The sequence below is a fragment of the Trachinotus anak genome, unplaced genomic scaffold (genome assembly GCF_046630095.1).
Source record: "Trachinotus anak isolate AG129_WGS33_773 ecotype Australia unplaced genomic scaffold, CSIRO_AGI_Tana_v1 ptg000013l, whole genome shotgun sequence".
Taxonomy (NCBI): domain Eukaryota; kingdom Metazoa; phylum Chordata; class Actinopteri; order Carangiformes; family Carangidae; genus Trachinotus; species Trachinotus anak.
The window spans coordinates 30179747-30437500 of NW_027273864.1; the positions used below are offsets into that span (position 1 = coordinate 30179747).

Sequence of the window (257754 nt, forward strand, 5' to 3'; positions counted from 1 at the left end):
GTGTCCTGCAGTATACATCTGCAGGAGGCAGCAGCGTCGCATCTGCTGAGCAAGAGAAGAAGAGTTCGACCAATCATAGAGCTGGGTTCAAACTGTCAGGCAGGCTTAACTGACAAATGTCAATCATTTCAACACAGTAACGAACAGTTGTGACTGCTACTCACTCCGTCTGGCTGCCCTTTAGGTGAGGGCGGGGCTTTAACGCTTCTAAAATTAATGCACACCTGCCGAACCTGTCAAAATATTATACGTTAGCTTAACATTGCGTAACTTTCAAGATAAATAGCTCCCTGGCATTTAAACTGGCAAAGTAACGTTAAGTTATAGTTGCAGATTTGTTAAATGTGACCTTTCAAAATACTGTGCTGCAGAAATAATGTTACCGGTAAGTGTGTGAGTGTGTGTGCACTCATGCATGTGCGCACGTACACCTTGCATTTAAAGTTAACGTGATGATAGATAAGGATGCTGACAGGGAAGCGTGTGGAAACATGTGGACTGAACAAGGCTGGCAGGTCTGGTAAGAGCATCATTATCAGCTTAAATCAGCGTCCATCAAAGCCAAGTGATGGTTACACTGAGTTACCACTTCATCTAAAGGAAGCATAATAAATGTCTCAAGTGTATTGAACCTGGATGTATTTGGCATCTCCAGTCGAATGAAAGATAAAGTCTGAGTTTGCAGCAGCCTGGACGAGTAATAACTGACGCAGCAGTGGATCAGGGGAGTGAGGAAGGTTTCATATCACCAAGAAAAATCTGGTGAAATCAAACCCTGATGTAAAAGAAACACAAGATCAGTTCAACACAACCCCTTCATCGAGCCCTCTGCTCCATAACCACAGATCTTATTAGTAGTGTTGGGATATTTTATACTTTTACTGATTTTGTCAGAGAGATGAGAGCAAACGAAGGGGGAGAGAGATGAGAACTGATTTGGAAAAATGTCCGACGGCAACTGGAACCTTTGCAGCTCTTAGATGTCACCTTAGCCAACCTGACTCTGTCAGATAATAATAAAATCCACCTACCAGCACCTCAGCTAAGAAACAATCTTATACGTACCCCCGCCCCCCACGCCCCCGAGCCTTTTTTGTTTGTTTTTTTCCACGTCTGATCTTTTACAGATGAAATGAATGAGATAGTGTTTCCAGTCTTTGTGCCAAGATAAATTCCAGTGCAGGCACCTTCATGGTCTCGAATCAGCTTATCATTTTTAACGTCATCAGAAGATGTGACTGGCGTGTTTGAGGATAAAGCTGCCAAAGCCAAAAAAACAAAACAAAACAAAAAACATGGCTGATTGTTGGAGGTGGAGCAGAGTTGGGTATTATTAGATTTCCCAGGTTTCCACAGGTCACAGAAACTTGACTCCCCCGTTCATAATCGGTATTTTAGCCGGGCGTCGTTGGCACTGCTAAAGATCTGAAGCATGTGGGTGGTGGGTGTCAGGTCTGCTGATCCTCCCGCCTGCTGCTGCGAATCTTCCGAGGAATGCTGCGATGACAGATGGCAGCATGTGTTTGACCGACAGACGGACAGAGAGTAGAAATCTACGAGCGATCACCGAGCAGTGCAGGAAGATGATATTTATGTTACGTTATGCAAACAAGTCTGCAGTTTGCTATGTTTCCTCGAGTGGTGCCAAGTTATTCAGCAGTTCCCTCGTGATCAGTACCAAGTGTGAGGGGAACAGGATTTATGATACACTTATTCCCCCAATCTAATAAACTGTGTGTAATCCCTCAGTCTTTCAGAGTAATAAATCATGTGTTGTCCATCTAATGACTCCAAGGACAGAACTATTTATGTCTTTGGATGAACCAAACAGCGATGCCAATGCTGACATTTGCAGGGCAGCAACTCTGCCAGAGTTTGAGGTTAAATTTCTTGTGCAAAAAATGTTTATACTCAGGATTTTAATCTAAAGTAGTTAGTTATTTGCAAGATCTAAGTATCGGTTGCATGGAATTTGTTTATGTCTGTGTAAGAGTTGTTGATTTTCCTTTCAGTTTTTTTAAGTACATTTTTATCATTTTTAGAAATCTGAAAATATACAACCAGGCTGTCCTCCACAAGAAAATCAAGTGTCAGAAGAAAACATCTCAGTCTCAGGTTGTTTTCCTTCCTTCCTTCCTTCCTTCCTTCCTTCCCTCCCTATTAATCAATACAGATTAATCTTGCAACCCCCTGAGGGAGTCCTGTCGTCACAGGACTATGAAAGTATTGATCTATTTCTTGAAATCAAAGAGCAAGGTCTTCCTTCCACTGTCATTTTTAAAGAGCAGAAAGCAGATTTTTTTTTTTACCAGCTGTAATCTGCAGCTGAGTGGAACAGGTTACTGTCACTTATCAGACAAACAGACAGAAAATTACTTCAACAAATACTTCGTTGAATTGAATGTGTCAGATTCTTTTATTTTTATTGTAATAAAACTTAGTTATTTTGTTGTATTTAATATTTGAAGTATAAGTGAAGCCGCCACTAAACAGAAGTTCAAAGTTTTATTAGTCTCATGACGAGATACAATGAACAGTAAGCAAAGCAGTGACATGAGGGTCGGATTTGGCACACTGCAAAACTTAAAAAAAAAAAATTACATATGGTGGGAAATATCGTGATATTTGATATAATCAAATATCAGCCCAAGCCAATAAATTGGTTATATGAATAATGGTGGTTGTGTTTGAGTAATGTTACGTTTTATTTGTCATGTAGTCGGCCTTATGTAATCATGTCTGTGCAAAAAGGCTCATTGCACAACTGATGTTCAGAGGCAGCCGACTGTCAGCAGCAGCTGTCTCTGTTTCACGTCTCTCTCCACTTTATTAAAGAAGACGCTTAAAACAACAACATGAAAGTCGTCAGCCTGAGAGGTCCACAGTTTAGCTGCCAGCAGATCAGCTCCCCTGCTACAGTCTCACTTCATCTCTGTGTTTTTATGACTGTGAGAAACTCCACAGACACGCAAACAGCTATAAAACAACAATAAAAGCCAGTAAGAAACAATAGAGACCCTCATGTCACCTGGGACACATGTGGAGTAATATTTAATGTTTCTGTGGTTTATGGAGGTCACAGTATTGGACTGTGTGATTTAATGAAATATCATCCCAGAGGATCAAAATGAAAAAACTTCATAAATTCAAAATCTGAAGTTTATAATACTTTGTTTCCTTTACAAAGAAACACAACAGAATCACAACAACCTCCAACATGTGAACATTTTCTGGAGATTTTTTTTTTTTTCCTGTGAAAACTTTTCTCCTCTGTAACAAACATGAACTGAAGGTGACCACAGCTGCTGCTCTGAAGGACAAAACTAAAGACTCTGTACAGTCAACTTTTAAGCCTACAGAGTGGCGGGGGGGGGGGGGCATCTGAAACTCAAGGGTAATCCTTTAATTGCAATGAACATTATACAAATCTGTTGGCACACAAAGTTGTGCATTTTACGCACTTGTGTCTGACAGATAATTTGCACTGTAGTGATAATGATGACGTCATACCCGAGCTTTTTCTCCTTCGCTTCCCTGAAGTCACTTCTCAGGACCTGATACCTGTGTATTCACAGAATGAGGGGATTTCACACATTTTCCATACATGCATGTACAGTACGTACATACCAAACCTGGGTCCTGCTGTGGGAACCAGACTTCAACTTCAAATCTCCTGAGCCCTTAGACAGTTGACACCATTGTCTAAACATCACCTAACACACCTTATCTGCAGACTTTCACCTGCTTATTGTACATTGGCTGAAAGAATCTGAGAGGACTGCAGCTCTGGGAGAAACCACCACCCTCTGATATGTTCAGCTCACCTGAGTGAGGACTGAATTGTCTCCTGTCTTTGACACGGAGAAAAGCTAGGGAGAGATCTGTTTATGAAAAGGAGGAGTGATCACAGCAGCCAATTACTGACAACATGCAGAACACACAGGCGTGTGAGTGTTAATTAACCCTGCGTTTTCCAGGACTGCACCACCCCAGCACCCACATGCCTTCACTCACTCCTCCTCTGTCATGAGTTGCTATGCAGACTGGGAGGAAGGGTCTGGATTCATGACCCTATAAGGTCATCGGGGTCTGCACCCTGTAGCCACAATGGCTGGACTGTGTCTGCTACCGGAGCAGTGATGACAGCTTAACAACCCCCCTCCCATACATGCAAACACCTGGTGTGTGTGTGTGTGTGTGTGTGTGTGTGTGTGTGTGTGACTCATTCACCTTAACTTCAAAATGTTCTGGTATTTTTCCATGTCAGTCAGTGACTGATTTTGAATGTGTCATTTGAGAATCATTGCTTAATCATTGCTTTAACAGTCACCTTTGTCTGATCAGCTGACCTCAGCTCTAACTGGAGTAACCCCTGGTCCTGCCCAAATTTGTATTTTTTTTCCAGTATTATTCAGGATGTCTGGAGGCGCTAAACCTGAAAGTGAGCTTCAAAAGCTTTTCCTGAGAAGTGACCTGGGGAAGCTGCTGAAAATGTTGCGTAATCAAAATCTTTGAGTGTTCAGTGGTTGTGTTTTTGACTGACTGGGAGGAGGGCGCTGTTCTTCCAGGGCAAACAGAGCTGAAGCTCTCAGGCATTTAGTTTTCTAACTTAAATGAATTTGACTTTGGACACCAGAGAACCAAAGAGCAGGACCAGGAGAACAGCTTGATTTATGTTGTAAGAGGTTCGGCTGTTTGCAGGATCCCGTGGGGTTTGAGTAAATGTTGTTCAAGATGAAGCTCATTTAAAAAAAACCAAAAAACAAAACATTCTCTTTCTGGTGTCACAGTAAAGATTTCCGAACCAGGGGGGAAACTCTTCCCTTCACCTGAAACCTGAAAGAGGCTGTTGAAGAATTCATGTGTAAAAGAAAGACAAGAGGAAGATGTACTGTAAACAGGTGAATAAATGGGTATTGGACCAACTGAGGGCCTTGAGAACTGCATTAGCAGAGGTCATTAGTCAGATAAACCTGTACAGTGCAAGGTGTGTATACTGTGTGTGTGCGTGTGTGTGTGTGTGTGTGTGTGTACTGACTGTGGTAGTCAAACTCAAGGTCAGTGTTTAGATGATAAGGAGGGTTTTCATGTGTGGGTGTGTACATACAGTATGTATGCGTGATTGCTGTCTATAAATACACAAATGAACAAATGGACTGGCATTCATGTGGTGCTTTTATCTTCTATACACACACACACACACACACACACACACACACACACACACACGGTGTTGTGGTTCTCCCATCAGCTTTGTTTCCATTTTTATTCATTAGCTTAGCTTACTGATCAATAATATTTTAATAGCTAATCAAGCTGATGGTGAATTTTTAAAGCGCCTTCTGCTGGACTACGAGGGAAATGACTTCATACAGTCCTGCACTGACAGACTGTACATTTTAAATTTGAAAAATGTTTGAACATAAAATAAAAAGCGAAAACATTTTTCAGCATCTTGCCCAGAGACACTTCAACAGCTGGACAGAAGGAACTGGGGCATCGAACTGCCAACCCCGGGGGGGTAGTGGACAACCTGTTCTGCCTCTGCAGTCATGTCCTGTAAATAACTGTAACCAGCTGGTAAAAGCAAAAAATATTCACCACATTAAAGAAGCTATCTGTAAGTTTTGCTTTTGCTACATAGCTAACGTTAGCATGAACAGCTGTTTACTGACCAGTCCAGAATAAACGTTGAGAGTTCAGCATCAAACTTCATTCCTTTGCTGACCAACATCTGCCTCCAGAGATGGAGACAAACACCAATGTTGACTCTGTCACGTCTTTACTCCTCCTGAAGCCAGCATGCTAACCAGCTAGCCTCGTCCCATCTCGGACGTACTAAAACCTTTTGTCTTGCAAACACGTGTGCCGTGCTGCTGGAGTTCGTTTTTATTCCTTTATTCTTTTATAAATGAGCACATTGCGACAGCCTGACCTGGACATTATGTTTTCGTGTTGTCGGCCTGAACTCCTCTGACTCATTGAAGAGGAGAAATTAAAGCTGCAGCTCTGATCAGAAGCGATCCACTCCCAGGGTGTGGTGAGAACGAGCTTCAGACCACAGAGCCAGCTGCAGGAGAAACGATAACCTGGACACAAAGGGCCATATGTAAAATCAGAAGTGAAAGTTATGATGTAATAAAAGTTGTTAGCACATTTCAGTGAGTTATTTTCTTTTTGCAGTCTATGAAAAAGGCCTCTATTTACATTTGAGCAGTTTTCCCTGTTGGTTCTCATTTCATTGTATCCCCAGTTGTGAGGCAGTTTGCAGAATTTGATGCTGTTCATTAATTATTGATCATCTTCCTGAAGTTTAATAATTATGACTGAGATACTGCCGATCATGGCATGATGAAGTAATGGGCACTATAAATAGTCAAATCTGTGCAATGACACCACGGATTGTTGGAACCAAATCAAATCAAGCTTTATTGATATTGCACCTTTCATACAGAGACTGCAATACAAGGTGCTTAACAATAATAAAAAGCAGTAAAATCAACCACTCCGCACCGATGTCACACACACTCTGTGAAATTGTGCTTTTTATATTGACAGGTGTCTGTTGTGCAAACATCAGCTGTTGTGCATATATAGTTATAGTTTTGTGCATCAGGCTCCAGAACCAGACCTCACTGATGAAGCACTAGAGATAGAAACAGGACAGGTGAGTCTCCAGGGTTTGACAGTCAAACAAAGAAGACACAACTGACAAGGTGTAACTATATATACATGGCAGTTGGTGTGGTGCTGTTTAAAAAGTAGCATAAATAAAAAAAACAGAACACCTGCACACTGACATCAAGCCACACAATGTTTTCAGTCCCGGTCAGATCTTCATCAGGTCAGACTTAAAGGACCAGTGTGGAGGATTCAGGGGATCTGTTGGCAGAAATATAAAATAATACTCATAATGTTTTCTGTTGTGTTTTCATTAACATAGAATGAGTCGTTCATATCTACATACCTTCCCCAGAGATGTTTCCACAGTAGTCCAGATCGGGCCTAACTCCCAGCTAATCCAGAAATGGGGATGTGGAGCCGACACTTTGGTGCATGGTGGTTTAATAACAGTGGCAAGCATACTTTCCTGTTAGCATCATTAGCACAACTGGGCATCTTTCTCTAAACCTAACTCAGGGCTAATTCATTCCCTGGCTCATTAGCTAGTTGAGGAGCTAAGCTAAACAAGCCAGGTGTAGAGAATACAGACACTGATACCTGCTAGTTGCTAACACATAAATAAAATACTAAAATTTCACTCAATTCAAAAAGCAGAGCACAGACCTCTTCATGCTCTGCAGAAGTTGAATTATCTGTCTCACATTTACATGAAAAATCCTCCAAAAGAATCGACACCTGAAACACAGAGAGGCCACCACCTCAATAATACATAACTTTAAGCCTTAATAAAATGTAAACAGGTGAGTTATATAAAAATACACCCCCCACATCCCTATCGGAGATGTTTTTTTCTGCTGTAAAGTTGGACATTTTAACGTTTTAACTGTGGGGACTGACTCACTGTTGGAGCCAGACTCTAGTGGTCATTAGAGGAACTGCAGGTCTTGGGACTCCAGTGTTGGCTTCATTTTACAGCCCCCGAGGTTGAAGTTTGGTTGTTCTACACGCTTGGAAAATGAGAGATATTCAGTTGGTTGCAGTTTGCTACCTCACCTCATTGCTACATGGCATCGAATCTGACACACCTGTCCATTTTTATTTTTATCCTGATGAGTTAAACTTTCGTGCAAAACTTCATCTTTGACCTGACAAAGATCCAACTGGGATCAACATGTTGTTTTTGAACTAGAGGAGACCATGACAATAATCTGTTTAAACTGTGTGTGATTATGTAACGCTCCATGTCAGGCTTAGTGCACCTCCTCATGACACACAGTACGATGATAATCTCGCCATGTTTACAACAGGGGCAACAGGAAGTGTAGGCTCTATGTAAACAAGGGAGGTGCTGCGAGAAGCACTCACAGAAAGCTTTACAGTGTTGTTGTGTTTTTAAAACGAGTTGTCACCCTCCTGACAGTAAATGCTTCCTGATTCTGTGCTGAATATTTCAACCATAGGTGCTCTCAACCGTGAAAGGTTGACTGACAGCTTTTTATTTTTGGGGAATCCTTTGCTTTGATGGGTTTGGCTCATTTCCCCAAACACACCTACCTCTTGTAAATTGCTGGCACAACCACAAACAAAACAAAACAAAAAAACACTTCTCGAGTACAACTCAGTTTGTTTTGTTCATACCAAAGAATTGTCAAAAGGACCGATCATGAGCGAACGTAACACCTCTGCTTCCTGCTTGTTCACCCATCTGCCTGTAAGCCTGGTCTTTTATTCTATTACAGTCACTCACACACCAGCCTGCCTGTATGTCTGCAGCTGGGTCGTCCCTTCCTGCGCTCCGACCACCAGCCGGAACAGTTTCTGACCAGTTAGGAAGCTACCTGAGTCATGTGGCATTTACAGGCCCTGTTGCTCTTGTGATTAGGCAGCAGGAACATACATAAGCCAAACATGAACTCACTACCATTAATGTTCAGATCAAACTTTATGATAGTACTGTTTCATCAGGACTATCCATTGATCCAATGGCTTCTTTCCAACAACTGTTTTCAGTCAAAGCAGCTGAGACTCAGCTTCTCAGTACATCTGTGTTGTCTTGTGAAACCAGGCATAAACTAGGCCACTTTTTTTGTGATGTAAAATATCACTGACTCATCCATCTCATTCAGTTTTTGACAAGCTTAGTTTTTCTTTAGACTTGTGCCTGGGTGATATGTGACATATCTGTCAACTCTTAACATAACTAATTACCATACATACACATAACCATTTATAGCCGGCCTGCCCCCTGCAGTCTGTTCCAAATTGAGGACTGTCAACAGCAGGCAATCAACCCTTTGCCAACAAGACTTCACAGTCCGAGGAGTATTGAGGAGCTCACGGTGAACTGAGTGGCTTGAAACTGTGGAAAACGCTATTTCCAACAGGTGTGATTTGAGAATCTGTGTCAAGGTTCACCTGATCGGTCTAGGATCAGTAGATAGTATGTGCAATCTGATTGCTACATAGCTAATGATAGCGTAAACAGCTGTTCACTTACCAGTATAGAAGAAAGCATCAACATTCACTCCTTTACTCACCAACAACCTCTCCAGAGGTGGAAACCTGCTATCACTTCTTTTCTTCTGCTGAAGTTAGCATGCTAATCGGCTAGCCCCAGCCTGGTCGGACTGTCTCTACACTTTCCAATACCGAGTCACTGTAGAGTCTGCCCTGAAGAAGTAGCTTCTCATAAAGCATATTATAGGCCTAACTTCTTGCAGCGATGGCTGAAGCACTTGATAAAACTGGTAAGTAAAGAGCTGGTAATGCTAGCACTGGCTATCTAGCAATGCAAAAACCAACAAATTGCTATTTCAAAGGTAATCTAGGTTTTTGCAGTTATGTTTACAATCAATCTGTCAGCAAAACACATTCTCTGCATCCGTGAGGCCTAATAAAGAGGCTGAGTGTGTTTCCTTTATCATTAAATATTTGCCTTCATGGTTTATATCCATGTTCACTTGCTAGCAGTCTGCTCCTTCCTTCCATTTGCTGGTGCATTACCACATTTCCTAGCACGTTACAGTGGCATAAAATGAAACCATCAGCAGGACTGTGCATCACTGTCCGTCTCTTTAAAGCATTTCTCCGTAGTGACCGCTTTAAACAGCTGTTTTTTCAGACCTGAGACAAACCATCAGGCCCAGATCCATCTCACTTTTGTGTTGTCTGCACTCGCATGAACTTTAGAACCACATTATATAACACAGCAAACGCACAGAGACAATACTGCCTTGTAGCTGTGAACGTGCCAGAAAGTTGAATTAGTCATTTGAAGTTTGTTGTGCCCAACCCCTCAGGTTCAGTGAGCGACCAGTTTCTTTTATATAAGCTTCAGAGCAGCTTCCATGCGTATTAATTCAAGTTGTAGCATGAAAGGTCAGTATGTTATGTAATTAGTATGTGTTTGAATGTGTGTACGTGATGTTATTTTCCATTTTTCCCCGAGCACACGTGGACTGCTGATGGTGCACTGCTCCTCTGTCCCCAGTTTTCTGATTGGTCCACTCATCCATCCCCGAAAACAGTCCGATTGTCAGTTTCTCACATGATTAAAACCAGACTGCCAAACCTCCCATCAGTTTTATTTCCTTATTTAACTTCTTGTTTTTTCTTCCAGCCCCTGCTTTTGTTCTCTAATTCGGTTTACTGTCGCCTGGCTGTGTCCTGTGTGAAATATCTGACATGGTCATACACAAAGTGGCTTTTTTTCGTGTTGCTGTGTTGGTGTTAAACATGCACACACAGTGTGCTCATCAACACTGGATAAAAATAATGAAAATCTACCTTGAGAAAGCTGTGGTATGTTCAGGATTTATTTCATAAGGCAGCTATAAAAAGTCTGAGACCATCAAAATGTTAATCAGTAAAACTCTATGAATAAGAAAACACAAGACTAGACAGAGGCTGATACATGATTAACTCACGAAACATCATAAACCATCTCAAAAGTGACTGATGACCAAGTACCTGGTAAATATTTCCTAACTTTATGAGTGCTGCTCTGCAACAAAGCAGGTTTACCTGCTTTGTTGCAGAGCAGGTTCATGCAAAACACACACACACACATTTTCCAGTTAGAATTTTACTTTATCTAGAAGTTAATTTGCTAATTTTAGCATGCTAAATGGTAAACTGCACTTATATAGTGCTTTTCTAGCCTTATCAGCCACATGAACATTAGCATGTTGTTATTGTGAGCATGTTAGCATGCTGGCGTTGTCAATTAGCACAAAGCACTGCTGTGCCTAAGTACAGCCTCAGTACAGCCTGGGTAGATCAGTTTTGATTTGTTGCTGTTAAATGTTTAATTCCTTGAAGTCATGAAGAAAGAAACAGATTCCTGTTGTGGAAATATTCTGTCACCCACACTGCCATCTTCCTGAATATCAGTTAAGTGTGTGACAATTTAACCTTCACACTGATGTTCACCTTGCTTCTGTTTTTATTAGTCGATTCTGACTTCCACAGGTGAGAAGTAGGTGAGGACAGACAGATCATCAATCATTCAAACCAGGAAAAATCTTTTTTTTAATAGATTAAAATAAACTTAGCTTTAAAATGTACACACACTGGTGCACCAACTCAACTCTTCAAGGCTCCACCCAAAATCTGCTGGAGGAGCATCGCCTGTAGTCATGAGAGGCTTTACTTAACTTTAAAGGTCCCATGTAGTGTAGATGTCCATGTGCTTTTTGATTATATTAATAGCCTATTGTATCAAAGTGCTCAGTCCACTGAGAAATGCACACAGCCTGTATTCAGAAACTGAGCCTTTAAACAAGCCGTCAGGACTTCTAGAACTTTGTGATGTCACAACAAAACAGTTACTGCTCACCCTTCCTCAAACCCCGCCCACCAGGACCCGCCATCCAGCCTTGTGTGTTTACCTTAAATCTGAAGAGAGGCCACAGAGACCCACCTCATGCTGCACTCTGATTGGATCTTAATCAATGCAGGGAATTCTGGGACGTGACGTCCTGACAGCTGAAGCAGAGGCAGAATGACGTGGCGGCCTTGTCTCATGATCAGCGTTGTTCAGCTGCTTGTTAAACTTAAACATGTTATGTGCAGGTCACCTCACCAGACCTCAGTGAACTTGGGCTTTAAGTTCTACTCACTACTGTCCAATAAATCTAGAATCAGAGTGACCTTTGTTTTCATGCTGGTGTTGGTGAAACGTACAGTTCTGCATGACATCACCGCTCTGCCTGCGACAGAGGACAGTGTGAGGTGACCACACACTTATCTCACAGTCACACCGTAATATTTACATCACAGTGAGTAATCAGATGAACTGCCAGACGCGCTGGTCTGCTGATTCTTAAAATAGGCTGCGATCACAGCACATATAAGAGAGTATGTGTCAGAGCGAGGCATTCCCAATGGTTCCCACTGAGACCACAGTAATGACTGCGCACTTTCCAGTAAACCAGTGTCTTTGTCTTTTGTCTTCACTTCTGATCCATCCTGCTTCAAAAGCTCCATTAAAATGACAGACTGTATTAAAAACAAGCTGGATAAACATTTGTAAAATAGATGACGGATCAAATTCATCCACCTGACAAGAGTAGATGAAATCTGTTGAAGATGTCCTGAAATACCTCAAAGAAATTAAATATCACCAAGTGCATTTGATTTGTCTTCCATGAAATGACCAAAATCCAGACACTTAGAAACAAGGAGACTATTGTAAACATCCAGACATCCTGAATATGTTTTAAGTTTGAATGAAATGAGATCTATTTTCTAACCATTGTCCCTCCCTGTTCCCACTTTGAGTGTCCATGTTGTGGCTTGTCTCTCACCTGTGATGCAGCGGATGTTGGATAGTGAATCAAAGGTGGTGCAGTCTGCTATAAAACAGCTGTGTCCCCTCAGTTTTATCAGTCACATGCTGCCTGTGGGGGTCAGGTGATTTGGGCTGTAAACTGTGTGAACCTGTGAATGCTTTAAAACGCTGAAAGACGGGAAATCATGTGACACACAGACCAGAAACACTGCCCATTGCACTGAAAACAAAAGACAGACTTTAAAACACAGGATCTCTGTCAGGAGGCTCATCAGCTACCTGTGTAAATGTGATACATTTAGTTGTAATGGTCCTTATCAGCCCATCTGTACTGTACTAAATACAATTTGGAGATATTTTACTTATATTTCCATTTAATGCTACTGCAAACTTCTACCCCACCACATTTAGTTGAGAGCATTAATTCACTTCAGTTCACTTAAGCAAAGGTGTGTCTGCATTATTTCATTGTGCAAAGAACAGGGAAGTCAGGCCAAAAGTAAACATGAACTAGACTTGTAGAAAACACGTCAGATGGTAAAAAACAAAAGAACTGTTGTGCATGTGTGAGAGACACAGAAGCTGCATCTGTGGCTCTCAGCTGCAACTGCACGCTGCAGACTCAGACTCAGGAGGCGGCTTCACTGGAAATACACAATCCCTGCTCAACTGACCGAACATGTTCAGTTCACATCTGCACATCTCTCAGGCAGAGACGGGGGGTGGGGGTGGGGGGGCAGGGCAGAGGAGACAGAGACTCCACAGGTATTTTACGATCATCGCTTGAACGCATACAAAACATCATGAGTCAGTGTGTTTGATGGCCAAGAGAGATGCGTACATACATCCACAGACGCACACATCAGCGTCCACAGTTAACTGTTTCACCACCAGCTCTCACAACACGCTGCAGTAAGATAAATAAAAGTTGCTTCCGCATAAAACACAGGTCAACATTATCCACTGTCACTAGTCATTTCTCAGCGCATGTTATGGTCAGTATGTGTTCAGTACACTCTCTGTGACAGGAGTGCGGGGGGGGGGGGGGCTCAGAGCAATGCCTGTATGGAAAATAACACAGCACTGGAGCTGCACTCTATATGCAGAGAGCACGATAAGCATCCAGCACACGGTGGCATGCAGCAGGGAGTGGCCGGTGGCGTATAGAGGGTGAGATTTATGGTCAGGGCTCAGCCTTCCCCCCTCCTCCTCCTCCTCCGCCTCCCTCCAGCAGCTCTTAACACGTCCCACCAACATGCATCACTAACATATCTCTGATCGCAGCAGATATGATTTACATTAATGCTGGAGGTTAAAATGATCCTGTGACATTCGTGTTGTAATCAAACAGCCTTTCCTCTCACAGGACAGGGGTCAAGGTCCTTAAAACAGTTTAAAGATTCTTAAAGTTTTCTCTTTTCTTGTCAGGAGCAGGTGGTGGTGATTGTGGACTGACTGACTGTTGTTGTGTTTACAAGACGAGGTTATAATACGTCCTCTGATCAGCTGTAGTCTTTAGTCTAATGCAGTGACTTATTCTTGTTCCAAGATAGAGGCAGGGATTTCTAGAAAACACTTGAAAGAAGTTAATTTTCACAGGAGACTAGTTTGATGGATCCATATTTTAAACATCAAGTGTTACTGACCTTGTTGTCTTTGCTAGCAGCTGTTGTTTCATTAAATTCTGCATCTTAACGCTTCAACTGGTCAACAAACAACAAATGGTTGTGTGTGTTCGTTTTCAGGTGTGTAGTATGGACGAGATCGTATCAGTGTGGACGCAGCCTGAGACTCAGATACAGGAGGACAGTGTATGTGAGCTACTCAGGGATTTGGAAACAAACTTCTGATTAAGGACTTTATTCCAACTGGATTTTTTTTTTACCAGAACAAAACATGTTTCTCATTTGAAAGCAGCAGCTTTGACGACCGTTATGTAATCAGCTGTCGATGGAGGTGTCATGTTGCTGCGACCACCGATCTACTTGCTGGTTTTTGTTAGTGTGTGTGATTACGACTTTGTGTGATTGAACTGTTTTGCGAAATCTGTCTTCAGTGTCAGTGAGACCTGTTTGATAAATGAACTAAGCAGCTGAACACTGTGCTGACTGCTCCGTCACATGTTTGATAGAACCAGGTCTTCAGGTCTCAGTTAAGGTGATTTTTCTTTGCTGTTTGAGTCTATCTGTCCTTTTCCACTTCACCCTTGTCCTCCATCTTTCCTGAAAAACAGAACTGTTCCGTGACCTCCACAGAAATGTGAAAACATCATGAACCACATTTCTGTTTTCTTTCTACAAGTTTCATCATGACTGTTAATCTCAGTAGACAGAGCAGCACACTGGCAGCACCTCCTTGAGCTCTGCCTCCCCTTCACACCGTTTTCCTCACAATAAAACACACTCCCTTCTTTCACCACGTTCATCCAACCACACCCGACCGATCAAGATAACAAGTATTTCCATCCCTCCCTCCTCCCTTCTTTCCTTTCCTTCCTGTCTCCTCCCTCCTCATCTGGCTCCCTATCTCCTTCTCTGCCTTCCTCCTCACTAACCTGTACTACTCCAGTTCTTCTCTCCTTTCCTCCGCCCTCACCCTGCTCTGTCTTCACTTGCTGTTTTCTAGAAATGCCTGTTACATAATAAGGGAGCAAACAGACGGGTCATGTTATTCCAGAAATGAAACCAACCTCAACCTGTTCTTTTTTTTTTAAGACTCTTTTTTTCTCATTTCATGCACAGCTTGCACCACAGAGACCACAGAACCAGCAGAGGGTCCATGCACAACAGGATGTTCCCACTACTTTTGCAAAGTATTCTTGTTGTTGTTGTTGTTATTATTATTATTATTATTATTATTATTATTATACATCTTTTTGTGGAACCTGCAATATGGAGGAATGTTGTGTCTTCATGACTTGACTCGACCTGCTCTGTATGAAAAGTGCCCTGAAAAAACTTTTTGGTGTCAGACCCTCCAGGGTAAAAGGATGTTCTTTCAACAGCTGCCATTTTTCACCAATTTTCAGTCAAACCTACAGATTTTTCATGAAGTAAATTAAACTGCTAAAAATTAGATCTCATAGGTTTTTGATGCAAATAATATAATTGAGTCTATTTTTGGAATTTGTGCAAGAAATAAGAAGTGCTCCTCTCTCACACTGAAGTAAACTACAACCAAACATTGCACTGCGCCTGCCTGAAAAGAGGGGCCTTGATCCAGTTAATAAAGCAAACTCTACTGGATAATAATTGACTGGAGATTAAGATCATGAGGTAACCATGGTAGCGAATACGCACATCACCACATGAAGTTGAAAAATGAAAAGTTCAAACAGAGGTGTGTTGATCACGTGTTCTGCTCTGGCTGTTTCAGCAGTTTCCAAACCTACAGCAGATACTACACAGTAAGGGTCCAGTGGGGATGTATGGGGTCCAGTGAATAATGCTCATGATCCGTTGTCCCTTTGCGACACCAGAGAGGATAAAGGCAACAGGATACATGTGAGGGACAGACAGTTGCTGCATGACTTGCTTTCATTCTCTGGAGTTTGATTTTCTCATGAAGTTCCCAGTAACATGGAAGATGCATCATCACAGCCTCGAAATCTGACCAATGAGCTGCGTGTTTTTTTTTTCCCTTGACAAAAACTAAATTAACTGAAATTACAAATCTTCTGTAATTCAATAAACACCACTGTCTATCCAATTGTGTTGTTACACCAAACATCTTTCTGACACGGTGACTATAATATAAACAATTTATGAGACTTTATGTGCAGCTCTGTCTCCCTCACTGTCCCTACTGTACAACTACACACAGACACACACTCCCTCTCTCTACTGTAAGAGCTCTTGTGTGCAGCTGCCTCTCTCTGGCTGTTTCTCCTCTATCTATAGCCGGAGGTGACGCCCCAGGCCGTGATTCAGCCTCTATTAATGGGACAGTGGGACAGAGAGCTGAGCTGCCTGGATGACTTCAGAGTTACAGTTACAGTGAGATACGCTGGTCGTGCCAGTGGCTGCCGTCCACTGGGGCAGGGACACTTCATACATACTCACTTAACACTCAACTCAAACTCAGATTAACTAAATGGTCAATGGCAAGTGTCAGGTGTGAATAAAAATACAACCCTTTAATTAAACTTAAACTACAAGCATCTATCTATCTATTATTTCCATCTGATTAACAGTGACCTTCATCACAGCTGCTCTCATCATGTTCTGGTGATAAACATAAATTTGTGGAGTTGCCACAGAGTCAGAAAGTTGGCTCCTGTTGGGAAACCGTTGGAAAATCTGCACCATAACAGTTCATGCTACATTAGCTCCTGGCAGTTCCTGTTTACACTGTAACTGTGGATCTACAAACAACTGGATTACTTTTGTTTTGAAGTAAAAGTCAGAATTTGACGTTTGTAGAGTTAAATGGAGAGTCTCCCTTTTTTTTTTTTAATCTTGACTAACTTCATGATCGGTAGGAAAAGAAATACACATGTGTGTTTTTCTTCAGTAGTTTTGAGCTACAGATGATGAATAAAAAAAGATGAGGTGCAGGAAATTGGCTCTTAGTCTTGACTGGATCAACCTGAAAGAGCCATATGTTAAACAAATTCTCTGTAACACAGCAGCAAATTATAAAATGATCCAAAACAAACTGACAGAGTTGGCTCAGGCTCAGGGCTCAGTCACATCCCTGCTCCTCATTTTAAAGAACCTGCCCAGGCAGCACACACACCAGCAAATTCAAATTAGTGTGTTTGACTCAGCCCAACTGGAACACCACAATCAATTTGGCTCCAAAAGTTATGTGTTCGTTGGTACATGTTAGATTTTATCAGAACATTAAGATGAAATAGAGACTGACTGAAGAAGCTCAGATGATCATCTGACACCAAACCCCTCCCCAAACCCAGCAAAACGCCCTGGTTTGGTGAGAGGTTGACAGGCAACAACCAGTAACTGCCATATTGTATAAAGCAAGTTTCCCATGTCTGTTTTAATTTTAAAGCAGGTCTAAGTGCTGTTTTAAGAAACTGTGCCTTTAAAACAACCCGTCAGGACTCCCATAAGTTTGTGATGTCATAACAAAGCAGTCGCCGCCCCCCAGCCCCACCCACAGTGGCCCTGAAGGGTTTGGTTTCTCTGGGTGTTTACCTGAAATCTGATATAGTTTTATTTGATCTGTATTAGAGAGTCTTATCAGTGTTTTGTTTGGCTTCTCCAACAATCTTTTCAGCTTTTAATCTTTTTAACTCCATCTGTTCAGTCGCTGGATTTCTTTCTATGTTGTTTTATGAGTTACACTTGGACTGAAAACCAGTTGGTATTGTGTCAGTGTGTGGACTTTAAACTTGCTTACTCACAGTTCAAGTTATAATATGTAATATTTCCACATTAAAATATCTAAAAATACTCATCCATGGTGAGAAGCCCTGTGTCTGCAGAACAGCGCCAGTGAATCACTGATTTTTAAACTGACACTGCTTTATTTGGTTTTTCTACTGGTTTTAATCCACTGGTCTGTTTGTTGTGGAGAGGAGGACTTCTCTGTGGAGAATTAGGCTCCAGGTAAAAACCTCCTGAACCACTGACACTGGAGGATCCAAACCAGGAGAAGCTGATGGCAACAACTCCCATGATCCCACGCTATTTCATGACAGCTTTGTCTCCGTAGCTGGTGTCCAAGTAAAACGCCATAATTTCTCCAAATACACCACCAACACGCCACCGCCGGTCTCTCAAAAATCCAGGCGGTCAGGCGGCAGCAGCCTGCTCCTTCTCTTGGTAGTTCTCTGGCCATAGTCCACTCCTGCTGTCCCCACTGCCCGATCGCCCACCTCCCTGATGTCCCCGAACACCTCTGGTCTGGCGGGAGGGTCTAGCAGCCGGAGAGCGAATGAAGGCAGAGGTGGCGAGCTCTGCCACCGTTACGCCGATGCCACCACGTGATCCAGGGGTTTGCACCAGAACCAGGCCCGAGGCTGCAGTGTGTACCTCCAAACAAAATCCAGCTGGAGCATTTAAGTCTGAATTTGATCATATGTTCAGCTCATTTCAGCACTGACTGACCACTGCCATTTCTTTTTACCAGTGAGATGTACCGAGTACAGTAGTAGCTGTGTTTGGCCTGGCTACAATGGTTTTTGGTTCTTGAAACCACAAATGAATATGCTAAATATGGTTCCTTTAAGCGTTATCTCCACGGTGCTGCTGAGGGAGGAAGCAAAACATTTCCTGCTCAGGTTGTTTGAGGCAGCTTTCCAGTCACAAGCTTGCATGATTAATACTGTATGTTCAGCAGACTTCAGTTAACTTGGTAACACTATTATTTTGTCATAGTAAGCGACATTCTTTTTTGTCCTCAACTTGTTGACTGGACATTTTGAAATAATCTCTTTCACAGCAACAATCACAGATGCAGAGCAAAGTGCTGTAATTACTGCAGGATAATCATAAAACATTAACACTGTGCTCTGTGTGTCAGCATTATCCAGGCTGTCGGCCCAGAGATCTTGTCTGTCAGGAGTAGTCTGCAGAGTCTCCCTGGGCCCTTGTTTCCATGCCAACCATCTGTTAGCTCGTATCCTTCAGCTTGCCCTCACACTCCCCCTCTCTGAAAAATCACATCTGATCTGATGGAGTCTCACATGTGCTTATGTCACACACGTGTGATGTTGCTGTTGTGATGTTAAATTCAGTCCACAATGTCTTGAATGTCTTGTCATAGTTTGTGGTTTTGAAAACAGCAGCTGATTTGTTTGCTCCAGAAAAAAGCTGCTTCCTCGCTCCATGAAAAGGTGAAAATCTAATTTTGAAAAGGGCAAAAACTGAACTTCCAAATCATGAAGTCATACATGCGATAGAGGAGAAGATTCATCAACCTCATCAGAGATCCTGTCTTAGCATACTGTTGAGAAATATATTCTTTTAGTGAGATACAAACTTAATTTGCCCCCTGCTGTCATACAGACATTATGAGACTGTTCTCCTGTAAAACTAGATTCACAACCTCGTGGTTGTTTCCTCCACCAACCAGCCAAGTTACAGGAAATCTGGTCACAATCTCCCCTTCCTGAGTTACATTGTTGAATAATGATCAGAAGTGTTTTTGTAGAACATTATGATGTCACAATGAAGTTGACCTTTGACCTTTGGATATAAAATGTCACCACTTCATCATTGTATCCTATTACAGATTTATGTTAAATTGTATAATTAGCGTATGAATGAAGTCATGGCCAAAAACATAATTTTTGAAGGCACAGTGACCCTGAACTTTGACCTTTAACCACCAAAATCTAATCGGTTCATCCTTGATTCCAAGTGAATGTTTGTGCCAAATTTGATGAAATTCCCTCAAGGCATTACTGAGATATCATGTTCATAAGGTATTGTCAGGTGGCCTCTCGTGGCTGTGTTGATTATGACATGAGGTTATTGGTTGTTAATATCCGTGACTGTTCAACCTTAACCTTGTTTATTATTATAACCATGACGACGAAGGTCTTCCAACCTTGAGACAGTTTATTGTAACCAAAACACATGACACATGAGCTATAAGGTTGTTTAGGTTGGAGGACAATGAGCATTACAGTTCCTCCCTTAGCAGTAAGAGCACCTGAGAAACCTGAGAAATAATATAAGGACATGTTCTACTCTCTCTCCAGCCTGATGGACTCAGCCATTAGAAAGTGATTAAACATGAGCTTATTGATTTTCATTTTGAACTACTGCTATTTCTGCACATTGAGCATTTGGTAATGCAATAAGAGGATATCTTAAAACAGCAATAAGCACAAGACAAGCAGATCTGTAAGAGCAGTCGCCAAACCCAATGTGTCCCAAACACAACCAAGCATCATGTTTAGGAAACAGCTGGCAGATTTCACATTTCATCAGAAATGTTAAACACAGAGATGTAGAAGTGAAACTGAAGCCAAAGACCTGCTGTTGATGGAGCAACTCTGGGGTCTAAAGTGAGAAGAGACCAATAAGGTATCACAAACATTTAGACTGTGGTCTAAGCAAGTCTCCCATGATAAGTCAGTATTAGTATCTTGTCAGGAGGGAACATGATAATTACCAACAACAGCTTTAACATGACTGAACTCTTTCATTTGTGACCCTGACACTTCAGGTTGAAATTCAATCAAAAGTTCTGTCAGGAACATTTTAATGATATAAACACTCTGATTATATTATTACATTTATATCATATGCATATTACTTCTGATAGCGTGATGCTGTATCATTAAGTCTCAAACGAGTACACTGGTACAACATATTTTCAGTGCTAACTTTTTAACAGTAACAGAAATAAAATAGCAAGAACAAAGCATCAAATACAAATTAAGTTAGAATGCATATAGAATAAATATGATTGCATTGAACACTAGTGTTGGAGTTAAACAGAAGAGGGGGTGTGTTTTGATGTGGGATTTCTCTTGTTCATGTTTTTGTAATATAAAGACTAAAAATTAATTTAATAAAATGTGTATAGTGTCAGTACTATTACAGTGAATCTGACCATCATGCATCACCACTTCAAACTAACAACTAAAAAGCTAAGAAAGCTAACATTCTGAGCTTTACACAAGCCGTTTCCCAATTCACAGGGGGGTCTATGAGCCTGGTTGTGCCACATTCAGTCTTGAGATGCAGCCACTGAAGGAGCCTCTGAATTAGGACAAAGCTATGATGAATGCTAGCATGCTTACATGCTCATGATGGCATGCTAACATGCTAATTATTGCATGATAAAGTAGGTGTGCTGACATCAGAGTTGTAATGTGACAACTGAGAACCTCATATTTTTCTCAGTGCTTACATACAATATGTCCAACTTCATTTATTACATCATGTGTATTTATCCACCAGGTCCCTGCAGAGCAATAACATCACCAGGGTTTAGGGTTCATATCCCACATCATAACAACCTGGTGCATCCATGATGTGTTCATGTTGCCTGGATAAAAGCATTCGGACTGATATAAATGCTCTTGTAAGAGAGTGAGGAAAAGCTTCCAGGAACACAGACATTAGACAACATTACCAGTTAACTGTCCATCAATACCAAGCTGGACATGATGTCTCTCTCAAGTTCAATACTGCAAACAACAGGAAGAAGGGTGCTGTGCAAGCGTGCTCTCACTGTGTTAATCCATCCCACTGTCTGTTTACTTTCCTTCTTTCCAGCAGCACCATTATAATATGATGTATTCTCATTGTGTGTGGGTTTGACTCATCTTTCTCTCTCTCTCTGCCCACTACATAAAAAGAGTGATGATGTACTTCACTCCTTTTTGTTGCATCTGGTTTTATCAGGTCACTATAAAGCAAATTATAAAATCTGAAGTGAAACAAGCTCCAAGCTGCTGTTATGAAACACTTTTAAAGATAATTAAAAGGGCCTTTTGTAAGCGAAGATGTTTTATTGCTGGGAGCAGATGGTGGTGAGAGTCGCTTGACAAGAGCTTCAGTCATCATTGCTTTGACAAGACAAGAGGTTATCATACGTCCTCTGAGCAGTTACGCCTTCAGAGCAGGTGAGAGGCTGCAGCGAGCCCCTGTCAGAATGTGGCTGGTTTGCATGTTAACTTCAGCAGAGGAAAAGACGTGATAGAGACAAGTTAACATTGCCATTTCAGCTAAGTCTGTTTATTTATGATTTGGGGAGGTTAGGAAGCTTGTTTAAAACAGTTTTCCTGTATTCAGTTAGAATAGGAACATTAATTTAACCACAATTACCATGGTTACCAAACAGCTATGACAGAACCTGCAACTTGGGAAGTTTCTCTGATACGGCCCTGAACCTCACCTCCAAATACTACTAATAATACAGCGTTAGCCTTGTGTTATTACTTGAGATAAAACAGTCTCACAGTGCACATTAGCTCAGCTCAGGATCATGTATCTTCACATTAGCTTGAGCTGAATGGGTTTTCTTTGCTCCCAGAATTGTAGGCTGTTTAATGCTGGACAATACATGTAAACTTATTTGAGCATAATGTGTTTATTGTATGGCTTTACAGCATTTAGGTGACAGTAAAAGAAACAATATGGATTTCAGTTACATTAAGAAAGACGTGCAGCAAGGCCTGACAACTGCGTGCCTACAGTCCTTATGTTTTTTTTGCAATATTGGAAAATTTTACTTCTCATCTTTCACCTCTGAGTCAGACATAACCACATTGAGGCAGTGAGCTACTCCTCTCCTCAACATACAAAAGAAAAAACAAAAAAAACAAAAAAAAAATACTAGTCTCAGCATGTAGCCCTTCCTTGTTCTTTGCTCAGGGCCATCAGTGTGTCTAAGTATCATGAATCAAGGCTTAAGTCCTGACAGAGGAGATTAAAATCAGTCACAGCATGATTGAAGACGCTTATTTTGTGCTGTTTTTGTAGAAACAAATCCAGTCCCTTTCTTTCTCCCCTGTGCTGTTCCTACAACATATAAATGCACTCAACATATAATACCTAGCTCAAACCGGCACAGTAAAATACAACAGTGATGCAATAAATCCTCCCTTGATGACCGTCTCCAACTTTAGCCTTAAGTTACAGTTTAGCTAACTAAGGTAAAATGGTTTCTCACTTTAGCCTCAGGTTACAGTTAAGCTAATGTTAGCTGGTTTCTAACTTTTTACTTGAACATTTTATTGAAACCATACATTAACCTTATTACTATCTATCTTAGCCAGTAGCCTATATAATTTAAGGCTAAACAACTATTGGATGATTAACTTTTGATTTAGTCCCACTATCAGTCAAATTGTCTGCTGCTTTGTTTTATGACCAAATATCATGAACGTGGTAAACATTGGTAACATTGTCAATGTGCGCATGTTAGCATGCTGACATTAGCATTAAGCACCACTCACAGAGCCACCAGTACAGGTGTTTACTCTATCTTTTTAAAAGGTGATAGCACAAAACCCACCTGCCAGTCCAGAGGAACTGAGCCTGATACACAGCACTGAAAAATGCACCAACCAAGACAGACTGAAAATATGTGCTGTCACTGTTACTGGTTGTGCAGTAATAGTTGTTGCCAGAAAATAATCTTTCAAACATTTACTACTTCAGATGGATTGTTCATGCTTTGTTAACTATAAAGGTTCATTTCATGTTGACTCAGATGCAACTGACTGATTCTGATCAAATAAAAACACACAATTTTATACTGATAATATCATTCATTTCCAAGTGAAAACATTTGTAACACTGCTGTCAAATGGCTACGTCTGACATTGGTTAATAAGTATTTTATTACTGGCACAAGACACGACTTTGACATAGTGTCATAGACGGTGACACATTGACCCAGTTGCCTCATTCAAGTTAATTAACTTGTTTACCATCCATTCCCAGCCCCCAATCACTGCCACTTCCCAAACTAAATGAATTACTGTATTACCATAGAATAACAGACATCTTTTTTTTTAAATTAAACAGTCAGAATCTGGTCCACATCAGTTCTAAGTGACCCCCGCTGACCACAGAAGAACAGGGTTCTTCTTCTGATGTTTATTGACGGTTGGCAAACAGGAGCGAAGAATTACAGTGTAATGTGAGGTATGAATAGATGGTCCCAAATGTTTCTTTATAAAAGGCAGTGGAAAACCAAAATAGTATTCAATAAACAGTTAGTGAAGCCAACTATAAACAGAAATGGTTTATTTAGAATGATTCTCTAAACCTATGGAACAGCATGGAGATGGACAGATTATTGTGATGCTATTTTTACCTTCTAGGTTCACTGTGAATCCAATGAAACTGTGGTGAATCCAAGCTGACCACAGTTGTACAAATCCAACTTTCAAGCCTCTTTTGATAAGCAAAGCATTATCACATGCTCACAATACTTTGCAATGTATTAACACTGGATAAGTCAGTGTTTGTTCCTCTTTTGAGCTTCAGCGATGTCATGGCAACCTACTTCCACCCTTTCAGCAACTCATGACTGAGACTTGCTTTGGCTGCCAAGTTTAATCAAGAGTCGAACCTTTAATCGCGTGTTTCTCGCCTGCCTGTGGTGCGCTCGCAGCATGGAGCAAAAACAGGGAAAAAAGGAAATCAGGAGAAAGGAGAGAGAGGGGAGGTGGTGCACATGGATGGAGGGATACGTTGATATAAGGGATAATAAATGAGAGGAGACAGCAAAGCAGAGAATAGAGACAGATAAGTAGCAAGTTTGTCTTGGACAAGGAGGAGAAGGAGCCCGAGCCTACGGTTGTTTCCTCTGCCAAACAGTAAATTGCAGGAAATATGGTCACAGTCTCCCCTCCCTGAGTGACAGGGTTAAATAATGGTCAGAAGTGTCTGTGCAGAAGCTTATGAAGTTACAGTGAAGTTGACCTTTGACCTTTTGGATATAAAATGTCATCATCTTTCAGGAGGTACAGCGGGTCGTCCTCTAATTGGAAGGTCAGCGGTTCGATTCCTGGCCTCTCAAGTCCACATGTCTAAATGTTCTTGGGAAAAATACTGAACCCCAAACTGCCCCTGATGTGTCATCACTGTGTGTGAGGGGTAGAAGCACTGCAGGTGTTGAAGAAAGTGCTGTATGAATGTGTGAGTGTGTGAATGGGTGAATGTGGCTTGTAGAGTGAAGCGCTTTGTGTGGTCGATAAGACGATGAAATGTGCTATACATGAGCAGACCGTTTACTATTTGCATTAGTGTATGAATTTGTGAGTTATGGCCAAAAACGTGTTTTGAGAGATCACAGTGACCTTTGACCTTTGACCACCACTCAGTTCATTCTCGTTCCAAGTGAATGTTTGAACCAAATTTGTGTTCCTGAGATATTGTGTTTGTGAGAATGAGACGAAGACGGACAACCTTAAAACATGATGTCTCTGGTCCAGGCTGTTGCAGGGAGGAGGAGAAGGAGGAGAGAAGAGGAGAAAAAAATGTAATGAAATCAAAGAAAACAGCTCCACTTTAAAAGAAATACAAAGTGCAAAATGTAAACCGGCCCAGTGGCTTATAAGACTATGAATTTTACAGGCACAATAATTTAATCCTCAATTGCAATTATCATGAGCTAAACAGTAGAATTATGCCATTTACTGTAAAAAGTAATCCAGCAGGACCGAGCACCAGCATTAATTTGATTGATCAATTGATCAAATCAATGGGAGGGCTGTTTCTTCATACACATTGTAACTCTGAACGTAGCCCGGCCCTGTGGCCCGGAGAGGGGAGAAGCCTGAGCAGCAGGAGGAGGGGAGCAGTGAAGCAAAGTGACCTCAACAACCAGGAGGTGAACTGGAGCCACGATCAGGGATCAACACATTCCAGAGGGCATGTGTTCGTCCCAGAGGGAGAGACCGAGAGGTGACATGGGGAACAGAGACTGAGGGAGAAAGACAGCATGGGTCAGGAGAGACAGGACAAGAGTGAGATTTCACTCTGAAGTGTTGAATGAGAGAGGTGGAGTTTGAATCAGAGACCATGACTGCATCTGTTTGCTGAAGGGAAACTGTGTTCAGTTTAAAGTACGATAGAGAGAGAGAGAGAGAGAGAGAGAGAATGCGTAAGTCTGTGTTTTTCCCGAAAATAGCATGAAGAGATTTGAAGTCTGTCTCTAAGGAGAAAAGAATAAGTGACTTAGAGCGTTTAATGAGCGAATAGCAGAGCAGGAGCTCAGCCGAGCGGATAATGCTTCGTTAAGGAGACGCTGATTGGCCTGTGGGTTAAATCCCCACCAGCCACACGGAAATAATGAGGTCTTTTGTTGAGTAACAAGTGAGGGATCAAAGACACCAGACGCAGAGTGGACACATCTGAAAATATGACACTGTTTCAAACAATATACACAATGTTAATTAGTGATCAATAGAGATGCTGGGAGGTGTATTTTTATCTCACCTCCTGGCTCTGGCTCAGGACTAATGTGAACATGAGAGTGAGGAATTATCAGGATTTTTATTACTGGAAGAAAAGAAACTTCTCATGCTACATTTTCATGATATGAACATGTTGAAAAACTAAACTCAAGTTCACCAGAAATCCAGAAATCCTGCCACATAGGTTCTTTTCTGAACATCCACTTGCTCACTGTATAGTTCATTATACAGTGAATCAATGCTGTAGTGCTGTCTAACTTTTATCCACTGTATAGGGCACCACAAAATTGCTGAAATGTAGTGTACAAACGATGCACACTAGATCAAAGATCCTCTATAAGAAAGATGGTGCGTCACAAGCAGCACCAGTGGTATGAAACGGTAAACACTTCCTGTCTCCCAAGTGGGCCGTGCAGAACAACACTAGCAACTAATATTAATATCTGACCTGATCCAGACTGACTCGTCTGATCCTTTGGTAAAGAAAAGAGATAAAGACAAAGCTTTTTGACACCAACTGATGAATTTCTTGTTTGGGTCACAACAACACAACAACACCATACACTACAATACAACACTAGATACCGTATGTTTTTATCTGCTAGTTTAATATCTTTAATAACTTTTAGGTCATGGTTTCATATATAAGTCTGTCTGAGCTTCTGTTTATCTGGTTGGAAATCGACGTCTGCAGCAGTGAAACCAGAACCAACAGAGAGAAGAGTTATCTGATCCCAGATCTCAGTTTGCTGCTGAGGCAGAGACGGGTCTGAATCAAGCTCACTTTCTCCTGATTTGTCTGAAAAATGACATTTTAGTGTCAGACTCTTCTGAAGAAATGTGGGTTGTGAAAATGGATCCAGTATTTATTTTGCTGACAGTTGCGCAGATGAATGATAATCTGTGATCACACTCACTTCTCCCATTGGAGGGAACAGACTCCGACCTGCTGCTGGTCTCCTAAAGGGGCGGGGAGGTGGAGAAACCATGTGACACAGACACAGGAAGTGATTCTAAGTGCGCCGTCTCCTTTCTCAACTGTCTGTGACTACATCGATCAAGCAAGACCATCATGCATTGTGGCCTGTCTCGTGAAAGTGCTGCAAAGGAAGTCAACTCAATAACAGGCGAGCTGCTAACGTTAGCTGCTCGCTAATGTGATTCTATCACTAACTGAGAATACATAACACTGCTAAGACGTCTGGACCGTGCAGCAGCTCTGCTCCTGCTCTGCCTGAGCAGCAAACATTTTTACTAAAACCAGATTAAAAAAAACATTAAAAACTGGTGAAAATACAGTAAAGACTGCTCTCTTGAACTAAGTTAAAACAATAATTACAAATATCTGGCCCATAATTATGTAGCATTTTAACATCCAAGTAGAGTCTGCACTTATCTCCTGGTGAGTCTTGTATGTAGCAAACACTGTATGATGAGTGGATGAGTGAGTGAAAATGGACAATCTGAACACAGCCATAGTATCAGTGACAACACTTTGATATATGCTTACATCACCACAATCAGTCAAAACCTAAACATGGAGCCTGATTACATGAGCAAAACTAACAATAACATCACTTAAATGTATCTCAAAGTTCAGGTCCTGCCTCTCAGCACATTTGTTTGTTTGTGCTACTGTAAATAAGATAATGAAGATTAGAATGTAACTGTACTGAACACACACCTCACAGGATCGTGACACACACCCTCGGTACCTGTCAAGAAAATGAGGAGCGCTTTATGCATTGACAGAGAAACAGACTCGGGGGAGCACAACTCTTTCCCAGAATGCTGTGCAAAACATAGCCCCTTCCATGGTAACGGATCGACTTTATGTCTCACGCTCAGCAGCAATGATTATTTCCATGGCAACAGTTTTAAAAGTTGCATGGCAACAATCATAATCGTGCCAGCCATATCTCAACAGCAATGCTTTCCCTATCCTTCTTTTATCATTTTCACTCTGTGCACTGGGAGTGATAATGCCCAGGGTTTAACATCACATGTCCCATGTTGCTTATTTATTGTGGTGAAAAGCCTGTTTAACTACAGGCTGTTATAAAAGCATCTATAAAAGACTGATTCATCCGTTCAGCTACAGAAGAAACAAGAGACTGATTGACATCCAGAACTGAAGACATGTTTTTCTTGCCTTTACATTACTGCATGGATCTCCAATGATATAAAAGGAAGATGTGGCGTCATTATAACAAAGACTGAAGGTTCAATCCTGTTGCTGCAGTGTTGAAATTAGATCATAAAACCCTGCAGCAGCAGCAGCAGCAGCAGCAGCGATATCATGAAAGGACATCCTGCCCCTTTTTTGTTTGATCAACCATAAAACTGTCTGTGGCATCACTGACAGCTGCACTTCTTTCTACACTTTCACAGTTTCCAACAGTTCACTTGGCTGTGGCTGACATTCATTTACAGGTGCTGTAAACACATTAGAAAAAATTCTACACAGTCCTCCACAGATTGAATATAACCAACAACAACAAAAAAAGGTTTGGCTAACATGTCAGTCATGAGGCACTTTCTTTAGGAATTTTTTGCCCTCTAGTGGCCAGACATTTTATTTATATGTCCTCTCTACAACAGCTCTCAATTTTATCATAGACACTTTGGACATGCAATACAATTATGTTCAAAAAACAACTGTGATTTTACTTGCAAATTCAAATGTCAGGCTACATGTCTGACTCACACTGTCAAATTACAAACATTGCACAGTTTGACAGTGTATTTTATTTTTATCTGTTGTTGTCAGTTATCACTGTGTTGTAGCCACTGCATCGTAGAGGCAAGGTCCACTTACAAAACTCTACTTCATGTTGCATTCAAGGACAGTACAGAAACAAGAACAAGCTGTCTTGTCAGGAAAGAGCAAATACAGATTTAAAACATCTTGTAAAAATGCTGCCGATTTTCAGATTGCTGGTGGAATTCACTCAGTAAATGTGATGATTGATGGATGCATGTGTGAAATCTCTGAAAGTGTTGCTGAAGTCAATGGAAACCAATAGCTGCTTGACATAAAGAAAATCAATATTAAAAAACAAGTTTTTCCTTAGTTTCAAAAATCAGAGACAGTTACATCAAAAAAATTTGATTTTTAGTTAAAGACCTCTGATTAAAATCAAATTTTTAACCTTGACAAGAGAGTGAGAGTTAACATTAGCACAACCACTAACACTGTGTCAGCCACTGCCAGTTACAAGCTAACAAACAATATAAACAAATAAAAGATGCTAACTACGCTAACGGTTCTGATCCGCCTGCTAGTCTCTGATTCTGGTCTCAGACTCCTCATCTGAGTCTGGGTCTGACTGAGGCGTGGAGACCTGGAGCCAGCAGGTGGTGGGCGGGGCCAAGGCCTGATTTCTCAATGAGGAAGTCAGAGTAGATGAGCTTCAGGCCAGTTTTACATTTTTTTTCAATCCATTTTAACAAAATATGAATCATAGCTGAGGATTCCTACAGAATTTAAAACATATAGGAGGAGGAACTTCTCCTATATGTTTATATATATAAAAAATATGCAACACTCAGTGGTATGGTCCTTTAAATAATCCTAATGTCATGACCAGAGGTAGCTGTCTGAATGTTCAGAGCTGCATTACACCACGCATGAATGGAGACCGAGAAACAGACCGACTAATGAGATTGTGTGCTATGTTGTGGAAGAGAGAGAGGTTTAGCTCCACGGGGGATAAAGGCTCCAACCTTTAAACAATGTCAAAAGACTATCTATCTATCTATCTATCTTGATGGGTTAATAGAGTACATGCACAGTACTACAGTCTGGACATGGAGATTTGAAGGTTACATCATTTCATTAGTAAAATTAGAAATCTGAAACTTATCTAAACCAATAACTTTAAGCCATCTGAGCTCGTAGCTTTAATATCATCAGATATACTTTTATCTCTTTGTACAGTTTTCATCTGACACATGTCTGACAGTGCAGAGATGGGATCCTTACCTTCACTAAACAAATACAATTTCCTTTACTCAGCAGTGGTCTAATTATAAAATATCTTCTCTGCTCAGAACCCCCCACCCCCCCTTTCCTGTGATGCTGGTGTTTACTAGGAAGTGGTGCATTTATTTCGGTTTAATCCCTCTCCCTGGCCGGCCGGGGCAGTCAGATGACAGGCGCTAATCTCTGGACTGCCTGCCTCCCTGACTGACTGCGTGTTCAGTAATATGGGATTAAAAGCTTGCTCGCCTGCACCACGTAGCAGCAGGCTCTCAACCCAACAAGTGGGGTGAGCGGAGATGATGACTCTGATGAACTGAAACAGCCGATGATGAGCAGTGTCATCTCTTCCTCTTCCCACTTTCATTCTCACTAAGCCCTCTCACAGAATGTACCAAAACAATGGGGGAAGGAGGGGAAGGGTTATTTTAAAGTTGCAGTGATAAACCTAAGGACGTTGCTTTAGTATGAAGATGCAGATACATAAAGCTGATAAATTATGAAATCAAGCTGAGTTCTAACTTACTGTCATAATGCAATGTGATGTGTTGCTGCTATGTGTGTATTCTTACAGGAAAGAAGCAGAAAGTCTTTCAAGTGATAAGCTATTCGAGAATCATTTGGGATCTGAGAGCAAAGCCATCTCTTGTATTTCAGAGATATCGACTGAAATTAGCATGCTAATGTGAGTCAGTGTAGTGTCTAGTCTGTCCTCAGTCCTACATAAGAGGACAAAGAAGAACAGCTTCCTCCAGAGCTTGAAGTTACGCTACAGCTCCCGACTAGCATCACAGAAAGGCAGAGATGGCTGAAGCTTCTAGAAAGAGATCTTTATCTCCATCCTGAAGGACAGCTCCAGGCAAGACACTGTGTTCAACGGCAAAGAAAAGATGCGATGTGAAAAGAAGCAAAACATGAGTAAATCTTGGTGTTGCTTTCCACTGCTGGAGACAGCTCTTGGCGAGTGAAGAGATGCAGTTTGATGCTGAGCTCGCAACTTTTCTTTTAGACTCTAACGTGAAAGGTGAGAGGTGAGAGGTGAAAGGCTGCCACCAATGGATGTGAGGCAAGTAGCATGATCTTGCACATTATACCTTTAAAGGTCGGTGACATAATTCAACACAGAATCTGACTCATGCGACACACGCCCTCAATCAATATTTAGCTGAGTCAGTGGCAAAATTTCACAGCTCAACATGGCAATGCATCAACTGTCAACACAAGTGAGTCAGCACCACTAAGACCAGTGTCTGACGTGGAGGTTGCAAAAGTAGTTGCATCTCTCAAGTCTTCAGGATCTAAGGAGGTCTATGGACACACTCTGAAAGAGATCAGTTCACTGACGCATATTATTAACACTTCTTTGGGTCGTGGAAGCCTGCTGCTGTGGCCCCTTCAGCGAAAGACGATGACCCTCTTCTGACCTTTGAACTACAGGCCCATGAGTATGTTGCGTGTTTTAAAAACGTGAATCAACGTCTGTGTGAAAGGAAGAGCAACACTGAAGTGTTATACCTGCAGTTCCTCTAATGACCACCAGAGTCTGGCTCCAGCAGTGAGTCAGTCGCCAGAGACTCCCATGTTAAAAAGTCCAACTTTCCAGCAGAAACAAACATGTTTACAGCCTGGTACAGAAACTGTTCTGGTCTCTAGAGATCATTTCCTCCTTCATGACGCCTGAATTTTATAGAACTCACCTGTTTACATTTTATTAAGACTTAAAGTTATGCATACATGTGGGCGTGGCATCTTTGAGTGACAGGTGGGTGAGTGTCATTGGCATGCACCGAAGTCTCATCTGCTTATTCCAGAACACCGATATTGTTTCTGAAATCACACCGGGACGACGCTCATCTGCTCAGTTCAGTGTAAACAGGCTGAAGTAGAGCTGCACAAAGCTGCTGCGGATTCTACTCTGAGTCTTATTCTGTGCAAAGCCGTGGCACAAGTTGTGGGTTTGTTTGATATGTTCAGCGCAGTGTTCAGTAGTGCTTCACAAACGTGAACCCTCCTGTCACAGTCGAAGTTTTGCAGCAGGAAGTGATATTAGACATTTTGAGGAACAACCTCTTCTGTCAAACCAAACTATCTTATTGGTTTACATTTTTTTCCCACAAACCCTCTTTTTGTTGTGTCTCCCCCTAACACTCTGTTTTGACAGGAAATACTTGACATTAAGGAAACAAGATGCTCTCGAAATGCAGCTTCAGGAGTTAAAGTCTGTCTTCCTCTTTCTCACTCAGTTGTAATCTGTCTCACTTTTTCTCTCCAGGGTAAAAAGGCTTGTTGTCTTTTCTTTTTCCTCTCCTAACTATTATTAGATTTTGTTATCAAATATGATTTTACCACAGCAAGAAAGGAGAGAGCCACTGTGTGTGGAAACATGAGGATAGCATGAAAATGTTCATAAATACAGCAGCTTAAATGTGACAAGATTCAGCTTTATGAATCCGTCTAAAGGTAGAGAGAAGAAGACACTTTGATGGTATCATCATAAAAAAAAAAAATTGACAGGAAACAAATACAGATTAGATTGTTTGACATTAAACACAGACACACATCTATTCCCTTTTCTCTCTGCCTCTTTTCAGGAAGTCTACCATCTAGATGTTTGTCACTTTTCCTGTCACGTGACCTCTCGTCCAACGACACTGACAGCGGCTGTGGAAACACAACAACACCCTTCATGTGGTGTTACAAGCTGCTGCAGGCTGCACACCGAGGTGCTGCTGGAGACACTGACAGAGAGAAAGAGCAGTAAATAAACAGCATATTTTCACTCCTAGCCACAGGCCAGGATGAATGGTGGCATTGCATTTCTTTACTTTATTATCCTGAATACATTGTGCACATACACAGTTATTAGGAAGACTGATGAGCTGTTTGTTTCTTTGTCTCTGATCACTGGCTCACTGTTTGTTTCCACCTGAATTTTTATGATATATATTTTTTGACTGTTTATTTCTTCAAATCCCTTCAGGGCTCATGCATGTCCATGGTATTATTGTAAAGATAAAACTCTGGAGTTTCACAGTGCAGGTCCTTCATTCCTGTCCCACCACTGTAGATAGCTGCATTCTGTTTTTCTGTAAGACAGACATAACATCAGCTGTAAGATTTCAATTCACATTATCTCTCCTTCAGCATGTCTATGATGCGTTTAGGGGATGGACAGAAGTGACTCAGAGTAGAAGCTCCTCAGACATCGTCACAAATGTTGTGTTGACCATAAAAACACAATAGTTTTACATATTAGTTTTATCACAGTATCGTTAAATCATGTTTCTCCTATCAGCCAGATTAGTTTGTTTCTCCTGACAGAATACTACACTGATGGCTTTGTTTCAGACGTGTACGTTACCACGCTCGTCCTTGGATATTTTTTTTCCACCTACAAATAACATTTTACTTTGTTGAGACAATTTATCTGCAAGCCAGCAGGTAGGAGGCCAGCTGCTGTTGGCATTTCTATGTTGTAAATAATTAAAGAGAAGCAGATATTTACATATTTACAATATAAATTCAAGTGAGGGGCTTGGGGCATGGCTGAGGGCAGTGGCTGCTTTGTTGTGACATCACAAAGTTCCAGAAGTAGAAGTCCAGATGTAGGCTGCTGTTAGTTACCGTGGACATGTGCTATAACTTAAACAGATAACCCAACCCTGTCACCTTAATATAAATAGAAAAATTAAATTAATAAATGTAATGAATTTATGTCAGTTATAATCTGTTAAACCTTCAATTTATTGTTAAAAGTATAATAAAGAAATTAAGAATAAAACTCTCCAGTCCACCAAGAGGCATGTTGCCTTCAGTGTCCTGTGGGGTTTTTGAAATTTTTCCTCTGAGGTGAAAACATTTGCCTGAACTTCGTTGTATCTTGATTAGCATTTGAGCAAAGAGTAAACAAAGGTGCAGCCTCCTCTGCAGCACATTAGTTTGCATCCAACTGAGCGACCAGATGATCATCAACTGAAATTTTTATGTTTGATTAAGACAAGTGTACACCTGATGTCCAGGAGTGACTGACCACAGGTTAAAGGCTGCAGGCTACAGACAAAATATACCCCATATATCTGGGGCAATAAGCAGGTGATTTACAGAGAGTGTTCAATTAGTGGAATTCTGTAAATTTCAGCCCAGTGTTTTTTTATTTTTTAGAAGGTTTTAATTCCCATGGTACTGTTAAAAAACTACTAGCCTGGGTTCATATTAGAAATCATGAATCAGGAAGTCATTATAATATTAATTATTATTGTGCATCTTCACTGATATCATCTCCAATGTGTCTGCCAACAGGAAAAATATGTTTCTATGGTAAAGAATAAAAAGAAGCTTCTATAAATATGGAGCAGTAATATAAAAAGCTTCCATACAGGACCAGGTGTTTGCAGCAGAAATCAGACAGTAAAGGTTGTTACAAGCTTTTCTGTGAGAGCAAAGGTCAAACTACAACTGCCTCACTGTTGGACTGAAGCTATGAGACTGTTGATGGTCATGCAGTTTATAGCAAACCTCCACAAAAACATTATGGAGACGTGGCGTATTAAAGTGTCTACACCTCTATTTTGCAATTTTATCAACCTCTAACCATGGTGACTAATGCAGGATGATTGTGACTGTGTTCCTGTTACAAAGTGTTGAAACTTACCAACATCTCTGCGGTAAACAAGGTCTGATGCCAGTAAAAAGTAGTGGAGATTTCCATTCAGAGAAAATCTGCAGTTACTAATTAAACTGACATGGTGGTAAAACTTGACATGACTGACTTTAATTCAGTGTCACAAAGGCACCGAACTCACCTGAGTCTCACAGAAAAGCTTCCGTCAAGAGAAACTTTACGAGCCTGTGCTGACCTCTACGGTGGCCCTGAGAGGTCAAAGCACTGCAACTTAAGAACAAACAAATTCAGAAAACATCTTAATCAATGTGACAACACATGCTGCAAATACACAACACAACCAAACACACGAATCACACTGCAAATACACAACACAACCCAAAACACAAACATACTGCAAATACACAACACAACCAAATACACAAACGTACTGCAAATACTCACTGGGACGCACTTGCATGGATGTATTATCATACAGGTATTTGGTTGTGTTGTGAGTACTTGCAGTGTGTCTGTGTGTGTGTTTCTTTTTGCATGTGTTTTCTTAAGTTGTGGTGTGTTGATCTCTCAGTGTTGACTGGTGACTGCAGACATGTCTGTGCTGTCCACTGGCAACGCAGCTTGAATGGTCACAGTTCCTCATGACTCTGCTTAAACTTCCCCATCCTGAGCATGTGACCTCCTCTCCCTCCCTCATTTACAGTCAGTTTAGTTTCATTGTTTTCTCTTGCACCCAAGTGTCACAATCTGTCAGACAGTGTTGTAATGATGGTGAAAGCATCACTGTGTGCTTGCTGCCTCAGCAGCTCATCCTCGACAGGTCAACACGTGGAGCTGCATCACCGAGTGCTGCGCTCTGATCCAGACCAGACCACTTCATTTGAGAGCGAGTAGGATGCTTGGTTCCTCAAGCTTCACACTGACTCATTTGGATGATGCAAAGTTGCCGCCAGGAACCAGTGTGTGTGCGTGTGTTTGTTTGTTGCTCATATTTGAGTGAAGCAATTGTTTCAAAGTCAATGTGTGTCTAACAGGCAGAGAAACAACACTGAAGCATGGGAACTGGTCCACATCCACCTGCCAGTCTGTGTGTCTTTGTTTGTGTATGTGTGTGTGTGTGTGCGTTAGTCTCTGTCTTTTGGCAAGTGAAAGCTCTTAAATGTGAACAGATTTCTGAGAAAACTCATGAGCAGGAACATCTGAGGTGAAATTGGTGACATGTGATTTTCAGCTACAAAAATAAAATAAATTTGACGCAACACAAAAAGTCCAAACACAGAGCACTGGAGCCTGCAGCCAAAAACATGCCAATGATCCATTTACATGAGCTGACAGGTGTGGTCACCGTGGTTACAGCAGTGTAGTCCCAGAGAAACGAAAACATGCATCAACCTCTGGAAAGTGCAGAACAAGCTTCATCAGGTACTTTCTGAGGCCTGCAGCAGAAGAGGAGAAACTGGTCTGGATCCATAAGAGAAGAGCATAAAATTCACTTTTTAATGAAAACATCTATTTTTGTCTCTAATATCTTGGTGCATCTTGATTTGCATGTGAGCAAAGAGTAGATGAGGTGCAGCCTCCACTGCAGCAAGTTAGTTTGCATCCAACTAAGCGACTGGATAATTATCAACCATAATTTGCATGTTTGGTCAAGATGATGATACACTTGATGTCCAAGGGTGACCGACCACAGGTTAATGGAGGTGACTGTCCTCATGTAACAAACGAGGTCATAGGTCATCTGTCAGTAGGTCACTATGACCCATAGTTAGGTTTTGTTGCTAGGTAACATCTAGTGGTTGTAGTAATGATGGCAGGAGCAAAGGGAAAAGTGCGGTGACGTAGTTTATAGAGCGACAAAGTCCACGTCAGGAGGAGGTTGGGGTGGATGGATGAATATGACCCAGGAGAGCGGTGTTCGATTCCCATGTGACAGCAGCAGTTTATGTTGTTTCTATTATCCATGACTGTTCATTGTTATTATAGTAGCCATGACAACAGAGGTCGTCTAATGTTGAGGAAGAACTTATTTTAACCCAAATCACCATCTTTACCTGAACCTAACCAAACCATGACCGGTCTTATAGTAACCATGGTGATGAAGGTTGGTACACCTCTCTAAGTCTGCATGTTTATTATTGGAACCATGACAACCAAGGTCAGGTACACCTGCTGTCATAGTGTCATAGAGTCTCTCTTCTGATTGACTGACTTCATTCTGTGGGATCCAATTAAAAATATAGCAGATTTCAGGGAAACACTCAGAGAAACCAAATCCTGCAAGGTTGGATGGTGGGTCCAGGTGGGCGGGGCTGAGGGCAATGACTGCTTTGTTGTGACATCACAAAGTTCCAGAAGTCCTGACGGCTGGTTTTAAGGCTCAGTTTCTGAATACAGGCTGTGTGCATTTCTCTGTGGACTGAGGCTTTGATACTTTCACAGTATTAATATAGAACCTAGACCTGCTTTATAATCACAAACACATGTACAACATCTTCTACATCTACTTTTATAGAATATAAGTCATTTAAAGTCCCACATATTGTTGGTGTTAATAATAAATCTTCCAACTTTGACAAAAGCAAACAGAGAAAAGAGAGATATTTAAGTTTTCCACTTCAAAGAAAAGATCAATCGTGAAAGGTTGGGCCTGTCTGTCAAACCATGACACTGAGGGGGAATCATGGGAGAGTTGCAGGCGACTGACTGCAAACAGGTTTTACATGTTTTATGAGCTCGGAGAACCTAATCAATGTTCTGTCATACTCATCTCTATATTTCATTACTTTGTTCTAATGCCCACTGAGCAAACAATGGTCAATGGTAATTTTGTTGTTGTGCAATTTTTTAAAGGTTGTGCTTTATAAGCATGTAACTATGAAAATCATAGGGCAGAATTAGCCCCACCCCATTTACATCAGAGCATGACCAACAAATATTTTACTTGTGTTTCATAATGAGCACTGCTCATGGCTCTGTCTATGGTTTGTCACTTAAAACTGGTGTAAGAGTGAGGACGCAACATTTACACTCACGAATTTCTTAAGCAGCGCTTGTTGTTTGTTTGTGCAGCCAGAAATCCATCTTAAACCTGCAGCAGGGCGAACACTGACCGCCCTGAGTGTGTTTGACCTGTCAACAAATTCAAGCAGGTCACACACGTCAAGAGGATTTCAGTGTATTTCAAAGGAGGAAAATGGATCCAAATTTAAATTTTTCTTAAATTTTTTAATTAAATGATAACACACAAGAAAAAGAATGAAAATACAGTAACAGGATTCTTCTGGCCAGTGTGTGAAAATATTAAGTATTTATTACAAGAACAGTGTGATTCCTCCTCTGCACATCTGCCGGTTTTCACATTGACATTGACAAGCAGCTTGCTTAAGTGATGATGTGAGGAAGCATTTACTCACACTTCTGACAGTGAAAGTGGTGGTTTATGACAAACTGTGTCTCATTTTCGTAGTTTTGCTGGTCAGGGTCTGATGATGTCACACTGACGGAGTTCATTTCTGGGAACAATCGCTGCAACAGAAGACAAGCAGTGACACAACACAGTTGGTAAACATCTAAACTGCACCACAACTGGTTGATTGAAATGGTGATAACAATCTGTCCGTAACCAGTGACAGCCAGCACTGGTTTTCAGGTTGTCTGTCCAACCGGACAGAGCATCGGCGTAACCATAGTAACTCACTCACACATCTGCCTGAGTGCGCACGACGGGATTGATGATTGATGAGAGTCACATGGTGCTGTTCGCGCCGTTAGAGACTGAACAAGCTGCTCATATACTCTTAGATTTTCTTGGAGATTAAAAAAAAGTGTGATATATTATGATATTCAAGGAGATGGAGCTCAACTCCTCTGGGCTCCGGTACAGTTGTGAGACACTGATGGAGGGAGGCAGGTAGACGAGACGTTCAACTAACATCAAGGTTAAGAAATGGTACGGTCCACTTTCGGGGTGTCTGAACTCATACTACAAGATTCTTCCAGGGATGAATATGGGAAATACACTGTAATATTTACAATTACAGATAAAAAGGATATATAAATGTTTCAACCCCCCTGACCTTTTGTTTTTACCCTTTCGGGGGGGTCCAAGCCTTAATCAGGGGGGTCACACCCCAAATCCCCACCGTAATTCCTCACAAAACATGTTTTTGGCCATAACTCCAAAATTCATACACCAGTTATGCCACAATCTAATAGGATAATATGATGAAATGATGACATTTTATATTTAAAAGGTGAAAGGTCAACTTCACTGTTACATCATAATGTTCTGCAGATACACCTCTGGTCATTATCCAACACTGTAACTCATGTGTGGTCTCAGATTGTGACCATATTTCCTGCAGTTTGACTGTTTGGTGGAGGAAACAACCATGAGGCAGGGATTGTAATTATTTTTTAGCAATTTTACAACCTTCCAAAATCCAAAACACTAATTAATTTGGTGACTACAATGTTATTTCTACTGATAACAATAATGGGTTAAGGTAGACGTTCGTGTCTTTTTTGATTATAAAGCAGCTCTTGCTTCTATATTAATACTATTTTTAATGTAATAAATGGGATAGATGCTGTTACATAAATCCACTCTAACCTTAATCTTCTGAAACATAATAAAATACATCATATAAAATCAAATGTTAATTTATATGCATGCTGCACTATAATTGTGCTAATGTCTGTTCACAGATTGTGTGAGGTCAGCGGGTTCATCGTGTCCCTGCCCACTGCTGCAGATTCAGGATTGGTCACGTGATTTCTACAAAACCACATTTTACTTCAGTGGAGGACGCTTTTTTCTGTAACTTATGAGACGTTAGGTTTTCTCAAAGCTGAAAAAGAGACCGTCCTTATCTCCGCCCGGCTGCTTTGAGCTGCGAGCGACATCGTGCCAGTTTCTTGGTTAACTTTAGCCACACATGGGCACTTTCCATTTGCTCTAAATAGATAAAGTTCCATTGTGGGTGCATTTGTGTGTTGTGACCTGGCAGCGGTAATAAACATTAACAGCAAAAACATGTATTTACAAATCATTTTCAAACATTTTTGGTCAAAAAAATAAATAAATAAAAGTAATAAATTGTAATTATTGTCTTTTCATTTGAATTAGAGCTTCATGCTTGTCTTTTTATTTATTATTTACATACTTCACATATATTTTCATACAACTGTAGCTTTTCTCACAGTTATTTGCCAGCCCTGTACGCAGCAACGTACTTTATGTATATACTGTATATCATGTATATTTTATTGTTATGTTATTTGTTTCATTGGTTTGTCTTTTTACTCCTTTAATAACAAATAAACAAATTTCATATTGTTTTAAACTGAATAATCTAAATTACTGTATTTCATTGAATGCCTAATATTTAGTTTCACATCAGCTGAGACTGATGGGTATTTACAGATTTACATGTTTACTTTGAGTCATTTAAGTACTTTTGAAATTCTTAGTCCTGCATTTTGAGGAATTAGACTCCTGCTTAATGTCTCTTAACTTTAAGTATTTTTGAATCTATTCAGATATTAAACATCCAGGTTTGCTTCATGTCTTTAAGTTTCTCCTTTAAAAAACTTTGCCATCATTAATACTTGGTTTTCTAACATGGTTTTCCCTCATAAGAAGTGAACAAAATGTTAAACTAGGTCTGAAGCTCATCTACTCTGACTTCCTCATTGAGAAACCTGGATCAGGCCTTGGCCCCGCCCACCACCTGCTGGCTCCAGGTGTCCAGGTGAAAGAGCAGAGAGGATGAAGATGTTAGAGGAGGAAACATCAGAGAGACTCAGCCTCATGTTGGAGCCTCAGTCAGACCCAGACTCAGATGAGGAGTCTGTTGAGACCAGAATCAGAGACTAGCAGACGGATCAGAACGGTTAGCGTAGTTAGCATCTTTTATTTGTTTATGTTGTTTGTTAGCTTGTAACTGGCAGTGGCTGACACAGTGTTAGCATCTGTGCTAATGCTAACTCCGGCTCTCTGTACTGACAAGGTTTCAGGTATATTTAGCCCCGCCCCCCGTCCCCACAAGTTGACAGGATTGGTTCCTGAGGTTCTATGACGTATGAATCCCTGACTGTCTGAATCTGTTTTTATGAGACTGTCATTGGTTCACTGCAGTTCAAGGTGGAAACACTCAGTCATGGTGTCGACTGATTATTTCACTTGTCTTTATTATAGAAAAACATCATATGGACGTTAACAAGGTGAAACACTTTATTTTCATTGGAGGAGTCTTTAATACTATTATTTTACATTCATTCCCTTGAGTCTGGTTTTCTTACTCAGTCTGATACAGTAAACTTGTTTCCTCATTTGTGTGTCCCACAGTCACAACACACACCTGGCAGGTTACTCTCAGTTGTGACATGAAGCCAGTGTAACTAGAGTAGTAAGATAGTGTAGGTGGAGATAGTGGGTGACAATCACTCCCAGTCAAGGGCTGAAGACATGGATATAAAGAGTATTTAGGACAGAGGTTATTGGCTGTCGACACGTTACCCCCAGAGATATAAACTGGTCACTCCATTTACATCTCTATCCATTTATTATCCATCATGGCCTCAGTGAAGTGCTTCCCAAAACTGCCTAACAGTGAATAAGCAAAGAAATTTGATCCATTTAGAAGAAAAAGAAAAAAAAAAAAAAAAAATTCAGTTAAAAAAAAGAAAAATTGAATATACCCCAAATAAAGGTAGGGTGGCCCTATAAGGTTCTGCAACACAATGGACAACTGAACAGTTGGGTCATAAACTTTATGTGCCCCCCATGTAATTTGAATTTTGTATTAGATATGTAAACACACCCGCCTCAACATCAGTCTAAGTATTCAAATCGTTCTCCAAACTCCGTCCCTCTGCTCATTTCCTTGGTGACACTAACCTTCCAACTTACCTCTTCTGCAAAAGCCTCACAGAAATGTAGTCATAGTTTGCAAAAGCACAAGTAGACTGATTTTCATGTTTGACATGGTGATGTTCAACGTCCCCCACAACCTCCCTAGTCTAATTTAGCCACTTAATGTAAAAAAAAAAATCATGTCTGGAGTATAAAACATGTCACACATGTCATGAGCTTGTGTTAAGAGACCTTAAGACCTTGTTTCAGTCGTCTTAGCAGAAACCCACTCAAACAACCCAGTGACTCCAGAACGAGGAAACAGGAAGTGATAAAATGTGGGGGTTAGGACTCGTTCCTGCAGCTCTCTGTGACCATGATCACATGTCACTGTGGCTAGCTAACACCACTGTGCACAATGTTTGCTAGCAGCTAGCAAGCTAGCTCTGTTATGTTTTCCCTGGTGAACTCAAAATACCTTTTAATGTTTTCTCTAAGACGATGTGATACTGGAAGAACATCATTGTTTACAACCAGTCATCAGCATTAACAGCGTTTAGCAGCATTTGTTCAGTTATTCATTAGCCTGCAGAGCAGTCTGTCTGGGACCCAGCTTTTGTGTTGGTGTGTTATTACATCAATGCATTTTTTGCCCCAATAATTCTGGACCTGATTGTATATATTGTTAGCTATGGTTTATTGAGAAAGTGGCTCCTGTAGCAAAACAAGGTGTAATGAAATGATTTAAATGATTATGAAAATAATCAAGCTTTCACCCCAGGGGGCCATCGCTTCTTTTGTAAAGGATTCACTGCAGCAGTTCAGCTGCATCCTTTTTGACTCGGTGAGTTTACAGTTTATATAACTCTGAAGGCGTTTTTGTTTCCTCGATTCCCTCTCATTCATGGCACGGCTTTAGTGTTTTTCGGGAGTGGCACGGTTGTTTACATATTCAGGCGGTGTGATTGATTGGCTCTGCCATATTGACCATCCAATCAAAGCCATTTCTTTTTGTCCCAGTCCACCCCTCTTTGTTAAGGTGATACTTCTGTAAAGTTTCTACAAACTGTGACCATTGAAAAGATGAAAATCACTATGAACCCTCCGCTGAAGTGACAGGCCTGCCTCAGGGTCAAATACTAATAAAGATGACTGTGAAATAATAAATGTATATTTTCTATATTATAAAACAAAACCTGACCCTAACCCTGATTTCATTGCAGCATTTCACTGAGTAACAGCTGCTGCTGTTACTCTGCGTGGAGAACCTGCATCATGCACTCTTCACACTGTGCTTCTTTATGTCCACAGTGGGGTGGACCTGCTGCTGGGGGGGGGGGGGGGGGGGGGGGGGGGGCTCAGGGAGCGCGCATTAGATTCTGAGCGTGTGCCCGTGAGGTTCAGATAGCCTACCAACCAACCAGCTCGTGAAATGGGTGGGGAGAACCGCCACTTTAATGCTCCTTAATGCTGCGTTCACGTGTTGCTCGTAAAGCTGCACTTCTTTTGAAAACTAAAATCATCATCAGCGGAGTCTTCAAAAGCCGGTGGTTGGAAGGTGAAGATAAAATGAACGGGAACAGAGCTGCTGTGTGCCAGGATGATCAGGGTCAAAGTGCATAAAGCATGTTTGCGTTTGCAGCCGCTGGCATCTGATTTGGGATAATTCACACAGATGTCGCCTATCGATCATCATCTCAGGTGCAACAAGAGAGTTACCCTAGCGGGGCAGTCTTTATATTCCATTAATGCCTCTTCACTTGTGTAAAATGTGATTAATTGGAGAAAAAGCGGCTCATACAGCATCAACAGGTCCCGATGATGATGCCGTGGAAACCTCTTGCCTTCAAAATGTCATTTACTGAGAATTTAGAAAAATAATATTTTAATTCTAATCGATCGCAACAGTTTACATCAACAATCAGAAGCAAAAAGTTCACCTAAAGCCAAAAACATGACAAGAAACAAGCTACAGCCGTAAATGCATTAATTCCCATGGTGTCTGCGGGCCCTGAAGGCATCAGACACCCGGGTAGGCAGGCCGGTGATTTTCCACTGCCGCTGATGTCTCCGGTCCCCCCGTTTTAAGAGACAAATGTCAAAAAGAGAGGCTTATAAATAGGCTAAAATATAGGCTACCGACGCGTCCAGCCCTCAGTCGCTCTCACGGACACCGGAGGACACGGACAAGAAGACACGGACAAGGGACCGTGCTCAGAGGACATTAAAAGGACAAAATAAAATACAAAATCACATCAACAGAGCAGGTAAAGGAAAAAACCCGACATCTTCATGCACACCTTTAGGGCAGGACAGGGCGAGATTTCTACGCTGTTCTTTCATGGTTTTTATTAGAAATAAGATCCTAACGGCTTCATGTGTGTCCTCATTGTGTATGAATGAAAACAGGTTTGTGCAAACAAAGGAAACCAATTAAGAAACAGTTAATGGGCATTAATGAGATGGAAAAAAGGCCAGAGTTGGCGGCGTGGCGGTGGGCTGTGTGACAGAGGGATGTGCGCTGGTCTGAGCGCTCAGCGGGGAACCGGTGGATCTGTCCGTCCTGACCAGCTGAAATGCAGCTCGTTGTTTTAATGCTGGGCTTCGAGGTTTATTCTCAGTTTACTCCTGTGTAGGATGCGGGTCCATCTTTGGACTCTCTTGGTTCTTTTTCTGTCATAAAGGCTACAGTCAAACAGTCTGCGGCTTTTTTTTAACATCTGTATAAATTTGTATTCTGCTCAAACGAAATGAATTATCCTGCTCTCATTTGTGCTCCGTGGCTTTGACTTCTCTTTTATTTAATGCCATGATGGAGGAAGTGAGGCGCTCAGAGCGCGGCGGCTCGGCAGGCGCACGCCGCTCCTCCGAACCACGAGTCTCTCTCTCTCTCTCTCTCTCTCTCTCTCTCTCTCTCTCTCTCTCTCTCTCTCTCTCTCTCTCCAGCGTCTCTCCACCTTTGTCTCGCTTCCTCCTTTAACTTGCTCTTTTTGTTGCTGATGAACCACTTGTCGTGACATTGAAGATGAGATGTTGGAAAATGTGCTGAGCTTTGTTTCAACTTGCAAAAAAGAAGCGCAGTTATGTTGCGTGTATTTTGCGTCATTTTTGTTGTTTTCAACATCTAGTGCGCCTCAAATATGAAATGCCTGCGGAACTGCATCGTTTTTAAAACACATCTCTGCAGACAGCTGTGTGTGTGTAAGTGTTGCTGTGGTGGGTGCTTGTCCTCTGACTCTGTATGTGCCATATGAAGAGGTTTCATGAGAGCTGCATGTGGTCGGCTTGTGATAGCAGGAGGCTGGTTCCATTTTGGATCAGCTTCAACATTGGAAAATTACCCAGTTGTCAACGCTCAGAGCAACATTTGACTGTTTTTTTTTTAAATTAGTGCAGAGTATTGCAAAACATTCAGGCAGGCGAGTAATTAAATGTAATTTACTTCTAATGCTTTGAACAACAATTTCTGAATTTTAGGATTTGCATAGTTTGCAAAGTTATTTCTTACATTCAGCCTTAATATCAGAGAAAGTTAAACCTGAATAGATCAATAAACTGGATTCAGAGTTAACCTGGTGCTCTCCAGCACCAAACCTTCATGGTTCTGAGGATGACCATGTTTGCAGTCCAAGCTTTAGGGTTTTGACGTTGAACACATGAAATGCATCAACGGGTATTTCAAGGGAAAATCCTCCAATCACATGTTCACAGAAGAAAATGTCTCAGTTTTAATGGACTGGATAGTTTAACACCCTCCCCCTGATCCTGCTGTTGTGCCAAACGGACGTTAATTTAGGTGAAAATGTTGGAATTTTGTAGTTTTGGTTGTTTGTCTTCCTGTCAGTGTGTGTGTGTCTGTCTGTCAGCACTGAAGGCTGCTGTGTTAACTGCAGGCTTGTTTGTTGTTAAATCATTTATTGAGTCAGAAACCTGAGGTTAGTGGAATGTGTCTGTGTGTGTGTTTGTGTGTGTGTGTGTGTGTGTGTGTGTGTGTGTGTTGGTGAAATCTCAGCCACAGGCATGGCAGCATTTCCAGAGTAGCTTCTTCAAGTGAAAACTGAGAGGGAGCGGGAGCCGACGGTGACACAGTGAATAAAAACATCACCCAGTTATTCGACAGGAGCTGCTGCCAAACTTTTACGACCGCGTGTCCTTGTCTTCAGTTGCGGCTGGAGCTTCACTACTACTCTACATATTAACCAGCATGAATCCTTGACCTACACACTCATGTTAGTGCACAGTGTCTTCAGTGTCATTAGAGCTGCGCCATTAATCTCATATGATTTTGTAAAACTGTGTTGTACTTTTAGCTTGAAGTGCAACTAATCATGGTTGGCAGCTTTGAAAGAGTCCGTTTACTTTGGCAGCAGATGGTGAAGTGCCCAAGGAGGGGCGGGCTTAACTGTGTAGCCTGATATCAAGTGCACATCTCCCTGCAGTGTCAGGATGATGGATGGGTGAATGTCCTCTTCAGGCTGTTGGACCTGTCCACCAAAGATGTGAACGATTTTCCAAATCTTTGCATCAAAATTTGATAATCAACCAAAAGTGGATGATCAAAGCAACTAGAAGCAGCTTGGAAGATTTCATGGAAAGTTCGTTAATCTGCAGTTTAATGTCAACTCAAACTCTGCTGCTGATGAAGATCATGTGATATGACCAAAAAGTTCCAGGACAAGCAAATGGGTGGATCTACTGTTGAGATGTGGCTGTTGGACCCTGTTCACCAGCAGACTGGGGACATACTGGATTTTTTAAAAGTCTTTTTAAAACAACCAGAAGTAGGAAGAAGAAGTAGCAGCTTTCAAATTAAATATTTCATGAAAAGTTTGTAATTCCATGTCAACTGAGCAAACTCAGTCTGCTGATGAAGACTGTGTGACGCAGCCAAAAAGCTCCAGAACAAGCGAGTAGGTGGACCTCGGGGGGAGATTGTTTTGTCGGCTGCCAACACCAAGAATCAACTGTCAAACTCAACTTTCAGTCAACATGGACGAGAAATCCCAGAGGTGAAATCTGCAGTTTCACGACAACTGCGCAAAATGAATCTGCCAGAACAAGCAAGTGGGTGGAGATTGTTTTATCAGAAGTATTTCTACTTTATTTAGACTGAAAAAAATCCAATTACTCTTCACAGTATCAAGTTTGATATTGGTTATTCTGAGTGAGTGTGAGTATTGTAATTCCTCTGGTATTTAGGCCAACATTGTCAAAACAAATGCCAGGTTTTGGCAAATCGGTCAGTGATGAAGCTCTGTTGCTCTGTTCTGGAGGCAGCAACAGTGCGATGAGTCCTTTAAACACAAAAGTTGTTGACTGACTGACTGAGTGATAAGGTCCCATTGGTCGTTCCTCTTTCAAAATGACTTGAGCAAACATTCCTGCCAGCTTGGTGCCTTTGTTTGTAGAGTACTGAACTTTTCAGACCCATATTTTTTTTTTCAAAAAAGCACCTACAGACAAATCTAGTGATTCCTTGAACAAACCTTAGCTACTTCCTGTAGAGGACAGTCGGCAGTGTTGCCCCACAAGCACGAGGTCGGGCTTTCCCTCCACAGTCACACCTCTCTATGCAGACGACACAGCAGTTGTCACGAACGAGCTTCTAACTTCCTCTCTGAGTGATCATTTCACAGCGAACACATCTGAGATCACAGCTCAGTCTCTATCTTTAACTGTTTGCTGCTGTCCATGCTGCCATCAGAGAGTGTAGCATATGTTATGAAATGATGTGCTTCATGCAGAATTTCCCAAACTTCCTTCATCTGCATGGAAAAACACTAAAAGGCCACACTGACTGTGTCCCTTCTTCAAAACACTCAAACTACAACTACACCAGAGACAGTATCTAATTGATAGAGTTTCATGTCTAAAGTGTCAACTGATTGACTGACCATACCAATTCGTATTTTACTGATCAGAAATGATGATTTTGTGCAGCTCTGTCCATAATAATCCTGCATGTCCTACAGGTTAAGCACCATCTGCTGGCAAAAGTAGAGTAGTTCACCTTTGTTTTTGAAGAATCTCATGACTGAGACTTACTGGCAGCCAAGTATTCGTCTGACTCCACAGTGTTCATGTGAAATTAGCTGTTTGTACCTTCCATTTCTGCAATACGACATGGATGCAGGGTGAAAGTGATAAAAAAAAAAAAAAAGAGCTGGTGTGTTTTTACAGAAAGCACAAAGTTCATGATGAACTGCAGTTTCAGGTCAAACCCCTCCTGATCAACCAAAATAAACCTGTTTTTTTTTGGGAAGTGTGGAGAGATACTGATACTACACATGCTGATAATCTCATGAACAGTTGTGCCCTGACAGTGTGTTCAGATCTTAGTGGGGCTGAGAGTGTGTGGTTCAGAGATGAATGCTGGCATGGTGTGTAAACAGGACTGAAGCCCGCTGACCTGCTGTAACCTGTGGTGCAAAAAACAAAAACTTACCAAGAATCAACAGTGACTGTTGACTCTGGTTAAATAAGACTGAGAGGAATGCACCTCTACACTATACATCCTTCTCCCTCTGTTGTCTCTCACATGCCGGCTCGTCCTGATACTCTTGCATCTATTTTTGTCTTTGTCTGTGTGAGACTTTCACATTTTCTCACTTTCTGTGACATGTCTGTACCTATATGCCCCTCCCGTTTTCATTTTGCCACCCCCATCAGTTTCTCAGTTTCTCTTCACTGGTTAACTTTTAACAGCTCTTTTGTTCTCCCTCTTTTATTCTGTCCCTCTGTTTCTCTCTATCTCACAATAACTTGTGTCTTTTTGTTTCTCTAAAATGAAAAGTGTCAAATGGGTTTGAGGATAAAATGAGGCTTACACAGCAGGGTAGGAGGAAAAGGAAGATACAAAGGAAGGAAGGAGGGCATAAATGAAAATGTTGTTGGAGAGACAGAGGAGGATGAAGGGTGGTAAAAGAATGGAATTCAAAGATGATGTGGAGTGATTAAAGAGAGGAGCAGATATCGAGGAGGATTTAAAGACTGAATGAAAAGAAGAAGGAGAAGAGGAAGCAGAAAGAGTGATGGAAACAGACAGAAAAAGAGTGAGGAGACAATGGAAGAGGAGAAGAAAAAGGAAGGGATAGATGATGAAGAAGATGTTAGGAGAAAAGAAGAGGTGGATGAGACAGAAAGGATGAGAAGAAGAAAGAGGAGAACAGTACAAGTGAAGAGGGAGAGGAAGCCCAGTGTTAGTGGAGGAACTTCCTCACATACTGGTTTCTGTGGATTATTGGTTTGATAAAATATTCAATTGGACTTTCAGTCAAACTAGAATCCACTCACTTACATCACGGTTCGTACACTGAAGACCTCAGTGGCCCATTCGCAGCAATGAAACACACATCGCTGACCTGGAGGAGGGGGAAAGAAGGAGACTGGAGGAGGAGAAGAAAGAGAAGGAGGAGAAATATGGAGCAGAGAATGTGGAGAAGGAGGAGGGGGGCGGTCAGCCCAGTGGAAATGTACATGGTCTTAAAATAGGAGAGTGTGTTATGTAAGTGGTTAGGGAGTGAAGTAAGTGTGTGTGTGTGTGTGTGTGTGTGTGTGTGTGTGTGTGTGTGTGTGTGTGTGTGTGTGTGTGTGTGTGTGTGTGTGTGTGGTGCTGGCTGGGTTCTGAAGTCACTGTATGTGGGTCCAGAGTCTGGATCCAGTGATCACGCACACGCACACGCACACGCACACGCACACGCACACGCACACACACAGCACCAGACAATGAGTCTCTATGTTTTACACGGAGCTTTTGGCCTGAGCTTTAAGTTGTCCCACGTTGCATCGCGGTTCCCACGGCCAGTCTCGCTCTCTGGAGGTAGTTTTGTAGGCAGCAGTGCAACAGCAACGTTTCCTGCTAATATATCTCCGCTGTCGTCTGAGAATTTCAACTCTGATGACTTTTAGAACTTCCAGAAGACAAATCTGTTTTCTTGAAATCTAAATCTGCAAATTCCTCTTCTGATAATAAAACAGCACAGAGACATTTTCTCTGGATCTTCTCAGGGTGGTGCTGTTTTCAGCTACTCAGCACTTTGTTCCGTCCACTTTCCACCACTTATCTGGATCAGGGTTGTGGTGGTTGTACAGTAAACAGGGTACCCCATGTCCTCTTTTCCCCGACCACATCATCATCCACCTCTTTGTGGAGCGTCCCGAAGCATTCACCAGCTGGATGGGATACGTAATCCCTCCAGTGTGGATCTGGTACTGCTCTCACCGTCCACACCGTCGGACGCCTCTATAGAGAGGAGTCCAGGACACACCTGGTTCAGACGCCTGATCTACTTGAGTTGACTTCTTTCACTGGCCCAGCCACCCCCTGAAGAAAACTCATTTCTAGCTGCTTCATTCGATCCACCATGTGAGCACCCAGTTATTCATGTGCTTCTGCACACAGCACAGAATCTGGTGGTGCAAGGTCCACTTGTTAGCACAAGGCTCACAATGCTATGTATTGACGACGGTAGGTGCTCCGGTCTTTTTCTTCGTATGTGCAGGGTGGCGCTGTTTCCGGCCAGGAATATTTTTCAGCAGGGGAAAGGGCAGTGCGAGCACATTGACTCTTTGTTGGTACAAGAAGCGGAGTAGCACCATGACTAATTTGCCTTTGCTACAAACAAGACATTACAGGATGCTACTGTACGTCCTCATAATGCTGAACCTCTTGCAACCTATCAGTTTTGCTGGTGTTGAGATGGACTGAGGTTCTGAGTGCATGTTCTGTGGAGAACAGTTGTTACTCAGACGAACTAGAGAAGCATTTAACAAAAGAATCTGTGACACAAAATACTTCACCTTCCAGACAGCAGAGGATTTTAATCCTGTAAAACGACACCAGAGGGTGATTAGGTAACACAACTGTAAAAGCTCTGTGGATTCGGAGGATACAGAGACGTAAAGAAGCAAAACAGGCAACTTTATTAAATGACATAGATAATTTCTTTAATAATTGATGTTAATGTGCATCAGCATTCATTGTGTATCTTTCACTGATCTTCTACAAGGTATCTCATTAAATGTAATCATTGTCCTCATCCCCATCTTCTTCTTCTTCTTCAGTACAGATATTGTTAGTGTTGCAGATGGCAGAATATCAGCAGTTATTTCCATCCTGTGACAAAGAGGAGCTCAGTGTGAACTGAAGGCTCAAGGCCAGGAGATAAACGCTTTATGTGATGTTTTCCTTGTAAAGATTAAGAAATTAGAGATGAAGAAAAACAGAAAAAAGAGTTTATTGTCACGTTGTGTTGTTCCCAGTGTAACCAATAAGAAGCTTCTTTTGATATATTTTACTTATAATTTCAGTGTTTACACATGTGTAGAGTTTCCACATCGTGACACAAGGCTCAGTTCTGGGTCCCCTACCTTTCAGGTGTCTGGTTTTAACCACCAGTTCATTCAGCTGTGTCCAAAAACACAGAATCAATTATTCTAATCTCTCTGTGGCCAATGAGCATGTGGCAGCGCTGCAGGACAGACTCTTATCTCTCAGAGCTGGTTTTGTTATTCACATTAATATGTCAGTCCACTTCTATACTGGAAGTCATATCACTATCACTCAGGGCCATTACTGTACTATCTACGGATGTTAACAGTTTGTTAGCGACATAATGGAGTCCACTGTCTCTCACAGCAGGAAATGCTCACTCACACACACGAAGCAAGTGCTCTCAGTTTCCTCTCAGTGTTATTAATTAACTGTGTAGGAAGTTGGTCATGAAGATAAATGAGTGTGTGTCTGAGTTTGTGAAATCATTAACTTGTTTGATGGAACCTTTGACAAATAATCAGATATGTCTTTAAGGGAAAAAGTGTTTTTATTTTACCGGTCAGGTGCATGTTGCTCCTGTGTTTCGAGTACGTTCATGGTAGTGACACAACAAAAAAGAATGTATCTGTAGGTAGTAAGCGAAAGCAACACTGGGGGATTTATCTAGAAGCTAATCTTGTCTTCAGGGAATGAATGAGTGAGACAAAGAGAGAAAAGCTGAGGGCACAGCAGTCTGGCAGATGGAAAGAGATAAAGACGTGACATTTTCCACAGTGACAGACATCTACTGACTTCTAAGCATGTCTGACTCTCTCCCTGACTCTCTCTCTCTCGCTCTCTCGTGGCCACTGTCAGGTGGAAATTTACAGCTCTTGTTGTGTCATTGTGGCCCTGATCGCTTTCCCGCTCAGACATCCAACCAATCACAGAGTCACGTTTCATCGTGAAATGGGAAAATTTTCTAAAGAAGAAAATATTTGATAAGAGAATTGTTAGACTGTGACATTAAGGAAAGAAACTCTGAATCACATCCATTAAAGCAGCAGCAGCAGCAGCAGCATCAGAACCCGACCTTAATCTGTTGCCCTATTTCGGCTGATATTCTGTTTCACTGTCCTGTGCCACATGTATAGTTTAGATCATTTGACCGGATCACAGTGACACCATTTATCTGAGCTGGCATAAAATAACGTCACAGACACTGACCTGGAAAAAAAGTCAGTCTCAGTCCAAACAGAATGTGGTGCGGCGGTGGCTTCTGAACACTGTTATCTGATAGGCAGCAACATGAGCTGAGAGTCAGCTAAGCTGGGACTGATGCACAAAGTTAGCCACTACTTCTTGTTTCGTTCTGAAGACCATAGAAGGTGATGTTAAACAGACCGGAGAGCGATCAGGCTGCAGGCACCTCTGCTGCCAAGCTGTGGCTGCCCGGTAGAATCGCACACCAGCAGAGCACTTGCACATGAATCATGTGCATTTGCTTACAAGCTGCTTTCTTGAGCAACACAAACACAAATTCAACCAAGCATTGTTTTTTTTAATGTGGTGTGAAACAAAACCACGGTGGGTGGAACTGCATCCGTCGAGTGGAGTCAGTTGAGGAGAAAGAGGCGTTCTCGGTTTTGCAGGTTAATCTTGCACAAGCCGTTTTCATGACTGAGGGAAGCTTCATTTATCTCAAAGAAGACGAGCCGTGAGACACAGCTTATGTCCCCCACGCTGAATTGTAAAGGATGACTTCCAGTGTAGGGCAGGTAATAACATGTGATGAAGGAGACAAAGGAGAAATTTGCATAGGAATCTGTCTCTAGTGCAGTGGAAAAAAACAACCTTGTTGCTTCAGATGTAGAAAATTCATGGAAGTGGAAAGTCAAGATTGTGCATTTGAAGTACACATACTGTATATAAACACTTACTTTCCATAATGTGCTTCCCAGTCTTTATATTTCTGAAGAGTGTTTACGACAGCCTGGATGTCCCTCTGTTCTCTCAGCACATGTTCTGAAGGTTCCAGACCCAGATGATTTCTGTCGGTTAGCCTGGACTGAGAGACTCCTGCCACCAGCCAAAGTCTGGAGCTGGAAAATCTCGGGTTGTGGCTCGTGTGTCGGTCTACCAGCCACTTTGGCAGGTGGCCAGCAGCAATCAAGTGGTTCTGTTAAAATCTGAAAATCCATTTAACTTGTAATATATTGAACAGCCCAGGGTTTATGTTGAATGACGAAGCATGCATGTTTAAACACTTTAAAAGCTGCTGTCTGTGGGTTATTCTCAGACTAATTCTCACTGGATTTATCCTCTATCTCCTGTTTCTACAGAATGGCTCAGAAAGAGAAACTTCAGTGCCTGAAGGATTTCCATAAGGACACTCTGAAGCCATCTCCCGGTAAGAGCCCCGGCACTCGGCCTGAAGACGAGGCAGAGGGCAAACACCCCCAGCGGGAGAAGTGGGCCAGCAAGTTGGACTTTGTCCTGTCTGTGGCCGGCGGCTTTGTTGGTTTAGGGAACGTCTGGCGTTTCCCATACCTCTGCTATAAGAATGGTGGAGGTAAGGCTTGACAGCTCTGCAGCTGTTTATTTACATACTTATCAGTCGTGCTCCGTTGTGAATTTGAATTATCTGTTACAACTCTTCCTGAACGTCATCCTGCTGTTGCTCCATCCCTTCTTCCCCCCACCCAGGTGCATTTCTCATCCCCTACTTCATCTTCCTGTTTGGCGGAGGTCTGCCGGTCTTCTTCCTGGAGGTCGCCCTGGGTCAGTTCACCTCCGAGGGTGGCATCACCTGCTGGGAGAAGCTCTGCCCCATCTTTACTGGTAAGTAGGCCTCTTAACAACCTAGCTAGTAGATGACCTTAGCATCACAGTGTCAGTCATAACATGAGTGGTTGTGTAGACCAGCTTGGATCAGGTGTGTGTGGAGACAGTTTAATCTTTGAAATGATAGTTTACATTCACGAGGGAACAGGAACACTTTAATATGAAGAATAAGGTGTGATGGTCATGGTGCAAATATATGGAAATTTAAGAAATTAAATACAGAGATTTAAGGAACTTTGAGTTTATATGAAGAATTTTGTCTGTTGTTGATGATAATGTGAAAACAATATGATAATACTCGGAGCTTTACAGTGAATTTCAGCTCATCGTTTATTTGTCCAGACCACAACTCTCACAGCTCTGCCATCTGTTGTTATTACTGTAACCATGACAACAAAGATTGTCTAATGTTGAGGAAGTGCTTAACTCAAATCGCCACCTTTTCCTAAAACTAACCCAGCCATGACCGTTATTATTGTAACCATGGCGATGAAGGTAAGTACGCTGCTCTCAGTAAAGTCTGCGTGTTTACTATAGTAACCATGACAACCAATGTCCAGCATGCCTGCCGCCGTAGAGGCGCTATTTCAGGAGACACTGCTATGTGTCGTATCAGAGGGTTGACGGTTGTGCAGGCTGGAGGAGCTGGTTGGGCCTGAAACACGTTGCCCTGTATCAGAGGGATTTGTCTCTTTACTAACAAGTTCAACATATCAACTTAAAAAGTGAAGATTTGTTAACATTGTGTTCACCACATCCTGTTTCCCCCCACGTGAAAAAAAAGCCTAAACCACCTAAAGCCTTGTTGATTTCTGGTCACATGATACACATTATATAACAAATGTGAAAAGTACTTTGCGATGGCAGGTACAGCAATGGATCAAACCAGTTGTCGTCAACCTCTGACGACAGCTCCGCCCCCTTGGCCCGCCCCTGTGTGACCTCACTAATCTGAGCGATGAGCCTGGGGGCCGCCGTCACCAGCTTTTCTGGTCTTAACCACGGCCTTTAAATTTTTCCAGACCTCTGCTGTTTTTCACAGAGGAATGGCTGTGCAACATAAGGCTGAGTCACACCAGGCTCGCCTTCGTTCAGACTACTGAGACTTTACCCTGCAACCGTTACCAGGCAACCAGGGCTGCGCTGGTACACCAACACACTGAGGCCTCTATTCTGCTTTAACCTTCTCCAGCTCTCACCTCCTCTCCTGTGAAAACCTGCAGGCTTCCAAGAAAGCACATTTCTTAGATGTCTTCCCTGATTTTTCTTCTGTTATCAGATGGAGACATGTTTTTTTTTGCCCATCCCTGCTCCTCTTTCTAATCTCTGCCGTCTCCCCTGTTCCTCCACTCCTTCATCATATTTCCTTCCTCTCCCTCCTCAGCCTTTCCACTTCTCTTTCTTCAGTTCTTCTCACCTCCCCCTCTCCCTCTGTTTGCTGCCAGCTGAATAAGGTTAATGTATTCATCACTGTCGATCCGGCTCTCAGTGGGTTTCTTTTCTCTAATTCTACTTCTCCTTTATAAATTAAGTTTTTATCATCATTTCTTTATTGTGATTTAATTATTTGCTGTTCTCACTTTCACACGCACACACGTTCTTTCTTCCTTTCAGACACATTATCCCCCCGCCGTCTTGCACACACACACACACGCACACACGAGACGGTGTACAGAGTGTCCTGAATCACACGTTGCTACGGCAACAGCGCTGCAACACATCAGAGAGAGAGAGAGAGAGAGAACAGAAGCAGAGCAGGGAGATCTGAGGAGATGGGTTGATAAAGACAAGAAAAAAGGGGAGAGATATAAAGGTGGGGCAGAGGAAAGAGGAGAGAGGGAGGAGGAAAAGAGGGAGAAAGGAAAGAACAGAGGAAACAACAAAGAACAAATAAGAAAATATTATATCAGGTGGTTTACATCAATATGTAAACAATTGTCTGTCTTTGTCATGATAATAAAGCTTTATGGATTTGAATCTGAGAAAGAGAGAAGAAGAAGACATGTGACCACCCAGACATCTGAATTTCTGCCCACATCTTTAATTTACATGCTGGGCTCACTGAAAACAACTGACCCAATCAGAGCTGTGTGGGCGGGATTAAAAGAAGGGGCCAATCTGTTCCAAAGAAAAAAATAAAAAATGATGGCGAGCGTTGATGAGATGAGTGTAGCTGGTTGTTCTGAGCCGAGCTGCACAAATAACAACTCCTAAATCATCATATTTTTGACTCTGCTCTAAGCGAAGGGCACACTGATTGGTTAGAGCGAAATAATCCTGGCTGACCCAACATGAACACAATGTCATACTGAATAATGAAGAGAAAACAGCTCTGATTGTCAGGCAGTGTGCTGTCAGAGCTCTAGTAACAACAGGAAAACAGTGAGCCAATCAGAAGGGAGGATCTGAGTCTCTCTTCTGATTGGCTGACTGTTTTTTGAGTGATTCATTAAAAATGTAGCAGATCTCAGGTAAACACTCAGAGAAACCAAATCCTGCAAGGTTGGATGTGGGTCCAGGTGGGCGGGGCTTTGGGTGTGACTGAGAGCGGTGACTGCTTTGTTGTGACATCACAAAGTTCCAGAAGTCCTGACGGCTGGTTTTAAGGCTCAGTGTCTGAATACAGGCTGTGTGCATTTCTCTGTGGACTGAGGCTTTGATACTTTCACAGTATTAATATAGAACCTAGACCTGCTTTATAATCACAAACACATGGACATCTACCTTTAGACTGTGTGGAGCTTTAAACTGGGAACTAAAAAGAACTATTAAAATCGACCAGGACTTGACAACCAACACAACAACTGTCTCCACCAAAATACACATTTGTTAATCTTGGCATCAGGGAAGGTTTAGTGACAGAGTAAATAGAGAGAAGTCACAGACTAGACTCATTGGTGTTTGTATTGCTGCTCTTCACTGCAGTCCACTCAGACTTTGTTTTTCAAACATGAAAACATGAAATATCATTAACCAATCATGTAAATTACACAAGTGTGTTTTCGAGGGCAGCAGATTCTTCATTCTGTTTATCAGTCACATTCTTCAGTCAGGCTCTGGAAGCAGACGGGATGATTTTCTCCAGCTGTTGTTGTTTTCGGTGACATTGTGTGACGCCGCTGAGCCTCAGCTGCTTCACAGATGGTTCCTTTCTGCAGTAAAACATTTTGAGAGGCTTTTGAGAAGCTCCTGTAGGTTCAGCTCCACCTTTTTCAAACATGGAGACTAGAGACAAGCTGGAACGGACTCAGTCCAACTCCTCACAGCCAAAATCACATTAAAAATCTGCTAAACAACTATAATAAGTGACCTCGTCATAACTTCATGTGGCTTCTTGGCTCTAAGATCAATTAGTTTTCCGTTGAAAGCCAGGTCAGTGACTCTAATAAACCTTTTTATAAAGGCCAGTAACACCAGGTGAGATCAGCCTGACACTAGATAATATCTCAGACACCTCAGTCTTCATGTTTACAGCAGCGCTGTGAGCTTAAAAGGATCAATTGCAAATGTAAACAGACTGAGGGAGGTCAGCTGAGGTCAGCGCCAGAAATTACATCATGGAGGGCGACGCATCTGTTTGTTTGATCAGCACTGTTCCATGTGATCCAAGCGAGTGTGTGTGTGTGTGTGTGTGTGTTTGTAGATACAGATGCTTAGCAGCTGCTAATTAGTTGAGTTATTAAAAGGACATGATGGTGAAGTAGTTCACACATTCATACACACACACACACACACACACAGCCGACAGAGGCCATTCATCCAAATTAATGTCCTTCAACGTCATTTGGCCATCTATGTGTGTGTGTGTGTGTGTGTGTGTGTGTGTGTGTGCTGACTGATGATACTACAGACACACACTCACAGGCTCTTCTAATATACTTACGAGGACCTTCAGTGACCACAATCATTACTTAACCTTCAACCTCCAAATCCTAACCTCAACACCTGTTCTTATTTTCTTATCTGTATATCACACACACACACACACACACACACACACACACACACACACACACACACACACACACAGCCTTGATCCTGTGTTTACCAGCAGCTCCATCTCGAGGTCAGTGCTGTCGCAGTTAATCGCTCTTGTAAACACATCAAACTAAATGAAAGTGCAGGGCGACAGCAGTGAAGGTTAAACTAACTGAATCCTGAATTCCGTAGACCTTGAACAAGCTAAATGCATTGTGGGTATTTATGAAAACAAGCTTATGTGAACGCCAGTAGTGACCAGACCTGTTAATAATGAAGAAATGTCAATTTACAGCTCGTGAATACAGTGATTCACAGTGCAGACGAGGGGCAGACAAAGTGTTTCCTGAACCTAAGTGAAAAGGCAAAATCAACCAAAACAGGAAGTAACACTTTCAACACTGAAATGTATCAGTGCAGACTCAGGATGTGGAGGATGATTTATCTTTTACCTTTAATTGACCAGTATCAGTTCACACAGCGTGTCTTCATGGTGAGGTGTTTTTATTAATTTTTTTTAAATCACTGGTACAACAACTGGTAGTTTTCTACATGTTTTTTCCATAAATAATTAACAGTGAAGTTACACAATCTACACATGATCTTCAGCCATCAAACATCACCTGTCTGTGTTCTCATTTCCTGAAAAACATTTCCTGACACTTGTTTCGTTATGAGCTGGCAACCATTACTTCCTATTTTCTGGCCAATCAGAATCTAGCACTAAAAACAAACAGTGGAGACACTGCAGTGACTTATAAGGTGAAAACTGCAGCTTTGTTGAAGGAAGAAAAAAGAAAAAGGTTACTCAGTGGTCACACAGGGACAAAGGGAAATGTCAGTGCTTTGCACCAGGTCAAGTTCAAAGCCCAGATGATTTTTATGTTCTCATAAATAATCCCATTAAATGTCATTTTAAAGAGGCTTCAGTTCCTGTTTCCATTAACCAAATATCTCTGTGTTATAAAGTCTGATCACATTTTGTCCTTCAGTGGCTTTTTGCAGTTTCACGTCTGCTTGTATCACCATCGTGACCTTTGCCATCTTTTCAGGTATTGGTTACGCCTCCATTGTGATTGTGTCCCTGCTGAATATCTACTACATCGTCATCCTGGCCTGGGGCCTCTACTACCTGTTCCAGGTAGGTTTGGAAAAAATTCCCTCAAGTATGTCTGTTAGGGGAATGTGGCTTTCACCTCTTCACCCTTTGAGTACTGGCCAGCTGAAACTCAGGGTTGTCCTCTAAAAGGTCCTGAGTGTCAGGATCAGTTAAAAAATAGCTGATAGAAAGTAAAATACCTTTAGCTGGCTGAGGTAATAATTCAAGAACTGTCAAATACGTCATTGACTGGAGGAGTGATCGATCCAACAAGTAATGTTGTGACAAATAAATGAGTTAACTTAATCTGCTGAAAATTGGCCTGCCAGTTCTCCTTTGTTTGCCAAAATCTGAATAAAGTCCAAAAACATCAGTTTCATATTTTCCTAAAACGGATCCAATGAACAAAACTGTATGTGGTGAAAATCTGCCCCCCAGTGTCCTGAATACCCAGGACAAGAGTCTGAAGACCAACGCTGACATGGCCCCTCTCACTCACATGAAAGCCTTTGTGTGTGTTTGTATCTATAATGTATGCATAGGTGTGTGTAAGAGGTGAAAACATGCCAACACTGAAGTGATAAAAACTGCAGCCTAGACCACTAGAGTCTGGGTCCTGGTCTGGTCAGTCCAATAGACTCCCACTTTAAAATGTCCGGCTTATAGCGGAAATAAACATGTTTACAACCTGGTACAAACAAATAATTTCTCATTTTTAGATTAGACAGGAAGTAAGCGGAGTCAGGCACTGCCAAGATGGCGACGGCAAAGCAGCCCACTCCGAGCATCAAAACTGCTCTTGAGAAACCTGTGGGTGACATCATACAGGCTGCATCCATCTATATTTACAGTCTATGGTTGTTACACCATCAACAACCTTGAACAAACGCCAGGTTACACTGAACTACAACTGTTAAAAAGCTGCTCTGCATTTGAACTGAGGTAAAAGTTCCTCTTCTACAGTAACTTGGATGCAGAAGCCGACAGTTAGAGCTGTGAGTGGTTTAGATCATCACATGACTCGATGACTCATAAATCAAACCGCAGGCATGATTATACAACTGCTTTACTTGTTCCTCTGATGATTTAGAATCAAATTTATATGGGTTGACAATTCAGGACATTTTCAGAATAACCACAGCAGTTACAAAATTGGAAGCAAAAAACAGCAGCAGCCTAGTGAATGTTCCTATTAATGTCCCGTGCTAAGAATAGAGCCAGTCTGTCATCTATTGTGGAGCCTCCTTGATGTCTTTGAAAACTGGTTTAAAGTTGATCCAGTAACCTGTAAAACCCTTTGGTGGCGCCCCTTAAAGCCAAACAGGTGGCTTTTGAGGCTTGACAGACCACAATAAAGAATGGATAAAATTTATTTTACAGAAGGGCAGAAGGTTTTGAAGGTTTTCTCATGGACAACTCAACTGCTAAGTCAAGCTGAATCATAACAGAATTGATCTCTTTTCATTTAAAGCAGGTCTAGGCCAGGTCTGAGCTAAGCTTAGTGCAAAAATGATAAAACGTATTAGTTGCTGGGAGGAAGTGCCAAGTGTCTTTGGTTTTCACTCATTAGTCTATGATTTTGAACACTGATGAAACTGTTGACCGCAGCTACGAGGTCACCTGCCAGCCTGTCTGAAGTAGACATGCTCAGAAGTTAAGTACTCTAATATAATCTCTTCTTCTTTTGCGTTCCAGTGTTTTCAGCCGGAGCTGCCCTGGGCCAAGTGCAATCAGCCCTGGAACACTGGTCACTGCATCGAGGACACCTACCGCAAGAACAAAACCTTTTGGGTGGCTGCCAACGCCTCCAACTTCACCTCCCCCGTCACCGAGTTCTGGGAGTGAGTTACATAAGAGCACACACACACACACATGCTGCTCACCTCCACTATCACGCATCATTTTCATGTTGTTTTACATGTGAAAATGATGTGTGACAACTTTTTGAATTGTCCTAAAGACACAGGAGGAAGCTGAAGTGCTCTGAATAAGCTGCGCAGGTAAATTTGTGTATGTAAAAGACATTTGCTTAAGGAGCTCTTTCCCTTTCTGTTGCAGACATAATGTGCTGGGTATCTCCAGTGGTATAGAGGACATCGGCCCTGTGAAATGGGACCTGGCTGTTTGTTTACTGCTCGTCTGGGTCATCTGCTTCTTCTGCATCTGGAAGGGAGTCAAGTCCACTGGCAAGGTAAATCTGTGTGTCCTCTATTGTGTACTATCCTATTGTTTTGTATTATTGGTTGTGTGTTGTGCTGTTGTTCCAGGATAAGATTGTGTTCCTCTTGAACTTGCTGAACTTGAAAAAAGTACAAGAACTGGCTTGTCTGCTTTTATCATCACTGTATCATGATGATCCAGAAAACCATGACAGAGTGATGCTCATATGATTTTTTTTTCTCTGTGGTCTGAACAAGAGAACAATAAAGTACAGTGTTCAAGCTGAGTGCAGCAAAGTACAAATTTGTTTTTTTCAAGGACGTGGGAGGCTGGAGAAGTTGCAAATGCATAAATCCCTTATTTTCTGTTTAGGAATAATTACATTCACCAAGATTGAAAAAAAATGTGCACAATTTATTCCACCATTATTTTAAAGGTTCTGAGGTCATTATTTGTGTAAGACTGGATTTGTGTGCAGAATTGAATTTTGCCCTCTGTGGCTCTCTATTGTCAGGGCAGCATCTGGTTCCACTTTGCTGTTGTGGATCCTCCCAAAGATTTATGCCTCCCAGCATTATTTCCTCAAACTAATAAGTGTTTACGACCTCCAGGGAGTTAGCCAGACTTTAATGATGTATAGAAGTCATACAGTAGCTCACTAACTTTGTTTCCTGTGAATAAGAAAATGTTTAGAAACTTCAGGCCTCTGTACAAACTGGGAAATGTGATTATGTTAAAAATATACAGTAGTTTACTGCGGATAGACAACTTTCATTTCATTGTTGTCATGATTGTCAAGTGGTTTCAACTGTGCGCAGCAGTATTTTCAAACTTGTCGTGACTGTCACAACATACTCTCTGTAATGTTAGCATGATTAAAAACATTAATGTTGTTGAAACATCAAAAAGCTAACTAGCTAAGTAGTTCATTTGAACTTCCAAAATAAGCTAGGCTAACTAACTTACCGTTATCTGAAGAACAATAAGCTGTTAGCAAGTGTGCTATTAAGTAGAGCCATACCAATACAGAGTTTTCAAACTTGTTGTGACTGTCATAATGTAATCTGTAAGATTAGCATGAATAAATAATTTATGGTGTTGAAATATCAAAAAAGCTAACTAGCTAAGTAGTTCATGAACAACAATGAGCTGTTAGCAAGTGTACTAGAAGTAGAGCCTGAAAATACAGAATTCTGAGGCCAATAGAGTTAAAAAAAAAAGAAAAAAAAAGAAAAAAAAAAAAAGACATGAATCAGATTGTTTTCAATTAAACACCTAAGCCACATTTATGCGTGTCTTTGATGAGGGAGGATAAGAAAGAAAAGCTAGTTGGCCTTAAGGAATCCATAAATGTGGTTAAAGAATTAGAGCCAAGATTTACACTAAACAGAACATTTCACACAGAACATAAATTGTCTCTAAATTATCCAGAACACGTCTTTTGCATTTTTGTAGTACAATGTCTTGTAAACATCGGTGCCGATCTTTCTATTTGTTCATATTGGATATCAGCCAGTTTTTATTTTTTAAAAATGGCCATTGCCCCTGTTTGACTATATTATATCTATATTCCAGATAATCTGAGGGTTTTCTAAAATTCATCTTTTTGGACGGTTCTTTTGCTACAGTGTAATAAAGCACAGCCACTTCCATAATTGGGACAGATCATTGCTAATGGTTTTTATGGTTAAGCATCTAAATTTGAAATAAATAGCTGATGATTTGAGGGCTACAGTACTGAATTGCAGTATTTGTATGTCTCATTTTAACAGGGTTTTCTTTGCACCTTTTGTACAGTATTTCACGATGGATTTTAGGCAGATTCATAAAGGGAACATTTCAGACCTTGCTCATTGCTGCTACAGCAACAACAACAACAATTTGCCATGAGGCCAGAGGCAGCGCAATCAATCCCAGACGACTCTTTTTATAGCCTTAACACTCTTTATTGATTGGTCTGGCCTGATTTATGCCCTGTGGTTGCTTCCTAGTAATAAAGACTCCTACAAGGCCAAGTGTGGTCACTGCTTTCCAAATAACAGATACTGATACACTGCTATTGATTTAGGGGCTGCCTGTGGCCTGTTCTTGTCCAAATCCAAAAATAATGTCTAGAGTTCACACATTTATCAAGCACAATTATCTGTAATGAACCCAAAGGCAGCTAGTTGGCCAAATAACAAATTCAAATCCTTGTCCAGACCGTTTTTAATACTCAAGCTTTATAAACTAACACACTGTCTTAGTAGAATAATAGAAACTACAGTATTAAGATTGTTTCCATAATGTGTGACCTTGCTTTTCTGTATCTGTGATCGCCCTCAGGTGGTCTACATCACAGCCACATTCCCTTTTGTCATGCTCATTGTGCTGTTGATTCGTGGTGTGACACTGCCAGGTGCTTCACAGGGTATCATGTTCTACCTGTACCCTGACCTCGCTCGCCTGAAGGATCCAGAGGTAGGTGCTAGTCCAGCCAACCATCACTATGCATACTGCTCACTATTAGACAACTCTAATCTGTCTGGTCGCGCACAAAACATCCGTTAAGACACCTATTCCAATATCTAATTGAACAATGCCACTTTGAGAGACAGTACATTCAGTGACTTCAGGTGTAGTTTAGCCACAACAGAATTACTGCACTAGATCTTATGTTTTGCAGCTGAATAATGAAATTAGATACGCCCCTCTTGGATGAAGGGTCCAACACAGCTGGATCCTTCGTTGCCCAGTAAAAGAAGGCTGCATTTGAAGGAGCTTTTGAAATGGGACAGCCTGGTTGCGCTGCTGTGACACAATCTTTCTTCAAATGCAGCCTCTGAAGGATGTTCCCCCTGAATTTGGACATGGCTATAGTATTTGCAACTGGTGTCATAAATTTAGGCAAACATTTTGTTATGGTTGCAACTGATGAGCTTTATGGTGATAAGAAGCAAAATTGGGAATTTCTAGGTTTTAAGATAAGTCAGAAACTGAGCAGGCAACCGTTTAGATGTCTGTCTGGTGGTTTTGCAATCCAAACTTTTACTAGCTAAATTCTGCGAGACTTCTGTGCCTCCTAACTTCCGCAAGTTCATATTGATTTTACCCGCAACTTAAAGTCCCCACAGCTTCTCTTCACATTACAGTGACAGTTCCCATCATCAGCAGGCCTCAGCCTTTCTGTCCCCACTCTCTCCCCCTACTTCACAGGTGTGGATTGACGCCGGCACCCAGATCTTCTTCTCCTATGCCATCTGTTTGGGCGCCATGACGTCCTTGGGGAGCTACAACAAGTACAAATACAACTGCTACAGGTGAGGCGCCAGTTTCAGTGAGGGGGTTAGCAGTAGGGGAGAGAGGGGGGTGAAGGGATCCTTGTGTGTTCATTAACAAATCCTCCTCATGACATATGTGTGACATAGGGACTGTTTGCTGCTGGGAGCCCTCAACAGTGGTACCAGTTTTGTGTCTGGCTTCGCAATATTTTCCGTCCTGGGCTTCATGGCACAAGAGCAAGGGGTGGACATTGCTGATGTGGCAGAGTCAGGTACGAGGGTTCTGTAAAGGCGGCAGTGATGGTGGGCGCTGCTTCCTGGTTAACAAATTAAAAACAGTAAATATAAAGAAAAACAGCAACGAAACCCAAAAGAGAATTAGCCAATACGTTTAATTTCGAATTGAATTGTAATTTGGAATTAAATGGATTTCCTGATCAATCAAATGACGGCATCGGAATATGGAAGTTTCCGCAATCAAACACTCTTTGACAAAAGCAGAATGTGAGAGAACATGAAATCATTTGGTCGGTCTGTTAGCGTATCACCCAAGATCAGCTAGGTGGATGGATTAGGGCAAAACAAGAGATTTTGAAAAAATTATTTTTACAGAAACATTAAGAGTTGCAAAAAAAAAAACTACACTTAGAAGTACAGCAGGTGTGACGACATACAGTGTATCTTGTGCCAGTGTGCTAGCTTAAACATGCTATCAGAGATTTGGTTTTGAGGTGTTCGCTCTCCACACGAGATGAGCTGATGTGACCATTGTTGTGACCTGTCTATCTGAGTGACATGTTGGCTTATGGTGTTAATAGTTGTTTCTGTGCAGTGTTTTCTTTTTTGTTTTTTGTTTTTTTTATTCTAGCATGTAGAACTAGCAACTGTATATTTTTGCAATGTCTGTTGGCATCCACAGTCAAATATAGTAACAAAACCACAAAAATCTATGGAAAACATGAACTCCGGAACATTTGACGAGAGGAAGGAAAGAAAAAGCCATAAGTGCCATCATCTTTTGCATGGACCTGCAGTATATTTAAAGTATACAAGATTGCTGGGGCCTTGTTTCTCAAATCCCAAAGAAGATAAAGAAATTATTTAGTCTTAAGAAATACAAGTTACACTCAAAAAAGTGTTAACAAGCCAACACAGACAACCAATGTTTCTAGAACTTCCTTTGGAGCCCATTTGGTTGGTTTGATCCCCTTCTTTTCTGTGATATTATTTATCCTTCACTTACTTGCTTAAAACATCAGGCATCTTGTTGGACAACAAATGAGACACAAACTTGAAACTTGTAATTATGCTAATAACAGAGTGCAGATATTGTCATTGTTAATTGCTTTAGTGAAACCCAGATAAATCAACCATTCTGACGAAAGCAAATTTAGCTTAGAGCTAAGCTAAGTTCAACTGCTGTCAATATTGCCAGCCCAGTCGATATGAATATTGGACAGTTCTGTAGTCTCCAATGCCAAATTAAAGGTGGAATGGAAATCTCACTTTATATGGGACCTTTAATGGTGGAGTTTGCAGAATTGCCCAATGTCAATGTTGTATTTGGCGAATGGGTTGATGCGCAACAGGTTGCCAAAGAATAGAAGTGCAGATCAGTTGGTGTGTTAGTTGGAACTAGACTGAGCCTGGCACTGCTGGATCCCCTGCTGGCACATGGGCAACATGCAGCTCAGTTACTAATAAAGAGGTAATTTTCCAGCCAGAGAATATGTGTGTGAGTTAAAAAACAGAGCAGGTCAAGTAGACAGAATATGGCAGAGATACAATGAGTGTTCATCCTCAGGCTCAGGCTTGATCACCAATCCCTGCCAGGTAAGCAAGTTATCAAAGGTTTAGGAACATCACAAGTGAGTCCGCCTTAACTGCGACTGCTTGATCCTGATGTATCTGACAGAAGAATGAATGTTATCTGCATGAGAGAATATGCTGACTGATTACACAGGATACAATGTGGATTTCACAGCACTATGTGGCCTCTGTTGACTCAAGAATGTACAATATGAAAAGTGAAGTTTTAAAATCTTCAGCACAGTCAAGTAATGACCCGCTGTCTGATGTGGGTCCTACTCCATGAGTTAATACAATGTAGATCTGATTAATGTTCTACTAGCGTTTCCCCTCTCAGGGGATGGAAGTTGGTACTATTTTTGGAGTCAACGTGGTGTTTGGTTGGATGCCCTGTCATAATTCACAACAAAAACTGAACATATTTACATATCTTGCTATCAGCGGCAATGCTGTTTCACTGTCATGGCTGCTTCCTTGTTTCTTCACTTCTCTGTTACAATTCACAATGTAGCATCAATGGGAAATTAGACCTCCAAAAATATCTCACATCACAGTTTACATCTGCTGCTGTTTTGAAACGGTCATTTTGCATTCCTCAAAGAAAGGATCGGGCTTGATTCAGATGGGAATGCAAAATGGCTCGAGTGAAGTTTGTGTTGATGAACTTGAATTATCTGAGAAACCAAGATGCACTTGATTCACCTTCTCCAGCAGCTGATTGTCTCCATGTTTAAAGGCTCTCAGCTGCCTGGCAGAGTGAATCAGGCATTATCAGATTAAATATTTCGTATAATTGCTGCATTGTTTACTTTGGTTGCCATTGGTAACACAGAAACTCATGCACTAATTACAATCCACTACATTCTGTACACACAGCCATTTATAACACGCTCTCTCTCTCTCTGTCTCGTGACTTCCTCAGAGAAGTAGCAGTTACACTGTTCTCACAAAAAATGACACACACATTATATTCAACATGTTCTTTATTATCGTTTGGTTTGCTTGTTATGTTGTGTTTTACTTTATTATAATGTTGTGTTCTCGTTGTTACATGTTAAATGGTATGAAATGGTGTAATGCCTTCAGTACATCAAGTCTGTAGTGTCATAAGTAATATGTGTTGAAAAAAGAGGTAACAGGTAAGCAAAGATGTGTCAGGTCAGATGTACTTAATACATTTGTCTTGATAACACACACACACACACACACACACACACACACACACACACACACACACACACACACACACACACACACACACACACACACACACACACACACGAACACGAACACACACGCATCTGTTAGGAGTGTTGTAGCCGAGGTTTGCCATGACGTGCATTCAGATCTGGTTCTGCGTCTCCATTGTTCGGGGCCTTTTCTTCCCACAGGGATGCAGATCAGATGAGCTCATCATATGATACTAATGTCGCCTCCCCCCACCACCCCTCTCTCTGCTCTTACCCCCCCTCCCCACTCCTCTGCAGGTCCTGGCCTGGCGTTCATTGCCTACCCCAAGGCTGTATCCATGATGCCTTTTCCTACACTCTGGGCAATTCTCTTTTTCATCATGCTGCTGCTGCTTGGCCTCGACAGTCAGGTTAGCTCTCGCACACACTGTCACACGTGGACACATGGTTGAGGACATGAAGGGAGGGATGAAAACACCACAGCTCTAACAGTGTTCAAAAAGATTCCTGCAGCACAGCGGTTCCCAACCTTTTCCAACTCATGGCCCAACTGAAAATCTAAAAAATGTGGGTGGACCACAGTTCTGCAAATGATTTCTCAGCCCACTTGCAATACCCTTGCAGCCCACCAGTGGGTCCCGGGCCACAGGTTGGGAACCGCTCATGTAGCATATTTTATTTTTTAGACTTATGTACGTTTCTGTGCATCTGACTTTTTAAGCAAAGACATTGCCAACATGGCAGCACATTTTTAGATGTAGGTTTCCTGTATTAGCTATGAAAAAGAAACATACATACAACCAACAAAATATAAAACATTAAAATAAATCAATTTCTAGTGTGATTTCAGTAGTTTTTTGTCTGCAGTGGATACAGTTGACATTATTTTTGTTACTTCTATGGTAGTATAATTTATTTCTGCTTCTTTAAAACATCTGAACACAGTCGATAGAAGTCACTGAGCTACACACTGATGTGTGTGTGTGTCTTCCTGCAGTTTGTAGAGGTGGAAGGGCAGATCACATCACTGGTGGATCTGTATCCGTCCTTCCTAAGGAAGGGTTACCGCAGAGAGGTCTTCATCGCTATCATCTGCTGCATCAGCTACGTGCTTGGACTCACCATGGTTACCAAGGTAACAACACCATGACAAAAGGAAATGTAAAGGACAGTGCTGGTAATCATGACCAGAACATATAGAAAATACTAATAGTTTTAGTATTTATTCAGAATAAACATAATCTACTGATAATTGTGTGGCTGCAGGCCTCATTTCTGGCTCCATACACCAGAAACAACAGTGTTCCGACAGCTATTAGTGTCGGCCCCTGGGGAGATGACAGTGGGCTATTTATACTGTCAAGTCATGAGAACTTCCCTCCCTCCTCCAGTATTAATAGATACAGTACAACTGACTTAACTTTTCCAAATCTTCCTCTCTCCCTCCTCCTCCTCTTCTATTTCTGTCTCTGCTCTGTTTTCCAATGTTTCCCATCATTCCTGACTCCTTTCCTTCCCATTCCTTCATTCTCTGGAGCTCTGGTACCAACAACAGGTTGGTAAGCCAATCAGAGGAGAAGCCCCTGAGCCCCTTCTCTGACTGGTTGACTGTTTTCGGAGTGATATAATAAAAATATAGCAGATTTCAGGTAACTGCTTTATAATAAATAAATGACATGGACATTTCATTTCAGACAATATGGGACCTCTCACTGTCATTCTATTTTCTTCCCCGCCTCCCTCCCTCTGTCGTTCCCATGACGACATCTTTTTATGGCTGCGGTGGCCTGGTTCAAGTTTAGGATTCCCATGATTGTTAAAACAGTTTTCACACCGGACATGGACACACACACACACACACACACACGCACACGCACACGTGAGCACACAGAGGCATGTGTGTGCACACACACGTGGACACATCTGTTGCTCACATTTGGTCGTGTTCAGTCGTAACACGTCTCTGCACCCACACACTCTGTTTTTAACGATCTTATGATCGTCAGAGAATTAGGTATGTAGGGCTCGTTGTAAGGCTCAGTTTCTGAATACAGAAATTCTGTGGACTCAGGCTTTGATACTTTAACAGTATTAATATTGAACCTAGACCTGCTTTATAATCAGAAAACAGAAGGATGAATGGTTTGATATAATATGGGACCTTTAAACGGAAAACTGAAATATACTGTGATTTTTTAAACCTGTCTGTCTCTCTCTGTCTGTCTCTCTGCAGGGTGGCATGTATGTTTTCCAGCTGTTTGATTACTATGCAGCAAGCGGTGTGTGCCTTCTGTGGGTGGCATTCTTTGAATGTATAGCTGTTGCCTGGGTATATGGTGAGTACCATCCCTCTGTGTCTTTGAAATGTTTTAAAAGATTTTCTACGCTCTGTGTAGCACTTACAATTACCTGTGTGTGTGTGTGTGTGTGTGTGTGTGTGAGAGAGAGAGAGAGGTGCTTCACAGATGATCTAACCTCGACTATTAACTGCTGTAGAATAAGTATTCCTCATGCACTGATACAAAAATGCTTTGCTGTCTTTGCAGGCGTTGATAATTTCTACGATGCAATTGAGGACATGATTGGCTACAGACCAAATCCCTGGATGAAGTGGAGCTGGTCTGTTATCACTCCTTTACTGTGCATGGTGAGGCTTTTTTTATTGCACATATGAAGCAAACTGTGATCATGTGTTCACTTCAGTCTACAGACAATTCTTCTTCCTCTTTTTTTGCAACAACTCTTCTGCTTCCCGAAACTCGTGTCATCAAGATCTTTCATCTTTGCTTCATTGCTCTTATTTTAAAGGGACATGTCAAGTCTTTTTGCACTCAACTGCTTTACCAAAATGTTTCTTCTCTTTACCACAAGTAAATTAGATGCAAATTAAATTTTGATTTTTGATAACTGGGCGACAAACGTGTCCAAGATGTGGCATTATCTCTTTAAAGGCTGTGGGGAACTTGTACTAAAGTATTTGTTCTTTGTTCCTCCACAGGGCTGCTTCATTTTCTCCTTGGTCAAGTACAAGCCACTGACGTACAACAAGGTCTACATGTATCCTGACTGGGCTGTCGGAATAGGTTGGACTCTGGCCTTGGCCTCCATGATCTGCATCCCCATGGTGGTTGTCATCAAGATCATTCAGTCTGATGGGCCGCTCATTGAGGTGGGTGGTGCAGCCGTATTTTAGCTATAACATTATTACAGTTCTAACCTTGTAGGAGTGGAACCCTGTTGTTTTTGCTCAGATTTATGATTATTTTTCTGCCAGATTTGCTCAAATTCCCTGGAGCTGGAATGAGCTAGAAACATTAAACTTGGACTGATTAATGGAAGTGGGCGTAGCCTACTCATCAATATCTGCCATCTTTAGTGTTTGCTCAATTTGCAGTGAGCTGGAACGAGCCAGAGACACAAAAATTGACACCTTAACTATGCAAAAGTTTAGCTACTTCTCTGTTGAGCGTAAAGGGATTAGGACCCACAGATTGCCACTTCCAGCTATAATTTGGTTTTGTTTTTAAGTCTGGGTAAAGATTAATACTTCTGTCACTCACCACCTCTCTTTCCTTTCCTCTTTCCCCCTCTCTTCTCCCCTCTTCTTCCTTCCTTCCTGCAGAGGATTAAGGCGGTGGCCGCCCCAGTTCGTGGCGGGGCCAGCTCCCGTCCCGCAGACCACCGTGGCCCCAAGGAGCTCTCCTACCCGCTAGACCCCAATGGGAACAAGGGCCTAATGATGAAGGCCCCCACCCACACCATCGTAGAGACCATGATGTAAAGGAATGAGGTGGAGGCTCTCCATGAGATCGCTCTCCTCTCCTCTCCTGTCCTCTAAACGCTTCTGAAGCTAGCTAGCTTTCTGTCAATCTGTCTCTCTGTCTGTCTGGTGGACTGATAAGGGTTTTAGGAAAAAAAAAAAAAAGTTCCCGTTTCAAATCTTTTAGGAGTACTTTGGAAGTAGTTTGCTGTTGGTGGTTTTCTTAAGAGGGTAGCAATCACATTTCAAATCTATTTCTGAAATACTCACAAGCTGTTTTTTTTTTTTTATTTTATTTTTAATATTCATGTGACTGCACACGTCCCACTATTGTCTTGCTTAAAGGCAGAGTGGCACCAGCACCAGCCTCTGGTCAGACGCTGGTTTGTTCCAGCAGCTGCTTCTGCAAAAAACAAGCTGCTGTTCTAAAAGAGGAAGAAAGTGCTTATTGAGTCTTTGAATCAAAACTGCCTTTTGTAGCCACGAAATGAAAAAGATTACCTACGCTGATCATAAAGCACCAAATACTGACTGTGATACTATGAAAAGGCTGCACTTATCCGAGGGCCTGTGCCACAGGGTTCAGCTTTGGCTTATTCTGTTCAGTTGAAGCCCAGCTGAGACGAGGCGAAAGGTCAAGGCACTGCCAGTGTTTTTTACCCATGTCACAATTTGAGATCCACTCTCAGTGATCAGAAATTGTAAAAGGCATCTTGTTGCTGTTTCAGCTGCAATAGCGTGCTGCAGGAATGAGTCCCCGGAAATGAGTTGCATTTTAACACTTTCTGTTCCCTCATCCTGACGTCTGTGGTTTTTAGAATGTGTTTTTGGTTACATGACTGAAATAAGAGCTGTGTTTAACCCAAGCTCAAGACATTTATTCTACAATTAAGATGCATCAGTAAATCCCCCAGTCCTGATTTCTTAAGCTTTTACATCTGTTAAAGGCCAGTTGCTACCAAGTGTCTAAATGAGGCTCTGTTGACTTTATAACTAGCTAGCTAGCAACCCACACTTGCTTTCATAAAAGTATCAATTGCCAAATTGAAGTAGAAAGTCTGCAGTATTTGTTTTATTATAATGTTATCAATGTAACTTTGCAAACACCAGCGAGTTTGTTCACCATTAGCATTTTTTTTTTTTGCTGAATTTAATCTGAGGGATCTTCATGGGTTCCTGGTGTAGCATAGCCTTATGCTAACTGTCATCAAAAATATGTCATCCCTGCAGCACTCTATAGGAAACATTTTAATGAGAAATGGGATCAAACTCAAACTTACATTTCAAAGAAATTCCAATCAGGCAAATATTACACCCCGTTTGTGTTAGTTATCCAATATGGACATTTCTAACAACAATCAAAACTCAAGAGCCACCAAAGCTAAAGTCTTCTCCTTTCTCCTTCGTTTGTCCTATAATCAAAGACCAGCTGGGTTGGTAACCATGAGCAATAGTCACTCATTTGGCACAAAAAGAAAAATCTGATAATTGACACAGCCATCATAGCCGACTACCCTTCTCAAACCACGATCCTGGTTTCTAAACGCACCTTAGCACAAACGCCCCCATCTTCCATAGCCTTGAACTATGGGTCAAATAGAAAAGTAGCACTGAGACGGCAGCGGGAAACCCGCTCCTGCACAAAGACGGAGGTATCTGAAAGGATTTGAAGTGTGGAGGTTGAACCCTTGACTGTGTTGTCTGTGGCGTACTGTACAGTAGTAGCTAATCAGTCTATCTATATCTATCTCTCTATCTATCTTTCTCTGTCCTAGACCAGTTTACAGTACATTAGTGACTGCACTAGGCTCTCTCGGCTTACGATTTTTGGATTGGATTTATTTTATTTTCCACAGAGGAATTTACATTATAATTAGTTTTTCCTCTGTCAATGTTTAGATTTTTTTTATTAAGACTATAATGTTATTATTGGTATTCACTATTGATGATAATTGCTGTAGTTTTACATAGAAGAAGGAACACTTCTTTCATCTGGTGACAATACTAAGCTATTATACAAATCATACATTTACAGTGGCAGCCATTGTAGTATCGTCCTCATTGTGCATTTCTTTAGTGTCACACAAACAAACAATGCAACAGATTTTTCCCAAATATTTTCTCTCTTGGGGGGGGTTGGTCAGACATTTAATGAGCAGTTCAATGTACAGTAAAAAAAAATGGGAATTCTACAATGGCTCCATCTGTAAGTTCGTAGGTGTCGGGGTTTATAGCTTTTCCTCTTCTGTAAATACCAGGAGACAGTATTTAATTTGGATGAATTCAGCCAGACAGGGCATCGCAGCCAATGGTTAAACAGCGTGTCACCAGCTCAGTGACTCAATGCGACCATTGGTTGGTCGACATTCCCAACAAATCAGCCGATTGTCAGGCCGTCGCCTTGTCTGAGTTACAAACTCCTTTCCAGACACTGTGAAATGTGGCAGCTGGCTGCAGACGAACCCGAGCCAGTGACTGACAGAGTTTGGTCTGGGTTTTTTTCCACGGTTGCCGTGTTGTATCACCTCATTGAGAGCTGGATAGGTTCATGTCAAACGAGGAACCACGACTGTGCAAGAAAAGCAACTAGATGTTTAGAATTGAGTGTCAGTCGTCATGTGGGATGACCACAATGAGTTTGTTGTACAGCAACAGTAACTAAAACATTATTTTAAAAATAATTAGGAATGAAAGAGCGCTCGTGTGTTGCAGCAGGATATTAAATTCCCACATCCTCATCATCACTGGGCGGTTGACACGGCTGCTGCTGAAAGCAGCTACATCCAGACTCTGTTAGTCACTGGTGCGGTGCGAAAATGTGCCCTGTGATACATCAGTAGTCTTTAGCTGTGTTCCAATTCAGGGGCAGCATCCTTCGGAGGACGCCGCCTATGAAGGACCAAGGCCGAACATCTTAAATGAGATGGTCGGGCCTATTTTAACCCTTCCCTTCCCTTCACCTAGCAACCCTGACAACACATAAATGTTTGTCACGAAAACTTGAGTTGTTTCAGGCCCTTGGTTTTAACAGTTACTGTTAGCTGTTAGCTGTTGAACTGAGCCGAAACCCAACACTTACACTTACAAGTGTAATCCTCAGACTCCCTGTCAGTGTTGTTAGCTTTCATCACCACCGTGCAATGAATCTTGGGATAGGTTGGGCCACGAAGGATCCACCTGTTTGAGCCTTTGCATTTCTCTGCCCTTTTGAAGGAGCCTTCAAATGCAGTGTCCCCTGAATTTGGACACAGCTTCTGTTTCTTCAGTTCTGGCTGTTTTTTTTTTTTTTTTTTTTTTTTTTTTTTTAACGAATGCAAAACTAAAACAACATTACATTCTTAATAACAAGGGGCCATGATAGTGACAATGTGAACCATTAACAACTAAAAGCAGACTATGTTTGAGGTATGACACACACACCTGTTCCATTCATTTTAATATGTCTGTGTAACAAGGGGTTTCCCATGAGTATGTGTCACCAGCGACCATCCACTCAGGACCTTTTCTGTAGTGCTTTTATCTACTGTATAGCTGCATTAAGCCAGCGTCCAAAAAAAATTAGCCTGCTAACTGTGGGTGACAGAGCTGAGATTTAAAGGCAGCGTTGGATCAGCTCTCAGCCACAGAGTGGAAAATCACACCTTAACTGCCTGTTTCATCCACAGTCTGAGGCAGTAACACAGTGAGTGAGTCAAACTGAGTTTTTATTGCACCTTATTTGTATAATTTGGACGTCATATCAAATTATGAGGCCAAAAATATAAAAAAGAAGAAAACACTGCCATCTTTTTATTCAGGGTTCTCGTTGGCCTCCGTAGTAAAAATATCTCAATACTGTCAAACCCATTAAGTGCATCTGTTCTCCCAGAAGCAGACATATTAAAATAAACCATCCATGCACATCAGATATACAGTCATACAGTACTCATGCATTTCAGGAAATCTGACCAACAAAAAACGTCACATCAGAAGCGATCATGTGACCAGGGTCTCATTTCATGTTTCGTCTAAGCTTTATCATGTTTTTCATTTCTTCATGTAGAATAAAGTCGTTCATATCATTAAAAGGGATTTGTGAAACCAAATCCAGCAGCACACATCTATTTTCATACAGTAACTTTTCCTATGATAAGTCGTCTTTGTACAGCTAAGCTCCCATTGCAGACCTCCCATTTTAATACGACACAAAGCTTTGTTTTATTCTTGAACTTTTGTACAGATCTGCTCCTCGATTCCCTCGAAGGGTCTCAGCACAGACACTGACTGCAGGAAACGATCTGTCAGCTGCTTCCTGCGAGAACAACAGCATCAGAAAACTGTTCCATCACCTTTTTATGGCATTTTGAAAACAAACCTAAAGAATCTTCACATGCATCTATGAAAGGCTCAGTCCTAAATGCAGGGGCCCGGGTTCGAGTCCAACGCGAGGCCCTTTGCTTCATGTCATCCCCTGACTGTCCTGTCTCTCTCTCACTGTGGCCGTCAAAATAAAGGCAAAAAATTATTTAAAATAAAGAAATTCTTGTAATTTCGGGGTGGCACATATTGATGATTTGTCAGATGCACAAAATGTGGAGAATCATCTGTGAGTCATAGGTTTAGTTGTGTAAATGAGGCTGAACTCACAGCTGAAGGAAAAGTGCTGAGATCCTTCCTCCTGGGGAAACGTGGAGCAGGAATTAAAAACTAATGCAGTCATTTATTGGTTTATTCTGCCTCTCTGTGTATATTTCCCTTTGCCTTTTTACACTCCCCGTCAGTTAGCCTACGTAAACCCTCTGTTAACCTAAGCTAACCGAGTTTTCTCAGAGATAACGAATTTGCAAGAGAATCGAAAGCATTAGCGATGCACAAGTTTTTACCGCCGAATGTTTGAAATGTGAAAGTCGCCTGCGGGCGAATGTAAAAGTTTCTGAAGATTTATTTTTTAGGTTAAAAGAAAAAAATTTGTTTCTTTTTTATTTTTATTGATCTTGTTTTATTGAATTGAGCAGTTTTCTTGTTTTATTTTGTTTTTGATTGTGTGTCTGTCACATTTGCCTTTTGTATTCCAAATATAGTGTATTTGAACCTCTGTCATTGGAGTAACATGTACAACTTTAAATCAAAAAAAAAAAAAAAGAAGCTACGATTTGTTACGTGCAATACTTTGTAGAATACTTTTATTTTTCATGCTGTTTTTCCAAAAGGTGGTAGTGACCTTTGAAGGAAGATGATGATGATGATGATGATGATGATGATGATGATGATGATGATGATAGCCTGTGAATAGTTGAAGAAGAAAATTTGAATCTTCAGGGTCCATTTGAATGAAAACGTTCTGCAGTGTGGAACTAAACCAAACTAAACCACTACTCCATCAAAGATCGTGTGGTTTGAAATGCACTGAGAATAAAGTGATTACTAAACTTTGTCACATCAAACTGAATTTCTTAGCAAAATGCTGTTTTTTATTTGTGTGACAGATGGCGAGTAGTGAGTCTGTGAGTGGAATGAAACTCAGTAACACTGCCACTAAGCCCACCTGCCAACGTGTCTCATCGCTGATGCGTTTGCTAAAAAATCAGGCAGCTCTCCAGAAAGCTCGCCGCCACCAAAATTCACTGTTCAATCAACAACGTCACATCTGCAAAATCGAACCAGGCTCGTGTTTCTAATTTGCTCATGATTGAACAAAAAAAAAAAAAACCTTCCCGACTGCTTTTTTGGGGAAGCCGGGGCCTCAGCAGTAAATCCTATAAAAATCAGATTATATCATATCAAACGTGGGCTTTTCTTTTAAAAATCCTTTATGCAGTTTCTACGTTCTGCTTATCTGAACCCGACTCCACTGAACCCTGCGACCTTAGAGAAGCTTAAAAACCTGAACTACATCTGCACAGGAACAGATTTTACATTCATGTTGCCTACATTACGTTCATCAGCACATCTGCAGGAATCTGTCTGTTTCTGTGATAAAGATGCAACATTAAACCACACAGCTGTGACCCTGACACACTGATGTCACTCTGTGTGGTTGCAGAGGTAGAAAACCAGGCCTCCGTTTCCCGACAGCATCCTTAACGCAAAGATCATCTTCGGTCTTTGGTTTTAAAATTGATAAAGATTTTGTCCTAAATTAAATTTTTTGGCCTTTTTTATCTTTGATTCTAGATTCAGATAAAGAAACAAAAGTCTGTGAAATCATGTGTCTTCTTGCTTACTTACTAAACAATGTTGATCTTGGCACTAAGGCCTCTGGGAAATGGAGTCTTGCCCATCCTTCCCATCCTCTCTGTCATCAGACTCATTCTTAGCATGGTCTCCAATGACAGCGCCTCCATCTGTCCTCTGCATTAAACCGAATACCAGCCCTTCCTTTTTTCAGAATGTACATGGGAAAATGTTTTTTAATTCTTGGTGAAGGAAAAAAAAACATTTTTAAAAAAGAATTTGAAAGGTTTTATTTTTTATTTCTATGGCCAACCTGTAAGCTAGAAAAAACTAAAAAAAAATATGTGTTTGAACAGGTTTTACAAAGGTGTAAAACTTTTTTTATTTCTTAATAAAAAATTTGTCTTCAGAAAATGAGTCTGTGTCTGGATGATTATTTTACACATACACACACACACAAATTATTCTATTCGTGTTCAATTTCCCAACTCGTGGGACTTAATGTGCTTAAATCCCCCTGACAACATAATAAACTCTAATCCCTCAAAGCCTGTAATACAAGATTTAAGGTATGTGGAGCACACGCAGGAGGCTGCGTTCCAGCACAGTCACTGCTGCCAGTTTGTCTTAAATCTGTGAAAGTTATAGAAAACTGCTCCATGACAATTACAACGACAGGGCAACGCTAACCTGTCTGGAATTAAGATAAATGTGTTGTGTGTGTTAACATCAGTCAAAGCCCCGAAAGTCTCAGTAGCTGTTTCAGAGTCCTGACTAAAGCTGAGCATGTTGCTTCTCTCAGTTGTATTACATGTAACTATCAGTACGAACTACATATATATTGAATGTTGAAACAACAGTCACATGTATGTAGCTTAGATCATATTAGCACTTAAAATCAGACAATAGGAAAATAAAAATCAGATGTGTCCACGTCATTTGACCTGCACATCACAAAATCAGTGCTTCACTGGATTTTCATCTCCCTCCATATCTGTAAATGTGGGTGGAAAAAATATTGCAATACAACATCACGGTTGTAGTACCTGAGCTGTGTGTGTAGCTGCTCCACTGGTTGAAGAAGGTATGGACAAGTTCTCTGAAACATTAAAGGTCCGTTATTTTAACTTCTCCAGTGTTTTCTCTGAAGAGTTGATCTCCGTCAGAAGATATATTTGTGGTTTTAAGAACCAAAAACCACGCCAGCCAATCAGAAGAGAGGATCCTAGACTCTCTTCTGATTGGTTGACTGTTTTCTGAGTGATCCAATAAAAAATATAGCAGATTTCAGGTAAACACTCAGAGAAACCAAACCCTGTAAGGTTGGATGGTGGGTCCAGGTGGGAGGGGCTTGGGGCATGGCTGAGAGCAGTGACTGCTTTATTGTGACATCACAAAGTTCCAGAAGTCCTGACGGCTGGTTTTAAGGCTCAGTGTCTGAATACAGGCTGTGTGCATTTCTCTGTGGACTGAGGCTTTGATACTTTCACAGTATTAATATAGAACCTAGACCTGCTTTATAATCACAAACACATGGACATCTACCTTTAGACTATAAGGGACCTTTAATATTTTGATATATCCTATAGTATGTTTCACGGATCTCTGTTTGTTGTGGTTGTGTGTCTGATGAGCTACAGGTGAGTTGCTGTGGTTGGTTGGTTTTAATGATAATACCCAGGTGATTCCTGTTTGGTGATTGGTTCCTTCAGGTGGCCTCTGAACTCTCCTTTTTCATGATCTTCAAGTTGTATTTTCTAGTAGATAATTCAGTGCAAAAACCTTTGCAGTAATCGGAACTGTTTCTTTTTTCAGCTTTTAAAGGTCCCATATTGAATATCAACATGTCTTTTGAGTTTGGACTGTATTTCTGTGTATCTTGACATCATTGCAAATGACGGAAACCTCAATGATCTTCAAGGCTTAAATAAATAAATGAAATGAAATGAAGGGTTTGTATTGGCTTCATTTGGGCAGTGCAACCCACAGAAACTGAGCTACTAGTGCTTACCTAATCAAACCAAAACAGAAATCACTTACCTAAGCTCCTAACTACTGAAAACAGGAGGCAAACAGAACCCCCCCCCCCCCCCCCCCCAAACCCTCCAAATTAAGCTGCGTGTTCTGAAATAATGTGAGTAAGCAGCTCTGTGAAACTGCTGGAAACAGCTTCAGTTTATGGAATATTTTGACCCAAACATCCGTTTCACAACAGGGGGGTAAAGGCTCAGACATGCTGGTGATTAATAGAAGCTGGGTACTTAACACAGCTAATTTTCCCAGACTGTAATTTTCCCTCAATAGTTGCGGCTACATGAACTTTTAGTTTTTTTTTTCAAAATCAAATCAACAGAGGATTCCCATAAACGTATTTACACAAGTGCAGCATTAAATACTAATTTAAAATGTCCTGCCTCACAGGAAGTAATCAGAACAGACAGAACGCACCTTCAGGCACAAACCCAAAGTTCATTATTTTGTCTTGATTTATCATTGTGCCCAGAAAAGGACACAAATACAGCCATAATTACTATGGTTGGCTCTGGCTCCCATTTGGCCCAGCAGTGGCCCCCTGGTTGAGCAGGAGCACGGAGCACAGTGATGTTTTGAACCTGCTGTTGAATAATATGAATCCTGCTGTTGTGTTGCTGCGGTCGGAGCTTTAAATAACAGCCACTCCAGAGAAAGACGCACACCGCTGACATTTCCATTCTCTGCCTGCCAGCTCCAAGAATAGAATTAGCTGCTGAGAATTTTTTGTTCCACTTCATCTTCAAGACAGTTTGTTGGCATCCACTCAAATCAAAAAGCAAAAACAAATGTGTGTGTGTTTCAAGATTCATGTTTCGTGATACTTTTGCCTTTTGTTCTAGTCAAAAATGGATAGAAACAGGAAATGGAAAGGGGCAACGCAAGAAGGATGATGTGAAAGTCACGTGTGGCCAGTTTTGATCCCAGGATGTTGTGGTTACTCGGTGCAGGCCTCAGGGACACTGTGCTTGTATGTTATTCCATTTGTTTTGCAGATTTTTCCCCCCCGTTTATTCCCATTTGGCATCTCCAACTCCCTCTACGCTGTGGACCAGTCACTGCTGCTGTCCTCTGGGGGGCTGCAGCCATTCAGCCCCCTCAGTTTCACTCTACACTGTACAGATGCCCCAACCAACCCGTGGTGCTGTTTGTCCCATCTGAGCTGACGACTGTTTCCTGCTCCCAACTGAAACTTCTCTGTGACAATGGTGACAACTTTTGAGACTGTCCTCCTGTAGAAAACGAGCCCACAGGTCGTCTGTCAGCAGGTTACTATGACCCACAGTTAGGTTCTGTTGCTAGGCGACATCTAGTGGTCGTAGTAATGATGACAGGAGCAAAGGGAAAAGTGCGGTGACGTAGTTTATAGAGCGACAAAGTCCACGTCAGGAGGAGGTTGGGGTGGATGGATGAATATGACCCAGGAGAGCGGTGTTCGATTCCCATGTGACAGGAGCAGTTTATGTTGTTTCTATTATCCATGACCGTTCGTTGTTATTATTGTAACCATGACAACAAAGATCGTCTGATGTTGAGGAAGAACTTATTTTAACCCAAATCACCATCTTTACCTGAACCTAACCAAGACATGACCGTTATTGTTGTAACCATGCCAACAAAGCTAGGTAAGCTGCTCTTGGTACAGTCCGTGTGTTTATTATTGTAACCATGACTACTGAGGTCTGGTGTGCCTGCTGCCGTATGGGCGCTGTTTCAGGAGACACCGCTCTGGGTCGTATCAGAAAGTTGATGGTTGCTCAGGTTGGAGGAGTTGATTGGAACTTTTATGCCAAATTTGATTTAACTGGTATGGGCCAATACATTATTGTCACTATCTTAGTTTGGTTTATTGTCTGGTAGTAAAAGAAATATTCAGCAATATCATAATATTAAAATACTGCATTATAAATAAAACACCTGGATTCAAAGTTTATCAGCATTGTATAAGTTAAAACTGTGTAAAAGTTCCAGTACTTATCATACAGAACGGCCTCTTTCAGAGATGAATGCTTTATGTGTTGGATTGTTATTGATGATGTGCAATGTAAGCAGCATTTAAAAAATAAAAAATGAAGTAAAATATGTATTTATTTCTATCTATATATTTACTTATTGAAAACAATGTTTTGTGATTGGACTCTTTAGGTGTAACTATATATGAAACTATACATGTAAATGTGATTAAAAACACGTCCATGTTTAATGGAGGAGAGGACGAAATTAGCACAAAACTCAAATACAGACACTGAAAAGTCAATTTATTTCAGTAGCATTTTCCATAAGCAAAGGAAAAGCTTAATTCATGGCTCTGTCAATTTTTCACAGCCCCCCCTATGATGATCCCCTATGAGGATACAGAGCCTTGAACCTTTTATTCTGGAAACATATATTTCCATGTAACATGCAAATACTCAAGGATGAGGTAGGAGTACTTCAAAATTGTTCTGTTCGGCTTGATACAGAAACACGCGATAGCTTGTGTTGGCCTGTTGCGTTGACACAGCTCTAATCATAGGAGAGAAAAATCAGCAGTAGTTGCTGGTGGAAGTTAGTCATGTGTTTGCCTTTGGGGGTTTTATCTCGTCTCCAGGTCTGCACCCACCTTTAGCAAATTATGAGCAACGGGTGTTAAACTTCTTCCCCATGTGTTTTTGCTGTGCCTGTGTGTGTCTGTGTGTGTGCGTGCATGGATTTTATGTGCTCTGTGTGTGCTGGACCTGTTATGTAACAGTAGACTCTTGGGGATAATTAAGTCAGCAGAAGCAGAATGTACAGTATAGTATACACACACACACACACACACACACACACACACACACACAAAACGATTTGTGTTATTTCGAAAACTGGAGGGAGAAAAAAATCACGTGAACACACAGGAAAACACTCACAAAGAAACCCTGTTCAACAAAAACCAACAAAAACAGTCTATCCTGCACATGAACATGCAGCATTAACACAAATGAAAACAGTTATCTGTACATTTAAGTTCAGAAATGACGACAGATCCCCAACATAAAATTAGACATTTTATTTTTCTCATCTTTGATCTTTTCTCATGTTCTTCTCGAAAAGAGAAGTATAGCAGTACACTCTTTGTTTCATAGAAAATGAAAAAAACAAAACGACAACAACGACAAAGTTATACATTTTATTTTCCCTTTTCAGAATTTTTTTGTTTTGTATTTTCTTCCAATGTTTTGGAAGAGTAATACTGTCATAGAAAAATACTATATTACATAGAATAGAACTTTACACAATCTGAAAAAAATACACAATATCACCGCATACATTATTAGCAGCCCAATCCGGAATGGTAATGTGGTTTGATGCTCGTCAACACGTCTTTTAAGATTTTTTAACGTTAAAATAGTAAGTATAATAAAATAGTAAGTATAATATAAAGTCAGAGAAACTAACAGGCCTTTATGCCACAAGCTCTCATGTGATCATGACAAATGTGATGCAAAGGATGGAGACAGTTGCACAACTAACATGTTAGAGACAGGAATTTGCTGATTTGGAAACTCACAACATTATTTTCCCTTTGTAGAGTCACAGTCATAGTTGGCTGGAAGTCCAGAACAGACGTTTAAATTCGTGTTACAGTGACTGCTGAGGTCATTATAGTCGGCTAGTTAAGTTATCTGGAGAGTAATTCAAGCAAAACATTTGCTTATGTTTAACAAACCAGATAACAACAAGTAAGCTAATAATAAGCTGACCCTATACTAAGGTTAGCTAACTGTTTTTTTCTGCACAGATAGTTAATGGTTGATTATCTGCTATTGTTAGTTTACTATTTTTCTGGGCAGTCAGCAAGTAATCCATAATTTTTCATCAACAAGCTACCAGTTAGCTGACCAGGTATTATGGCTCAAACTGTAACTGTAGTTTTCTGCGCAGAAAGCTAATGGTTAGCTGACTATACAGTCAGTTGGCTATCTGTGTTGTAAGTTAAGCTAATGGTTAGCTGACTGTATCTGGGTTGTAAGTTAAGGTAATCGTTAGCTGACTAGATAATACAGTTGGTAGGCTAACTGTAGTTTTTAAGTTCAGCTGAAAGCTGACTAGCTGGTACAGTCAGTTGGGCAATAGGCTAATACTTAGCTAACCATAATCAATTGTTACCTGTAGTTTTTTAGGTGGTAGCTAACATGTTTGCCTAATAACTAACTACAGTTCGTTGACCAGATACTGCTGTTTTCTAGCAACCCATTTAAAAGATAATCAAATGATCTGACACGGTCACATGCAGAAGCCATGTCTGAATTCTGCTGAGGCAGAAAGTTGTCCTCATGTTGAGCAGCACAAACAGAACCTGACAAATAACTGCGAGAACTTCTCTTTTTTTGATGACAACTGGCTTACACTGAACAATAACAAGTCACGCCGGAAAAACCCCAACATGTGCTCCATGCCCAGTGGGAAGTTGTTAAAAAACACGCAGTAGAAACACCTGCTTTCATTAAGAGAAAACAGGAAAGCAGCTCAGTTCCTTTCTCCAGCCTGGTTTTCTTTACTGGTCAAAAGATCTGAACTGGCATTCCCCCGGGCTGAAGCTGGGTTCTTCTTTAAGCTTTAGGTTAAAGGTGCATTAGTCAATTCTGGAGAAAGATAGTTGATTGGTGGCTCCCAGGTCGTCAAATACCAAGGCTTTACCTTGTATTTGAGTTAAACAATCAACAATCAACTGGTCTGCGTTCAGGCGCTGTGGACTCTGGGAAATGCCATTAGCAGTAGGAGGAGCCAGAGGATGATCACAGATTATCTCCCTCATGGACTACTGTCAGGATATAGTGACAGAAAATAAGCAAATATGACAAATACATTTTCTTTTACCTCCTTAGGCTTTAAGATAAATCATAAAACAAAAGAAAAAAATGTTTGAAAGTGTGTTTGGGGGCAGGCAGATACATGAAAGCACCTTACTGCAGCTGATGATGTAATAAATGCCAGATTATGTAATAACTTGTCAAACATAATGACATCCGTTAATGGGTTTGGAGTAATGACGGGTCAGTGCATTTCTCCACCACATACAAATCATCAGTAACTCATTAATCAGTAATAATCCTTCTAAAATGATTGCAGTGTCAGTCCTACATTGCAACTTGACTGTAAATTTGCAACTTTCCCATGGGATTTTTGTACGATTCCGGATTGGGCTTGAAACTGACCTTTGACCCAGAAATGCATAGGGAGTATGGATGACCACACATACGTATGTACATACATACATACATACATACATACATACATAAAAACCAACAGAACAGTTTAGAAGGCTTTTCTCTTTTTTGTTGCTTTACAAAACATTTCTATTCTTTTTTTTTTGGCCACTTGATATTGCGTAAAAAAAAAACACTCAGACAAGTTTGTTCCGTTGTACATGAAAATACTTACAGTGCATGGTATTCAACAGTGTGCTTCTCTTTTGTAGTAAGTGCTTGGAGAGAGGATCAAGTCTCTTTTTTTGTTATTTATGAGAAATGTGTCTTTCTCTGGCTTGCTCACAAAAACTGAGTTCATACTGCTTTCGGTCTCTTCAGGGTTTTGCAAAAGACAGTGAACAGCCCTGAAAAATATCACCACTGTACAATGAAATGTACACCACCTGGCTCCCTCTCTGTCTCTCTCTCTCTCACACACACACACACACACACACACACACACACACACACACACACACACACACACACACACACACACAGACACACAAACACTCATGCTCAAAAGCTCAGTCATGCTCATACATGCTGAGAAGTGGAAAAAAGAGCCATCCACAGATACATACATGTAAACACCCATGTATATAGTACACATAGAAACCTTGACCCACACAGATGCACACATAATGATCGTACACACACAGGCTCCCTCATTCACACACACAGGCTCCCTCATTCACACACACAGACCAACACACACACACACACACACACACACACACACACACACACACACACATAAGTGTTCTCACAGGGTGCAGCTGGATTCTAACTGTATTATGTAACAATGTGAGGAAAGAGCGAGAGACACAGAAACAAAGTGAGAGAGAGAACAGAGGTTGTGATTGTTCCTGTCAGGTTTCCAACCCTTCGGAGGACAAAGGCGATTCTGTCCTCTCTCTCGCTCTCTCTCTCACACACACATACACACACACACTTTTACATATATTATTCCCATGTGTTCTATGAATTGTCTCTGTCACATTTCTTGCGAGCGCGCACACACACACACACACACACACAGTTAGTTCTCTCTGTTGTCACATACATGAACTCAAGAACGTACATACATGAACGTTACCCTCCCACCCATACACACTCTTTCTTTTATGCCAGCTGCAGTGGGAAGGGAGTGGCGGCGGCAGCCAGTTTCTGTGGGGTTTATATAATTGTGGGGGGGGGGGGGGGGGGGGGGGTTTGGCAGGAAGAAGACAAAATCATGAAAAACAGAAGGTGAAGGAAGTGGAAGGAATCTCTGCTGTTACCAAAGAGACTGAAAGAGAGTATTCCAAATGTCTTCACATTTGTCTTACTACAATACCCACAATCCATAAGGCTGTGAAGTGGGAGGAGCTATTTAGTTTACCTTAGGACATGGTCTACAAAAGTGTGGCCCTTCGTAGTTGTTGTAGAGCGCGAAGGCCGAACCGATATGAGATGAAACGTTCGCTTTGCATCACCAGCTTTGCCTTTATCATTGCGTCGCAAAGCACAACAACACTACTTTTTTTTTTTTTCACAAAAACTTGAGGTTTTCAGGCCCTTGGTTTTAACAGTTGTACTGTTGGCTGTTGAACTGAACTGAAACCCAAGACTTACATTTTAAAGTGTAATCCTCAGACTCTCTGTCCGTGTTGTTTGCTTGAATCTTAGGATAGGTTGGGCTTTGAAGAATCAACCCATTGGAAATGATTAAAAGAGGTGGGAATACACATACAGGATACATTTCAGGATATTTTTCAGGATAGTAATAGTGTAAAAGAAATCTGAAATGGAAACACAGAATGGAGGGGAAAACATTTCCCCTTCAACTTCATAACTTCATATGTATATGTTGAAAGAGTTGTTAATTGCTGTCATATTTCCTCTCTCTCCTGGCTGTGAAGCGACAACCCCCCCTAAAGCAACTGTACAAAAGTTTGTCTAAAGTTTGTATAAAACTGCTACGAGGCTTCAGCAGTTACAGTTCGCCAAATCCAGTGGTGTGTGTTACTGCAGCCTTTCTGACACACCCACAGAGACAGAAAGAAATGTACTGACACACTCAGGTACATGCACATTATAAACAGAAACGCAGAAATAAGACAAAACCAAACACCATGAACATGACAAAAGGTTAAGACAAACACACAATGACACATGCACAAGCTGCACTGCATACTGGACCTCTTCTGTGAGGATGTGTGTGTGTGTGTGTGACTTTTTTAACAGCTTGGTGCTTCACCGACATCCTGATAAATGTTCTCTTAATGTTTGCAGATGATGCTGTTAACTTTGTTCATGATCTCTGGCTGTGACAGGGGCCAAACAGTAACACTGCATGAACCAAGTGCTCATGGTTGATCCACAGACATCACCTGAAGGTGCTGTGTGTAGCACTTTAAACACAACCGGGACAATTAGTCGTTGCAGCTTGTCGTGACTGAGACGGGTGGTGACGATTGGTGGAATCTACTCCACAACAGGTAATGAATGCTTGCAGAGTTTTTTTTCTTTTAAGACTGGATTACCCATTAACCTTGTTGCTTTCTACAGCAAAGAAGACATTATTTGTTTTTGACTTTCCTGCTAACAGTGGTGCGCTAAACCTTGACAAATGTGGGACTAATGACCTACCTGTGTATCTGGTCATAGAACAAGGTACACTTAACACCAAAAATACTAAACATGCTTAGTTATGCTTGGAAATTTTACATCTGTCTTTGTAGTGTAACCTCAGATTTTATGAGCGTAAAGCATTAACGCTAAATTGCATCATGCAGCACATGGAGAAAATCTAACTTCTCAAAAATAGTGTTGGCCCTGTTAAGTGATTGCTGTTACCTATGGCTACCTATTATGACCCACAGTTAGGTTTTGTTGCTAGGCGACATCTAGTGGTCGTAGTAATGATGTCAGGAGCAAAGGGAAAAGTGCGGTGACGTAGTTTATAGAGCGATGGAGTCCCCGTCAGGAGGAGGTTGGGGTGGATGGATGAATATGACCCAGGACCCCGGTGTTATGTGACATACAGCAGTTATGCTTCGTACCTGACCCAGTATCTCACACTGTAACACTCAGTTCTGATGCTGTTACAAACTTTTGTTGGTTTGATTATACTAATTGTGCAAAATTGATGTGGTACTGAATATCTTATAAGTGCTACACACAGCATCTTTAGTGGCATAAACAGGTGTTATTTGTGATCATGCTGAACCACAACCCCAGTCATGATCTTTGTTTAAAATACACATATAGTAGCCACTGCTCTTTGACTTGATGAGCCCAGCGCTCTCAGACAGTCGGGGCGACACAGACGGACGACTCTCCCAGCAGTTGGCAAAAGAGGAAAAACAAAAGAAAAAACGGTCAAAATCTCTTAATGTTGCAGGATGATGTTCTTCTGAGGGCAACACAGTTTCCTCCGGGGCACAGCTACCCAGTTGTGTTGCAGCAAAAAGTTGCCTTAGTGAGTAACTTTGATTTTTAAGACGTTGTTTCCCCTCAGGTGAGGAGAGCAATTCCTTTCCATCAACAGTTTAAATTCAACAAAAAAAAAAAGTTTGGCAGTTGTGATGACAGCATTGTCTTGACCTTGTAATGGTGGCACAAACTCAGACTATTATTATTATTTCAAACCTCACCGTGCTGACCTTATGACGTGCAGTGGTATCCAGTATAGAAGTACGGCCTCGTGCGACAGCTGGACAAAGAGCTAAACGTGACCTTTCTCGGGAGCAGCAGACTCTTAGCAGCAATATGGACTTCTACAATGGCTACATCTGTATAGACCACAGTCAGACACTATATATAAGACAGCGTCTTTATGGACAGGTGGTTAGATGTTCTGTCGGGTCTTGTTAGCCTGTCTTAAGACAAATAAAATCTGAAATCTAAGCAAGGCAATTTCTCTTTTCATCAATTCAGTTTCACTTGAAATCTCAATATTGTGTAATAAGGCAGATCCTTCTGGAGCCACCAGCTCTATAAACATGTGGCCTGGCATTAAAAACAGCTGAAATTACCTCACTTAGATTTTTATTCATTTGTTTTAAGAGGGAAAACAAGAATCAGATAAAATGGCTGGTTAAAGTGCCAAGTTAATGGTTGTTTGTGTTGTCAGGAGAGTCTGCACTCTGACTGCAGCTCAACCTGGTGTGCATGGGAGGGGGTGAGTGTGTGAGCATGCAAGTGTGTGTGTGTGTGTGAGTGTGTGTGTGTGTCTGTTTCTGGAAGAGTCTGAGCAGATTTATTGCAAGCCGGTGTGTGTGTGTGTGTGTGTGTGTGTGTGTGTGTGTTTGGGCCAGTCCAGTAGACATAAGTTTACAGTATACATCACCACCTATAGGTCTCCTGCCTGAGTGGATGCATGTGTGTGTGTGTGTGTCTAGAGATTTATCTGTCTGCCTTCGTGTATGTGTGTGTGTGTGTATGTGTGTGTGTGTGTGTGTGTGTGTGTGTGTGTGTGTGTGTGTGTGTGTGTGTGTGTGTGTGTATGTGTTACAGGTCTAGTGGGTGGTCTAAAGTGTTGTTATTGTCCTCTGGCTCATCATTGGCCAATGGGTTGCGGCTGATGACCAGCTCCAGTCTGTCTCCTGCCTCCGTGATGAGAGGCACCGCCAAGCAGCAGTCAAAGTCCCTCGTCCTCACGTGGTTCACCTGGACAGAGAGACAGACGATGGACGCTCTGGTGAATGATGCTGCCGGTCCAGTATGGCCTGTGGCTGACAGACACCAACTTTTGCTTAGGGTTAAAGGATGATTAATAAATAAATGTAATTCAACTGACAAGTGTTTCACCTTGTTAACATCCATATGATGTTTTTCTATAATAAAGACACATGATGAGTGAAATAATCAGTCAACACCATGACTGAGTGTTTCCACCTTGAACTGCAGTGAACTAATGACAGCCTCATAAAAACAGATTCAGACAGCCAGGGATTCATACCAACCAATCCTGTCAACTTGTGGGGACAGGGGGCGGGGCTAAACAAACCTGAAACCTTGTCATTACAGAGAGCCAGAGTTAGCATTAGCACAACCACTAACACTGTGTCAGCCTCTGCCAGTTACAAGCTGACAAACAACATAAACAAATAAAAGATGCTAACTACGCTAACTGTTCTGATCCGTCTGCTAGTCTCTGATTCTGGTCTCAACAGACTCCTCATCTGAGTCTGGGTCTGACTGAGGCTCCAACATGAGGCTGAGTCTCTCTGATGTTTCCTCCTCTAACATCTTCATCCTCTCTGCTCTGTCACCTGGACACCTGGAGCCAGCAGGTGGTGGGCGTGACATTGGCCCCCAACATGGATGTCAACACCATCGAACATTAAATCTGTCCTTCATCGTTACCTGCAGGATCCTGTCGTAGGGTTTGAGCCCAGCTCGGTCAGCTGGCCCATCAGGTCTGATCATGTTGACGTAGACTCCCTTCTCCAGGAAACCGTCTGACACGCTGAAGCCGAAGTCGTCGCTCTCTGGGTCCTTTATCACTGTTACCTGCAGAAGGAGAACACCGTAGACTGTATATAAAGATGGACGTAGCCTCCATGACATCACCCACAGGTTTCTGAAGAGTGGTTCAGAAGCTCAGAGTGAGCTGTTCTGCCGTCGCCATCCTGGTGAGTTATATAAAGCTCACTGTTGGCTTCATTTTTCAGCCCAAGGTATCAAGGTTAGTTTGGTTATTGCATCTTTTAAAATCAGTTTAGTTTGAGTGAGAAAACATTGGCTGTTAGAGAGAGAGGATGAACACATTTATCTATCCAAATAAAAAAAACCTGTGCTTTAAAACATGTTTGGCACAGGCTGAGCCAGAGCTCACTGACAGACTGATGGCCATCACATGGCCAAATGTTTTCTGTTGCACTTGAATGCAGCACAAGGACAACAGCTCTGCCAGTTGATCATGTAAATGGAAATAATTAGTCAGTAGTCTCTGCTCTTATACAGAAAACATCTCATGAAACAAACGAGTCGACTGCTCTCACGTTGCAGTCAATCTGATTAAACAGTCTCATCATATCCTCTGCAGCATGAATTTAGAACGTCTGATAAAAAGCTGCAGACGACAGTGTGAAGTTTTACTTTGGTGACATTTGCCCACAGGCTCTGTTGTACATGATGAAAAGGCAGAAGAGTAAAAAAATGCAGGCTGCTCTAAAGGGTAAAATCAGTGTTTCAGTAGGATTGACAGCAGGTCAGACAGCTCTTACTCACAAATGCCACAAGTAATATGCTGAACCAGCTAAATTGGCCAATGAAACACAACAAGCACAGATGACCGACCACAGATGAAATGAATCTAAACTTAATTTTGGACATTTAAACATTTTTTAAAGACACATCAAGATTTTGATGTCAGAGAAAAATACTCTTGTTTTCTTGAAATGTGACTACATGGACCAGCAGGGTTCACCAGGTTAGATTTTTTAAAGACCTCTGTAATACCACATAGAATAAAATTTAAAGATCCCATATTTTACTTTTTCCATGTGTTTTTCTTTAAGTGTTGATATCCATAAGAAGATATATTTGTGGTTTTAAGAACCAAAAATGTAGTTTTACGTCTCCTCTCTCAGGCTTCTGTAAGGTTGGATGGTGGGTCCGTGTGGACTACTACTTAAATACTTTCTTTTTTTGGACACAGCTCAGTTCCAGGCTTTTAAAGACTTTAAGACCTGCACAAACACTGAAAATCAATTCAATGCATGAGAGGCCGCTCCTGCAACCACCACCATTCAACACAGTGTCACTGAGGGATTAATGTGAAATGGATGTTTTTACAGTTGGTAATGAGGACCAGATGCTCAGAACTATGGGTTAACAAAAAACTGAAGATATATGAATATTGAATATTGTATGATCTTTTAACAAGGCACCATTTAAGGGCTGTAACATTTTGGCTGTTGAAAAAAGTTATGCTCATAGTTGAATTTTATTAAGTTGGGTCCGTTTCAGGGTCCCGGTATTGTGCATGCTGGCTCGCCGGGACCTGGACCTGGATGTTATTGGAGCTTTCCCTGCTACAAGTCAAAATGTCTACTCTGAAAAAGGTCTATAGCACAAAAATGACTTATTTCCCTCCACTGCTAAGCTAACCTCATGTCCTCCTGTCCCCAGTTTCAGATGTGAAAATGGGACTGATCTTCTCACTAACCTGGCAAAGCTAAAACTTTACATTTGTTCTTTCAGTTCTGTTTACCCTACACTGAAACCCTCACTTTACCTGATCCTATCAACATTCAATCCAAAAACAGAGACCACATCACAACAGAGTCCTCTGACGGGGGTTTGAACTCACTTTGTGCAGCTCCAGAGGCGTTGGGGACAGAATTCCCTGCATCTCCTCTTTGATCCGACGAGACTCCCACGTTCTCTCTGACACTCTCAGCGAGGCCTTGGGCTTGGGCTCATGGTGCAGGAGGGGGGACTGGTTATCTTGGTGGAGGTGGCCTTCCTGGTTGAAATGGGCCTCCTGGTGCAGGTGGGGGTCTGGGTGAAATTAAATGGTTGGTTTTTAAATTAAGTTTTATTTCAACAACTTAAGTCTAATTAACAACACTCAGTGATGTAATGTCACAAAGTACAAACACTTTATTAAATATTTTTGGGAGTATTTGTATTTTGCTTGAATTCATGTCTGTCATCTCACTTTTACTCCACTATATTTGCTGAATTAAATGTAGACTCTTGCATTTATCCTATGCATCTTCATTACTTTGATACGACAAAATAAAAGTGGAAGAGCCTGGTTGCCTAATGTATTGGAACAGTAGCATGAGTGGTAGTTGAGTAGCATGTTTCTGCAGACCTGGAAACTGCAGTTTCAGGACTTTCAGGACCACATTTCTACAACCCTAGTTTTTCATGACACAGACACCAGAAACCCAATTTGTTCTAAACAAGTGTGTAGAACAACCAACCTAACCAAGTCATGAGGTGGTACTGTATCGAAAAACTTGGGTCAAACTTGGGTCTTAGAAGTGAGAGATAAAGCTTCAGTATTGTAGGAAACTTTGCTGTTAAGTAATAAGCCTTACATCTATTTAAGAAACATCACAACAAGAAACCATCACATCTGCCACTGACCTTGATGGAGTTGGGCCTCTTCGTGCAGGTGGGCCTCCTCATGCAGATGGGCCCCCTGGTGGAGCAGGTTCCCCTGGTGCAGGAGTGAATTTCTCCGCAACGGGCTCATCCTGCTGTGGCTCAGTATGGCCTCAGCTGGAGGCTTGTTGACGCCATCTACTCCCAGACTGATGGCTGTGCCTGTCATGATTGATGCCTGCACAAACAAATACACACACATTTTTTTGGTTGTTGTTGTTGGGTTGAGGTAAAAAAAATAAATAAATAAATAAAAAAATAAAGCTAATTTGTGAGTATTGCTGATGGTGAAAAGCTATTGTGGCCTACATCAGGGTCTTATAGTGTTTGATGAGCAATGCTACCATTTAAACCTTAATTTTGTTAGCTAGGCACTGTTGCGTTACTGTGGGGGACAGAATTAAAGGACGATAATTACGATACCTCCCTTTAGTGTAGGGGGAGTGTCATCAACTGACCTCTATTTCTCTGAGTAGTTCTGACTGGCCGCAGGTTTCCAGGTCCTCAAGCGCCTGACACCAGAAACTGTCTTCTGGGTCCAACAGAATACCGTCTGGTTGTTGGCCAATAAATCTGTCACACACACAAACAAATATGCAATTAAATGAAGCAAGTTAGTTCACCACTGGACACAAGGACATGTTCAAATAAAAACTGTTTGTGCAGAATCTTTTTAGATCTGCTTCTACATTTTGACTCATATCTTATCTAAACTGTGCTTTTCTCTATAACATTTCTGTACGAACAGTTACCTGACCAATCCAGAGTCAGAGTGTAATGTGAATAAATGTGCACTATGGAACTGAGGCATGGGGTAGCGTCATCAACAAAGCCGGTATGATCACAGAGCAGTGCCACTGAAGGACAAGACTGTTCTGCTTAAATCCAACATGAGTAATCTTTTAACACTGAATGTCCTCGACTGACAAGATTAATTCACATTCATTGTGCAGATAATTTTTTTCTCTCTTTCTCTCCACCCCCAGTGATGTTATATAACCTCAGTAAATGTTACTATCCTCACAAGGCTTAACCCCCTGACTCATCACTATACACACACACACACACACACACACACACACACACACACACTCTACAGATCCTGTGTCACTCTCACTGACTTCACGAGTCAGCCTCCACACTGAAATGTCCACTTCACCACAAACTGTCGTTGCTGCCACTAAAACCAGAGAATTAAACACCACTGGTCTGTTTTAAAACTGATTTACCTGCTTGTAGAAAATAGACACAAGAGTTTTGAAGATATACAACATCTGCTAATTTAAGGTCCTATATTGTGTAAAGAGATTTACATGTGTTTTTTGATTATCAAGCAGGTCTAGGTTCTATATTAATACTGTGAAAGTATCAAAGCCTCAGTCCACAGAGAAATGCTCACAGCCTGTATTCAGAAACTGAGCCTTAAAACCAGCCGTCAGGACTTCTGGCACTTTGTGATGTCACAACAAAGCAGTCACCACTCTCAGCCATGCCCCAAGCCCCGCCCACCTGAACCCACCATCCAACCTCATAGGATTTGGTTTCTTTGAGTGTTTACCTGAAATCTGCAAAACACATAAGCTTTACACAGCTTGGCCTAGCTGGTTAGCATGCTAACTTCAGTAGAGGAGAAGACGTGATAGAGACAAGAGTTTGTCTGCTGACAGGTCTTGATGAGTAAAGGAATAAAGTTTGATGCTGGACTCACATTTCTTCTAGACTGGCGAGTAGGCGAAACAACTGTTAATGCTAACGTTATCTATGTAGCAATAGCAAAACTTACAAATAGTATCCATTAAATTAGTGTGATGAGCTAAAAAATACATCTGCTATCTATTTCTCTAGTTTATGATAATGTAGCTTTGACAAAAGTCAATGCAGACGTTCAGTGTGATGGATTAGACAAATTAAGCTAGTTTCAAGTCTGTATTATCTGATTTTCATGCAATACAAAAAAGGATGGAAACCAATGGCTACTGAATGAAAGATGTACAAAAAACTAGAATCACCTCCTCATGGTTTTTTGGCTCTGCCAACCAGCCAAGTTGCAGCAAATGTGGTGGCAATCTATCCCTCTTGAGTTACAGCATTGAATGATAGAAGTGTTTTTGCAGGACATTATGATTTCACAGATGAAGTTGACCTTTGCGCTTTGGGTTTTAAAATGTTATCACTTAATTTTATCCTTATAGATATTTGAGTAAAATGTGTCATAATTAGTGTATGAGTTCACGAGTTTCATGAGTTTTGTGAAGTCACAGTGACCTTGACCTTTGACCACCAAAATCTAATCATTTCATTCTTGAGTGAATGTTTGTGTCAGATCTGAAAAACTTCCTTTCATCTTACTGCGTAAAAATGGTCAGCAAAAATACCCAGGATACACGATTGGCAATTAAAAATGTAAAAGTCTAAAAGTTTTACCCTGGTGGTTTGTCCCAGTCATCCTCACTGAACCCTCCGTCGCTGAAGGGGTAGTTCTTCCGGCGTCCAGGAGGAGGCGTGGTGCTGCGCTGCTGCTTGGCACTGCGCCACTCGTGAGGGTGGAGGGCAATACCAGCTGCTTGGTTGCTGTATGTACCTTCAGGAGGAGAAGGATCCTCATTCAGAGACCGCTGTTGTACATGATTATAACCACTTAACCACCAATTTTTTTTACATCTTGCATAAATGTTACTCTGAATGTATATCCGTATTGACCTTTCACATTCTACAAATGTTAATCCACAGCTTACCCTGGCTTCCATAGCCAGCGTCCAGCCCTGAGCCATCCCATGACTCCATGGCAGAGTCCACGCTGGGTATGGTCGTGGAGTAAAGCTCAGAGAGCTTATTGGTCTGTTGGCTGTCCGTCAAATCATCCTCCTCGGGGTCACTGAGTTCATTCTCTGTCGTGTCTTCTACCTCTACTGCTTTTCTCTCCTCTATATCTTGGAGAGAAGAGGTTGGAATTAATGAAATTATCATCAAACATCAAAGATATCCTGAGGCAATGAGCCTAGTTCCAGACAAGGTTGATTGCTAACTTGTTACAAAGACTGCAAATCATCACATGAGGCAACAATATATAATTTATTCATAAAGGCAACAGAAGAGAGCCAGAATAACTCCCAATTTCTAACAGATTACTCTTCCAGTCTTTAAGAGTCACTGGCAGGCTAAGCAGGGTATTCCAGACGTCCCTCTCTCCAGCAATACTCTCCAGTTCCTCTTAGGGGATCCCGAGGTGTTCCCAGGCCAGATGGGATATGTAATCCCTCCAGCAAGTTCTGGGTCTACCCCGGGACTTCTCCCAATTGGAGAACCTCCATAAGAGGGAACCCAGGAGGCATCCTAATCTGATACCCAAACCATCTCAACTTGCTCCTTTTATCGTGAAGGAGATGCGACTCCACTCTGGGCTCCTCACCCTATCTCTAAGGCTGAGCCAAGACACCATACAGAGGAAACCCATTTCAGCTGCTTGTATCTCGGTCACTACCCAGAGGTCATCAAATCGATTCACTACAACGGTCCAGCACAACATCTGCATTACTGCTGACGCCGCACTGATCCACCTGTCAATCTCCTGCTCCATCTAACCCTCACTCGCAAACAAGACCCCGAGATACCTGAACACTTCAACTGGATCTTCAGATATTCATCTTGAGATGAATAATTCCATTGCATAGTTACCATGAAAAGTTTTTATACTCACTGTCAAGCTGTTTTTTGATCTTGAGGGTGACCGTCTCTCCAGCCATCTGCAGCAGGTGGATGGCTTCACTCAGCGGCTTCCCTTTCAGACTGACGCTGTTGATAGCCAGGATCCGATCCCCTACATGAATAGCCCCTGTCCTGGACACACATGAGTACACACACACACAGAGCTAGGTAAGAGGTTAATATAAGACAGTTAAATGTGTTTAAACCATAGACTGTATATAAAGATGGGCGTTGCCTCTGTAACGTCACCCACAGGTTTCTGAAAAGCGGTTTGGAAGCTCAGAGCGGGCTGCTCTGCCATTGCCATCTTGGCAGTGACAGAACTGAGACTTCAGTGAATACCAGTTTGTGGCAAGCAAATGCTCACCAACCTGTCACTCAAAGTATGTACAACTTTAAGCCTGAATAAAATGTAAACATGTGACATAAAAAAAATCACCCCAGCGCAGGAAATGATCTCTAGAGACCAGAACAGTTTCTGTACCAGGCTGTAAACATGTTTCTTTCTGCTGTAAAGTTGGACATTTGAACATGAGAGTCTCTGGGGACTGACTCCCTGCTGGAGCCAGACTCTAGTGGTCATTAGAGAAACTGCAGCTTTTGGCACTTAAGTGTTGGCTGTTTGTTGTCCTTGGGTTGGATAAGATTACCCTGAAACTGCAGTTTGTATCATCTCTAGAACGACATACTGACATCAACAGTAATTTTTATGTGTGTGTATGTTTTTTGTTGTGTAGTTTTGTGAATTGACCCTTCTGAGTTCGAGAAGAGCCTGATTTGCCCCCCAAAAATGTTATCAATATTGAACATAACCAGCAAATTACTTGTATACACATCTAATCTAATTGGATACAAACCCAATTAATTACTTAATTAAGCTTTAGTGCTGCAGTGATACTGTCACCTACTACAGAGCAAATTTGTGTTGGGAAATTGAATAAAAAATTGCTCATGTTTAAATAAAACTTGTGGTCTGTGTTCACAACAAGGTGACTCCCTTTACTCCCTCTATCACTGGACAGGGCATTAACCCTGCTCTTAAATGTAAAACAGCCCTTTATCTCTTGGGCTACTCTAATCTGATGTCATTCATTTGAAGCTCTTATCTCAGGCAAACACTCATATCACAAGTGCATGCTTTATACTTACATGCTCAAGTGAAATGTGTATTTCTGAGAGGGTCTGAGAGATCTGTGGGCTCTGTTTACCTTAGCTGGTTTTACAAAATAAAAGCACACAGCACAGCTCAGTAAAAACTGGGTCGGTGTGAACATTTTCAGACGTAGCGATGTTGATGTCATCCGTATACCTGCACTTCAGTGTCAAGCTGAGCTGAATTTATTTATAGAGAGCTTTTAGCCAACAAGTCTGAAGTGCTATATTGGCAACAGTTTAGAAAATAGAACAATTACATCACAAACTCTAAGAAATGGGGTCACAGTCTGTGTGTGTGTGTGTGTGTGTGTGCGTGTGTGTGTGTGTGTGTGTGTGGAGGGAAGCTGTTGGTGAAATAACACGAGTCCCTAATAAGTGCTGATGTTTTATTGTGAAATCAGTGCTGTGTGATGGACTGGATGTAAGCTGACCAGTGGATGATTATGACTCAGGAAAACCATTATGTCATCCTTCACTCAGGCTTGTTGCCATGGAGACTTGCTACTATCCAATCTCTCCACCACATCATGTTTCTCATTATCTTATCTGTCATCACTTCATTTCACATGACACCTGCTGCACACTCAGCTACTCGTGGGGAATCCCTCTATTTATCTGTGAATTGATCTCAAGCAGACGAGATAATAATTAATCCATCCTTTTGAATGGGACTGACAATTCTAACTAGACTGTTTCTGAATCAGATGCTGCTCTCAAGGGCCAAGACCATAGTTAATGTTCTGGCCACTAATGGAGAGACTGTTCTCACTGCCAGGGCTGTTTATTTTGTTCAGTTATCTAGTACATGACTCACATGTATTATATCCTGGATTTCATGTCTAATTCTTATTCATCAGAGTAAATACATTGTTTGCATCATAAATTAAGTGACAGCAGTTTTGCTGCAGACTCCTCTCATCTGTGTATTACAGACTGTTGGGTTTAATTAGGGCCTGAGCACCAACCGGTGTGACGACCCCACTGAAACTGTTGTGTTTATTATTATTCTCCATTAAAAAAATCAATTGCCTTTTTGAGGCCTGAACTTGCTTGAAATCTCATGACACTTTGCACATGTGTCAGGCCCCCTAGAGCCCCCCTCAAAAATACAGTCCCTAGGCTGTGCTTCACCTAAATGTATGAAATTCCGTAGACACGTTACATGACAAGACTTACAAAAAGGTTTATTACACCCATACCCTAAACCCAACATGAAGTCAACCATTTTGAATTTCCCCTGCTATTTTGGCGCACTTGTTGTGATTTATGGGCAACGTACTTTAACAAACTCCTCCTACAGAATTTATCAGATCGACATCATATTTAGTCAGTCTAATGTAAACACCTTTGTGATGCTAAATTGTGAATCTTTGGAGTTTTCCTTGAACGGCCTGCCTGTGGCGGCACGGTGAATTTCGATATTTCGCCATTAAACAGGAAGTTATACCAAAGCAAATATACATCGTCCAATCCGCTCCAAACTTCACATGTTTGGTGACAGTCCCTCACTGAAGACACCTGCATGCTAATATGGACGTCATAGTCATAACACCACCTACTAAAAGTGTAGTAGGTGGTGAGTAACAACCATCATTTGAGTTATGAATGAATGAATTTTTCCTTGTCTGGTTTACACTTGATATACAGGAACATAATGCAGGTGTTCGACAGTGCAAGGGCCTTCTCAACACCGTTTGTAGCTATAACTACACTAATAATCTGCACAGTGGCATGAGTGGAACAGACATTTAACAGCACTGTATACTGTCTGAAATTAATGATGAAACATGTCTTCATGCTTTTTGGATCCCTGCTGCCGCTGGAAATCTTGGAGAAGCCAAACTTTCCTAAAAATGGCCCTCAGTGTGTCGCATAGCAGACATACATACTGGCACAGACATGTTCTCCCACACTGAACTAATCAATAAATACTAACTTAAGTGTAACTGTACAGTCTACCAGAAGATTTTAACCCACAGATTTTAATACAAGGATATTTCCAGAGAAGTGAATAGATCCATCCTCCTCATGAGACATGAAGAATAAAGATAAACAATATCTTCACTATCTTTATGTCATGTCTGAAATGTTTTCGAAAAATGTACAGATGTGTGTAGCAGAACCAGGCCTGTGCGATGGGACAATGTGTTCCTGGTTGCTGTCAGTAGAGGCGGTGTAAATTAGCCACATGAGCCTACCTGCCCTGCAGAGAACAGAGTGTTACACCCACATCAGCTCCTATAGAGCCGCAGAGGAAGCGCAGGTGATTTGTTTCATGTTGTGTGGGATGATGTGAAGCCTCACGCTGGTTCCTCACCAGTACTGATGTAATTTGTATGTTTGATGCTTTGTGATGAGACACAGTTATAGAGTTTTTACACATGAATCGGAGGATCTGCTCGTATGTAAACTATATAGACATAGTTACTCCTAAAAACTAATGTTGGGTTAAAGTGATTTGTGTTTGTTGCTCATTTTTTCTCATGAAACTGGTGCATCTTAAAGCTATGGTATGTAATAAAAAAAAAAAAAAAAATTTAATTGAAATATTCATCTCTTAATGTGGAAAGGTGCTGTCGGTGTCTTTACTGACCTAGAATCATTGAACAGCTCGGCAGTATTGCACAGATATTTTTCCCCATCTCACCCTTCTGACCAATCAGAGAAGTCAGGGGTGGGAGCTCACAGCTGTCAATCAACACATGAACATGTGTCTGCTCACATCAAAGCGCCTCGTCTGTTTTTCACGTGGGACATGTGTCATGCAGCCAGTGTGTCCTGGCGTGCGGTTTATGCACTAATTAGATTTCCAGAACCTTTGTATTGTAGCTTTAATGTTTTATAGTTGCACTTTGAGTATCTCTGTCGTTCAGATTATTTTGTTCTATGTGAAAACGGAGTGATCCAGAAATCTGCAGCTGGACTGTCTTTGTTAAAGCTTCACAGCTCAAACTGGCAACCTAGATTTCCAAGAAAAGACTCTGTGTGTGTGTGTGTGTGTGTGTGTGTGTGTGTGTGTGTGTACCTCTCAGCCAGGCCTCTCTTGGTTAGGCCGGATATAGTGATGGGGTCAAAAGGCTCCTCGGTGCCTGAGATGGTGATACCCAGAGGGCCTCCGTACCGCTTCAGCTCCACCGTGTAGATGATGCTGCCTGACGTCTCCTGCTCATCTGGTACACACACACACACACATATTATTCTGCTGTATTGTTCAGCTCTGAGTTTATGTTATGTTGCGTGTCTGATATATATATATATATATATATATATATATAGATATATATATATATATATATATATATATATATATATATCTCATCACAATAACACACACACACACACACACACACACACACACTCTTCCAGAACTATGTTCAAACTCTTCACAAGACAATACTGGTGTGAAAGACACAGTTTCCATGGTAACCAAGGAGAAGACTGCCTTGTCATCATGTAACATGAACCCAAAATCTCTGCGTGTGAGTTTGTGTGTGTGTGAGTGTGTGTTTGTGTGTGTGTGTGTGTAGGGGATGTGAATGTGATTACACCCTCTAAATCATAATCTATCATGATTACACAAGCCCTCTGCTGCATCGTATCACAACACAGAGGAACAGGGCGACATCTCTTTGCCACAACTTGGATGCGTTCATTTAAGTCATCGTATCACACAAATCCAAGATGGCGGCTCTAAAATTAGTAACATGTGACGAAGTGGCCCTGCAGAACTGTCCTTAGCAGGATGAGACTCTGGCTGATTTCCCTCCAAATTTTCTCACTACATCCTGAATCTTTATTTGTTTTATTCTAACTGTTCTTATTGTTTCACACTGGATACTTTTAATTGTTCTTTTCACACCCTGGCATCAACAAAGAGCCTGTTACAGATGATTTTACAGCTGCAGCAGGAATCTCTGAGCTGTGGTCAGCAGCACCACCCAGTGGCCGGACATGGTCAGTGCACCTCCCTTCACACTGATGCCTGCTGAAGTCATGACCATCATGTCATGGACTACAGAAAACAAGCAGATGATCCATCACTCACATTATTATTATCACGTTTACTGATCCAGCCAATGATCTCTCCCCGTGCTGCACATGCTCTCGTGTACCTGAGTTGTCTTCATCTTTGCGGATCTTGAGTTTGACCAGTTCCTCGCACTGCTGCAGGATCTGCTCCGCATCGTCTTTGGAGCAGTTCTCCAGTCTGATGTTGTCGATGGCCAGAAGCTTATCACCGGGCTCCAGCGTTCCTGTTCTGGAGGGGGGAGAGGGAGAGGGAGAGGGAGAGAGAGAGAGAGAGAGAGAGAGAAAGAGAAAGAGAAAGAAGAGAGAAGAAAGAGTAGAAACAGATAAAATCATCTGTGTATGTGGCAGCACCTAATTATCAGGGACTCAGGGAAGTTTATCTATGCAGCACCTTTCAGACACAGATTTGGAGGTTGTCCTGGCCAACCTCAGCAGGTGATTGGTTGACTTTGGAGGGTTGTAAAAGCTGACCAATGTGCTGACATCCATTTATTTTGGTATCGTCTTTTGCTTTTGCACATACAACACCTTCACAGCAGATATGCCACTCATCCATGCTTTCCTGGTTAAATCTGCTGATTTCCACAACCTATTGCTTTGTCTTAATTTTTAGTGATAATAAATTGTTCGTCTTTAGTAGAAGTTTGTGTGGATTAAAAACAATAAAAACAAATATGAATAAATATATTTGCATAAAATCAGATAAGAAACTTCGGAGACCAAACATGACACAAGATTAAGAAGATGTTAGCTATGTAATTTATTGGTGAGCTGCAGTAAACAGTGATGTTTTAGGCCCTAATTTAACAGAGCTGACAGTCTGAGCAGATCTCAGGTGTTCAGGAAGCTTGTTCCACAGCTGAGGAGCACACAAACTAAAAGCTCCTTCACCTGGCTTTGTTCTGATTCTGGGAACTTTGAGTAAACCTGCCCCAGGTTGGGGGCAGGAGTTTGGGCCCAAGATTGGTTTTTATAGACCAGAAGTAAGATTTTAAAATCTGTCCTATGACTCATGTCGTATATAATGTACAACATATTATTAACTAGACAGGCTTCAGGAAATACACTACAACAGAGAGATAAACTGTCAGACCTACAGACAGAACACACTCAGGGGAGATACCTGTGGGCCATGCTGCCCTTCTTGATGTCAGAGATGATGAGGGGCTCCCCTGACTTCTTACTGGCTGTGGAGGGAGATGACATCACAATAAGCAGCAGCAACAACAACATCAAGTATATCATGACAAAATAAAAAAGAAGCAACATGACGACAACAAATATGTCTCAAACTAGTCTTCTCCCTGTGTCTCCGCCTCCCTGGTCTGTCTGTGTGTGTGTTAGTGGGCGTGGCTGCCTCTCGCTGGCGCTGGCAGCTGTTTGTAATCTACTCATCACCAACAGTTCAAGTCCTCCGCTCGTCCATGTCTACATGGTAGCGTTGCTCTTTGCCGCTCGGTATCATTTACCTGACTTTTATTTCCTCCTCCTTAACAAAATGTTCCAGAACAATCCTACACATGTATCATAATAAATAGAAAAATTATTCTTATATATTTTTATTCATTTTGGAATGAAGGAAATCTGTAATAAATAATTTTTTAATGTTACGGCACTAATCACAAGTGAAATACTCTTTTACAGACACTGGGACTGAGATGGCTGAAAATGTTTTGACCCCAAGAGCAAAGAAATTATCACTTGAAAAGTGAAACGCAAATCTCTCTTATCAGGAGAAAAACTGGTAGATTAATATAAAAATGAGCTGATGTTTTCAGTCGGATCAGTCTCACTGTCAGCTGTGAGCACCTTCAGTCAGAAGATGGAGCCATTGCACCGCCACAGTGCAGCCTGTTGTAACAGTGAAACTGGAAACTCTGATCAGCTCTTTTCCACCAGTGTCAGGTTGAACTGTACATCAGGACGGTTGGAAATAATGAGTTCATTTCACATGAGCTTTCTCTGCATCGATCACACACCACTGCAGAGTCAGAGAGGAGACGTGGATCCTGCTGAGCACATGGTCATAAAAGTCTCTGTCTGTGTAACACTTACTGATCTATTTATGTCTTTAGTCCAAATGTTTAAAATTGTTCAGGTTCAACAGTCAAACTATCACTGATTTAATGCTACTTAGGATAACACAGTTATTACTGGGTAGCTGGATTATATACACATTCCAGACTAATGAAAATTAAACACTGTATGTTGGTCGTTCCTGCTGAAGTGAGTGTTAATCACTGTGTGGACGGCAGCACTGAAGCTTCACCAGTGCTGTCCTTGACTGATGGAGTAATACCAACACTGTAGAGAGGATGCTGTATGTTAATATACATCAATGGTTTCTGTATGTTACATTTTGGTATTGAACTTAAACATTCTATAAAAATTTTACACGCACCATAGTTGTTGTGTGTATGCTGTATTTATCATTACACTCATTCCAGAAACCATTAGTTACAGGTATTGATATCCTGCTGCACCAGCTTCCACACTTTCAGGAAGGTTTTCCACGTGATTCTGGAGCCTGGCTGAAGGATTCTGCTTCCATTCAGCCAAAAAAGCTTCAGTGAGGTCCAACACTCATGTGGGGTGAGGAGACCTGCTGCTGGACGGGGCTGCGCAACACTGGGAAATGCTTTCAGGACATGGAAAGAGCCGTCCACAAACTGCTGCCACTAAGTTAGCACACCAGTGTCTAAAATATCAGGCTGGAACTAAGAGGTCGAGACCAAACCTTGAGAGATCACAAAGGAATGTGTGCAGGTTGTCCACATACTGTTGGCCATATGGTGCAAGGCCAGAGGCTTGAGACTAGCGCCACCAAAGTCAGAAAGAGACTGTGAGTGTGTGGCCTGGTTTCTATACCATTTTATAAACACTGGTGATGTTTACAGCTGAGTTTCCCTGCAGGGTCAGTTTCCCTGGAAAATACATGTGTGTGCATCTGAAGACGTGCAGGGTGGTCTCACATTTACACATTCTGCCAGCAGCTCTTCGAAACAATGAATACATCATGAACAGTGTTTGGCGTGTGTGTGTGTGTGTGTGTGTGTGTGTGTGTGTGTGTAGTTGTGCGCTGCTACCACTGATGGTGAGCCCCAGCTCCACTCCTCTCTTCTTCGGGAGTTTGACGTGGAAGGTGCCACTGCTCGGCACCACTGACTCTGTAACACACAGACACACACACAGTGTTAGACACATGCAACTGTTAATATAAAAAGCAACAAATAATTCTTTTCATCCTGCTTAAAATTTGTAATCATGAGGCATTCAGCTCTCGCTCCTGTCTCCTCTGAATTGCTCTTCTCCGGGCCAAACAGCAACTTCAAATCCTCACTGTTTGTCTGCATGAGTCATAAGACGAACTCCACCAGTGAAACAGTTCTGGATGTCGGCATAAACACAACAAGTGCAGAGCAACCACTTCAGACTTTAACAAGTTATTTGAACAACCCTTGGTAAGTTGGCTCATTCACTCTGCAAACACAATGATCGACAAGTTCATTTATTTTCTGCAGAGCCGAGTGACTTGGCTAATCTGAATAACAATGTCAGAAAGTTGTCTTCCAATCAATCAGATTTCATTGTGTATCACAGTGATTTCATTTCATGAACAGGTATGATTTCAGGAGTCGAAAATACTGCATTTGTCGACTAGCTGCATCCACTTTTGGGGTTATTCTGTTTACAGGTCACTGCAGAGAGCTATACAGTACAAATCAAGTCAAACCAAAGAGTCTCTGGATGTATAATGTCATGTAAATTACACATCTATTGTACGAGTCCTTTGAGACAATCTGTCTCCTTCTTGATGCAACCTTAATTAAACAAGATCCAGTCAATTTTCTGTCAGAATAATCATCCGAAATATGAAGCAGCCTGCTCCTTCCTACAGAGTCCATCAATTAAAGGTCCCATATAATATGAAGGCAGATGTCCATGTGTTTGTGATTCTAAAGCAGGTCTACGTTCTATATTAATACTGTGAAAGTATCAAAGCCTCAGTCCACAGAGAAATGCACACAGCCTGTATTCAGAAACTGAGCCTTAAAACCAGCCGTCAGGACTTCTGCAACTTTGTGATGTCACAACAAAGCAGTCACCGCTCTCTGCCATGCCCCAAGCCCCGCCCACCTGGACCCACCATCCAACCTTGCAGGATTTGGTTTCTCTGAGTGTTTACCTGAAATCTGCTATATATATAACAGTCAGCATAATACCAAACATTATACCTCCATTCAACTTTACCTTTCAAAAACCTTGATTGAACCTTCATGTGAGTCCAGAGACTCGTTTCAGAATTCGTTTCAATGTGACTTTTCTTCTATATAGAACTAAAATACAAAGATACATCAGCATCAGTGTGATTGTTTTTGTGGGGCTAAATGTCGATGGGGCCCTGCCCTGCAGAGCAGAGCTGTGATTATTCTGTCCACCCCCTCCCTGCCACCTCCCCAGCTCTCAGCAGCTGAGTCTGACCACTTCACCCAGTCCTTGCAAATCTGTCTGTTTGTGCTCCAACAAAGCTGCTAAATGCCTCCTAATAAAATTTTTAAACGTCTCATCGATGAGCAAAAAACTGCACTGACCTCAGCAGACGCCGATACCTGCTGATGCTGTTGCAAAAACGCAGGTGTGACACAGTCCTACGGCGACATGAGCTAAACAAAGTTACACCATCACAGCAGAGACAAACCTGCTACATCGAACTCTATCTCCAGTGTGACCTTATTGGTCAGAGCCGCGTCTCGGAGAAGCTGATTGGCCTCCTCCAGTGTTCCGTCCTCTGTGGGGATTCCGTTGATTGACAGGAGGCGGTCTCCAACCTGAAGCAGGCCACACCTACAGCAAGAGTTACCATGGTGATGTCAGAAAGTTACAGTTATGTTAAAAAATCATTTAACTGTTTCTGCAACATCCATATTTCCGCCTACACTCTTTTTACTACCATCTTTAAATGTTCTGCAAAGTGAAATTGTGTTTCACGTCAGAGGTTTGGCAGAGTATCAGGTTTTGTTAGAGCAAACTTTACTATACTGGGATTGATTTTTTTTAAATCTGGGTTTATCCACATTCTTTTCCAAAGGGGATAATGTCCCTAAAGGTTCTATAGGTCCTCAGGCTCTCTGTCGGTGTTGTTCTCATTTCTGGCGTGTAGAGAATCTTGAGATAGGGTGGGCCACGGAGGATCCTTCATTGCCAGGAAACGAAGGTTGCATTTGAAGGAGCCTTTGAACTGGGACAGCCTGGTGTCGACGCTGTGACGCGATTGGTTCTTAAAAGCAGCCGTCGAAGGATGTGACCCCTGAACTGAGACACAGCTAAAGATCCTTTAAAGCAGCATGAGAACGAGTTTCCATAAAACACCACAACAGCACTGTGTCTTGAGTGAGTATGTGTTATGTTACCACACCCTGCTGCTCTCTGTATCTTATACCTGAAATAAAACGTGGTTGTGCGGCTATTTTCTGTGCCTTCTGAAATATGATTACCCCTGAGGTCAAAATGTTCCCAGGCGGGAAGGAAAGACTCCAGCATGTAGGTGTGCTAATTGTGAGTGCTGCCTTACCTGGGATGTTCTTGTTTTCCTTTAATCCATTTTGCATACACAGATCATGCCAGAAGGAGTTTCGGACCCCCTGCTGTGTTACATATCATCACTATATTATTTTCAGCTGCTGTATCTTTCACTGCTGCTGTTTGGGTATTAACGGTTCCTGTTTTCAAAACATCCAGCATTTAAACATTTAGCCCCCCACCCCCCCACCTGAAACTGGCTCCTCCATACATAAATCAGTGCTGGAGAGAGCGTAAAGCACATTAGCTCTGACTGTTAAAGTCATGAATCATGTAAATACCTTTCCTTAGAAAAAGAAAGAGGTTTTATGAAGGTTTCCAGCTTTTGAAATGCTGGCCTGTTCTTTTTAAAGCTGTACAGTTAATGCTAACCTTAGCTAGCAGCATGTAGTCCTCCAGTAACTCAGCAGCTCAGATGTAGCCAGAAGCCGTGAGGCCAAAGACAACGTTACCAATGCTACAATACACAAATCTCAAGTGTGAAAATGCTCTTCCTCTGGATTATGTGGAACACGTCCAGATCATGATCTGGATCTGGGTTTCTGTTATATGGAGGTTGTTTACCATTTTTTATCCCTGGCAGCACACAGTCACCCCATGTTTAATGTCACAATGCGATGAACTTTGGTTAATTCCCAAAATCTGCAGGAATGCGGATTTATACAAAGTGTGCATGAGGTGCTCAAAATGTCTGTGAGGGGGCCCTCCAGGACCTGATGGTTTTACTGTGGGACAGAACTAAGACCTCATGGACTTCCTGTGAACAAAGTCTGTGAGGGTGGACTTTGGGATTGTGTCACTGCTGCACTCACAGTTCAAACTATTTCAACTTTGACCTTGCTTTTTTCCAATGACCTGAAAGTGACACCACCGTAATATCAGACCAGATCCTGACGGGAAGATCACAGTGTGGTGGTGGTTCAGTCATCGGCTGCCTGATCCACGGTGATGGTGACGAGTGAAAACAATCACTCTGGCTCAGTCTGTACATCTGAACTGTGCATTTTTAGCTAATTGTATGATCTTATCAATTGTGTTGTTTTTGCTGTTGTTGTTGCCGCTTCTTAGACTGTGCAGCACAGTCAGTTTATTTCAGTACAGTATTTTACTGCACTTTCACATCTGCAGTGTGTTGTGGTGTAATGATAATGAAAACTGACTGTTTTCATTACACTCTACATGTAAAAGCCAGTTTCAGCAGCAGCTATAAACTCTCTTGGAGCAATGTTAAACTGCATCGTCCCTATTAATCAATAAACTAGAAAAAAAAAACACTTGCGCAGTTCTTCTTTTGTGGTTTTTTCAGATGTTTGAATAAAAAACAAAAGTAACTTAAACTTTTCAAACTGCAGATTAATTTAACACATCATGGACATGAATAATATTGTGTGTTTTCTGAGTAATGCTACAATAAACTGTGCATATTAATATTATACTAAGTAAGATTTATGGAGAAACGTCCAGCAGCAGGATAACTACAGGTTAGAGGAGGTCGACCTCGCCGGTCGTCTCTGTGCAGGACTCGTGGTTCTAAAGACTGAAAGTTGTGATTAAGTGTAATTCAGGGAGGTGTGAAGGGGTTTATTTGGATTCACCCTGTCAAGCACAGGGGAAGGTACTTATTGATTCCTCCGACGTGGGCGAGGGGAAGCTAGCTAATTAGTGTTGTTAGCGTGGGCGCTAATGGAGAAGGGAGTGTGGCCTCAGGGTGCAGAAACACACCCAGCACTTAGAGAAGCTGTTAATACGATGGGAGCATCAATCAGGACACAAACACACACACACACACACACACACACAATGCAGACACAACTGAGATCTCATACAGAGACTTAATGAAGTCGTGAACACGTGTGAGCCGAGGTGCAACAAAAAATGCTGAGGATTGTGAACACGGACACACACCTACAATCATGTATATAAAGGCTTCAAAATGTTCATATACCCAAACACACACACACACACACACACACACACACACACATACCAACATTCAAATAAACACAGGAAGCTTAGTAAAGCTGTTAATATAGAATGAAAGTAAACACGTCACTCACACACACACACACACACACACACACACACACACACACACACACACATTACTTTCTTACTGTACATCAGAAAGATTTAACACACTGTGATTTTAATAACACGATCAATCTGTAATATTAGTAACTATTATTATATGATTATTAAATATATTAGAAATCTCCACTTAAGTTTTATTCAGTACAGTTCCATACTAACAATGTTGTTTTTTATTGTGCAACATAATGCACTCAGCTAGTGTTTATATATTATTGTTATTATTATTATTATTAGTAGTAGTAGTAGAAAGAATTTGAGTCTTTCTTATGCACCACAAAGCAGCAGAGTTGTATGCAGAGCTCACAATGACAGTAAAGTCTTGCTAATACACTTGTTTATTTTACTTACCTACCTACTTATTAAAACAAATTATATTTTTGTCTTCAATATAAAACGCAAGTGCAGCATTTGTTTATGTGGGGTAGATCCATAGACTTAGTTTCTGAGGAGCAGTTCTGAAGCCCAGAGTGAGCTACTCCACCATCGCCATCTTGGCAGTGCCTGACTCCACCTACCTCCCAGCTAATCTGGTGAAAGCTGGTTTGTGGCAAGTATACACTCACCCACCTGTCACGGAAAGAAGCCACGCCCTCAATTATATAATAACTTTAGTCCTTAATAAAATGTAAACAGGTGGATCTGTCTATGGAAGAGTCTATGGGGACTGACTCAGTGTTGGAGCCAGACTCTAGAACTGCAGCTTTTGGCTCTTTCACTGTTGGCCTCTTTCAGCTTCAGAGGTTTATGCTTCAGTAGATGTTGAACAAACAGGCAAGTGATACATAGTAGCGTCAAAATTATGATCATAATATTTTTTATTATATCTTATCTTTTGACGTCCCTGCTCAAGTTTTTTATAAAAATCAAGACAAACTCATCAGAAATTAAGGGGATTTTACTGAACAGTGACGCCCATAAATCATCATATGATGAGCAATAAAATAAGAAACGTATGTCATCTTTCTAATGAGGGAGAGCAGTAAACCTGCCTGTGTCTGGGGCTAATATTCATGTACCTGAGTGTAATCGTGCACACAGAGATCTTTGGTTTTCAAACTCTGTAGTTGCTGTTATCATCAATCACCATGTTCTTAATGCTGTACATACACACAGATACACGCTCTGTGTGTGAATGTGTGTGAATGTGTGTGTGCTGACCTCTCTGCAGAGCTGTCGGGCTCTATGAATCGGATGAGAGGTGGTGCAGACAGTGTTTCAGTTGCAAATATTCCTCCCTGCAGCTGGACACCGAAGCCGTTGAGTGGGTCGCCCGTTAAGACGACCTCGCTGGTCTCCACGTGAACCACCTGACCCCCTGGACCCACCGAACTGGACGCCAGCGACACTAAACACACACAGACACACAGGTGAGGTTCATCTTCTGATTATTCGTTTCCCTTCAGAAGAAAGACACGCGGAGCTTACGGGAGCTTTTATGCTCTTTCTTTCTCTGCCGTCGTTTGAGCAGCGAGTTGCGTGGACTCATGGGAACTGTAGGCCTAGGCAGGGTGCTGGAGCTCTGGCTGCTGGGGCCCGACATGGTCGTGGAGCCGGGAGAGAAACTGGCAGAGACCAGAGCTGCAAAAAGGAGAGAGAGAGGAGAAAGATGGTATCCACTGAGGAGATGGGGATGGAAGACGCCCTCTGAGGCCACATGGAGACTCTTCTGTTTGTGTTCTGCCTTATTAAGTTGTCATTGTTTAAAGTTTCTGTGTGGGGGATGTTTAAGAAATACTGTTCTAGTTTAACATGAAAAAGAAAAAAAAACGGCACGTCTCTATCTCAAACCTTTGAGGAGTAATGAGGCTCTAAAGACAACATGTTGAAACCCGGAGGAGACAGATCAGTGAGTCACTGCAGGAAGCAAAAACTTTGTTTTTAATGTCTTTTCACATCAGGTGATGAATGAACCTGAAACTGTATGAAATGAGTTTTCATTTGAACATTATATGAACTGTCAGCTCAGACGTCCCGCTTTGTCGGTGAGACCAGGCTGAGACAGAGTCAGAGAGTTTGTGTGTCTGTTTGTGTGCTTACACTTGCAGTAGTCGAGGCTGTTGATGGTGTTGTTGTTTGAGGCGGTCCACGACTTGTTGAGGGTGGAGCTTGTGTTGCAGAGGGTGGAGTTTGGAGGGTGACAGTAGTTTACACAGGGGTCCCAGGCGTGGGGGTGGTCCGACTTCTGAACCTTCACTGGAACACACACACACACACACACGATTTTGTTACTTGTGAGAACACAAGGCTGATGCTAATGCTAACCACTGGATCCGCCTCCTTTCATAAAACTTGCATGATGATTTTGAAAAGTGGTTCAATCTATTGACCAAGTTTGAATTGTCCTCTTACAGAGATTAAAAAAAAAACCAAAACGCTACAAAGCTGATCAGAAACACCAACCAGCAGCCGGATTAAAATCAGAGAAACTGGTCGTCTGGCTGGTTACACGCCACATTTCCTCAGATGTTGGGGAGAACCTCATCTCCCGCTGACAGTGTGAAGTCTGACAGCCTGCACAGCTCACCGCACACCGAGCTCAGCCCTGAAGTTCATCCTGAGCTGCAGTGCGCTGCCACATCTACCCAGCTTATCGGAAGCGATCTGGCGGTGGGAGGTCTGAGGAGCAGCGGCGCCGGGCGGCCTCCGAGTCACAGCTGAGGAGCGGGAAAACATTCTCCTGTCTAATCGTCCCCGAGTAAAAATACAGTCATTAAGAGAGAGACGGATCAGCTGACAGGAAGTGGTGCGGTAATTCTCACATGGCAGGACACACACACAGACATTATACACAGTCCCCTGTGCTCACTTACACACTTTAGTGTGTGTGCGCACACACTTCTGTCCAAGCTCTGATCTATGCTGCAATAACAATCACTGCAACAAATTCAAAGTCTCTCTCTCTCACACAAACGCACACGAGCACACACACACACACACACACACACACACAGACACACACACAAACCTTTAATCAGAGTGTCTATTAATAAAGCAGTGGCAAGCTGGCCGCAAGGTCTGCTGCAAGGCCATCAGTATCCTAATGAGCTGTGTTCACTTCCTAACACACACACACACACACACAGCCAGCCAGACAATCATGATTAGAAGAAGGAAAGAATGAATTTGGCGTCGTGGAGACAAATGAAGGAGATATAAGATGAGATGCGACCTTTCTAGTGTGTGTGTGTGTGTGTGTTTACATGTGTGACTTCAAGGACTTTCATAAAATGCCACATCAGACTAAAATAGAAGAGAATGGAAGGGTGGAGAGAAAAAGAGGAGAGAGGAGAACAGAAAAAAAGGAAATACAGGGAGACAAGATGAGGAAGGAGGAGAGGATGATGGGAGAGGAAGAGGAGAGGAAGAGGAGAGGAAGAGGAGAGGAAGAGGAGGCAGCAGGCTGTAAGCAGCGTCTGACAGCTGTAAAAGAGGTGTAATGACTTTAATTAAATGCCATCCTGCCTTTACACTGCCACTCCACTCCTCATTCATCCATCACTCCTCTTTTCAGCTCCCTCTCCTCCTGTCGTTTTCACGCTGAGCTGAAACTCTCACAGATTCCACAGGAAGTCGACTGGAGAGGAGGGTTTCAGTTTCCCCTCTTTACTCTCACTCTTTCTGTTTTTTTCTTTCATCACGTCTTTCTCTTCTCTCCAGCCTCTCATCAGGTGAGAGAAACAACAAAAAACACAAACCAATAAAGATAAAAACTGTTTGTGCACATGTGTGAATGAGTTCATATTTGTCAGACTGAAGTTCTGACAGTTTCTACATGTGTGTGAACCTGTGTGTATGTCATTGTGTGTTGTGTGCGTACACTCGTGCTGGAACCCCTCAGCTGTGAGGCATGAACCTGGGATAATGAGGCAGATGTTAGGAGTCAGCGTTTCCTCCTGTAAATCCACTGGCACTAATTCTCCTGCAGACGAGGAGCCGTCGTTCGGCTGCAGGTGAGGAAACGTCCTTCAGCTAATGAAGCACAAAGCTGCTGTCACAGCTAAAACAGTTTTGTTTCATAGACCGAACTGATCAGAACCACAGCAGCGGCGTCTCCCTGTGATCTGACTGCAGGACTCATTCAGGACTGGCCAGAAGCAGACAACGTGACATCCTGGGCAGAATCCATATATTGATATTGAATCTGCTGCAGACGATGAGTTCAGTGACCTGTTGTTGACTTTGTGCAGCTGCTGCATCCAAATGACATCTAGAAATGGAAGCTTTGAACAATTAGGAACAAAATAAAAAAATTAGGGACTAAGGTGGCTGCGCACGCACACACACACACACACACACACACACACACACACACACACACACACACACACACTTGTACTACTCTTTGTGAGGACACTTGCCTGTACCCTAACCTAGACCTGATGAAATGTATGACTCTGAGAAGATGATGTGTGAGTTTCCAAACTTGTCTTGAAGTGACCTGCTCCATGAATTCAACCATACGCACCTGTGTCGTGCTGTTTCCCAGTTAGCCTCGTTTGATGGGAGGGGAGTATTTCCAGTTTGACCAGTTCTGTTGTGCTCGCTAACAGCTGCGTTGCCTCCAGGACTGTGCAGTGCTCTGTCGACGTCCCGTCTATGGACAGCAGGTGATCCCCACCATGCAATGCTCCACATCTGGTAGAACAGAGACGGGGAGAAGAAAGTTAAATCAGCTGTTTCAGGAACTAGTGGAGACGGCTGCAACAAGTCTGATGATACTCATACTGCACATGCTCAGTTAGACCCACATCCCATCAACATCTGCTGCTGCATTTATGGAAAAAAAAAAACGTAAAAAGAAGCCCCCTGGGGACATCTCATCTTGATTCATGAGTCATTTCGATCTATACCAAATCTGTTCCCAAATTTCCAACTCACGTTACTCCTACTCTATAAATTACTGACATAAAAATCCTGTTACATACAACATGAAGTGAATAATTAAAATGAAGTAACATCGGCACAGATGCTTTGCCTAAACCAGAATTAAAGCTAGAAGGTAGTGGTACAGCAAGCTAACATTGCTACCTATAATGTTATAATCATAAACTCAACTATTTATTCTTTTGAACTGATAATAATACATTTCTTACCACTGGTTAGCTATTTTCATCTTACCACAGTTTACCTGATATGTGATAGTTGTATCTTTACCAATCAGAGGTTTAGCTCAGCCTTCATGTAGCCTGAGAGGCAAAACCCAGGGCAACAAACAGCCCATAAAAAAACAGCCCCTGTTTTAAACCTTAAAGCTGTGACCACATGGTCAACACTGTACAACAATGGAGATTTTACAGAGTAAATCAAGGTCAAAGTGAAAGTGTGTAAACATATGTGTGTGTGTGTGTGTGTGTGTGTGTGTGTGTGTGTGTGTGTGTGTGTCTGTGTTTGTGCGTACCTGTCCACAACGCTGCCAGGTTTCACCCGGTCAATGACGATGACCTGCTTGTTCCGATGATTGGCTGACGTCAGCGTGATGCCCAGTGTTGCTCCTGGAGACTTCGCGATTTCCACTAACAGTGGACCGGAGGCGTTCGTGACTGTGTCTGAGCGGGAAAAGGATTTTAATTGTCATCGTTTAGCAGTTTGCTGCGAGCTGATGCTAAGCACCTTTCGATCTCTGCAAGATTACGGAGCCTGGCAGACGAGCTTCAGGCAAAAACGCTCTCATAAGAATAAACAACCCGGTGTATTTGTGATTTTTTTGCAGTGCATTCTGGGTGAGTTAAATTGAGCAGTTTTACCCAGAAAAAGGCAGAGCTCAGCAGAAAATGTCAACACATCAACAACACAATCCATTTTTTAATTTCACTGGCATTTTAGAAAAGTCTGGAAACTTTCGCTCAAAGGTTGCAGTCTGTGTGTATGTGTTCGTGTGTGTGTTTGTGTGTGTGTTTGTGTGTGTGTGTATATGTGTGTGTGTGGTCTCTCACCCATAATGGTGACGTCGTACTCTATCTGGAACAGGGCTTCCTGGCCACACTGAGCCAACACAATGAGGGCGTCGCTGTGGGTAGCGTTGTGCAGCGGCACGCCATCCACACTGATGAGACGATCACCAGGACGCAGCGTGCCCTCTCTGGAAACACACACACACACACACACACACACACACACACACACACACACACAAAGAGACAAAGCTGAGAAACAGAGCTAAGCTAAAATAAACGGAGACAAACCACCCAAACAGAATCTGATCCTCAGATCTCCTCTGATCTCTTCACTGCCTCCTTCCTCTCTGAACTCATCCTCCTCTTCTCGACTCTTATCTGTCTGACACAGTATCATTTCTCCTTACAAAGATTCTGTACACAAAATTTTAAACAATAACACAGCAGCAAATAACTGTTTTCTATGTAAAGATATAGTGGAGTCATAGCATCCTGAGCAGAGAACAAAACCACCCCCCCTCCGTGTGTGATGTAATCTGAGTTTCTCTGGTCTTTGTTTTGGTAGCATTACTGCTTGTACATGTGCATGTTGTTGCACGTCAGTCCCTCCTGTTGGCCCTCCCTATGTTTATAAAAACACAGGAACTGCCCACACGTGAGATGACACAGTGCAGTACGCAGTGTTCAGGTGAAAGTGAAAGAAATTCCTCCACTGAAGAAGAAACCACGTTTTCATCTGAAGAAAGGGATGAGACCAGAGCACAGGAGGACTGGACATGAGGTCAACAGGCTCAAATCCTGGTTGGCCAGTGGACCATCAAAACATCCACAATGTTTTTAACGTTTTTACCAACTCCATCGGTGTCATTACAAGCTCTGTCAGTGTCAATCATCCCAGTGGATCAGTCTAAGGCTCAATTTCTTTTCCAGTCCGATTGTGGATCCAGTCCTGGTCTGTCTGTACTGAGATGGAGAACCCTACCAGCTGCTAAAGGCTCCAGCTGGACTCAGAACTGGTTTTCTTCTGCTCCATGTGTCAATAAATTAATGCTACATAATGCTAATGTTGAAGCCACTCCCAGCTGACACTGGGCGAGGGCAGGATACACCTGGACAGGACGGCAGCCTATCACAGGGCTGACATATGGAGATAACACTAAAGATGGCAGGTGATGCTGCTCTGCTTCCCAACATTCAAAATATTGAGCTGGTGCTTCACAGTCTGGATATTTGATGCTTAAGAGGCACTTCAGTTCTACATTTCAGGCAATTATTTATGTCCCCCCAAAAATGAAATGCAGCTTTGAATGTTGCAGGCAGGAGGCTGCATTAGAGAGCTGATAGATGCTTCGTGCACGATGCCAGAGAGTGAGTAATGCAGAGCTGTCATCACACCAGCCAGAAGTTGTAAAGTATGACGCTAATAGCCCTGAAGCTTTTTAACAACATGATGCAAGCTGAGCTGAGACCAAAAGGCTTCTTTACAGCAGGAATTAGGTTATAAGAGAGAACCGTCTGAAGAATGAAGCTTCACAGGAGTCAAATAAAAATCAGATACAAACCAAAAATGGTTTAATGCTCAGGTTTTCTTTTTTGCACTACATACAGGCTGTTGTGCTAAAACAATGGTTCCCAACCTTTTCCAACATGCAGTGCACTGTAAGGATGGTTCACTCAAAACAGTAAAAAGGTTAAGATGGACACTTCTCACCCTCAACTCAGTAATTGCCCATCACAGTTTTTATACATTTAGAATGTTTTTAAAGATCGTTTTGTTCTAAAACATATAAAAACATTACTTGTATTTCTTTTTTTTCACCCCAGAGAGTTTTGCAAATGATTTGTCAGACCACTTGCAATACCTTCGCCTAGAATTTTAAAAGACCAGCATCAGAATCTGATGTTTGTTGTCTCATTTCACCGGTTTCCACACAAATCAGAAAAAGTTCAAATAAAAACATGTATGTATACTAAATGTGCACAGCCTACTGCTGTTGTTCCAAGAGTTAACGCTTATCTCTCAGTTTCTGTTCAAATAACGATGCAGTGGAAGCAGTTTCATTGTCCTGCAAAAAAAAAAAAAAAAAAAAAGCCACCATGGCAATCTCGCTTGAAATTTAATTCCCACTGGGTAATGCTAAAAATGTGAGCACTCCTGGGACCGTATGCTGCTGTGGATTAAGTGTTCTCCAATTGGCAGATCAATGGGAAATAAAGCAGCATGAACATCTCATTCACTTCCCTTGGACTGACCCACATTCTCAGGATGATTTTCTTTAGGATGGTGTTAGATTAGCCTCAGGGCAAAATAACTCAACAGTGAGATGGAATTTAATCTTGGTCGTGGTCCCGCTCTGTCAATCTGTACGTGAACGTTTAAATAAAAACCTGCTTGTGTGTGTGTGTGCTCATTTCCTGTCGAATAATACATCTACACATTAATATACAGGTTTACCAGTCAATAAGGTTTCTGCAGATCTGCAGTGAATCAGCCTGAAAATAGTGTCAAAGATTTTTTATTTTTTTTTAAGATACTTGCTTTGAGATTAAAAATAGCATCTCACAGTTACTAAGTCTAACATCAATTGATTGAAGCTGTAAGTGATCAGAGAGCAGGGTTACACTTTGTTCTTGTAATCTCTTCCAGTCTGTCGAGCAGCAGCTGAAAATGGGGCTTTAAAGCAGTGAGATTTATGTGATGGGTGAAAGTTAAAGGAACAACCACCGACATGAAGCGTCTGAGTAAAGGCGTCATTTATTATTTCACCACGAGCCTCCGGAGCAGCTTCACTTCTGCTGAAGGAGCGAAGATTTCTCTTCCAAATGCTACAGCACTGTTTTGAGACTGTCCCGTAAAAAACGAGCCCACAGTTCGTCTGTCAGCAGGTCACTATGAGCCATTGTTAGGATTTGTTGCTAGGCGACATCTAGTGGTCGTAGTGATGATGACAGGAGCAAAGGGAAAAGTGCGGTGACGTAGTTTATAGAGCGACAAAGTCCACGTCAGGAGGAGGTTGGGGTGGATGGATGAATATGACCCAGGAGAGCGGTGTTCGATTCCCCATGTGACAGGAGCAGTTGATGTTGTTTCTATTATCCATGACATGATTCATTGTTATTGTTGTAACCATGACAACAGAGATCGTCTGAGGTTGAGGAAGTACTTATTTTAATCAAATCACCATCTTTTCCTAAACCTAACCAAGACATGACTGTTATTATAGTAACCACGGTGACAAAGGTAGGTACGCTGATCTTGGTATAATCTGTGTGTTTATTATGGTAACCATGGTAACCATGATAACCAAGGCCCGGCATCCCGGTCGCCATAGAGGCGCTATTTCAGGAGACACTGCTGTGTGAGGTATCAGAGGGTTGATGGTTGTTCAGGTTGGAGGACTTGGTTGGGCCAAGTGTTCTCACACCAGTTTTAAAAACAACAATTGTCTGCAGCATAATCATAAAAGTTAATTTCCTATGAATAGTTTGTTAATTAATATGTTGAAATGCTCCAAAATTTTCTTTGTTTCAGCTTTAAGTTAGATTAAAGTACTTTGGCTGCAGGACAGGTGCATATTTTTAGTAACATTTTGCCTGTAGCTTTGTTTAGTTTAATGTAAAAAACATCTACATGTGAAACCAGAATGAATATGAATAATGCTGTAGTATGAGTTCAGCCCTTTAACTTCACTAAAAAAAAAAAAATCACACTCGACTTTCTTCAGGATTCATGGGTTCACTTTAGTTTCCTCTCAACCCAAAGATGAGCAAGAAGTTACAAAAGGTCTATCGTCTGGAGAGGCAAACCAGGCAAATGCTTGGGGCCCTCGCAGGGAAAAAGGGCATCCAATGGCCCCTCATATTGGCACATAGTGCAATGAAAACTATAAACCCCATTAATCTCAATGCTGTTGCCCCAGAAAACATAACTTTGGTTGTTGTCCCTTTTTCTTCACAAGCCTCACAAGTGAGAATTACCACGAAAACCTGCTGGATACGGAACCAGATGTTAAACCATTCAAATTTAGTCCAGATGTTAATGGGGACTGACACATCAGAAATGGGCAAACGTGAAGAGGAAAGTATAAATTTATGTTCCTGCCGAGTCCTGCTTCAGGGTATTTGTGTTTACAACTTGCCCTCCAGACACACAGACACACACAGTGGAGAGTGACAGGAAATGCAAGAGAGAGAGAGGGAGAGAAAGAGAGAGAGAGAGAGAGAGAGAGTGAGAGAGAGAGAGAGAGAGAGAGAGAGAGAGAGATGCAGATACAGATCCTTATTTGAGGTCTGAGATTGTGTGGATGCTGCTTTTTTCTCTTCTAACACAAACCTTCTTCACAGCTTATTCCAGACGGGCTGGAAATGTAAGCGACACTGTTTCCTCTGCAGGAGAATTTCAAAGTGTGAATTCATGTTCTGCACCTACAGAAGGTTCAGTCACTGCTGACATTTATACGAAAACATCATGGATTATTACTGAAACATGAAGACACATGACACATGATGCTAACATTAAAGTAATTAAATATGAGGTGACTCATGTTGCTGCAGCTGTGAGTAACACATAACTGTCAACACACCGGTGACGGTCACAGGGACTGACACCGACATCCTTTGGGTTCATTTGCACGAAGGCTCATGGGGCCTGCTTGTGCACAGCCCAATAAATTACATACTGGCTCTAGGTACATTCATGTGCATGAACAGTACAAATACATGCAGTACATACACAGTCTGTGCAGTATATATGAGTTTATGTCAGAGCTACCTGTCTGCGGGGCCCCCTGGCCTGACGTATGTGACCACTAGGGGACGCGACTTGTGCCAGTCCTCCTGTGTGCCACCTGGAAGAAAGAGCAGATTAGAAATCCCCCATTTTAAAATGACACCCTAACCACACAAAAACAGTTCCTTCAAATTTCCTTCAAGTTTTGATCAAAAGCCAGTTTCCAGCTGAGATTGTGCTGAAAACTCTCCTTTAAGATTTTAATCTGGGATCAGACTCAGATCAACAGATTGTTTAGTTCAAAGTTCAAACCTGGAAGATGACCAGCTTCACTTTACTTTTTTCAGTCACGACACAAGGACACGATGCAAAGTCTGATTTAGTGTCAATCACAACGATTCAGGCGGCCTGCAAACACACAGCCTGTGTGACTGAAGCTTACCTCTCATGACGAAACCAAAACTGTTCCCCTCTTTGTGCAAACAGATGTCGATTGTCTTTGAAATGACCCCTGAGGTGCTGTCTGGTGCTTTGAGAAAGGGGAGAAGAGGAAAGAGAGGATTTATTTCCATTAGTATGACAGAGAATATCTGGAACATTATCACAGTGGCAGCTGGTTTATCCCCGTGATCCCACGGGAAAAAGCAGAATTATTACAGAGCGACGGGACGGCGTCGCCTTGTGTATGACAACCCTGTCTTTCCATCCCAGCAGCTCTGGGCATCAGGATCCCTGCTGCACCAACAGTCGTGTCATTGTATGGATCAAATCGGATGATTCTCCATTTTCCTGATTGGTTATCCAGTGCTGAAGTTCAGAAAGTGTGGAGGTCGACAGAAGTTCTGTCACAGAACTTAAAATAGTATATTTGCAAGAACCAGAATCTTTCCCTGACATTAACCATCCTACCCCTTCACACATAGTGGTCACTACAGTGGACAGTCCATAAAAACCCCACTGGCTGCCACCTAGCTGCAACCAAATGTAAGTGCAACCAAAAACCCCGACATCTAAGATGGCCGATGAAACATCAGGTAAGCCAAGCACCTCAAGGATATCTGTCCAGTCCCTCTGTAGAAGAAGACTGTTGCAGGTAAAAAAAAAAAAAGGTGATAACAAGTATCATCTAAGGAACGATATTATTGTTAGGTTTGTCAAATATCGATTTTGAACAGGCAGGAAATTACAATCAATCAAATGTCAACTACATCTATCTATTAGAATTATGTAAAAAAGACAATATTTGGTGCTATTTAAGTCTATTGTGTTCGTGACATTTGATCATCTTTTTGTGTGTCCTGAAATTCCCTCAGGAAAATGTAACATTTGAAAATAGTCTTTTTTCATTCAACCAGCACCAAAACCCAAAGAGATTCAGTTTATTATCAGGTACAACATAGAAAGGATCAAGTCCTCAAATGATTAATGATTACTTTTGATCATTGATTATTTTTATAAGGGAAATGAATTTTACTAATTATTTTACACTACTTACATTTAACATTTAAAAAAAGATGACAGTTTTGAATTCCAGTGTTTCGACCATCGACCTTCCTGTCCGCCGATGGGGTTTTGTTTTTCATGCAGTGATAATGTTGAACTGGACTCAACCCGACTGGAGCTTTTACTGTCTGACCCTGAACCCTGTACCTCTGACATGTACCTGTGGGGGGCAGCTCGTACTCCACCTCCAGCAGGACTCTCTCTCCGACGTTCTTCAGTAAGCTGATGATCTCTTCGTGCCGCAGTTTGGTCAAATTGATGCCGTTCACCGACTTGATGTAGTCACCGACGTTCAGCTGGTCGCTCCTGCACAGGAGAGGGACGGACGCATGAAGGACACTGGGTTTAACCCCAACTGTGTGGTGAGGGTGAATGAAAATCAAGAAAGTCTGAATGTATTTATTCTCCCTCTTCTTCTTTGGTGGTGGCTGTGTTTCACGCACCTGGCTGCCAGTCCTCCAGGCCGTAGGTTCGACACCCGTGGTTTCCCGTCCTTGTCAGTTCCTCCTGAGATGGTGAGGCCGAGCGTGCTGCCTTCTTTCTTCACCAGCTCCACCATGGTCACCCCCCGCAGAGCTTCTAACCAAAAACACACATGCACATAAAGACAAATACATACACACACACACACACACAAAACGGGCAAAGAGAAGGAAGCACGCACACACAGATATGCACACAGACATATACACACAAACTCGGACACACAAAATACAGCAGAGAGATAAGTGGTTAGTGGCCGCCCTCTGTCCATTCTGATTCCCGGATTAAAGCAAAGCCGAGATACAAGAAAGATAAAGTCAAAGACGTTTGACGCCGTGTGTCCTTGAGCGAGACACTGATCCCCTGTTGGTTTAACACAAGAGAATCAGCTCAAATGACTGAAATGTAAATGTGAAGGTCAGAGAAGATAAACATCAGTTAATGAGAATTAACAAAGCCTCATTGTTTCTTGCAGTCACTCCACTTTTCACGACTTCCTGACAGCAAAGAAAAGGTGAAAACACATCAGCAGATATTTACAACAGTCACAGGAGACCAGATTTTAAATAGAACAAAAAGTTTATCAGACTTCAGCTTTATACAGCTTCCTGTCATGTGTAGTTTTACTCCTGAAGACAATTCCAATAAGTTTGAATGTGTAAAATGACTGGAGTTCCTCTGCTCAGATGTTTCATGGTTATATACATGCAGGTGTCTTATTATGGGAACTGGTTACACAGTGACTGTATTTTTTCTAATAAAATTGAGACTTTCCAACAATCTTTTCAATAAAAACTTACAACTGAAAACCTCTACCATCATTTTTATTATGACACAGATATAATATCTCAGGACATTATTTGATGTCGTAAATCTCTCAACTGAAACCAACAGCACCGACGTACTTTGATGTACTTTCTCTATGTTGTGTTAATCTACAACCTTCCACTGAACCACTGAAGGGAATCCCCTGTGGACCGTGATAACAAGGATCAAGGAACGGTGGACCACTCAACAGGAGGACCAACAGAACCTACTGTACAGTGCAACAATATAATTATTCCCTGAACACTTAATTAAACTACTGTATAAACAAAAGCATCACAATATTCACAACAATCACATGTAACCTCTTTTCCAGCAGCTATTCACTGCAGCAGGCGGCTTCTCTCGGGCTGAGTCAAGGCTCGATGAGGTAAACAACTTAATGGGTTGACTTGGGAACAACATGAGTTCAGTTCACCTTCATCCTGCTGCTGCTTTGAAGTTAGAGCTCACGACAGAAGCTCATGAAGAGAGGCCAGTTTCTCCATGACTGTGTGTGCAGATACAGATACATTAAAGTCAATGAAATAATCCAAATACTTATTAGACTCTAACATTTTTAAAGCTCCATCCAGTCTAAAGGTAGATGTCCATGTGTTTGTGATTCTAAAGCAGGTCTAGGTTCTATATTAATACTGTGAAAGTATCAAAGCCTCAGTCCACAAAGAAATGCACACAGCCTGTATTCAGAAACTGAGCCTTAAAACCGGCCGTCAGGACTTCTGGAACTTTGTGATGTCACAACAAAGCAGTCACTCTCAGCCACGCCCCAAGCCCCGCCCACCTGGACCCACCATCCAACCTTGCAGGATTTGGTTACTCTGAGTGTTTACCTGAAATCTGCTGTATTTTTATTGGATCAATCAGAAAACAGTCAGCCTGCAAAGCAAAGCATGAATTTCTAGGTTCAGGGTTTTAGTTCGAAATAACCGAGAGACGCGAAGGTAAAATGAGCGAACTGGGTCAGATCTGGCTCAGGTGTAATGAGCAGAATAAAATGTTTGAGTTGTGCTGACAGAGTTCTGCCTCTACACTGTCTTTATTTGTCCCATTACCACGTACATGTATACACGTATACATACACACGAGGACTGCAGATAAACAGCTATCTCTCATTTGGTCTCTATATATTCGATGCACACTGCAGCACAGCCATCCACACACACACACACACACACACACACACACACAGGTGAGATGAGGCTTCAGTGTGATAGCTAGATGGTTAGATTATGTAAATCCCCCTGGCGACACTCAGGATCAGTGAGATGCTTCACACCGCAGTTATCTCTGGTGGATATTACAACACACACACACACACACACACACACACACTTTATCTGCAGAAAGCCACTCGTTCATTAATTAGTACTTGTACTGTTCATATTTGCATAAAAGCACAGATGCTTTTACAAATGTAGATTGATGCTGTGAACATCTTCTTCTGAGTCCGTCACTAAATGAGTTTTTCCTCCAGAGACGCAGAAGTGACTGTGTTCAGGTTCAATACATTTTATAACGACTGACTTTGTTCAGGTAACACAGTGATGAGAAGACTGTGACTCTAAACACAGAGCAACTCATTAAATGATATCTGTTATGTAAGCACAGGACTATTTACAAGTAATCATCCTGCATAAGGAAAAAGTGGAACACACACACACACACACACACACACACACACACACACATTCAGAGGCACAACATATAAAGCAAGAAAGAAACAGAAAAAGTCACCAACGATGTGTCTTTGGAAGGTAAATAAAAGAAATACTCATTTGTAAAAACCTGGAAAAAGCTGGAACCCAGCATGTAGCTGAGCTACGTAGTTAAAGATGTATAAATACACAGTGATGAGGGAAAGAAGAGAAGAGGAAGCAGACAGACACACACAAGCTGTGTTCCAGTTCAGGGGCCACGTTCTTCAGAGGAAGGCCGCATCAAAACAAGGAGGATTTTTGCTTTGCGTCACCGTCTGTGTCTGCCCTTACTGTTGTGGAGCAAAGTGTGGCTCCTGTCGCCTAGCAACCTTGACAACACATAGATTTGTTTACAAAAACTTGAGGTTTTAAGGCCCTTGGTTTTAACTGTTGTATCGTTACCTGTTGAACTGAGCTTAAGCCCAATACTGACATTTAAAGGTGTGATCCTCAGGTTCTCTGTTGGCGTTGTGACGCGGATGAATCATGGGATAGGTTGGGCCACAAAGGATCCACCTGTTGGACCCTTTGGTGCCGGATTTGAAAGAGTCTTTGGAACAGGAAAGTCTAGTTGTCTCCAAATGCAGCCTACAAAGGATGTGGCCCCTGAATTGAGACACAGCTACAGAGAGGAAGAGGATGGAGGGACTCAGTCAAAGTGAAAATAAGGTAAGAAAAGAGAAAACCTGTTAAAGGAGAAAGAAAGAAAGAAAGAAAGAAAGAAAGAAACCCCCAAAATTGAATAGTAATGTTAAAATATGAAAGATCAGTGACTGCTGTAGAGTAACTGTCTCATTGCAGAATAAAGCAAAGAAAACTGAAATCTAATTCTCCTGGAGTAATCCGTTTTCCAGATTGCACTGTCCCAAAATGGAGACAGCGTAAAAGCAGCAGTGCATCAGAATGCACTCAGGAAACTCTCTGCAACAGAACTTCACTTGATCGACGACTTCCTCTTTCAACAGAGCTCAGTCTCAGCTTTGTGACGACACGTGGACTCCCTGGTTGCTGGGTGTGAATGTGGTGCAGTTTTATCCTTGAAAGACAGGAGCTGGTATTAAAGGATGATTTTTCTATGTGACAGTGACTTCTGACATCATGCAGGAAGAGTCATTTCAACATTTAAACTAACACCATATAAAAATAGGTATTTCCTGACGTCTGGTGTCTCCCTGAAAGAGTGGAATGAGAATAAAATATTGAGGACATCACATAACCAGTGATCTATCAGATGACTAGGTTGTCTCCAGACAGTGTCGAAAGCTGTACGCAGAAGCAACAGCATGTTGGCTCATAGATTTAGTCTGTGTTCGGAGGCTGCTCAGATCTCTCTTTTTAAAGCTGTTTGTACCCCAGCATACGCAGCCCACCTGCGGCGCTGCTGCAGACAAGGCAGTATGTGGAGACCCAAAGTGGGTCATAACAGCATAAAAACAATTTAAAAACATTACTGTAAAATGAGAATGAATATAAATGAATATAAATTGCGTAGAGAAACATGTAGTTGTCCCTAATACAGGGACAGATGGATGAGAATACTGAAAAACTGAACTGTTTCTTTGGTGATTTATAAATTGTACCTGCTGCTGCAGCTTCCGGTCACAGTTAAAGCTTGTTTTTAGAGAGAGATTCAGAAGTGACTGAAACTGTGGGGTTTTTATGATCAGATGTGAATCATGCTGGTGAATATTAAAAGTAAAACGTTTGGTGGATGACTTTGCACTCAGGGACATTTTGAGACCAAACACAGACGAATGTGCGACCTCGCTGTTATCAGCCTGTCGTCAGGTCAAACTGCATCAGAGTCCAAACCAGAGAGAAAATCAGCCAGATCGGACGAGGAAAAGCTGCTTTTGCAAATGTCTCAAACTAATTAAGCAAATAGCTGCTGCTGTCTGCAAATACTGCTGGAGGCAACTGAGACACGATATGACAAGAGATCATTGTGGTGTGGTGGCGCAGAGGCAGAGCATTACAGACAGACAGATAAACAGACGGATAGACAGACAGACAGATAGAAGCAGGATATACCTGGTATACTGTGTCTTCTTGAGGCCAGGGTTTGTTCTGGTCCAGAGATATCCTTAGTTTTTCCATATGGCCCGTCATCTGGAGAGAACAGAGGAACATAATGAACATTTAGAGGTGAATTTTTGTTCTTTTTCTCCTTTAAAAATCTATTGGTTATTATGCATGTGTAAAGTCGCATGTGTTTGGGTGTAAGAAGAAAGATCGAGAGGAAAGAGTTAGATATGAGTTGAAGATTAGTGGTGTTAAACTAAGCATGAGCTGAAAGTGGTGACCGCTCATGAAGAGGTCGGGATTACAGTACGCACGTCTTACAGCTACACTTTTCACCAAATACACAACTTAACCAAGAATCTGCTCAACACTGACAAACTGTCTTCAGGCACATGAGTGAGGAGGCCATGTTCTACCATCACCTTCTCAACCCAGGAGTCGAAACACACGTGACTACACAACCCACAAATCACATCCTCCACAATCTTCATCTTCACAAAACAAGAAGCTGCTCCCCACAGCCCCCCTTCCTGCACAGTAATGCTGATGAACATAATGTTATTAACTGTCTGTTTATTTGACTGATCTGAACGACTGACCCAGGTCTCACAGTGTGAACTTTCCTGTCCCGGTGAACTGCTGCATTAAAGCGCTGCAAAATGCTCTGTAAATGCAGTTTCAGGGGAGTGTCCCACCCGACAACTTGAAAGACCTTCCTCATACATAATCTGCTTAGCACTATCACAAATTACAATTGTGCCCATGTTGTATACTGTATATAGCCTTGTAAGTTGACTACATGTGAGGGAGCTTTTCCAGGTGCAGTCAGTGGATCTTCCTTTGGTGAGGCCGTTGTAAAGTGCGGATGGTGTTAGCCTCCTCCCTGGCTGAACAGTGAAACAGAAGCCGTCCTTGTTATGTGTCACAGGGGGGAACAGATGTCCTGTTTCATCGTCTCTGCCAGAGACGTGTGAGGATTTTAATATTTGATAAGATAGACATTCACTTCTGTTCAGATCTCCACAGGTGTCTGATAAACTGATGAATAGACTAGAAATGCTGCAGGAAGTTGTCACTTTCAAACTCCATCACTAACCAACCAGAAGAAATGAGAAGAAATGTGTAAATCAACCAGTCAATCGGCAACATTTTCCTGCTCCTCCCTGGGGGATAGCAAGCCAGATGTGTTCTGGTCTTCCCCAAACGCCTCCGACCAGTTGGATGTCCTCTGGTGGAAGGCACCCACTACACTGAGCTCCCTCCGGATGTCTGAGCTCCTGACCCTCTCTGTAACGCTAAGCCCAGACACCCTGCGGAGGAAGCTCACTTCAGCTGCTTGTATCTGTGTTTTCATTCTGTCAGTCACTACCCTGAGCTCATGACCATAGGTGGAGGTTGGTACAAAGACTGACTGGCAAATCGAGAGCTTTATCTTCCAGCTCAGCTCCCTCTTCACCACAACAGACTGGTACAACACCAGCTGCGAGAGATTTACAACCACAGAAGGTGCTCTGGTGTAAAATGTTGGCTTTTGATATCCACTTGTCCACAAACTGCCACAGTTATTATTTTCCCACAGCTGGTGCAGGTTGGTTCATATTTTTGACAATCACATAAGCAATGTAGCCGAACTGGCTTCAGTGCGTCGTCATAATGCTACACAGATTCCAACTCGTTTGAGAAGCATGGAGCTGATGATCAGGATGTACAATGACATGCTGACGTCATGTCTAGCTCAAACTTGTGAGTTCACCTACTAGTGGGGTCAGATTGAGTTCAAAACTCTTTCACACCAAAAGCAAACTGCTCCAAAGTTAGTTTGGGACCGGACAAGGCCACCTCCTCGAAAGGGTCTTGGTGCAATGTTTTGGTCTGCACTGAGTGTGATCGCTGTTTTCACACCTGCCCAAACGAATTGCACCAAGGGGGCAAATGAACCAGGGTCCGATTAACCCGAGCTAAAAAGTGCAGGTGTGAAAGCTGAGAAACTGCAAACCATGGACAGACCTGCAGTTACAGTCGTGCTGCAGTGGATTCATTTCATTTCATTTATTTCATGCAAATCAGAAGAAAACACAAGCAGCAAACATGACAACAGCAATGGGTGAAAATGGGACATGGGGATCTGATAAGCCTCAGAAGCTTGTGAATAGGGATAAAGTCACTGCATATACAGGTACAATTTCAGCCACAGAAACCTTAAAACGAATAACTAAAAACATCTGTCTTATCTGTCCAAACCTTAATTCAATAGGTGAGATAAACAATCAGAAATAAATGGTAAATGAAAATACTAGCAGATTAGTGTGACCAGTTCTGACAACCCCACAAGTTTCAAACATGTCTTAGTAGAAACTGCTGGAAATGTCTTTCGTCAACTCATCGATAGGCCCTGCAACTTTAAGAATTTGAATCTTGAGTTCCAGTCCAACACTGCCACCTACTGGTACGGTGGCCTGTAGGTGGCGCCGACATGCTAAATCTACAGGAAAGGAAAGTGACGGCTTCTGATATTTTAACAAGTGAGTACATCTGTTGACCTGTGCAGAAGAATAAGATACGATTTTGACCAGTGAAATGATTTCTTTCTCTGCCTGCAGGAGGTGATGTTTATATACAGTAAGTTCACACTGAAACTGTGTTTAGGAGGGGAATCCCTTCAAAACAATGTGTCTTACACTTCATAATTTTACTTTTCAAGGAGTCAAGTGTTTATTCTTTGAGATTCCAATGTACGTATTTGAAGGTTTCATAAATAATATATAAAGGATATTAAGTGTTTTGCCCCCCACCCACACACACACACACACACACACACTCTGTAACTCAGTTTGACAGCAGCTGTGACAGTGGAGCTGAGGCTGTTGTTGTTGTGGCTCTGAGGGGAGAGGATGTGTCCTACTTTACAACCTCTGCTCCGTCAGAGGGGCGGGATGAGTTTAACAATTCATGGGCCAGTCCTCGACTACTTCCATGCCCTACTCCAGAAGTGTCATTAAGTTGCATTATAGCGACGTAGAATTACACCACGGTTTTAAACGTAGACGTCTCTGCTAAACTTGGAGAATAAAAACATACTTTTAATGCTTTTCAGTACCTGAGGCAGCATTTTAAACCAGCTTACTATCATCAGCACAGCCCAGAAATTGGAAAGGATTTTAATTTGCCGAGTGTCCTGCAAAATCCTTTATCTCTTGAGTTGTGCTTTTAATTCTGCTTTAAATCACATCCACACTCTGTTCAGCAATGGTTAGTTTGTTCTCTAACTCAAGCTCCTGTCACTGAGCTTAACTAGTGCTGTTAATATTCATATACTGCAAAAAATGTAATCCACTGCCGCGGCTCAGTGGTTCGTGGTGTCGCCTCACAGCGTGTTCATTTGCTTATTCACTGTTACTCTCTGGGTTTCCTCCTACAGCCCAAAGACATGTGGGTTTAGCTCAGTGTGTTTGTTTGTCTTTATTTGAGTGTGAGATGTGGTGGACTGGGATACATTTATCCACCCTTCAGTTGTATCCATTCATCCTTTGTTAAAAATGGATAAATCTATCTCTGAGAAGGTTTTAGTGAAAAATCAACCAATTTTGGTGAATTTCTGTCATCATTTTGTCTTCTGAACCTTTTTGTGAAGCTTCTCTGCTTCTCATTCATACATTATGTCATTATCACTTCTTTCTTCTCATGTTCTGTGGACTTAAACAGTTTCATGAGGTGGCCACACACTGAACTGAATATTCTCTGTGACAAGGAACTCCTGAGTTGTAGCTAAAAGAATAACTTAACAGAGAGTTGTCGTGTTTTGCTGCCTCCTCTGGTTAAAGACTTCACTTGTCAAATATTTCACCTGTGACAACACTCAGCTTCAGTGATGGGTGTCATATTGTGATGGGTGCCACCCCAACCTCCTCCTGACGTGGACTTTGTCGCTCTATAAACTACGTCACCGCACTTTTCCCTTTGCTCCTGTCATCATTACTACGACCACTAGATGTCGCTTAGCAACAAAACCCAACTATGAGTCATAATAACCTGCTGACAGACGACCTGTGGGCTCGTTTGACATCAGACTTTGATGCAAGATGCAAAAACCTTGTATTATAATTTCTAAATTAATAATCAGCTGTTTGAAGACAATGTACTTATATGAAATATTTAGCATCTTCCAATATTTTCACTATATGAAGTATATTTCTACTTTAAGTAGTTGTTTCCTGCTCTCAAACAACTTCAATATATTAACTGTTTTCCATTTAAAAAATTCCACACATGGCACATTTTCCTGCCCTCTAACGACTTTGAAATATGCAGCACTTTCCCACTGGTGATGCTTAGAAATCAGTCCTGTTCCCAGCAGTGACAGTGGAAAGGAGGCCGTTGTTGTTGTTGCGTCTTGGAGTTTAGAGATCTTCACAGAGGTGTAATAAGTTTAATAATTCATAAGCTGTGGATTCAATTTCGCTTTAAAACACTTTCATAACTTATCTGGCTGGCTGCCTTCCTGCTGTGGGGCTGTCACAGACATAATGGACCCCAGAGGCTGCTCATCAACACACACACACACACACACACACACACGCGCACACACACACACACACACACACACACACAAACTAACATGCACAAGCCTCCAGCAGCAGAGAGTGATGCATACGCAAAAGGATTTAGGCGTCAAATGTACACCTGCATATGCAGAGACACAAAATAGGCTAAAAATATGTGTCTACAAATACAGGTCCTGCACACACAGATACACAAATAGCAATTTGCACATATATAGGAGACATACAGGACACTTAAGGCAGGTCAGCAGCTCTGTTTCCTCCTGCAGCTGAATCCTCTGCTCTACTCCAAACCCACAGCTCACCTCTGAGGCCTGGAGGCTGAGGCACAACAGGCGGTTTGAAGAACAACACATGATGTGTTAGCATGGAAATACACATCAGCTTCACTCTGACACATTTTCTTTTTAGGCCTCTTTTCTCTCTAACTCTGATAAATTAGTGTCTCCTGCTGAATAATTTGAATGTGATTAGGCTAATGACTGCTGGCGCTGTCAGCTCTCTGAAAAGGTTGAGTTACAGACGATGCGTCGGGCCAGATTCTCCTCCTGCAGTGGGAGCACCGGCGTGATGCTTCGAGCACATCTCTTCAGGCAGAGATGGTGACGACTTCAGCACGTGCAGGGAAGGGTTTGACAGAATAAAGGCCGGATGAAACTGTAAAAATAATTTTAGAGCATTTTCAAAAGCATGTTTTGAAGTGAATCTCAAAAAAACAGTAAGGAGTTTTTTTTCTAATTGCACAGCTTAAAAAATACAGAAATAACATTTGTTTGCTGCTTCAGTAAACTGCCTGTTTTGCAGCACGTTAGACTGTTCGGGGATATTTTCAATAATATATCTATGAATTTTGGACACTGAAACACAGGCTCCTCTCACATTTATCACAAAAAAGAAAAGCCCAGGATAGAGATTCATACAGTACTCACTGCCTCAGTGAATGAATGAAATAGTGCGTGACCAAAATCACTGTCTGTGCACTGCAGAGGGAAACTGAGCTTTCTGTGGCTGGAGACTCAGTCTGGTCATTGACTGATGGATTGTTTATGTGAGAGCCCACCCCCTCTGCTGTCCCGCCCATATGGGCTTACAAGACACTGAACCATAACCATGATAGCAACATGACAAATCATCATATACACTTCCACATAGTACAAATGAAATCATTCAGTTATATTAGATTCACTGTCCTCTGTGTCAGCTGCCTTCTATAAATCCCGCCAAAACAAAAGTCTCCACATTTAGAAGCCAACTCAACATATCAGCATCAGAAAACCTTCTTCAGTTGGATCTTCTTAAATCAGTATAAAGAGGGCAATGGGGTAAAAGATTAAGTTCATCCTCAACAACCCAGACATCACATAAAACAGTGGTAAAGTACCAGATCTTAACTGAACTCACAAAGACCTTTGTTTTCTCTGCAAATATAATTTTATATATGGTTCTGCATTGTCATCATCTTTAATTTTGAATAAATGAATAAATGGACTGTTTTACCGTGCTGGTTAGGATAAGCTTTTTGTTGCCTAAAGCAACAAAGACAAAGACAAACTGAAGACTGAGACTTGGAAAATGCTGAGTGGTGAACAGTTTACTCAAGACCTGGACCAGGTTGAGGTTCAGGTCCAGGTTCTGGTTCAGGTTCAAGTTCAGGTTCTGGTCTGTCTTAGTCCTTTTTTGGACCATGTTTAGTTTATACCAGTAAAGATCAGCAGCAGGTGATGAAACAAACACACACACACACACACACACACACACACACACACCTGTAGAAGTTGAACTACAAACTACAGGTGTTGTTTTCTGCTTATTTTGTTGTAGGTGGAAAAATTCCACCTGTCAGATTTACTGTGTGTGTGTGTGTGTGTGTGTGTGTGTGTGAAGGGAATACTAACAGACTCTACTGAAGTATCTTGCAGGATTCCCTCAAGCTTTCACCAAATCTCAACACAAAAACACACAAACATTGTGTATACAGCACAATCTCTCTCTCTCTCTCTCTCTCACACACACACACACACACACACACACACACACACACACACACACACACACACAGAGTCTCTAACCCTAAGTGCTGGGGAACAGTTTGAAGAGGATGCTCACCTCTTCACTGCCTCCTCATCGTCACCAAATGAAACATCTCTGTGGATTTCTATCATCCAGCTTCAGGTGAACTTTGCACTGAGCTCTGCCCATCATCCAATAGACGTCAGCTGTTCTATTCACACCATGATGTCATGAAAGTCTTGATTTGCAGGTCAAAAAACATTTCAGTCCGATGCATCCGGTACTGGATACTTTGGGTTTCTGAGTGGCTGAATGGAGAGTCCGCCTGGTCCTATCAATACTGAAAGCTTTGTAGATTCTGTGGCTTTGTGGTATTTCCATATACTTTGGTACAGTTGTAGTCAAGATGGGTGTGTCTTTCAGTTTTCAGGTGACTAGATTCACACTCAAATACAGCTGCTGACGTTCTGCTGAAACAGCCCAGATGTCCATATCTGTTTTGACTGCGTGTCCTTTGACCTGCAAGTTCTGCTGACTTCAACGTCAAACTCTGATTCTGAGTCACGCTGCAGTTAATGTGAGAGTCATCAGTGTCACATGAACCAAGAGTGAATTGGTGCGAAAACACCTGGAAACAGGTGCAGCAACGTGCAGCACGCAGCACCACCCACCCCACCCATTTTTACACATTTAAAGCAGTAATGGCGCCTCAGTGGCCTCACTGTTACAGCACATGTAAGCTCAGTCTTTGCCAACACGACCCTGGTTCGAATCCAACCTGTGCCATTTTTCATCCTGTCTCTCTCTCACTGTCCATATCACATTCAAAAAAGGCAAAAATGCCCAAAAAATAAATTTAAAAAATGGTTAAGATGATGCCTGCATGAAAGGGGAGTATTGTCATCTGTTTAGTCTTGTCTTTCTTGCTGCATGTTCTGCTTCACCTGCTACATTCATGCTTCAACTGGGAATCAAACCCAGGTCTCACAGGTCGCAGGTGATCGCCAGATTATCAAGATTATTGATGATGCAAATACTTCATGAGTTATGACACACTGCTGTATTCTATATGGAAATACATAAGCCACTTTTAATAATAAAAGTATTGGTAACAATATCAGTGATTCTGGCCCTGTGTTGCTTGGTATCGGATCAAAAAGAAATTTTGTTGTATCAACCCCCCCAACCCAGATAAATTTAGCCCACACCTGGGCCACATGCTTGTTTTCTTCTGGCCCTGCATTTGCCTGGTTCCACGGCCCGAATCTGGCCCATATTCAGAAGATCTTCCGGGACAACAGTGTTTACTAATCCTCTCATCAGAGTCCGGACAGGTTTTAAAAAAAGGTTTAGTCCTGACAGAGCAGGGAACATTTCTCCAATGAAACCATCCTTTTAAGCTTCTACAGAGTCTGTTAACACACACACACACACACACACACACAGTCGAAACACTGACATACATATGCATCAAGTTACTTCACATTTTGCCTCAAGGTCACCGGAAACCTATTAGACAGAGAGACGGGGGGGGGAGAGAGAGAGAGAGAGAGAGTCCACCACACACACAGTTTCACATGCAGACAAAACACAAAAAGACACATCTACTGTATGAGCGTGTTCTGACAGATACTCTGGGCGATTTTTACACAAACACATTCAAACACACAAACTCTGTTTCTCTGTCTCCTCCTTTCACAAACACACACTTGTATAGCTTTGCCAGAGGGCTCTGCTGTGCTAGTTGCAGCCGTGATGACCTTACGTTATCTGTGAGGACTGTGGACACACACACATCAAACACACACACTTCACTCTTTCATTCTTTTTGGATGCACATGCAAATGCACGTATGAACTGTACATGTCAACACACACCCACACAGCTTGAAGAGTGCTTTTTATTCACAGCTCATCATGTGGACACACAACAGCACACAACACTCTCCCACAGACGCACACGCACGAGGTCTGACGTGATTTCTCCGTATCTGACGAGGGATGTGGAGGCATTGGCGGACCTACATTATGATCACCTCACTGTACTGGTTCTGACACACACACACACACACACACACACACACACACACACACACACACACAGCAGAAACTGCAGCAACAGTAAGGCAGTGCCACTCTGGATTAGCGTTGTGTGTGCATGTGTTTGTGTGTGCAATGGCTGCAAGGGCGCTTAAATTTGAGTTCACCTCGGAGTTCTGAAGCAGTGGTGCTCAAGAGTTCATGATGAGCACTGTGGCCTCAGAGTCCTGCTGCAGACCCAGCAGAAGTCCTGATTTGTTGTCAGGACCCATCAGACTCAGGTCGGGTCTGGGCTCTCATGTTGCGTAAAGCTTCCAGCTCAGGCTGGGTTTTGTCATTTGGAATTAAAAGGTTGGTTCTCTCTCTGTTTGACTGTGCTAATCATCCACGTCCAGCCACGTCATGTGTTTCCAGCAGACGCTGAAACCCCACGGGAAGAGGGAAGGAGACAGTTTACCCAAAGCCTGGTGAGCTAATGGTAAGTAAAGCATGAAGTATGAGGAAAACACGGCCTCAGGCCCAGTGCTGTTCACCAGAAGAACATAATGAATACTGTCACAGCCTCACTATTATAAATTTACACTAATCATCACCTGGGGAGGTGGTAACCCACCGGGCATCAGAATAAAGACCTGTGCTTGAAATACAGGATGTGTATTCAACAACATGGAGCCACCTTCACACTGAAAGCATAAAGTGCTGAAATTCACATGATAGACAGAAAGCAGAAAAAAACCTCTAAAATAAACATCAGTAAAACCAGAACACATTTGATTTAAAGTGGAAAAAGAAGTTAAACACTGTTGGTAATTTCCCTTCAGTCTGTGCAACCAGTGAACTCACAGCCAGATTTAACCTGTTGAACTATCTGACATTTGAAGCAATCATAACATGTTATGAAATGTGTTTTCTAATTAAAGCTCCATCCAGTCTAAAGGTAGGTGTCCATGTGTTTGTGATTATAAAGCAGGTCTAGGTTCTATATTAATACTGTGAAAGTATCAAAGCCTCAGTCCACAGAGAAATGCACACAGCCTGTATTCAGAAACTGAGCCTTAAAACCAGCCGTCAGGACTTCTGGAACTTTGTGATGTCACAACAAAGCAGTCACTGCTCTCAACCATTCTCCAATCAGAAGAGAGGCTCGGATCCTCTCTTCTGATTGGCTGACTGACCTGTTGAGGTCAGTCAGCCAATCAGAGAGAGGAGATGTAAAACTACACTGAGATGGTTTTTGGTTCCTAAAACCACAAATATATCTTCTGATGAAGATCAACACTCAGATAAAACACAGGAGAAATGTAAAATATGGGACAAAGTAAAGGAAAAATTTCGAAGAGCAAGAATCCTGGGATCTTCATGATTCAGGACCTTCACCGATGTCTTTCAGCTCAGCTAGAGGAAATGCACAGGAACACTCAGAATATCCAGAAAATTAAAAAGTAACAACTCCAAAGGATTTAAAACTTCAGGTACAAATTTTTCAGTTTGTCACCTTTTTTTTTTTTTTTTTATAACAACAAAACACTGGAGCAGTTTTATAGCAGCAGCAGTCTCCCCCGACTCTGACAATTTGAAAGTAAAGCAAATCACAACTGAGACGAGCTTTATTTGACCCAGAAGACATAAAAAAAAATCTTCATATTGTGAAAACAGAAACACTTCAAAATCAAACAAGGTGTTTGCAAGGCTTCAGCAACTGACTGTCCAGTTGGTACTACCACTGTACACAACAGTAAACATTAACATAATAATGCTGTCTATTATGGTATTTTATTGTCTGAGTTAATAACACACATGAATGAACTACAGCAGTGCTGTGTATTTGTTCTGGGCAGCTGCCAGGTACCAGAGTCTGTATTAGAAGTGAAGCAAAGCTTCAAACAACAATACACAGGATGCCACTGAAAGGAGATGAAATGAAGTAATACACTTTCATTTTGTTGAATGAGGCGTTTAAGCCAACCCACAATTATAATTAACCAGCCATTCAGCAAACCAGCAGGTAGGCATCATAACACAGATGAACTGTGTTCTGCTGAGGCGGTCAGACAAACACACAAGCACCTGTTCATTCACAGGAAAAACAGTGAACAAAAAAACTTCACACATTTTATAAATCATCACTTGTACCAAACTTTCCCTCAGCATGGTCACGTCTCACACTCATTTTGCACTAACTCACATTATAACAGGATCTAAAATACAACTATTCCCCACTGTTTTCCAGCTCCTATACAAATGTTGTTATTTCTTCAAATTGATACCACAGACAGAAGATGAACAACAACAGAATACTGACAGCACCTTCCTTCACTCAAATGTATTTATTAGTTATTTATTTCTTTATATAGCACATTTAAAACAACCTCAGTTGACCAAATTGCTGTACAGACAGTGCATAAATGCTGAAATCAATACTCATCTTCGCAGCAGGAGGTAATGAATCTGGTTTTCTTTTTGACAATGAATCATATGAAAAAAACACAACAGCAACAATGAAAAGATCTTAACAAGAAGTTTTGTCTATTGCCTCTTTTCCATTGGTAAATAAACCTGCTAAGACCTGCTAGCATCTGGCTGTCGCTGGCAATGGAAAAGGTACAACTGGCGTTCACGCCTGGCTCAAATGACTCTGCAGTAGACACAGGTATTTATCAGCTCCGGCTCGGATCAGCAGTGATGTAAACACAACACCACACAACAACTAATTTTCACCTCTTTTCTGTTTTTCAGCGCACAAACACAACAAGCCTGTTGCCTGCTGTTTAACAGACACAGCAGCTCCACTGCACTCGGGGGTGAAAGAGTGATCTGCAGCCCTGACATCAGTTTCAAAAACACACAATCACCGATCGAAGCATCTCACACGGAGGCTCTGACAGTGACAGGAGCACCGACCCGGGGATGAGTCTGCATGGAGGCTAACAGCTCTGTCTTTCTCCCCTGTGTCTGTAACTGCATGTGATGACACTGCTCCCTTAACGAACGGTCATGGATAACAGAAACAACATAAACTGCTCCTGTCACATGGGAATCGAACACCGCTCTCCTGGGTCATATTCATCCATCCACCCCAACCTCCTCCTGACGTGGACTCTGTCGCTCTATAAACTACGTCACCGCACTTTTCCCTTTGCTCCTGTCATCATTGCTACGACCACTAGATGTCGCCTAGCAACAGAACCTGACTATGGGTCATAGTGACCTGCTGACAGACGACCCTTTGAGCCTGTTTGTGCAACGTGTGTGTTAACAGCCAAGGAATCATTTTTCTTGCGGAAAACCACAAAGGTGTCAGATTAGAAAATATTGGAATTTGTCATATAAGTACAAAAACATACAACGCACAAAGAAAGTGTAGTAAATCAAAGCAAAGCAATTGTGGATATCCCCAGGTACCTGTGTGTGTGTGTGTGTGTGCTCTACATATACACACAAACCCACACTCAGGCTGTGAGTTATTGAATGCCAAGGCGTCTGATTGCGGTCATTATGATGCTGAAGCCGGTGAAGATGTGTAATTAGCTATTGTCCGCGACAACGCCAGCAGAGTGTGCGACTGTGGTTATCACACACACACACACACACACACACACACACACACACACACACACACACACATACACACACAGGGGAAAAAGAGAGAGACGGAGAGGATAGAGAGATGACACAAAATAACCAGAGAGAACAAAAGACGAGGATGTGCACAATAATATATGCAAAGTAAACACACACAATTACCCTCATTTATACACACACCACAAACTCTGTCACCCCGAGCACGAAATTCTTTACACCCCCTCATCCACCAACACACACACAGACACACAGACACACACACACAAACAGCTATCTCTCAGCCACACATATAGAGCAGCTATGGATGGAACAAGCAGTAATTAGGACGGTTAATGGCTTCTCTGTTGTGGTTAATTGCAGCCTGTATGGATCTGGTGGGGGGGTGGGCGAGGTGGGGTGGGGGGTGGGGGGGTTTGGGCTGCAGAGGGGTGTCATCACCGCTTTAGCTCTAATGATCTCATTTTTCCTTCCTCTTTTTTCCTCTTGTACCTCTTGTAAAGTTTATCTGTGTAAAACTTTTTGGAACGATACAGCGATCAGTGATGTGACGACGATCAACCTGGACACATCTCACTCCTCACCTCCGTGGGTCAGTGTTGTCGTCTGGAAACCCTGTAACGTCCAGTTCCATATCTGAGAACACTCTCTGAACACTGACAGTAGATCTCTGGTGTAATTATGACACCTACAAACTCCTGTAACGTATTGTGTCACGACTGAATTTCCCGTGAGCACTGCTCCCTCCTCCTCCTCCTCCTCCTCCAGATGAGAATCATTATTTTGGCAGTGTGTTTGTGTAACTGGAAAGTTTCGCAGCCTGTCACATTTTCTGGCAACAGAAGAAGAATATTAATAAGCAGCAAACCAAACCTCCTGTGTTTACAATCAGGAAAAGCTCAGAATTATTGCAAATAAAATACTGAGAGTGTGTTTAGGGGTTAAAAAGTAAAGTAAAAACACTGGATTAAAGTTGAGGAGAGGTTGTGGTTATGTCGTCGACTCATTTACAGGTGGAGGAGATAAAGCTGCCCACTTGGTGGTCCCCACAGCTCCTCGCGTTGCACCAGACTACTCATGGAAAGCGGAGGTCACAGATTACAGCAGTGTTGGCCAATCTGCACTAGTTACCAAAAGAGCACCGTGTTGATTTTAATTTTCTTTTAATCACCTTTAAAGCACAACATGGGCTGGCCCCACCTCACAAATCAGAGTTACTGCACCCACGGAGTACTGGGAGGTCACTGAGGTCCACTGACCAGCGCCTCCTTGCTGTCCTGAGATCGAGGCTAAAAACCAAAAGCCATGCCTTTGCAGTTGTGGCCCCCACCCTCTGGAATTGTCTCTCAGTCGACTGTATTAAGAAGCTGCTAAAAACTCAGCACGTGATGCACTTTATGTACTGTCTGTGTGACTGTCTTTATTTTATCTCACGTTTTTATGTGTTTCTTAAATGTTTTTACTGTACAGCTCCTTGTAACCTGGGTTCTGAGAGGTGCTGAGAGGTGATAAAACTCACTCTGTGTGTGTGTGTGTGTGTGTGTGCGCACAGACGTGGGGGTTGGTGCTATGGAACAACAGAAGTTATCTCAAGGAACTTTTCATATAGAGGAGATCTGGACATTTAGGTCATTTGTTGTGCAGTTTGACCTGTTACCTCTCTGACAAAAGGTCAAGCACCCACTGACGCAGGGACATCGCTCAGGACTGTTGAACGAGTTTCTCATTCAGCCTGGAGAACGGTGTTAAAGCTGAGCTGAGTTTACACGGAGGCAGACGCCTCCTTCTCGCTGCTGCAGCGCCTCCTCTGTGAGACCTGCCTGCTACAGGGTGAAGTCCACCTCCTGCTGCACACCCGAGTCTATGTCTTGTCTGCAAGCCAGGTCTCGTTGCAAGTTACAGAGAATCACAGTGGGTGAGGCTGGACACCAGGGGGTCGGCACAGAAGTTTTTTCTAAACTATTATTTGGCAGCCAGAACATAATAAAGACTAATTTAAGACACTGCTTACTATAAATTCAACTGGAATTTTCTTTGTTACTGACTGTATATCATTATTATTATTATTATTATTATTATTATTGACTGATTTACTGAGCTGGTGGTACGAGGTCTGTCAAGCAAGCAGCAGAACCTCTGGAACCCCCTGTGTTTTCAGAATAAAAGCTCACAATAGCTTGAAATAAAGAATTGCTGGAAAAAAAAAACATTCTTGTACTTTATTTTGTAGGAAAAATCACTAAGAGGAAGTGATTCTGATGATGGAGATCTATTCTATCTGTTTTATCTATTAGTTGCAGACCACTGGTGTCTTTTCAGGGCTGGATGTATGAGCTCGCTGCAGCACTGACACACTCACCAACAACAAAGTCACTCATAGTGCAGCCCTGCATTTTCTCATATATCTGTGATAACTCCAAACCATCATATCTGATCAAACAGTGCTCACCTTCCACACTCAAACTCAAAGAACGAAAACACCATGTGACACAGTTTTGAACACAATATGTCACTAAAACCTCCATAACAGGAGGCAAACTTCCCCCGAAACATGACAAACAAAAGCAAAGCTGCTTTTCAAAAAGGAAACAGGCACAATGAGGAAGCAGCTTGACAGGTGGAGAGCAGAAAAAAACATCAAAAACTCCTTTGAAGTTACACTTTAGTTTCTTTTTGCTGTGGATCCGACGTGATGATCAGTTAACTCTGTTGACAAGATTCAGCTGAGGGTCTGCGAGGGGAGACGGAGAAGAAAGGAGAAGACAAGAGGTAAGTGGGTCTGGCTGGTGAGAAAGGCAGCCCCTCCATTAATAAGTCACACGGTTTGATCCCCATCAGCAGCCGCACGCTCGTCCATGATGCACCTGGGCGCCACTTGTAAGCGGCTTAGAGTGAGAGCGTTATCTAAACACCTCAAAATGTAAATGACACAGGGAGGAGAAGGAAATGAGACGAAGACACAGGGAGACATTTATATTTCTGTCATTGAAAACATCCTGCAGAGCAAAATACACTTTTATTACGACCTATGAAATATTCAAGTGCAATAACTCTCACCCTTTCATGCATGAATTATGAAAACCCAAGTCAAGATTTTCTTTCTGTGTGTTTATATACTTCATAACACATGAAGAAAATATATGTATTTATTTTTTTAGTGTACATGTATATTTTTCATTAAGTTTTTGACATGTCCTCTTTGGTGGACAGCATATGTCTAACTGTTCAATGTTAAAATGTAATAACAGTGTAATAACGAGAACAGTGTATTTTGTGAAAACTGTCAACATTAAATGTCAAATTATTCATGTAACTACTTTTTCCATATATCAACACATACTGCTGTTGGCTATGGAAACACAGCCAAACTATAGTGTGTCAAACTGTGAGGACTATTGTGTTGTAAACATTTCCAAAATGAATTTCCCTAAGAACTGAAAATAAAAATAATGTCAAGTGTTACAGTGATTATTCCACTAATCAATCAGCTGGTCACAAAATGATTCAGCAACAATCTGATAATCCATTAATCATCTAAGTTTATTTTCAAGCACAAACAGCTACATTTTGCAGGTTGCAGCATCTCAGCTGTGAGGACTTGATCCCGACTTAAACTGAATCTCTTTGGGTTTTGGTTCTGTTTGAATGAAAAAAGCCAATTTTACAATGTTACATTTTTCTGAGGGAATTTCAAAACACACAAAAAGATGATCAAATGCCACGAACACAATAGACTTAATTAGCACAAAATATTCTTTTTGGATCATGGATATCAACTGATTCACTGAGAAAATGTTACAATAGGCAAAGTTTTAACACATTAGTAGTTTAAGTGCATCATGATTTGTATGCTAAATTACAACAGTAATACATCATGTCCACTGTAGTTGACACGACTGATTGTAATTTTCTGCTTGTACAAAATCAATATTTGACAAATCTAACAATAATATTGTTCCTGAGATGATACTTGTTATCAACATATTTTCCTTCTTCTATGGAGGGACTGGACAGATATTCCTGAGGTGTTTGGCATACCTGACGTTTCGTCAGCCATCTTGGATGTTGGGGTTTTTAGCTGCACTTACATTTGGTTGCAATTCGGAGGCAGCCAATAGGGTTTTCAAGTAGAGACTGACATGCAACTTCACCATCCAAACCCAGGCACAAACAAGACATTGGCTTTTGAAAGCTGTCCACTGTGGTGACCACTATGCGTGTAATCAGGCAGAGCAACAGCGTGTCGTGTACAGCATGTATGAGCGTGTGTGCAGTAGGTTGTGTGCTGTTCGGCTGCATCACCGTCACGCTCCTGCTCACCGGAGAGACACCCTCCTGGAGGATTATGGTTACAACATGCTGAGTGCAGTGCACTTCAGCAGGGACGTGCAGAGGAAACTGCACGCGTCACGCACAGCTGATGATAACATCCAAAAACACTCGCCGCCTCACAACAGTCGCTATTAAACTCTCAGTGCGGTCAGCCCAGTGAGGCTCGGAAAATGAAGTGGATCAACTGGAGCAGTCGGCAGAAAGCCAGGGCGACGATAAACCTCTCATCATTCATTTATTCTCCATTTCTCCTCCATTAGTGTTTTATGAGCTCATCTCTTCAACAGTAATAAAAAGACTTAATCAATGTCAAAAACAATGCAAACAGCACCAGAAGTAACAAACAATCATTTGTTCATTCACTTAGTGTTAAGAGAAATATATTAAAAAATCTCAATTTATCTAATGGCAAGAAAAAAAACCTTTTCTAACTGTTTAACTATTCCATTTAATCCCTTATAAGAATGAAGCCAAAGTGCAGCAGTGTGCAGTGAAATATGAGTCCTCCAAAGTGTCTGTATCCACATAAAACTAAGAGAAATAAAATCAGTTTTGTGAATTTCAGCACATTCTCACCTCTGTTATCAGCTTAGTTAGTCTCTGGGGCCATTACAGAGAATACAGCTCCCACTATGCTCATTGGTGCATGAAATAAGATGGTGCTCACCTTATTAATACCCCTGACGCATCTCACTAACTCCACTACAGTACAGTATAAAGGAAGAGATTAAAATTCGCTTTGTGCTGGTATCATGTTTGCTAGTTTTGAGGCTTAACTATGAAGGTGCGTGGAGTTCTCAAAGGGCTGCACAAAACAATATCATCATAGTTCAAAGTTTTGAAAAGTTAGCTGGAAAGATATTTTACTTAAATACACATTACAGCTAAAACACACCGAGCAGTGTCTACTATGATAATGTGAGTGATCTGAATGAGAGATTTGCTCTTTCTTCTTCTTCTTGGCACGAGCAGTAACAGCTGGTTCAAATCACTGAAGGCATTTCACATATGGAAGTCCAACAGGGACCAAATTAAAGTCTCACCATCCTGACCCAGGCAGAAAAACAGAAATTAAATTAACACAAGGCCCATAATAAATTTCAACATTTCGCCAGCAGTTTACTCTTGAACCCTAACAAAACAAAACAAAACAAAACAACACACTGTGTGTTGGCTCCTCTGCGAGCCTCTGCAACATAACAACATTTACGTGTATCATCAGAGAGCCATAATGTCATTAGCTCCAAGCTAATAACAACAATCTGTAAAATATTCAAGTGTTTTGTTTCTCACAGAATAACCCTGATAACTAGACTTTCATATCTCAACAGTCCAGCCCAAATATTCCAATTATTGTAATTATAATATTCCATTTCCATGTTATGTTTCAGTTTAAGTGACACTGACACTAAACAGCAGTTGAAAGTTTTATCAGTCAGTAAGCAATGATGTGAAAGGAGGGTCAAACTCGGCAGCAACCAGAACTTTGATATTATCAAATATCAGCCCAAACCCACTGATAAAGTATAATATCACTGGAGTTATGACAGTTTATTTTACACCAGCGGCATCTGTAGACAGATAACACCTCATACACAACATATCAACATGAACAAAGAAAAAAGCTCCTCCCACAGGAACTTCAACTTCATCAGCAAAAACATCCCAGCAGGAGGCTGCCACAGGACATCCATGCAATGTGTGACAGAAGATTTCTGGGAAGTGTAGTTCAGAAAACCACATCATCGGGAGCCAAACACCAACAAATCAAAATGAAAAGCTACGTCTATCTGTTCAATGAAGGAATTTCTCACTCACTCACCAACACTGTTGGCCCCAACGTCCCTCCTCAGACCGCAAAACATGACAGCTGACATCGAGCTCTCCTGATTAGAGTAACATCCACAGAGGAGAGAGAGAGAGAGAGAGAGACTAACAGAGAGGAGAGGATGGAGAGAGGAAGAGACAGAAGGAGAGATGTGGACTGCCGAGCGCTCAGGGAACGCAGTGGCGATGATAAGAGATGACTGGCGCTTACGTTACGACTGCTCAACCCCCGAGAGAGAGAGAGAGAGAGAGAGAGAGAGAGAGAGAGAGGAGGTTCATACTGAAAAGAGAAAAAAAGAGAGTATAGGATGAGATTATGAGAGAGAAAGTATGTAAGAGTGAGGGAGGTGAAAAAATAGGAAAGGAAGAAAAGAGATGCTGAGAGTTTATTTGAGAGACAGACATAAAAGGAGATGAAAAAGAGAGAGAAGGACGGAGAGGGAGGAGAAGTGATTTTGCCAATTCATCCATGTTTATTTTAAACAGAGTTCATGGCAGCTCTGTTTCAGGTTTATTTGTTTCCATATTGATAAATGTTAGAGTATTTGATGCTTTCTGCACAGTTGGACACTTACATATTATGTAGTAACTATTTAAGATGGATTTATGCATTAAAATCATCACGTTTATATCAACCGTAGGATGCAGAGGAGCCAACACACAGACCTTCCAAATCTCAACCATGCATAGAACAGAACTGTGCATCAATCAAACTCACTGGATGATCCTCTCAGGAGCCCTCTCGGTGTTTTATTCCAGAGTTTGGGCGTACATTTCATCCTACTGCAGAGCGCAGACGGCCCCTCTTCAAGGCGTTAAATATTGTTGCCCCTTCTGTCACTGTTATGTCCATTTGGGTGCAGCTATGCAGCAAACTAAACAAGCCTTAAATACGGCCTAAACACAGCAGTGCTCAGTCAGTTTTTACTGCAGGGAATATTGAAAACAGTATTCAGTGATACACTGTCAAGTCAAATGTCCTTTAATCTGTACCATCTCCAATCAATTACGGAAGCAGGCTGTTATACCATTTTGAGTCAGAAGCTTTTATAAACATGTGACAGTTTATGGTTATTTTGACAGAAATGTTTATGAAGTGCAGCTTTAACACTGTGGTGTAAAACCAGTCGAACTTCTGCTGCAGAGATTAGGTTGGAGGAAGCTGTTTTCCTGTCACATGTTGGGGACGCTGCAGAGAAACTTCCCAAATCGTTGTATGAGGATGGTTATTTCCAGACTTTTGCATCACAACCTCCTTGTTTAAGTCATCAGGAAAATGACCAGTACTGTCAATGTTGTGGCTGAAACTGTGGCTTGTGTACTTCACCATCAGTAATGCTAGCCTTCTTTAGTGTTGGTTCCTCTCTAGTAAAGCTATCGTTAAACGGCACGTGGTTGTGTAGGTTGTTTGGGTCTGTAGTTTTATATAGTTTTTCATATTGTTATGCTCATGGCTCATGACTGAATATCTGTGTTTTTGATTTGATACATTTGTTCATGTGTTTCTAATGTCACTGCCAGAGGGAAAAGCAGCTGGATGGCATTTGTTCCGACCCTCTGACAGGACCCGAAATAGCACCTGAACAAACACTTTGGTTTGGTTTAGGAAAATGGAAGAGAGGTGAAACGTCTTCAAGAACCTTAAGCAAGTTCCGCTGTGTTCGTAAAGCTCTAGCAGATACAATGACCTGGATGACCAGAGAATGTTCAGAGAATCTCTCAGTTTCACCTGGGAAACGAACAGTGGACCAGTCTTTTTTTCTCCAGTCAAAATTACTACAACCACCAGAGGTCATCTAACAATAAAACATCACTGAATTATTATACTAATGTTAAGTAGTACAGTATAGTAATGTTAATAAAGCCAGGTTAAATGTGTTTAAAGAAAGAAAGGAAGAAAGGGAGGGGGGATAATGGGAGGTAAAAACTCAGACAGATTGAGAGAGGAATGAAACAAAAGAAGGGAGTGAACGTTTGCGTCAGGAAGCTTGTGGAAGTATGAAGGAGTGTGTAGTGATTAGATAGAGAGACCATGAGAGAGAGAGCGATGACTGACTGTTTCATCCTCCTCCTCCTCCTCCTCCAGCTCCTCTCCACATTTACAATAACATTTTATCCACAGCAGCTTTCAACAAATTCAACACGACAAGCTTCAATTACTAAATGATCTGAGATACAAATATATTTAGAACATGTCCCACTTTCACCACCACAATGAGACATTTATAAAATTTTGCCAAATATGTCGAGCTTCCAAATGTGTTGATAAGGCTACTACAAAGGTTTGCAGATGCAGGTTGCAGATGCATTTAAGCATTTACACAGGCTGTGAAAGTGTACGTGACAATGAAAATGTATTGGCATTGGTATAATGCATTTGGCACATGCTTTCATTACTTACAAGTAAGCTTCAGTGCAGTCAGAGACATTGGTGTGAGTGCTATAAGTACTACATCTGTTTAATGAACTGAAGTGCAAGGAGATCAGGTGAAGAAGTGCATAGAAAGGGCTAGTTAGGCATGTTGGGGTCTTAGGAAAGGAGGTGGGCTCAGAAGAGATGAGTCTTTTGTGAGATTCTTGAAGATAGAGACGGACACTCCTGCTCTGAGAATTCAGTGGCTTGTTCCACCATTAGGGAACCACGGACTAGAGCATTCTGGACTGGGACTGGCTTGTGTGCAACTTTCCTTGAGGCAGAGAAGGAGCATAAGGCTGTGTGACTGAGTTTAAGTACATGGTGCAGACCCAGAAGTCACTCTGAAAGCAGCATTAGTGACTTGAATTCGATCTGGGTGGCCATGGGTAGAGAGTGTAGGTCAGTGAGTGGTGGAGTGACATGTGCCCTTTGAGGCTGATTGAAGACCAGATGCTGCTGCATTCTGGACCATCTGTAAAGGTTTCACTTCATCATACACAGAGGTCATGCAATGTGCTTAATAGAAATAAAACAAACATAAAATAGAAATAAAAAGCATTATATGAAAACATTATAAGAACAGTATTAAAACACAGACTATAAAACAGATAATGTCCAATTAAAGTGCAAGATTAAATGACTAAATGGAAACAGTGGAGAATAGAATAGAGAATAGTTTTTTTTTTTATAAAGCCAGTCACAGTTTGGGCAGATTTGGTATCCACTGGGAGCTGGTTCCAGCAGTGGGCAGTGGCTGAAAGCCATTTCACGCTGTTTAATTTTAACTCTAGGCACCACTAACTGACCAGCTCCTGCAGAGCTGCAGAGACATACTGGGCTTACAGACATTGAACATTTCAGAAATATATTTAGGGCCCAGACCATTTAGGGACTTGTAGACAATAAGGAAACCTTTGAATTAAATTCTGTATCTGAGAACTGGAGTAATATGCTCTCATGCTACTAGACAGAAGTAGTGAAGGTGAGAGATAACCATGTTCTGGACCAAGAGCTGGGCGGGGAACTGAGTCAGGTCTGATTTTTCTGATGTTGTATAGTACAAAGGGACACGACCGGGAGATGGATGCAACATGGTCAGAGAGCTGGTCATCAAACTTGACACCCAGGTTTCTCACAACCCTGGTTGGGGTAAGAGATGAAGAGGTGATTTTGATATTGATGTAGTGATGGAGAGACTCATTGGCCGGGATGAGTTCAGTCTTAGAGAGGTTTAGTTGAAGGTGGCGTCCCCTCATCCACATGGAGGATCCTCGCAGAGACAGTGGTGTCACCTGGTGGGATGACAGGTATAGTTGGGTCGTCTGCTTAGCAGTCATATGAGAAGCCATGTGAGTGGATAATTGCACCCAAGGAGGTGGTGTATATTACAAAGAGGAGGGGTCATAGTACTGATCCCTGGGGAACTCCAGTGGGGAGGGGATGGGATAAGGACATTTGTCCTTGCCATGGCACATTGAAGGTGCACCTAGTGGAACAGGATTCAAACCAAAAAAGGGCTTTGCCTGAGAAACCCACGTTGGAGAGTACAGACAACAGGATGAAGTGGTTCACTGTGTCAAAGGCTGCTGGTCCAGCAAGGTAAGAACTGACTACTGAGCTGCAGCCCAGTTATATATGAACATGATTTTTAGAATGAACCAAACAAAGCAAAGACACAAATGTAAAACAAATGTTAATCCCTCAATAACAACAAGTATATAGATGCATGTAAGCATATATATGAGTGCATGTACACAAGTGCACATAAAACATCTTTCTGGCTTTACCATTATTACCAAATGCAAGGTTTGTCTCCTTCATACCAACAGTTTCCCCCTCTTCACTTCTCTCAAATCATCTCCTACTCCCCCTTCTTTTTCCTCTAGCACTCTCATCCTCTTTTTTTCCATTTCCCCCCTTTACTCTCTCCATCTCTCTCTCAGTCTTCTCAGTAAGGTAGCTGCTTCAGGTTCTTTTCCTTGCCCACTGTCTGAAACCATCAGAGCAAAATACAGAAGCACACGCATACTGTAAAAAAACATGCAAACACACACACACACACACACACACACACACACACACACCCTAATCTGTCTGCTGGGTGGATGAGCGGACAGAGACACTAATAACCCTAGTTATTACTCTCTCTCTCTCCCTTGTGGTCAGTTCATCATGGAGGCTGCTCGCCCAGCGCCGCCTGACCTAGTTTCATCCCAAACAGCTCGACCCTACATCTTCACATCAGCAGAGATTCTGAGTCACATCGCTCCGTCTAGTCTCGCTACGAATCCCTCAACAGTTGATGCCAGCAATGCACGCATCAGTGCAAATGCCCTTTTTTGGTCATGTTTGAGTGGTTAAATGCGCAGCTTCAATAACATATTTATCAGGTAGAGATGCGTGCCAAGCGCCTGCACAATAGAAAAGCACATTATAGTCCGTGCTGCATCTCCAAATGAGCACTGGCAACTTCATTTCAAACCCTGGAGGAAACAGTATTCATTTTTTAAATACATAGCTTACAACCTTAAATCCATGTATTATGTCTTGTGCACAAAGGCAGCAGTATGTTTCTTCAATGTGGCTTTTGTGTGTTTCTGAAGGAGACAGGAGCCTGTGACGTCTGTGAGGTTTGGGTAAATCGGCAGTACAATGAGCAGCAGAGAATTGGGCGGCTGAAAATACATCAGTGGGTTTAGAGTGAAAAAAAAACACTTTAATCAGCCAAATTTGAAGCATCAAATTTTAAACAACTATTCAGAAATCACAAGATGAAGTTTCTCACCTCTTTTCATTTTGTAAAACAGTTTTTCACACACGATGCAAACTCCTGGATGTTTCGTCTTAGTTTAACCACAGAAACTTGTCCAATTAGTCCTCAAACCTGAACAACCACACAGGTCGTTTTTTCCGACCCTCTGATACGACCCATAGCAGTGTCTCCTGAAATAGTGCCCCTATGGCGGCTGTTGAACCCGACCTTGTTTGTCATGGTTACATTAATAAACATAAACACATGACTGTACCAAGAGCAGCATACCTACCTCTGTTTCCATGGTTACTATAATAACGGTATGGCTTGGTATTGGCTGCTGATAATTAAACTGATATGATTTGCCAAAGAAGGACAACCAAAGATTTTCCATCTTTTTCACACACTGACACTTGAATATTGCTGTGTGTAACCTGCCCGGAGTCACAGGTTTGACAAATGCAACACAATTTTCTTCTTCTTCTCTCAAACTGGACAAGACCTCGGAGGCTCTGGATGATTTGAAGTTGGTCTGACTCAGTGTCTAGAATGACTAGAACCAGGCGCAGCACTTTTCAGACGCCCTGGAGAACATCACATAGACATACAACTTCTAGAAGGAGAATGATGACTTTTTCCAATTAGCATCAAAGCTAGCGTTAAGTGGCCTGTGTACGATGAAGCAGAACACTGTTAGAAAATGTGGTGTTGATCTCCATCAGAAGATATATTTGTGCTTTTAAGAATCAAAAATCATCGCAATGTAGTTTTACATCTCCTCTCCCGGCAGGGCTTGGAGTAGCCTATAGCTTAGGGTAGTGACTGTATAGTTGTGACATCACAAAGTTACATAAAGTCCTGTGGACTGAGGCTTTGATACTTTCACAGTATTAATATAGAACCTAGACCTGCTTTATAATCACAAACACATGGACATCTACCTTTAGACTGGGTGGAGCTTTAATGCCTGGTTTCCATTCAATAGAGAGAAAAAGATGGATGAAAGACTGAAGTCTCTCTCTCTCTCTCTCTCTCTCTCTCACTCACACACACACACACACACACAGGAAAGTGAAGCTGTCAGAGGTGTCTGATCTATTGAGAGAGAAAAAGACTCACTCTCTTAACTCACTGCTCTTGAAACCTGTGTGCTGAGAGAGATTGGCTTGTGCGTTTGTGTGTGTGAGTCTGTGTGTGTGCGCTTGTGAGTGCCACTTTTACATGTCTGTGCATCCCTGCTTCTGTCTCATTCACTGCACCTTTTGCATATCTCATGCACGAGTCTATACATTTGTCTGAGTGTGAGTGTGTGTGCACATCATGTGTGTAAATGATTGGCCAGATGTGTGTGTTTTCATGGAGGGAGGGAAAAATCTCACCTTTTATAGGTTTTAAAGACTAGAAAGTGATTGGACATTAGTCCAAAAACAACCACATATTAACCAACTGGACAGAAGCCATGAAGTGTCCAGCAGCTGGACAGTCACTAACACAACCTGTCAGGACTAACACAGGCCTGGTTACAGTTACCAGGGAAAAGAATAGAATATCTGCATTAGCAGCTCCAGAGTTGGTTCTGAAAGCATGCAATTATAATACAGAAGAGTGAAATGATTCATACTCATTTTACTTTCACTATGTGCATGTGTCTCTGTGATTGTGAGGACACTTTGATTGATTGATGGTTAAGTTCAAGAGGTTTTAAGGTTCAGGTCAGAATGAGGTCTAGGTTTCTAGGTTTGGGTTGGTTATATATGTGTGAGGGTAAGGGGGTAGGGCACGCATAATCTCAACGAGTGTCCTCACTACTATAGAAAGACCATTGTGTGTGTGTGTGTATGTGTGTGTGTGTACTGCATTAGTGAGTGTGTATTTGGGTGTCCCTGTGAGAGCCTCCTCAAGAAAAAAAAAAGATGGAGGGGAAGAAAGAGGGAAACAGAGAGAGGCAGAGGTGGAGGGAGGCAAAAGAAGCAGTCACGAAAATGAGTCATGTCAGCTTGCTCCTCCAGACACACACACACACACACACACACACACACACACACACACACACACACACACACACACACACACACACGGTCTAGAGACACTTGAGATCACATTTTATATTGCACACGGTCAGAGTTTTTCTCATCTTGTTTCTTCGTCTCGTTCGCTCTCCTCTCTCTCTATCTTGCTCCTCTTTTCCCTCCTTCCCTCTCTCCCTCGTTCTGTGGTTTTCAAGTGCAAATGAATCCACACTCCAAGGATTATGGGTAAGTACTTTGAAGTGGCAAATGATGGCCTCCTGTGGCTCAGTGCAGGAAACACACACAGACATGCACGCAGACACACACACATTCACTAACACACATGTGCTTTTACACATGGAACAACACAGTTGTACACAAACACACACTGTATGCAGCGGGTTAAGAAAACATATGCAAATTCATGTCGGGGTGTCTAGACACGGACAGACCATGCAAAACACACAGAGATCAACAATCTGATCTGCATGCACCTATTTTCTCCCCCAGACAGAGGAGTCACATGTTTTGTATAAAATTAGGTTAAATTGAATGAACCTTCAATAACATTTGTCTTTTCTAATTTGTTTCAGCAAAGAAATATTAAATATATATGGGGAGAATGCACTATAATGGGCTTCTATACGCAGATGATACTCAACTCTTCATTTGTGAGAGACACTATTTCAAGTATAAATCTATGTATGAAATGTGTGTGTACAATACGTAGTGCTCAAATATTAGAAATGTTTACCCAATAATCAAGGTGAAAAAAAATAGAAAAAAAGAAAATTGCAGTAAAGGTAAAATGCTAAATGCATTGGCAATATGCTAGTTTGCGGCAACTACACAGCACATCAATAATGTAATCTGTCCGAAAGAGAAATACTTAAATACTTAAAGAAAAAATGAAATACATGTGCCCAGAGGTGGATGATCTGGCAAAAAGATCATGCAACGATCTTTTTAGGTTGAATTACAATCAGAGATCTGAATCAAGAGTCTCCTAAAGATTTAACTGAATTTGTGATCACATGACTACTTGTATGTATGGTTGCCTGGACAAAAAAGCCTGCCACAGCCTAACTCACAAATGTCTGCATCCTGTTTCTGGACTGTAACTCCACCATCTTGCACTGCTGCTGGTGACGGTGGCTGCAGAGCAGAACAGTGGCTGACCAGAGCAGCCTGTCTGTCACCAAGAATCATGGCACTGTCAAAGTCACTGAGATCACATTTTTCCTTCTTTCTGATGTTTGATATGAACATGAATTGAACCTGTATCTACAGAGCACTGCTGCTATGCAATTGGCTCACTGGATAATTGCATGAATAAGCAGGTGGGCAGGTGTTCCATATAAAGTGCTCAGTGAGTGTAGTCACAATGACAAGAGAACCAGGGGCCAGTTGCATGAAACACCTTAAGTTAAGATTGTCCTGAAAGTGTAAGTTAAGGTTTCCTTAACAGTTGTACAAAAATACCCTTAAGTTTCATCCTTAAAGTTCCCTTTATATATTCCTTATCTTAATCTTATACAGAATCACTTTAAGTCAGTTAAACCATTGCACAAAAGACCTTAGTGACCAAAGTAAGGGGAAAAAAACTAAACATACTTCTGACAACTTCTGCAACATGAGTTTATGGCGATAAATGAAGAAAATGACCCAGGAAGAGCGTTCCTCCACCGGGAGACACCCTTAATTATGCAGCAGAATTTTACTGCTGTAAAATCTCTTTCACTGCTGCAAGTGCCTTAACTTTTTTCCTTTACTTTCCTTTTGAAAGTTGAGGGAAATTCATTCTTAAAACATGGACTAAAGAAACTGAACTGAACAGAGGGCAGTGTTAATAAAGGTCACCAGTATAATCAACAGAAACAACTGCCATTTCAAAATAAAGGTTAGGTTCACAACAATGCATTACTCTGTTAGCTTAGGATTTTTTACTTCATTGTGTATTGATTACTGATCATGACGTCATTGTGGTTTAAAGAAAAGAAACTTTCTGTTACTGTTACTTTCTGAAACTGTTATCAACATCAAATGTCTCTCCTGTAAGTCTCCCTGCACCAGTTCAACTTCGCTTTACTGACGGTCTTCCTCCTTTTTCATTCCCTTTAATTCCCTGTTTCTCTCTCTCTGAGTCTATATCTCCCCCTGCTGTGCATCTTCATTCTATCACTTTAATAGCACTCAACACTGCAGGACACAAAATGAGGACAGATGGAGAGTGAAGAAACTGTCTGAGAGCAAAACAAGAGACAGAAACACTGAGGAAAACAGAAGAAAAATAAACAGTGGAAGACAGAGAGGAAGGGCAACTGCAGATAAGAGTGTGGTGAAGGAAATAAAAGAAGAAGAAGAGAATGGAAAAGGTGACAGAGACAGGGGAAAGGTGGAGCTATGACATTTCAAAGAGCCCTTGACTGCATCATTATGAAGAACCCCAAAAAATCCAATGACATTAAGAAATAGTTTCATCCCAAATAAAAATTCAATAGAGTGAAAGAACAAATAGGAAAGATGGAGATGACGCAGCGCCGAGCACTGAACCAAATCCACCTCACAACCGCTCATCAATACAAGTCCACTGATACAGGACCACTGCTCCAGACTCTGTAGGTCAAACAGTGAAAGAACTGGACCCTGTCAGACTGTGAAGTAAAAGACTGAAACAACAGACTTTGTTTTCTTCCGAATGAGCTGCAGAGACAGTGAGTGGACAGAGCACAACTCTGCAGATGAGCTGGCTTCAAGTTGCACTAAAGAAAAAAACAACCAAAGCTGCAATTATTTCTTATTACACTGTCTGTTCGTCGCTGCTGTCTCGGCCCGGTTCAGTTCTGAGAAAGTACAGATAATGAAAGCAGAATAAAAAATGACAGGTGAAAGGAACAAAAGGAGGCACAAGAACACACAGAGAAACAGAGAAAGAAACATGGGAGAAAGTGTTAGAGGAAATAAAAACAGCAACAAGGACAAGAAGGATGGGTAAAATAGAAAAGTGGGAGAGGACTGGAGTAGGTGACGGAGGTTAGAAAAGGCCAAAAAGCCTTCAGGACATAAAAAAAGAGCAGAGGAGAGAGAGAAAAAGACAGAAATAAGAGCGAATGATGAGAAAGTGATGACAAGCTGTGTTGTGTGTTGGAGTAAAGAGCAGCAACAGTGACAAGTGTCTGTGTTGTTTTGTGGTTCTGAGGCAGATAAGAAGCTTTCAAGGACCCCTTTCAGAAACCTTTTCAAAAGTCAATGTTTGGCCTTTCTCAGCTCCCTTAGTCTGCTGCCAGTGACAACAATAAGCCCACAAAAAAAAACAGCCAACAAATGAAAGCCAAGAGAGGAAGAGACAGAAAGAGAGAGTGAGACAGAGAAAGAGAGATGGAGGCTTCACACTTTTGCTACACTGGCCTCATTATGTCATGGGAGGGTTACCAGAGAGCAAAGAGGGGAGAGGGGGAGATGGAGGAGTGGTAATATTTAGAGAAAGAAGGAAATAAGAAAAGAGAGGAGGGATGAGAGGGAGCAAAATGTATGAAATGATACTCATGTACCTTTAATGTCAAACAGGCCAGACATCTGTTCCCAGACTGTATTCAGAGGCTGTTTGAAACCTGAGAGGCCGAATGAGATGGGAGGAATAACTACAGTTAAAAAAAAACAAGGGTCAGGACAAATATGAAACAATGTTTTTTTGTCAAACAGCTAAGAACCTGAGGATGAGCTGTGATAATGAATTAAGACTGTGGAGTTCACTGGATCCCTCCACCACTCAGGTTAAATCCCTGTTTATCCAGAGTCATAGAAAATATTAACCATTTGTGTAAACCACCAGAATCAGTTCGGCCTTGAGTCCAGGTGAATGTTTGTGCCAAATTTGAAGAAGTTCTTAACATCAGGTAATTTAGGGTTAGGGTTTGACATGACCACCTGCAGTGGTTCTCGTTGCCTTAAGTTTTACCAAACCTCAGTGTGGGAGGTGGAACCGTCCAAAGTGACCCATGCAACTGTTTGTGTCCTACTGATGATATGTTGCCCTCATCAGGAGGACAAAGGCAGCACTGACTGTCATCAGCCCAAACATCCACCCTGACTCCCTAATGAGTTTTATAATAGACCATAAATCACATCAGCTTCACATCAGTGTTTCAAACTGACTGATTATTTTGGGGAACTCATAGAAACACCAAGGGTGAAATATATCTGTGCCGTGACTGATGTTCCCGAGCTTTCTGGAGCTGCAGTGGTTATTTCCCTGTTTTTAAATAAAAGGAAAAACATGAAGTGTCTGAGTGGTGCAAGATATATGTAAAAATCGTATTATAGTGCAAACAAAGCAGGAAGCTGAGACCATGGTTGAACTCTGTCTTTCTGATCTGCAATGAAAAAAAAACCTGTGGTAAGGAAAAGAACAAGATTGAGACATGTACATGTACATGAACTGGAACTGGTCTCAGGCCACCACATCGAGGGGGCTTTGGTTGTGAAACTGTCTTCAGCAGAAAAACAACATTATGAGAGAGACTGACCTCTTTCAGAAGCAAAGGCTGAAGTAACACAACGAAGGAAGCTGTGGTGGACGACAGGTCTACACAATGTTTTCTAACCTTAACCAGGTATTTACTGCAAGTGTTTTCTAAGTCCATGACAAACAGCACAGTCAGTGGTTTAGTTCTAGTAACTGATTGAACATACCTGCAAACCTCTCTCAGATTATGAAGCCTCTTTGTCCTATATACATTATTTTGCATTTGCAGTTCATGCAGTATAAATAACACAATGTGCTTGTTACCTTAAGAGCAGCAGTTGCTCTTAAAGTGGAAAACTAGACCCACGGCTGCTTCAGGTTCCTTTGAGTCATTAACTCTGTCTGTGTGGAAACAAGCAGAAACACCAGAAACAACCTGCTCGTCTGTGTGTAATACAAACTTGGCAGCCTGAACAGTGTTAGAGAAAAGGAAGAAAGAGAAGTAGGCATATGAAAGAGGGCGAGCAGAGGTGGAAATGAGAGAGTGAATTATGAGAGGACTGACAGGTAGGGGAGCTGGCACGACAGAAAGCTGTGATTCCGCCGAGGAAGAGTGGAAAACAGATTTGGGGTTAATTTGCATTTCAAACATCGGCCGACTTCCAGTCTGTGATGCCAGAAACCTGCTGATGTGCGCTCTCCTAACCTCCTCTGCCTCCCCTCTCTCTATCTCATTTCATCTCCGGCTCCATTTTTCACTATTTTCCTGATTTACTGCCGTTTTTGTCTAATGTCTGTTTTCTGTTTTTCCTGCAGATTGGTTTAATCTTTCACTGGGTTTCTTCCTGTCTGTTTGTGTCTCCTAATGTTCTTTCTTTCTTAATCTCTGTCTTTTATCCCTCTTAATTACTTGCTGTTCCTGCTTGTCCTTTCCTTCGAGCTATAAATATGACACTATAACCTTAAATCTATAGTATATTATGATTAGTTCAATAATGATAGTATGTTCCTCGTCCCGGCTCATGTCTACTTTGTTTGTCCTGATTCTGGACTGGACTGTTGAAGGTCTGGTTGTTGTAGACCAGAGGTCCCTAAAAGGACCACAGTCCAGATCCAGACCCATCTCATCCATACCTGTACATATAACCTACAAAATTAATGAGAATTATTAGTTTGACAGAATGTTTCTACTTTAACCAGCAGAGCTTTTCTATTCTTCATGGCTCTGGTCACATGACACTTCTCAGCCAATCACTGCAGGTCAGTAAGTCGGATCCACCCAGGAGAGACGTGACAGGGGAGAAAGTTTGGTAGAGGAGGTAAAGAAAGAGAAAAGGATGTGTTGAAGCTGTTCAGTTGTTAATGTGTTGAGACTGTTTATTATGAAATGGTTGAGACTGTTGGAATTAACCATGAAGAAGAAAAATAGAAAACCAAGCTAATCTTTCTGTCTCCATTTCATAAAATTAAGCACTTTATATGTTATGTAATGCTGACTTTGAATTGAATATCCCTGTTGTATATATGCATATTCACTGTTTAATTTTATGGTAATTAGACAATTCTTTAAAAACTGACATAGGGAAAATGTGTCCAAACTTTTGACTGGTACTTTAGATGTAATGTTTTTAAATGTTTTAAAATTACATGATCTTTAAACATACAAATGTTTTATGATTGTAATGAGCCAACGATAGGAACCTTTATGTTGACCACACTGTGTACCTGTTTATTATGTCAGTTTGACTCCGCGCTAAAAGATTAAATTGAGGACAAAAACTGGAGAATCATAACAGCTGGTTAGCAACAGGAAGAATTAAAAGGAAAGAATGAAGAGACAGATGAATCGATAAACAATCTCATAACAAGGTTGGGACCCACTGGTCTGGATCCTTTCTGTCTGCTGCGACTCTTCCAGCTGACTGAACCATGTGCACTGTGTGGGTACAAGCTAAAAATACAACAAGCTAATTTAAAAGTCATAGTGCTAATGTTAAATTCATGTCTGTTACCATGAACTCCGCTGGTCATTTATCTGTTCCTGTCTCTCATAGATGGGACGATGAGCCTGTTCTTACTCCTGCAAAGCTACAGAGAGAAGCCATGTTCAGCTTTTTTGGCAAAAAATACGAGAAGCTACTGCTAACTTTCAATCTCCGCCTTTCAAACCTGCACATGATACTAAAATTATTCACTTGAGCACTTCTGACACACACACACGCACACACACACACTATCATTTTCCAGCCACACCTGGATGGGAGCTGCGTGTATTGAACAGCAGGCGAAGAGCTCACAGAGGGTGACATCATTCCTGTTGCTATGCAACAGCATTTGACAACAACTTATGAACGTTGGCTGGTTAACAAGAAGTAAGAAAAAAAGATGTAGCCTCTTGTAGATGTAGGTGGGCTGCAGCTGACGTAGGAGGCGGAGCTGATGCTCAGCCTGACGCTGGTGCAAAGTGCTGCTGAGGATCAAAGCTGATCTGAGAAAAACTAATGTGAACATGGGAATCAGAGCTTGATCACTGTCGGCCTGGTACACACTGTGCTTCTTCACTTATATTTCATTCAACAACAAATGAATAATAAAAAGTTTTTGTCTCAGAGCAGCAGGATTTCCAGTCAGAATGCGTCCGAAATATCAGTTTACACTCTGTCTAACACCCTTCATCACTCAGTTCCCTTCTTCCTCAACACCACAGCATTTCTTTCTCCTTCCCAATCCCACCATTTCTTCTGTCTCTTTCACCCACTCACCTTGATCTTGCCATTTTACTTTGTTACTTACTGGACTACCAGCCATTTTTCTGCTAGAAGCAGAGGGCTTCACATCCTTTTGTGGTTAGTTTGAAGGACTGTTCTTGGCTCCTTCACCCCCTCTTCCTGTCTGTCTTTCTCCTCCCTGTTCCCTTTTTTTTCTCTAACCCATTTGTCTCTTGTCTCTCTGTTGTTACACCGTCTCTTCCTTTTGTCAGTTGACTCTTTCCATTTCCATCATTCCCTTTATCTCACCACATTCGTCTTCTGCTGGCTCCATTTTTGCCTCAGTCTATCAGTCTCTCACTCCCATTTTCCCTCCTCATTTCTCTCTCTCTCTCTCTCTCTCTCTCTCTCTCTCTTTTTTTTCCCTCTCTCGGCTGGAGGTATAAATAGGACTCCTAATAAAGTGCTAATTAATCTCTGGTGACAAAATCAAAGAAAGCACATCTGCATTGCTGAGAGGAGCGACGGAGGGAGAGAGGGAGGAAAGGAAAAAGGGGGTAGACAGGAAGTGAGTGGGAGCACGAGGAAGGATAGAGAGAAAATGCAGAGAGGTAGACGAGGAAAGAACGTGAAGACAGAAATTCAGCAGCAGATTCAAATGCTTCAAGGTAGAAGTTTTGAACATACATCATCATCAAGGTGACAGAAAAAACAGTCATTACTGTATATTATATATAATGTAATGGAAGAGTGTACATCAAAGTGAGCAGGGTGGAAATGTGGAGGAAATAAATGATGATGCTGTTGGGAATGACAGACAGAAATGGGTTATATGATAGAAGGAGGGGGGACAGAAAAAGTGTGAGTGAAGAATGGGAAAGTCATTACCCTGAATGAGTTGGGGGGGGGGTGGGGGGGGGGGGGGTAATGAGCTGTCAATGAAAGATGTGAGTGAGAAAAGTTTCAAACTCTCCAGAAGAATTTATGTTAAAAAAGATAAAGTGTGGTGAATAAGTTTGAGCCATATTAATCATCACAATTACGCCTCGGTGATATCCAAACTTTAATGTATCGATAAAGTCCAGCCTGAATGTTGCAATGTACAATACCTATATATATATATATTTATATATATATATATATATATATATATATATATATATATATATATATATATATATATATATATATATATATATATATTTATATATATATATATATATATATATATATATATATATGGATACACACACATGTTGTATTTTTGTATTATATTATTGTATTTTATGATTCAGGTATAAAAAAAGGATGATATTATGAAAGCTATCATGTATTTTGGAAGATATTGCGACTTGCGATAATTATATTATTGATTTTATGTTTTAGTTGTTTTAATAATACATAATTATATTACTGCTTATTGCTTATGGCAGGAAATAACACGATATTGGATATTATCAAATATTGGCCTGACCTAAAGTTTAACTGGTTAACCGGACATCAGTCAGCCCAAAATTAAAGCAATACCAAATATTTTACAACTACCATATTAACAATAATTTCATGAATACATTATCACATATTATCACTTATACATGACAAACTCTGAAATGTCACTGAAGCGTGCAGCAGCGTCTGACAGAATCCTTTCAGACCACCTCAGCAATGAGTTCCCTGTTCTGACATAAATCTGCAGTCGGAGTCATGATAACATTAATATACCACTGTATGAAAAAGAAATTACATCAAACTAAAGTCAACCCAGGTTGATGTTTATCAAACCGTTTTGCATTATTGATCATTTCTGCAATAAAGTGTGGACAGATTCCACATGATCAATAAAACCTCAGAAGTGGACAATGATGCTCCATGAATCAACACTGATATTGATATTAACTTTAAATTTAAACATGAAAATGTTGTATGCTATCGTGCTGCCGATATCAGCATCTTGGTCGGCAGCTCTCAGCTTGTTGTTCAACCCCCCAGTATGAAACTGTGTGCAGGCACTTCTAGCTCACATGCTAACACTAGCCAAGCAGGAAATATGATCAAATAGTATTTGTTCATGGATGAGGATTTTAAAACGTGAGTGAATACTGACCCCTGCACTTGAGAGGAGGTGATACAGATCTTCAGTGGGATGCTCGTGTTCCTCTCTCTTCGCTACACATGTTCATTTTACTGGGGAGTGTGTTCAGATGATGGAGCATTTTAAGATATTAATACTGGATTCCTCTTTCTGCTCTCTATGATCTCTCTAAGGTATCAGAAATAGCTATTTTAATTCTTATTTTTATATATATTACCAGTTATTTTATGTCTTAATCTTCCATGCTCTGTTATTAAAAGGTGTTTTTAACTGATCCTATAATTACAGGCTTGTCAGTGCTGCGTGTCTGAACTTAAAATAGTCTCTGCTCTCTCTGATCAGAGCAACTGGGCATGTTCAACTATACTACAGCAAATGTGTCTTGGAAACATCATCATGACGATTTATGTCACTGCAGGGACAGCTTCCTGGTGGATCTGCAGGAGAACCAATCAGCAGCCTGGACAGAAGAGACGCAGTTTTCAAAGCCACTGTCAGGTATTATTCCCTGAGGTTCAGTGTGTAATAAGTTTGATGTGTCTTCACAGGCGAAACAAAGTTATTGAGCTTCACAGAGACGGTGACTGGGTGGGAAAAGAACATCACAGGGAACCTGTAGCCCTGCAGCGTTACAACAGGGTGCACTGATACTGGCTCTTTTCATGACGACTGCAGGGACTTGACGTGTTTTGAGACTGAACACAGGAATAGTTTTACGGGATGGTGATGATGAGAAAATAGATGCAAGGAGGACACCGAAACAGCTGACCTGACCTCTGACCTCTTTGTAGCGAGAGGGAAGTACAGGAATGTCTCTACATGGTTTAATCGTCTATGACATCACAGTTCAGACAGGACCTTTGCTGTCCTGTCTGACTGTCAGTGATTAAAATACATCCCAGAGAGATTAACTGTCACACACCAGGTGTGTGGAGCTTTATCTATATAAGATCATGGTTGTAAGAACTGTTTCAAAACTTCAGATGATCAATACATGATCAACACATTGTGACACAGAGCATCATCCACAGCTCACCTCTGTCTCTGCAGACCTGCAGTTTTAACTCTGCATGCAGTCATGGCTGCGTGGCTTTGAACTTTGACCTTTTCATTATAATGTCACTGCTCCTTGGTACTGGACTGTGCTCTCCTCAATAAATCTGGAAGACTGCATCTCATAAATGTCACAAAATTGACTCACACATCTCATACACAGTGTGTGAGCTGTGAGCTGTGTGCTGCACTGAGCAGTGACTGTGGAGGTCACTGACCCGCTGCAGTAAAACACCAGGTTTGTTCTTTAAAGTTTCTCTGGTTTCTAGTTAGTGAGACACTGAACTTTTTAAACGCGTTGAAGAGATGGAGCTGTGACACTTTCATACACAGCTCCGTTTATTCCCAACGCGGCGCGGCATTAAAGGCAACTTCAGCTCGCACAACCTCCGGGTGTTCAGACTGTGGTGGTGGTCCCCGGGCGCGCCGCACTGCGCCCCGACGCGCCGACAGGCGGCGTTTTGTCCCCGTTTGCCTCTTTTTTCCCAACTGCGTCTCCAGGCTGAACTTCAAAGCCACAGATCCCTAAATTCATAAATAAATCAGCAGGAGACGGAGAGAGAGAGACACCGCACGTCCCTGCCTCTCTCTCACTGACACATGCGCACAGATAACAATCAGCGTTATGAGCACAATAACATCACAGATAAAAACACATGATCAATCGCTGTTTAATAACTTTTGTGGACAAAACCTTGAGGTGCCGAATATGTAAATATTACAGTGTAACTTTCATAATCAATAATCAATTTCATTAACTGGTATCTGGTAATTCATGACAAAGACCCGCAAAAATATGAACAAAACAAAAATTATTACAAACAGCATTTAGCGCAGAAGCTCATTATAATTTTATTATTAAAGGACTAAGAATAAAAACATTAAAGCGGCTTATTGTGAACTCACTGTGCAGCGTAACAGAGCATCTGACAGGAAAGTGACTGATCCACTGTCAGTGCGACGCACACACTCACAGTCCTCAGCCCAGAGAAACGTTATGAAGCAGAATTGAATCTGCTTCATTAGTTAGTGTGTATCTGTGGAGGGAGGGGGACATTAACCTCACCGGTCACACACACACACTCACACACACACCACCGGAAAGTGACAAACACACGTCTGACAGCAGAACATGCAGCTGGCTGCAGCCCGCCAAAACACCCTCATCAAGTGTCGCCTCCCAGAGGAATCCATCAGACGGTGATCGGTGAGCGCGGACAGCAGCTCAGAGCTGCAGCGATCAGCGGAAAACGTTCAAACAAATCAGAAACACAAGGAAAAGAGAGGAATATTATTGTCCCTTTTTTACCTTTCTGCAGAAGCCTTCTCTTCAATATGGCCTGAAGAAAAAGCATTTTCCCCCAAACCGGCTCCAGACTGGATGGAAAACTCTATCCTCATGGAAGAGCGGAGGAGGAAGAGGGAGGAAGAACTTCTGTCTGCTTGCACCTCTCTCTCCTCTCTCTCTCTCCTCTCTCTCTCTCTCCTCTCTCTCTTCCTCTCTCTCGCTCTCTGTGTCTCACCCTCCCTCTCTTTCTCAGTTTACTCTCTCATGGGGGCTTCTTCCCTGTTGACACCAGCTGAACTGTAGGCTGTGTGTGTGTGTGTGTGTGTGTGTGTGTGTGTGTGTGTGTGTTAAACACTCTTCAGAAGACAACAGGGATAAAAGGTCGTCTCTATAATCAGCTTTAATCAGGTCTGTTCTCAGTCTGGTGTCTCCAGTCTGGGTCTGTTCTGACAGAGCTGATATCCGTGTTTTCACATGTTCTCCTCCTCATTTTCTTTATGCACTAATTTAATTACAGCATTCTCTCTCTCTCCCCCTCTCCCTCCTCGCAGTTTCTCTCTGATTATGCAAAAAAATTGTAGCTCAAAGCCTTCGGGACTTTTGATGCCCTAGTTTTTTTTTTCTCTTCAGAGTCTCTGTGTCTAGTGGGCTTGTATGAGTGTGTGTGTGTGTGTGTGTGTGTGTGTGTGTGCATGTGAGTGTAAAAGTGAAAAAGTGTAGCCAAAGATGAAAGCTTCCAACACTGAAACCCAGCAGATCATGACTTATTTCTTGGCTCCCCTGCCGGTTCGTAAATCACGAGGTGACCAGTGTCACTTGAAGTGACATGAAACCAAGACACACTCTCTTTCCTGCACACACAGACCTGTCCCATCCATCCAGTCATCATGCTTTCTTAATAATCCTTGTTCAGAGTGGGGGTGGGCGCTGAGGGCTGGAGTCCAACCAAGCATGCATGGAGCAAAAAGGCAAAGGAACATCCTGCACAGGTCAATATCACAGGGCCTGGTGTCCTCTTGCAGTCAAAATACTGGATTTGCAACTAAAAGCAATGCACCAGATGTGTCTTTGAACACCTCATTGTGCAGAGGCTGTTTAGGTAAACATGAAACATTTCATTTGAGATTATAAATTAATCTGCAGCTGAGAAATCTCCAAAACAGGAGAGCAGTCACACTGTTTTGGGGAAGGTTGTATTTGACTATGAGGCTGAAGTGCTGACTTGCAGTTCTAATCTAGGTGTGTTTACATCCACATCAGACAAGCTGTGGAAACTGCAACGCTTCTTACACATATCCTCAGGGGTGAAAGGGGGAGTAGAGGCCCTACATTGTTCAGCCATTATGGATGAGAAAGCCCCCAAACTCCCTTAAAGCTCAGAGTCAGCAGCTCCTCAGTGTTTCATTTTAGATCCTGAACTACTGAAGCGGAGCCAACACAAAAAAAAAATGTATTGCTCTCCAGTAGTTATTGCACTGTACAGGTTTTATATGTTTTGAGGCCACTTTGAGTTGTGGGAGTTGTTGCTTGGAAGCACTTTGATGTGTTATGGATTATTTTAAACAGAGTTGCAGTGAGTATACTGGTGCTTCACTAGCCTGCAGTGCTACGTTCGAGAAGTCTGGGAATATGCCAAATGTTATTCCTTTTTGAGTCCACTGCTGCCTTAATGCACTCAAAAGCAGCACATTTACACAAAATCAATCCAAACAGTTCCTTTCTATGAGGCAACAGTGCGAACAGTTTAGCTGCCATGCTTCCAGACACACACTCCATGCTTTATAAGGTCAATACATGGGCAGACAAACATGTAGCTAAGACTACTGTGACTGCATCTTGTGGGTGGGAGGTAGAAGCTGAATTTGAATTGAGCCACTTTACCAACCAACAAATTTTGCTCAAGTCTGGAATTTCAAATAACAGATACGACCTATAGGACTGAATACTGAACTTCAGCACCACGGACAGAGACAAACTTCTCCGCTGTCTGTCTGCAGCATCCTCGACTCCAAACCACAATATGCAAACAAGCACTGGGCAGAAGGCGAGGATATACCCTGGACAGGTTGCCAGTCCATCACAACAACAGACACACACACACACACACACACACAGACTTAACCCCAACATTCAAACTCCTATTGAGTCAACAAGGGCTTTGAACTTCTGCACAACGAGAGGCTCTGGGGTGAACTGAAGACCTTAATGTAGATTTTTTTAACAGACAACAACCCTGGAGATTTTACAGTAGCAATTTCCCATTATATAGTCAAGTCAAGTCAACTTTGTTTCTAGTGCACATTTAAACACAGCCTGAGCTGCCCAAAGTGCTGTACAAAGGACAATTAAAATAAATAAAAGCACATGGATAATACAAGTAAAACACAAGGAAAACATACCAAATGTACTGCATAGAGAAACATACAAACATCCTAACAAAAACAAGAAAACGACAAGGAGCAAATACACAAGTATGAACATGACAACAGACTGAAAGGTATAAAAAAAAAAAGAATAAAAATTAATCTTCAGTCGAAATTTATCTAATGGCAACTGGTTCTATAGTTCGAAGCAGAAACAGCAGAGGATCTGTCACCTTTTAGTTTTAGTCATGATCTTTGGACATACAAGAGGGACGAGCATTGCCTAAGAGATCCAGGAGCTGAGTGCCAATGAATAAGGTATGTGATGTGAGGTTGGGCCTGGTCATTAAGAGCCTTAACAATAATCAGCATGGTCTTAAACTGAACTCCAGACTGAATAGAGAGCCAGTAGAGAGGCTAAGACTGTGGTGATGTGCTCACGTTTTAGTACCAGTGGCCGTCCTCGCAGCTGCATTCTGCATGATTGTCACTTTCCAAGAACTTCAGCCATCATTGCGTTTACAATACAAGAGGTTATAATATGGCCTCAGAGCAGCTGCGTCTTCAGGGCAGACTGGACGTTATAGTGACTCGCTATCGGAAAGTGATTAGACAGTCTGGCTAGCATGCTAAGTTCAGTGAAAGAAAAGTTTTGATAGAAAGAGGATGAAGTTTGATGCTGACCTCAGGCTTCTTCCAGACTGGCGAGTAAACAACTGTTAATGCTAAAGTTAGCTGTGCAGCAACAGCAAACTTTACAAATAGCTCCTTTAAACACCACAACTACAACTTTACACAGGATTTAGTGAGTTCTCACACTCTTGTAGTCCCTTAACATGCCTGTCACCAATGAGTCTGGAGGTCACAGTTTATCCAGAGACAAACTACCATCAGTCCACTGCAGAAGAGGAATGATCTGTGTCTGTATCTGCAGACTTGTTTGTTACCTGCTCATTGGTAGAAACAGAGTTTTTCATCCTCAGAGCTGTCAAACAGTGGAAGGCTGCAGCCGCACCAGGCAGCTGAAACTACAAAGTAGGTGTTTCCTGTCAACACTGCCAGGGCAACACAAAGGTTGAAATAAGACTATAGTCACCAGGCTTCTGTCTTTCACATGTGGAGGATCTTCAGCGCTCGACTACAGAAACTGTCACTGGGAGAAAGTTTCACAAGTTTGTGTCCCGGGAAAAAAATCTTTTTATGTCTCCACGTGTCAGTGGTGAAACATCTGAGGTGTGAGGAGAACACGGATGGAAAAGCTACCACAGGATGTTTTGATGAGGTATCCTCTGTTGCACAGCAGCAGCACATTGAAAAATGATGGACTGTGCAATGTGTAAAAGCAAGATGTTTTACAGGAATATCTATCTTTGGCTGCAAAATGGTAAATGTGTGACAATATAAACCCAATACATTTTAAAGATACTCAACAATCCACTTGAGGTTATCGATGCACTGTATAGCAATTAATATCACATCCACACTGATAGCTGGTTTTAAATTACTAAGGATGGCTCAACTGGGAAAGTCAATAAAGAGTGGAGGCAGAACTTTTCCTGTTTTTCTGAGATAAGTTTTGGTCCTTAAACTTTTCTCAGGTTGTTTACATGCCTGAACTTAACCCTTATCTGACATGATTTTAAAGACCCCTCTGGTGAAAATCAAGTCTAACCTTTTTAACGAGCATATGACGGTTTTGAAATAATCAGTCAATACCATGACTAAGTACTGTGTACTCCAGTAGTACTCCATCCTGTCAACTTGTAGTGAGGGGGGCTAAATAAACCTGAGACCTTGGCATTAGCACAACCACTAACACTGTGTCAGCCACTGCCAGTTACAAGTTAACAAACAACATAAACAAATAAAAGATGCTAACTATGCTAACGGTTCTGATCCGCCTGCTAGTCTCTGATTCTGGTCTCAACAGACTCCTCATCTGAGTCTGGGTCTGACTGAGGCTCCAACATGAGGCTGAGTCTCTCTGATGTTTCCTCCTCTAACCATCCTCACACTCTCTGCTCTTTCACCTGGACACCTGGAGCAAGCAGTGGTGGGCGGGGCCAAGGCCTGATCCAGGATTCTCATTGAGGAAGTCAGAGTAGATGAGCTTTAGACCAGTTTTCTTATGTGTGAAAACCATCAAAATATTAATACTAGCTGAGGTTTTTTGCAGAATTTGAAACATGTCTGGGGAGGAACTTACAGTTTGTGCTGCTTTCACACAGTCCTCCCCTGGTGCAAAACGCTCACAATATAACTGTCCACCACACAAAGTCTGTGCCTCGACTGTTTGCTAATTTCATATAATCTTGTGGGACCTTTTTGTATTGTATTGTGCCTGTGGGTCTTTTCATCACCTTCCTGCTCGACTGAATTTCTTCTGCCAGCCACTGAAACAGTAACACTGCAGAAGCTGATTCTAGATTTAGCTGATAGAGACCACTTCTCTAAGGGGTGACATGAGAACTTGAAGACTGTGGACTCAGTGTTATCAGCCTGACTGACACCATATCTGAGGATCAACATTAGAAGACTGGTAGGAATTTGATGGTCAAAACAGATTAGATCAGGTATGAGAACTGACATGAGGCTTTGGCTTAAGTTAATGCTTCACTTTGATGAGGTCTAACTGCCAAAATCTGTTGCTGTTGCTAACCTCAATACATATCATTTTACCTTTATTTGATCTCTTATTGATAATTATTCATGACCTTCGAGACAAAATTATGCAAACTCAGGGTCCACTTAGATGCTTTTGGAACTTTCAGCTGCATCTCATGTTTTTCTTTTTTTGTTTTGTTTTTTTTAACGAGGGAAGCTCAGGTGTAATCACATGACCTGTGTGTGTATCTCCAGTGCAGTCTTATATGGGATCATTACCCATGTTTCTATTCAAGGATGGTCTCTGGTATCTGATGTGAATGGTCTCCTCAACCTTTCCTTGTTTGGACACTGATCCCTGGTCGAAGGCTTTAAACCCCTCTCAGTTGATGCTGTGACTTTGATATTATTCACACTGTCATGTGATGACGCTCAAACCAGGTCCATTTGCTGAAGAAGATCATGTGATATGTGACAGCCTGTTCCTGAGTCGCGGGGGTCCAAGCCAATGTCGAGCCGGTTCCTAAGTCTGTTCATGAGTTGGCCAACGTCAGGTCTGCTCCTAGTTTCCAGCTGCCTCTGCCAACACCCTGCCAGGTTCCCAGTCAACTGTCCTACTGATACACTACCAGACCTCCCAGACCATCAGTCAGCCGCCATCTCAACGACCAACCAGATCATCAGCCTTCTATCCCAGTGCTCCAGTTACCAGCCTCAGTTGTGTCGGGTTCTCAGCTTCATCTGTCAACCCATCTGGGTCCACTGTCTCTGGCCACCTGTGTGGACCCCAGTACCCTGCTCTGCATCCAGAGGAGACCCACCTATGCCGCTGGCCTCCTGCTTGGCCTCAGAAGGATCCCGCCATCATCACCACCTGCTGAAGTAGTTCTGCCTTCTTCTCTGCCTTTCATGAAGCCCACCAGACCAGTTCCATTTGTCTGTCTGGCCTCGGGGGTCATCACCCCATTTGCCTCTACCTGTCTGCCTGGACAGAAGCATCTGGCTCCAACTGTGTTCAGCCCCCAGCCACCTGAGCTTCCCTCCCCAGGCACACACCTGAACCCAGTTCCCTCACATCCAAACCACTATTGAAACCTGCCTTTTTCACAGAATCTTTGTCCGATTATCTCCTTATGTTCCTGCTTATGTCCCCTTTTGCTTCCCTATGCTCCTGCTCCCAGCATGTATCATTCTGTTGCTCGTTCCTGCTGTTTGTCATCTCGTCTGCCTGTGAGCCTTTTTTCCACCAAAGTTTCTTCACTGAATCTGCCTTCCTTTTGAGTCTGCATTTGGGTCCTCTGTCTGTGCTACCTCCATCAGCCGTGACAGAATTTCCCTTATTTTACCCACCATTTGGCCTAAATAACATAAATGCCTTATAATTGTTTCGCATTATGCTGTAAAGAATTTTTCTTACATCATATTTTAATCCAAAACCACCAGCAGCTAATTTCAATGACTCAGCCTTAATAAAACCATTATAGGCCTCAGAGTTAGTGTTTATTGCAGGGATGTTGCATTAGGTTGCATTAGACTGTACAGATGCCCGTGTTGTTGTGTCCACCCGCAGTGGTGTGAGCATGTTTTTTTGACTGACAGACAAAATGTGAAACCAACAAAATTCATCACTTATTTATCCTTTATGATGCAATTCATTTATTTATTCTTCACTGTGTCTCCAGTTTGAGTCGTTTTCAATTCCATTGGCTAATTTCCTCAGTTTTTTTCAATTAATGCCAAAGGATTTCATCTGAGAATCTCACCTTGCCCCTGGTTCTGTGGAAACAGTCACCAAGAGAAATGTCAACAGTTTCCTCCATCTGAGGGAAAAGGTCTTTTCATCTTTTCCTGTGTCAACAGTGAAGCATCTGAAGTGAGCGATCCTCTGAGAGAAAGGATGTAGACGTCTGCTGGCTCTGACTCCTGCTGTGTTATTTTCATCTCTCATCTGCTGGAGGAGAGCATGACCTCCAACTGCACACTTCAAATTGATGGTTCTCTCTCTCTCTCTCTCTCTCTCTCTCTCTCTCTCTCTCTCTCTCTCTCTCAGACCCTGGAATTGTGTTGGACATAGCTCAGGACCATTTCTCTGAATTATTACTCATCACAAGACAAGACAATAAAAAAAAGTTTGATGAAAAAATGTTTAGCAAACATGCTGTAGTTGTCTTCAGTGTGGGTACATATAGCGGGTAGATGCTGTCTCAAAACTGATATTTAGTGCTTTTCTCTTTGCATTTAAGGGGAGATTTAAAGGCCCCATATAGTCTAAGGTAGATGTCCATGTGTTTGTGATTATAAAGCAGGTCTAGGTTCTATATTAATACTGTGAAAGTATCAAAAACCTCAGTCCACAGAGAAATGCACACAGCCTGTATTCAGAAACTGAGCCTTAAAACCGGCCGTCAGGACTTCTGGAACTTTGTGATGTCACAACAAAGCAGTCACCGCTCTCAGCCATGCCCAAAACCCCGCCCACCTGGACCCACCATCCAACCTTGCAGGATTTAGTTTGTCTGAGATGTGGAAAGCAAAAAGAAAAATGGCAGCCAAAAGGTACAACAGCTCATAATAACATAAATAGGTTCCAGTGGCTTCAAAAGGAACCTCCTGGATCTCTCATGACTGTGATGAAATCCAAACCTCTCTGGCAGGTGTATCAGACCTCGGTTCTCATGGTTCCAAAAATAAACATCCGGACTGTACCAAGATTGCCATGTCTACCTTCATTTCCTTGGTTACTAACAGTCACGTCTTGGTTAGGTTTAGGAAAATTGATTTGATTGATTTGGGTTAAAATAAGTACTTCCTTAACATCAGACGATCTTTGTTGTCATGGTAACAATAATAACAGCAAATGGTCATGGATAATAGAAACAACATAAACTGCTACTGTCACATGGGAATCGAACACTGCTCTCCTGGGTCATATTCATCCATCCACCCCAACCTCCTCCTGACGTGGACTTTGACGCTCTATAAACTACGTCACCGCACTTTTCCCTTTGCTCCTGTCATCATTACTACAACCACTAGATGTCGCCTAGCAACAGGACCTAATGATGGGTCATAGTAATCTGCTGACAGATGACCTGTGGGCTGTTTTTTACAGGACAGCCTCGGCCTTTGTCACAGGAAATTTCCGGAACCTGAGGATCCCTGCCCATAGGTCCTATTCCCTACTCTAAGGGCAGTACTTTGAGAACATCACTGATTGGTCAAACACAAACCTGCAAGAAACTATGAATCACATTAATTCATTCATTCATTCACACAGTAAGCAAGACATGGTGAATGAAAAAACAAACAGAACCAAACCAGTGTTCTTCACAACTATGAAGAAAATCATTTTGCCTTTTTAGACATTTCAATCTGTCTCTTTTCCAGCAGTGAAACATCACAGTTATGAAGCAACAAATCACAACAAAAAAAAAAACCAGATGATTCAGTGTCGCATCTCAGGTAAATTCTCTTCAACAAAGCCTTTACTTCTTAATCCATAATCTGTCTAATCAGGCTTTAAATTGTGCATCAGCTCCAGGCAGGCAGTGTCTGGGTAACTGACTTAAATAGGTTCATGAGTATTTTCATTTTGCCTTCAACATTCATTCCTCTCATCCTCGGACACCACACACACGCCTCCTGCTTTGCCTCATTACGATCAGCCTTCATCAGCAACATGTAGACTGGCAGTAGTCTTCAGCTTTCACAACGGGCGGACTAACCTGTTCATGTCAACGTCATTATCACTCCATCGTCTGTCAGGTTCATGCAGCAACATACAGAGTGAATCATAAAATTATATATGATATATATGTCAGTCACAGGCATCTCTCACTGTCAGCCAACAATGTTTGCTGTACTCAACTGTATTCAAAGCAACACAGTCAAACACAGTCCTCATCTCTCCTCTTTCCTGCTGCTCATGTTTCCACAGAGGAAGGTTTCTGGCTGGTCCTGATGCTGACCTGTTCTTTCAGACATGGCTAAGTTTCAATATGGCTGACACATCGGTTTCAAGATGAGATACAACGATCGCGCCTCATGTTTATTTCATGTAGTCAAACATGCTTGTCTTTCCCCAAGGTGTTTCACACCAGAGCGATGTGATGAGCCATATGTAAATGTAAAGGTTTGCACAGACAGAGAGCTGCATGGTGAAGCGGTCCAATGTTGTTTATTTCATGTTTTTTTTTTTTGCTTTTTTCAAAATGAAAACAAATACATAATGTGCATTATTGTTTTAACTATATGTACATGCGCTGTCAACATGAGCTTTTCATTGTGGTTTGATGAGGTGAAATCTGTGACGGAAATTCTTTTGAGCTGATGAAGACACAATGTCTTAGGCAGAAGTGCTTTTATTGCAAGCTGTAAGCCAGCATGTGAACCAGAGCAGTGCCACACCAATGTCTGAAGACGTCTTGTCTCACGCAGTTCCAACATTTACTACACCTTACTCCAAATAAGGCTAAACCATAGTCTAAACATTCCCGTGTGAAGTTGCTATTGGACACAAATCCACACTGTCACATGTTCTTTCCTAATCAATATTACATGTGTCTTGTCCTTTCACCTACTTAGCTCATCCTTGACACGAACTAGATTTGAACGATATCTTCTAAGTTTATGTTTTCCTTCTACCTCTTTATCTATGAAATCTTGGGTACCTCAGCTATGGAGGATAACAGTGGCTCCATTTAGACACCGTCAGTCACAATAGAAGCCAGACAGCGAAACACTGAAGGTTGTTATGGCCTCAAACACTGAAAGTGAAGAAAATGTCCTTCACAAAATCAGCCACACAGAAAGTTGATATTCAATGACTGTCAAGTGTGTCTTCCTGTCACAGCCACACAGGTCGTCTGTCAGCAGGTTACTATGACCCATAGTCAGGTTTTGTTGCTAGGCGACATCTAGTGGTCGTAGTAATGATGACAGGAGCAAAGGGAAAAGTGCGGTGACGTAGTTTATAGAGCGACAAAGTCCACGTCAAGAGGAGGTTGGGGTGGATGGATGAATATGACCCAGGAGAGCGGTGTTCAATTCCCATGTGACAGGAGCAGTTTATGTTGTTTCTATTATCCATGACTGCTCACTTTTATCATTGTAACCATGACAACAAAGATCGTCTGATGTTGAGGAAGTACTTATTTTAACCCAAATCACCATCTTTTCCTGAACCTAACCAAGCCATGACTGTTATTGTAGTAACCATGGCGATAAAGATTGGTACACGGCTCTTGGTACAGTTTGTATGTTTATTACTGTAACCATGACAACTGAGGTCTGGTATGCCTGCCACTGTAGGGGCGTGGTTTCAGGAGACACTATGTATCTGAGGGTTGAAAAAAAAAACATGCATGTGTGGTTACTCAAAATACTTTCTTGATACAGTCGAGCCCAAATATCATGACGTATGGTATAATCGTGATATAATTCAACATTACATACATTTATTTAATGAAAAAAACTTGCTTCCCATCTTGGACACGGCAGGCATCATCCACATCCTACTGTGTGACATAAGCCATCATAAAAAGAAACGACAACACCTGGCTGCACTCACCTGTGATGTTTTAATGTGGAGCCAGAAAGTGCAACAGATCTATCCACCCATGGATCCTGGTGGTTGAGCTCGGTCTGAGATACAACACGAACACCTCAGGTCTGTGTGTGAAACTTCGATACCGGACACGATGCTGCTGCATCATGACTTCTTGCATCAGCATTATAAACACTGGAGGATGATGTCTGCTGTGTTTGCTGTGTCAGTTTCTAACCTTCTGTCTGTGTGAACCAGAGCTGTTAGGTTTTTCAACCAAGGCAATGAGATAGTTGACATTTCCGTTTATCGCCCTCAGCTGATAGATTTTCCAGCCTTAATGGGGAAACGTGAACGCTTTGGCCTTTCTGGTGCCAGTGGACTCGTGTGCTCTCCCTCTACCTCTGAAGGTTGTTGCAGTTAGTGTCTTCCTGTACCACACAGGGCACTGAATGAGTCACGACATGATTCAGGAGAAGTGAGCAGCTGATGTGGAGGCAGTATTTTTTTCCACTTGCACAGTCATAAGAATATCATCTGGAATTTGTCAATGTTTATCTGGCACAATATGTTCTGCTATTTTCCCCTTACCCTCGATATCATCTCTCTCTCTCTCTCTCTCTCTTCTCACCACCTTGTTTAGCATGATAAACTCAAATCGAATACACCCACGGCTGGGGACCACTTTTTTTCTCCAGGTCAGGTCAGGGTGATTAACTCCGGCCCACCTGGCGTGTCAGGTTGATTAAATCGAACCACAGCCAATGCTGGATACAGCAGACCAAGTGTTCATCTCACACACACACACACACACACACACCTACACACACAGACACGTACACAGAGCAAACAGGACTAATTTACACTGACACTTCCCAGCTCCTCACAACTTCCTGCACAGCCACTCAGTCAGTCAGGGGTTTAATTTTATTGGACAATCAAGAACCCCTGGTGAAATCTAATTGGACAAGCGGTTATAATCTAATTGGGCAGCCTCTTGTTAATAAACACAGGTGTAGCTCAGAGTGACGCTCATGACTCATCATGCAATTTGGGAAATTCATACATGTGTGTGTGTGTGTGTATGAACAGGAAAGGCGGCTACTGCTTGGGGCCCCAGGCTGTTAGGGGGCTCCCGAGGGCTGACAAACTTACAACATACGCCACAGCAATGTCTCAAAATGTGGCTCCCTCCCTCTTAACCAAACAGTGGGTGATTTCCAATGACGTCTCAGTAGGAAGCCCCCATAAAGGGGCCCCATGTCATTCCTTGGACCATTTTCAGTGACATCTCAGAAGCAATGTTGCAATTATTTTAGTTCTGCCCTTAAATTGTGGTTTAAAAGTTATTTTAGTAATTTCTGGATCTATAGTTTGTATATATGTATGTTAGTATATTTTGTTCTCTGGATGTATAGTTTGAAATTTACAAGGTTTTCTATGATCCGTATATTCATAGTTTGAAAATCTACTAATGTGAACATTTGGACTTAAGGGATTTTGTCCATTTGTTTGTTGATTTTGATTTTTCATTAGTGTAAGATTATTTACTGTATAAGTGAGATGAACACTGATTGGAGGAGCCCCCTGCCCTTTTTTGCCCAGGGCACCAACAAACAACAAGATCCCCGTCACCAGACAACAACTCGTCCCGTTCTCTGCTGCATCGACACAATGCAAAGACACAGACACGACCATCATTCTGTCTGTCATTTAAAATATAGACCATGCTTCTTTTATTTTCAAATCCTGGTAGTTTCCTGATCTCCCTATAGCGACTTTAATACGTGTTAAGTTGTTGTGACTCCCAGTGAGTAAACACGTCGATGTTTGGTGCCGTACTGAAGATTACATGGACACTGATGGACAGGCTCAGTAATGCGAGGTTCCTCTGCTTCTCCACATCGTCGCCTGGAGGCTCTGAAGACCACATGCTGTCTTATTGAACAGCTACAGTAACATCTGAAGGAACGAGGCCTCGCAGCGAAGACGCTTCAGAAGAATCATTCAGCTCTACAAGTCCGCTTCTACCTTCAATACCGGCTCATCATTTAACAAGCAGAGTCTGCGATTAACCCCCAGGAAACATTAAAGATTAAGGACTTAATCCTCTCCCTCCTCATGTTTTCTTTTTGTGTCTTTTTTCCTTCAATGCTCTATCAAACTTTTCACCGTATTTGTTTGCGTTGGATATGTTAATTCAAGCCTTCCAAAAAGGATAAGATGATATCAATTAGGCTGGATCATCTGTATTGTAAAGGAATTAAATGTGTTGGTTTTTTTTGTCCCTGCCATAGAACAGACAGCAGAGACATGGGTCAAAAAAATGTCTAAGTTTTTAAATAAGCTCTGTCTTGATTTGAGATTTCCACGGACTGTGAATAATGGATTAAAGATCTGCTGATTTGAAGGTGCGATGCTGCAGATGAGATGAGGGCTCTGAGCGCAGTTATGATGAAGTGAATCAAATCTTCTAACGGGCCACGACTAGGACACATGAATAATTTGAATAATTTTACTTTTGCCTGAGTTCTGATTTGAAGTTCAGGTTGTTCCTTCTTCTTCTTCTTCTGTCTTCAAATGAGGGCCTCTGTTTCCAGATGGACACAGAGTAAATACTGTCGAAAACAACATTATCAAAGGATCCAGAAAATGTTTTCTAGATGCTGCTTTGAATAACATATTAAAGATCTCATACAGTCTAAAGGTAGATGTCCATGTGTTTGTGATTCAGTCATCACCCTCAGCCACACCCCAAGTCCTAAAATCTGCTATATTTTACTGGATCACTCAGAAAACAGTCGGCCAATCAGAAGAGAGGGTCTGAGACTCTCTTCCAGCTTGTTGTTACTAAAGCTTAAAACCACAAATATATCTTCTTATGGATATCAACACTTCAAATAAAACACAGTAAAAGTGTCAAATATGGGACATGTAACAGAACATATTTGTTTTCTACAAATCACAGCCTGAGCATGAAGATAAAGCAGATGTTTCATGTTCCCTCTCTGTCTCTTTCCCTCTGTTTTCTTCCCTTGTGCCCTCTTAACATTCCCTTTTTCTTCTATCCTCATTTCTTGTCTATTTAACTTTTTTCTCCCTCAAATGTGAACAGTAGTACAGCCCTGTTTGTCCACATGCACAACACACACACACATACACACACACACACACACACAAATAGGTGCATGCATGCTGAAAAAGCTCTGCCACAGTTAATAAGGATCCCATAGCTGCACACACACAGGCACACAAGCATATGAATCTGCACGCACAGAAATAATGAATTCCTACTGAGTTCTGCTAGACTTAATTAGGGTCATGGACACACACACACGAGAGCTATGCCACAGTTAATGAAGCATGCTGGGTAAGATACATGGGGCTCATTATTCTCAGCTTTTATTTTTTAAAAACGGGGGAAGAAATTCCAGGAAGATGTCAGGATTGATTTTTAAAACTTAAACACAGTCCCTATTCACACGAACCATCAACAGCTTGACAAGCCTGCGGGACTGTATGAGGGCGCTTCAGGTGTCCTGTCCCCACTGAGCTGTGGATTTACTGGAAGGCGCATTTCTCCTCCCTTGGTAGACATTAGTCTCCTTCCCTCACCTGCAGCCCCTGAACCAAACACACCCTTCACTGCTCTGTCCCAACCTCAACCTCCAGGTCTGAAACATGAAGCATCAACAGTGAAGAGCTGAAAGCTGCAGTTCCTCTAATGACCACCAGAGTCTGGCTCCAGCAGGGAGTCAGTCCCCAGAGACTCCCATGTTCAAATGTCCAACTTTACAGCAGAAACAAACATGTTTACAGCCTGGTACAGAAACTGTTCTGATCTCTAGAACAACTGTACGGGGGGGGGGGCTTTTCACTCTTTATGTTTTATTAAGACTTCAAATTGTACATAATTGAGGGTGTGGCCTCTTTGAGTGACAGGTGGGTGAGCGTATGCTTGCCACAAGATAAGCCAACAAACAAGCTAAAGATTTGCTCCACAATTTCCCACAATTTGTTATGACAGGAAGATTCGACAAGGTTAGTGCTTTAAAATGAGAATGTTTTCTTTATTCTGCTGGATTCTGTCTTACACCTGCTGTACTCATCTGTGCTGACTTGTTAGAAACGTAATTCACGTAGGACAGAGAAACGTTGAAGTTGGCTGTGTTTGATCAGTGGGAGCGGAGCAGAGGGCAGGACTCACAGGGGCCACATGGGGCCAAATAATGAGCCAAACACCAGAGATGTGAGGGAGGAAACAAAGACTGTCGGGGTCTGTTGTTGTTTTCTTTGGTTCTTTTTCCTTCCATTCGTTTAATCAGTGCATTTGTTTTTATCACTGGCTGCTTCTGCTGCACTGTGCAAATAAAGTGAACTAGAAATTTACAGTTTTGTAAATATGTGGCTGAGGTACAGAGGAGCTGGAGAGATGCTGGAAATACTGGGCTGAAGGAGAACAAGACAGAGTCTGCTACTATTTAAACTAGGCTCGATATTATCAAATATCAGCCCAAGCCTGTGTGAAGCCACATTCAGCAGTAATTTAAAGCTCCACACAGTCTAAAGGTAGATGTCCATGTGTTTGTGATTATAAAGCAGGTCTAGGTTCTATATTAATACTGTGAAAGCATCAAAGCCTCAGTCCACAGAGAAATGCACACAGCCTGTATTCAGAAACTGAGCCTTAAAACCAGCCGTCAGGACTTCTGGAACTTTGTGATGTCACAACAAAGCAGCCTTCATGCCCCAAGCCCCGCCCACCTGGACCCACCATCCATCCTTGCAGAATTTGGTTTCTGTGAGTGTTTACCTGAAATCTGCTATATTTTTATATAGCTCCTCTGATTGGCTGACTGAGCTCCAAAGAGAAGCCTGAGAGAGGAGATTTAAAACTACACTACTTCATAAAACCACAAATATATCTTCTGATGAAGATCGACACTTCAGATAAAACACAGGAGAAGTGTAAAATATGGGATCTTTAATGAGTTACACCACATCTCCTGTGAGCAGCAATAGAAGTCTGTTTTTGGTTTTCTGGTGGACATGAAACTGGGTGATTCCTGAGAAATACTTTCTGTGTTAAAAGTAAGTATAAAAATATTATAAAATCGTCTGTCAGCTCCCACAGTGTCAAAAGCCTTTGTTTCTTTATAACAAAATAGGAAACAAGATTAACACTCCTTAGAAGAGCAGCCAGTGTAGTGAATAATGTTATTTTTACCCTTCACATCCTCATATTCAATTCATTACGGCTGAATGACCTTATGGATGCGATAAGGAGAACTGCAGTGTAGAAATCCAGCTTCAGTTTCTTTCCATCCTTCAAGGAAAGTTGGGTCTACATTCTCTGTTTCCCCACTTATTTCTGTCGATTTCTTTAAGTAGGAAAATGTAATAAAATACAGATTATAAACTAAAACTGCTTCCAAAAATGTGTTCCTGCAAAAATGCATTACAAATGGAGCTAGAATAGGCAGAAACTAGAGTCAAGATCTGGGAAACGCAGCAGAGAAGACAGAAGAGAAGACAGGGGCATACTGCAATTAAAGACATGTGCTTTAATTGGATGAATATTTTCCTTGTCATGACATATTGTCTCATATTAAAGTCTCTCTAACCCCAGTGACCTGCTCACACTGTTATTTTATGACTCTGAATGTCACATTTCATCCATTTACCCAATGCTGCATCTGCAAGTGTGTGGGCTGAAGCCACAGTGTTAAAGGCCTCATCCATAATCAGAGGCGGCTGCAGCAGAAAGTATCTGCGTGGCCGACCTCGGGCAGGGGCCACGTCCCTTTATTAAGCTAATGTTTGTGCGAGAGCGTTCACCTCCGTGAGACTGTAATGAAGTGAAGTTAAAGCAGTTTGTGTCCTCAGGGTCAGACTCGACCTCATCTCCCCCGTCACAACTCGATGGGCTCACTGCTGCTCGGGTGGCGGAGGCTAACGACGACAGAGGCGGCGCGAGCAGTTTGGGGTTACTGAAGGTCACTGATTCACGAACTTGGTGGTGTGTTGGTGTGGTCGAGGTTGGTCCAGGAGGCGAAACTGATGTCATGACATATCAAAGGGGAACGGTGTCAGGACCCAATCAAATGTCCAGGGTTAATCAGACTACATGGTTTTTATTTTTGTGTATGTGTGCTGTACTGCTATTTCTTTAAAAACAATTTTAATTAAATAAGAATATGCTCAATCTCACTTTATGTTTCGAAATGAGAGTGAAGTTATTTCCAGTGGCTGCAGCAGTTAGGTCTCCTGTGTGGTTATTCCTTCCATCCATTCGAGTACGAACGAGTTGGTGAGTGCAGCCACTGAAAAGGTTAAAAATGCCTCAGTGAAGTGACGTTAAAAATCACACTTATTTGACTTGACTGGTTCAACAGTCATCTGGCCTGGTCCGGAAAGAATTCCCCAGCAGGTTTACTGTCCTCCAGGAACAAACGAGCCCACAGGTGGTCTGTCAGCAGGTTACTGTAGCGCCCCTTTGCCCTCCTGGCTTTAACAGGGGGGGCTCACCTGAGCTCTTTAATTAAAGTGGTGTCTCTACCATAAGTCTGTATATTACTTTACCTTAGTCCAAATACCAAACTGGCATCAATTGAAACACTATCACCCTCACACTTGACTTAATGGCAATATATCAATAAAATAAGCATTCACCAGGTTTAAAAAATATAGGAACTATTTACTTAGAATCGCATGGAGAAATCAATACAACATCCACAAGTTTCATCCAGTACCAACAGTGGTCCCTGCACCTCCCAGCACAGAGCTGCAGCCCTGCAGCTGGTGAGGGTTCGTGATTAATACCTGCCTCTGTGGTCGAGCTACAGTCCCGCACCGCAGGGACAGGGTGGGAGGACAGAAGCAGCGTCAGCCACACACACCTGAGGAGTCAGATCCGCAGCTGATGACCCAGTCCTCCGCTCCAACCAGGCCGGCTCCCTCGTCCCCTGGTCCGGCTCGTTGCGCCGCAGAGCCTCGCTCACAGAGCGATGCCGCTGGCGCAGCAGAAACGGTCAACCTTCCCCGATGAGCTGCCCGAGCTGATTAAAACCCCCAGCAGGTGACAGAGTCCCGGCCGCACACCCCCTTCTGATGGCAGGAGGAAATAAAACTGTAAATATTACACTTTACGGCTTATAAACAGAAACACAACCTCCTCAATCGGTGCCAAGTGCCAACCCACCGTGACATCACCCATTGGTTGGCGAACTGCCGTTTTGAAGCCTCGAGTTTGGCCGCCGCCATCTTGATTTTTTGAAACCAGAAGAAACCATATTTGGAGAAGAGGGTGGAGCTGAGGAGGAGCGAGGGGTGGAGCTGACCTGAGGTCACTGTGCCCGCCCACCTAAACTGTCGTCCTGACAACGGCATCAATCTTTCGGCTCCGCAGCGCTGCTGAATCCGAAGTCATTTTCCATAAGTCGAGGTAAACTTTATTACGAAGTGTTACAGTACTTTTAATAGTTAATAGTTAAAAGGGAATGCTCTTGATTGACAAGCCAAAATGTGTCAATCATACATTAGCCACGCCCCAATGCATACCCTACTTCATCGTCTGTTTTAAATTAAATGGGACTATAATTTTAAAAATGAACATCAAGTTGTATTGAAGAAGACGTGAAACTAGCGATTGAGACCATAAACTCGTTATGAAAACGTTTACTGGGGTCATAAACCAGGTGAGAAGTAGGGTCATTTTCTCATAGACTTCCATACAATCACACTTCTTTGTGCAGCCAGTGGAGTCGCCCCCTGGTGGTCAGTAGACAGATGCAGGTTTAAGGCTCTTCCGCATTGGCTTCATTTTCCCGGAGCCGGCATCGACGTCCATTTTTATATACAGTCTATGGTCAGTGCGTACATTCTCCGCATCCATCGTCTCTGCCTCTATATCCCAGCATCCTTCTCTTCTCGCCCTTTGATCTGGACTGTCATTGGCTCATAAATAAACCAATCAAAATCATACATGTGAATCTCTTACTGTATAGAAATAAAACATCATCACAACGTCTCCAACAGGCAGGTTAACAGGTCGGTAAACAATAAACACATGAGATTCCAAACTTATTGTATCAAGTAATATTAAAGTCTTTTAACCTCTTTTTAAATACTATTTATTCTATCGATGAATTTACCCTTTTTAAACTTATTTGTTTATTCTTATTTATAAACCAAATAACTAGTAACGCCTAAAGTTAGACGGGCTACATTACTATGACCCATCGTTAGGTTCTGTTGCTAGGCGACATCTAGTGGTCGCAGTAATGATGACAGGAGCAAAGAGCGACAGAGTCCACGTCAGGAGGAGGTTGGGGTGGATGGATGAATATGACCGAGGAGAGCGGTGTTCGATTCCCATGTGACAGGAGCAGTTTATGTTGTTTCTATTATCCATGACTGTTCACTGTTTTTATTGTAACCATGACAACAAAGATCATCTAATGTTGAGTAAGTACATATTTCAACCCGAATCACCATCTTTTCCTAAACCTAACCAAGCCTGTTATTACAGTAACCACGGTAACGAAGGTAGGTTCACTGCTGTTGATGTAGTCGGCAAGTTTTTTGTTGTAACCATAACAACCAAGGTCCACTACACCAGCCAGCATAGAGGCGCTATTTCAGGAGACACTGCTGGGTGGGTATCAGAGGGTTGATGGTCGCTCAGGTTGGAGGAGCTGGTTGGTTCTTGTTTTTGTTTAATGGAGTTTACGGTTCTTCAACTTGTGAGTTAACTCGTGATGTTGAATAAGGTCAAAGGAAGAGAGTTGTGTTTGCTCACAGTTAAATTGTTTGGCTGAGTAAAGATTCTGAGCCACTAATGCAGGATGCCTGGTTGAATCAGGTCGTTCTCCCAGTCAAACCGTCTGCTTCAGAAAAGACTTTACTCTCAAAAAAGATGCAAAGCCGCTTTTGGGAAGCAAATTAGACCTCCTGAAATATCAAACAAGTCTTTCAAAGCATCTCAGTGCTGAATAAGTAAAGTGTCCACACAGAGGAAGTGGATCTGCTGGAGAGTGTTTGAAGTTGTGGAGTCGCAGCGTGGCCTCAGTGAGCCTCCTCTCCCTGTACTTACCGTTGGCTCGGGTTCATTCACGAACCGCTTTTTTTTTAGTGCGGTTGCAAACGAACATCTTGTGACTCATATCTGCTTCCCCTAAACACACATCATGTATCTTTGAGGAAGGAGCGGAGGAAACACTCTGTGAATCTCTCTGAATCCACGGCTCTGCAGCTCCATGACAATTATCATAATTATACTTAATTACAATCGCTGTAATCATAGAATTATTGCGATTATTATTAGACTGAACATTTTCTCACTTAAAGGATGAGAGTGTTCGTCAGGACTTGATCGTCACTGCTTTATCTTAATGATCATCTCCTTCCTTTTTCTGTACCTTCAGGTTTGCAGAGCTCACGATGCTCCCTCTCTAACTTTATAATTATTCTTCGTCATAACTATCTGTCTGTCTATCCATCTGTCTGTCCTCCCCCTCGCTCTCTCATTCCTCATCCATCTCTCACCTTCCTTTTCCTCTAATGAGCAAAATGTTGTCTGTCTCTGCTCCAGATATGTCAGAAATCTCCCCTGACACAATCAAACATTCATCACACACACACACACACACACACACACACAGGCTGTGCATCCCCTCGTCTCTGAGGCTTCTGAGGATAGTTTGATCATCTGATCAGAACCAACACAGGAGCTTCTCTGGCTGCTTCCTTCCTTCTGGTCTGTATACACTGGTTCAAAATAAAAGCGTAGCTCGAGGTCGACCCTGATTTTTTTTTTTTTTTCAGGGCAGATTCTGATATCAATTAAATTAAATGAAATAAGAAAATGTTAGCTATTTAAAATTGATACACCAGTAGCAAAACTGCTGCTACATAAAGTCTGTGGATCCCTGCCGTGGTGTCGGAGTAGAGCCGCTGCTCCTTTAGGTCCAATGCAGCCAGTTGAGGTGGTTGGTTCAATCAATCAATCAATCAATCAATCAATCAATCAATCAATCAATCAATCATCTCATTAAGACTCTGATAACAAAGAAAAGTCACAAGTAGTGAAAAACTGTCAACAGCACAGTCACTGCAAACCACAGGGTCAGACCTGCAGCCAGGTCACAGTCTCAGCAGCAACATGTCAGACTCTTGTTTCCTTTTTTTTTTTTTTTCTTGTAGTTGTGTTAATGTCAAACAATCAGGGTTAGAAACATTCACCCATTTCTTCCACAGCATTATAAGATTTCAAGCCTGATAATGGCTGTAATCAGTGGAGAGGAAGCCAAACCTTTGTTTGATTGATGCTACATTGCTAATGTATGAGATGATGTATTGATTTATGTAGGCCAATATGTCGACTGTCATTTGTTTCTTACTAACAGTAAAGATTCAGTGGATGGCGGCGTAATGATTTGATGAATCGATTCAAAGTTAATTTAACTTTGAGGAGAGACTTTCCTGTATTTGTTTCATGAGTTATAAAATCGTGAGGTTAAAGCTCCACAGTCTAAAAGCAGATGTCCATGTGTTTGTGATTATAAAGCAGGTCTAGGTTCTATATTAATACTGTGAAAGTATCAAAGCCTCAGTCCACAGAGAAATGCACACAGCCTGTATTCAGAAACTGAGCCTTAAAACCAGCCGTCAGGACTTCTGGAACTTTGTGATGTCACAACAGAGCAGTCACTGCGCTCAGCCACGCCCCAAGTCCTGCCCACCTGGACCCACCATCCAACCTTGTGGGATTTGGTTTCTCTGAGTGTTTACCTTAAAATCTGCTATATTCCTATACAGCTCCTCTGATTGGCTGACTGACCTGTTGTTACTAGAGCTCCAGAGAGAACCTAAGAGAGGAGATGTAAAACTACACTGAGATGGTTTTTGGTTCTTAAAACCACAAATATATCTTCTGATGGAGATCAACTCTTCAGATAAAACACAAGAAAGAAAGAAATTAAGGGATCTTTAAAATCATAATAAAAAAATGATTAAGGATCTAAAAAACAAAACAAATAAAGACAAGGAGAGAAAATGTATCTTGCACATGCACAAAATGTGCATTAGCATTTTAAGTCTCCTGCATCTACTCGTGCTCTGGAGGCATTCTGGGGTAATAATCCTTTCCCAAAAGGCAGAGTGTTGATTTTAGCACTCGGTCCAAAGAGGCAAAACCTGAGGAAAAGCAGGTATTTTCCACAGACATGATGGACTAGCTGCAGGGGCGGAGAGCTGCTCACACTCACTCCAGCAGCTGCACTGGGATCTGATGCTTTGCTAAAGGGCATCTGATGGCTGGACAGAAATACTGCAGCAGAACATCTGCTCAGCTGCTTCAGCTCGATGTGAAGCCGCCATCAATCAGCAGAGGGCACTGATGGCACAGAGAGTGGAAGAGGGAGGAGGGAGAGAAGCAGGGGAGGAGGGAGTCAAGGTTCAAGATGAACTTTATTGTCCCGTGCAGTGGGAAATTTGTCTTTGGCTCTTCACTCACACTCACCATCAGTGTAAAAACAACAGTTCATGCAAAGAATATACAGATGTGTTAATAAAGAAAAGGAGAAGAAGCGACACAGTTACAGATGAAAATTATAAAATGTGGAATGGAAGAGAGGGATTGGAGGAGAAAGAAGCTGAAAAGGAGAGAGAGAGGAGAAGATGAGAAGAGAGGCAGTGAAGGAGTGGAGGAGAACAGAGGAGAGAGAGAGAGAGAGAAGGGGGGGGGTATTTGATGCTCAAAAACAAAAAACAAAACAAAACAAAAAGCAAAAGGAAAAACAAAGCCTTTAAACTTAGCTAATTTTGACAGCAGGGAGAAATCCTCCCCCCTCCTCAGCTCACACAGTAAAACTAACCCTCTCCTTCCTGCTGATTATGCAAACATATACAATCATCTGCCTCTCACTCAATTCAAGTCAAATAATGACTGTTTAATGTAAACTATCCCTGACCCTCAGCACACAAGCAAACATGGTGTGTATGAATAATGAATATTTTATAAATATGATGATAATGTTGCTCCAATCCTGACTGAATGAATTACAAACAATAGCAGTCAACAATAGAAGCTAATGATGTTTGTCTGTCCTGATACTGCTCTGCACAATATTATACTGACAATGAACATTTAATGCAAAGTCACAGCAGCTTTAACTGCAGGTTCTGTGACAGGAAAATCTTCTCTTGTGTTTTAACGGCATCAGTTTTTATTCATACCTCGACCATATTTACACCATATTTATAAGTCAGCTTGGCCTGTGACCAAATAATCAACTGATTCAGTCTGACTTGATATGATCTGATAGAACCATGTGTTTTCCTTTTTCCTCTTTTTCTTACATGAATAAGTCTTTAAAAATTGCCCTGTGGACTTTTTGACCTCCTGTGGTATCAGTTTTTTTTTCTAAATACATGGGTCCCATATCCCACTGAGTGATCCCTCCTGGCACTGGATGTCAATATAACATCAGAAAGACGTTTGACTCTAATCACTCTAACGTCGGTTTGACGTTAAATTAATTAGTAGAAGTTGGGTTTTGCTCAAAATTAGAATGTTCATATTTTTGTGTCAAGATTACCTTGACATGAGACATTTGGAAGATGTTGGATTTCGGTGACTGGTGGTAGGAAAGCACCAACAAAGGCAGGGATGAAGAAGACTATAGGCCAGTAATACTTAATTGGCTTTGCAAATGTTTCACAAGGAGACTTGGAGCCCTGGAGCGAGCAGGTGGTGGGCAGGGAGCAAGGCCTGATCCAGGTTTCCCAGTGAGGGAGTCAGAGCCCTGAGAGGCAAGCTTTTTATTTCTTTTTGCCAGGATCATTTTTTTAAGTTTTAAGTTTTTCCTATTTGTATAAACAAACCCTGAGAGGCAAGTGAATTTTTTTCTGGGAGGAAAGAAAAACTAAAAAAAAGAAAAAAAAACTTTGTGAAACGATCCCCCTCAAATATTTTTTTACACTTGGTTCTCAGGGTTGTTTTCACAAATGAAAAAAACAAAAACGTTCAAAAAAAAAAAAAAAAAGAAAAAAACAATTCTACAAAGAAAGTTTTCTTCTTTCCTCTGGATTTTTCTGTTTGCTTTTGCCGTACTGATTTTGGCCACAAGAGGTTGAAGTGCTCACTACCCAAATCTAAAATTGACTAAAAGTATTCATGTTTCCTTCTAGGTGATTTTATTTAAACACAAGGCACATAGAATGTGTGTTAGGATGTTATGTAACATCACTGTTCCTTCTCTGGGCCAGAAGTGTCAGTGAAGGCTTTCTTAGACCTGGTGTCACATTACATTTATTGATATAGTTAACTGTTCTTTTCAGTTTTTCCTTTATTCCTTTATTTTTATTTCAAACCATTTTATTTTTACTATCTTTCTTCCCAGAAAAAAAAAAGCATTTGCCTCTTGGGTGTTGTTTAAACAGAGGAAAACAAAAATGTAGAAAAAAAAATTCACTTGCTTTTCAGGGCTTCATTTTTCCCTTCTTTCTCTCTCTTTTCTTTTTATGTCAGAAAACCCTATTAAAGAAAATAATGATCACAGCAGAGTATTTTTTACGGAGTTTAAAACATGTCTGGAGGAACATGTCATGGATCCACAGCTGGGATGTTGAGTTCAGAGACACTGCAGACTTGACTTCATCTCTTCTTACTGACTTGTCTGTGGTGAACATTTGTTAAAGTGCTTTTCATATAACTGCAGATTAAAATACGATGTGTCTCACACACAGGAGTCTGACATCAGGGCAGCAGCTGCTGTAACAGACGGCTCCCTGCACCAACTCATTCAGATCTGTGCTGATCGTGTGTGTGTGTGTGTGTGTATGCGTGTGCTAATGCATATGTATCACGGTATCATCAATAACATTCTGCATGAGTGTGTATGTGTCATATGTCATGACACTATGAATAATACACAATGTGAGTTTTACACTGCAGTGTCACTATAAATAACATATCTGGTAAATTCCTGTGTGGGCGTGTGGGCATGTGTGTGTGTGTGTGTGTGTGTGTGTGCGTACGGTCTGACACTATGTATAATGCACTAAGCTGCAGCGGAGCGCTCCTGATGTTCGGCTCTTTCTGAGCAGCAGCAGCAGACTTAATGTGTTATGTCCTCTCAGTTTAAGAAGGCTAAGCTCTGCTGACACTGTGTGGGCTACAACCTCCATTTTAAAACACAAAAGTGCAGTCGGGTCTTAAAGCTATACCGGAAAACACACCCCCAATCTTCCACTGCATGCTGGGAGCTCATCACCTCAGGAAAAGTAAAATAACCATCCTCCTCCTCCACTCGGTCTCATCTGTTCACGTCTTTAAAAAAAAGTAGACTCAGCTTTCACACTTGCTAATCCAGAGGTCACATGATCATGTTGTTACTTCTGTTGTCAGGCTCTGACCTTTTCACTCGTTGGTGGTTGTTATTGGTTCAGTGCCTCACTGTGAAGACACTGTAATTACACAACTACAACTCTTCAAGCACACACACACAAAATAAAAATGAAATGTGCTTTTGTAAACAAACATTTCAGACAATTCTGTGCATGTTTCCATGTTAAAGACAGAGTGTCATATGCTGTTCAGACTATAAACCACTTGAGGTAATACTCTCATTTGTCACTTTTGGCTGTGTAGAGCAGAATAGCACCAGCTCCTGGTTGTTTCCTCCACCAACCAGCCAAGCTGCAGGAAATATGGTCGCACTCTCCTTCTTCAGTTACTGGAAGCTATTACATCCATCAAAATGAATGTGTCACAGGTACATTACACAGCTACAAAACTATGACATCACTAAATCATAACACCTACAATCATGAACTGAGACAGAGTAAAATCATTTTTACCACAATGTTGTGAAAATATGACCAAAATATGGCCACAAGAATGACGACACACTTCCTGAGGACGACGGCGCAGCTAAAGAGGCTGAGTCAGGACCCTGAGGGAGACCGTGGGCAAATTAAACCCCCCCCCCCTGCATTTTTCTGCTGAAGTTAATATCACAAGTTATTAAGGTGTCAGCAGTGCTGAGCTGTAGGAGCTCACCCAGGTGTCAGGTGTGTTTGTGGGTGAAGGAGAGGGAGGTGTGACGGCTGTGAGAGAGGAGCTCAGGGCCGTTGTGTTTGTTCTCAGTCAGAGTGAACAAACTTCACCCCGAGTCACGGATGCCTTTCCAAGTTTCATGTTGGTGAGGGGGTACACAGCCTGAACACACTCAGGGCTGCTGGAACTCTGCAGTGTACCAGCCACAATGTCTCATTTCCACCTGATAAACCAGTTTGATTAAGAGCAGGGAGAAATACAACCTAGATTACCAAAAAAATAACTTTATATATAAACTATTTCACCACATTAAAAAGTTCAAAAAGTTCCTGACTTCAAAGACTGGGAACTTTCGAGAATCAAGTTCTAGTTGCTGAAATCTAAAAATCTGCATTCTCCTCAGTGAACTGGATTCTTTCCAATTCACTCGTCATCCTGCTTCCGTTGAGCTCGGTTTGTAATACATTTTCATTAGCCTGGGTCTCCGTGCGAGACTAAATGATTTCATTTAGAGAACAGGGTGAGGGAGCGGAGAGTGGAGAGCGGAGCCGCCGCCGTACAAGTGGTGGTCTGAATCAAATGAGCTCGCCGTGAAACCGAGTAGGGGTTCACAGATTAGACCGAGTCCCGGTGGATGATGTGAATCAAACTCTTTATCAGCTCTGATTCATTTAAACTGTAATAGTGTCGTCACTGTCATGAGCACCAGTTTTAACTGTCTTTAAGGAATGAAGTGCTAATACTTGACTGTTAGACAACAAGTCTAACTTAAAGCTCCATCCAGTCTAAAGGTAGATGTCCATGTGTTTGTGATTATAAAGCAGGTCTAGGTTCTATATTAATACTGTGAAAGTATCAAAGCCTCAGTCCACAGAGAAATGCACACAGCCTGTATTCAGACACTGAGCCTTAAATCCAGCCGTCAGGACTTCTGGAACTTTGTGATGTCACAACAAAGCAGTCACCACCCACACACTCCTCAACCCCCGCTGACTTTTTCCTGAAATCTGCTATAATTTTAATCAGATCACTCAGAAAAAAGTCAGCCAATCAGAAGAGAGGCTCAGAGCCCAGCCACCAGACCTCGGAGAGGAGCTCGGCAGCGAGTGTCTAGTGGCTCGGCTCTGAGCCTCTCTTCTAATTGGCTGACTGTTTTCTGTCCTCGTAAATCCTTGGCATCCCGCAGGAGGAGCTGGAAAGTGTTACCAGAAACAGGGATGTCTGGAATTTCTTGCTTAGCCTGCAGCCACCGCGACCCAACCTCAGACAAGTGGAAGAAAACGGATGGATGGATGGATGGATGGATGGATGGATATGTAATAAGTAATTACAACAATGCAAGACAAGACAGTTTATATGAATGTGATTTATATTTGAGGATTCTGAGAGAGAAACCTCTGATGATCTGACCGCACCACTGTGGGGGTTTCTTGGTAAACACCGTGCAGCGGAGCGGAGTGGTGGGCAGAGATGGAGGGAGGGTACAGAATGAAATCTTCATGAGATCAAAAGTGAGAGCATTTATTATAAATGATCCAGGCACCGCCTCGTCCGCAAATCTAATCCAAGTTAGCTGCAGTTTAACCTGATTTTACAGACGCTTGTGTATCGCTATTTTTCTTTAATATTTTATTCTGAAATGATTTATCCACTGTTTGAAAAATAGGCCGCTTAGGCTGACAAAATGACAGCTGGCATCAAAGTAAAGCTCACCACTGATTAGTTATCTGGTACATTACAGACAGTGGAATCCTTTGTGGGATTTTTATGGAGTAACAAGTCATCCTTGCCTCCATAGAGATGCATTTATGGATGAGCAGCTCCAGTTAAAATGCAGCTTTGGTGCTTGAAATCAAGTTAGAAATGCTTCCCCACAGACAACGATGTATATTTCACATGGATTTACTAGATCTCAAAGCCAACTTTCAAAATAATAAGAATAAACAAAACCATATAGATAGTACACAGCAATTAGTAAATGATTGTGGCTTCCAGGGACTTTCCGTCTGTGCATACAACTGATTATCAAACATACAACCTCCTCCCTGGAGCCTGAGAGAATTTCTGAAAGCAGACGTCAAACCAGACAGTTAAACAACTAGAATCACCGCCAGACTAATGAGTTAAATTGTGTCATAATTACAGTATGAATTCATGAGTTATGGCCAGAAACTTGGTTTGTGAAGTCACAGGAACCTTGACCTTTGACTTTGACTGAGTTCCCTCAGGGTGTTACTGAGATATCATGTTCACAAGAATGGGACAGACGGACGGACAACCTCAAAACATAATGCCTTTATGGAGGCAAAAAAATGGTAAAGCTAAGTTGGCGTTTTCCTCACTGGACCACCGATCAGCTTGACAGACGACCTTTCTCAGCTGTTTACCTGTTAATGATTCAGGAAATACGCCCACATTAACTGGAGATAGCCCCAACTTCACACAGGCAGATGCTGCCTCTGTAACAACAAGCCTCAGAAACAAAGAGCCAAACCCAGGAGACACAAGGAAACTGCTTTTGATTTTAGCTTAAAAAGTGCACATATTGGTCATTACAATGCGCATAGCAACCACATGTCACGTGACTGGTCATCAACACATTCGGGCTCATGTGGCGTTGAAGTGAACATGCTTTTAGATGGACTCCTTCCTGCATCTGTCGCTTCCTGTATCCTCAGCTTGTTTCTTGTTGATGTTGTCAGATGTGATTTTCCAGCAGGAAGTGGTGGATGTGGATGTTCCCTCTGAGGAGCAGCACATCAGTCATGTGACACTGGAAACAGCCCAGAGCTCATTAAGGAAACAGGTTGGTTTAATGTGTTCTCAGTAGTTGTTGTAATGCAGGAGCTGTTTATTTCAGGAAATAACATCTGTAATCAACAGACGATTTGTCTGAACTGTGTCAGGTGTGTGTGTGTGTGTGTGTGTGTGTGTGTGAGTTTGTGTGTGTGTGTGTGTGTGTGGTCAATGTGACACACAAGTATGCGTTGGGTAAAGCAAGTTTGGAGCACTTGCAGTTGATTAATGTTTTAATTATGGAACTGTCATGCATGTGATTATTTATTTCTTTTCTGCCAGACTGAGTTGAGGCTTTGTAGGAGCTGCTCCCTCTGGAGACCTTCCCTGAACCTGCATGTGCTCAGCATTTAGGAAAAAATACCATGTCGATGCTATTTGACTTTGTGTTGGAATATGCATATTTTTTGCTGTTCTCTAAATGCACTTAATTGATTTTGAACATTACACGTCATTTTACCTGAGTGGTTTGGATATAACGACTCTCCCCCTTCCCTCTCCCTCTCACCCATGAAGTGACCACCATCAACGTTTGATGATGACAGAAATGATGATGGTTTACGATGACAAATAAATTTTAACATATAAACAAATACCAGCCCATTTATATGTGTGTCTTCATACCTGTATATCAAAAGAAAGAAAAAAACAAGGGGGTGCAGGCCTACTTGGTAAATGCCAAATTTAAAACAGTAGATTATTAGATTCCAAAAATGTGAGACATGAGTCATAGTTTATGAAAAACATGACATTTTTGTTTGGCTGTGTATGTGAGTTCAAAGATGGACCACAGACACAGCTTTTGGAATATGACCAAGAATACACATTTGTGAAAGTTGAGGGATTGTGGTCTCTTTTACATGTGTTTACACAGGATTTGATCTCTGATATGAGCTGCACCTCGAGGTACTTGTTATGCCAACAGCTAATATTGTTAAAAAATGTATCATGTCAGTTTAGGCTACAACAATTTTCATAATTTTCTAAACATCTGGAGTTTCCTGTCATCGGTTGAACCATAGACAACATGACGACCAGTGAACCTGGAACACTGGTGATGTAAACTCAACAGCGGCTGCAGCTCACAAGTAAAAGGAGACAATCAGTGCTGGAACATGTGCGTCATCTCCACTCTGCTCGTTCTTCCTCTGTGTACAGTCACAGCAGCCAATTCAGTCCACATCCACGGTTCAAACTCTGTCTCACTGCAAAGTGTTTAAACCCTGAGCCGAACGAGCTCTGCAGCCACCAAAAGCAGGAAGGAGGCTTGAGCATTTTAGCATTTAGCTTTTAGCCAGAGCCTGCAGACAGTTGACCTGTTGGTTTCGCAACATCACAGGTGTGTTTGATATGGGTCATGCAATCGCCAGGTGGTGCGTGAAATGATTAATGAAGGTAGATGGATAACTCTGTCTACATATGTGACGCTAATCTTCACCACCTCGCCCCCACAATGACAACGTTCCTAGTTTTATTGTATTGTTTTGCATTTTTTGATGAGCTGATCTTCCTCCTTTCATCTGTTCACAATGATAATAATCATATATGACTTTTGTTTTTACTGTCGTTAAAGTATATTAGACCAAATAAGAAATACTTGAGAGTAAAATTAGGCCACAGTTTCTTAAAATACTCCAAACAGAACACAAACACAAAAAAGACTGTGTTACAGCAAAGAGAGTAAATGTAACTTGTTAAATCCACCCCTGATATAGGAAAACTATTAGTATCATGATTTTGATTTCAGCCATATTACCCATGTCTAGGGGATACAGTAAAAATATACATCCTTCCACCGTTGTGAATGATTTGGTTATTTCCTTACATTTAATGTGCATATACAGTGTCTACAACTTCAGTGACTAAATGACAACTTAATTGGTTCACTGTAGTAAAAAACTCACTGTGTAACAGTCACACTCAATAGAAACCAAAGAAACTCAGCACTGTGGCCATTAACTGTTATCCGACCCTTATTATCTGCACTAATACAGTAATTGTGGAAACAGAGGCTCCGCTGTGAGTCCTCCAGAGGCTCTGTGCTGTGACAGAAACATGTCATCTGAAAGGGCCCAAGGACGGGATTAAACCAAGCTGTGACAAATGAAATGAGCCTGGGACGGGGAGGCAGTCGTGTTTCCTTCAGGCAAACGCAGAGGCATCAAACCCACAATTATAATCCGAGGCTTGCTGCTGACGAGCTGCACAAAATATATGGGAGAGATATTTACATATGAATCAGAAAACCATTCTGAATGTTGATGACGCTGCAGTCATCAATCTCACTGCACTACAGCAAACACACTGTAGTTAAGTCAATGATTAAGTTACAAGACTTCAGTGGAGCAGCTTGATTCGAGCTGAAGTTTTCTGCTGAACGTGAACATTTTTAATCCTGACACCAACTCCTGGTGAATGTCTGGTTGGTTTTGAAGAAAGATGCTTTAACACATTTGTATTTGAAAGGTATTATTCAGGGTTCTCGCTCTTTATTAGAGATCCGTCTCCAGGACGTTCACACAGTCTACACTGATCTATGAAATCATCTCTCACATTCTTACTTAATTATGACATAATGAACTTTGTAAATATATTTTTTTATCATCATCATTGTTTATTTATAACCTCCCTCACTTTTTTCTTGTGAATTATATGAACCATTGCTGTCTGAACACCAACACCTTATAGTGAATCTAGACTGAACTTTACAGCCAAATGTACGATTCAAAGTTTAATTAACTCAGATTGAGTTTCATCAGTTTATCACACTTCAGCCTCTTTTCAAGTAACAGGAAGTGAAATTTTTAACGAGGTTAATCACACCCACTACAATTATTAAGCCAGAGTTTGACATACAGCTGGGCTCCCATTCATTGTATTGACCCTGGCCTCCTATTTATTAATATCCAATTCTCAGCCTTGAACCAACACACATTTGAAACCTTTGCTTCGCTAGAGCTGAATCACAAACTTTACACCTTTAGCTGCAGGCAAAACAAGCTAGCAAGCAACTGAATCATGCTAACCAATTATTCAACAGTTTAAAGCAAGTTAATCTATAATCCTAATGAAAACTACCACAGTCAGCAGCCAACAGTGACTTACACACATTTAAAGGAGTTTCTTCAGAGTTTAAATCATCCAACCAGCAGTATTTTGATGTGCATTTCACCCTCCCCCTAAAATAAAAGTCTCACTAAGACACATTACAGCTGGTTTGAAGATTTAACAAGTGGTAGTTTGATTATAAGCCTGTTTTTCACTCTGCATTACCCACAGCATTTTACTTCATAAACTCCAGAAGTCTTAAAACAAATGAGTAGTTTACAGTGGCAAAGATGCAGAGATGAGTTGCAGCTTACATATCAAATCCTCTTGAATCCAAAAACAAGCAGGCAGAAAATGTAAAGCTGGAGCTGCTTTATTAGATTCATAACTCTGATCCAACTGAGCAACTACACAAGAAACCCTCTGGGCTCTGCTTCGCCAAGCAGGTGTCTGTGCTTCCTGTGCAGCTCAGTAGGTAGAACAAAGCACTAACATGCACAGGGTTAGAGGTTCAACTCCCATCGGGGCTAACCAAGGTACATACAGGAAAAGTGCCTGGGGCAAACAGCATCTACATCATGGTTATGTTAAAGACATTTTTTGTTAACTAACAGGACAAACTCTGCAGTCACAAGCTGTGTCTGTGTTTTGTGCCTTAATCCAACACTTTCCAGAAGTGCAGCTGAGCAAAACTTGGATCAGAGAGACATTCGTTTTCCTCTTCCTCTCTCTTCTTTATTCCCCAAAGACACAATTTGTGTCTTGTATTTTCTTGCTTCTATCTTTTATCAGTTTGAAATGTAAAGGATTTTTCAGATGAGCTATATTCATGCGTCCTCCCACTGGCAGCCATTGAGCCTCATTTTATCGACGTATTCAAAAGGAGCATCACCTTCGTTGAACCCTGACTTACAGTTATAGATCGTCATCAGACACAATGTTTTCTTGATGCATATTGTGATTAGAACAAGAACATGCATATGATACAAAGCTTCAGCCCTTGCAAATTAAGATCAATATAGAGACAGATCAATAGGTAACGGTGAAGTGACTACACCTAAATGAAACTATGGATGAATGAATTTATTCTCCTTCCTGAGGGTCTGGTGGTTCACTTGGTGCCTTAAGAAACAACCTCTATAAAGCTGAATTTTACGAGACTGTCGTCCTGTAAAAGACGAGGTCATAGGTCGTCTCTGCAGCAGGTTAGGTTGACGTAGTTTATAGAGCGACAAAGTCCACGTCAGGAGGAGGTTGGGGTGGATGGATGAATATGACGCAGGAGAGCGGTGTTCGATTCCCATGTGACAGTAGCAGTTGATGTTGTTTCTATTATCCATGACCGCTCGTTGTTATGATTGTAACCATGACAACAAAAATCATCTGATGTTTAGGAAGCACTTAATCACCATCTTTTCCTAAACCTAACCAAGCCGTGACTGTTAGTGTAACCATGGTGACGAAGGTAGGTACACCGCTGTCAGTACAGTCCGTGTGTTTATTACTGTAACCATGACAACACTGGTCCAGTGCATCTGACGCTGTAGGGGTGTGATTTCAGGAGACACTTCTATGAGTCGTATCAGAGGGTTGAAAAAAACGACCAGTGTGGTTGGAGGACTGGTTGGCCTTTACTCTTATATGAGCCAATCACAAATAAGAATGAACCAATCAGCAACACCTCAATCAATCCAGTACCTTCCCTGTGAGCACCAGCTACATTAAGGTCAGGGAGTTCATGTTCCTCACAAATGATATGATGGAGTCTGCAGGGAAAAAAAACTAACTAATCTACATATAACACACAACAACTACAAAAATAAAAAGATTTGTAAGTGATGCTGTAAGTTTAAGGTGGGAGGCTAGCAGCCACAGGGAGGAGAAGTCATCTGATTTCAGTGATGGAGACAGAAAAAGGATCTACATTGTTAAATAGTAGAGTCAGTTTCTGCCTCCTCAGCACCTGCTGATCACCTCAGCCACAGGTCAGACCACAGTTCATTAAGACGAGAGACAACTTGAGAGGAGAGACACTGAATAACTGAACAGGAGGGAGGGAAAAGTATTGTGCACCCTTGAGGTCTGCAACTTTAAAGAACCAGCAAAACATTAAAGATTGATGATCGTCTTCACAAACTGATTGTCTTCTCAGGTTAAAACAGGAAATGTGCATTTGACCGCCCCCCTCCCCCCCTAAAAAAAAACCAAAGATCAACATGGCAGTTTTTTCTGCTGTGGGAATCATATTTATTATCAGCTGTGGAGGCTTGAGAGCTTGGAGACAGGGAGCGAGTACAAGCACCCTCAGGCAAATCACCGCCACATTGTGCATTTCCAAAGCATCACACTTGGCGACTTGTTTGCCCTCATTTAACCTCTGTGTTAATGTGTCCCAGGGAGAGCAGACGGTGGCGACGCATCAGGACGTCACTTGTACAGTCTGTTCAAATGAGAGGGTCTAATGCCTCCTCTGCTTTAAGCAGCTCTGCTCAGAGCCTCAGGGGCTCAACAAGGGAGAGTTTAGCTAATGAAGGGCAGAGTTTGAGAAGTGCATTATGGGAGCCTTGGATTACAAGTCATGTTCAATACAACAATAAAGGATCAATGAAGGCAAAAATTTTTCATAATATTCTTAAATAACAAGTATTTTCTGTCCATTTGGCATGGTATTGGTATTGCAGCTTTGCAGGGAGCATCGCATCCTGCAACACATTAGAAACCATCTCATTAATGCTCTCATGCTTTCGAGACACAAAGTGAGAGGCAAAGGATGCTGCGACAGAAACTCAAACATCTTGTTCCAGCAGGTCTGAGAGTTTCTGTCTTTGATACTTCATCTGTCTCTCTCTTTCTCACTCTCTCTCTCTCTCTCTCTTTGGGAATTGATTTAAGTTAAGAAAAAGAGTTTTGCAGTTAACTCAAAAATAGCATAAAAATCTGCCGAGGTATCATTCAGAAGCAGAAATCATTGGTATGTATGACATGTAAGATACGCAATGTTCTGTAGTTGAAGGCACAACCAAGTATACAGAGAATTGCTGACAGTTTTTCAGCTCAAATCATCGTTGAAATATACACATACAGGGAGTTTCATGAATCAGTCCTGCATGAGGATTGCAGGCAGTTCTTTCTAGAAAGTTAGACAGGAGATGAGCGAGCACTGAAGTTTCTCGGTGACCAGGAAAGTCTTTGTCAAGTCAAACAGCCAAGTGCAAAACCTGATCTGTAAAGACGGTATCTGTGATGGAGCCAAACTGCAGCAAGAGTCAAGCAAACCTGCAGCAGACTGTACGTAGGAAAGCTGCACCATGTGTAGGATGGTAAGGTCACAGTTTGGTCCTAACACTGCCTTTAGTACAGTACAACTGAAATATACTGAACAAATATAAACCAACACTTTTGTTTTGACACCCATTTCAGTCAAACCTAAAGATCCTTGATTTTTCTACATTCACAGAGGGTTTATTTCTCTGAATGTTCTTCACAAATCCATGTTCTCCTTTACCAGGATCATCCTTCATTTATCATGTGACATATCCAGAAGCTGATCACACAGCATGATTACTGCACAGGAGTGCCGTGGGCTGGTCTTAGTAAAAGGCCCCTTTAAAATGAACAGGAGGAACGGTAAAGGAGAAGTGCTCACTAACACAGATTTTAACACATTTGTGAAGAACATTTCAGAGAAACAAACCCTCTGTGTGTGAAGAAAACATTTGCACCCATGAAAAGTAGGAGCAAAAACAACAGTGACTGAAATCTGTCCAATCAGGTCAGTTTATGTGTTTGGACTGGAAAGGCTCCCTCAGCAGGTTCACCTCAGTGAAAACTGGATAAGCTGCTCTTAAAGACTAATCATGCTTCAGTAACAGTTGATGAGATTCATTAAACTTCATTAAACAACAGATTCAGTCCAATTTTAATTAAACATTCATTTGAAAGTCAGACAGATTATTAAGATCATGAAGAACCTGCAAAGTTAGAAACAGTTGTAGTTCTTGGAACAGGCGCTCCATACAGAAATGTACATATACACCTGTATATAAATAGTGCTGGTGCCATAGATGTCACCTACACGGTGATATATCATTATCACATTCATCAGTTTACAACATATGAAATGTCCATCGTAAAACTTGTATATGTACAGTAGTACGAGTACGAGTCAAAAGTTTGGACAGACTTTCCAAAATGTGGACTGTATATTAAAAACATTTTTAACACCTACATTTAATTTATCTGGCAGAATGGCTTCCAGATTTGTAGCAACATTTAGCTGCTAATCATCTCCTCGTAAGTGTTAATGTGAACGGCTTTAAACTGGGTGAAACGTTAAATTGCATCTTAAAACACTTCTCACTCAGCTTTTAGTGCTAATTGGCTCATTTTAAACAGGAGCAGATTTTTTTTCTGCATTGTGAAACCTCTTTCAGCTATTTTTGGACTCCTCTGTGCTCTCTGCATCATGTACAGTACATGTGAATATGTGCTGGTGACTGCCACTAAGTTTTTGCATGAGTGTCTTTTTATGTAAACTGAAAGTGTGTGCAGTTTCCCCCGAGGGTATGTTTCTACGTGTACGTGCATTTGTGCCTTTGAGAAAGTGAGAGAGACAGAGTGAGAGAGAGAGAGTGAGAGAGAGAGAGAGAGAGAGAGAGAGAGACATCTGTGGACGGCCCCTCGAGGGAACGAGACATCCCACTTGGTTCTTTATTAGGTTCTCCGAGCTTTGATGCTGCTCCTGCTGTCTCCTCTCATACCTACTGTTAAACCCTGTGATACAGCCAGGGAGAGACTGTGGCAGCTTACATGTTCTGCGATTGTGACCAAATCTTCAAAGAAAATCCAGTGAAACCTTTGATGCTCCCTCTCTTTGATGCTCTCACACTGAAGGACACTATGATGAGTGAGCTGGCAGAGGCTCCTCTGTCTTGCCTGAGGACATTTTGTCAGCTGTTGTTTGGGTCAGTTTAACTGAGAGACCAATCTGTTGCCACTTCTGTTTATACACACAGTGTCAACTCGGGTGTGTTGGCACCCAGAGCTGTGTATGTTACATTCCAACTGTTACAGTTTGCTTTTCACAATTAAAACAGAGTCTATAGAAGCTGAATTAACATGCAGGGAGTGATATATAATAATAACAATATTAATAGACCAGACAAAAGCAGATAAAAGATACAGTAAAAATCAAGAAAAAACAAGACAATAAAAGAGGATGAAGGACAATGTAAAATTAAAGCAGAGCTATAAAAATGCATTTTAAGACATCATTTAAAATGAGTCACTGATTCTGCTTTATCGCCTCCAGTAGGTCGTTCCAAAGCCGAGGGTCGCCCCTGGTAAGAGCACGGTCACCTTTAGATTTAAGCCTGGATTTTGGATTGGTCTAAAGGGTCTGACCCGAGGAATTAAGGCTGCGAGCTGTCTCATTGTGGGGTTAACATTTCTGTTATGTAGCTCAGGGCTAGGCCCCAGCGTGGTTTAAAGGCTGCATATTTTACTCTTTTCCTCTATTTTATTTCAAGTGTTCATACCAATAAGAAGATAAATTTGTGGCTTTTACTACCAAAAACCGGCTTTAGATCCCTTCTAAAAGTATAACAGATTTCAGGTAAACACTCAGAGAAACCAAATCCTGCAAGGTTGGGTTATGGGTCCATGTGGGCGGGGCGTGTAGCACGGCTGAGGGTGGTGACTGCTTTGTTGTGACATCACAAAGTTCCAGAAGTCCTGACGGCTGGTTTTAAGGCTCAGTTTCTGAATACAGGCTGTGTGCATTTCTCTGTGGACTGAGGCTTTGATACTTTCACAGTATTAATATAGAACCTAGACCTGCTTTATAATCACACACACATGGACATCTACCTTTATACAATATGGGACCTTTTAAAAGTGATCAGTAAACTCTTAAAGTCAATTCTAAAACGAACAATGAGCCAGTGAAGAGAAGAAGCAAGGGACTAGGGTGATGTGAAGTTCTGTAAAACCAGTAGCTGTATTCTGAACTAGATGGAGGTGGGAAAGTGACTTTTGGTTCATACCAGAGAGGAGGAGGGAGTTACAATAGTCAAACGATATAATAATATAATGCAGAATCTTTGATAACAAAAAGCTCAGAATTAGCGGCCTTGGCATTTCATGAAACAGTCAATAAACCAGAACCTCTTTGTAATATTAACCATACATTTGTGCATAATTTCACGAAGAATACTGACATTCTCATGCTTAAAAGCACTTGACTGTAGCTGAATTGCAGCACAGGAGAGAATGAATCCTTCTTCTCTATCAGATCATGTGCTCTGACTTTCCCCTGAGGTGGGCAAATAAAAAGAGATCTTCCCTACAGGGACCAATTTTATTATTACAGTGTGGCACAAACATCCCTTCAGCCAGGCCCTCCTGAGAGAAACAACAGCCATGACCACTTATTATTTGTTCTGTATTTGTGCTCTAGTCATAGCACAACTATAAAAAAAAAAAAAAAAAAGAAAAAAGCTGACTAAAGCTTACACGTTACCTAGCAACTACTGCTATGGCGCAGGGCAGTGATTCCTGATCCCTGACTTACCAGATGATGATGAGGAGTTTAATGCAGGTAGACACGAGGCACTCGAGGGGATCTAATCTGTGACCTTTTTCATTTCATGAGGATCAGAATGACTAGAGAGGCCACCCCTGCCATTTATCTGCCACCACTCACTTTTCTCACAGACAGAAACACTGGCTCTGACTTCACACCCAGGAACAGTTTGATCTTTTGTGCAGTTACTGAGACCAAAAAAGACTGTTTTGAAAAATGCACACAGTGAGAAGTGCAGAGGAGAAAAATGATGCGAGAGAGCCATCAGGAAAACTCCAAATCTCCGAGAACAAACCAGGGACAGATAGTCAAGGTTCGCACAGAAAATACAGGAAATAAATGTCACGCAATAATGTCCAAATAATCACAAGGATAAATGTGCATTACAGCACGTGCTGAATACAATATGTTTAAGGTTTCACTCTCTTACAGACCAAGTGTTCATATTGTTTGAGAAGTTCAGAACCATGGAGAGCGTCAGCAGGCCAGAGAATCAGCACCAGGGACAGAGCCACAGGGAGGAAACCAACTCAAGTGTGACAGAGAATCTATTTTCCAGCTGCTCCTGTCTATTGGATCCCGGACCTGGAGACGTCGCTGACTGCTCAGTAATCACCAGTGGAGCCGTTTATCCAGCCACGATTACAGAGGAAGTGACTGCTCAGAGGATGGAAAACAGTCAAACAGCAGAGAGTTTCCACAGAGGAGCTAAAGAAGAGTAACCAACCTGATGAAACAGGTAAGTCTCGGGCTCACATCTCTGTTTTGCTCTTCCCGGAGGAGGATTGAAGCACAATCAGGTCCTGAGCCCCTCAGCTGCTCACAGATACCACACATCAGTGAAGAAATCTCAGGGATGATTTCTTATAGAAAATCCCAGAATTGTCATGGCATCAATACACAAGCTACTACAGACACACTTAGGTCCAGGTGTTATATGTGCTGTTTTTTTTTTTTTTGTTCCTTTTCAACCTGAAGTGATACCTCACGGCGGCGAAAACAGCACTGATGTAACTTTATGGTTCTGCTTATTGTTGCAACCTGCTGCTGCAATCGACCACCGATGGGGCCCCTCCCCTCTGGCTCTATTAACACTATGATCTATAGTCTGCACATCATGAGGCCAGTGGTTTAAAAAACAATTCATCTATGTTCAGGGAGACTAAGGTATAAGATCTTCACATTATTGCACTATAACCCCTGTTCAAAGGGAAAGACTCACGGCTGCTGAGTAGTGAGCTGTGTGCGGTTTGAGCCATGTGATGAAAGGACTTTTCTGAAGGAACGCACAGTGTGATGAGGCCGAACACCGAAGCTGTGCTTTCTACTGGGAAATCTCCACCTACAGAAAGCAATGACTCACTAAAAGGATCACACAATGCTTGATCCAGAAAAGATGCAATATGTCTGATAAAAAAAAACAACATCACTCAAACATGACTAAAGAAACCATCACCTCAATCAGACCCACAAATCAGGACAGAGACATCCTTAGTTCATATTTCATATCATACTGCGTGACAAGATTTTGGGGTAACTAAGTCTTTCAAATGTTCAAAAATCTAAACAGTCCCTGAAAAAAATGCTTTCTTCCCTTTAATATTTGATACACTGCTGCAAACACTTATATAACATAAATAGAAATAAAAACTCCCACAACCAGATCTTGCCACTGTGCATCATGAGAACTGATCCTTTGGTACCAAGTTGATGCCAAAATTCTAAAAAAAGGGGACAGTACTTGTTTTTCTGCAGTATCATAGGTACTGAAGGTACTGGAGCTGTCGTAGGTGCTGCAGATGTGATATATCCAGGACTGATGAGAGCGGTATAGTAACACTATAAGTGCCTGACATCAAACTGGAAGAGAGGAAGAAGACAGGCTCAGTAAACAATAACAGCAACACATGGAGTGAACAGCAGTAAGTGCAGCAACAGGTCCACTGTGACTTGTAGGGAAAAAATACACCATGGCTGGTGTATGGAGGTAAGATAAGATAAGATAAAATTACTTAATTTCTCTCTAAATGTATTTGGTGCAGATCATCAGGGACACGTTCTGAACGACCCGAGGTCAGTATGTAAACGGAGCCGCAGCTCAGACTGACGTCAGAGCTGCACAGAGATCAGTTGTTCACTTTAAATGAACATGTTGTCAACATGGTCATGTCCTGAAATGCTTTTGTTACTGTCTCTGAACTGTGACGGCTGACATCTGTTGTAGCAACGCTCCACACACAACGTTCACAGAGGCTAGCGTTAGCTTGTTTAGGCTAACGTAGCAACAGCTTGGTGCTCACAACATTAGCAGCTGCAGTCATCACTGTTCAGTCTGTTAAACTTAAATAACACTAACTGTTTAAATGAATATTTTCACACTATGGGTCTGTCATCAGTTTAAACTGTTGCTGCACACTGATATATGGAGGTGTGTGTGTGTGCATGTGTGTGCATGTGTGTGTGTGTATGTGTGTTAGCGCACTGTGCAGCAGCCTCTGTTGTTTTCTGGTTTTTGCTGTCGTATGTAATTTGGTATCGAGAATCGACTGCCAAGATTCTGGTATGTTGACGTCCCTCGTGCAATTTTCTATTTCAATATTGTGCAAATGAAACATCCCTGTGACCCTGGAATCATTGTACCTGAGAGAGAGGAGTGTGATGATGAAGCAGCAGCAGAGACTTTACAGTGGCATGTCTCAGTCGTTTAGCCCTCTGAACCATGTAAACCTCTTATCTAATGCACCCAGCTACACCTCCGCTCCATTTATCCCTTCACCTGCTACTAAGAGAGGAATCCTGCACACAGGAGTTTTCCACACAAGCCACCTCAGCCTTATTAAAAAAAAAAAAAAAGTATCTCGCCCAGGAAAAGTTTGCTGAGCACACACACCTCTCTCATTTTCAGCAGTGATCTGCTTCCTGTTCACCCACACTGTCCCCTGTGAAAGGCAGTTTAGAGACCAGCAGCTACCTGCAGCCCTGGTTCACCAGGGAAGGAAAAATAGGATTTTATGTAATATTTGTCTTTTTTGACAACAAAAAAGACATATTTTCTACACTGCTTTACAAAGGTTGAGTTACAACGACAACTACGTCTTTTTGAGCCTAATTTGAGCCCATACACCGCTAGCTAACTTAGCTTAGCACAAAGACTGGAAACAAGGGGAAACAGCCAGCCTGGCTCTGTCCAACATGAACAAAATCCACCTGCCTATTTCCCGTCTCAACCACAGAGGCAACAGATGCGAGAACACTGGTGTAAGTTGTTTTTGGAGACGTCACCTGGTCATTTAGGCGACTGTATCTGTCAGGCACGTCTGATGTCGTCCGTCTGGAGGAAAATGCTACGTAGCGACTCGTACATGAAAAAACTGATGATTTGTTTTCAGCTGCAGCTTCCAGCCATGTCCTCTGATACACATTCTGTCTCCACTGAGACGAGACAGCATTCATCCACACACACACACACACACACACACACACACACACACATAAATACTTGTCCTTCCATCTTTGTGCGGACACTCATTGACATAATGCATTCCCTAGCCCCTTACCCTAACCTTAACCATCACACCTGAGTGCCTAACCCTAACCCTGACCCTAACCTTAACCTAAACCTAATTCTAACCATAACTCTAAAACCAAGTCTTAACCCTCAACATGTGATTTGAAGGTGTCTCAAAAAGTGAGGACCGGCCAAAATGTCCTCACTTTCCCAAAATGTCCTCACTCTGTTAGTAAAATACTTTTTTTGGTCCTTACTATGTAGCAAGTACAAGTACACACACACACACACACACACACACACACACACACAGTCTGTCAGGCACAGTGTTTAATGACACACTCACTCAATGCACCAACATGGCAAACACACACACATACAGTACATACTGTGCACACTTTACACACAGACCATATGTATACACACAGACACACACACACACACACACACATCACCTCTCAGCCACATAAATACACAACTCAAACACAGACACACACAGACATGCCACATGCTGTGAGCAGTGGCCACATTTATAATGAAAGAGAGAGAGAAAAAAAACTTTAGTAGTCTCAACAGCTCGCATAGATTTGGAGATCAATCTTCAACACACAACAACAAACGCACACACACACACACACACACACACACACACACAGAGCAAACTGGCTCCAAGCTCCACTGGCAACTAACCATGCATCTCTTTCCCTCTGTTCACACACACTAACACACACAAGAACACACACACAGTTGTACACAGTTGCAAACTTGTTGTACATTAAAACATTACACACAGCTAAGCCACACACGGCTGCAGCACGTAGAACACAACTCTGTGTGTGCAGCACCACAAACACTGTGTTAGGTCACGTTCAGAAATGACTTTGTTAAAGGTCAGAAGTCACTGAAACATACAAAGACAAGCATCCTCAGCTGTGGTTTAAAGGTCACACACAGGAACACGTTAAATCACCACAGGTAGACCAGCGCACTCAGGGGCCCCCTCCAGTCATGCATCATCAATAAATAATCTGACACCAATGATCAATTGTAAGGATGATTTCTTGAGGAGATGAGAAGAACTTACTGGAGAATTTGACAGCTCTGGAATAATATAGTAGATACTTGAAGGTCGAAGCTCAGTTGAACATTTTATTATCCATGATCAACGGGTCAGTAATCAGCCAGCATGCATTCAGGGGATATTGACAAAGAGCAACTCCTGAACACAGATCTTATATATGCTGTAACGTATTCTAACAATATACCGAACATTTTATTACATTTTTTCAAATTCCTTCATCAGTTCAACGTCGTCTAAAACAGGATTAAACATCCGTCATCTCTTTTACTGTCCGCAGTGTGAGCGGAAAGTTTCTGGTTCAAACACCGAATCTTTTACTCAATTCTTCAGAATAGTTTGAAACATTAAATATTAAACAAATACAAGCTTTGGCTGTTGTTTATCTCTGCAGTGAAGATGCTTTTCATGCATTTTTCATGAGAAATATTGTTTATATAATAGTTTAGTTGTTTGTTTGTGACATTATTACGCTCTCTTTGTTGCTAACTTCTCGAGCATTTGTCAGATTTATTCATTTCTTTATTTATTTTGGCTGCTGGTTTGGATCTCAGGCTTCCTTCAGCAGACAGCCGTCACTGTTTCACTGCTTTTAAACAGAAAACTCAAGTGTCCTTCTCGGATGGTTACCGCCATCTATCACTTGGGAGTTTTCTCAAAATCTGGACAACAAACAAAAATGAAAAGCTTCTCATATTCACTTTTGCTTATTTCCTAGTTTTCCTTTTACAACAACAATTTGCAAACAAACTATTTAATTTTGACAATTAATCAAAGAAAAAAAAATTGCTAAATAATAAACATCCTTTACTGCTTTATTCCCTAAATTGAGTGAATTTGTTGAATAAAACAAGAGTCATGAGCTTCATATACTCCAGTCATAAAAGTTTATGAACTGGCACTGAGCCAGCCAGAGACTGAGCTCATTAAAGAAATACCAACCTCTTCCACTGTCTCACACACACACACACACACACACACACACACACACACACACACGGACTGTCACGATTATATCCATCACTCTCCATCATTTACTCCACAGCATGCCTCAGTAACCAATAGGTGTTAGATAAAATCTTATTTAAATTCTCAAGATGCAGTGAAAAGGGAAACCAGTATAAGCATTAGAAACACGTGCACAGCATAATGTCCAATAGGCTCAGGCCGATATTCAATAATATCAAATGTCGTGTTATTTCCCAGCATTTGCAGTATTATTTCTTCTGCAGTTTTGCACAGTCTGCCCTGCTGCCAGGTCCAACCCTCATTTCACTGCTTTACTTACTGTACATCAGGGGTCTCTAACACAAGCTCCCAGCAGCTCGCTTCCCCTCTCTGAGCAGCTCGCCCACAGATTCAGAAGATATAGTCTGTACAGATATTGAGCCACACAACTTCAACTTGAATCTGCTCCAAATGCAATAAAATCATATACACAGCCGTCCCACGCCTCTCCGACACCAAATAAAAATTTGTTAAACAGTTTTCAGTCAAATGAGTTACGCTGCTGTCGGGTTTGTTTGTCAGGTACACTGTAGGCGACGTGCAGAGTTAGCAACTCTTCTGCATAATGTTACATTAGCTGGAGCTTGCCTCTTTTTATTATTTAAGCCTATGTTTGTTTACATGGTGGAAAGCAATATATGCTGAATTAACTGGGAGCAGCTTCTGTTTGCTACATACCACTGGATGTACTGACAACTCTCACTGGACTACTTTGATGGAGAGGTAAACTTTGAAATGTGATGATCCCCAGGCAAGTTTGGTGGTTATAAGAAGCTTCTTTTTTCTAGTTTTTTAAAGCAGATTTATTGATTTTTTTGATTTATTGATTTATATTTATTTGCACTGGACATGGGACATAATTGTATCCTTGGAAAGTGAAAGTAACCTAAAAATATGGGTATTGTGTTTGTGTTCATTATAATTGACACTGATGTGAGTTTAAGTTTTGATGTGAGTTTAAGTTTTGGACATCGATGACTGGTTACTGGTACCTCGGCATGTCACAAATAAAACTTTGAACTGCTGTTTAGAAGCAGCATCACTTATAACTGCAACATGAAATATAATGTATTCAACAATATTGTATACTGTATCGATGTTAAATTGTGGATATCGTCCAAGCCGAGTACCAAATATGAATTCATCAATATGCCAAAATTGAAAAGAAAAGTTGAGATTGAACTTGAAGAATCTTTAATGTCAGTGAGCTTCGCACAAAGTCACTTCTTGGTGAACAGGTTTTCACCTGCAGGAGAAAGCGTCTGTCCACTTCACCTAAACTTTACTGTCCCTTTCAGAGAAACTGACAAACCGAACATCAAACAAGCTGCTGCTTCTCCCTTCATTTACCACATATAATACAACACAGATCCACTTGTCTAAACAGGATCGGAAGACACACTCACGCCAAACCATCTAAATTCACCCACACACTGGAAATCAACCTGTTGTCAATCTTGCACAGGAAGATGTTGATGTCTCCGAGCAGCAGCCGGGACACTTTGTTTACTCACAGCATGGAAACCAAACCCACTTCCTGAAAGGAGAATAAGACCTTCTCATCTCAGGCTCGACAAAAACCTCATTCAGAGTTTGACAGGCTTCCTGATGAGGCTCAGAGTGTGTGACAAAGACGAGCGGAGGAGAAGTAAACTGCAGGCTGAAAGACTGGAGAGGAAGAGGGTGATGAAGAAGAAGAAGAGGGAGGACAGATGAAAAAAAACATGACAACAACACACACACACACATTTACTGTTGATGCGCACACAAAAATCTACACTTTTTTCCTTTTTTCACATCTACACAGGGACTTGCACACAAACACATGTAACTGTTACACAAACTTAAGACACACACACACACACACACTATGACAAACTGTGCACACACATCAAAGAGCCGATCAAACAAACATCACAACACACACACAGTGGCAGACACTTAACACACACACGCACACACACACACACACACAAAGCAGCAGCATAGTTGTCATTAGTCTCTTTCTCTCTGACACACACACACACACACACACACACACACTGTACCCTTGATTCGCCGTCTGATGACCCCTAAGCGACACTTGAGCGAAACCGAGAACATCCTCTCTCTCTCTGTTTTTTCTTCTCTTTATCTTCTTCCTGCTTTCTTTCTCTCCCTCTTCCTCCTCCTCTTCTTCCTCCTCAGTCGGACATAGTGTGAGCAGAGCGAATGATGGAGAGAGAGAGAGGGAGAGAGGGAGGGAGAGAGTGAAGGAGAGCGGTGCTGGAGCGTTGGCCGGTCACATGGCGAAGAGAGGAGAGAAGAGAGAGAGAGAGAGAGAGCGAGAGCGAGTCCTTTCCTCTGGCGAGGGGAGAAGTGATTACCCAGCCCTCCCCTCCCTCCCTCTCTCTGTGTCTTTCACCTCTGTCTCTCACTCTTGTTGTTCTCTCTCTCTCTCTCTCTCTCTGTGTGTGTGGGAAGTAGTGTGAAATTAAGCTGCCTCCTCTCTCTCTCTCTCTCTCTCTCTCTCTCTCTCTCCCTTACTCGCTCGTATTCTTCTTCTGTGTTGCCTGTTTTCTGTCTTGGTCTTACTTCCCTTCCTCTCTTCCTCCTTCTTTCCATCCTGTCTTTCTTCCCAGTTCTCTTTTTTATTCTTTTTGTCACCTTCATTTTTCTTCCTTCTTGTCTTTGGGAATCTTTTATTCCTTTCTGTAAGAAAACTGTGAGGTTTAAACTTTATTTGCCTCTTTTACTTTTCTCTTCAGCCTCTTCCACACAGAGCTCCTGTTATATTTCCCTGAAGACGACCCCTCATTACGCCACGTTTCTTCCTGACGCTGAACCAAACAAAGCTGCCATGTTCCCACCCCCGCGTGTGATTTTAGACATGATGCCGGTGTGACGTGTAACACAACAGCGTCAGCGTCCCGTCCTACCAAACCTCTCCCCTGTATATGAAACCGTCCTCCTGTAAAAACGAGCCCACAGGTCGTCTGTCAGCAGGTTACTATGACCCATAGTCAGGTTTTGTTGCTAGGCGACATCTAGTGGTCGTAGTGATGACGACAGGAGCAAAGGGAAAAGTGCGGTGACGTAGTTTATAGAGCGACAAAGTCCACGTCAGGAGGAGGTTGGGGTGGATGGATGAATATGACGCAGGAGAGCGGTGTTCGATTCCCATGTGACAGGAGCAGTTTATGTTGTTTCTATTATCCATGACCGTTCGTTGTTATTATTGTAACCATGACAACAAAGATCGTCTGCTGTTGAGGAAGAACTTATTTTAACCCAAATCAACATCTTTGCATAAACCTAACCAAACCATGACTGTTATTATAGTAACCATGGCGATGAAGGTAGGTTTTCCATTGTCGGTACAGTCCACATGTTTATTATTGTAACCATGACAACCAAGATTCAGTGTGCCTGCCACTGTAGGGGCCACTATTTCAGGAGACACTGCTCTGGGTCGTATCAGAGGGTTGATGGATGTTCAAGCTGCCAGTAAAGTTATAATGTGTAACTTTTCCACATTAAAACATCTAAAAACAACCAGACCTCTGTTCTATATGTTGATGTGTTTGTCTGACAGATGCTCAAATTGACCTTGATCCAGTTTAAAGTCTCATGTTCAGATCCTCTGTCTCCACCTCGGTGCTTTTCAGCTCTGCGTTTGAACCAGATGAAGGATTTTAGTCGTCGGACGTCTTGATCTGAAGTTAGCAGAGAAACAAGCTGAGGAAATGTTAGACAGCTCAGCTCCAGCCAATCAGAGACGTTCTGCGTCACTGAAGAGCGTCGACCAATCCCTGACTTTAAATGTGAAACTGTTTGATTCAGTGTTTTTACTGGTTCTGATCAGCTGCTCTGTTTGTTGAGGAGAGGAGGAGACTCTGGAGGATTCAGCTCCAGGTCAAAACCTCCTGAACCACTGGCACTGAAGGATCCAGACCAGGAGGAGACTACAACTCCCATGATCCCATGATCACCAAACATAATTTTTTATTATTGTTTTGATTGAGAGACCTCTAGAGGCAGAAGAACATACTGTGTATTTAAATTTTGCACAGATATTGTTGTTTAGAACAAATCCTAATAACTTTTCAACAGCAGTTTTTTTTTAACCTAATTAAATATCAGAACATCCACCTGATGGATTGGTGGGGACGTCTCTCAGTCTCTTCTCCCTCTTTTTCCAACTACAATAAGACAAAAATAAAAGCCTTTCCCCTCTTTTCTTCTGTGATTATTCCCTCCATCTGTATTACTCCTTTACAGTAAAAATAATCCTCAAACTCTCTCTCTCTCTCTTTGTTGCTGTCTCTCACCCCCAACACTAATCTCCTCGCTCGCTCTTTATCTCTCATTTTAACTTCTCTCACTTCAAATCATCTTCTGCAGGGCTCCAAATTCTTATACTCCACCTCTCCCTCTCTCTCTCTCTCTCCCTCTCTTTCCCTCTCAGTGTCATGGTAACAGTATTGAGGGGGTGGGGGGGTGAGCTACAGGAAAATGATAGAGAGATCAAAACAGCAATGAGCTGGGCTCAGCAGTGAAAGAGAAGAATAGAGAGATGAGGAGGTGAAAGAGGAGGTAGAAGGGCGTTAAATGCATGGGAGGGGACAGAGGAAGGAGGAGAGAGGTGGAGGAGAAAGAGGAAAGAGAGTTGAGAAAAGGAGGGAGGAGAAAGACAAGAGAGGCAGAAGGAGATCCCAGCAGAGAGGAGGCAGGAAGTTCAGAGGAAAATGTGGACAAAAGATGAGGGAAAGGCGTGAGAGGAGAACACAGGGAGGGGATGAAAGAGGAGCAGAGAGGAAAAACGAAAGAAAAAAAGATGGAAAAGTGAAGCGGAGAGTAAAGCAGTTTAGTTGTGGCGTAACGAGAGGGGCGACGGAGATTACAGCCCACAGAAGAGAGGAGGATGAAAGGAGGACAGATGAGAGGTGGCTCGGAGAGAAGGTGGAAAAGGAGAGCTGACAGGTAACAGGAGAGACGGTGCGGGATGAGCGAGGGAGGAAGAAAGAGATGGAGGGGAAAGAAATGTTTGCGGGGGATGTCACTGTGAATGAGACACACCTTGTTCATGCTCATTTTCATTGTGGTTCGCAAATCACAAAATAACCTGACACAGCTCTCAGGTCTCAGTCTCAGTCTCAGTCTCATGAGGAGGCAGCAGGGTTTGGAGTAAGAGTCTGAAGGCTGGTGTCACAGCGCACACTGAACGGACCTACACCCACATAGCAACAGTCTATTTTAGCTACCGTGTGTCTATTCTCCAGCCTGTTTTTTATATTTAGATATGGTCGCCGCAGGAAAGAAAAAAAAAGAAAAATCAATACTCCAGTGCCGCTGCATATTCAGGGTTTGTTCAAATGTAAATTTCTTCAAATGCAAATTTCAAGCACCATCATTATAACATAGGCATTTAGCATCATAAAAAAAGCTTCATTTAACATCACACAAAAAGCTTCATTTAGCATCATAAAAAAAGGCTTAAAATGTTAGAGACCTCAGGATTCATTTGATGCATGTTTAAAAACAGATGGAAATACAAAAAAAAAAAAAAATCTAAAAATATTTTGATGCACATGAACAAAAAATCTGGAACAGCAGTTTATCAGCGGCTTTTGAAAAGTCACCATTAAGTTTTTTGCTATTGCTACACAGCCAATGTTAGCATTAATAGCTAGATGAAACATTGCAAGTTCAGCATCAAACTTCATTCCTGTACTCATGAGTCCCCAGAGGTGGACTATCTTGTTTTCACTTCTACTTCTTTTCGTACTCACTTCTTTTCTTCTACTGAAGTTAGCATGCTAACCTAGCCCCGTCCCAGTCGGACTGTCCCGTCACTTTCCGATACTGAGTCACTGTATCGTCCAGTTTGCCCTGAAGAAGTTACGCTGCTAGTTCTGGGTATTTAGATGTTGGTACAAATACTGAGATGTTGACTGTGTCTTTTCAGTACCAATTTTATCAAAAAGAAAATTACAATTTAGGGTGCAAATTTTTGTTTTACTTTGAAGCTTGGCCTCTTACTCACTCAAATATGTTTGTGTAGATAAACAGCCAACCGCCCGCATTATTAGACCCTGGTCCAAGCATGCTGATTGGCTGACTGATACTGATGAGATTTACTCATTTACTCCTTAGGTACTGAAATTTGGTATTGGAATATAGGAATCATTGATAGTATCAAACTAACTTGGTCACAGTATTGAAGTTCACCCAATTCCAAGTGCTGCTCAGAAGGTTTATTATAACCTGTTGCAATGTAAACAAGTCTTGACAAGACTGTTGAGTAAACAGCTGTTAATACTAATGATGGTTGTGTAGCAACAGCAGAACTAACAAATAGCTCCTTTAAGTGTCATAAGTATGATTATAATTTCTAATTAGCACCTTAGAGTCTTCTCTTCCAGCTTTGGTTTTAGTTTCATAGGACACATCCTTAACCGAGCGCCCAAACATAACAAACCAAAACCAGCATTTTTCATGAACCTTAACCAAAGTGCTTTTGTTGCCTGAACTTTACCACAGACTGGACTCTGCTTGAGAATCCTGGTCCAACTCCTGGCAGCTCCACTGCCGTTAATGAACACAGTGGTGATTCATTCAAAGCACACGTTACCTCTGAATGCTGACGGGTCCTTGTGAGTGAGAATGTATTGACTTTTAAATGTCATTTAAAAATGTCATCCAGTGGTCTCATTTCATTGTAAAAGAACCAACACACGCACATACACACACACACACACACACACACACAGCTGCTCTCTCACAGGCCACACACGATCCTTTGAGGCTCATGACTGAAACTGCAAAACACAAATGAATGGTGTGTTATCTGAATGGTGAACAGGGGACAGCCCAGTCAGAGCCAATCCAGAGGTGAGGAAGCGACCTGTCAATCACATCTGTCAGTCTTCAGCACAGTTGTTAGAAAAAATATTTGTTAAGTACTTAGAATATATTTGAACATATTTTGAGTAGCTTCCTGTCAGAGACTGTGAATTCTGGAGCCATTTATCAACCATCAGTGACACTGCACTTTACGACACTGCTGTTTGTAAGTAAACACACCGAACAGAGCGGGAAAGAAAACCCTGATGTAGAAGACACAGCAGCTTCCTGCAGGACCCTGAGGGATATACAAGATTTTTCTTTGGCATTACAATCCATCATCAGCACAGCAACTGATCAATATTCATGTTTCTCCCTCCCTGGCAGCCTCCTCCACTTCATTTTACACATGCACACATATTGTGCATGTGTTTTCTCATACACACACATGCATGTGGTCTGCAGTGATCAAAGGAAAAAAAAGAATCTAAATCCTGTTTTAAACGTCTTTTCTTCAAACACAAACAGGACTCACAAAGGCATTAAGTTGTAAAGAGCCACTGTTTTTGGCTCTCTTTGCTTGTTATCCGTCAAACACGCACACACACACACACACACACACACACACACATACTTGTACTTCTGTCTTTGTGAGGACTCTCATTGACATAATGCATTCCCTAGCCCCTTACCCTAACCTTAACCATCACACCTGAGTGTCTAACCCTAACCCTGACCCTGACCTTAACCTAAACCTAATTCTAACCATAACTCTAAAACCAAGTCTTAACCCTCAACATGTGATTTGACCAAAAAATACTTTTTTTGGTCCTTACTATGTAGCAAGTACAAGTACACACACACACGCACACACAAAGATTATGCGTCAGTTGCACACACATCCTCAGAATATTGCAGGCAAAGAGTACACCAACACACACATAAATGAGCAGAGGGCACTGGATACAATCCACACAAACATCTGCCTACACAATGACACACACACACTAAATATTCTATTTGTTGTGGGGGAGAGAAAGAGAGTGAGAGAGAAGAATCTTTACAACTACAGGAAGTACTTTTCGTAGGAGACAGTGGGCTCCAAAAGTCTAAGACCCCCAGGTCTAAGACTTTGCAACCGGATCATGTTTTCTTTTCACACGATGAGGATGTGTTGTGAGTAAAATGTTGTAAAATGGCAACTTATTTATTTTCCACCAAAATATCTGATGTTGCAGCACAGAATCCTACATCCTTATACTGCTCATCAGTCCTGGAAGAATCACATCTCCAGTACCTACAACACCTATGGTACCTTCAGTACCTACTGTACCACATTTTCTGAGTGCTGGCATCGACTTGGTACCAAAGTATCAGTTTGGTGACGTCCCCAGATGGGATTCTGAATGTGAATCTGGTTTCCTGAGTGACAGTCTTGTGTTCTGTTTGGCCACCATCCACCCCAGCCACCTCCTGCTGCATCATTTAATTCATTTAAAGAAACATGTTGCCTCTGAACATGATCCAGTCCAGGAATACATATCCGTTGTTGCAGTGATCACCTTAAAACTGATCATCTGCGGTTAGTACTCTGGTGTCTGCAGCTGAGAGAAGCACTTCTTCCTGTGTGGTGTAGTCCCGCCTCTTCACTGCGCCAGCGTGCAGCAGGCATCCAAAAAAAACAAAACATGTTGGCCGAGAAGAACCTTTACAGAGTGTGAGAGATTGATAGAACGTACGCAATCTCAACAAGATCATAGTCAAAGCTAAAGGGAACTGATGTTGACGGGCTGTAAGCAGTGAAGGCTGAACTGTGGCCTTAAGTCAGATGCTTTGAACATCAAACCTCCCTCTGAAGGGGGTGTGAGGGTCTACAATAACATCACTGTGCTTCCTCCATTGACTGTAAGAGAAAACTGTCAGCATCTGGCCAGGTCACCGATTCTGTGCAGTGTCCGTGTTTGATTGTTAGCATTAGCTGGACATCTGGACTGAAGCATGATGCAGACCACTTCAAACAGACCGAGCAGCAGGAGGTGAAAGAAACATCTTTAAGTTCAAGACACACGCAAAGTCTTTGAAAAATGCTGCTGCATCATTTTCTGCTTCTTCTTATCGTCTCCTGTGTGTGTGTGTGTTCAGCAGAGTTATTAATCACAGTGCTGCTGCGTGGCTCGTGCACACTTTATCACCCTTCGACAGACTCAGAGTGTAGATGTGCAGAGCAGCAAGCCACCGTAACGCCACACTTGTTAAATTAATTGGTCCACGCGGTGCGGTGCACAGAGATGTGTTGCACCAAGCTAATGTGACCCAGAGAGCAGAGCTGTGTCTGTTCACAGAGCAGCTCACGGCAGGGAAACACAGAGAGGAGAAAGTGAAAGGGTGGTGGTTTTTAAATCTGCTCTTCTATGCTCCTGTCTTATAATAATAGTCAAGAAACCCCAGACCTCTGAAAGTGGCGGGGGGGGGGGGGGGGGTTGAGTCGGTGCACACAATGCAGATGAGCAGAGCAGGAACCAACAGTCCAGAGTTTGTTAAATAAATCTTCACAGCAGCACAGTCCACAGAGTACAGCAAAAAGCCAATATGGCTGCTCAGTGCACGCCATAATTCAATAGTTTGTGAACGCACAGACACAGGTCTGCAGGAGAACACACATTGAAACTCCACTTCTAACAGAGGAATCTGACTTCTGGTCCAATGATCCAGGTGGTCAGTGGTTCAGGGTCGCCGCTGTGTCATGTTTTGCTCTGAAGCTTGTTTTTCAACATCTAATGCTGTGAACTGATGCGACCTGGTGTTCATAGCGTGATTTATACAAAACATGGAAAATAAAAATGTTGATTTTTGCAGGTTGGAAAACAGCCAATGGTTCCTGTTCTACATTTAAAGCCATGGCTCACAAATGTGTGTAACATCTGAACTTAAACTTCACCAAAAGAAAACCAAAGACCTCATCTGTTAACAGGTTTGACTGACAGGTGACCAGCAGAGAGTGCAGTGAAGAAGAGGTACCACAGCGTTCTCTAAACACTGTGTTCTCTAGACACATTGTACTGAGTGAGGAAAAGGAAAAGCTTTTAGACATCAAGCAGGAAGTGTTATGGGAACAAATAGGTAATCAATGTAAAATGTGCAACTGTGAAAGTGCAGGATCAGCAGTTTATATGTGTTTATTTTATTGATGAACACAGAGTAATTAGCTTCTGTGTACAGGCTGCTGTGGTGGACTGTAATCACAAAGCTGTTCGATGCCCTGAAGCTTAATGAGGACACATCCAAAGAAAGAAAGAAGGAAAGAAAAAGTTCTCTTTCTCTCTCGCTCAGTCGACTTGTACTATGGCCCTTATTCCACACACACACACACACACACACACACACACACACACACACACATACACACACACACACACACACACACAAACACCTTTGTGTGTGGTCATGAGGCATTAGAGGACGAGTGCTGTGGATTAACTCTGCTCTGCTCTCAACAGCTTAATCTTCTGTGTGAAACACACACACACACACACACACACACAGGGATACAGTATAACAGTATCTCCACTGACAAACAAAGACACACAAATGTGACGAGGTACACATACAAACCAGAGTGAGAGTGTCTGCATCAAATCATGATGATGATGTTGTTGTCACTGCTAGTTCTCATACATTCATCTCTCACACAAACACTCAGTTGAGTGCATGTCGCACTGAAGACTGTTCATCCAGGGTCCACAAGGTCATTTCAGGTTTTTGAAACTTACTGACTTTGTGGTACCACCTCAAACTTTGGGGAAAATGCCAACTCAGCATCTCACCTACAGTAAAACACCTGCTTCTGTTGCATGACCTTTAATATATAATTAAAGCTCCACCCAGTCTAAAGGTAGATGTACATGTGTTTGTGATTATAAAGCAGGTCTAGGTTCTATATTAATACTGTGAAAGTATCAAAGCCTCAGTCCACAGAGAAATGCACACAGCCTGTATTCAGAAACTGAGCCTTAAAACCAGCCGTCAGGACTTCTGGAACTTTGTGATGTCACAACAAAGCAGTCACTACTCTCAGCTATGTCCCAAGCTCCGCCCACCTTGCAATCTTGCAGGATTTGGTTTCTCTGAGTGTTTACCTAAAACTGCTATATTTGTATTGGCTCACTCAGAAAACAGTCAGCCAATCAGAAGAGAGTCTAGGATCCTCTCTTCTGATTGGCTGACTGACCTGTTGTTTATTAGAACTGCAGAGTGGAGCCAGAGAGATGGTTTTTGGTTCTTAAAACCACAAATATATCTTCAAATAAAACTCAGTAAACATGGGACCTTTAAGTAAATTAATAAGCAAAATAAATAAAACCAAATGTGAGTACACATTTTGAACTACAGGACAGTTTTGGAGCATGAGAAATAGAATGTTTGTCATTTCTTATTTAACTGTTTGCTTCCATAGACACACACATTTCACCTCTTATCTTCCTTTTTTGTGTTTTGCTTCTGTGTTTGCTTTCCCTCCACTTTCTTCTTCTTTTTTTATGGGTTAGCTGCTCTGGGTTCAACCCCCTCTTCCTCTTCCTCTTTCTTCCTTCCCTGCTCTTCCTCTTCAGTTTTGGCAGAAATGGAAATCAGTGCTAATCTCAAAGCAAGAGGCTTAGTGTTCATACACACACACATACACATACACACACATATACACAGGGGTGTGTGTGCACTCAGAGCTCTCCTCCCACCTACTTTGTGTGTGTGTGTATCTATTTCTTTTTTCTCTTTGTGTGTGTGTGTGTGTGTGTGTGTGTGTGTGTGTGTGTGTGTGTTTGGTCTCAGTGTGCATCTGCATACATGCATAAGGACGCAGTTGTTTACGCCTACATGTTGTGTGTATGTGTGTGCACATGCATGTTGTGTTTCATTTGTGATGTCAGTTTTTTGGGAACTCATCTGTGTGTATGTGCATGCAAGTGCAATCAAGATTTGTGGATGTATGCATGTTTGTGTCCTCTCGCTCTCTCTCTCTCTCTCTCTCCCTCTGTGTGTGTTTGTGTGTGTGTGTACATGTTGTGTGTGTGTGTTGATCTTGAATCTAGGCCACATCTTCAGATCTCAACCCTAAAACAGCATCACATTAGTGTTGGATATTTGGAATCCGAAAACATTGCAGCAGCCAATGGGGAGCAGTGATGACAGATTTAGCCCAACCTCGTCCCGTGACATCGTCGTGTCAATCAATATCAAGGCTGTGCTGAAACTGAATCTGCGGCATGTGACTCAGGTTCACTCATTCATGTGAAGCACAACAAGACAGAACTCAGCATGTTGAAAAAATGGAATCAGACAAGGTTCTATTGGATTTACCTTTTTTTAAGTTTTTAAGTTTTTCATATAAATCATCATTTTTTATCTCTATTTTGTCTGTTGTTGCACCTTTTCATTCTTTTTAACTATATATTTCTTATATTATATTTATTTAAATTATGTCATTAGAAAATAAATAATCTCTTTGAAGCTAAAGTAAAACAGAACTTGCTCATCAGGATCAGTGATTCAAAGCTGCTGATGTTTCTGACTGAGAACAAAAACTACCCACCCACTGGGATCGTTCATCCACTGCCTCCAGATGCAGATCAGTACTCTTGCAGTTCTAACTCTTTACCAACAGAGGTCAATAAAATTCTTTCGAGCTGTCTTGAACGTTGTGCAATCAAGTCTCACTTTAAAACCAAATCCATCAGGTACTGGAAGCTGCAGGTTTGCAACAACTTCTTTGTCTGTCTTTCATATTTAGTCATAAGTTCAGATATCAGGGTTTATTTTCCTCCCTCAGAAGAAGCTTCTCAGTCTTATACAGTAAAACTTCCACAGAGCACCATCACTCGTTAAAAGTAAACAACATGATGTAGACTTTCAGTTTAATCCTGCTGAGTGGTTTGGTACTGGTGCTGCACCACGCTCTGATTCCTGACACATCCCTCTCTGCTTATTTAGGATTTCCCTCTAAGCCAAAGCCAGAGGAGGTTTGTGCATTAAAAAGTACAAACATGAAATGATGGTGCAGCTATAGCAACAAGACAGAACTGGTGAACACTTAAATGAGCAAGTTCAGGGTAAAAAAATGTAAGTCACAGCCATGGAATAATATTGAGGTGGAGTATGAGTAGGTGATAAAGGAAGGCAGTAAAAAGGAAGTGAGAATGAGTGGGGAGCGTGTGTATGTCTATGTGTGTGTGTCTGTGTGTGTGTGTATATGTGTGTGTGTGGGTGGGTGGATATGGAGGTGAGGGAATCCCAAAGGAAGCTTGGCGCTCTTCTCTTCATATTTGGAATATAGAGAGAAAGAGATGGAGATGGAGAGGGAGCACTGTGTGGGATTTTCCTCTCTATCACGCCCTCCAGTGGTCGTATCAAAAAGACACACATGCAAAAACTCAAAGAACAAACTGAACAACTCCACAACAACCAGTCAGATGAGCCTGATACGATCTGTCACTAATGTGATGAAGTTGCTTTCAGGTTTCAGGAAACACTGACTGTCAGTAAAGAGCGGTTTCTTCTCGACCTCCTACAAGCTTCATAATATGACACCTGCCTCAATGATGCCACTTGAGTCAGTGTTGGTCACAGCTGAAGACTACACATCTGTGGAGGCGGAGCTAGAAATAAGTAAAGTTACCTTGAAGAGTTGATATCTATAAGAAAATAAGAGGAGAGGCTCAGAGCCTCGCTTCTGATTGGCTGACTGTTTTCTGAGTGATCCAATAAAAATATAGTAGATTTCAGGGAAACACTCAAAGAAATCAAATCCTGAAAGGTTGGGTGATGGGTCCAGGTGGGTGGGGCTGAGATCAGCGACTGCTTTGTTGTGACATCACAAAGTTCCAGAAGTCCTGACAGCTGGTTTTAAGGCTCAGTGTCTGAATACAGGCTGTGTGCATTTCTCTGTGGACTGAGGCTTTGATACTTTCACAGTATTAATATAGAACCTAGACCTGCTTTATAATCACAAACACATGGACATCTACCTTTAGACTGGATGGGACCTTAAATGTTATATAACCGCAACACTAAATCAGTGAAGTACAGTTTTAAGGAAGCCTGGGAGATATTTGAATCTGAGATATCATGATACAGTCCAGCTCAAATATCACAAAATATATTTTTAGTCTTACATTTTACTGTGAAAAACTGTATGGCTCTTTTTTTTCAATATTAGGAAAAAATATTGCATATGACGGTAAATAAAGCGATATTCAATACTGTTGGCCCAAGCCTAATTTTGAGCTGATCAGTCTTTCTTGTTTGATCTACTGCAACCCCTGTGACCCCTTCCACAAACACAGGTAACATGCACATATTTTGTTTTCTTTCTTTTTTCCTTTCACAAAAGATAGCAGTTACTTTAGTAGAAGCTGACTTTGTTCTTGATTGTGCATGTAAAAAGTTTGACTATGGTATCTTCATGCCAAAAAGAACGTAGCTCCACTGAAACTTTGGAAGACAAAAAATAAAGGCACAGCTGAAGTTATTATTGTAACATACAGCATTAGAATGTGCAACATTCGCAGCAGATGCAGCAGTTACATATAAATGTTTCACAAAGATATTTTAAGTTCTCAGTAAAAAGAGTGAAAGAGTTGGCCTCAGGGCGAAGCTGCAGGACTGAATCACACAGGCAGAACAAACCACAGCAGAGACGGACAAACACTGAACATCTCACGTGTGAGTTACACTGATGCACAAACATTTAGACGGCGTGACGAGATCACGGACACGCAGACAGGCAAATATTAGTGAGCTAAAGTGCAAATATGAACATGAAAACAGCATCAACACATCACTATAACTGACACAGACAGACAGACAGACAGACAAATGAATCAAATCCTTTACACGAGCGTCAGACAATCCCCTCAAGTCCCATTGAAGTCAAACGTCTTCCTTCTTCCTCCTCGAGACAGTAAATTGATTTCTCTCTCTTTGTCCATTATCTTCCTCTCTTTCAATCAATTCTTTCTTCCTGTTGCTTCTTTACCTCTATCTCGGACACTCTGTGTTTCACCTGTGTGTTTGTTTGTCATCTTCTTCTGACACTCTTTCTTTCCTCAGTTTCTCCTCTTCATCATCTCTTTTCCTCTCAATCCCTATTTTTCTCTTCTAACTCATTTATCTGACATTTCTTTCTCCATCCTCTCCACTTCCTGTCTTGTGCGTCTGTCCTCCTCATTTCTTCTCCTCATCCATTCTTTCTTCTATGTTCTTAAATCCGCCTCCTTATATCCTGTTTCTCTCCCTCCCTATCCTCCACCCCCATTCTTTCTCCATCCTCTTCCTTCCTCTTAACTTCTCTTCTGTTCCCTAAACATTTTTTTTGCTGTTTAAACTGACGCAACTGAAAGCAACAGCACCCACTGCTGCTTCATCCCCACAATGCAACAAAAATCTGCCAAACTCCAAATGCCTTTAATGGCACAGAAGGAAGACAGCAGCCGCTGCCTTGTTCCCTCAGCGGCCTGTGCACAGTCAAACCAACACAATTTCAGTTTTAACTTTCCCACTGAGTCCGAGGTGTTTTCCTCCAAGCAGAGTAAACAGAGCTGGATGGAGGAAATTCCCAGTGTATGGCCTTAATTTTAAAACTTAGTGTCCCATAAGAGACAAGTGAACCAAGTTATAAGTAGACGCACAGAAAAATAAAACTGTACCAGGAGTCGAATTAGAGGGGTGAGTGGGTCGGTGGGTGTCCCAATTCAGGGGCCTCATCTATGAAGGTGTGACCCTTCGTGTCGTAGACTGTAAAAGCCAAACCCTTACTGTTGTGTTGCCTAGCAACCATGATAACATGTAACCTTGATTTTATCTGGGGCTGTCAGCATTAATGTGTTAATCATGATTAATCGTGTTAATCGCGATTAATCGTGTTAATCGCGATTAATCGTGTTAATCGTGATTAATCGTGTGCCGCCAAAGATTCTTTATTTTACAGCGTCACTGCTGTTGTTACCAAAGATTCTACAGCGCTACGTTCTAGAATCTTTTGCTGCTACTATTTTGACCCTTTGAAGCACCCTTACTTATTGTCAAGCTGCCACAGACACTTCCTACAAAGATTTTACATGGCAAGTCATATCTATGAGAGCGAAAGGGGGCGGTTCCAGTCTGCATAAAGGGGCGTGTTTAAATCCAACACCTGAATTGTCATTTGTGAAGATCGAATGAGTTGGAAAATAAAAAAAATAATTTACCCAGAGCTCGTCTATTGATAAATAAATTTTACATGTCAAACATGCTAACGTTAGCTTCTAGTTCAGACAGACTGACGGTTCTGTGTTGTCGAGCAAGAGAAAACACTTCTGAAATGCGAAATAATAGAATTTTGATCATGTGATAAAACGTGATTAATCGTGATTAACTATTGAAATTCAGCAATAAATCGTGATTAAGAAAAAAATGAATCGTTTGACGGCCTCAGTTTAAGCAGTTCTACCATTAGCTGTTGAACTGAGCTCGAACCCAAAATTTACATTTAAAAGGCTCTGTGTTGTTTGCAGCCATATTGTTTTCATGACTGACGTGCAATGAATCTTGGGATAGTTTTGGGTGTGAAGGATCCACCAGTTGGAGCCTTCATTGTCCGCTTAAAGCATGATGCATTTGAAGGAGCCTTAAAAACAGGGACAGCGTAGTTGCTCTGCTGTCGGTCTTCATATGCTGCCTCTGAAGGACGCGGCCCCTGAACTGGGACACAGCTTGTCTCATTTCAGGTTTTGCCTTCAACATCTATGACGGCTACGCAGACATTACCTTCGTAGTCCATTTGGGACACAGCTTATGATGTGTGTTCAAGCGATTTCTGAACAGCAACATGTAGAAACTGTACGAAAAAAACTGTGCAAGTGACTAATGTGTCAGTTTTTCTAGAGAGAACAAACAAAGCTGCAGGTGTTAGTGTGAGATAGACTCAAACGTCGGATCTGCACCAGAGACCAGGGTTTGCAAACTGCTTTAATCTGCAAAAAAAAAGTACTGCTGGTGTTTTGAAATCTTCTCCATTTTTTAATATGACAGACTTAAAACCAAAACCTCTCGCCACAAAAACAGCTTCTTCCCGTCTGCTATCAGCCTTATCAACAAGGCTAGAGAGCCCCACTGTCACTGATCCCCCTGATCCTCAATTGCACCAATCACCAGCACAAATTCCTTGTATGTGGAAACATACTTGGCAATAAAACCGATTCTGATTCTGATTCTGATTCTGATTAAGAATAAAGTCAGTGCTATTTAAGGTGACGGAGGCCACTTCTGTAGCCTGCTATTAAAGCCACATTTTACAGAAAGAGTTGAAATAATAGCCAACTTCTAGCATCGTGTTCAGTTCTCGGTGTAACAGTGTGTCCTCCCCACCAAAAAAAAACAGCCAGATGAAGAAATCGGTGCTGTGAAAGAGAGAGTCCCACTGGAGACGCAGCCTGTACCAGCAGGCTTCCACATGAGAGGAACTGCCAGAGGGCAATTTCCCTAAATTTGACGGCACAGACGGTGAGTCGCCCAGCTCAGAACTCAGCATAATATTTGCCGTTCGGGTTCATCATTTGTATGGGGAATGAATCCATGCGACAATCTGTGCCTTTCAAATCAACATGATGGAGGAAATAAATGAAGCGATGGAAGGACGGAGGATTTCTTTTCTCTTTCCCCTTCCTATCGGGAAATATTCTTTTCTTCTTCTGCCCACTATTATACTCTCCTCCCCTTTACCCTTTGTATTCTTGTTGTTTTATCTATTCTTGTTGTTTTATCTCTATCCTCTGTTCCCACACAGGAGCAGCTGTAGATTTACCCAAAAAACTGTCTGAACTTTATTTGCTGTTGAGTTAAAAAAAAAAAAACAAACAAACTGGAAAACATGTAGGAAAGTGTTGAATTTACAGAGGACTGATTTTCAAAGTCAAAGTGAACTTTATTGTCAATCAAACCATGCAACAGTACATTACACAGAGGACTGAAATTGCGTTTCCCCAAACTCCAAATCTGCAGTTTCATAAACTAAATTTGATACACAACTAAATATAAACTGAACATGAGACGTCACTGACACACAACTAAGTATAAATTTTTGTCAGAACAGTATCAGGAGATGATTTCATCCTCTGATTTATTATTTATTGCTTATTTTACATTAAACTTCACATTTCACCTCAGCCTTTGCTCTTTTTTGTCCTTCTCACAATGATCACTCCTGGAGAAAATTTCACCTGAATTACAGCAACATTCATTTAAGTTGTGTATCCGTATAATGGGGATACTTTTTAAATGTTACTAGTATTGGTGAATTTGAGGTGAGGGACCATCACTGGACTCTTCAGGGGCTGATGAAAAATGATGATGGAATTCAACCTGACCAGGAGCCGAGTGCACCAGCTGGGCGTAGGCGTTGTTGGGCCTGGGCATCCAGAGCTCAGCACATGTTTCACACATAGCTCCAGATTATAGCAAACGTTATAAACTCTGTGCAACAACTCAGTCTGATGCTTTGTAATGGGACTATTTTAAATTGCACGCTGCCTATTAAATGAATAAATAAACTGAAATGAGCTATTCTCAAAGATTTATTTATTCATAAAAGTAAGTAAATCTATTAATTAGTCATTGCAATTATGCAATTATTGATAAAAAAATGCAAAAATGTTTTAGATGGTCTGGGTCTGATTCCAGCTGACACTGGGTGTGGGCTGTACCAGATCACAAGTTCGACATGCAACCACTCCACTCACATTCACACCCTCAGGCAACTCGTCCAACAATTAACCTCACGCATGTTTTCAGACGGTGAGAGGAAGCTGGATGACCCCGAGAAAACCCACGTGAAGCCACAAAGAAAGGCCCCAGATGTGCCAACCACTGCAGCACCATGTCACTCACTAAACTGTACATCAAGATGTATTTACAGAAGCTTATTTTGAACATGAATCAGTTAAAGTTGTGTGATGGTGACACTGTGAACTGATATCAACATGATTCTCCAAACACAGAAAAACTGGATTGTGGGATACATGTGTTTGTAATAACCTCTACAGACTGTTGGCATTCTGCTCACATCACCCTGAGACAAAGATGGACTGTGTGAGTATGTTTGTATAGAACCAGTCAGATCCAAGGCAATTCAAAGTGATTTTCCAGAGGCACAGAAACACGAAAAAATAAAACATTGAGTTGACATTCAAACTGCAGGAATATTGATGGGCAGAAAGACACAGTGACACATGAAGGGATGAGTGTGAGAATAAACCTCCCAGATTTATTTACCCACCTTTTTGTGTTTTATTCAGAGTGGTTCTTGAAATGTCTAACAGGCAGTATTAAGTCAGACAACTCATTATAAATTCATGCTGCAGTACTTATTCATATCGCCTCACTTTGATCACTGACTGGCAGTTAGAGTTTACTTGCTCATTTTAGAGGAATATACAGACACATGTGTGTATTTATATATTTATATATACACATACTTTTAGTAATTCTATTCTTTTCTCTGTTCGTGACAAAGAAAAAGAAAGTCACAGAATATTAAATTTCTTATGAGCAGTGTCCTCGACAATGTCACATCTCTCCCAGAATGTCAGCCAAAAATCAGTGGTGACCATTACCAATTAGGTGATGAAATAATTCCGCAAATTCAAACCTGCCTGAGCTTCACAAAATAATGTTGTTCCACAACTTTCAGCAGCTTCACACATTGATTTTCAGCCCATAAAAAATTTGCCCACAGCTCAAAAATAACTTTCACAACAGAAAGCTAACCCCGGCTTAACTGTGCGCTTAGAAAACTAACACAAGGAGAGAGAAGATCTGGTCTTCCATTGCAATTCCCTCCATATAGGCTACACATGAACTGCAGGTCAAAGGTTGCGAGTGAAAGAAGATTGGATTTATCTTCTTCTTAAAGGTCAGATAGAAGAAGTGTTGATCTCCACCAGAAGATATGTTTCTCATTGTAGTTTTTCCTTTCTCTCAGGCTTCTCTCTGGAGCTCTAATTACAGGTCAGTCAGCCAATGAAGGTCTGAGTCTCTCTTCTTATTGGCTGACTGTTTTTGAAGATCTGAGATTTCAGATTAACACTCAGAAAAAACAAATCCTGCAGGTCCAGGTGGGTGGGGCTTGAGGCGTGGCTGAGAGCAGTGACTGCTTTGTTGTGACATCACAAAGTTCCAGAAGTACTGACGGCTGGTTTTAAGGCTCAGTTTCTGAATACAGGCTGTGTGCATTTCTCTGTGGACTGAGGCTTTGATACTTTCACAGTATTAATATAGAACCTAGACCTGCTTTATAATCACAAACACATGGACATCTACCTTTAGACTGTGTGGAGCTTTAAGGTTGGACATATTTAGCTCACACTTTTCAAACAAACACATAAATATCTTTGATAACTTTCACAAAAGTTGCAAACATGTTGACAATATATATATATATATATATATATATATATATATATATATATATATATATATATATATATATATATATATATATATATATATATATATATATAAAATAATAATGAAGCATGAATTTTAGCCCATATGAGGAAGTCGAGAGTGAGGCAGGAAGCACAGGTTTCTTGCCAATGACAGCAGAGACAGATGTAAAGGTTGTAACAGAACACATGATGTTCTTCCTGCTCCAAATAGCATCAAGGAGAATGAGAGACAGTGAGGGAGAGACAGAGACACAGAGAGAGAGAGTGTGAGAGAGGAGAGCTTTCATTGTGTTATTTTTCTCTCACCACCGATGAAAAAAAAAAAAAAAACCTCTTTGGCGCTGTGCTCCCCACCCGGTTTGAAACAGAAACAAAAAGTAGACGTCCCTAAATCTAGCACTTCCCACCTCCTGGTCCTGGTCTTTATACGCTCTCTGTTTCAACATTATGCCATGGAAACAGTTTCTTCATGCTCATATATGCCAGGATAGGGCGGGACTGTGTAGGTGCCTGCTCTCAAACCTGTGCGTGTCTGCGTGTGTGTGTGATTGAACAAACAGGAGGGTTAAAGAGGACAGACGAAAGCTGTTTCTCTCCACTTTGCTCTTTTGTCCTCCTCTTCGCTGTCTCCCGCTCTGTCTCACTCTGTCAGGGCGACTGTTAAATATTCATGTCTCGCCAGCGTCTCTTTTCATCTCAGCGCTGAGGCTAAACACTGTCTGTGGACTGTTTGTGCAGACTAACATCAGTGTGTAAAGGAATTTGTGAAAAGTTGCAATGCAAAACAAATTTACATCCAAATACTAAATAGAAAGATGTGTGGCGCAGCTTCAGTCCCCTGTACGTTCATCTTGAAATCCCGCGATTGTCTGACTTGTCTTGTCAATCGCTCCGGGTGCCAGGTAGCTCAGACTCAGGATGGAGATCTCATCAAGATGACTGACAGGTGGTGGAGAGAGAACCTGTCAGACTGAGGTGAGGGTAGAACCTGTGATAGAAGATGAAAAGCTGCACTTTCTTTGCAGCAGGGGATGATTTCGACAAATTAGCGCTGATGAGTTTAATGTGACCAAGGTCAGAATCAAGTCCAGTCCACAATCCAGGTTGTTGACAATAAATTTACCATCTTTAAGCAACTAAAAGTCAGTTGACCATAATATAATAAAAACCTAGAAAGATTTAATAGGCCACAACAACTTATTTGTCACTACATACAGATTTGCATCGTCTTAACCTTTAGAAAGATGACCTGTAAACGGTCTATCACACTTTTCATCCTGAGTACGACGAAGGGTTTGTATTGCCTCTTCTTCATCCATGCACACAAACACACAAGAGTCACTGAACTATTCAACAATACAGGTGGTTGGTTCCAACCCTTTGATACGACCCAGAGGAGTGTCTCCTGGAACAGAGCCCCTTCATCAGCAGGTGTACCGGACCTTGGTTGTCATGGTTATAATTATATATAAAACAACATGGTGTGGTTGGGTTTAGGAAAAGATCGTGGTTTGGGTTAAAAGTAAGTACCAGACGATCTTTGCTGCCATTGTTACAGGAGGTGCATTTCCACTAACCTGCTTAATGCACAATTTGAAATAGCTAACTAAAAAATTAGTAATAGGAAAAACTTTTTAACAAAATTTTGAACACTCATGAGGCGGTTTTTCAGGCTAAAAAATCTAAATGGAAATATTTTTTCCACATTCAAATTGTAGCACCTGCTGTATCAGACCCCAGGAAGCTGAGAGGCAGACAGCTGGAGATCCGATCTATTCACATAAAAACACTCACTGGAAACAGGCCATTGACACTGGTGCTTTGTCGACCATTGTAAAATAAAAATAAAAAAATTGCATCTATTTTGCGATAAACTACAAAGAAAATTAGGCTAATTACAGCAACATGGTTAAGTCTGTTGAACGGTCATGGATAATAGAAACAACATAAACTGCTACTGTCACATGGGAATCGAACACCGCTCTCCTGTGTCATATTCATCCATCCACCCCAACCTCCTCCTGACGTGGACTACATCACTGCACCACAGTAACAGTGGAAAGCACTGATGAAAATCCCACTTTGTTAAAACAATGACGATTAAATATGATGAACACAACTCCATCATGAACTACGCTGCTGTCAAAAACAAATGATTGTCGTTGAGACAGAAACTCAAGTGAGCAATCATCACAAAGTTTTCAGCCCCCCCCCCCATTACTAAACACAGCTCAGCTCCGGCGCAGGAGGTGAAATGAATCGACCTCTCCAGTCAGATGTTTCCGACAAGAAGCAAATTGCCAATTTTGCTGGCGGACAAAATGAGAGGGGTCAGATTCTATTAAGGAAAGCAGAGGGGGCATCTTCAATCTACCAAATTGTGCACAGCACATAATGTGTTTTATAGAAAATGTGCTTTTAAAAGCACCAAACTGTGTTATTAAAGCACCAAAGCTGGTCTCTAAATGTTTCCGGTGAGATGATGGTTCCAGGTATTGATCAGACGTAGTTTGGTTGTTAATGCTAATGCTTGCAGGCGTCACTGCGGAGCGGTGCACAGCTCGGTTATCGGGGGAGTCTGCCCACCAATCGACCTTTTGACCCAGACTTTTGAGAGTGGAAGCAAATTGCCAATTTTGTTGTCAGAGCCTGCTGAGCCGGCTGGACTTGTTATAAGCAGATAGCTGCTCTTTCTCCTGGCGAGCTGCCGGTAGTCATCGTTCATCCTCCGCAGTGTGTGTCGGCCCTGTCAAGTACCCATTCAGACAAGTGACCATTCCATTAGACGGCGAAGAGTTTATGGTGAGGGTTTAATCAGAGGAGAGATCCAGCAGAACAACATTCAGCAGAGCTAAAAACAGCTACTGGTGCAGCTGATTATATAACATCACACTGAGACGTTTCGAGTGCAGCTACAGTGAAGTTTGGTGACATTAAAGAAGCACAGTCCTGATGTTGCTCAACCAAACAGTGGAGCTTCTCTCCGATTTGTTTCATGGATAATTATTGGAGTTATTATAATTGATATTCTATATATCCCTGAGCTGTCCCAATTTTATTTTGTTAACTGCATTTTTTACATGTACAGTATAGTATCCATGGCAAGAATACATGCACACATATTCTAACATTACAATACTTCAGTCAAAAATACTAAAATTTTTCATGGATTGATGGGTCAATGAAACTCAGGACACACAGCTAATGTTTGTGATGTGTGTTCAAACAAATCGTCACAGGTGTCGCTGAGATAATGAAAGGGAGATCTTTGAGATCACTACTTTAAGGAAGTACTGCTGTAAACCACAATCTTTTTCAAACAAAACCAAACTGGGACAGCAGCCTTAACAGCATTTAATATTGTTACCATGACAACATGACAACTTAAAAGTGGCCCGTATGGTCGATTAGGTTTGAGGCCTTGTTGACTTTAGAAGAAAAGTGAGTATTTTCAATGACTTAAGTTTGGCAACAAAAACACAGTCAAACTTCTCAAACTGCTAAAGTCACACAGACTCACAAGTCGTTCTTTAAGACGGAGTGTTGGCAGCTTACTCTCCCACAAGATTAGAAATCTGTCACACAATCACATCAGCCTGTAACTCAGGCTGAGCGCGATGGACTGTCTGATGGATGGACTCATGATGGACACACTCTCTCCTCCAATTTACCTCCTGTGCTGTTCAGACCAGATTCATTTGTCAGCCTCAACACTGAAGAGGTTTTTCACTTCTCTGCATGACGGAGTGTCCCGTCAGGCATTTTCCTGCAGGAGGCTGGCTGTATATGTGCCAGAATTAGTCTTGGCACTGGTAAGAAATCCTGTCATTTGGGGTTGTTTAACTGCAGCTGACTTAGATTTCGTGCCACTCTTGAGGACCATGACTGAGACACCATTCTCCAAATGCCACATAACAGATTCTGACACTGCAAGTCTGGATCGAAGCCCCTTAATCAAAAGTAATAAAATTCTGACTTCATCAAATTAAGCTCTATGGAGGTACAACACAACTTTCCTTAGGGTTCGAAAGGTGGGTGCAGGGTCAAGAGTTTGACTACAGCTTCATGATGAGCTGGGTAACAACATGTGACACATTGAAACAAACCATTTTAATAATCTCCGGACTCCCTGAAAACAGCAAGACATAGTGATGTTTCTATGCTCTCACAGCATGTGTTCTGAGCTCTGTTTGCTACACTCAACAAGAAGAGATGCAGTGCAAGAGGTAAACAGAAGAGCCGGGTGGGATTTTGTGAGATGAACTACACTGTGGAGGAGATGAGAACATGTGATCACTGGTGGAGATGAGAGGTAAGTTTTTGCTTTGACGAGTTTCCAGCCTGTGATAGAAAACAGGGAGTTTATAGGCTGCTGTTAATTCAGATGATACAGACCTGTGACTGGCACAGTGGAGAGACCCTGAGTGACACTGAACAGAAATCTGAACTTTTTGACACATGTTTAAGGTCCCATCCAGTCTAAAGGTAGATGTCCATGTGTTTTTTGATTATAAAGCAGGTCTAGGTTCTAGATCAATACTTATAATACGCTTAGCAATGCAATCCTAAAGGTGGGCACAGCTGGTGACGCAGAGTGATACTCCTCTATAGGTCGGACCATCTCATTTCAGTTCCGCCTTCCCTGTCTATGACGACTATGAAGGGCCACACCTTCAAAACTGCGTCCTCCGATGGATGCGGCCCCTGAATCGGAGCACAGTTTTTGTTTGCCCAACCACACATCCCAACCTTCACCATAAAATGTTTTGCTGTGCCGATAACAGTGTTATCCTGACTTTTCATTTCCATTCTGCCTTGACAGCAGTGATTATTTACATGGGAGGACTGAAGAGATGCAGAAAACCTGAAGCACTAAGCATTAACAACAGGGCCATTTTCCTGGCCCCAGATAGCTCAATATGACACAGTATACGGACAAAACAGGCCTGTAATGGCTAATGCTTAGATTTGTGGCCAATGTAATAGTCTAGAGAAGCATTAGCAGTAATAGTAGTAGTAGTGTTATCTTTTTAATATAATGGGACACAGTGAAAGTGAAAGCATAGTAAATCAGCATATAAAGTGCAAAACACTAAATCTTGTAAATGTTAACACAGCTTCCATACAATAAATTAAATATACAGCAGCAAAATGAACAGCAGCAGTCTTTAGCTTCAGTGTAATGGCTGTAGCTTGGTTAGCACTAAACCAGTCATATGAAATGATATGAGCAGAAAACAACAAGCTGCTGACAGTTAGAGTAAGCGATCACACACACAATAAAACAGGAAAAGAAATAATGTACACTTAAAGGTCCCACATTTTACACTTTTCCTGTGTTTTATTTGAAGTGTTGATGATTACAAGAAGATATATTTGTAGTTTTAAAAACCAAAAACCATCTCAGTGTAGTTCCACAACTTTCAGCAGCTTCACACATTGATTTTCAGCCCATAAAAAATTTACCGACAGCTCAAAAATGACTTTCACAACAGAAAGCAAACCCCAGCTTAACTGTGCGCTTAAAAAACAAACACAAAAAGACAGAAGAGCTGTTCTTTCATTGCATTTTCCTCTAGGCCATACATCAACTGCAGGTCAAAGGTCACTAGTGAAAGTAGATTATCTAAGTAAGAAAAGAAAATAGATGAATGGTTTCTAGAACCAAAAACCATCTCAGTGTAGTTTTATATCTCCTCTCTCAGGCTTCTCTCTGGAGCTCTAGTAACAACAGGTCAGACAGCCAATCAGAAGAGAGGATCTGAGCCCCTCTTCTGATTGGCTGACTGTTTTCTGAGTGATCCAATAAAAATACAGCAGATTTCAGGTAAACACTCGGAGAAATCAAGTCCTGCAAGGTTGGATGGTGGGTCCAGGTGGGTGGGGCTTGGGGCATGGCTGAGGGTGGTAACTGCTTTGTTGTGACATCACAAAGTTCCAGAAGTCCTGACGGCTGGTTTTAAGGCTCAGTGTCTGAATACAAGCTGTGTGCATTTCTCTGTGGACTGAGGCTTTGATACTTTCACAGTATTAATGTAGAACCTAGACCTGCTTTATAATCACAAACACATGGACATCTACCTTTATACAATCTATGTTGTTTCGATAAAACTATTTCTTCACTAAACCATCAAGATTTGCAGTCAACACTTTGCAAGTAATGAGCTTCACACAATGAAAAAAGCTAATAATGAAGACAAAGCAGCAGCAGCAGGAAAACTGACGTGCAGAGCTGCAGTCAGCGGCAGCAGGTTAGAAGGTTCTAGTGCTGGAGGAAGGGAGAGGCAGGAATGAAACATCCGCCCACACAACTGTGGTATCACCCAGAGATTGAGGGCAAAGTACATGAGGGAAAGAGAGTGACAGAGAGAGCAAAGGGAGAAGCAGAGTGACATTAAAGAGAGAGAGAAAGAGACCATAGGAGTGAGATGGAAAGAGGACTGGGGGTGGAGAGATGAGAGAGCAAAAGAAAAGGGGGATTTAACACCTATATTTAGATGCTAAATGTGTCTCATCAACACACACACACACACACACAGACAGACAGACAGACACAGCAACTGTAACATCTGATACCCAGGGTTGAACACCAGGAGGGTTTTCCTAATTTAAAACATCTGTGACATTTATCGAATCAACAAGACATGTTGTATCAGAGGCTGTCAGTCCGGTTCAACATCCACCGCAGGAATGTTACAGGATACACATTTAAAGGATAGGCTTACTCAAACAGCACCGACAGTACATTCAGAGTGTTATTGGCTGCTGTAATTGTTCTTTTCGTCCAAACTGGGTGCTAACAAATAAAAGTGTTTTCAATGTAAATGAAGGGGGACAAACTCTACAGTCCTTGTTCTGAGCCAAAATGACTTCTAGAGTTCAGCTGCAGCAGAGTGAGTTAGACAAATCAAGAGGGTCTTTTTCAAAGCCACTGTTTTTTTTGTATGAAATTCCCTCTCGTGCTTCCACAGACAGAACCTCTTTCTGAGCTGGGATAGTAACACAAAGGAAGAGTTCAGTACAACACAAACTGCAACTTTGGATGATCCCTGTCTGATCCGTCTGCTGAAGCCACACACCAGCTTCAGCTGAACTTCTGTCTGTTCACAAACACTTGTGAACAGACTGTGGATTTTGGGTCACATACATCGATCTTACAAGCAAGTCATCAATAATAATATTAACCTGAATCACCACGTCATGGTTGCATGCCTCTACTAATCACCCAAGTTGCAGGAAAGATGGTCACAATCTCCCCTTCCTGAGCTACAGCATTGCACACATGTACAGCACACATCGCAACACTCGAAGCGAGATTTGTTCAACACTACCTTCATTCTCTCCACGCTCGCCTCTTTATATACTTCGTAGAAGTCAATGAGTTGATATCAGCACCTACTGTCTGCTAGACCTGTAGTTCAGCATCTGTAACACTGACTCCATTACAAAGCTGTTGTTTTACACTTACCCCTGTTTGGTAATTTCATTGTTCCATAGAAGCACACTTGAATCATGGGAGTGTGGACACTGAAGTTGTGCATATGCATTTCAGACAGTGCAGTGATACTTGGTATGGCATGAAATTGTACTTGTGTTTCTAGATGTTCTTATATTTTCACCAAAAAAATGTATAAGATGGAACCGTTTATACACAAAGTTAGTTTTGGTTAAGGTAGGTTAAGATTAGTGGAAAATAGTTAAAGATATAATCTAAAGGTAGATGTCCATGTGTTTGTGATTATAAAGCAGGTCTAGGTTCTATATTAATACTGTGAAAGTATCAAAGCCTCGAAGCCTGAGAGAGGAGATGTTAAACGGCACTGAAATGGTTTTTGGTTCTTTAAACCACAAATATATCTTCTCATGATATCAGCACTTAAAAAGGTGTCAAATATGGAACCTTGAGTAGGATTAGATTAAGTTGAGTTGGGCTAAATTTGGCAGTAGATTACAGTAGATATGTATCTTCAGTGATTGAAATTACTAAAGATTAAAGATCAAACAGGATCTTTATAATCCGTGAGTTATAATGTTAAGGGGACATGTCAATTGAGAACAGAAGATACTGGACACAGAAACATAACTGATCTCACAGAAATGTGAAGTTTGTTCGTGTCTGCAGCTGCTGTCAACACGGATTATGAGTGCTCCTATAATGCTGCATAATCTGCTACTTTCTCACTGAGAAGATGACATGATAACACTACTATCAGTCTAGTTTCAGATTTAGAAAATAAGATAAGTTAGAAGATATGATTAGCTTTGTTGATCCCTGAGGCAAAACTGGGTCACTCCAGCTGCAAACACCCCCCCCCCCCTAAAAATAGAGGCACTAAAACATGTTTGAGACTAAAGCTGCAGCATATGGGCCGCAGTAAAGCATGTTTCTTGTCAACTTTAGTTTGTAGTGACAGACATGACATTTTCACATGTCACATTACATGCTATTTACGTGCTGTTGATATTTATCATTAGCTGCATAAGAAATGCAATTTACAAGGTCCCATATTGTGCTCTTTTGCTGTGTTTTATTTGAAGTGTTTATATCCCTAAGAAAATATTAGTGTGGTTTAAAGAACCAAAAAACATCTCAGTGTAGTTTTACATCTCCTCTCTCAGGCTTCTCTCTGGAGCTCTAGTAACAACTGATCCAGTAAAAATACAGCAGATTTCAGGTAAACACTCAGAGAAATCAAATCCTGCAAGGTTGGATGGTGGGTTCAGGTGGGCGGGGCTTTGGGCGTGACTGAGAGCGGTAACTGCTTTGTTGTGACATCACAAAGTTCCAGAAGTCCTGACGGCTGGTTTTAAGGCTCAGTTTCTGAATACAGGCTGTGTGCATTTCTCTGTGGACTGAGGCTTTGATACTTTCACAGTATTAATGTAGAACCTGCTTTATAATCACAAACACATGGACATCTGCCTTTAGACTTTGTGGAGCCTGTAAAGCTCATATCATCAACATCACAAACAAAAACTTTAGCAGGTAGCAGGTCAAAGATTGTTGAAACTCTCAGATCATTCTGCAGACCAGGTTTTGCTCTCTTCTTATTTTCATTACAGAGAACTACTATTAAAGACAGTAGTGTTTTAATGTATTGATGTGGTTCTGCAGGATGATTCAAGTTCAATAAAGCACCAGTGTCAGTTTGAGGATAAACATATGAAAACAAACTGAAACTCTGGTCACTGCAGCGCTTTCTCCTGAAGTCTCCACCTATTTTAAAACAATATGTAACTGCACTATTTTCCGTTTGTCTTTCCTCCTTTCATGTCTATATGTCAGCTGCACCCCATGCCAGCTGGTATGCACACTTGCGTATTCATGCAGTTCATGCATTATGAAAAAGTCGGTGTTTGAGTGTCTTTGTGCTGAATCTGGTTAAAAGGAAGAAATGTGAAGGGTTTCATTTCTCTCAGCGGTGGTGGGTTTTTAAAAATTGAGTAATAGCCATCAGGTGTCAGTCTGTCTTCCTGCAGTGAATATAAAGTGTTTCTTAAATGAAAACCTTGATGTTCAAGAATATGTGGGGGCAGAGAATAAAACTAAACTTTCATCTGACTTCCGAAACTCTCCGGCTGCTTTCAGTGTGCTCTCTAAAGAATTGAGGAGAAACTGGCTGATTTAATTTTCTCACTGTGGATGTGTATAAACTTTAGCTTGACCTAGAACCAGATACTAAAGTTGAAACTATTAATACTGATTTTTCTGCAGTGGCATTAATGTTGGTTCTAGATTTGACTAACCTGTCTACCTTAGTTAGATAATCACAACAAAAAATATATCAGATGTCAGGTCAACATTTAGAGAAACAAAATCCTGCAAGTTTGGATGATAAATCAAGGTGGGCGGGGCTTGGGGGCATGGCTGAGAGCAGTGACTTTGTTGTGACATCACAAAGTTACAGCACAGTGTAATCAGGACCAGGTTTCTATTTAATCCCCTTCTCTGTTGCTTTTGATGCTGATGGCGCCATTTAGCTACTTGTGGATGCCGTTCAGCCTCTGTAGCCTCTGTGAGCAGCTTTCAACAGGCTGATTATTTTTTTTTCTGTCTGTGGTCCTTTTGATGTGCATCCACTTATTTTCCCTGTTAACAAGCTTTTCAGCCACTTCACTTGTTGTAAACCAGCCAGGGAGCTAATTTCTTGTCCACGGTATCAGCGATAGCAAATTCATCCCCAATTTCACCTGCCAGGTTCATTAATTTCCACAGATGATAAGATGGTTAGAATGAAAATGGACTCCCATATGACAGGTACTGGCTGCCAGGGTGGGTGTTGAGCAGGAAAGAATTTGTCTTATGGGTAATAATAATTTCTCAGTGTCATTGTGAGCTGGTTCCTGCTGTTTCTGAGAGATATTTATACCTTCAAACAATTTGTGAAACAAACATTATTTCTGAAAATGCAAACGCATGTTCCAACACTTTAAGTATGAGACATTCTCCCAATCACAAACAGTCACATGGAGGGAGCACAAACTGGCAGTGAAACGACAAACAAAGCATTAGTGGTTCACTGTCAGGAGAGGATAACCACGCAAATCCTTGGGAACCCCAAGGGGCCCCTGAGGGCCTCTCCTACTGGCACATTTTGCAACAACAAATATAAACCCTAGTTTGATGTGTGCTGTAACTAGCCTCTACTGATTGTGAGGCATTCAGGTAACATCTGTAAAGTATAGCGTCTACCAATATTCTGTGATGGGTTGACTAGAGGAACATCTGGTTGGAACAATCAACATTATCGTTCCCTTCAAAATCAACAGAGGTGTTTTTTTATGGTATGTCAGTGCCTTTCAAAACCGCTGGCTCCCCTGGTAGAGCACGTACCATGAAGGCCCGGTTTGAGTCCGACCTGTGGTCATCCCCTCTCTCTCTCCCTGACTTTACTGTGTCACTCTCTCTCACTGTGGCTTTTTGAATAAAGATTTTTAAAAAATACCCAAAAAATTACCTGGGAAATGGGGCAAAAATCAACCCACAATCAACCCAATGCAACAGGCTCAGGCTGATTTAGCTGGTTAGTGCTTTCAACAGAGGAACCAAGCAAACATGGAAGCTTCTATATTTTACTCTCTCTGCTTTGATCTGCTGCAGGTGCTGTGTTGCTCCAGTAAAGGCGACAGTTTGCCTCCTGGAGCAGGATTTGGCTGGTGGCTGGTGGGTAATTTCACACTGCGATCACACATGTGGTTCGCATCATCCGTCGGCTGCTGCAGAAGTTCAGCAGGAGTTTCACAGGAGAACTGATCATTTCAGTGCAGGAGGCACAATTATAAGACTGATGCAGATCTCAGATGAAAATGTGCTCGCACGGAAATAACACAGAGGCTCAGCAGCTTCAGGGGAAATTTAGAGTCCAGAAAAAACGTATCTGAGAGGTTTATACTCACATGTGTCTTTTAATTACATTTAATTTTAGGGAATATCTTTAGTACTTTGAGTCAGTCCCAGCACAGATCATGACACAGATGATACTCTGCAATCTAACATCTAAATCTAGAAGAACACAGCTTTTCAACAAAAGGAATTCAACATGTAGACTTTTGATGATCTGCCAGTGCTTTGAAGAACTTCTGCTACAAAATATGAGCTGACAACAAAAAGCACATAATGAATGACAGTCTGCTAAATATAAATCCTGAATTACTCGTTAAGTCCATATCTGATATCTGCTGGTTACATTTTAACCCTTCACCTGGTCTCCACACAAACTAAAGACATGGCTTCATACACAACTATGGACATTTAGATAGATCTTATCATGTTGTTACATGTTGCTTTGACAAACAGGTGTATTTCTTGGTCTGGAAATGAATTAATCAAATTCAATTATGAATTGAATTGAATTAAGGTAAAATAAATGCCATCTACTTAAGACTGTTATGACACCTTTTCCAAATCAGCTCCATCTACATATGTTGTGTCATGGACATCCAAAACACATAACTAGTTTTCCACAGCTTTAAACCGTTGACACTGAATGCACTGAAGTGTCTTAATGTGATGTTTCTGACCTTGAACACTTTGCTTCTCGTGCATACATCAGAGCGTCGGCTCCTGTGCCTTACACCCCGGCTTTCAAGCAATTTGCCTGAGGTAAATTAGATTTTTTGCTGTAGTTCACATCCACAATGCTCATTCAAATTTCGCACAGGTTAACGGTTGGTAGTTTTGCTGCCATTCACTTGTGGCAAAGAGCTATTTTGGCAAGAGGAAATCGTGCTTTGATGACAGTTCAACCTGGTCTCAAGGCAAGGTAACTAATTTCCTGCTTTTCACTCCATCCAGTATTTCCCCACCTAACAAAGCACATATGCACATCCATTGTACAGAAACAACAGACCCATTGCTTCATGCTTTTCTCCTCTCAGATCATTGTGGGCTGTGCCCATCACCACCTGTCAGTTACTGCATCCAGATGGGGAGGAAAGATGCCATAAGACCTGCAGTTAACAAAGAAGATCGAATAATACTGTTAAAGATATTTGGTCAATGCCTTGTGCTAAAAATCCAGGTATTAAAAGTTCACCTTTTTCAAGCTGTTCTATTTGTCAGGCTGGAAAAACCTCCAACACTACAGCCCAGCAGAGGGTCTGGGGAAACGAATCACTTCTTTTTACACTGACACTACTCTGATCCAGGAACCTCATGAGAACCTAGAATCCGTGCTTGGGTCTACCTGGACAAGGTGGTCCAAGGTTGGTTCCAGTCCAGTTGTGGTACAGTGCAGTTAAATGCAATCTGTTCCCCCCTTGAGGGCCAAAATTTCCAGTTTGAGTATTAGCCAGAAAACAGAGAAGATAAAACCTCATTCATATTTGAGCAGAGAATACGTTTTCTGGACGCCTCTGTGTGAGACACATGGCACACTAAACATTTATGCCCCTGCTGCTCGTAGCTGCAGCAGATGAAAGCAGCCAACAAATGGCATAAGTCATGTGAGGAAAAAAAAAGAAAACACCTATTGTGCTGGAACAGAGGAGGATGTTGGGATGTTTGCCTTGATACGCTGGTGTTCCCTCTTGTTTTCAAAGTGACCTTTCCCCGCCTGCAGTGTGATGCTTGCTTCTCTGACAGTTGTTTGATGCTGTTTGAAGTCTGGCTGCTGCAGTTTCTGCTGAGTGATTAGAAAGATTGTTTGATGAGAGGATGTATGGGAGGGGGGAGGACGATGAGCACGCTCACACTTCCCTCTCTCTCACATGTACATTTACTACTGTATACATCTCACACACTCACCCTCTCATTCTTCTCACTGAGCTGTTTGTGTGCGATCAAAGGAAGTTAAAAAAAAAAACAACAACAAAATCTCACAAAAAAACTCAACTCTCTGTGAAATGTTTCCCAAAGTCTTTGAAGAACATGAGGTATCGAATAAACTATAGCATCAACACTAACCAGCACAGAGCTAATTAAATGCTAGCGCTAACTCATTAAGCCAACTGAACAGCAATGCAGCAAACACACAACAAAACCTTGTGACAGGAAAACTGAGAGCCCAACTTTTCTGTCCCTGCAGGAGAAAAAAAGTCTCAGTTTCCTCCAGAATTCATTATGCAACATGTCTGCATCAGCAATTATGTTTCAGGCCAGCACTGCCGGGACAGAAAGCAGTCTGACGCCTGCACTTGGTGAGGTGAAGCAGGTAGAAGGGCATATGTTTGGGCACAGAACCTCCACCAACAGGGCAGGAACACACAGGTCATAAACATTTGAATTTAATTTACTGAAGAGAAAAAAAGAAAAAAGAGCCCACAGGTCGTCCGTCAGCAGGTTACTATGACCCATCGTTAAGTTCTGTTGCTAGGCGACATCTAGTGGTCGTAGCAATGATGACAGGAGCAAAGGGAAAAGTGCGGTGACGTAGTTTATAGAGCGACAAAGTCCACGTCAGGAGGAGGTTGGGGTGGATGGATGAATATGACCCAGGAGAGCGGTGTTCGATTCCCATGTGACAGGAGCAGTTTATGTTGTTTCTATTATCCATGACCGTCCGTTATTATTATTGTAACCATGACAACAAAGATCGTCTGCTGTTGAGGAAGAACTTATTTTAACCCAAATCACCATCTCTTCCTAAACCTGACCAGCCATGACTGTTATTGTAAAAACCATGGCAACAAAGGTCCAGTTCCATTCATGTGTTTATTATTGTAACCATGACAACCAAGATCCAGTATATTTGCCACTGTAGGGGCACTAAGGTCATAGGAACCTATACAATTGTTCAGGTTGGAGGACTATTTGGAACAAAAAAAAATGTATATGTATATGTTTTTTTCAGCTGTCTGATTCGACCTATAGGAGTGTCTCCTGAAATATCACCTAGCTACCTTTGTCGCCAAGGTTACTATAATTACAGCCATGGCATGGTTGGTTCAGGCACAAAAACTACTTGGTTACGTCACCGCACTTTTCCCTTTGCTCTTGTCAGATTTTCTACGCCCACTAGATGTCGCCTAGCAACAAAACCTAACTATGAATCATAATAACCTGCTGACAGACGACCTGGCTCAATCATCCTTTCACTGACCTACAGTGTGAGTAACAGTGTCACAGTCACAGTGACAGGTAACAGGCAGCAGAATGAACCAATCAGTGAGGAGTATTAACAACCTGGATGAAAGTGCTCACTGCTGAAGAGGAGTCAACACATCAGCAAAGCGGGGGAGGGAGGGTGATATGACCGACACTGACAGACACACTGAGTTCAACATTAATATACACACTCACAAACACACACATAAACACACTGTTGTCAGCTAAACAACCACGGTAACACAAAGTCATCAACCACAGCAAAACACATGAATATACAGAACTCTCAAGTTTAAAATGACTGTAAACACACAAACACAAACACACATCAACACAACACATATCCACTGCACTGGTACCGCCTACCAGCACCTAACAACACACACACACACACACGCACACACACACACGCACACACACACTGGCAGCAGTGCGACCTCTCACCACTGATGCAGAGGCTGAAGCGGCAGAGTTCGTCGCACAGGGTGTCCGGGCTCTCCAGCTCTCCTGGTCCTCCTCCTCTTCCTCCTCCTCCCTCTCTCCTCTTCTTCCTCGGCGACATCCTCTTCACCATCTTCATCACTCGCTCCACTTTGTCCATCCTGGCTGACCAAGCGTCCCCTGCCTCTCTGTACCTGGACCTCCCGCTCTTCTCCTCTCTCCTCTCTTCACCTCCTCTTTTCTAACTCTGTCTCTTTGTTTATCTCTTTAGGAACTTTTCCTCCACTCTTCACTCACTTGTTTCTCGTCTCTCTTCCCTCTCTCGTATTTCCAGCACTTGCTTTTCCAAAATCCCTTCTCCCCCTCCTCCTCAGTCTGCTCTTCTCCTTCTTCTTCTTCTTCTTCTTCTTCTTCTTCTTCTTCTTCTACCTCCAATTTTTCTCTCTCCTTCCAATGCAGCACTTAATTGCTCAGGTTCAGTCCCACATCATCTTCATCTCAGTCTCTCCTCTTCCTCTCTTCTCTTCACCTCCCTCTTCTTTAGCTCACGGAAAAATCCAATGAACGAAGCGACTGGTGAAGTGAGACACTGAGGGGCGAGAGAGAGGAGAGGGAGAGAGGGGAGAGGCAGCACGTTTACTTTCCCCCTCCTCTCTCTCTCTCTCTCTCTCTCTCTCTCTCTCTAGCCCACCCATCCCACCTCGCCATCCCCCACATCCAACCTTCAAAACTCTCAGCTGGCGGTTGGGGGGAGAAACGGCAGCGTTTTTAAAACAGGCTCAGCACGCTCCTGTTTCTTTGTCTCTCTGCTTCATTATCTCTGCCTCACACACACTTTTCATTCTGTCACTTAACACACACACAGTTTGTCTCTTTCAACAGCAGCTGCCACAGTTAACTTCTTCAATCAATCCACGTCTCCTCCTCCTTACTTACCTTTTGCCTATATCTCTCCTTCATCTTTTATTCCATCTCTCCTTTGATACTCCCGTCTCTCATCCCCACACACCTCTTTCTGTGATTCCATCTCTCCTACCCTCCCTCTATCCATCCACCCCCCCGCTCCACCTGTCTTCTTGACCCTAACACAATCCATCCTCTCTCAACACCTCCGTCTCACCCAACCCTCTCAGTCCCTCTCTCTCCCTCCATCCCTCTGCCAGTTGTTGTCTGCTCTTTAATCTCTATTTCGTGTCTCTGCATAATAAGCTCCTGGTCTTTTCTGAGGGAGGGTCTCACACACACACACATACACACATACACACACACACTGCAGATTGGCAGGAAAACACACACTGTGGACACTTCTGCTTATCTGTCTCACACACAAAATGACGCACAGTCACACACATACATATGCCGTCTATCACACGCACCCACACACACACAGAGCAGAGGGTGTGAACCCCAGGTAGCTGTAATGAAAACTCACCTGTGGGGGAGGAGGATGGGGGGGGGGGGGGTGGGGGGGTGGGGTTAGTTCATGCTCTTTAATCACTGACCTGAAATGATCCATACAGGCAGTTTGATCCTGCAGTGAAGAGGTGGCTCTTTAAAAAGTGTGACACCTGACTGAATTGATTACTGACAGGAAATTAAAAGTCACACCCATGAAGATCCGGGGGGGGGGGGCACATGCTTCTGAAGAAAGTAGAGGACGGACTCATCTGCTGGTTTTCAGCACTGATCAAAGGACCCGGAGCTAAAATCTTCTCTGAGCTGGAATCTGGTGAATCTGTGACGCTGCACTGGTAACTCTGGTTGGTCGGTTAAGGCAGGGGACAAAAGGCTGATTGTGAGCAGTTACATCAAATAACCGAACAAATTATTTCATTTTCGTGCGACTTTTTTTATTATTATTATCTTGTACCCATTAGATTCATCTCGTAACACCACATGTCAGGACTCCCACAGTCATTGTGGGCATTTTGGTCCAGACCGACCCAGTGTCAATTTAAAAAAAGAACCAATCAGCTGCTGGTTCATGTGTTTCATGGGCCTGTGCTGACTTTAGTTTGATGACTGCATTACGCCGGCACAGAGACCAAGGGGGAAGGTGTTTAAATATGTCACTGAGTCAGCCTGAGCCCAATGCACTGCCGATCTATGACTATTATGGGCCGGTCAGACAAACAAAAAAGGATGTATTGACCCAAAAAGCACGTCGGCCCAGTGGGAAAGTGCCCAGTCTGCCAGATTACGCCTGTGGTTAGAGACAGTAGAGCAGACCTGACAGAGACAGTGCGAGCTGCACACCAGCTGCAACTCTGTCCTGTCCACTACAAACAGTCTGTGTTGGTGCAGTTGAGACGCCAACATTTTACCCTAATGCCACATTCATTACATTTACTCATCTGGCAGTTGCTTTTATCCTTACAAGTGACAGACAGCAGGAGACGGATATCATCAATCTGCTGTTCAATAAGTGCAAGGAGATCAAGGGAAGAAGTTCACCAGACGTCTGTTGTAAGTGCTACTTAGACATGTCAGGGTGTTAAAGGGTGTTAATGTCAAATAGGATGGGTGGCGGTGCTGCGAAGATCCCTGTGTTCATGACGGACACGTCTTCATGTCACAGAAAAGCTCAGGATGGTTTTATATTTGTAGAGTTTGGCTTTATATCCAGCAAAGTTGACTTTGTGCCCATTCGGTTCATCAGTCATACTTACAGTGGTGTTAACAGGTCATTATAACGACCTCCACAGAACCTGAACAGCTTGAATGTGTGGAGAAAATGTGGTGAAACGTCGCCTGGTTTGAGTTGAACAGCATCAGTCGGTGCTCCTGCTTCACATCTCTATTTACAAACCAACTTGTGAAATTTCTCAACAGGAATCTGAGTCAAACAGAGCTCAGAGTTTGAAAAGGAGGTCAGCTGCAGACTGGCAGACATCCTGAGCGGTAGGACTGTCCCCAGCTCACAGTGGAACTACTTCCAAAGTATTATAGACTCTGCAGGAGTCACAGAGACAGAAATAGACTCAATACAGTGATGTGGCGTTGTCAGCGGATTCTGAGACCTAAAACCAGTTGTTTCTTCCTGACGACTGCGGGAAATTAAACTCTACCGAGCACGAGCATGCTCAGTGAGCCGGAGAGCATTTCACACACTCCCTCAGCTGCCTGTGTGCAACTGATCTGAAGGTTATATTTCATAAAATTACTTCTCAACAACTTTACACGGGTGTTTGAAATGAGAAGTGAAATATAGACTCCCTCTTGTCGGGAGGAACAGCACATTCCAACCTCTGAATAAAATCCGAGTGTGTGTGTGTGTGTATATAAATATATATATATATATATATATATATATATATTTATATGAGCCTCTCTTCTGATTGGTTGACTGTTTTCTGAGTGATCTAATAAAAATAGAGCAGATTTCAGGGAAAACTGAAATCCTGCAAGGTTGGATGGTGGGTCCAGGGGGGCGGGGCTTGGGGCGTGGCTGAGAGTGGTGACTGCTTTGTTGTGACATCACAAAGTTCCTGACGGCTGGTTTTAAGGCTCAGTTTCTGAATACAGGCTGTGTGCATTTCTCTGTGGACTGAGGCTTTATAATCACAAATGGACATGGACATCTACCTTTAGACTGGATGGAGCTTTAATATCTTGATACAGTTCAGCCCAAATACAACAATATCCTTGCTGAACATCTGAATTCCTCCATTCAAATAAATATTGTGAATGTTGAATGAAATGTCACATGTAATCATCTTTAAATTGTGTCCAAATAGTCTCTGAGTAAGTGAAAGAAATGCAAAAAGCGTTGCAACCATCTCCAGTCTGCCCTCCCTCCAGGGAAGAACACAAACAAGCACACTTCTGAAAATGTTGCTGCAGCTGAAATCCACTCCCTAACACTTACTGACACCGAAACATTATGATGAGTCCAGCTCTTCTTAGCTTCATTTGGGGCACAGTCTCTACATTTCACTGCATTTCATTAAAGCTCCGGATAAGAACAAAAACACGTTTCATTTGTAGACAAAAAACTAGAGCGAGACAAAGAGAAGAGTCTGTGACCTTTAACCTCAACTTAACACGTTCACTAAATGATTAATCATCGCATTTAAGATATTTTTTCTTATTCATATATTTTATTTGATCCCTCCAGGGCAAGAAACACACACAAAATAAAAATAAAAACACCCATTCACCCACCACTCACACACACACACACACACACACACATAGACACAGACACACACACACAGAAGCTCTACATACTTGGCTTTCTCTCATTAATTTACTTGGAGGGTTTAAAGGGATGATTCTCTGATGCCAGGAGGGCGTTCAAAGTTTCATAACAAGATATATACAGTTTGTGTGTGTGTGTGTGAGTGTGTGTGTGTGTGTGTGTGTGTATGTGTGTGTGCAAGTGTGTGTGTGTGTGTGTGTGTGTGTGTGTGTGTGTGTGTGTGTGTGTGTGTGTGTAAGTGTGTGTGCGTCACTAGTACTCTACATGAACTGGTTATGAAACAGTCTCACAAAGTGGGGGTGTGCATTAATCACAGCCGCTCAACTTCAAATGAGTTAAACTTTGCGCGTGCACACACACAGACACACAGACACACAGACACACACACACACACACACACACACAGACACATCCCTTTGTAAGTAAGTCATACAATAAGAAGCAATTTAAATTCTTAGGTATAATCCACCTGGAGGGTGCAGTGTGTCACCGGCCTCCCTCCCTCAAACACACTTCGCTTCCAGCTGATCTAGTGAAGGAGACGACTCTTAGAGATTTTCCACTTTTTCCAGTTTTTGTCTCTTTGAGACACAGAAAAGGGGAATGGATGTATCTGCATGTGTGGTTCCCATCATGAAACCTGGAGGAGGAGGTGTGATGGTGTGTGTGTGTGTGTGTGTGTGTGTGTGTGTGTGTGTGTGTGTGTGTGTGTGTGAGAAAGAGCTGCATCACATGACCTGGCCTCCACAGTCACCTGACCTGAACCCAGCTGAGACGGTTTGAGATTAGTTGGAGCGCAGAGTTAATGAAAAGCAGCTAAAAGTGCTCAACATGCACAGGGATTCATCTTCAAGACTGTTGGAAAACCATCATGAGGCTGGTTGAGAGAATGAAGTGTGTGCAAACACGTCATCAAAGCAAAAGGTGACCACTGGGAAAAATCTAAAGTCTGAAACATTTAGCTTTGTTTACACTTTTTTTCTTTACTGCATAAACCTCATGAGTTATTTCATAGCTTTGCTGCCTTCAGCATCGTTCAACAATGTGGAAAATCATGAAAATAAAGACCAAACTGTTGAATTAGAAGTTGTGTCCAAACTGTTGACTGGTGCTGTATATATAGTTGCATATTAGCTCCAGTCCTTCAAAAGTCACACTTCATAAATAATGTTGGGCAGTGATGTTACAGGGATCATTACATTTACTGTGTCATTCCTCTGGTTTCTGTTTTCTCACAGAGCTGACGGGACAAGGTGATGAGTTCATTGATCTGTCCCAGAAAACGGAGACAGAGCCTGATCAGGTTTTTTCCAAAAGTCGCTTACACATCACACGTCAGACCGAGTCTTACATTCAAACGGTTTCTGTTTTTGCTATTATTGTTTCTGCTGCCATGAGAACCGGTCCTGTCACCACTGGAACCTACTGCTGTTGTTTCATCCTGTGTCCCGTGCATCAGCATAACAAGGGCACCACATATATACAAGTGAAGGAATGAAATAGTTTACTGAACCAGAATCAAAAGTCATGACACAGTCACAACAGTGGGATGATGAAAAAAAGGTCCAAAATATGAACAGCACATATAAAGACTTGGTGGTCTGGTTGTGTTGTGAATTTCAAAACTCAAAGGAGGAAGTTTCTATAAAACATAAATGTTTATGGGACACAAATCTGTCAGTAACACCCCTTGTTTCCACTTTTTCCTCCTCCTAATTATACAGTTAGAGTATTAATGTGTTCCAATTTATGCCTTCCTCCCACACACACACACACAGATTATTAAATAAGAAACGTAGAGAAAAGGCAAAAAGATGAATAATCAAAACTCAAGAGATGATATTTGAAGGCTGCAGTCTTTAAACAGACCTCTGTGACTCACCCTTTTGAAAACCAGGTCTCAAATTTATGATAATAAAATCATCTTTTTAACACAGATGATAATTTTTCTAGGTTTGGATCCTCTATGATCCCCGGTGTCTCTATGAACTGACACATGATGAAAAGCAAACAAAAAAAAAAAGACATTCACAAGCACATTGATTTTGTGGAACTCAGCCCATGCCAATGGAACACCTTCTGATCAGCATCTCATATTTCTGAGCCCACATTCACTTTGCGCTTGAGTGTGACATCCTGGGAGCGGGACTCATCAAAACCGCCTCATGTCATGTTGGCAAACCACAACAAACAGGCTCATGACCCATTTTTTGGTTCCCACTCTGCTCTAAATTCACTCCAACTTTTCCAACCCCTTGCCTCAGATGGTGCATCGACTGACTGGAACAGTTTCACACGGTGACAGGTCATTTGGCCAGGTGAGAACAGCCCCAACAGGCAATGCCAACTTGTGACAGGGCAAAGAGATACCTGAAAAGACAGGAGTCAGGCCTCCTCCAAGAGCTGAATTCATACAGAAAATGTGACTTCAGCACTGTAGCACTTCAGTATGCAGGGGTTTTGGCTGTGAAGAGATAAATGAGGACATCTAATAACCAGCACTTTCTCATATTCGGGAGGCAAAGCAGAAGCTGCAGAGGCAAATGTAGTTGGGATAAAGTGAAGTGCACCCTGATGAATGTGTTGAGGAGCAGATTTTGTTAATCCTTAGAACCATTTACAGGAATAATAACATATTAAAGCCATACATCAAAAAGTGATTTCAAATAATAGTAGAGCAAATATCAGCTTCATGGAGGCTAACTCTTTCTTATATAAATGAGGTAATGCAACAGCCAGCATTGGTTTTGGTGCCATAAACTCATCCAAGAAGCCATGATGGTTAACATGATGTAAGTTTTGTCATCTGCACATATTCGGTGGACGTCTGCAAAGACATATGTGTCCACCCTCTCCACCCTGGGTATCTGTTGCTTCCTGTGGGGCTGTTTCTCTCTGCAGGTGCTAGAGGTGGGTGTGGCAAAGGGCTTGAGCTCATCAGCAAACCCTGCACAGCTGGGCCCTGTGTGCCAGGGTTGCTCAAACTGTGCTGGAGCTCAGTTCTTTCCTCTCCTCCCCTCCTCCCTGAGACACACATGTGGCTTCTGATCGGTGTTAGGTTTCAGTTGTTTCTGCTGTTGCACGCATTCACTGCTTCACTCATGCACTCACTTACACTGCTGCTCTTACAGATTACACAAGCCAATGTTAGTTCAAGTTCTTTTCTTAGGTTTTACTGAATAAAACATTTGTGCATCTCCCTCTTTTGTCACAGCTGTGCTGCCTGGTCTGTGACACATACAAGTGCAGCCCCAACATGAGTTAAAACATCATCAATGTTTACTGACACCCAGTGTTGCATGAAGAGAGTTTGTATCTGCTGTCTCCCACTCACTATTGTGGATTATATCAGGGAGCTATTTGTAAGTTTTGCCATTGCTACATAGCTAATGTTAGCATGAACAGCTGTTTACTAACCAGGATAAGAGAAACGTTGTGAGTTCAGCATCAAACTTCATCCCTTTACTCTCCAGTGGCTTTCTCCAGAGGTGGAAACAAATACCAGTGTTACTCTTGTCTCCATCGAGTCTTTTCTTCTACTGAAGTTAGCATGCTAACCAGCTAGCTCCGGCACATCACGTCACTTTCCAATAGTGACTCAAAGTAGCCCCCAATCTGCCCTGAGGACGTAGCTGCTCAGAGGACGCATTTGAACTTCTTGTCCTGTGACCACAGCGCTGGCTGAAGCTCTCGTCAGATCACCACCACCTGCTGCCGGCAACAAATCACGTTCAGCGGCAGAGAAAACTCACAAATGGCAACTAAATATAAAATCTCTGACAAAGTGATTTAAGTACCTGGCAACCCTGGAAATAACATTCGTACTGGACAGTTTTCCTGGTGGCAACATTATCTCCGGCTAAATTATGTTCAGAGGCAGGATGTTTTCTTTTTCTTTTTTGAACGAATGAAGCGCTCCATTAGTGACTAACGCAGCGCGAGGAGGTGGCTGGGGGAATGGCCATCACGCCTTTCATATCTGCTTTCTGAAGCTACTGCGAGCAGCCAGTTCGCTTATTTAGCACAAAGAGTGGAAACAGATGGGGAACCAGTTAGCCTAGTTAGCTCTGTTGGGTTAACCAGTAGGCTACATTAGGGGAGCTGGTAGCCTGGCTAGCTAATTCTTGGCTTGCTATTTTGCCGTTTCCAGTTTTTGTGCTAAGCTAAGCTAACTGGCTGCTTCATATTTAACACACAGACATAAGAGTGGCAGCGATCTTCTCTTCTTCTTCTGCAAATCCTCTGTGTGCTAACATGTCAACAGAAAACTGCATGTTACCTACAAAATGTCACTGAACACAGTGAGCAAAGCTTGAGTTTCCTAAAAAGGAGAAAAGTAACTGGCGGTGTACCTCCACTAAAGTAAAAGTGTCAAAACTAATTTCTTGCATAACTTTCTCAGCTGTTCCTAATCCTGAAAAAAAAAACACATTACATAAAGACTAACAAAAGCCTCACATTTTCTCATGTGGCTTCACTGTGTCTGAATTATCGTCTCTTCCTTCCCTTGTCCATCAATCCCTCCCACTCCCTTCCTCAGCTTTTGTTTTCCCGCCCCCAGCCTCGGCCGTCCTGTCAAGCCATGATCTAATACTGCCGAGCGGGATTGTACTCTAACTGCTAAATTATAATGTAGTGTAAACAGGAGAGAAGTGATGACGTGACACCTTGGGTAAATTTGCATGACTTCTCCTGAGGCAGGTTCAGATGTGATACAAAAGGAGACGTCTGTGGTGCTAATTAGTGTCAAACATCTTACTTGCAGTGAATATCTTGGCACTCGCTTCCTGAATCTCGACTCTTTCAGAGGAGTAGACACATCTCAATTAACAGCATCAGATGAAGCAAACAAAACACATGATCTAACTTAGCCCTCATGATATCCAACCACCATTGGATATCATGAGTCATTAGTTACATGTGTTGAGGTTTTGAGATATCTGCCTCTGGACACATCAACACAATGGAAGGAAATTGGAATTTGTTTGTTAAAGCTCCACAGTCTAAAGGCAGATGTCCATGTGTTTGTGATTATAAAGCAGGTCTAGGTTCTATATTAATACTGTGAAAGTATCAAAGCCTCAGTCCACAGAGAAACGCACACAGCCTGTATTCAGACACTGAGCCTTAAAACCAGCCGTCAGGACTTCTGGAACTTTGTGATGTCACAACAAAGCCATTGCTGCCCTCAGCTGTGCCCCAAGCCCCGCCCACCTGGACCTGAGAGGTTCAGATCCTCTCTTCTGATTGGCTCACGGACCTGTTGTTACTAGAGCTCCAGAGAGAATCCTGAGAGAGGAGATGTAAAACGACACTGAGATGGTTTTTGATCTCTTATGGAGATCAACCCATCAGATAAAACACTGGAAAAGTGAAAAATACGGGACCTTTAAACTCTCTAAACACTGACCTTGTCACTCTGGATAAACCACAGACCCTTCCCCCAGGGGACTGAAAATACTTTCTAGGTTTTGAAACCATTTTTACAACATTTTTGTTGAATTTTGTTCTTTTTTTATCATGTACTGATAATAATAAAAAAGCTTCTCCCTCTGTCACCCTCTCTGACCCACATTTATGACCCCATTTACACCTGCATCTTGATCCAGTAGCTGGAAAATGTCTGCTCATTATCTTATATCTAATCTTCGCACACTGTGATCAGACTCCAATATGCTAATTAGGTAGCTGGCAGACTTATCAACAAACAGTTGGCCTCATGCAAGCACATTTCTTTTGTTCTTGTCCTAGAATTCAGTAAAATTACTTTTTCTACGAGTCAGATTTACCAAACTGTCTTTACTGTACAAACTCTTTAGCTTGTTTCAGACCCATTCATCAGATTTGAGCTTGAGCATAATCAATGACCCTAAAATTGATGTACACTGCCGCCTGGTCCACATTGTTTGCAGGAGAGTTTCATTCACGAGAATAAAAAGAAGAATTTCATGCTGCAGAGCTTCAGGTCTGCTGTGAGAAACCAGCAAAAACATAACAAGTTTAGCAGAGTCAGGAGTCAGATTAGCCAACGCAAAGCACTAAAGTAAAGAATTAAAAAATGATAATGCAGAGTCACTGGGATTCGTTACACCTTGCTGAACATGAAGGGAGGGGAGGGGGGTTGTGGCCTGGGGTGTAGCTGACGAAGCTCTTGTTTTGGTCTGAGATGCTGGTGGTCCAGTGCAACATCTAGTGGCAGTGACGGTCGTCTAAAGAACCTTCTGTTTGTTTGTAGATATCTTTTATTTAAACTGTAAATTCATTCAGATGAAGTTGCTGTAATTCAAAGTCTGTTCATGACTCATCTTAACTACTCTTGAATTTCATTCATACCAAAGAGAAAATTCAAACACAACTTCTCTTAAATCGCTTGTTCATGCTGATTTATAATTGCAATGTGAACCAGACGCCCCCTTTGGATGTGGTCTGTCAGAACTGGCCCCAGTTCAAGGCCTATCCTGGGGCTATTTCTGCACCATGATTATAAGATAAAAGATTTTGTTCACGTTCAATAAAAACAAATCAAAGTCACAAATGCAATTAAATTTGTTTTAAAGTAGCTAATGAGGAGCTAATCTCATCAGCATGCTCTACAGGGGCAGGCACTCAGGGGCCCTTTGTATTAGTTAAGGTTGATCCCTCCAGTTACTCTCCACTGCCTCGTGAGGACCATGAGGAAGAGTCACACTCTGCTCTCCTGTTTGAACTCATTCTCTCAGAGATATCAGACAGTGGTTTCATATCAGCTGGAGGAGGAGGAAGTGCAGAGCTGCTGCAGCAGAGATCCTGGATAAAGGCAGGCAGCTGAGCCTCCACACTCGGCTGTAATGGAGCATTTGTAGTGTTGATGAGTCAAGTCAGAGCTGAGGTGACTTGTACAAGAGTCTACCTCTGCACTGCATCACTGAAAAAATGAGACGATTAGTCACAGACACACACACACACACACACTCTGGTATAGGGATTTTTAAAGAGAGGAGCAGAGGAAGAAAATGAAAATGAAATGGGAGGGGAATGGTAAAGTGAGGAAGAGGAGAGGTAGAGCGAGGGAGGGCGAGAACAGCAGAGAAGTGCAGAGCAAACACTTTCTCCCCACTGGCCTCTCTTAATTCTTCTGGGTTACACACACACACACACACACACACACACACACACATATATATATATATATATATATATATATAAAACACATATTCTCAGAATGTTTCTGAAGATTTTCTGGCTTCTACTCCCTCAGTGACACACAAATGAGCACACACACACACACACACACACAGCGTAAACCAAAGAGGATGTAGAAACCAGGATGTGTTCCAGAAATGTTCTTCTCTCAGTTTGACTGAAAAACTTCCACCAACATTCGGGGGGTGGGGGGGGGGCAGTGAACGCTATAGGGGAATGAGTGGTAAAGACAGGGATAGACAGATAAATATACAGGGCAGGAGACACTCACTGGTGCTGAGAGGAAACTTTCTGAGAAATCACACGTCCAACAGTTTTCTGAGGAAACAACACGACTGATAACTAATGATCCGCTCTGAGTGAGTGTGAGCGTAGCTCAGCCTCTGTGCTCACTAATGTGGAGACAAGGCTGCTGGTTTTCGGCTGAACTTTTGTGCCTTTCCAGAACATGCTCTGTTGCTTAATATATGTTTCCTGCTCTCTTTGTTCCCAAACACTGACAGACACAGTGCGGCTCCTATTTTACATCTAAACCTCGAGCGACACAATAAAAGATGCTGTTTAAGTGAAGTGAACTTTGTTTTCGGCAACTAAAGGTTGGACAAGGACCGTCTCTGTGGTTCAGAGCGTCCACCTCTGACTGACTGAGGACACAGACATCTGATCTGGTGTCAGAGTTACACATTTTACAGACTCTGAGCTCCACTGCAGCAGTCTAACAGTACACAGCCTCTGCTTTTGCCACTGAGAGAAGATCATCATTATTAGCGTGATTAAAAAACAAACACAGGTTGTGAGAGGAGTTTGAACAAAAGGTCAGAGCTGTAGTTCTGGTGATAAGGACTTGTCTTGTTGTGAGTACAAAGTGATGAAAGTGCTGTTTCTATAACACATTTATGAGAGAGATAAGGCACCTTGAGCTGCCTCATGCTAATTTTTAAATCATGCTGAAGCTTCAGAGCTAATTTCCTCTGATAAATACACACAAACATGGAAACTCTCAAACACACAAAACGTCTCATTCCAGTTAACACACGCCAACACTCGTGCGCAAACATCCTAAACTTCCTCTAATAATCATCCAAAAATCTCTCAACCACACACACGAACTCCCCCTTTTACACGTGTGCTCCAGCCATGCGTTGCCATGGGTAACGGGTGTGTGTCAGCGGTGTACAGAGGAAGTTAAATGGGTCATGGGTGCAGCAGAGCAGTGTGTGCAGCAGAGATAATGTTGGGCTGTCTGTCACACACTGCAGCGTCTCCTGAGCACACACACACACACACACACACACACACACACACACACACACACACACACAATACAAATGGATGGTTTGAGTCTAATGACTGGATAACATCAATACCATACAATCCATATTTCAGGGAAACACTCAAAGAAACTAAATCCTGCAAGGCTGGGGCGGGGCTGAGGGCGGTGACATCACGAAGTTCAGTTTCTGAATACAGGCTGTGTGCATTTCTCTGTGGACTGAGGCTTTGATACTTTCACAGTGTTAATATAGAACCTAGACCTGCTTTATAATCACAAACACATGGACATCTACCTTTAGACTGTGTGGAGCTTTAATGAGTCAGAGTAAAGAGCTTTGTTCTCTCTGTCAGAGCACACACAGGAGACATATTGACTCAGCAGCTCGTCCAGATTCACCACTGTCCTGCTCCACATTATCTTTCTGTACAAGCACCAGTGTTACCACCTTTGTCTCAGCCACGTTCTGACTGCTGCACCTCAATGCAATTTTAACTGCAATGTGTGCTGTACAGTCGATCCAAAACCAAGTTTATGTCTATTTGTCAAGATTTTAGAAAATGAAAAATGAAAAATATTAAACACCTACAAATTAATATGAGACACACAAACATACATTGAATGAATTCATGTATCTATTCATATGCATTCATAACTGATGGCTGGTATGTTTCCACGCTGATGGCAACACATTAAAAATATTACAAGTGGCTGCGTCGCTGCCAGGTTCATAGCTCCTCACTGCCAACTTCATCAGCTCCGGGCTGCACACGATATTACAATATTATTTGGAGGATTAACGTACGGTTTTCATGCCAGCTCCGTTTCCTCTCTCTGTCGTCAACACCCTGTCTGCAGCTGGTTTTTCTTTCTGTCACCTGCTGCCTCGCTCACGTCCAGTCACTTTCATTTCTTTGTCCAACTGAAAACATTTCGATGATATCCCATAATTTGGTAAAAATGCAGGGGACCAGGTTACCTGCCTTTAGAAAAGAACATTTTGCTTTCAGTCATTTTGACATCAGGTGTTAAAATGCAATGATGCCTGCAAAATATATTTATTCCAAAATATTAACTTGAAATTTAAAATGTCTTTTGTTTAAGGACGCTGTGTGTAACTACAATAAATGACAAGATACTTTGTTGACTCGAGTCTCAATGTTAAATGTTGCTGCCAGTTATGTTGGTGCCATTTGAAAACATAATAAGCTTTTCTGAGCTTTTCTTTGTAAATTGTCTACAAATAGTTCAATAAATCATTATAATGATTCATTGAACTATTTTGTTTTATAAAACAGTTTCCAGATGGGACATTTCAAGAAACGTTTAGAGGTTCTGTTTGTTCGGTTTTCCAGAGGCCTTTCATGAAAACAGCTGTTTCTACTGATTTGGGGAGAAAACATCTTTCCAAACTTCATCATTAAAATCAAGAGCGTGGGTTTGAACTTGCACTGACATACTGTAAACACACACACACACACACACACATACTAGAGCAGAGAGTTTGCTTTATGCAATATGTATTTGCTTATATAATCTGACTTGAATCATGTACATTTCACAGAGTTTCGCTCTGTTTGACAACAGAGCTTCAGTGACTCTCTCTTTTATTCCTTCCATCCAACCACCTGTTTTGGGTTTTCACCTTACAGCCAGTTAATTTAATGACACCCTGCAGCTCACCTGTCTGTGGTGCTGGTGATACATAGCATCTTCAAACAGACTAATCAGTTGGGCAAACTGCAGCTAAAGTTAAATAGGAAATGTTTGAAATGATTCAAATGTGATCAACTTCTTCAAATTCATCATCATCTCCAGACGGTCGGTGCTGCTGCGAGCTAACAAAGTGTCGTTCAGCTGGAGCGTTTTCAGATCATCATGTTCAAATAGTTTTAGTGCTGTCGCCCCAGTCCAGCCATGCTCGTCACTCAGCTGGGAATATGGACAGTCCACAGATAAGGACATCTACCTTTACACAAACTGGGACCTTTAAATAACCACATGTAATATGAAAGATTTGACTCAACAGAATTGTCACCCAACTCTGCAGCTTTATGGAACTGGTTGTGAGGCTCACAAATAATTGTAAATAGTCAGCTCTATGATAAGGTAATTACTAGACAATAATATATCAGACCTGTGTTTTTTTTCGGCTTGTTGTAGAAGTGTTCTGCCCCTATGTGGCTTTACAGAATAGAATAATTGGCTACACAACAACAGAGACGAGTTCGGTAACAGATGATGATGACGATGATGGTGATTTTCTACCTCCCACCTGCTCTGTGTCCCTCACATCATCATTGTAGGATCACAGCATCCTTTCATCCATCTGCAGTCAGGCGGCTGTGACCTCACTAGTCTGGGGAGTTTTCAGCCACACACTGTAAATCACTGCAGAATCATCTACATGCTGAAAATATAAAAACTTGAAGGAACAAAAATTTTTTTTAGTATCTCTGAAAACATAGAGTGAAACCTGGGCTGGTTGACAACAAACTGTTCACTAAATTCAAATTAGTCCCAGCGAGGATTTCAAACTCGACAAAAATCCCACAGGCCACAAACAGCTCCTGACTTAGATTCAATACGGAGTGAGAGAGAGGAAAAGACAGGGAGAGAGAGAGCGAGAGAGCGAGAGAGGAAGAGAGACAGGGAGAACGTGTGTGTGTGTGTGTGTGTGTGTGTGTGTGTGTGTGTTTTAAGAGTTGTACAACTACAACTTTTCATTTTAATTTTGTGAAGAAACAATATAGTGTGAGAGTGTGAGCCTGGTTGCTAATCA

At 41.9% G+C, this 257754-nt stretch overlaps 3 protein-coding genes and 3 long non-coding RNA genes across 10 annotated transcripts in view; 2 read left to right on the forward strand and 4 right to left on the reverse strand.

Annotated features, from left to right (window-relative positions):
- rims4 (regulating synaptic membrane exocytosis 4) overlaps positions 1-37186 on the forward strand; it is a 163065-nt gene extending 125879 nt beyond the window's left edge. Inside the window, exon 7 of the mRNA XM_071494155.1 lies at positions 37158-37186. The gene's annotated coding sequence lies outside the window, so the exon portion shown is untranslated. The remainder of the gene's footprint in view (positions 1-37157) is intronic.
- On the reverse strand, positions 3489-12731 carry LOC139631241 (uncharacterized). Of its 3 annotated transcripts, none has more exons than XR_011693332.1 (3): positions 11514-12731; positions 6789-7631; positions 3489-6646 (listed from the first exon to the last, which is right to left on the reverse strand). It is a non-coding gene; the product is annotated as an uncharacterized lncRNA (long non-coding RNA). The 3 variants fall into 3 exon arrangements; XR_011693333.1 differs by lacking the exon at positions 11514-12731 and having other exon boundaries at positions 6789-7359; positions 7526-10665; XR_011693331.1 differs by lacking the exon at positions 11514-12731 and having other exon boundaries at positions 6789-6882; positions 6968-10665.
- LOC139630007 (uncharacterized) lies at positions 33059-35213 on the reverse strand. The gene is made up of 2 exons (XR_011693088.1): positions 35055-35213; positions 33059-33338 (listed from the first exon to the last, which is right to left on the reverse strand). It is a non-coding gene; the product is annotated as an uncharacterized lncRNA (long non-coding RNA).
- A 6570-nt stretch (positions 37187-43756) lies between the features above and the next one.
- On the forward strand, positions 43757-77655 carry LOC139630743 (sodium- and chloride-dependent taurine transporter-like). Of its 2 annotated transcripts, none has more exons than XM_071494426.1 (15): positions 43757-43999; positions 53328-53557; positions 53692-53826; positions 58860-58948; positions 60602-60747; positions 60965-61097; positions 63392-63526; positions 64262-64365; positions 64474-64598; positions 67623-67735; positions 68323-68460; positions 69559-69661; positions 69872-69972; positions 70324-70494; positions 70948-77655. In XM_071494426.1, the coding sequence occupies exons 2-15, from the start codon at positions 53329-53331 to the stop codon at positions 71104-71106; spliced, it is 1881 nt and encodes a 626-aa protein (XP_071350527.1). In that variant the 5' UTR covers positions 43757-43999; position 53328; the 3' UTR covers positions 71107-77655. The 2 variants fall into 2 exon arrangements, with proteins under 2 accessions (XP_071350527.1, XP_071350529.1); XM_071494428.1 differs by lacking the exon at positions 43757-43999 and adding an exon at positions 46775-46796.
- Positions 77656-82717: 5062 nt separating this feature from the next.
- Positions 82718-242867, reverse strand: LOC139630742 (glutamate receptor-interacting protein 2-like). Its single transcript, XM_071494425.1, has 25 exons — positions 242320-242867; positions 126320-126397; positions 121724-121859; positions 121441-121586; positions 120220-120306; positions 119820-119895; positions 115088-115233; positions 114553-114700; positions 113620-113789; positions 111192-111347; positions 110580-110732; positions 110313-110499; positions 106183-106328; positions 104570-104650; positions 102607-102670; positions 101567-101712; positions 100480-100624; positions 96292-96431; positions 95330-95524; positions 95019-95175; positions 93053-93167; positions 92577-92772; positions 91789-91979; positions 89838-89984; positions 82718-89138 (listed from the first exon to the last, which is right to left on the reverse strand). Exons 1-25 carry the CDS (start codon positions 242474-242476, stop codon positions 88980-88982), a joined length of 3522 nt encoding a protein of 1173 aa, XP_071350526.1. The 5' UTR covers positions 242477-242867; the 3' UTR covers positions 82718-88979.
- LOC139630744 (uncharacterized) lies at positions 176708-181230 on the reverse strand. Of its 2 annotated transcripts, XR_011693213.1 has the most exons (4): positions 181153-181230; positions 180851-181058; positions 180163-180274; positions 176708-180008 (listed from the first exon to the last, which is right to left on the reverse strand). It is a non-coding gene; the product is annotated as an uncharacterized lncRNA (long non-coding RNA). The 2 variants fall into 2 exon arrangements; XR_011693212.1 differs by lacking the exon at positions 181153-181230 and having other exon boundaries at positions 180851-181146.
- Positions 242868-257754: the final 14887 nt, after the last annotated feature.

Bases quoted from the DNA above. Each gene is read 5' to 3' on its own strand.
- LOC139630742 (XM_071494425.1), bottom strand. From the start codon at position 242,476: ATGGACAAAGTGGAGCGAGTGATGAAGATGGTGAAGAGGATGTCGCCG. The intron at 115,234-119,819 runs GTAGCTCTGACA...GTGTGTTTCCAG, and splicing joins CCAGGGGGCCCCGCAGACAG to AGAGGGCACGCTGCGTCCTG. The intron at 110,500-110,579 runs GTAAGCTCCGCG...GTGTGTGTTTAG, and splicing joins GAAAGAGCATAAAAGCTCCC to TGTCGCTGGCGTCCAGTTCG.
- LOC139630743 (XM_071494426.1), top strand. From the start codon at position 53,329: ATGGCTCAGAAAGAGAAACTTCAGTGCCTGAAGGATTTCCATAAGGAC. The intron at 60,748-60,964 runs GTGAGTTACATA...TTTCTGTTGCAG, and splicing joins CCCGTCACCGAGTTCTGGGA to ACATAATGTGCTGGGTATCT. The intron at 61,098-63,391 runs GTAAATCTGTGT...GATCGCCCTCAG, and splicing joins GAGTCAAGTCCACTGGCAAG to GTGGTCTACATCACAGCCAC.